General features: G+C 41.3%; 23 protein-coding genes, 2 non-coding genes and 3 pseudogenes across 32 annotated transcripts; 14 read left to right on the top strand and 14 right to left on the bottom strand.

Annotated features, from left to right (window-relative positions):
* Window positions 1-991: 991 nt before the first annotated feature.
* Window positions 992-5239, top strand: LOC127755812 (uncharacterized; annotated as a pseudogene).
* A 3361-nt stretch (window positions 5240-8600) lies between these two features.
* Window positions 8601-11706, top strand: LOC127755811 (uncharacterized). Its single transcript, XM_052281452.1, has 2 exons — window positions 8601-8897; window positions 8990-11706. Exons 1-2 carry the CDS (start codon window positions 8601-8603, stop codon window positions 11204-11206), a joined length of 2514 nt encoding a protein of 837 aa, XP_052137412.1. The 3' UTR covers window positions 11207-11706.
* A 7426-nt stretch (window positions 11707-19132) lies between these two features.
* LOC127755810 (uncharacterized) lies at window positions 19133-22124 on the top strand. Its single transcript, XM_052281451.1, has 3 exons — window positions 19133-19140; window positions 19218-21607; window positions 21981-22124. The coding sequence occupies exons 1-3, from the start codon at window positions 19133-19135 to the stop codon at window positions 22037-22039; spliced, it is 2457 nt and encodes an 818-aa protein (XP_052137411.1). The 3' UTR covers window positions 22040-22124.
* A 1064-nt stretch (window positions 22125-23188) lies between these two features.
* Window positions 23189-26003, top strand: LOC127755094 (U-box domain-containing protein 33-like). 2 transcript variants are annotated; one of them, XM_052280731.1, is made up of 7 exons: window positions 23189-23328; window positions 23427-23517; window positions 23640-23735; window positions 23897-23956; window positions 24248-24308; window positions 24422-24619; window positions 24970-26003. In XM_052280731.1, exons 2-7 carry the CDS (start codon window positions 23444-23446, stop codon window positions 25771-25773), a joined length of 1293 nt encoding a protein of 430 aa, XP_052136691.1. In that variant the 5' UTR covers window positions 23189-23328; window positions 23427-23443; the 3' UTR covers window positions 25774-26003. The 2 variants fall into 2 exon arrangements, with proteins under 2 accessions (XP_052136691.1, XP_052136692.1); XM_052280732.1 differs by having other exon boundaries at window positions 23211-23328; window positions 23424-23517.
* Window positions 26004-30338: 4335 nt separating this feature from the next.
* LOC127755095 (U-box domain-containing protein 51-like) lies at window positions 30339-32332 on the top strand. 2 transcript variants are annotated; one of them, XM_052280734.1, is made up of 4 exons: window positions 30339-30622; window positions 30761-30950; window positions 31107-31325; window positions 31545-32332. In XM_052280734.1, exons 1-4 carry the CDS (start codon window positions 30570-30572, stop codon window positions 32184-32186), a joined length of 1104 nt encoding a protein of 367 aa, XP_052136694.1. In that variant the 5' UTR covers window positions 30339-30569; the 3' UTR covers window positions 32187-32332. The 2 variants fall into 2 exon arrangements, with proteins under 2 accessions (XP_052136694.1, XP_052136693.1); XM_052280733.1 differs by having other exon boundaries at window positions 30340-30622; window positions 31092-31325.
* A 1683-nt stretch (window positions 32333-34015) lies between these two features.
* Window positions 34016-34555, top strand: LOC127755809 (uncharacterized). Its single transcript, XM_052281449.1, has one exon. The coding sequence runs from the start codon at window positions 34016-34018 to the stop codon at window positions 34553-34555; it is 540 nt and encodes a 179-aa protein (XP_052137409.1).
* A 1695-nt stretch (window positions 34556-36250) lies between these two features.
* On the top strand, window positions 36251-37331 carry LOC127755096 (BTB/POZ and MATH domain-containing protein 1-like; annotated as a pseudogene).
* Window positions 37332-43599: 6268 nt separating this feature from the next.
* Window positions 43600-47565, top strand: LOC127755093 (uncharacterized). The gene is made up of 5 exons (XM_052280730.1): window positions 43600-43835; window positions 43958-44522; window positions 44946-45441; window positions 45536-45617; window positions 46906-47565. Exons 1-5 carry the CDS (start codon window positions 43767-43769, stop codon window positions 47173-47175), a joined length of 1482 nt encoding a protein of 493 aa, XP_052136690.1. The 5' UTR covers window positions 43600-43766; the 3' UTR covers window positions 47176-47565.
* Window positions 47566-50839: 3274 nt separating this feature from the next.
* Window positions 50840-54583, bottom strand: LOC127753914 (uncharacterized). Its single transcript, XM_052279361.1, has 2 exons — window positions 54312-54583; window positions 50840-52584 (listed from the first exon to the last, which is right to left on the bottom strand). Exons 1-2 carry the CDS (start codon window positions 54525-54527, stop codon window positions 52180-52182), a joined length of 621 nt encoding a protein of 206 aa, XP_052135321.1. The 5' UTR covers window positions 54528-54583; the 3' UTR covers window positions 50840-52179.
* A 2699-nt stretch (window positions 54584-57282) lies between these two features.
* On the bottom strand, window positions 57283-67756 carry LOC127755808 (U-box domain-containing protein 70-like). The gene is made up of 4 exons (XM_052281448.1): window positions 67434-67756; window positions 66693-66888; window positions 64951-65241; window positions 57283-58005 (listed from the first exon to the last, which is right to left on the bottom strand). The coding sequence occupies exons 1-4, from the start codon at window positions 67754-67756 to the stop codon at window positions 57283-57285; spliced, it is 1533 nt and encodes a 510-aa protein (XP_052137408.1).
* A 10900-nt stretch (window positions 67757-78656) lies between these two features.
* Window positions 78657-80205, top strand: LOC127755634 (uncharacterized). The gene is made up of 3 exons (XM_052281323.1): window positions 78657-78692; window positions 78813-78997; window positions 80136-80205. Exons 1-3 carry the CDS (start codon window positions 78657-78659, stop codon window positions 80203-80205), a joined length of 291 nt encoding a protein of 96 aa, XP_052137283.1.
* Window positions 79117-84774, bottom strand: LOC127755635 (putative disease resistance RPP13-like protein 1). Its single transcript, XM_052281324.1, has 5 exons — window positions 82859-84774; window positions 82738-82777; window positions 80181-82687; window positions 79807-79970; window positions 79117-79714 (listed from the first exon to the last, which is right to left on the bottom strand). Exons 1-3 carry the CDS (start codon window positions 83894-83896, stop codon window positions 80472-80474), a joined length of 3294 nt encoding a protein of 1097 aa, XP_052137284.1. The 5' UTR covers window positions 83897-84774; the 3' UTR covers window positions 79117-79714; window positions 79807-79970; window positions 80181-80471.
* A 504-nt stretch (window positions 84775-85278) lies between these two features.
* Window positions 85279-89124, bottom strand: LOC127753989 (DNA repair protein RAD51 homolog A). Its single transcript, XM_052279437.1, has 9 exons — window positions 89013-89124; window positions 87486-87630; window positions 87300-87410; window positions 87118-87209; window positions 86937-87031; window positions 86746-86859; window positions 86021-86150; window positions 85772-85893; window positions 85279-85678 (listed from the first exon to the last, which is right to left on the bottom strand). The coding sequence occupies exons 1-9, from the start codon at window positions 89097-89099 to the stop codon at window positions 85555-85557; spliced, it is 1020 nt and encodes a 339-aa protein (XP_052135397.1). The 5' UTR covers window positions 89100-89124; the 3' UTR covers window positions 85279-85554.
* A 257-nt stretch (window positions 89125-89381) lies between these two features.
* LOC127755908 (proteasome subunit alpha type-5) lies at window positions 89382-93616 on the top strand. The gene is made up of 9 exons (XM_052281520.1): window positions 89382-89538; window positions 89686-89767; window positions 90094-90174; window positions 91128-91241; window positions 91323-91424; window positions 91889-91947; window positions 92605-92707; window positions 93099-93164; window positions 93264-93616. The coding sequence occupies exons 1-9, from the start codon at window positions 89525-89527 to the stop codon at window positions 93354-93356; spliced, it is 714 nt and encodes a 237-aa protein (XP_052137480.1). The 5' UTR covers window positions 89382-89524; the 3' UTR covers window positions 93357-93616.
* Window positions 93617-103602: 9986 nt separating this feature from the next.
* LOC127755342 (disease resistance protein RGA4-like) lies at window positions 103603-110058 on the bottom strand. Its single transcript, XM_052280998.1, has 2 exons — window positions 109057-110058; window positions 103603-105783 (listed from the first exon to the last, which is right to left on the bottom strand). The coding sequence occupies exons 1-2, from the start codon at window positions 109842-109844 to the stop codon at window positions 103755-103757; spliced, it is 2817 nt and encodes a 938-aa protein (XP_052136958.1). The 5' UTR covers window positions 109845-110058; the 3' UTR covers window positions 103603-103754.
* A 670-nt stretch (window positions 110059-110728) lies between these two features.
* LOC127755084 (disease resistance protein RGA5-like) lies at window positions 110729-114270 on the top strand. Its single transcript, XM_052280721.1, has 2 exons — window positions 110729-111657; window positions 112041-114270. Exons 1-2 carry the CDS (start codon window positions 110804-110806, stop codon window positions 114016-114018), a joined length of 2832 nt encoding a protein of 943 aa, XP_052136681.1. The 5' UTR covers window positions 110729-110803; the 3' UTR covers window positions 114019-114270.
* Window positions 114271-120599: 6329 nt separating this feature from the next.
* LOC127755600 (uncharacterized) lies at window positions 120600-121330 on the bottom strand. Its single transcript, XM_052281287.1, has one exon. The coding sequence runs from the start codon at window positions 121220-121222 to the stop codon at window positions 120638-120640; it is 585 nt and encodes a 194-aa protein (XP_052137247.1). The 5' UTR covers window positions 121223-121330; the 3' UTR covers window positions 120600-120637.
* A 2512-nt stretch (window positions 121331-123842) lies between these two features.
* Window positions 123843-124853, top strand: LOC127755114 (uncharacterized). Its single transcript, XM_052280755.1, has one exon. It carries the CDS (start codon window positions 123909-123911, stop codon window positions 124485-124487), a length of 579 nt encoding a protein of 192 aa, XP_052136715.1. The 5' UTR covers window positions 123843-123908; the 3' UTR covers window positions 124488-124853.
* A 14191-nt stretch (window positions 124854-139044) lies between these two features.
* LOC127754536 (GRF1-interacting factor 2-like) lies at window positions 139045-142478 on the top strand. Of its 2 annotated transcripts, none has more exons than XM_052280100.1 (4): window positions 139045-139246; window positions 140375-140451; window positions 141645-141732; window positions 141828-142478. In XM_052280100.1, the coding sequence occupies exons 1-4, from the start codon at window positions 139160-139162 to the stop codon at window positions 142182-142184; spliced, it is 609 nt and encodes a 202-aa protein (XP_052136060.1). In that variant the 5' UTR covers window positions 139045-139159; the 3' UTR covers window positions 142185-142478. The 2 variants fall into 2 exon arrangements, with proteins under 2 accessions (XP_052136060.1, XP_052136059.1); XM_052280099.1 differs by having other exon boundaries at window positions 139050-139246; window positions 141819-142478.
* Window positions 142479-142967: 489 nt separating this feature from the next.
* LOC127754535 (uncharacterized) lies at window positions 142968-146397 on the bottom strand. The gene is made up of 4 exons (XM_052280098.1): window positions 145736-146397; window positions 145114-145266; window positions 144265-144570; window positions 142968-143663 (listed from the first exon to the last, which is right to left on the bottom strand). The coding sequence occupies exons 1-4, from the start codon at window positions 146324-146326 to the stop codon at window positions 143226-143228; spliced, it is 1488 nt and encodes a 495-aa protein (XP_052136058.1). The 5' UTR covers window positions 146327-146397; the 3' UTR covers window positions 142968-143225.
* A 734-nt stretch (window positions 146398-147131) lies between these two features.
* LOC127754383 (phosphatidate phosphatase PAH2-like) lies at window positions 147132-153950 on the bottom strand. Of its 3 annotated transcripts, none has more exons than XM_052279887.1 (12): window positions 150617-153950; window positions 150257-150333; window positions 149792-150124; window positions 149646-149719; window positions 149073-149157; window positions 148796-148882; window positions 148506-148578; window positions 148289-148332; window positions 148045-148173; window positions 147812-147913; window positions 147534-147685; window positions 147132-147437 (listed from the first exon to the last, which is right to left on the bottom strand). In XM_052279887.1, the coding sequence occupies exons 1-11, from the start codon at window positions 153585-153587 to the stop codon at window positions 147629-147631; spliced, it is 4032 nt and encodes a 1343-aa protein (XP_052135847.1). In that variant the 5' UTR covers window positions 153588-153950; the 3' UTR covers window positions 147132-147437; window positions 147534-147628. The 3 variants fall into 3 exon arrangements, with proteins under 3 accessions (XP_052135847.1, XP_052135846.1, XP_052135845.1); XM_052279886.1 differs by having other exon boundaries at window positions 149792-150333; window positions 150617-151942; window positions 152030-153950; XM_052279885.1 differs by having other exon boundaries at window positions 149792-150333.
* Window positions 153951-157192: 3242 nt separating this feature from the next.
* Window positions 157193-157295, top strand: LOC127756087 (U6 spliceosomal RNA). Its single transcript, XR_008013129.1, has one exon. It is a non-coding gene; the product is annotated as a U6 spliceosomal RNA (small nuclear RNA).
* Window positions 157296-158861: 1566 nt separating this feature from the next.
* On the bottom strand, window positions 158862-158964 carry LOC127756086 (U6 spliceosomal RNA). The gene has a single exon (XR_008013128.1). It is a non-coding gene; the product is annotated as a U6 spliceosomal RNA (small nuclear RNA).
* Window positions 158965-159377: 413 nt separating this feature from the next.
* Window positions 159378-163457, bottom strand: LOC127753739 (uncharacterized). 2 transcript variants are annotated; one of them, XM_052279162.1, is made up of 7 exons: window positions 163176-163457; window positions 162537-162594; window positions 162289-162369; window positions 162165-162200; window positions 161780-162019; window positions 161547-161685; window positions 159378-160218 (listed from the first exon to the last, which is right to left on the bottom strand). In XM_052279162.1, exons 1-7 carry the CDS (start codon window positions 163346-163348, stop codon window positions 159746-159748), a joined length of 1200 nt encoding a protein of 399 aa, XP_052135122.1. In that variant the 5' UTR covers window positions 163349-163457; the 3' UTR covers window positions 159378-159745. The 2 variants fall into 2 exon arrangements, with proteins under 2 accessions (XP_052135122.1, XP_052135123.1); XM_052279163.1 differs by having other exon boundaries at window positions 160038-160218; window positions 161551-161685.
* Window positions 163458-172018: 8561 nt separating this feature from the next.
* On the bottom strand, window positions 172019-173658 carry LOC127755092 (cyclin-dependent kinase inhibitor 3). The gene is made up of 3 exons (XM_052280729.1): window positions 173083-173658; window positions 172658-172840; window positions 172019-172519 (listed from the first exon to the last, which is right to left on the bottom strand). Exons 1-3 carry the CDS (start codon window positions 173463-173465, stop codon window positions 172450-172452), a joined length of 636 nt encoding a protein of 211 aa, XP_052136689.1. The 5' UTR covers window positions 173466-173658; the 3' UTR covers window positions 172019-172449.
* Window positions 173659-178526: 4868 nt separating this feature from the next.
* Window positions 178527-187678, bottom strand: LOC127754825 (patatin-like protein 2; annotated as a pseudogene).
* A 3570-nt stretch (window positions 187679-191248) lies between these two features.
* Window positions 191249-195899, bottom strand: LOC127754824 (patatin-like protein 1). The gene is made up of 5 exons (XM_052280419.1): window positions 195466-195899; window positions 194919-195100; window positions 192851-193205; window positions 192312-192614; window positions 191249-191661 (listed from the first exon to the last, which is right to left on the bottom strand). Exons 1-5 carry the CDS (start codon window positions 195640-195642, stop codon window positions 191425-191427), a joined length of 1254 nt encoding a protein of 417 aa, XP_052136379.1. The 5' UTR covers window positions 195643-195899; the 3' UTR covers window positions 191249-191424.
* A 10774-nt stretch (window positions 195900-206673) lies between these two features.
* LOC127755145 (uncharacterized) lies at window positions 206674-210349 on the bottom strand. 2 transcript variants are annotated; one of them, XM_052280789.1, is made up of 3 exons: window positions 210270-210349; window positions 207924-208888; window positions 206674-207797 (listed from the first exon to the last, which is right to left on the bottom strand). In XM_052280789.1, the coding sequence occupies exons 1-3, from the start codon at window positions 210311-210313 to the stop codon at window positions 206893-206895; spliced, it is 1914 nt and encodes a 637-aa protein (XP_052136749.1). In that variant the 5' UTR covers window positions 210314-210349; the 3' UTR covers window positions 206674-206892. The 2 variants fall into 2 exon arrangements, with proteins under 2 accessions (XP_052136749.1, XP_052136748.1); XM_052280788.1 differs by having other exon boundaries at window positions 206674-208888.
* Window positions 210350-214668: the final 4319 nt, after the last annotated feature.

Here is a 214668-nt window from a genome sequence, read left to right as displayed (position 1 = left end):
CAGTTATCAACTAGGGATCCCCAAACGAAATCAATCCGCTTCCTGTGAAATCAAAGCTACAGGAAAAAAACAAACAAACAAAAAAAAAAAAACAGCAGGGCCAGCCGCCAAGAAGAGGAGGAGTACGTACCGGCTTTTTTCCGGCGACCTCCCCTCCTTCACTCGCCCTCGTCGCCGGCAGCCATCATCGCCTTGTGCCCCGCCGCCGGTACACGCTCAGCCGGCGGCGCCGCCGCCGCTTTTGCTGTAGTGGTGGTGGGTGTCAGCGTGTGCAGTCAAGGCCCAGATGTACGGGCCGTGTGGGCCCGATACCGTCTGTTTCTATCTGGGCCTGTAGGCCAGAAGGCGGAGGCGGGCCGATCCAGTGGCACTGATGGGCTGTCCATTTCATTAGCTTTACTGGGCCGCAATGTGTAAGAGAGGGTTAGAGGCACGAGGCGGCGCAGTTCCAGCGAACGGCGGCGGCGGCGGCGGCGGAAGTTGATGGCTCCGGCACCGTCTTCCTCGTCAGCCGCCATCGACGAGCCGCTCCGGCAGCCGGTGCCTCCCTACCGGAGGCTGACGCTTACTGGGCCGAGTGGCACCGCGGGCTGCTTCTCTCTCTCTCTCTCTCTCCCTCCGTTCGGTCTCCCATTTGCTTCCGCTGTTGCCGCCGCTCGCCGGCGGGGAGGGAGGTGCGGAGGAGGTGAATGGCGGCGGTTTCAGCGTTAGGGGTGGGGGGGATCAACATCGGAGGTGGTACAGCGGCCGCGGCCGGCGGCGAGGGTGGCTGGCGCTCAATTGGGGGATGCTTTCTTGGTCGGCCATGGCATCGGCATTGTCCGATGGGGCTCTACAGTGTTGTCTATGGAGCTCTCTGTTTCTCTCACGGTAAATTTTTTTGCAGCTCCGTCCGATCTCCTCTTTTTTTTTAATCGCGGTGCATTTCTCGTCAAATCATGTGATAGGAAAGTAGAAGTAAATGCTATGGGATTATCGAATGGTTGTATAAATGGACGAACAAATCATGGAAGGTCCTAAGAGAAATCACGGTAAGGGATCAGTAGTTTTGTGCAAGTCAATGATTGTTTCTTATTTTTTTTACTCAATAGTTTTCTGGGGAATCCAGTTGGATGAACAAGTCCGCACATGTGAAAGCTACTACACAGTTCAAATTTTCTTTTATGTAGTTTGCCAACACCGTTGAAGTATTACTACAGTACTACTTACCATAAATGAAGAGTACAGCAAGACAGCAAGTGCCAGAATTATCTATTGTGCGCCACTGTAAATGCCATATTTTAGGAAGTGTGTTAAAAATAAGGACTTAACAAGACCGCGGGATATGTGGTCCTTAGTTTATGATCACTATATCTTAGGAGTTAGGAGTGAGGTCAAGGAGGAACTCAGCCTATGACAACAGCCCAGTTTCCAGATCTCGGTGCTCTTCTTGGCTGAAGGTTTTGCCTAGAGTTGTCTCTATCTTCCCAGGCTGCAGATCCATCCATCATGAGCAGCTACTGAATCCTGCACCTGGGTAAGAATCAGCTGCTTTTCGCCATCCTAGCTCAGTTTCTGATGTATTTGCATTGCATGTTTGAATCATCCCTGCCCTGTGATTTTTCTTCTAGCCGCAAGTAGTGCATTGCATAAAAAATATTACATGTTTAGTTTTCACCGTCTAAATTTGTGCAATCACAATTCTGATTTGAAATAGTAGCTGCATGGTGAGGAGCCATACTAAGTTAGTGGTCGTAGTTTGTTACAGGTCAAAAGCAGAGCATCCATTACCAGCTTCATTTAAACTGACACACAATTGTCATGAAACAATAACAAGGCCCTAATAGGATAAGCATTGCTGCAGACGGCAGCAAGGTTGCGGAGCACAAGCTGAAGCAGGTACACCCTTCATTCACTCTACTTATTGGCTAGTTGGTGAGAAAATGATAGATATATTGTGTCTTATGCTAGCCTGCTAGGCTGTCCATTCCATCCAATTAATTATGGTTTACTGTTCCTGAGTACTGACCAAGAAAAGGATCAAACCATATAGTGCATGAAGTGCGCAAGCCAGAAGCCGCACATGTTACTTGTGCACCTCTAAAAGTACCTTGTCCAAAGCTTCAAAACTCCTCATACAAAAATCAATTTCACGCCTTCACCTTCCTACTTCCTACTCCCTCCGTTCCAAAATATAGCAACCTTGTACTGGAGGTCTGTCCAGATTCGTTGTACTAGGATGTGTCCCATCCAGTACAAGGTTGCTATATTTTTGGACGGAGGAAGTAGCTTTCTATGTGGTGCCGCTTATGGCTTTTTTCTTTTTTTTATTTTTTTTCAGTTTTAGCTTTCACCTCCTTATAGTTAAAGTTCATTCGAGAAAGCAAGAAAGTGTTTCTATGAGCCTTTCTAAAGAAATATTTTCAAATAAAGTCTTCCACAAATAATTTCATGTTTTAAGGGAAGCTCGTGGAAACACTCACTATATGTGATCTATTTCATTAATCAATAATAGCTTTAAGTTCACTAGTATCAAATACAGATCAGTTGTTAGCACCACCACCCTCTCCACCCATCCTGTCCCATACAGGTGGCCTGTGAAGTCATGCTTTCATGAAGAATGTAAATCTTGTTGCCATGGTGACATGGTCCACTATAGCATTATCAGCATGACCCTTCAATACATTTGCCATGTGTTCTGGTAGCTATTTTTAAAGTTGTCTTTTGTAAACTTTATTTGATCAGGGCCCAGGATTGTACACGCTTTTCTGTGGGAAAACCAAAATGAGTCCTGGTGCTTTTATTGCATATTTTCTCATCAAATGGAATCAGGAGACCTACGTCTTTCTTCGAATCCGAGTTATAATGGGATTCCTCATATTCCTCTACATGGTGATGTTCTTCTTGTCGGGCATTTTCTTCTTCTCTACGAAAAGAACCATTTTGAGCTTGCTAGATGCTTTGTCTGATGCCATCCTGGTGTATGTTATTGGGGCCATGCAAGCTGCACCTTTCAAGAATCAGCTCTTCCCAGTCTGGGCCCTTATGCTGGTCAGCTTCCGCTCTAGCATCAATTGCTTCTCTAGTTACGGAACATATTTTGAGCTGAGAAATGCATTGAAGCTTTTAGCTGTGGCATACCTTAATATAACACATGGGTCTAAGTTCTGGCATGTCCCATTCTGGTTATTTTGGAGTCTTCTGGCACTAAAGTGTTTCTACAGGATTCTGGCACGTCATGTAGCATCCAGGTCCTTGTGGAACGGCCGGAGTTCAGAACTTCTTCAGGAGTACATGGGTGCCAATGGTAATGAGAGCAGCTTTAACCCTGGAAGTTGCAACCCAGATACTATGGAAGGATACAAGTATTTTGTCTATGGAGAGTCGCAGCAAAGCAAAAAGAATGGGCACGGCCTAAGTGTTAAAGATTTGAGGTCACAAGTTACCTTGGACAAAATTTGGCAATGTGATGATAGCTTCCTGCCAAGCTCCATCAACATGAAGGGGAAGGATCTGAGCCTGGCCTTTGCGTTGTATCGGTTACTTCGGTGTAGGCTGGAAGGAGCAACGCTGCATGTAGCCACAGTTCACATGAACAGAAAGCTAGTCAGCAAGAGGATCCTCTCAGATAATGCTGGAAAAGAACTGTTCGATATCCTGGAGCTGGATGTTGAGTTCCTCCGGGACTCACTCCATACCAGTTATCCTATGGTCTTCTGCAGAGGGCTTCTGTCACTCTCCTTCACTCTTCTACTGTCTTTGGTGAAGGTAAGCATGGCTTCATGGCTTTATGCAAAGATCGGCAAGGTGTATTATCCGAAATCGGAACTAGATAAAGCTAGAGGCTCTCTGACTTATAGTTTTCGTTATGCGATGCACTCAGTAATATCAGGAACCGAGTTAAGGTATCACGGCGGGAGCCATGTACACGATATTGATGTTGGAGATGTTTGAGATGTCTAGGTATTTCATATCTAACTGGTCGAAACTAGTCGCTATATGCCACTTTGTGAATGCCAGAAACAAATGGCAGAAATATGTCGTTATGAATATATTATTCAGATTCCCTGCCAAAATTTTAGGACATAGGGAAGGGATTATAGTAACTGGCCAGTCTGTCTTACTGCAACCATTCAGCTCAAGGATGTCAGTGTGGAAAATGATCTCTTTTAATTTCAAAAGAAATCAAAACAAAAGTACAGTTCATCTAAAAGTAAAAAGAAATAGTAGTGTGGGCAAGAGTGAGAAGGCAGCAGTCATCCGAGCACTGCGCTCCATGGACCTTGAGGGCCATCCTCTGTCAAGAGACCTCCCATCGCCACGTGTCAGTGACAGAGCAGAGAGTTATTGGTTGGCATGCCTTGAAGAGTTACCAAGATGCTCCCGTGTTATTCTGGTCTGGCACATCGCAACAAGCCTCTGTGCGATCAATCTTGCCAATGATCGTAGGATCAACTTAACCAGCAAGTTTCAGAAGGCATATGATGTGGCCAATTTCTTGTCAGAGTATTGTATGTACCTGCTTATTGCAAAGCCCAAACTGCTCCCTGAAACCATTTTGATGTCTAAGAAGACCTGCCAAGATGCTGTTCAGTGTGCTCAGGAAATGCTTAAAGATTGTCACTCATATTGCGACATATACAAGAAGCTTATGAAAGAGGAGCAGAAAGCTCTTGTTCCAGGCACACATGATGATGATGTAAATCTGAGTGGAAACATATTGTAACAAGGCGCTTTACTGGCGAATGCACTCATCAAGAAGGAGGGCCAAGCATGTCTCTGGGAGATCCTAGCTGAGGTGTGGGGTCACTTGATTGTGCACATTGCTCCCAGTTCCAATGTAGAAGCTCACGCCAAGGATCTCAAGTCTGATACCGAGTTCATAACCCTCATTTGGGCTTTGTTTTGTCATTGTGGCATCGAGAAAAGCGAATTATGGCAGGAGAAGAAGGGTGCACAGTCTGGGAACGACACTCCTGGACTGGTTAACCAGAGCAGTCCTGCTTCTGGCATGTCCTGAAACCTGAATTGCTGATGGCTAATGCTCTGCTCCCCTCATGTTTTCAGTTTTCAGTAAAGTTTGCATCTCATCATAACGTTCGAACATTTGTATTTGTTTCTGGAGATTGTAACATGTGTGGATGTTTTATGGATTGTGATTGTAACAGGGGAATGCCCTTGGTGCAATATTATGTGTTATGCTTTTTTTTTTAGAGAATCATATTATTGTCTGGATTGTGATCGTATTACTCGGAAATAAATTGGGGTACGTTCTGATTGTGGTCTGTTTGTTATCTCTTGTAGTTGATGTGCAGTCATGATTGTTCTCTGCGTGTCCTATCGGAGTTCTTGTGATATTGGGTAATCCACCCAGAACTTAACCCATTCCTGTTAATTTTCCTATAGAACTCAGATGCACTGGAAACCCTCCATTTTTCCTATGGAGTTTTTCCTGGATAGCCGCTTTGCTTTGCACACTGGCACATCATGCTTGATTTCACCTTCCAGAAGTAGTCTTTGAAACTTTAATTTAGAAACTGCATAGAGAAGAAAAGTTCAGTTTCAGTTTGGAGAAGCCACAATCGTGAGTGGTCTCAGTTTGGTGCAATCAAGCAACCTACAAAAATACTGGCAAAGACATCATGAAATGCATAATGCATATGCATGTGCAGATGTGCTTCTTCCAGGAAGAAGATCACATATTCTCTTCATCTTTTATTATCAGCAAGCAGTTAGCATGTACTATTATGTTAAAGGACTTGGATCCAAAGGCTATATTCAATGAGACTTCAGTCTTCAGATCATATGATTATACTACTATAAATGCCTTCAATCAGTCTAGTGTGAATTTGGTAGCGTGTACTTCAGAATATATATAGCTATAGCAGCAAGTTGATGGGGGACTATGAATTATGTAATGCCTATTGATGCAGACAACCACTCCAAATGCTGATCATCCAACTTGTTTAGCTTCAATATCATATCATATTAGTCAAAAGATTTTAAAAAGAGAGAGAGCAAGTTGATCATATCAGGACCAAAGTAATCACAAGTTTTTCCTCAAATGTGTTGCACCTTCCATCCACCACTTCACCAGCCTATTTTGTAGCTTACCGCTAAAACAAGGCTGCAGCATTGAGCCATTAACCAACTAATGTGTACAACTTGAAGAATGCCTCTACTACCTCCATCCTAATTCCTAAAATACATTTGTTTTTTTCTTTTCCGAACAAAAAACACTTTTAACATTAAAAAGACAAATTAACAGAAAAGAAGATGATCTACATGCCCCTCATCAAACGAGGGGTGATTGGAAACAAGATAAAGAGAAATTTGAATGAAAACACGGGCGGCCGATCAGGGACAGTCTGATAGACAAGCAAAGTGAACAACATTCTGCGTGCAGTCTCAGTGAAAATCGAGGGCTATATGTTTCTCATATATTAGGGCATCTATAATCAGGGACACTTTATAGGTGACCTCACTAACTAAGGGTACTCTCTGGGAAACTCCCCCTACAGTGGCGGAGCTAGAAATTTTGTGAAGCCCGGGCAAACCTAAGTAAAACGTACCGTTGCCACACATATTCAACGTACAGTTAAAATAACAAAAAAATTATTATAGAAGTGGACTGTTAGTATGCCTGGTCTCCTCTACTGATGCTTGAATGCTGCTTAATTCACATAACTATTTTTTCTGGCATAAAGTACATGCACAAATAGACGATATCCACCGAACTTGTATGCATGCACCAGCAAGAATCAAGAACCCATCTTCCTAGAATCAAGCTCCTTCGTTGAAATACATTACTCCATCGTACTCACCTCCTCCCCTCCGCTTCTCGTCTCTCCTCTCCTCGCCGTCGCCATAGCCGGACTCCGCGTGAGTTCTCCTCCCCGCCTCGCGCCAGGACTCAGCGAGCGTTCACGAGCGAGCCCGGTGTGCCTCGCCCCGTTCCCGTGCCGACTCCTCCCCAACGCCGACCCCGTCCCGCCGCCGTCGCTGGTCTCCCCGCCGTGCCGCCGTCGACGACCTCCCTGCCTCGCCGCCGTCGCCGACCCTGCCTTCGTGGGCGGATCTGGCCCCACCACGACCAGATCGGGGAGGATACGGTGGCAGCACCGGCGGTGGCGGGCGCGGTGTCGGCGGAGGAAGCCGAGGCGCAGGTGAGCGGCGCCTTTCGCCCTCTCGCTGCCGTGCCTCCTCTCCCTCGCCGCGTCGCTCTCCCGTCACCGGAGGAGGGCCGCCGCCGTGCCACGTCTCTCTCTCCCTCCGTCCCCAGGTCGTCGCCGAGGAGCTCGAGGATAAGGGAGAGGGGTGGAAGAGGAAATCCTCGCTCGGGGGGCGTCGCCTCAAGCACCCGTACCCACACAACGGGTTCCTTCCACCGGCGCCTAGGGGACGATGCCGACGGAAAAGCGGACGGCCGTCGCTAGGGGCACGGGCTGAAGCACCACATTGGTGATGGCCTTAAAACGTCACGTGACGATTTAGGAGCGTTTTTAGGTGTCTCATGTGGCTGCTTGAGAGCGTTTGTAGGAAGTTTAATGGACTTTTAGTATATAATAGATAATGCTTCTAATCATATACTCCCTCCATTTAACAATGTAAGTCGTTATAGTATTTCTCACATTCATATTGATGTTAATGAATCTAGACATATATATCTATCTAGATTTATTAACATAAATATCAATGTGGAAAATACTAGAATGACTTATATTGTGGAACAGAGGAAGTAGCTAGTTTGAATTTGAGACTACAAGAATAGGACAGCAGCAGCAAGTTGATGGTAGGGGCAATGTAATGTCTATTAGTACAAGTTTGAATAGGAGACTACAAGAATAGGACAACAGCAAGATGATGGTAGGTACAATGTAATGTCTATTAGTACAAGAATAGGACAGCAGCAAGTTGATGGTAGGGGCAATGTAATGTCTATTACTAGCAGACAATGGCTCCAATATATCCAAACCATCTTGCTCGTTTATCACCACGTTTATATTAGCCAAAAGACCTAAACAATGATCAATTTGATCATTTGAGGAGTAAATTAATCACAAGTGTTTCCTGACAAAGTTTTAGACCTTCCATTCACACGGAAGGTAGCATTGACCAAATACTGTACAACCTGAAGAATGCCAATTTCCATGCCATCTACCATTGTAGACCAAACTACAGAACAAAAGGAAAAGGCATGCTTCGTCGTCCTCCTCTCCGGTCAACCCTGGCTGTTTATCACGGCCAATCTGCCGCCGGAGTGCTATATAACCGGCAACCGGTGCGGCTGCAGCATCAGCAGACATTCCTCAGCTCACAATCTGTCACAGTGAATTCACACCATACTGGCTGTCTCCCTAGCTAAGACCCCGGAGAAGTGTGATAAGTCATCGCTACTTTAAACAATCAATAGGCCAGGCCTCTCAATTTCCATATCTCAGTGCTGTCAGCCAGCTGAAGGACTGAATACCTTAGCTAGAGTTCTCTACATCTGCTCATGCTGTGGACATCGTCCATGAGTGGCTACTGAATCCTGGATATTGGTAAGAAATTGTATTTCAGTATTTGCATTGCATGTTTAGATCACACTCGCCGTTTTATTTTTCTTGCAATTACAAGCAATGAAGCAATACATTGCAAGGAGTATAACATGCTCAGCTTTCACAAACAGAGCTGCTGCTGTAGCAGGCTCCTGTAAAGGAATATTTTCAAACAAGGTCTGCAATAAAATATTTTCTGGTTTTAAAGTATGTTCATGGAAAGCCTCAGTTTGTTTGTGCTCTATTTCATTAATCAATATTGTGTTCACTACTATCAAATACAGATCAGTTGTTGGCACCACCACCCTTCCCGTCCCATATGGGCAGCCTGTGAAGCCATGCTTTCTTGAAGCATGTAAATCTTGTTGCAATGATCCAGTATAGCATTATCAGCATAACCTTTCAATACATTTTCCATATGTTCTGGTAACCATTTCTAAAGTTACTTTTTGTAAATTTAACTTGACCAGGGCCTGGGGTTATTTTTGGCTACATACTTTTTTGTGGGAAGACTACAAATGAGTCCTGGTGAATTTATTGCAAATTTTCTCATCAAATGGAATCAGGAGACCTACATCTTGCTTCGAATCCGAGTCATAGTGGCATTCCTCATATGGCTCTACGCATTGATGATGCTCTTCTCGGGCATTTTCCTCTTCGCTATGAAAAGATCCATGTTGAGCTTCCTAGATGCTGTGACTGACGCCATCCTGGTGTATGTTATGGGGGTCATGCAAGCCGCACCTTTCAAGAACCAGTTGTTCCCAGTCTGGGCCCTTATGCTGGTCAGCTTCCGCTCTAGCATCAATTGCCTCTCTAGTTATGGAACGTTTTTTGAGCTGAGAAATTCGTTGAAGCTTTTAGCTGTGGCATACCTTAATATAACACATGGGTCCAAGTTGTGGCATGTCCCATTCTGGTTATTTTGGAGTCTTCTGGCACTAAATTGTTGTTACAGGATTCTGGCACGTCATGTAGCATCCAAATCCTTGTGGAATGGCCGGAGTTCAGAACTTCTTCAGGAGTACATGGGTGCCAATGGTAATGAGAGCAACTTTAACCCTGAAAGATGCAACCCGGAGACTATGGAAGGATACAAGTACTTTGTCTATGGAGAGTCACAGAAAAGCAGAAAGAATGGACACAGCCTAAGTGTTAAAGACTTGAGGACACCAATTACCTTGGACAAGATTTGGCAATGTGAATGTGATGATGACATGCTGCTAAGCTCCATCAAAAGGCAGGGGAAGGACCTGAGCCTGTCCTTTGCATTGTCTCGGTTGCTCCGGTGTAGGCTGGAAGGAGCAAAACTGCATGCAGACACTGTTTCCATGACCCGAAAGCTGATCAGCAGGAGGATCCTCGCAGAAGATCCTGAAAATGAACAGCTCGGTATCCGTATCTTGGAGCTGGATGTTGAGTTTCTCCGGGACTCCCTCCACACTAGTTACCCTATGGTCTTCTGCAGCGGGTTTCTCTCACTCTCCTTCACTATCCTGGCATGTTTGGTTAAGTTTCTCGTGGTTCTATGGCTTTACAAGGACATCAGTAAGGTGTATTCACTGGATCTGGATCCGCTGTCTTTTTACAAAGACTTTAATAAGCGGGGGCTGCGCTTATATATTGATGAAACGAGAATCACCACATATTCCTTGACCACCGTGATAATCTTGGAGACGTGGGAGGTACTCACTTACTTCGTATCAAACTGGACACGATTACTAGCCATGTGCAAGTTTGTGAATTGCAGAAACAGATGCCTGAAATTAGTCCTGAATATGTTATTTAGATTCCATTACATACTTAACTTGGTGAAAAGATTTGATATTTCGTGTCTGCAACAGTGTCCCACCATGTTCTTGCGACCATTTGGATTCTGCTCAACCATGTTTAAGTGGGAAATGACCCCTTTTATTAAAGGAAGGAATCCAAATGAAAGTGTAAAGGCAAGAGTCATTCAAGCACTCCGCTCCATGGACCTCGAGGGCCATCCTCTGTCAAAACACCTCCCCTCGCCGCGTCTCAGTGTGAGAGCTGAGCTTTATTGGTTGGCATCCGTTGCAGACGTACCAAGATGCTCCCGTGTTATTCTGGTCTGGCACATTGCAACATGCCTATGTGAGATCAAGTTTGACAATGACAGTTTTACTGGTTGCTGCTTAAAATGGATGTCGATGTTACAATCAACTGAGGTGGATGATACCGATGATGAGCTCGACAAGTCATATGCAGTGACATATTACTTGTCGCGTTACTGTATGCACCTGCTGGTCTCAAAGCGCAAACTGCTACCCGAAGACATTTTGGTGTCCAAGAAGACCCTCCAAGACACTGTTCAGTGTGCTCGTGAAATGCTGAAAGGCTGCAACTCGTTTCAGAGCGTGTACGACAGGCTTATGGAAGAACCGCAGAAAGCTCTTGTTCCAGACGCTCATGGCATAAATCTGAGTGGAAACATATTGCAACAAGGTGCTATAATGGCCAATGCACTCATCGTCAACGAGGAGGATGAGACATCTCGCTGGGAGATCCTAGCTGAGGTGTGGGCTCACTTGATTGTGCACATTGCTCCCAGTTCCAGAATAGAAGCTCATGCCGAGAACCTCAAGTCTGGTAGCGAGTTCATAACCGTCATCTGGGCTTTGTTTTCCCACTGTGGCATTGAGAAGAGCGAATTATGGCAGTAGCAGAAAAAGGGTGCAGAGTCTGGGAACAGCACTTCTGGATTGGCTAACCAGAGCAGTGATGTAGCAGATACCCATGTTCAGGAGGCTGGTCCTGATTCTGGCATGTCCTGAAACCTGAATTGCTGATGGCTGATGTTCTGCTCCCCTCGTGTTTTCAGTTTTCAATAACGGGTGTGTTTAGTTCACGCCAAAATAAAAAGTTTGGTTGAAATTGGAACGATGTAACGGAAAAGTTGAAAGTTTGTGTGTATAGGAAAGTTTTGATGTAATGGAAAAGTTGAAAGTTTGAAGAAAAAGTTTGGAACTAAACTCGGCAAAAATTTACATCTCATCAAACCGGTTCCTATTGGCTGTAGCTCTTTTTGAGCAAAGAATGGGATGTTATATTCCATTATCTAAAAAAAATCAAACCAAGATCATGTACTTCTTCCAGGAAGAAGACCACATCATAAAATGATAAAATACTGGCAAAGACATCATGAAATGCATTATGCATGTGAAGATGTGCTTCCAGGAAAAAGACCACATTAGCTCTTTCCTCTTCATCTTTTATTATCGAGATAATCCATGAAATACTATCGACAAGCGTCTAAGTCCCAGAAATGCCATCGATAAGTGCGAGTTCCAAGAAATGCCATCGTACAAACGATTTTATCCCAAAAATACCATCGCCGTTAAATATTCCATGCCGTTAAATACACTGTACATTCTATAGAACTTAACGGCGCGGAATGGACGGAACCCTAACGGTGATGGCATTTTTGGGACAAAATCATTTGTACGATGCCATTTCTTGGAACTCACACTTGTCAATGGCATTTTTAGAAATTAGACTCTTGCCAATGGTATTTCATGGATTATCTCTCTATTATCAGCAAGCAGTTAGCATGTACTATTATGTTAAAGGACTTGGATCCAAAGGCTATATTCAATGAGACTTCAGTCTTCAGATCATATGATTATACTACTATAAATGCCTTATATAGCTATAGCAGCAAGTTGATGGGGGACTATGAATTATGTAATGCCTATTGATGCAGACAACCACTCCAAATGCTGATCATCCAACTTGTTTAGCTTCAATATCATATCATATTAGTCAAAAGATTTTAAAAAAAAGAGAGAGCAAGTTGATCATATCAGGACCAAAGTAATCACAAGTTTTTCCTCAAATGTGTTACACCTTCCATCCATCACTCCACCAACCTATTCTGTAGCTTACCGCTAAAACAAGGCCGCAGCATTGAGCCATTAACCAAATACTGTGTACAACTTGAAGAATGCCTCTAGTACCTCCATCCTAATTCCTAAAATACATTTATTGTTTTCTTTTCCGAACAAAAACACTTTTAGCATTTAAAAGACAAATTAACAGAAAAGAAGATGATCTACATGCCCCTCATCAAACGAGGGGTGATTGGGATAAAGAGAAATTTGAAACAAGCGGCCGATCAGTGACTGTCTGACAGACAAAGTGAACAACATACTGCTCGCAGTTGTAGCAGCTCCGGTAATAAGAGACAGAGTGTGGTTGGGTCCCCATCCACCGTCCGATCGATCTTGCACGGCACAGATCGTGCCCGCAAAAATAAAGTATACTCGCTCCGTTTCCGGTTATAGGACGTTTTAACTTTAGTCAAAGCCAAACTATTTCAAGTTTAACTAAGTTTATGGGTAAATATAGTAATATTTATAATACCAAATTAGTTTCATTAAATCAATAATTGAATATATTTTCATAATAAATTTATCTTGGGTTGAAAATATTATTATTATTTTATACAAACTTGATTAAATTTAAAGCAGTTTGACTTTGACAACAATCAAAACGTCTTATAATCTGAAACATTTTCAGAGGTAGTATATCCAAGTGAAAAATTTTAGAACAAGCCCTTGAGTTGCTTATATTTACAAGAAACAAAAGAATCAAAGTGAAAAGAGGTTTGTTACGTCCAGCAGATAGTACCTCAAGTACTGGTACCTCGAGGTATCAAATAAAATCCAACCGATAAATTACCAGCGGCACGATCGGAAAAGAACTGAAAAGGCGCAGAGAAGGCCCGCGATACACATGCGCGTACAGACGTCGCCGCAATCTCCTCATCCTCGCGCGCCGACGTCAATCTCCTAGCCATCGTACGCACTAGTCTCCTCCTTCCCCACCGCCAAATCCTCGATTCCACGCCGCTCCCTTCGGCGCCGAACGAAAAAATCGCCGCCACCTAGCGCGGAAGGGACCGGATAACTTGGAGTTGGCCTCAACTTCACCCGATGAATTTGGGAAAATTTCAACTATTATTTGGTCCCTAATTCAGCTGAGACTAGGTCATCACACTTCAACCTATCCTGGTTCATACGTCGGCAATTTGTACGGTAGTATCGCATCGTTGAGGAGGTCGACTCGATTGCTCCGCCGACGTGAGAACGTGCTGCTGATGCCGGGCCGTCAGCCGTGGCTTTTGCTAACACTGCGGGAAGTTTACTGGTGCAGGTTATATGCAAACACGAAAGTTTTGCACCGTGTGGCAAGAGGACTAGATGTCAGATGGGACTTACGTACCAACCCTTCCTGGCAACTTTATCATTCAACTTAAGTTATGAAGTGCTAAATCAAGGGAATTGTTGTTATCAAATTTCTTGAGAATTTGGAGGGCAGGATATTATTTCTGACAATGCAAACAAAACAAGAGACGACCTCATCAAGATCCTATATATGCTCCCATGTACGGGTAACTAAAGTGTAATTATACACATAATTTAGACAGACATTCCTCATGGGCATTTCATTGAACACCTTATGTGCAAAATTACCAAAAAAAAAGAATTATTACAGACTTCAGTATAACTTCCCCTGTATTCACTTACAAAATCAATTTACATAAATTTTGCTCACAACACTATTCACACATATACAACAAAAGGCAGCTTACAACAAATAGTTTCCCATCACATCAAAGCTTACAAACACCCATAGACTGCAGACTTCCAACATACTCGGCTTAAATCATCCCAAAGACAGCTTGAGTGCTCCACTATGATAACAAAATGTAAAGTGATATCACATTTTGGCATGTTCTGGTTCAGATGAGGCTTCAATCGTTTTCAATAAAATGAGACTGATTTCTTGATATCACCAAAACCTGCAAATAATCAACACTCGAAAGGTTGGAATCCAAGGTAGTGTAATACAGGCATATAGCACCATGCCAGGGCAGAAGAACCACTTGTGCTCAAATAGCTTTAAAACCTGTGAGTAAATTATTCATCGGATATTTCTGACAATGCAAAGAAACCACTGTCGATCAACTTCTTTAGACAGAACAAAGCACCGAAATTTCTGAACAACATAATAACCCACAAACTAGCAGTACCAATCAAAAGTATATGCTGGCCTCAAAACCCCTGTTTATTTAATTACGTATGTAATGCCCTGTTTCTTCAATGTTGATAAAGTGATGAACCATATCCGAGGATGCTATTCCTCGAGAATCCAACGGTAGTAAAAGGTCCCCCAATGCATGCATGGAGTCATGGAGTGTATGTGCGTTTGTACATAAGATGCCATAATTATCGTGATAAGGATCTCTTGATGGCATAAGGTATCTTTGATCAAACGAAAACGACCTCACTATGGATGAATGGATGAAGGTGTTGCAAGCAAGAAAAATCTTCTGAAGTTACCTGCAAGAACAGTGGATAATACCAATATTCCATCTGCAGATTAGTGCCAAAGGATTTGTGAAATGTATATTATGAAGACGACTTGTAGCATATTCAGCTATCCAGGATATGTAGTACACCCTAGGAATATCTAACAAATCAAATTACGAATACAGAGTTGTTTATACATCCACAATATATATCTAGTGCTTCAAATCCAGTAAATACATAAGACTAGTATGTAGAATCTAAGGCAAGTTTCATAATACAAGGAATTACTCATATTAACCTGGGCATTCTACCGAACATCCGGGAAGGATTGAGGAAGCTGCAGCGCGTAGGCTGGCCTCGGTGAGACTCCACCACCCACCACGGCCTTCACAAGGAGGAGGTCCTCCCCTAAGGGCGCAGAGCCCCGAACGGACGGCGGCGGCGGGGCAACTTCATCTTCCCTGCTTAGTCTCCTGTAGCGCCGGTTGCCAAAGTCGCGATGCCATTGGTCGTCATCGGCGTTGAGAGGAAGGGCGTCCTGCTTCAGCTCAGATCCGGCGGCCTCCCCATCACGATGCAGGGAGGAGACGGCGAGGAGGCCCCCATGGCTCTGGCTACTAACCTTCCGGCATGCCTGCCTGCGCGAGGCGAGGGCGTCGCGCGGAGACGAGAGGGCGGCGAGGACGGGGCCGGATCGGCGGCAGCTCCTGTCGGCTATCGCTCCACTGTTTGTTAATGCGAAAAGACGACCTTACCCTTCCACCTCTCTACCCTGATGCGGTACCATCCCAATTACCTAGCCCGACGGACGACAGCCGTTGGATCTGATCCAATCGATGGCTACGATTCGGTACCGCCCCAGCCTGCTGGGCTGTAAAAAAACTCGGATGCTGTAAGGATGCTATCCCTGGGCCTAAGATGCAGCTATAACGAAAGGAAACGGCGTCCAAACTTGGAAATTGAAGTTTGGCCTGAGATTGAGTCAATGAATAAATCAGAATGCCTCTAGGGGTAAGATGAAGTTGATTGACTGGTGGTCCATTGAAACAAGTACTCCCTCCCTTAAAAAAAAAAAAAAAGTCAAACCCTGAATTTTCGTGTGAACGTTTGACTGTCCGTCTTATATAATTTTTTTTATAATTAGTATTTTCATTGTTGTTAGATGATAAAACATGATTAATATTTTATGCGTGACTTATGTTTTTAATTTTTTTCATAATTTTTTTAAATAAGACGGACGGTCAAATATTGAACAGGAAACCAGGGTTGTCCTTTTTTTTTTACGGAGGGAGTAATTGCTAAGAAGCATAGCAGATAAATCAGTTCTTTTGGTTGCAAATTTCTATATTCTAAATGCGTGCTGGAACTAACTCTGTACTCGATAAAATCTCCCTATATGTTAGCTGAGGTTCATTAATTATATGCAGCTATGCAGATGAAACCTCAATCCTGGACTGTTTATTTTGTTTATGCTTAATACGCCGGAGTCTGATTGTATCCTTGTTTTCTGTAGTCGACTTACTTTTGTCCCAACTGTTGATTGGATTATTTGTTTATCTTTTTTGTTGTTGATTTTCCTGTTTAAAAATTTATTTTCATATGATATTGCTTGTCAAAACTTCATATTTGATCAATATAGAAATTTGTTATTGCATTCCAGTTCATGCCATGCAAACACCACATTTTGCAGTGCGCATGGAACCACCTTGATCTGTACTACCAACTACTCCATTTCAAGAATTTCAATAATTATATGCACCGTTGATCTTCTAGCTAGTAAGCACCGAGTGATACAATAATCATCAAGGAACATAATACAATCTCAAATGAGAAAAATGGATATGACCTCCACCATCGAGGTTTGCTGAGGTTCATTATATGCAGCTATGCAGATGCTTAATCTGGCAAAATAAACAAATTTGGCACAATCTATTACTAAGAATCTGTGACATGCTTCCTGTTCGATTCGTACCTGTCCAGATTCTTAGCAGATATGTGATGTCCCATACTTTTTTATTAGGTTTGTTTATTTCCAAACTATTTTCTGTAGTACAAGTTTGTTTATTTGAGATAGAGGAAATACTACCTCTATCCCAAAATAAGTTTATTTTTGGGTCTCTGTATTTAACATTTGACCGTTCATCTTATTTGAAAAAATTAAAATAATTAGTCGCACATAAAAGTACTATTCATATTTATCATCTAATAATAATATAAATATTAATATTTTTTTAAGAAATAAGAGGAAGAGTCAAACGTTATATAAAAGCTGAAAAATATTTTTTTATAGGACGAGGTTAGTAGGTAATAATACAAGTTTTGATTTCTGGGCCCTGAGCCATCTGTTTCTATCTGGGCCTAAAAGCAGAAGTGGGCCGACCAAGTGATGTTGCTAGTACTGGGCTGCAATTTGCAGAGGCACCGGAACGGTCGAGGCCGGCGGCGCAGACCCGTCGAGCGGCGGCGGCGGCGGCGGCGGAAGCTGATGGCTCCCTTCCTCCAATCTCCCAGTTGCTTTTCCCCCATTTTCTCCGCTGTATCCGCCGCTCGCCGGCGGGGAGGGAGGTCCGGAGGAAGTGAAATGGCGGCGGTTGCAGCGGTGGCGATGGGGGTCAAATCGGGGATAGTACTGCTGCGGCGAGCATGGCTGGCGCTTGAGGAGGGCGCTCCACGGGGGCATGCTTGCTGGGTCGGCCATGGCCTTGGCATCTCGCTCAATGGGACTCCATGGTGCGATGTGGAGCTCTCTGTTTCTCTGATTCATCGCGGTAAAATTTTCGCAGCTCAGTCCGATCTCCTCTCTTTTTTTTTCAGAAAAATATATATTCCGGTGCATGTCTCCTCAAATCATGAAATAATGGGATAGGAACAGTAATCCTATGGGATTATTGGATGGAGTAATGGACAAACAAATCATGGAAGGGAACAGCAGTTTTGACTTTTGATTCAATGGTTTTCTTTTTTATGTAACTCGAATAGTTTTCTGGTATATCCAGATGGATGAGCAAGTCCAGATCCGACACCCAAACCTGCCATATTCAGTCCGATCATGTGAAAGCTGGACATATGAATTTTTTTTCCGTGGTTACTTCCAGCAACATTGCAGTATTACATTAAAACTGCTTTGGTCATAGATGCAGAGTGTAGCAAGATAGCTCTGCCAGAATTATTTATTCCGTGGCAAACGCCATATTTTAGGAAGTGTGTTAAAAATAAAGTCTCATCATTAATCAAGGCCTCTACCGCGGGATGCGTGGTTCAATTTTATAATCGCTATATCGAATTGGAGGTAATGGAGGAACTCAGCCTATGACAACTTGCCAGTTTCCAGATCCCAGTGCTGCCTTCTTGGCTCAAGGTCTTGCCTAGAGTTCTCTCCATCTGCCCGAGCTGTGGATAATATGCCATGAGAAGCTGCTGAATCCTGAATGGGTAAGATTGACTCCTTTTCGCCATACTAACGCAGCTTCTGATGTATCTGTATTGCATGCTTGAATCACCCGCTGCCTGGATTTTTCTTGTAGCTGCAAGCAACAGATTGCATGAAAAGTATAACATGCTTGCCTTTCACTGGCTCTGTTTGTGCAGTCACAGTTCGAAATAGCAGCTGCTTGGTTACTGGTTAGGAAGAGTTTTCTTACTAGTTGCAGTTTTTTGCAGGTCAAAAGCAGAGCACACATTGTCAACACCATTTTAACTGACAGAAGATTGTCAGGAAATCATAACAAGGTCCAAATAGATAGATAAACATTGCTGTGGACCGCAGCAAGGTTGCCAAGCACAAGCTGAAGCAGGTACACCCATCGTTTGCTCTACTCATTGGCTAATTGGCTAGAAAGTGCTACATAGATTTGTGTAGATTGTGTCATCATAAGCTAATTTGCCCATTCTATCCAAAGAATTGTAGCTTACTGTTACTGACTACTGATCAAGAGAAGGATCAAACCGTATAGTGAATGAAATGCACAAGCAAGAAGCCTCACTGTATATAAATATTTTTAAATATGGCCACTAATATATTTTCAGATTTCTAGGGCAGGTCATGGAAAACCTCACTGTATTTATCTTCTACCTAGAAAAGCAGTTATATTTTGGGACGGAGAGAGTATTTCACTAATCAATAATAAGTTGAACTATAAAGGTAACTATATTTTGGGACAGAGAGAATATTTCATTAAGCAATAATAAGTTCTCCACTTTCAAATATTGATTATTTGTAGCACCAGCACCCATCTCATCCCATACAGGCCCGTGAAGCATGTAAATCTTGTTACAATGGTCCAGTATAGCATTGTCAGCATAAGTTCATGACCCTTCATTGCATTTGATATATATTCTGTAACCTATATTTCTGATGAAGTTTCTCTATAAGTTTAATTTGCCAGGGTCTGCGGTTAATTTTGACTACGCACTTTTCTGTGGGAAAACTAAAAATGAGTCCTGGTGCTCTTATTGCAAACTTTCTTATCAAATGGAATCTGGAGAGCTATGTCTTGCTTCGCATCCGAGTCATAATGGGAATCCTCACCATCCTCTATCTGATGTTCTTCTTCTCAAGCCTTTTCTTCACCCGTATATACAGATCCATGGTGAACTTCCTGGATCCTGTGGCTGACGCCACCCTTGTATACATTATGGGGGCTATGCAAGCTGCACCTTTAAATAACCAGCTGTTCCCAGTCTGGGCCCTTATACTGGTTGGTCTCCGCTCTAGCATCCATGGCCGCTCTAGTTCTGGAATGTTTTTTGAGCTGAGAAATGTGTTGAAGCTTTTAGTTGTGGCATACATGAATTTAACACGTGGCTCCAAATTGTGGCGTTTTCCATTTTGGTTCTTTTGGGGTCTTCTGGTACTTCAGTGCTTCTACAAGATTCTGGCGCGCCATATAGCATCCAAGTCCTTGTGGAATGGTCGTAGTTCAGAACTTCTTCAGGAGTACATGGGTGCCAATGTTAACAAGAGCAACTTTAACCCTGAAATATGCAACCCAGAGACTATGGAAGGATACAAGTACTTGGTTTATGGAGAGTTACAGAAAAGCCGAAAGAGTGCACACATTCTAAAAGTTGAAGACTTGAAGTCCCTAGTTACCTTGGACAAGATTTGGCGATGTGATAGTGCCTTGCTGCTAACCTCCATCAACATGCAGGGGAACAACATGAAGGACATGGCCCTGGCATTTGCATTATCTCGGTTGCTCCGGTGTAGGCTGGAAGGAGCAACGTTGCATGAAGCTACTGTTTACATGACCCGAAAGCTAATCAGCAAGAGGATCCTCTCAGATAGTGCTGAAAAGGAACTGTTCGGTATCCTGGAGCTGGATGTCAGCTTCCTCCGGGATTCCCTCCACTCCAGTTATCCTATGGTCTTCTGCAGGGGGCTTCTTTCACTCTTTTTCACTCTTCTGCTGTCTTTGGCGAAGTTTTGGATGGTTTTATGGCTTGTTAGAGATGTCAATATGACGCATATCCCAAAATCGGTACGAGAGGGAGGCCCTTGGGCCCATCTTAGTTATTTGCTGCACTCATTTGGTTACGATTTGTGTATCACTTTCACAGCCGTGAATATAGTAACGATTACTGAGTTTTTTAGGATGATTAATTACTTCCTATCGAAGTGGGCAAAACTAATAGCCATGTGCAACTTTGTGAAGTTCAGAAACAGATGGCTGAAATATGTCATTGTGAATATGCCTGCCAAACATGGGGAAAGAACTATATTTATGCGCCAGCATGTCTTCCTGCAACCATTCAGCTCAAGCATGTCGGTATGGAAATTAATCTCTTGTATTCTAGAAAGAAATCAAAATGCAATTACAGTTCCCTCAAAAGGAAAAATGAATGCTAGTACAGCCAAGAATGTGAAGGCAGTAGTAATTCAAGCACTCCGCTCCATGGATCTTGAGGGCCATCCTCTGTCAAGAAACCTTCCTTTGCCTCGTGTCAGTGACAGAGCAGAGCGTTATTGGTTGGCATGCCTTGCAGAGGTACCGACATGCTCCCGTGTTATTCTAGTCTGGCACATTGCAACAAGCCTATGTGAGATTAAGCTTGCCAATGACCAGAAAATCAACTTAACAAAAATGTCAAGATTATCATCGTTTCTGGTGGATGAAAAGACTCTTACTGATGAGCTTCAAAAGGCATATACAGTGTCAAATTGCTTATCACGGTACTGTATGTACCTGCTGGCTTCAAAGCCCAAACTGCTCCCCGATACCATTTTAATGTCCAAGAAGGCCTTTCATGATGCTGTTCAGTGTGCTCATGAAATGCTCAGTGACTGTCACTCATTTCAGAGCATATACAACAAGCTTATGGAAAAGGAGCAGAAAGCTCTTGTTCCAAGCAAAAATGGTCTAAATCTGAGTGGAAACATATTGCAACAAGGCGCTATACTGGCCAATGCACTGATCAACGAGGAGTGCCAAGAATGTCGTTGGGAGATCCTATCTGACGTGTGGGTTCACTTGCTTGTGCACATTGCTCCCAGTTCTGACACAGCAGCTCTTGCGGAGGACCTCAAATCCGGTGTCGAGTTCATAACCGTCATCTGGGCTTTGTTTTGCCACTATGGCATTGAGAAGAGCGAATTATGGCAGCAACAGAAGAGTGAAAATTTCAGGAACAACACTCCTGGACCATCTAATCAGAGCAGTGATGTGTCTACCCATGTTCAGGACACAGTCAGCTCTAGTCCACCTGCTACTCAATCTTCAGAAATTCATGTAGAGGCTAGTCCTACTTCTGGTATGTCCTGAAACCTGAATTGCTGATGGCTGATGCTCTGCTCCCCTCGTATTTTCAGTTTTCTTGGTAAAATTTGCATCTCATCATGACATTTGAACATTAGTATTTGTTTCTGGAGATTGTAACATGTGTGAATGTTTTCTGTATGGTGATTGTAACAGGGGAATGCCCTTGATGCAATATTATGTGTTATGCATTTTTTAGAGCGTCATATTATTGTGTGTATTGTGATTGAATTACTCTGGAAATAATGTGTAGTTGATGTGCACTCGTTATTTGGAAATAAATTGTTTAGTTGATATATCTTGTATTCTTGTCACATTGGGCACTGATCTACGCAGAATCTAACCCATTCCAGTTAATTTTCCTGTAGAACTCAACTTTTCAGGAAATGATCATATCAGGAAACCTTCCATCCAGTCTGTTTTGTAGCATTGATGGCAACTATACTGTACAACTTGGAGAATGCCATTTACCATAGTAGACCAAATTGCCAAAACAAAAGGAGAAGATCTTGATGTTCCTCTCTGCTCAGGCCTGACTGATTATCATGGCCAATCCGCCACCAGCGGCCGGCTGCAGCATCAGCATGCATTCATCAGTAAGCCTGAGAGGAAGCATTCCCCATCAAAGTATTGTAGTTTGTCAATATCAACAGTATCTATTGCCGTTTGGATCATTTTTTATTGTCAAAGTTTCACTTTAGACCAGTTTACTCTCTCTATATTTTTTTTGGGTAGTTTTGATCATCCTGGCTCCTTCTCTAGCCATGTCTAACCATCAATCTGATAAAGATATGGCTTGTACATGGGGGAGAGAGTCCATCGCCGTAACCATGTGTAGATGTAGTGCTTCTTCCAGGAAGAAAGCACCACAAAAGGCCTTCTCTTCCTCATTTGGTATCAGCTAATGCTATTTAATGACGCTTTAGTCTTCGAGTCAAACTTATAATGAATTGCTAATGTTAGTCTTAATGCTTCTAAGTTCTAATCATATAGCTAGTTTGAATATGAGACTCCAATAATAGGACAGCAGCAAGTTGATACTAGGGACCTAGCAGACAATGGCTCCAATATATCCAAACCATCTTGCTCGTTTATCACCACCTTTATACTAGCCAAAAGACCTAAAAAATGATAGATTTGATCATATGAGGAGCAAATTAATCACAAGTGTTTCCTGACAAAGTGTTACACCTTCCATCCACAAACCTGTTTTGTAGCTTACCTCTGAAACACACGGCAGGTAGCATTGACCAATTACTGTACAACCTGAAGAATGCCAATTTCCATGCCATCTACCATTGTAGACCAAACTGCAGAACAAAAGGAAAAGACCTTCTTTGTCCTCCTCTCCGGTCAAGCCTGGCTGTTTATCACGGCCAACCTGCCGCCAGAGTGCTATAAAACCAGCGGCCGGTCGGCTGCAGCATCAGCATGCATTCCTCAGCTCAAAGTCAGTCACAGGCAGAGTGAACACCATATTGCTTGCAGAGTTGCAGGCTTTCATCAGCAGCTGAGGTAAGAGACAGTGTCAGCTGCTTCATCTGAAAACCTACAGAAATCAAGCGGTTGGGAGTTGAAAACCTGTTGCCTAGCAATGGCAGCAATGCAACAGAGAGGCAGACTGCAGCCGGCTGGGCTCTACAGAGGAGTAGGCCACCAAAATCCAGCTCCTCTCAGAGACAACAAAACTCTTGGTGCTTCTCAGCCAGCAAGAAGGTATGGATACCTTAGAGAAACTGTCTCACTTGGATACTGCATTTTGGATTCTTCTTTGCATTCGCTTCTGATATTCAACTCATGTTCAACCATAGCAGAACTACTACTGCGATTCATGGAGGAGGCTACCAAAAGAGCACTGCTGTTAGGAGCTACCAAAAAACGACCAGTTGTTCAGCCAACTGCAAGGTACTACTAGTACTAGGATGGTCTTGGAGCATTGCCTTCTCCATTAATCTGTCACAGTATTTTGGCGTATCTTTCCTGCTCCTAGATTTCTTGATACTCATACTAATAGTTGATCATTGCAGACCATCATCATGGCTCCCTGGAGGAACTTACAAGAAACCTGTTACCTTCAAAACTCAAAAGCCACCAAAACCAGCCATTGTTAAGCCGGTTGTAAGGTACATTGATACTAGTTTTATAAATTCCTTCAGTAGGTAACGCTTTACAATGTTAATTTGTGATACTCGTACCTTGTCTGTGGTTTGGCTCATTGCCTCCCTTCATTTCTTGTTTGCCTTCTTTTCTTCATTCTTGCTCAACTTGAAGTTCATGTTAGCAGACCAAGGCTGTCAATTCAGCAAGGGGGCTACCAAAAAAATGTCATTGGTCCGCAATCCAGGTAAAGTGACTTCAAGAATTTGTCAAAAACGTAATTTGAATGTTTTTGTCTTGTTAAACTTGAATTTAGATTATGTACGATTATTTTCCTGGCCAAACTTGGGTGAAATTCAGGGTGCCTGTTTTGTATGTAGTTTGGCACATTTCTCCCATTCACTTCTTGGCTCTCTTCTTTCTTGCAACTTAACTTGTTTAATTACCATAGCACAGCAAATCTTTGATCAGAAAATACCATTCTGTTAATTTTTTCTATGGCACTTCTCTGATTGTGTGATCATGATTGATAATAAAGGGCAAAGCCAGCACCTCATCTGCAATTTAGGAAGCCTGAAGGCCCCATTTCCATTCCAGAAGTAAGCATTTCATAAAACCACGATATCCATATCTTAATAGAATAGAACCAGAAAACATCTTATCCATTCAAAATGCATTTGCTAACCGGAAGAACCATGAGCACCATGAGCAGAATAAGGTTAAACCTGCCAGCTCTAGTGGCAAGGTGAAGTTCACCGAGTTCAAAGCTTCAGATATCGATGCTGTGGTCAGCAAACCAGCGATGCGGCTCCATGAAACGAAAGATTATAGTGTGTACAAGTCAAAATTCGGTGCTATCATGCTTCCAAAAGAGGGAGCTTCACCAAGCATGGAAGAGTTTACGCGAGCTGTAAGTACAATTGAACACTCATTATCTAGAAAAGAAGTACCATTGAACACACGATAATAATATAGTATGCATTCTGCCCTGCATTTTTGCTCAGGTGCATCTAGTAATGGATGAAATGCATCATCAATAACCCAATATTTTTTAGGAAAGGCGTAAAAAGCTTACGCATCATTACATATTTAAGATTGGAAGGAAACAAAGACAATAACCCAATGTGACTGAAGTTTCCCATTGAAAATTGTTGAAAATAATGACAGCAATAATTTGACATTGCATGTATAACATTTCAATATGCAATAGCTGTATATCTTCATGCAAGTTATAGATATTATATATCTCTGAAAATGCAGCTTGAAATCTTCAGAAGCATCCAGCACAAGAACCTGGCAAACCTTGTAGGAGCATGCTCACCAAGGCGTGCACTTGTCTACGAGCTTTTACCTGACACACTGGAAGATCGCCTCACTGACATAAAGCTCAAGAAATCTTTTACTTTTAGAGGAAAGAAATCTTTTACTTGGAGAGACAGGGTTACAACAGCAGCCAGCATATGCTCAGCTCTCGATTACCTCCACAGAAATAATCACAAGCCAATCATTCACGGTGACCTTAAACCAAGAAACGTCCACTTCACTGCAGATAATATATGCAAGCTCAGAAACTTTGGAATTTCCACTCTGTTACATCCGACAAAACATGTATCATCCGCCATTGAGGAAGTTATTCAGGGAATGCCCGGTGAAAAAGTTATTCAGGGAATCTTTCGGACTCTCATGGACACTGATGACTGCAAGATTCAGATTCAGACAGATGTATCAGCTCTGGGCATCATACTACTTCAGCTAGTTACAGGGCATTCAGATGCAAAGGGTCTGAGAGATTTTGTGGCACAGAAACTGGGAGATGATAATGAATTCCAAAGGAAGAGCATTCTGCAGAAGAGAGAAATCCTGAAAGGGATTGTGGATCCTGAGCTGAAAAGGTGTCAAACACCAGTGGAAGGTGCAGCTAGGATGCTGTTCTTGGGCTTGAGATTCAGTGATCCAGCAGGGAAACAGTGTCCTCCATTAGCCAGTGAAGTGCTGCCTCAGATTCAATCGATGCATAGTTCGACTTACTCTCAGATGGTTTGGATTCATCGCTCCTTCTTTTGAGCCGGTTAAGTTGGTTGATGGTTTGTCTGTTCTTGAAAGAAAAAACCTCAAATTTATTCGATTTGTTTGGTGTGAAAATGGTTATATGATATGTAGTAGGCATACAGCTTCCTCTGTTCCCTAAGAACATACTTAACCTGTGTGTAACAGTTTCAATATGCTGCATTGTTTTGATGTTCAGTTGTCAAAAATAAAATGCTGTTGTCCCATTTTCTACCTTGAGTTTTTGTTGGCTGATAATCACTTGTCAATCAAGCAGTACTATGCTGATAACTTGTACATATTCTTTTGCCTATTGCTGTCCAGTGAGGCAATGAAGCTTATAGTGTTTTCAGATATAAAATAGACGACTCCTGGGTGGTGACATGGACAAATCTCATACATCCATTTCTATTATCTTACGATAGTTTTCAGATATACAAGTATGGAGTTTATACTTCATATTTTCCCTGATCATCTAACACGTTCTTTACCCCAAAAAAAAACAAGGAAAAAGTCCAAATACCCTCCTAAATTTTAGATAGAAGTCCGTCTAGCACCCTAAACTGTAAAACCGGACGTCCAATTCTCGGAACTTTGCAAAACCATTCATATTACTCTCTAAGTTGGTTTTGTATAGTGATTTTTATCTTTGTATATAAATTGGATAAGTTTGATCACGTGGCATACACATTGAACATATATATTACAATCTTCACTTAAATCTTTCTTTTACCACTTGTTAGCTCTCATTTACAAACAAGTACCAATATAATAATAGGATGGTATCACTGTATATATATAAATTGATGACTTACAATTAATGATATGCAAATATGTTATATTAGTTATTAAAGCTGTGAGTTTAAGCTTCCAAAATATGCAAAACCACCATCCAGAACCACCTTAGTGTGTAATATGAACGATTTTACAGAGTTCAGGAGGTTAGATGTTCGGTTTTAAAGTTTACGGTGTTAGATGAACTTTTCATTCAAAGTTTACGGGGGTATTTGGACTTTTTCCAAAAAAAAACAAAATGCTAACAGTTTCAAAGATGACAATTGGTGGGCCTCCCATATTGAGCTGGGCCGGCTCGCGGCGAACAAAGTAGCCCATTAGGCCCTTTGCTATAATGACACTGGACCCATATTTCATAGACACAGATGGGCCCATTTGTTATCCACTCAGAGTATCAAAACAGCAAAGCCCCAATGTTTGCACTCCCAATATTGCAATTTTCTCGCAAATATGCCCTTCTAATGATTGCCACCATTGAAATCTATTATATTATTAAAACAGCCTTGAAAGAAGTCACCACGTTCACTGTGGGGGCTAGAAATTCCCACATTAATTGAAGAAAAGAAGAAAAATATAAACCACTAGATCATGATTGGTCAAAATTACAACGGTCTAGATTGATATCATAAGTCATACGAGACATAAAAGTATTTAAAGTATTTAGAGATAGAGAAAGAATCTAATAGGAAATAGACCGGTCAATTTTGGCTAGAAAAGAAAAAAAAAAGAGGAATCAGAATCCCTGCCTCCCGAGTGAAACAATCCGTACTAGACTTGGATTAGCTATTGTAATTCAGTAGGTGCTAGCTGCTATGTGTTATCCTGACTCATGTAGTCTCATGCATGCAGTGTGCACACAGAAAATCAACAAACCAATTAAAGAAGTACAGTAGTAAGGCATGTCACTGGATCAATTTTTTCTCTCAGTGCTGAACATACAATTAATTGAGTATATATATTAAAAACAATGTGTTTATGATTCAAAGAAGGGACTACGGACATACCGTTACAATATCATGATCACAGTGGTTGACGGGACTTCTAGAAAGTAAAAAAATAAACCCCAATGATAATCACGTTCGATTTGTAAAATCTCAACGATAATAAAGAGGGAAGGCAGCGGGCGTAAAAACTATAAACAAACCCCAAATAGAATCCCAATGATAATTAAGAGAAGAGATGACGGGCAACCCGTTAAGATGCACAATCACAATGGTTGGCAAGACTTCTAGAAAGTAAAAAAAATAAACCACAAAGGTAATCACATTCGATTTTTAAAATCTCAATGATAATTAAAAGGAAAGGCATCAAGCGGGCCGTAGAGTAGTATAATGGTGATGCCGCTGACGGTTTGGCGGGACTTCTAGAAAATTAAAAATGAACACCGACGATAACTACGTTTGATTTTTAAAATCCCAATGACAATAAAAAGAGTAGGCAGCGGACGGGCCGTAGAGGAGTAGAGTGGCAGCGTTTCGTGTGACTTCTAAAAATTATAAAAATGAAAGCCATCGATAACTATGTTCGATTTGTAAAATCTCAACGATAATAAGGAGGGAAGGCAGCGGGCATAAAACTATAAAGAAAAATTAAGAGGAGATATGACGGGCAACCCGCTAAGCTGCACAATCACGATGGTTGGCAAGACTGCTAGAAAGTAAAAAATAAACCACAATGGAAATCATGTTCGATTTTTAAAATCTCAATGATAATTAAAAGAAAAGGCATCAAGCGTGTCGTAGAGGAGTATAATAGCGATGCCGCTGATGGTTTGGCGGGAACTTTAGAAAGTTAAAAATGAACGCTGACAATAACTACGTTCGATTTTTAAAATCCCAATGACAATAAAGAGATGAGGCAGCGGATGGGCCGCAGAGGAGTAGAGTGGCAGCGTTTGGCGTTACTTCTAAAAATTATAAAAATGAAAGCCAATGAGATAATTAACTTATAAGGTCAATTTTAAAGTTCAAATGAGGATGAATAGAAGCCGTGGTAAATCAAGCAAGCAAATAAAGGGGTGACAAAGGAGTAAGGGGTAGCGATTGTCAGTGACTTTTAAAAACTATAAAATTAGAACCATGTAAATGATAAAGTTTGGTCTTTTAAATGCCTAAGATGATGAAATAGCTATTTAATAAAATTTAAGTAAACTCGTATATAAAAGAAGGTAGTTTTGTATGGATATTAGCGGCGTAATTGCGCGGACCGCCCCAACGGAGCATTTGTGGTATGCAACCTCTTCCTCCCGCCGGCGAGGCAACGGCGGCGGCCGATCTCGCGTCGCCAATGGGCAATGGTGGGCATCGCCACGTCACTGATCCCCGCCGGCCGGACTCGCCGTCCCTCGCCGCCTTCCGTTCGCTGGAAGTGCAACTTTTCCGATCGAACAGAGCACGGGAAGCCGGAAGCAAATGCATGGTTGGTAATGGTCGCCACGGCGCGCGAACTGCAGCAGCGCCGTCGTAAGACGGCGTGGCCCGGCCGCCGGCCGGTGCGCCGCCGCCTCCCGGGTGCACGGGGTGCAAGCTACTCCATCGCCCAGCCACCGAGTTGGCCTCCTCTTGACTCTGCTTGGCTGGCCAATCTCTCCACGGAGCATTTCTGGTCTGCAACCTGCTCGACGAAATGCCTCTGCTGCGCTGCGTTTCGTAGCTTGTTAGAGTCATCAAAGTTGTGTTTTGAAGCCTTGCCATCAGCATAAAAAATTGCATCGAGCGAGGTAATGTTACATACTTACATTGTCTTTTTTTCCAGTTTGTCAGGCTCGTGTGATCTTTACATTCTTAATTGCATTGCTGGAATTCAGAAACCATTGGAAATTGAGAGCAGAAAAGGGATGATGTTTATTGCGACTCGTCGGCAGTACAAGGTACCCACTCCTCCATGATCACTGAGTCAAACTTAGGGTAGTCCCAACCCATAACACTAGATATAGTTTATATAAACTTCACATCATCAAGAAACAAATACTAGACATTACTCTTCTAATGCAAACACTACTATTTCATACTTCAATTTAATGCTACTTATCTCATATGATGTCTTGGATGTTGTGTAGAAATCATATCTCATGCAAGACATGGTTTCCTTCTCTTTCATCATTTATTCACTTGCCATATCATTTTTTATCCTAGGTGGCAACTTATTTAATACTATGGACACCATTCTAGTTATTGGGTTGTGAATGTCATTATAGGAGTACTATTATTGTTACTACTACTAACGGTAGTATTGTTACTACTACTACCCAGTTTAGTATGACGAAAATGATGCTATAATCAGTAGTGCAATTTAGCAAGTTGATAATTTAGTATGATCAGTATATTATTAGCAAGTTGATGGGGGAATGCCATGACGATCTTTTCTGACGCGTGATACTAGATCGTTAGGACTATGTAATGTCTATTAATACCATTCTACTTGTCTTTTTTTAGACAATAATTATCCTACCAGATAACCACTCCAACATCCAAATCATCTCACGCGTTTAGCCCCAGTATTATAACCAAAGACACAGGTCAAGTTGACGGAAAGCAATGCACAGGCAATCCAGATCCTCTGCAGTACTGCACCTGCAGTACTGCACAGGGTCTACATGTCAGTGAGCAGTACTGCAGGTGCAGTACTGTAGAGGACCCTTACTCATGCACAGGAGACTCCTGACGTGTATGCCTTCCATCACCCACTACAAAAACTAATTTAAAAGTGAAACAGCATGCTGCATTGATCAACTTCAACCTGAAGAATGTGCCATATACCACTGCAGAAACACGAACAAAAAGACCTCATACCTCCTATCAGTCAAGCTGCTTTGGCAGCGCCTGTTGTTTATCACGGACAACCTTGTGGCTCTGGCTTCTGCCCATGGCATATATAACCAGCGACCGGCCAACACCAGCATTGCTCGCTCATAACTCGTTACTTTTCATCTCAAATCTGCAGTCATTTGATTGACCTGCTATCCAGTTACTCAATCTAGAATCTGCAGAGATCAAGCATTTGCAACCTATTTACCAGCCATGGTTGGAGGAGGAGGCCACCAAAATCCTGCAGCTGCTCAACCAGTAAAAAGGTAAGGTGAATCTGGAGATTTTTTTTTTAACGAACCGGCACAAGATGGTGCCAATCTGGACTCTTTCATTCTTGTTTCACTTGAACACTTCGTTTGGCCATGTTTGCTGAAATCTGTCTGATCATGGTTGGTGACAAGGGAGGAAGCGAAGGTTCAAAAGAATCCTCATCAGCAAGCAGAGGAAAAGCCTATGGACGTTGCTGTTGGCATTGTTGTCCTCGTTGTTGGCGCCATCATCGCTATTGCGACCTTCATCCTTCTTGGTGCTGTCATGGTCACCTTGGCGATTGTTACAATCATTGTCGTTTGTGTAGTCACTGCTGCACAAGTAAGTATTGCTCTTCAAACGATGATGTTACATTGTAATATATCTTGCTCATGCATCAGACACTATCAGTCAGCAATATTAAGAAAGAAAATGATGTTCAATTGTTCATCAATGTTCCTTGTTCTAACATGGTCCTTGCAGCAATATCTTGAACAGGCGAACAAGAACAAAGCTACTCGCTCAAGTGGCAGAAATAAGTTCATTGTGTTCAAACCTTCAGAAATAGATGCTGCAGTCAGCAAACGAGCGAAGTGGCTCCGTGGAACAGCTACATATAATGTGTATCGGTCAGATTTTGATGGAATGGATATTGCTACAACTGTTCCCAAAGGAACACTACCAGAATGGATTTTGATGCAAGAGTTTCATCAAGCGGTAAGTTTCGTTGAACACATAATTTTCTCTGCACTATGTTCAAACATAAGTTCATCAAACACCACCAAAAGGGACTGAAGTTTTGCATTCCAAAGTATAGAAAACCAATGACACCATTAATACATTATACACCCTGTTGATTTCTAACAGTACCTCTGAAAATGCAAGATAGAACCACTGTGTATTGCTTCATTTCTCACACTAGTTCTGAAAATGCAGATTGAAATCCTCAGAAATATCAGTCATCCGAATGTGGTTCCTTTCTTAGGAGCATGCATAGGGAAAAGGGCAATCGTTTACCGATTCGGAGAAAACAGCACACTGGAAAGTCACCTCAAGTATCTCACATGGGAAATCAGAGTGAAATCTGCCGCTAGTATATGCTCCGGCCTCATGTTCCTCCATAGCAGAAAGCCCAAGCCGATCATTCACGGTGACCTGAAACCAAGCAACATCATATTCAGGCCAGGAAATGCATGCATGCTCAGCGATTTCGGAATGTGTTATCTGTATTCGAAAGAATTTGGACGGCTTATCACTGACCCTTGCAAGATTCAGTTGGATGTATCTGCTCTGGGCATCGTGTTGCTTCAGCTAGTTACAGGGAAACTAGATGCAAATGGTCTAAGAGAACGTGTGATCTACTATCTGGGAGATGCTAAGGGGTTCTACAAGAAAACTTCATCGCAGCAAAGAAAAATCCTAGAGAAGATTGTGAATCTTGAGTTGAAAACAGATAGAACATCAGAAGATGTTGCCAGGATGTTATTCTTGGGATTGAGGTGCAGCGATCCAATATCAAAAAATCATCCAAGCCTCGCCACAGAAGTAATGCCCCAGATTGAGTCAATGAAGAAGTAGTGCCTCTCATACTTAAGTGGTGACGGCTTCAAGTACTGTGTGATGAGGAGGTTGGCCAATATATGGTTTCTTCAAGAAATGGAAAAGAACATGTCATTGGTAATCTATTGTTGTTAAGTTCAACTCTTGAATTAACATTTCCTGTACCTAGTGCACCACCAGCTAATAATCTCGATTGACATTGGATCTGAAACCTTGTAACTACGACTCAATTATTACTCACTGTGGTCTTGAAAAACAATTATGATTCTAGCCCTAAACACATAATTGTATTTGATCGATGAATATAACACCCAACACGGCCGGCGAAAAATATAACACCCAATACAACCAATAATTTGATTGATATATCTATTGTGCTCAGTTTTCTAGTGAAAAATGGAAAAGGAGGTTTGTTAAGATTCCTGCTCTACAGATTTGTGACAAAAATACATGTTTGCTGCTGTGTTTTCGAATTGTTCTTTAATCTGATTTTTCTAGCCATGCGCTTGGCTCATCTACACCATCAGCCCCCATTGGGCCATCACTCTACTAGCCTAGCTCAGCCCATCCAAAATTCGTTGATACTTGCCTTGCTGCTGCTTCAGCGAGCTGGTGGCTGGACGTCAGGCACTCAGGCTGGCTTTGCCATTGCTTTTGCCCTCTTCGATATTTTCCTTCCATTAGCTCCCCCTTTACCTGCATCTTCTTTCACCTCAAATCCTCTGAGCAACAAGCTAAGGACAAGATTAAAGCTACAGGATTTATCTCTTTGTTTAAAGCGGCGACCGATCGATCGATCGATGCGTGTATGCATATAGGAAACGGCTTTTGATTTGTGCTTACGTTTAAAAAGAAATTAAGCCACTCTGCACTGTTGGGACTGAACCAAAAGGACATTTAATGTGCAAACTACAATTCACCAACTGGTAAACATATTTCACACAATCAACCCCTCATCTTACCATGAACTTTGAGAATAATTTCAATTAACAAATCAGCAGCGGAATAACAATAAACACATGCACACAAGGCACGGTGACTTACGTGGAAAAACCTCCTCAGTGTGAGAAGTAAAAAACCACGGGACCAACGGTCCACTCCAAGCTTCCACTATAATCAACAATGGGTACAAATGGAGTCTTCTCTAGAACATCTAGAGGCACATCACAACAACAGCCATAACATCAAGCTACACACTTGGTATCATCAACATTAACCATAGCAACTAACAAGAGGTATAATAACAACAAGCAGAGAAATGGCAGATTCTGTCCTATTCGGTTCTCAGCTGAGATCTCTCAAACAACAGATGCAAATTGCACGAAGCTTGGCACAAATGATGGTCTATGAGTCCCTTCCAAGCTGTCCAAAAACCAGCCCAATCAGACACCGTTTGACCCCTCAAACTGACAGATTACTAACTGCTGCACAATCTGTAACTGCAGTGACTCAAGCTGACAAACTACTACTCAAATCCAGTGCTTTACTCAACCAATTTTCATCCAAACTGACCAGATTGAAGTGCTCAAAGTGAGAAACAAACTCACCAAGTTTGGTGCCAATCTAACCACGTTTGAGCCTCCAATCGCTGACTTGATGTAGATCGGGTTAGAGCCACCAAAGCTGAAAATCTGCTAGTGGTAGGAGTATTTGTTTATGGCCACAGTGAGAAATAGTGCGTACGAGAGAAAGAAAGCACATGTACCGAGTCCGAGTCGGAACTAGGGCTACACTTTACTGCTATAAGATCGGCGTCTTCTCTCCACACATTCTATCTACCAGTGCATCCCGTCGCGAAGTACTCGATCAGCTTCTCTTCCTCGCTGGAATTCTGGAAGGATGTCGCCATGCGCGCGCTCGAGAGCTTCACCGGTCGTCACGACGACCGCCGCCTCGCCTTCATCAAGGACGGCGTCGAGCTGCGAGCCTGGCCGCCGCCCGTCGGCGACCCTGAGTCCGGCGGCCTGCGCCGCCGCCTGCTCTCCTTGCTGGACAGGACGGACGTCACCTTCAGGGTCGGCGGCGAGACGTTCGCCGCGCGCAGCTCCGTGGTCGACGCTGCTTCACCCGAGGACGACGAAGGTGCATCCAAGTGGACGGCGTGCCGCGTGGACGCCGTGGTGTTCAAGGCTCTCCTGTACTTCATGTACACGGGCACGTTGCCGCCGCCGCTGCCGCCGGAGACGATGCCCGGCGGCCCCGCCGCGCAAGACGATGACGGGGCGCCGGCGGCGGCCATGGCGCAGCAGCTGGTCGCGGCGGCCGACAGATTCCACCTCGACAGGTTGGATACGATGAGATACAGTCTCCTACTCTCCTCTGCGAGGAGTTGTGGACTACTACTGGTGTCTGGTGACATTAATCTGCAGCGTACTCCGTCCGCCTAAAAAAAGACAAACCCTGGGTTTCCGTGTCTAACGTTTGACCGTTCGTCTAATTTAAAAAAATATGAAAAAAATTAAAAAGACAAGTCACGCATAAAGTATTAATCATATTTTATCATCTAACAACAATGAAAATACTAATTATAAAAAAAATTCATATAAGACGGACAGTCAAACGTTGGACACGGAAACCCAGAGTTTGTCTTTTTTGGAACGGAGGGAGTACATAGCCAGCGACGACGTCTTCCATGGTTTAAGGACATGTTTTCAAAGTTTGGTGGTGGTGCCTTTTAATTTAGGCTTTTCGAGTAACGGGTGCAGCTTAATTATGTAAAATTGTACTCCCTCTATCATATTTTTATTTTAATGTGCTAGAAAAGATACCCGTACGTTGCAACAGGTGAAGGCTATTTTAATTTTGTTATTGTTACTAGAAAAAATGTCCGTGCGTTGCAACGGGTGAATGCTATTTTAATTTTATTGTTGTTATACAGTCTAGTTAAGGTGAAATTCACTGTAGGAATTCACTTGGATATATATATTATTAGAAATTCATGAGCTACAATTAGAAGTCCGGTCGTCATAAGTTAGCATGCGGGTTTTTTTAAAAGATAATTCTTATACGACTCTTTCTATATTTCCAAAAGCTAACAAATTTAAAAACCAACTTAAATACAATATGTATTTCCAAAAGCAATCGAACTTAAAAACCGACTCATACACGGATGACTTACCAAAGTACCGACAAAAACATTTTTAATTTTTATAATAGTAGAGATAGATATAGAGATAGAGATACAGTTTAGTTAAGTTGAAACTCACTATGAGAATTCATTTGGATATATATTTTTCTAAAAAATCATGAGCTATAATTAGAAGTATAATCATCTTAAGTTAGTGTGTGAGTTTTTTTATTCTTATACAACTCCTTCTGTATTTTTAAAAGTGAACAACTTCAAACCGACTCAAATATAGATCTATATTTCCAAAAACGAACAAACCTAAAAACTGACTCATACACGGATGACGTACCAAAGTACCGGCAAAAACATCTTCAATTTTTATAATAGTAGAGATAGAGATGACGCCGTTGATTTTTTAACCAATATTTGACTATTCGTCTTATTTAAAACTTTTGTGTAAATATAAAAATATTTATGTTATACTTAAATAACATTTGATACTTAAAAATATTTAACGTAGGCGCCACGTCAGTAAAAACCGCCATCCAAACTATCTTGGAACTTATTTTGCATCGGTAATAGTTGAGGGACCAGTTATATCTGGTTTTCGGGTTGAAGGCGAAAATCAGATTGGATTGGTTGACAAGTTAAGGGGACCTCATATGAACTTATTCCAAAAAAAAAAAAAGCTAAGAGGAGAGGGCCCACGCGCGATGGATAAAACCCTTTCACGTATTGGCGTGTGTATTTTATTCGTGCGAAAAAAAAGAAGTTCAAAACTAATCGCCCGCAGTGATCGTACAAGCGATCGATCGCTCATTATCTTTTTCGCGCATATATACATGGCACCGTAGAAAAGGAAAGGAAAACCCAACACGGAAAATTAAGGAAAACCCACCTCGCACGCGGGTATTCCACACCGAGTCCGAGTTAATTACGTTCTGCCCCGAGCGGCAGCAGTATTTATATCGACTGCAACACACGTCGTCGTATCACGTAAACCCGACCGCTGAAATACAAACCCCCAAACCAATTCGAATGAGTTCTCCGACATGATGACCCGTCGCCAGGATGCCTACTACCGCTACCCAACCACGTCGACCATCGTCGCGTCGGCGCCAATGCCCACCGGCCATCACGTCCTCAGGATCGACGGCTACTCCCTCACCAAGGCCAAGTTCGCCGCCGGTGAATGCGATGAGTCGTGCAGCTTCGTCGTCGGCGGCCACGCCTGGCGCATCAGGTACTACCCCAACGGCACCGTCGTCTCCGGCTCCGGTGGCTTCGTATCCCTCATGCTCTCCCTTGATCATCAGCCCGGCGCCGCATTGCCGGCCGCCGTCGTCAAGGCGCGGTTCGCGTTCAGCTTGCTCGACATGGACGGCGAGCCGGTGCCGTCGCGCACCTACGCGAGCGACGGCGTGGTCAGCTTCAGCGCTAATTCGTCGAGCACGTTCGGGGCGGAGAGGTTCATCGGCCACGGCGAGCTCGAGGCGTCGGGGCACCTCACCGGCGACCGCCTCGCCTTCCGGTGCGATGTCACCGTCGTGAAGGACATCGCCGTCGTGAAGCGCGACGGGCCTCCGACGATGTCGACCCTCTGCCCGGTGGAGCACGACATGTTCAGATGCCTGCTCGACACCGGGGACGACGCGGACGTCGCGTTCAGGGCCGCCGGCGGCGAGACGATCGCCGCGCATAGGCGGGTGCTCGAGCGACGGGCACCGGAGCTGGCCAAGCTCTGTCGTCGTCGCGGCGGCGCCTCCTGCTTCATGGGACTCGTCGGGAGGCACATCGACGTCGGCGACATGGACGCCGCTGCGTTCAAGGCTCTGCTTCACTTCGTGTACACCGACACGCTGCCGGAGACGATGGCCCCGCGAGAGGTGCCGGCCATGGCGCCGCAGCTGATCGCGGCAGCGCGTAAATACGGCTTGGACTGGGAGAGGTTTTGAGGCTCGTCTGTGAGGACAAGGCGTGGGGATGGCGCGTCGACGACGAGCATGGACACGACGGCGGCGGCTGCTCCGGCTACCGGCGATGATCCGAAGCGTAGCCAGCGACGTCTTCCATCGTTTGTAAGGAAATGTTTTTAAAGTTTGGAGATGCGTAGTTCTAGCACAGATAGATACTCCCTCTATTTAGAAAATAAGTGCTGCCATAAGTTTCTGTGCACAACTTTAATCGTCCATCTTATTTAATTTTTTAGAAAAATAAATCTAAAAACATAAATCATGCATAAAGTTCTATTCATATTTTATAATCTAATATAAAAAAAACTTACTAATCATAAAAAAATTTTAAATAAGACGGACGATTAAAGTTGTATGCGGAAACTTATGATTACACTTATTTTGGAACAGAGGGAGTATATGAAATACTAGTAGAAAAATGTACCTCTACTTACTTACATAGTCATAAAATAAATAGTTTATATCTTCTAAACAAAATAAAAGCTCACTTCAGTTTTCAGTTCAGGCTCACCTTAAAGCTCTAAATGTAGCGAAACAGAACCAATAAAATTAAGGGACTGTCTACTCCTCATTTGACAGAAAACCCCTCCTAATATCTTACAAATTTTTGTTCATTGGATTGATTTGAGATTCGTGCAAACCCCATCAAACCCTAACCACCTTTTCCTTTTTCCTCCTTGCCGCCGCACAACGCTCGAGCGCTCCTCCCCTCCTCTCAGCACCGCGCGCCTCCTTCACCGCCGCCGTCGCCTCACCGTGCCGTCACCCGGCCTCGCCGGCTGGGCGAAAAGTGTCAACGACACCGGTGAGGCCCCGCCGGCTGGCCCCCTCCCCCTCCCCTCCTTTGCCTCAAGCCGGCGGCGGTGCGCTGTACGTCGTCTTCCCCGTCGCCGGTGGCGGGGCGCCACCACCGGCTGCCTCCTCCTACCACTCTTTCAGCTTTGCCCCCGCCGCCTCAACCGGCCCGCCGCCCGCTCCCGACCCCGCGGCTTCGGCGCCGCCGCCTCCACCTCGCCACCCGCTCGATCCGCGGCCCACCGCCGGACTGCCGCCTCCCACGGCCATCCCTCTAAAGCTGGCGAACTCCCCCATCTTCCCCCTCCCCTCCCCCCCCTCCCACCCCCACCCCACCCCGGGATCCTAATTCGTCGGCCCTCTGCCGGAGTTTGGGTTCGCCGGCGCCGGAGAAGAAGAGGTGGTCGCCGGAGTTGGAGAAGAAGAGCACGAATCGTGAAGCACATCCAATGATCCAAAATTTGCAAGATTTGAGATTGTGTTTTCTGTGGACATAAATTTAGCATTTCCATAAAATTAATATTGTTTTTTTTTGTTGTTTTTACATTCAATATCTCTAATTCTACTGTATGCATGTTACATGTAAGATTAATCAAAATGAGAAGATGATAATAAATATTTTTTAATCTTTAATTAGAGGGGGTAATGCTTTATATTTTAGAATGGTGGGAGCTAAGGCTACACTTTACTGCTATAAGATCGGCGTCTTCTCTCCACACGTTCTATCCATAAGTGTCATGGCGACGTATACTCAGCTTCTCTTCCTCGCTCGAAAGGGTGTCGCCATGCGCGCGTTCGAGAGCTTCACCAGTCGTCACGACGACCGCCGCCTCACCTTCATCAAGGACGGCGTCGAGCTGCGAGCCGGGCTGCCGCCAGGGCCGGCCCTGAGACAGTACGGACGGTGCGACTGTACTGAACCTCCAAAAATTAGGGGCCTCGAAAATATGTATATTATGATATCAGGTCTGATAGGCTTAGAAGAAAGACAGAAGACCAATCGACGATCGAGTATATTGTGACGGCTTGATTGTATTTTAAACTTATTTAGTGTGAAATTCGTTAATGACAATGAGTTTTTAAATATTATCTTGTAATTTTATGGTGAATGTAGACCTTCATTTTTTTTTTCCACACCGGACCACTAAAGAGTCAGTGCCGGCCCTGGCCGCCGCCGCCACCCGTCGGCGACCCTGAGTCCGGCGGCCTGCGCCGCCGCCTGCTCTCCTTGCTGGACGGGACGGACGTCACCATCAGGGTCGGCGGCGAGACGTTCGCCGCGCACAGCTCCGTGGTCGCCGCGTGGTCGCCGGTGCTCAGCCCCCCTCCCCCTCCCTCCCCACCCCCTCGCGGTCGCCGCCACCGCCGCCGTCGTCTTCGACGCTGCTTCACCCGAGGACGACGAAGGTGCATCCACGTCGACGGCGTGGACGCCGTGGCGTTCGAGGCTCTCCTGTACTTCATGAACACGGGCACGCCGCCGCCGCCACCGGAGACGATGCCGGCTGGCCCCGCCGCGCAAGACGACGACGGGGTGCCGGCGGCCGCGATGGCGCAGCAGCTGATCGTGGCGGCCGATAGATTCTGCCTCCACAGGTTGGAGACGATGAGGTTGAGGCTTCTCTGCGAGGAGTTGTTGACCACTGGTGACAATCTTCTAGTGTAGCCAGCGACGACGTCTTCCATGGTTCAAGAACATGTTTTTAAAGTTTGGAGGTGGTGCCTTTTAATTTAGGCTTTTCGAGTAAACGGGTGCAGCTTAATTATGTAAATTTGTAAATGTATTTATGGAAAAGTATTTTTAGAACTTGGTACGATTACACCTAGCCACCTACTAGCTAGGTTATACATGTGTTATCATGCTCCTCTGCCATGACAAGCTGTGGCTGTGACGCGTTGAGCAGTGGCGGATCTAAAAAATTGATTCGTTGGTGTCATAATTAATATGTACTCCTTCCATAAAAAAAGCCAACCTTAGTATGGATGAGACATTACGTAGAACAACGAATCTGGACATGAAGCATTTCCAGATTCATTGTCTTAGGTAATGTCCCATCCATATCAAGGTTGGTTTTTTTTTAAGACGGAGAGAGTATATCGGTGTCATGACATATTAATTATACTAGTTACCGGTGATGACACAATCCGCTGCACGTAGGCAGCGACATCTTCAATGGTTAAGGGGATGTTTCTGAAGTTTTTGGAGGTGGTTTTTTTAGGGATTTTGGTCACACATAAATACTCAGTCAGTTTCATTGTCGTTTTACCTTTTTTTTTTCTAATCAAACTTATTTTATTGTGGTATATTTTTCTATAAACTTCATCAGACATAAGGAAATTTGGCGAAAAAAGAAAATCAAACCTACTTATAATATATAAGCGGGTGCACTATTAATTAATTATAACATGTTTTATCTCAACTTTCATGTTTTCAAACACGTAAAGTGGGTTTACAAAGTGGTCAAAGCTGCAGATCGATGTCATCATCAGGATTGCTTTGTTTGCCTTGCCGACGGGTGTGTCTGTCATTTGTGCCTTTTGCTACTTCGCCTCGTTCCCATCGCCGGCGCCGCGCCGCCGGTCGCCGGCACGGCACAGGCGGCGGTGCTGGCCCGCGATGAAGGTGGCAATGGGCCCATCCTGGTGACGCAATTTAGGCCCATATGTTGACTAGTCAACGGGCAGTCTCCCCTTCATATGCTGATGGGCCGATTCGTGGGCTTTAATAGACCTTACGGCCCGTGAGTGCTTTGGTTAGGCCCCAAGATGTGTATTAAACAAAATAAAATGTTTCTACCTGAAAAATAAATTGTTTCTGTAAAATTCTCCTGTTCTAAATGGCGCTTCATAGTTTTTTTTTATAGGATGAAACAGCTACTTGCCAGTACTAAAAATAACAACAGTAAAATCCTAACTATACTGGCCATCCAAGGGTAATGATGCAATCTCTGACCCATGCTGTAAGCCTATAACTGTAACTCTGTGCGTTCTCAGTTCAATGGAAGCATCAAACTCACTCACATGAAGCCGCAAAGTATAAAATTAAGCTACCTACAATTAATTGATGAAAGGATGTGTATAATGAATCTAATCCCAGTAGCATGCTATTAGGAAACGATAGGCAAACAAACGATAAAAAACAATAGATCAATCACATAAGACACGAGATTTTAACATGGAAACCCTCCCAAAGCAGGAGAGAAAAAACCACGGGCGCCAGCCAGTAAAATATCTTCACTATATATGGGGTGAGGTTACATCGCTGCACGGCGACGGGCCTCCGCTCCACTACGGTAGAAGCTGGCCTTTATTAAGTGCAAATGAATTTGGATCACAACTCAACACATGCTGCATGATTACTGAACAAAGCCTACAAAACAAAGTGCAAAAACGCCCGGATAAAGTCAGAAACTAGCCCCTGCATGACACTATTATTCCAGTCACTCTACCTACAGCAAGTACAGCTACAGCTAGTCGAGTGTAAAAAGAAAGTCATCGTCTTCGTCGATGGCTTTGGTCAGGTAAAGAAGAACTGATGATGCAGAAGCAGTGGCAAACTGGCAATGGACAAAGGAAAGCAGCCCAGCTTTGCTTGCCGGCTAATGCTGTCCGTGTCCGGCTCACTTCACTTCAGTGTGCAGCGGCAGAATTGCCTACCAAATAGGCTTTTTTTCTCACGTCTGCAAATCTTCATTTGTCCTTACCTTTGGGCCTAGATAATGACCGGCTCCTCCTCCTCCTGCTGCTGCAAGTCTGCAACCGGAGCTGGGAAAAATCGAGATCCAATGCTGTACCACCCACTGTACAGAATCTACTGTTCTCCATGCAATTCCACAGTAATGCAAAGCTCATGTGATTTCAGAAATGAAATTCGAAATGCAAGATTTTCAGGTAAACCATCTAGCATTTCTGTACTTGGAATTCCATTCAGAAGTCTTTGGACTTGCTGAAAAGCACATTGTATTTTTCTTTGAAAACAATGAAAGCACATTTCAATAAATCCTTGGAAACAAAATTATTATTACTACTAAAGATTTCAGATATATCAGGGAGATTCTGGAGTAGTTTGGTCAAAGATACAATCTTTTGTTTTACTACCTCACAAAATAGGACTGCACAGAGAAATGATGAATGATGCAAATAGGGATGGTCCTACACTCCTACCAAGCAACAGTAAAATATGTCAGCATGGGTTAATAATACAGGCAGAGATCCAGGAGACCAGAGGCATGATTCAGAAAGGCTAAAAACAAGAAACAAAAAAAATGTGACATGCAAAAGATGATCAGTAGTACTAGTGGCTGTTTATCTCCATTGCCTCTGGGTGATGCAGCTGTAATCACACACCAAATGGTGAAACAGAAGCTTCCTCCAGTAATTCAAAATGTATTGGTCCAAGGGATGAATATGACCAACAGTCAATGGTTGGCTGATCATGCTCATACTCATACTAGCAGACCAGCTGCTGTTGCGGAGTAAAAATTTATCCTTTCTGACAAAAGCCTGGACTGCTGTATATTTATGCTTTGATAGGTTATTAGAGTTAAGTGCAGAGAGTGTCATGGAGTGTGAAAAGAAGCAATCAGTTTTATTTTACGAATGCTACATTAGGTAGTAGCTAATTCCAACACTAGTACATAGACGGATAGACCGTGTTTAGTTCCCAACTTTTTCTTCGAACTTCCAACTTTTCCATCACATCAAAACTTTCCTACACACATAAACTTCTAACTTTTTCGTCATATCGTTTCAATTTCAATCAAACTTCTAATTTTGGCGTGAACTAAACACACCCATAGAACATTCAAGTACTGCAACTACTAAATGGACAACACTAGGTTTGATTTATAGACTATGTTTTATTGATGTTGGAGCAATTGTGCAAATATATTGGGTGTGTTTAGTTCACGCCAAAATTGGAAGTTTAGTTGAAATTGGAACGATGTGACAAAAAAGTTGGAAGTTTATGTGTGTAGGAAAGTTTTGATGTGATAAAAAAGTTGAAAGTTTGAAGAAAAAGTTTGGAACTAAACTTGGCCATACTCTCATCCAGGTTGGAAGAATTTTGTGTTTTCTTCCAATGATACAGAAAGGTTTTAATGAATCCTTTCAATATTATCTAAAAAAAAAATGAATCCTTTCGATGAATCCTGGTAGAAAGTTTCACTATCCACATAAGTGCAGAGCCCAGAGGGTCAGTGTCACAGACTGAAAAAAGCAATGAATTCAACATGCTAAAAGGTGCTGCCCAACCCTAAGCAACAACCAACAGTTAAATAGGCGTGAAGCAGAGCTAGGAGTGACCAAAGACTGAAAGAGTCATCAAACTACTCCTACTTGGCTACACCGAACATTCAAATAGTAAATGAAATAACTCAAGTTTAGTTTTGAACATTTCCAACATTGAGTAATCAGCACTCAATTTACCATCATTCAGAGAGGACAAGGCTCCTGTTTGTAGGGCTTTTACAAAGGTAACATCAAGTTCACCCTTTTAAAAAGATCCTAGAGAAGGACCTACTTGCTGTATATATTTAGTGTAACAAAGTGCTGTAATGACTGTCATTAAGTAGGATTCAGACCAGGGACCCCTCCTAATCATAGGCTTAGAGCCATAGACATAAGGTGGTGCACACAAAATCTTGACCTCTGCACTTCATAGCTCATGCCGCCCAGACAGTGACAGTCCTCAGTTCATTGAACTTCACATAAGCTCACCAAGTAACCAAAACACATAAGCTCAGCTTCAGCTCAGTCTCCTCCATGGAGCCCAAGTCTTCTTCTTCCTCACACTATCTGCAGCCATCTGCAACATTGCCATCAACAAGAAGAGTAAGCAACAAACACATCTCCAATCCCTTCTACTTGATTTCTTGATTCAAGAAGACCAGACAAATCAACAACAAATCAGTTTCTTGATTGAAAATTTCATCGTTTGATCCATCGATTTGCAGAACTCATTCCAAGGAGTGGGAGCTGAAGCTGGAGGAGGAGGAGGAGGCATGAACCCATTCGGGCCCACATTCAGTGACCCACTCTGCAGCCTCAACCTCAAGGAGACCTCAGAGTTCGTGAGGTCATCCTTCCCCATGGCCACCATGGCGAGGAGCAACAGCAGCAACGGCGCCACCGGCAATGGCGGCCATGGCTACCACCGCGAGACCTCCACGGCCTCTTCATCCTCTTCCTCCTCGGCCTCAGCTCAGAGGAGGCGAGCCGAGCAGCAGCAGCAGCAGGTGCCAGCTACTCCAGGGCGGCCATTGCTGTTCTTCAATTCCTCGAGCCCTGCACATCACCAGCTCGTCTCCGCGAGGAGGTCGGTGCCTTCCAAGTGGGAGGATGCGGAGAAGTGGGTGAGGCAGGCGTCGTCCGACCACCATGGCGGCCATCACCACCACCATGGCAAGGGCTCCAAGCTTCAGGAGGAGAAGAGGGCGTCGGCGGTGAGGAGGTCGGTGGATGCTGACGTCACTGCTCTTGCTCTCTACACTGCTCCTGCTGCAGAAGTGTTCCTCAAAGGTGAGATGCTGAAATATTTTTTTCAGTTAATTTTTGTACTTCTTTGAGTTTTTCTTTGTGTTCATAGGCAGATGAAATTTCAGTGAGGTCACTGTCAGAATGAATTTCTGAACTTTCTTGTAGAGTTGTTCTGAGCAGTAATTTCTGAACTTTCTTGTAGAGTAATTCTGTGCAGTAATTTCTTAACTTTCTTGATGTGTAATTTCTCTGCACTTTATTGGTTTCTTAAGCTCTCATTTTGTTTCGTATTTTGTTCTGAATTTGCCAAATGTTTTGTATCTTGATGTGATTCATACGATTCCTTCACATGTCACATATGCATCCAAAGTTTCAGTTGTTTGTTCTGAATTTGCCTAAAATTCAGTACCATAATTGTTCATCAAGAACTAGAACTGCAAATCTCACAAGTTTTTTACGTTTCAGACAAGTTCACTGACAATGTGGAGCCCTCCAAGGAGAGCTTCGTGTTCCGGAGCTCCTACTGCGAGCCAACAAAGAACACGGCGGCGCAGGCGGTGGCCGCCGGCGACGGCATCGACCACCGGCGTGACATCGGCACGGAGATGACTCCGCTGGGCAGCTCCACCACCTCGAGGTGCCACACGCCGATCAAGAGCACCTCGCCGGCGAGGCACAACACGCCGGCGAGCCGATCGGGCCCCCTGGTGCCGTACGCCGGCGGTGGCGGCGGCGCCGGCCAGGACATCTCGGACCTCGCCGACTGCCACTTCGCCAAGCTGGACCTCGGCGCGCAGTTCGACGCCATGCTCATCAACTGGAGCTCCAAGGAGGAGGAGGAGGAGGAGGTGTCCAAGAGCTTGAGGCACTTCGAGGCCAGCGTCGCCGCGGTCGGCGAGAAGCGCGGCGGCGCCGGCGACTGCCGGTGGGAGGACGATGACAGGGCCAAGAGCTGCATAAGGTTTGCACAAGAAATTTTAGCATAAACTATGGCAAAGATTAGAGATGAATTTCTCATATGATGAAAATTTTCTTGTGTTTTGTCTGATTATTAGGTATCAGAGGGAAGAGGCAAAGATTCAAGCTTGGATCAACCTGGAGAGTGCCAAGGCTGAAGCACAGTCCAGAAAGCTAGAGGTAAAAGCTAAATAATTTCATCTTTTTTCATATTGCAAAGTTCAATTATGGCATCAGAAATAGCTATTTTGCTTCTAGTCCAAGATTACACTTTAAGAACAATGTAGATGCAATGATAAAAGTAGCCAAAACCCAAAAGGTGTAGTAGTGAATTCAGAAGGGTATATGTGTGATCATTTTGAGCCCTGTGCATATTGCAAAGTAAAATTATTGCATCAGAAACAGAAACATTTTTTTTTCTTCCAGTCCAAAATTACACTTTTAGATCATTGTAGATGCAATGATATGAGTTGACAATATTTGCCAAAAGGTGTAGTGGTGACTTCACTTCACTAGTTCACTAGGGTAGATGTGTGATCATTTTGAGCCCTGTGATCTTTTCCTTGTGGATTCACAGGAAGAAATTGCCTGTCTCAATCTTCTGTACAACAAAAGAATCTGAACCTCTGGACCCTACCGGTTTGACCGTGATGGCATACTGAGAATCTGAAAACAGTTGAACAAACCGAATTAAGTACTTCAAATCCTGCAGCAGAGTATCAGTTATAGCTGGTTGATGATGCTGCCAAATATGACATATTGGCATCTAGTTCTGTCAAGTTCAAACATTGCATTGTGAATTGTGATTTGTTAATTGACAATGGTCAGGTGGTCACTGTGGCTGTACACGCTAAAACCATTTTTCAGAAACAATTTGTCTGAACCCAAGTTTATTGATCGATAACTTGGTATTTTCCAAGTATCGATAAATACCAGAATTATAAATTACAGACGAAGATTGGGATCATGGCTATGTCATTCCCATGTTTCTTTGCCTTTGCAGTCTTGAACATGGTTAAATCCACTGCAAATTCTTGTTTGTTTCTCGTGTGTCGCTTTGCTTATCTAAGTTGCTTAGAAATGGTGGAAAGTATGATTGTTCATTGCTTTCTATGCCATCCCCTACCCTTTCAACCAGTTCACCATGATTCTTTAAGATTTTGTTCCTGACTTACTATCATTCCAAAAGCCATGTGAAGTTCTTCGATCCGAGAGCGCCACACGATAACATTTCTACCCATAATCAAAGATCAAGACATGTGCTTTCAGTGATATTGTCATGATCTGTGATACTACAATACTAGTACCAATGCATATGCACTATATTCTAGTGAACACATTGAATTCAAAGTTTGAAACTTTTTCCCTCCATGCTGCATTCTCCCAGGTCATGGCAAGACCAGCTGCATGGTCCTTCAGAATAATCCTCTGACCCTGACAGAATTTCTGTCACAATTTTTTTTTTCAGGTGAAGATTCAGAAGATGAGATCAAACCTGGAGGAGAAGCTGATGAGGAGGATGACGACCGTGCACCGGCGCGCCGAGGAGTGGAGAGCGACGGCGCAGGCGCAGCACCTCCAGCAGCTGAAGCGCGCCGCCGAGCAAGTCCGGCGGGCCAAGGCCACCAGCCACCATCACCACCACCACCACCTCGCCGGCAGCAACGCCTCCTGCGGCTGCTTCCCCTGCAATGGCAGCAACAACATCATCAGTGGCAACCTCCTGAACTACTATTAGATATGATCAGCTAGCCGCCATGGAAGAAGGATCAAGAATACCAATTTGTTCGGGAGATCAACGGGTTCTTGTTGATTGTAGTGGATGTTTGGGACGTGTGAAGATGGAGATGTGGGAGATAATGGTGTCATGTGTATCAAAAAACTGTGATTTTTCAAGGTGATATATACCAGATTGCTGAATGCCAAATGTCATGAATGGTTTGTGCAAATATTCAGAATGAGCATCATCAATATGAAGAACAAATTGAACAGCTGAACCAAGAATTTCTTAGCAAATCCTGAATTTTCAGCTAAGCGATTCATCTAATACTTTCTTGCAAACTCAAGCCACATTCCGAATGCGCGGAATTTTTTCCCCATGTCCTGAGGAACTCGAACTATTTCATGTAAACTTGCAGTGATCTATAAACTTGCAGTAAAATTTTTGTACTAGTTCAAAATGTCACAGTGATAAATCTTGCTGGTACTTCAAAATGTCAGAGTACTACAATCTGAACTCCATGCCTCCTTGTCTTGCTCTGTCTCACAAGTCCATGGTTGCTGCTGGTTCACTAAACAGCACAACATGTAGCCTCATTCGGACAGTTCTTCCCATCAGGATTCAGGAATTTCTCACAATCTTGCTCCTACCCACAACAGGTGAATTAATTAGGCCATTAAGGAGTACTAATACTAAATTACTGTCAGCTAGAACAAGAGGCTCGTTGCCTCGACATTCGTGCCTGCCTGCCATGCCATGCCTACAAAAACAAAAACAGAATCAAACCCCAGCTTAGGTTCAGTCCTGCTGCTAAAATCAAGATTAGCTAAGCTATATCTTAGGTTCACTAACCCCAGCTTAGGTTCACTAACCAACACATCGCTTTTGCTGCTGGAGTGGAGTAGCTTGCTTTGTCTGCTTGTCTGAACAAACTAATCTCATACTCTGACGACGTTGCTGCCAAAACACCCAAAGAAGAACACACCAGCATCGCCGCAAAGTAACCAAGTTAAATTAACCCGACTAGGCCATATTAATCTATCACTAATCCTCGATCAGTAGGCTGCCGACGGAGAGGAGGACAGGTCCACATGGGGAGGCGAGCCATTGCTTTGACCGGGAAGGTCACAACTGAACTCACACGGGTGAGATGAGCCAAGCAGCAGCATCGCATGCTCTAGCTAAAGCTAAGCTAGATGATGTGTGGGGGCCTTGGAGGTTGTCCGTTTTGGAGGAGCCAGAGACGGCATTGTTGGCTATGGTGAATGCAGTGGCACGGCAACCTAGGATGCCATTGCCATTGCCATGGCCATGGCCTCGCGTGCGCCATGAAGAAGATGTAGACAGTAGGCTGCACTGTAGCCTTCTCTCTCACCTTGTCGTCGAGCCCTGTGTCCCCTGAATGCAGAGAGAGAAAGAGGGTGAGAGTGTGTCTCAAAGTGTGTGTGCAATAGTGTGAGAGAGCAGGATAAAAGCGAGATGGGAGAAGATAAAGCCCTAGAAATGTGAACGAAAGCAAAGAAGAAAATTACTCCACTCTACTGATTTGTAGGTAAAACTAATAATTTATTAGTGACATCAAACAGTTTAGAAATGAAGGTATGAAAAGAGACTACGATAAAAAAAAAAAGAAAACCAAAATCAATCCTCAAGGGTAACTTCAAAATGCGGGATTTGAAAAACACAGAAATAGAAAAAAAAAAAGGATAGGATGTCATTCCTCGTCGAATCCTGTAATAAGTGAATCCATGATTTTATTTTTAAAAAATATTTTCTATAGGAATTTCAAAGGATTTTGGGAATGCCATTCCTTCGTTCCAAATGACCATATAAGACTATTTTTCAATGAAATAAAATGATTTATTCGGATTGTAGGAAAAACAAAGGGAAAATGAAGAATTTAGATCCCTAAGGATTCGATGACTGTAGCACCGTTTGGTTCACATGAATTTATCTTAGGGAAAATCAAAAGGAAATTTTCCTTTCATGTGAATTCTACTTAGAAATAAAGAAAAACTTCCATACACTCCAACCTCCTACTGAGAAGCAAAGAAAAAATTCCATCCACTCCAAAATGTTCCTACGTTTTTACTTTGCCATGTCCGAGCACCTATTTTACAATCCAATCTAAAGAATTCTAGTTTTTTCACTCCTCTATTTTACAAATGCATTGTGATTTTTCTATTCCTACGTTTTTACAATATTGTGTTCCGAAGAAGCCCTAAAATTCTTTTATTTTTCTTTTTGTTTCAGAGCAGAGGTTGAAAAGCCAACAAGCCAGAATGTTGCTGATAGCAGAGGCATGGCTGCACTGAACGAGAAGAGAGAGGCTCTGCTTTTGTTGTAGGAGGTGACATGAGGAGAAGGGAAGGTACAGGTACTAGGACGGCCATGCGTCGGATGTTACATGACATGCATGGCTCTGTAAAACTGTAGAAGAGAGATCGGTGAGAACTGAAGACGACGACGTGCAGGTGACAAGCTAGGGAAGAAGAATCTATTATCGTGGATAGGCGTCGCATGGGTTTTCGCTGCTGCTCACCAGGAAACACGAGATTCTTCAGTGCAGAAAAGGATGTCGATTTTACCGGTTCATTTGAGTGATTTTTGAGCTAAGGCTGTGTTGTTCACAGTGGCGGAGCTAGAGAGAATTGAAGGGGGGTGCACCACTCAATCATGTGTTCATACCCATCGAACCATATAAAATTTTCAAGTGATGTATTGTACTAAATAATTGTGCCTCCCATCAAATATTAAAAAATAAAATCAATATGTGATGCCAATTGTATCAAAAGAGGAGTGCAATGATAAAAATACTGTACTGACCAATATGAGTGAAAGCATTATACCAGCAAAACTAAAATACATTGCCCCAACCTCCATGTTAGCTCTCAACTAAAAAAGCTTATGAACTAATCATGTCAAATAGATACATCATACATTACCTTCTACTATTTATGACTCGATATTTAATTTTTTTAATGTTTGTTAAACAGTAAGGCAAGCCTAGATATATTATATATATTCCTTCACTGATGGCTTGTTCTATCGTCCACTTCTTTTTAAAAAAAAAATCCCAAAAAAATCACCTATACAACATTGATAAATAGTCCTTAATTTTACTATTTTAGGTAGTATGATCTAATCCATATGAAGCCTTGCTATGAACACATTAGTGCATTGAAAATTTGAAACCTTCCTAGTAGCACCTGTTCGGCCTGGTGATCCGCAGTGCACGCGCTGGGCTTTACGCCTCTGTGGCTTAATTCTCAGTCTGGGGGTACACATACGTGAGGCAAGGGGGGTGCCCACATGGTCATTAGGGGGTATTAATCACTAATTTTACTTTCCTAGCCGGGTTCCTAGGAACCCCCTCGGGACAACATAGCTTCGTCCCTGGTTGTTCACACCAAAATTAAAAGTTTGGTTGAAATTAAAACGGTGTGATGGAAAAGTTGGAAGATTGTGTGTGCAGGAAAGTTTTGATGTGACGGAAAAGTTGGAAGTTTGAAGAATTATTTCGGAACTAAACACGGCGTAAATTATAAGAACCTCGTATTTCTGACATCTTCTCCTCGTAGCAAAAGAAAACAAGGCAGCTAATTACCTAATGAAGAGGCACTCTGACAGGGCTCTTTTCGAACGAAGGAATTTTGACAAGATTTTCGCGAAATTTGGTTCAATTCCTGAAAAAGAACATTTTGAAATTCCTCCTTGGGAGACCTATGCAGAGTTTTCTGGGCCATACAAATTACCTGCTAACTTCAGCAAAAGCAGAGAATTTCCTACCGATCGTCCTGGGATAATCTCTCACAGTGGCACAGTTCGTTCATCTTTTCAGGGAGATGTACATGGCCCATGGCTTACATGACCACCATTGCTGCATCGGAGGAACATGAATGTATCGATCTCTGCTGCTGCTGCTGAATGTCTGAAGAAAGCATAGCACTGCAAAAGGAGGCGCGGTACATGGGTACATATGCTGCTGCAGCAGCAATGCAGCTTCAGCTCATCAGCTGGATCAATCGGCTTGGAACGGCCTGCTTGTCCTCTGCATCACCATCCCATTTCGATCTCACTGACAACAATCTCATGTCACAAAGAGCCTCTTTTCTCCAGTACTCACCACTCCCGGCCATCCTCTGCCACTGCACACTACACTATAGACATCCAAGGCCACATGCATGTTTCTCCTTGCGTTTTCCGTTGCCCAATCTTGTCCATGTCCGGATGCTTTCATTTTTCTCCTGGTGAACGCTGATGAGTTCTTCATCCTCTTCTTCTATGAACATTCCATGAACAGATCAGATTCCGAAACAGATGAACCGAGAAGACAATACATATCAGCATCAGTGATGACTGTTGCTGCAGTTGAAAGCTATAACATTCTGCTGTTTGGAAATGAAGGTGTGGTTTATTTGTTGCAGCTAGTCAATGGAAGTAACACAGATTGAATTAGGTACATAAATAATTACAATTGAGAGCCATGAGTTTAGCTGCTAAAATTGTGGTCAGAACTCAGAAGTCAATTTTCAAGTCATTTGAGGGTAACTTCTTTTGCCACTATTCTAGACACACTTCTGCAGGCATTTATTTACAATGAAGAACGTGACAACATTATAATGCTTCCTTAGTGAAATCCTTAGGAATGAGAGAGTACAGGCAGGACAGTTGGAAGAGTTGTTGTCAAAACAAGGAACCAGTGTACTTCTCTGCTTTTCGTAGCTCCAAAGGATCTGCCATTCAATCAAATTGACATCAAAATGGCCCGATCCTCCGCTTATTGTGCTGCCCCCATAGTAAAAAACAGACCAAGACTATCATACAAATAACATGCACACATTCTTGGGTCTCCGGTCTTTCTTTCTTTTCAGATCTTGCTGTAAATCCTCAGGACTCCAGTTATTTAATCTCAGTCCTTCAATCCATTGATTTTTCACTAGTTCTAGCAAATCCCATGTTGAAATGCTTACAATTCTGAAAACATATATACACCATTTCTTACCAGTGCAGGTGTGTTGTTCAGTCATCGTCCTTAATATTGTTGTCTTCAGACGGAAAACTATCAAGCAAATCACTTCCTTTGTAGTTCGTAGAACCAGGACGAGGGTTGAACGGGTACTGACTGTTTGCGATACACAAGGATGCTGATGATGTCCTGTTACTACCAGCACCCCAAACGGCGAACTTTGTATTTTCAAGAAGACCCTCAGAAGCAATCCTTGCATCTCGGAAGGGATCAATGCATTTTTCCTTGGCAAACTTAACACAAGCTTCTCTTGCTGCTTCAAGACAAGCGGCCATCTCACGTTCTTCACATCTCTCTCTTTCTTGATAGTCAGTTGGTGCTCCTCCCAATAAACCTTTCCACCAGGGTGGCTTGCATTTGCGTGATGCAGTAATTGAACACCCAGACCGTGCCCCAGCCTGTGGAATGAAACACAGATCCTTACTCATTCATCATTTTGTTTTAAAAGTAAATTCTCTACTAGAATAGACTTTACTAAGTACACTACACAACAATGGTGGATGAGAAGAGATATGCAAGCAAAGACATATTGATTCAGCCTGTTGGGAGTCAGTTATTATACTAAATGAAATGCCTAAAACAGACCATGGCACCCTAGAAGATTAAGAAAAATTTTAAAGGCAGCTTTAGCTTTTTGATGATTTACTAACACACATGAATTGTTTCTTGATATATAACAGTTCTTGATCAACACAGTATTGTTGTCAATAAGCAACACCTGAACACAATATTTGACAACCTCTGCTCACATAAGTACTGTCCAATCCTTCTGAGAGGATAAATTCCTAACAGGAGGTGAGCTCACAAAGAGGTATCAATAGTTCCAGCACAATGCTTTTAAAATGATAACTCTGCGCATTATAATAGGAACAAGCTGAAAGGTATGATTCATATTCTTTATAATAAGATATACAGAAGACAGCATAACACACTACAGGATACATGCATATGTCAAATCACCGTTGATATTTAGTTCCATCACACATAATTATTACTTCTAGAACCTAACACTAGCAGTATTTCAGTAGAGAAAACTGAAAAATTGTAAATGCACTTCAAGAATATATTGTGAAAGCATTGTCAATCATGACAACTAAAGCTAAGCAGTCATGAGCTGGTTGTTTGCTCTCTTTACTGTATGCAGCTGTTATACTTCCTGACTGCCATAGCTTTAGCCAGTCAGCTCGGCCAGCTGCAAGAGTAATAACAGTCGTCTTGTTTTTTTAAGGGTGAAAGATGCAAAAAGAACATAGTGAACTGCTGTATCAACAGCATAATGCGACACAACAAGGATTATCTTGTCTCGCATATGGAATCAATAAAGTTTGTTCAAAAAAATGAAATTTAATTGTGTAAAGCATGTTCAATCCTAGCAAATGTTGTAGTAGCACATACATGGGATGCTGTCTTCCCTTAAACAAGGGAGATTTATTAGCCAAAATAATATTGTTCCTCCCTTCTATCAGAGTAAAACTCTTAAAGATATACCAGTTGATGCACACAGGATCATTACAACTACTTGCGTGCCCATGTTGCTACAAAAACCTAAAAAGATTATACTGTCATATACATCCCAATGTACAAATGACTCGGTATATCATTGTACTGTGCAAAAGTAAGACAGACTGTGGAATGTACATTGTTGTGGAGCGTTATCAACCCCAACCACTAATCTCCAGTAGCCAGGAGCTGGTTTGCTCTGTTTGATGTATGCAGCTGCTAAACTTATTGCCTAGCATAACTAGCGCAAGGCAACTCGGCCAGCTGCAAAGTGAATCACAATCACAGGGAAAATGCTTTTAACCACAGAGTTGAACTGGACTAATTAAATTTCCTTTATAATCTAGGCACACCAAAAAAAAAAAACACTAGCCAATGGAACAATATCTGATATTCTGATGTAACCAAATCCATCGGTAATAAGGAAAAAAAAATCTTTCGATGCTCTAGAACCAATTTTGCCTATTAAGTATTAACTATTTGCATTAGCCAATGCAACAATATATTTAATGCACCCAAATCCATCAGCAAATTATTTGCATTGCTTGCTCATAGCCGCACCTGTAAACTACCCGAGAAGCTCACATTATTTTGCCAATAGGACACGGAGGAGAAGAGAGCTCACCTCGCATTGCGACAGGAGGCTGGCCTCGGCGGCCTCCCACGCGGCGCGCCAGCTCGCGGCGTCGCGGAAGGCGAGGACGGGTGGCTCGCCGGAGGCGGCAGACGACGGCACGGGCGCACGGAGGAGCGGGAGAGGCGGGTCGAAGCGGACCACGGTGGCCGCCGGGGAGTAGTCCTCGGACTGGTCGACGCTCCCGCCGGGCAACGGGACGTCCATCGCGCCACCGGCGTGGGGACAACGAAGTCGCCGGCGGCAACCGCGGCGGCGAGGGAAGTGGCCTTCGTCGATGCAATTAGTTAGGGTTTGGAATATAAACGAGTAGGATTCGTTTATTTGGGCTGAAAGCCCATATACATATACGGGCCTAATTGCAGCCCATATAGTAAGATGGGCGTAATCCTAGCCCATATGCGTTTGTGAGCCAACATTTTGGGCTTTCGGCCCAAATAAACGAGTAGGATTCATTCGTTTATGGAATAAGTCAATTTTGCCTGCCTCATCTCTTGCGCTTGTGTGAATAACATCCCCCAACCGGAAAACCGGGTATAACGCCTCCTTCATCTCTGAAATCCAGAGCAAATCACCTCCCTTGGTGGTTTTGCTGGCGGTTTCGTCCGACGTGGCGTTGTTGACCCGGTTGACAAGCTGACTCAGCGTGGTGGGACCCACATGTCAGTGTGGCAGCGATGTCATCTTGGACCGACAGCAGTTGACCACCGGGGAGATCGACGGCCGGTGACGCACGACGGCGAGCCGACGAACGGCGGCGAGGTAGGAGTAACGGGAAACGGATGAAGAACGAGTGAGGGACGGGGAACTCGGTGGCCGGCTCGGATGGTGGAGATGGGCAACTACGGATGCCAGCGACGAGAGGACGAGGGCAGCGGCGGAGGCACGGCTTCGGCGGTTGTGGGCGGAAGAGGAATCGGCGCAGGAGGTGGACCTGGCTACAGCGGCCGCGGTCGCTGCACGTGCTCGACCCCTTCGCGGCTGCGGCCGTGCCGCCGCTGCCGAGGCTCCGTTCGGGGATGCCGCCATCGCCGTGGTCGGAGCGGCGGCGGAGGAGGCAACCCCGACACTGATCGACGACTCCCCGCAGCAAGCAGCTGCCCTACCATCTCCTCCTCCTCCTCCTCCTCTCTTTGCCAACTGGATCTGGACTCCACGACGCCACCGCAGCTGTCCACCTTGCCAACGCCACTACACCCGGTGCACCACCTCGCGCCCTCGTGAGCCGCGCCCACGCCGCTGCGTCGCCTCTGCCATCACCACTGTGCACCCATCCTTCCTTCTCTTCGAAGCCACTGCAATAAAATCCCCCACAAAAAATCCCCAAACACATCATCCTCCCCATTTCACTTACCATTCACCGCCGCCACCATCGCCTCCCCAGTCCCCACCATCGGCCCGAGCGCCGCCCCGCGCGCGGCCAGTAGGCCCGCACAGGCGCCGCCTCCGCCTTCGCCGAAACCGCCGTCGCCGCCGGTTTCTTCTTCCTCTGGGGCGCCGCCTCCTCGCGCGCTCCTTTGACTAGCCGTCTTCATCAGGCCGTCGTCATCGCGTCGTGGCCGCCTCCAGGCGCCAACCGCCTCTGCCTCGCCGCCACCATCGCCTCCCCAGTCCCCACCGTCGGCCCGAGCGCCACCCCGCGCGCGGCCAGTCGGCCGCACGGGCGCCGCCTCCGCCTCCGCCGAAACCGCCTCTGCCTCGCCGCCCTTCTCGGTCGCCGCGCCGGCCGCCGTCGCCGTCGCCGCGCCGACTGCCGCCGTCGCCACGCCCATCGCCGCCCAGCGCCGGCTCTGTCTCAGCATCGACAGGAACAGCAGAGAGAAGAATCGAGAGGAGAAGAAAACGAGAAGAAGGGAAAACGTGGGTCCCACCATTTATTATTATTATTTTCTGTGTGAGAATGACATGTGGGTCCCACCACGCTGAGTCAGCTTGTCAACCGGGTCAACAACGCCACGTCGGACGAAACCGCCAGCAAAACCACTGAGGGAGGTGATTTGCTCTGGTTTTCAGAGATGAAGGAGGCGTTATACCCGGTTTTTCGGTTGGGGATGTTATTCACACAAGCGCAAGAGATGAGGGAGGCAAAATGGACTTATTCCTTCGTTTATTTGCTTGTTCGATCAAGTCTGTCTACGTGGCGGCCGAGAGGCGAGAGCTACAAGGTGCAGACAGAATTCAACTCATCCATTGCATGTCTCTAATATGAATTCTAATATGAAGGTGAACTCTTATGACAAATAATGTCTCCTCCACGACGACATATTTCTCATACTTACAAGAATTATGGTTAACTGTGGGATCATGAGAACACTACAGACAGCTAGTTCTATCAAAAAGCTCTGTCGTTGTGAGCTACCCGAACTCGTATGACAAAATGTCTCGTAATTCGTCATTAAAATCAACCGATGCTAATATTCATAACATTTTCTAGAAAATAGGTCGTAAATCAATGATGTTTTACATGCTCGTCATATGGTTTTTGTCACATAATATCATATTTGTTGCAGAATGTTAGCGAACCCCTATCGATAGATCTAGCTACCAACCTTTGCTCGAACACAAGACTAGATGATGAACGGGGCCAAGAACACAGGGTGTTTGGTGCTGCGATGAAGCGGCAGCTTTTCTGTTCTTTTCTCATTGCAAATATAAAAGGAAAGACAAAGACATGCAAATCACCATGATCCTCCACTATGCGCACCACGATTGGTTCACGGCGTGTGCCATCCCACACGCCCCCGATCGTGGTGCACGACTCGACTATGACGCGCTCGGTTCGCACTCTATGCAATAGAAGCGCCGGGCCCAACTTGCAACCGATAACATGGGAAATAATTAACACACAGCAACACACAGTAACACATACATGAATCCCCGCACCAAAAAAAAAAAAAAACATAGATGAATCCTTACACAAGATTATTATTATTAAGTATCTTCAATATGATCCTCATTAGGCCTAGCCTTTCATCATTTCAATCTTGGGCAATACTTCAGTCGCCAAGTCCGGGCGCTGTTTCCTGTCATTACTGCTGCATTTCAGGCCTAGGTATATCATTTGTACAACGTGTCCTACGTACTTGTCTTCCAAGTTCAGTTTGCTGTCCACGATTTCCAGTGTCGTGAGCAACTTTTGCCTGGATGTATTCTGTGTTTCCAAATTTACACCTGCGGCCAAACTAACGGATAAATATTTTTCTAAAAACACTGCACTTTCCCCTGTTACTAGCTGCAACAAAATGATACCCAAAGCAAACACATCTGACTGAGGGGTCAATTGTTTTGAACTCGCGAACTCCGGATCCATATAGCCCCCACTGCCCTTTGGTTCTTTTGTTTCATGGAGAGGTGTTGCTGTGTGTTGAGTATACTCTAAATGGCGGGAAATTCCAAAGTCGCCGAGCTTGCATTCATTTTCAGCGTTGAAAAGGATGTTGCTGGGCTTAAGATCACCGTGGGCAATTGGATTAGGTTTTGTTTCGTGGAGGAACAGAAGAGCAGAGCATATGCTGGCAGCCACTTTAACTCTTTCTTCCCATGAGAAAGATCCTCTGCGTTCTTTTAAGAGACGATCTTCAAGGGTACCATTAGGTAAATACTCATAAACGAGTGCGAGTTTCTCAGTGCAGGCTCCTATCAGGGTGACCAGGTTTGGATGTCGGATTCTCCTGAGGATCTCAATCTGCGTTGTAGTGTCATATATGAGAAAGAATAAGAATGCAAGAAAACCTTTATATTTTGGGCAAAATTGCTGTTTGTAAAAAAACATTTTGTATGAAAAAGGTGCATCAATGGAGAAACAATTAAGAAAACATAGCAAGTACAATACGAACTAGTTGAGCTAGTATCTATCTATCTATTATATTATTAAAACAGTTTTGAAAGAAGGCACCACGTTTGCTGTGGGGGCTAAAAATTCCCACATTAATCGAAGAAAAAGAGAAAATATTTTGATCGTTAGATTGTAGCTGTTTAGATTTTTCAATGGTGCAGATTAACACATGAAAAATATCGGAGTCCAACTAGAAAACGACTACAGGAAATTGGGACCGGCCTATTCTATATACAGAGATGGCAAGTTAATTAAACCTTTATGATTAGGATTAGGAGTCGGACATATTTGCATGGAGATCCTGTAATCAAATACAGAGTACAAATCTAATCAGTGTAGGACACGTTAACACAAGGTAGAAATAAAAAAAAATCAAATAACCAATACAGTTGGAATAAAACAATGTAAGAATATCATGTATGCATGAGCAAAGGGACCAGGAACATTAGGCGTCCAAGTAGAAATACATTTTAAAAATAAATAAAATTCGGAATAAACAATAATTAATATTGAAAGAAGAGTCTATATAAGAACCCAATACGATATTAATCAAAATTTGGAATAAAAATAAAATAAAACCCAAAATTAGAAAAATAAAGGACATAAGAGTTTAAGTTGGAATACAAATTAAAAATAATTGAAATTCGGAATTAAAAATAAGCGATATTAAATGAAGAGTACATATAAAAACCTAATACGAGATTAATTAGAATTCAGAATAAAATATAAATAAAAATAACATAATTTTAATTAAAATTTGAAAAAAAATCAAATTAAATTCGAAAATATAAAAATAATTATAGGAGCTCAAGTATAAATATAATTTATAAATAATATAATATCGGAATAAAAAATATGGAATTTTCAATAAACACCATCCATCTAGAAAACGCAACGATGACGAATGACAATAAAGAGGGAAGAAGCAACAAAGTCGTAGGAGTAAAGTGACAGCAGTTGATGGGACATCTAAAAACTATAAACAAAACCTAAATAGAATCCCAATGGCGATCAAAAGAAGGGACGACGGACAGGCCGTTAAGCAGTACGATCACGGTGGTTGGCGGGATTTCTAGAAAGTAAAAAAATAAACCTCAATAATATTAAAGAGGGAAGATAACAAGGGTAAACACAATAAACAAAACCACAAATAGAATCCCAATGACGATTAAAAGGAGAGATGACGGGTAACCTGTTAAGCAGCACAAACACGATGGTTAGCAGGAAAGTAAAAAATAAACCATAATGAGAATCACGTTCGAATTTTAAAATCTCAATGACAATTAAAAGGGAAGACATCAGGCTGGCCGTATAGAAGTATAATGGCTAACCTGCTTACGGTTTGGTGGGACTTCTACAATGTTAAAAGTGAACACCGACGATCATTATATTCGATTTTTAAAATCCAAATGACGATAAAGAGAGAAGGAGACGGACGGGCATAAGTGGAGTAGAGTGGCGGCGTTTGATGGGACTTCTAAAAGTTATAAAAATGAAAGCCAATGAGTTGATTAAGTCTAAAATTTATAAGGTTCTATTTTAAAGTTCAAAGGAGGACGAATAGATGCCGTAGTAGATCGAGCAAGCAAATAAATGGGTGAAAAAAGAGCAAGAGGTAGCGGCAAGTGTGACTTTAAAAAACTATAAAATTAGAAAATTAGAGATGATAAGGTTCAGTCTTTTAAAGTCCTAATATAATGAGGAAGCTATTTAACAAATTTTAAGTAAACTCATATGTAAATAATTTTGTATGGATACTAGCCACGCAATTGCGCGGGCCACCTAGCTAGTCTATCTATTCTATTATTATATTATTAAAACAGCTTTGAAAGGAGTCACCACGTTCGCTGTGGGAGCTAGAAATTCCCACATTAATCGGATAAAAAGAAAAAGATTTTAACCATTGGATTATAATAGATCTAGATTTTAACGGTTAAGATCTAATACGTATATAGTTAGAAATTAGAGTTATAGTGCTAACGTAGGAATACAAAGTGGTCTGCTCGATTGCCATCAAATTCCAAAAAAAATTACCGAGATCGGTTTGGATTCCGATTAAAAGAAGAAAGGCATGAACTAATATATATATATATATATATATATATATATATATATATATATATATATATATATATATATATATATATATATAATTAAAAAATATGTAAGGCTTCCGGTAAAAAAAGTTTCGTCCGTCTCTTTTTTTTCTTTTTCGCTATTTTCTCTTTTTTTCTGTTTTCCTTTCTTTCCGTCCGACTTCTTTTTTTCGCTGTTTTCTCTTTTTTTTTCCGGATTTCCTTCCTTTCTGTCCGCTTCTCTTCTTTTTTTTCCCCTTTTTTCCGTTTTGTTCTGTCCGTCTATTTTTCTTTTTTGTCCTCTTTATTTTTCTTTTGTAGTTTTTCGTACACAGTCAGCTCTATCTCCCCATATGTTTTCAGCCCATATATTTTCTCCTCGAATCTACTACTGTTTAAGTATAAGATGTTTCCTTCGCCCGTTAATAAAAAAAGCGATAAAAAATATTCGATTGTAATTCAAAAAGTCCGGTCCGGAAAAAAAAAGGCGCGGCAAGGAAAAAAAAAACCTGACCGATTCCTATACGTCCTAAAAAAGCGGATAAAAAAAAGCAGAAAAAACGATTGTAAAAAAAAGCCCGGCACAGCAAGAAAAAACATAGAAAAGGACAAAAATTAATTTTTATCCGTTTCCTTTGTCCGTTTTATTTTCCTGTGGTCATTTTTTTCACCGTTTTTCCCCGTTTTTTCGTCCGTTTTCCTTTTTTCCGTTTTATTTTTCTTTGCGTTGTTTTTTTTCTTTTTTTCTTTCACCGTTTTTCCGGTTTCAACAAAACCCAACATGCTATTTTTTGGCGGTTTTTTTTTGTCGGGCCGAACCCTAGCGCCGCCGCCATGTCGATTTGCCTCTTTCCTCATCCCTTTAGTTCGTCATTTTTTATTCCGAGTTTTGCGGATTGCTTCGACTTTGTAAAAAAAAAATCGAAAAAGGAGATCAAGTGGATTAAAATCTCTCAACAATTTTGGAGATCGAGAAAGATTCGGCCGCATTTGACGGAGAGGATCGACTTCGTCATCGTATGTGCACAGTACTATGCGAGCTCGACCGGATTACCACATTTGGTGGGAGGATCGGCTTCGTCATGGTACAAGCACGAGACTATTCGAGCTGGGCCTACAGCTCCACTTATGGGCTGAGCCGAAGGGAGATAGGCCAAGCAAAGGACTGTTCGAGCTGGGCCTACAGCTCCATTTGTGGGCTGAGCCGAAAAGAGACAGGCCGAGCAGATAGAGGCAGCGGACTGCTCTAGGACTAAGCTGAAAAGGAAAGAAATAATGAACGTTCGGTCCAAAAACCAGAAAGCATTCGGTCTAAAAACAAGGGAGTATAATGTATAGTATAAAAAACGTTTTTACCCGTTGCAACGCACGGATATTTTTTCTAGTGTATATATATATATATATATATATATATATATATATATATATATATATATATATATATATATATACCTATTATAAAAATTGAAGATGTTTTTGCCACAAATTTTCGTACGTCTTTCTAATCCGATTCTGTTTCTGTTTTGCGGCTTCGTTTATTCTGTTTAGCCGTTTCGTTTATTAGCGAGAAGAAAAAAAGGGATTAGACCGGTATTGCATGCGAGACGGACAGCGAAGGGGCTCAATGCCTGCCTGGGCCTCAGCCCAAGTAACGCATGAGCCCATAATCTTCTAATTGTGATTGGCCATAGAGTATTCTATTTGGTATTTTCTCCGTCTCAAAATTTAATAATTTTAGCCTTTAGAATTTGTTCCCATTTAATTTTACAAATTTTCTTAATACTTGTTCCAACTATAAAACTTTTTATATTTTGATTAGTACGGTTGTAGTAATAAATAAATTAAACTGAATTTAAATTTGGCTTCCGTAGAATTTTTCGTCCATCGTCGCACGCGCTTACGCTGTCCGATTCCATCACCTGGCATCGAACGCGCGTCTTCCTGTGTAAACCACGCAAGGCCGACAACCGCAAGCAATCAAACCTACAAGCCAAATATGAAACCCCCGTTTCAAAAGTTCCCAAATTAGAACTCTAAATTTTCAAATTAAGATGATGAAAAACACCAAATCAACATGAAAGGAAGTTGGATAAAATATATATTCAACGAGTTCTCACAGTAGATTTCACCTAAACTAAAACGTATAACAATAACAAAATTAAAATAGCCTTCACCCGTTGCAACGCACGGGCACATATATATATATATATATATATATATATATATATATATATATATATATATATATATATATATATATATATATATATATATATATATATATATATATATATATATATATAGAGAGAGAGAGAGAGAGAGAGAGAGAGAGAGAGATTAAAAATAAGTAAGGCTTCCGTAAATTATTTTTTTGCTCGGTTTTCTTCTGGTTTTTTTGTCCGATTGGTTTTTTCTCCGAGCGCGGTTTTTCTTTGGGCCCGGTTTCTTTCGTCCGATTTTTTAGTGGGTCACGATTTTTTTTGTTCCGGTTTTTTCTTGGTGCACACAAAGGATTGAATCCCAAATAGAGTTACCTAATCTTTATCTTTACCTTTTATAAAATTGAAGATATTTTGTACTCAACTTAATTTTCATCCGTCATCTGTGTTAGACGCGTATAAAACCAAATCGGACTGAAAAAACAATCAACTGGCAACACGACCAAAAAACGAGATCGAACCAAAAAAACCATCCACCAGCGACCCGAACAAAAACTACCAGATCGGACAGCAAAAAAAACTTGACGACCTAGATAGTAGTAGAAAAACCTTGTGTATTATTAAAAAAAACAGATCAACCATGTGTATTATTAGAAGAAAAACCACATCAGACGGAAAAAAATGAGCGACCCGGATCAGACCTGAAAAAAACCATGTGTATTATGCAACATGTGTATTATTACAAAACTAGATCGGGGCAAAAAAAAACTCAGCAAAAACCATGTGTATTATTAGAAGAAAAACTAGATCGGACTGGACAAAAAATGAGCGATCCAGATCAGACCCGGAGGTCACCATAGTCGTTTCTCTCTCTCTCTCTACCATGTTATCAATCGTGTTTATGCTTTTCTGGTTTTCTTCGTTACCAATGTCCACCATCAATAGATGAGACCAATTGTGGGACACATTCTACCACAGTCCTCAGCGCCGACCATTAATAGATGAGTCCAATTGTGGGACACGTCCTACCACAGTTCTTACCGCCGTTTGATCGTCGGACCATCCACGTCCGTCTTGAGCATTATGAGAACATGAGGATATCAATATGCAATAGTGGTTTTTATCCATCCTAATTATTATTAAAATTTCTAATCAATACTCCATCTATCTCATAATATAAGGCGTGGTCAAAGTTGGCACGGTCTCCAAAACTAATCTTTAGGTTATAATTTCTCGTATACTATAAGGTTTATAGCAACAAAATTATAACCATATAAAAGTAAACTTAAATCTTAATCTAATGATATAATTTTTAACAAATAAAATTCATTTCATTTTATACTAGGTGTTGGTCAAATGTTTTAAAGGTTGAATCTTGAAATACGTGTGCGCCTTGTATTATGGGATGGAGGGAGTACTTAGCCTAAGAAATAATTTATTCGTAGCGAAGCACGGGCAAGCAATCCTCATCAAGCACGTACCACCATAGCTCCGGTATTGGTTGGTGTTGATGGTGTCCTAGGTAATTAATTAAGGACTTTCCATGTATTAATCTCTAATAATAACATCATCAACTAATTAATTAATAAATACACCATACATGCATGCGTACGTGAACGTGACAGTCTTCCATGCTTGGACAGTATGGCTGAATATTTGTAACTGATGTAAGGTGAAGAGTCAGGATTATCTAAATAAGATAGCTTGAAGAAAAATCCACGTTTTTGTTCTAGAGGCCAAAAATACCATGTTAATCGAAAAAATATTATAAAATAATGATAATATGATAGAAAATCTACACATATGGTCGTAATACCTTATCTTCTTAAAAAAGATAACTACAAAAGAAGATTGTTCTCAAGGTTTCGAAATTCTAACAATAACAAAAGATAATAATTGTTAGATGATAGCATGTCAAAGTTATTGTGGTTGAATTTAGGAGGTTGTACAATAGTTTTGACTAGATATCGTATATAATTTATGTATTGTCTTATTATAAAGTAAAATAAAAATAAGTCTCCATGTTTGTTTTCAAAGCCTATAAATTCCTACACTAATCAAAGAAAGCGAAAAATTCCTTGTTCTCAAAGCCTATAAATTCTTACATTAATCAAAGAAAGCGAATAAGTCCCTGTAAACTAACACCTAAGATAGGCTTGAAAGGAGACACCGCGTTCGCTCTAGAGATAAACTTAATATGAATTCCAAATAAACTTAAAAATAATTACAAAATAAAATGATATACTAAAACTTAATCTAGGCGCTAGAAATTCTCGTATTAATGAAAAAGTTCAATTAAGAATATAATTTAGAAATAACTAAAATTGCGAATAAAAATAGAGAATATAGAAAGAAGAGTCTATCTAGATCAACACAACACGAGATTAATGAAAATCCGGAATACAAATAAAACAATTTTGAAATTGTATTTTCAAATTACGGAGATAAAATGTTGTTATTATTATGAGACGTGAATAATCCACGGTTATGATTTGCCATGGTTATCTTATCTCTATAGATGAAGCACCATAAAAGAACTCCGCACTTAATTACCTATTTACCTCTTGAGCGAACGCCCGCACTCCTCGGTGGCTTATCTCTTTGGTAATCTTCACGGCAACTGTTGCGCCACGAATGACTGCCTTGTACACAGTACCAAATCCACCTGTTCCAAGAAGATGCCTGTTGGTATCGTTGACTGCAGCATCTACCTCTGAAGCTTTGTAGTCGATGAAGTTAACCAAGGCAGAAGGTTCTCTCTCAATCCACTCACGATATCTTGCAAACTGTTCCAACAATATTTTCATCCTTATGTCACGGTTCTTTTGTTTTTCTTCAGCATTCTGTTCACACTGCATCATATAATTTATTTTCGTGTTAGGTCAAGACTATTACATTGTACATGCGGTCCCCCCTCCAAAAAAAAGGTGGGGGGGGGGGGGGCGCAAAACTACATGTCTACATGCACTGAGAGTTACCTAACGCAATGCCTGATGACTTGCATTGACACGAAGGTACGAAGGAATAGTGCCGATACATTGATGGGAATGTATCCTATACATAATCCTTCTCATATATGCATCGTGCAGACCAACTAAAAACTATTAAAAAAAATCTAAAAATAAAATTATATATGTTTTTAGTAATATTTATATCTATATAAATTCATTATATATAGGGAGTAAACAAAGTTAAAATTCTGACAGATTTATACTCCTAAACTATCAAAATTTTTTTTTTGTTGAAATTTGTTAGTTGGTGTGTATGGTGTGTACATAAAAAGTTTTAAGAGTTGTTAGAATTTTGTTTTTTTTGTTGCTCTCTATATAATAAATTTGAAGATAGAACTTTATACATAGATACAATATACTAAAAGTATATATACAAATATTTTGTGATATTTTTTAAGTTGATGTGTACACAAGAAGGCTTGTGTATGTAGTATACCTTCCATGTAAATGAAGTGTAATTATATTTTATTTATACTATAATAACTATAGTAGTTTTATAGTTACATTTGAAAGTTTTGTAATAAAAAAAAGCCTGCGACAATATTTTAGCAATTATCAAGAGAAGGAAAAATTTGCTGCCACAATTATAACAAATGCTAAGTTAAATCGTAGTCTCTCTTTCCAGTTGGGAAAAATTACTCCTAGCACTGATCTGTTGAGTTTTGGGCTCGTATAAGCTCCTCATGTTTTTTTAAATCACTTATGGCCTCTTTATTGTATTATGCTCTTTTTAAAATCTTTGAACCTACTTAAAAACATAGGCAACTATATATATTTGTTGTCATCAAGATTTAAACCCTGTTTGATCGAGGCACCTATGATTCCACCACTATGTCAATGGTGCTTTCCCCATGCTCTGGGACAAGGATTTTCTACACCTAGATGCCATGGCACCCATCATTTGCATGCGATACAAATAGTTATATAAAAAATTAAAAATAATTAGTAACATCGTTTGTGATGATATAAGTCTATACACAAACATGCAGGACTAAATTTGATCTACAACTAGAGAGCCAAAAATAATAAAGATAGTGAATAGTACCCGTACAGTGCAGATAAAATTTGTTATTTTTGTTTTTTCATATATCGATCGAATTTAGATTTACATGTTTGTATAGTATCTTATATTATCATGGTCTATCTTATCAAATTTTATGATATTTTTATATAACTGTTTAAATTACATGCATAGTAAAACAGAAATTCGGCCATGGCACCTAGGTGTAAAAAATACTTTCCGCCATGCTATGTGATACATAAATTCGGATGCCAAATTTGTATATACTTACACATGATTCCACAGTGCTGTACTTGGCGCGGATTTGAAGCAATCTGACCTCCCCAGTGCCTGGATTAGTCCTCACCATTTCCTTGTGTATTACACCTTGTGCAAGCGAAAATTTTCCTGTGCCGCCAACGATAGCCCACTCACCTTTCTGACCAGTTGTGTAAGTCCCAGCAACTAAAAGCGTGGATCCCACGAACCTTCGTAGATGTCGATATATCCATCAATCCATGCATGTCCACGAAGTGGTATGTATGTATTGTGAATCAAATAGCCAATCCACATAGATAGATACATACACACGTAGATGTATGTATGTATTATAAGTCGTTTGAATTTTTTCCCTAGTTAAACTTTATTAAGTTTGATCAAATTTATATAAAAAATTTAGCAACATTTAAAATATCAAATTAGTTTCATTAAACCTAACATTAAATATATTTTAATAATACGTTTGTTTTGTGTTAAAAATACTTTTATATTTCTCTATAAAGGCCATGTTTAGTTCCAAAATAATTCTTCAAACTTCCAACTTTTCCATCGCATCAAAACTTTACTACACATATAAACTTTCAACTTTTCCGTCACATCATTCCAATTACAACCAAATTTCCAATTTTAATGTGAACTAAACACAGCCAAAGTTGAAAGATATTTGACTATAAAAAAAGTCAAACAACTTGTAAAATGAAAACCCAATTTCACTAGCAGGCACATGCAGGAGGAGGAAAGAAACTGAACGTACTCTGAGCCGTCGACGAAGACGATCTGGCCAGTAGTGAACCACTGGTCAACCATTTCCTGGACAGTTTGCATGTGATGACCCCGTGCACGAGCGACGAGTTTCCCTTTGGATTGGTCTTCATCATCATACAGAGGCCAATCATGAACCGCTAGCACACCAAACTGTAAGTAATTACCACCTGGCTGTAAGTAATTACCACCTGGCTTTATCAGCACCTGTTGGTTCTTGTTTGGCCCAGAGTACGCCTGGTGCAAAAACAAGTCTAGATTGAGATGCTTATGAGTACTGGAAGTAGTTTGGGCCGGGATCAGCTCATGAGCCATGGCTATAGGCTTGTTGGTTGGGGTGAGAAATTAATAGTGTTGGAAGCTAATCTCTGTGCCTTCACTGTAGGGACTGGGGATGCACGGCGAGGGTGGCTGCATATGGGTTCTTATAGAATCATCATTCTCAATGAGAGAAAATCTATTCTATACCACTTAGTTTGTTCGAGTTCAACGATTTACCATCGACATTGTCTCTTTCTATAATATACCGGTGACTTTATCAACTGTTCTACCATACGTCATTGGGCTGGATATTATTTTCAAAATTACCCAAAATACCCTTATGGATATATAAGGTTAATAATTGATTTATTCTATTAGAAGTTTCAAAAAAATATGAAAACTTTTATATAGCCTCCTTACACAACATGGAAGTTTGTATAGAAGTTTTAAGTTTTTTACATTTATATTTTTTAGAAAATATAACTTATCTGTTATATGTTATATAAGATCCTTTTTTATTAATGTTTTTAATATAAATTATCTTTCATACACTACATAAGATATTTTGTGCTATTATCTCTCGTATAAGCAAATTTTCTCTCATATACCATATAAAAATATTTTTTTCTAAAAATTAAATATACCAGAAAAACTTGAAACATGTATACAAACTTCCATGTTGTGTAACGAGGCCACATAAAAATTTTCATATTTTTCTGAAACTTCTAACGAGATAAATCAATTGTTAATCTTGTATGTTTCTAAAGGTATTTTAGGTATTTTTGGAAAGAAGCTCAATGGTGTATTGTAGAACAATTGATAAAGTCGTTGATATATTATAGAAAGAGACAATGTTGATGGTAAATTGTTGAACTCGAATAAACTCAATGGTATAGAATAGATTCTCTTTCAATGATGATGATAGGCAAGTGAAGCACGTGCTTTATTTTTATTACTACCTCCGTATTTTAATGCATGACGTCGTTGACTTTTTGTCTAATGTTTGACTATTCGTCTTATTCAAAAAATTTATGTAATTATCATTTATTTTATTATGACTTGATTTGTTATCAAATGTTCTTTAAGCATGACATAAATATTTTCATATTTGCACAAAAATTTTGAATAAAACGAATGGTCAAACATTGGTCGAAAAGTCAACGGCATCATACATTAAAATATGGAGGGAGTATATTTCAGCAAACTTTGGCCAATATCCAAAAGTACAACTCGTTCTTTAATAAAATCTCTCGATCATCTTTTTAAAAATGCCTCTGTAGCATCGATCATATGGTTTGACAAATTTAATGTTAACTTTGCGTGGACCACTATGCTAATTTTAAAAGATTAGTTTTGGTACCTCGTTTCTAAGGATGGAAGAAGACCTAAAACTAATTTTATGATGTTTGCGAATGATGTGAGCTATCTATACCACTTTTTATAAGCTCTTACGTTAACAAGAAAAATCCAACCATATTAATTATATAGATCGTAACACCATCACCGTAGATTGTACGAGTATGTTTTACGCGGGCTTTTTTTTGACATGTGCATGTTCCGAAAGCCCACGTACGTATTGGCAACCAATCCAATCTGTTGTGTGGTCATTACGATTGGATCCTTTCGCTGCGTACGTACCGGTCTAAGACACTCGATTCGTGTACGTGGCTGTTGTGATGTTATCACGATTATGCCTGGTTGAAGCATGTTACCTGGTGTGGATTGGATTGCAGGGGTATCCAACTCGGCGGATTCTTGCGCGCAGGTTTCTTGCTGGTTGATCAGCGCTATCTATCGGCTGCAGCTGTACCTCCGACGCACCTCTGATTCTTCCTGGTCACCAGGCCAAGTTTCAGGCTCCTGTCCGTCGACGCAGCGAATTAGTATCGTTTTCATTAATCATTCTGCAAATTATGGAAGTGTCGCCTTTATTTTTGTTTTACCAGAAGTACATGCAGTGCTTCTGCACAATCTGGGAAATTAACATGGCTATCTTATCTATATAGCAGATTAAAGGTGATCATGGAAGGTTTCCTTAAAAAAATGTGGTGATGGAAGGGTGAATGATGCAACTATAAATGCAAAACCAAGAGTTGAGCTTAATTTATCAGATTAGGAAGCAAACCAGGTCCATTGCATTTTATTTCCTTTTTTTTTAATTTAAATAGGCCTTTTACTTTGCCATCTTAAATGATAAATTCCAGCAATGCAAGCTCAGTAAAATGTCTCTTTTCTAGGTAAATATATGTCTGTGTCACCCATTAATTAATTAAGGACCACACCAATGTGTTTAACGGTACTAAATAAAGATATTTGCTAAATGTCTAATAGAGCATATGTGGCAATAATTTGATAAATTAAAGTTAAGAAAAATAACTTGACCGGCCCAAAGTATAACCGAGCATAGTAGAAAAATAGTCTATATATAAGGTAGAACTTTAACTGTTAGTTGTTCCGTTTAGTTTCCATGCACACAATATCAGAGCTATTTTATCGAGTACTTAATTTGTTTTTTGCACATTGCCTTCGGGCTGCCTGTAATCAACGCTATTTTGTCCCGTCCATTGCTATATGTTGGTGCGTACTTTGTATTTTCAAAATTGCTACTTCCTCCGTTTCACAATGTAAATCATTCTAGCATTTCTCATATTCATATTGATGTTAATGAATCTAGATAGATATATATGCCTAGGTTCATTAACATTAATATGAATATGTGAAATGCTAGAATGACTTACATTGTAAAACAGAGGGAGTACCCAACATAAAAAACTATTTTATGTAGGCTAGAAAAGATTATGTACATAACTGAATCATTAAGGCGAGTGTTAAAAATAAATGATGAAGTGGACTTTTTATAACAGAAAGGTAGCCCGCGCCATGCGCGGGCAAAAAACTTATATAGACGGAATATCAACCAGATGATACATGCCATGTTTGAAAAGCACTATTTCTCAATAAATTTTCTACATCGCATTGCTTAGATAATTTTTCCAAACTATTTGTTAGCTTTTAAAATATATGATATTTAAAACATCGCAATAAATAATTATCTATGATTTCTTCAGTACAGAGCTATATTTAGTTTGTTTAGGAAACATTTATAATTTAAAAGTAAGGTGTTTTGTCTTATTTAATTGAATGTTTAGTGGCATTTTTTGAACAAATAAAAAAACTTTTATTATTAATAAATATGTTTTATTTGTAGAATCAAGTTAGTCATCCTTTTGGTTGGTTCTTATTGACGCAAGTTATTACATACTTAGCATACACTACGACCTTAGTGTGGCTTCTTATATATGTAATAATATGTGGAAAAACTCATAATGCTATGGTATGGTATATTATAGATGTAAGGCCATTAATATCTAAGTATTTAAAAATTGTTATGAAATTGAAATATCAATTGTATTAGACTTTCTCCAAATAAATTCAATTTAGTCCTTTTAGCATTTTACTTCTATCATTATAGATCTAATTTAATTATTGTGCAGTTATATAGAACGATAAAATCTATATCTTTTTTTTTTCATAATTTCATAATTGTTTGAATGTCATGCTAAAGTTAAAAAAAAATATAACCCCGAAGTGGCATATGAAAAGTTAAATTACAGTGAATATAGAATAAACGGATCACGTGATTTAGATGTTATAGTTATTTATTTTTTAGTATAAGTTTGGCAGCATTGCTCATAGTTATATTCATTTTACTTTTTTTTGCAGATCTAATTTAATTATGAAGTTATGTACGATGATATAATAATAATAATAATGATAATTATTATTATTATTATTTCATATTTTTTATAATTGCCTGAGTGACACACAAAAGTCCGAAAATAAAACCCAAAATGGCATTTCTTTTCAAAGTTGAATTATAGTTAAATTTGTTCTTCAACTGTAAATTTAGTCATAAGATATAAGCGGATAAAAATTAGTTATATGATTTAGATTTTATAAAAAATATTTTTTGCTTTTCTAACTAATAAAACATGAAAATAGGAGAAGTAACAGGGAGAAAAGATGTCATATTTTTTCTTAGAAAAAGTAACATACGTATATACATACATGCCTAGGTGGGCATAATAATAACATACTTCTATAGTAAATATGGGTTTTTAACTGTAAATTTATTAATGATAAATTATCTTACAACATAAGCGGATCAAATACATGTGTGATTTAGATACTATATAAATAATCTAACAACATAAGCATATAAGAATACATATATGATTTAAATGTTTTTGATGGTGTTTATAGGGGGTAGGGTATACGTGTGTGCGTCCTAAGGGATGAGTGTGCGCGTGTTGTGAATGCCTGCGTTTGTTTTGTGTTTCTAAAAAGAATACTATAGTTACTTAAATGTTTTTATATAAATTTTGCTTTCCATCTAATAGAAGGAAAATAAGAAAGATAATAGAGTGAAAAGAGAAGAACATAAGATGGTATGGAGTACGTACCTACACGAACGTCCATACAAATAGGGTGGGGCCCAGTTTAGAGGTAGATTGGTTTTTTTTTTACTAATCTAATGGTTCAAAGAATGGGTCCACCAATTTAAATGAAAATCGATGGTTAGATGTTTTTATGCCACGTGGCAGCTTAGGAGCGTTTGTAGGGTGGTTAGATGTTTTTCTGCCATGTGGCAGCTTAGGAGCGTTTGTAGGGTGCCACATGGCGGTTTGAAAGTGTTTGTAGGAAGTTTAATGGACTTTTAGCATATAATAGATAACTTCACAATGTGGGTTCTAACTATATTTCACTAATCATATTAGCATTGTCTAGGTGATTTAGTATTTAAATATACACTTTAATTAATTGGTTTTTAAGAATCGGTTGAATCGATGCTAAGTAGGTTTCTTCTGAAAAAATGAACCATTGTATTGTGATTCAGTATTTAAATACGCACATTAATTAATTGGTTTTTAAGAACCAGTTAAATTGATGCTAATAAAATTTCTATTGAAAAATTAACCACTGTATTGTTCCACATGGATCAATGGATGACTACTATTTATAACAAGAATTTCGAGTTCATAGATTTAAAGTTGAGCCTTCATCTTAGTTGGTTAAAAAAGGCATACCCACAGCTGTGTTAATGTAGTTTGTATGAATGCTGATGCGTGTAATAATAGCCCGTGTAACATATGGTTTAATGACTCTGACCGAGAAGGAAGATTTAGCCATCGTCAATTAGATATATCATATCATCATAACCATATAATCAAATTAAGAGTTTGGTTTGAATAAATTATTCTATATGAGTTCGTGTTAAATGTATGTTTGCACCCATCTTGGACTCAATGTAGCACTTCATTAATATAATCAATAATTCGAAATGAATAATTTTCTTTCAGTATACTTTAAATATTTCCCTAATTTAGAAATAAGTTTAGGATTAATAAATATGAAGTTATATCTATCATGGAGTCTGAATTTAGGCTTTTTTTATTAATTTGGTGCTAAACTTTGAAATTAATAATTAGCAAGGTGTAACTGAGGTGGACTCCTTTTTCAATTCAAGCCATGGTGCTTTAAAGTACGTATAAAAAAGGTAATTAAGTATTGGTAGAGGTAGGAAGGATAAAAAGATAATTTTGCATGATAACATAGGTAGATTGAAAAGAATAAAAATGTTGCCTAATATAAAAAGAAACTAGTATGAGAAAGAAGAACTGGTATAAATAGTCCCTTCATTTATTCTTTATGTTAGTTCACGTCATACATTATGGGATGGGGTAGCATCAACTACCACTACAAACATTAGATTGTGTTTTTGTTGAAACACATACAAACGGTTATATATACACACACGCGTACACTCATCCTTATGGATACACACACGTATACCATATCCATGTAAGCATTTTTGAAAACTAGACCTACATATCTTGAGATTCACGAAGTTACTATAGACACCGTGCTATCAATGGTTAGGCTACCTAGGCTATAGATTGTGTTCTTAGTTGTTGTTTCCCAAAAACTTGATCTTTCATCCTGTTGAGATTAGAACCCATAGATTGTACTGTTTTTTTCTCCAAAAATTGCTTTGTTTGTTCACAAATATCTTGATCCTGTTTCCAATTGAGATCTAGAACCCAAGCCCATCAGCTATTTTTTTTCTCTGTGTTCTTTCGCTTTCTCCTTGCCGAACTTCACCTTGTGTCTAGTCTCCCGGGGATCAAGAATTTCATTTATCTTAATTTCCTCTCAAGCTCGGTCCCCCAGACCCGATACAGGCCCCTCTTGATCCCGGTCCCTAACTCCCTATCAATCCGTACTAATCTAAGTAAATCATGAACTGACTAAACAAATAATCAACTAGGTGGTAACAATTCGATGATGTGGAAGAAAGAGAGGGAAGAAAAGATAAACATTGTTATTATATATGACAATGACATAAAATAGACTCTTAGCATTTAGTAAATGGAAAGTTTGTTACACGATGGTGTTGAAAAGAAAAGAAGGATAATAAAATAATATCTATACTATTATATTATCTTTTCTATTATAGAAGGATATAATCCATAGTGACATGAATTAATAGGGAGACTTCATGTTAGACTTTACCTATATAAATGCCTAAGTAAAATAAGCGACAGAGATCTTACCATTGGCGCTACTGCCCAGGCTGCCAGGCGTCAACTGTTTACATGACTGACCACCGATTAAATCCAGCAGGTTAATGGAGTATATAAAAGAGGAGTGGCCACTATTTCCTTCTTAATTAATCCTCATCATTGGTTACGTTAATTTTATTTTAAATAAATTTCTAAAATTAATCCTCACGTTTTAGCTAGTGAAAGGAAGGAGAGGATAAGATCAGCAAAGAAAAGGATAAGAGAGAGAGAGAGTAGAAATAGGAGATGAGGAGTTTGGGACTTGGGAGGATAAGTCCTAGGGACATTGATTTTTAATCCCAGACTAAATATTAATTTTTAGTCCTCCTCTGACAATAAATAAACCAGAACTAAAGATGACCTTTAGTCCCGGTTAGACTAAATCTCATCTAGGACTGATAGAGTTTTAAACCGGGAAAAAAACCATCTTTAGTGCCGGTTTCTATTTAAACTGGGGCTATTGTGGTTTTTGGCCAACCCAACAAAGATGGTTTCTCCAGTAGTGAATATGTTTATTTGATTTTTTAAAAAAATTATACAAAACATTTTTTTAAATACACCGTTTAATAATTTAGAAAGTGTGCTCATAGTAAACGATCGAGGAAGTTGCAAAAGCAGAACACAGCTAAATTAGTCTAACTCCATTTGATTTACCTACTGAAACAATAGTACAACAATTATTCCTGTTCATCGAGTTTATAATTATTGCAACTGTTGACATTAATATATATTGAGGCGTTGATCAGCACAAACCTGTCAAGTTGACATTATTGAAGCATTGTTGGAGGCATTGATATATTAGCACAAAGCTGTAAATTAAGTTGACATTGAGATTGAGGCGTAGCGCAAAGCTGTCATGCAAGTTGACATTGGAACAGTCAGCATGAGGAGCGGTGAGAGCCAGAGACCTAGCAAGGAAAACAGTTCTTAAACGTCCATTTTGCACTTCTTTCAGTGAGCGCTGGTGTTTTGAGGAAATACAGCATTTCGATCATTCCGGTATTCCATCTTTCCGAAACCAACATTTCAGGCTAAGTTGTATTTTTATGCTCCATCATCTGGTATCCGTATTAGAACTTTTAGGTTACAATATACTACTAATATTATACTGGCAGTATATAGAAGAGCAAGTTAAAAATTTGATAGAAAATAAAAAATACACTTCAGTAATCTTTTTGTTCAGATTGACTCTAATTGAGAGTACCTAGTCCTGGATCTTATCGTGCACTAGGGCAGGAGCATCCTGAGCATCATTTGATGACGAAACACGTGATGATAGTACGATTTGATGATAGAATAACAAAGAAAAGATAAAATTACCCTTTCAAATTTTATACTGCAATCTGATTAACTAAAAAATCAAATCAATCTACACCGATAGATCCTGTATACTTGCTGTATATATTAGTAGTATATTATACCGTAAAAGTCCTCATTCGTAGGGGCGTTTGGTTGCATTGGTGCCCTGAGTGATGAGCATGAGAAAAAAAATAACATGAATGTGTGTAAAAGAATCTATGGAAAATTTTACCTCATCAGGCATATGAGAGGGTTTATTATTTTTTTGGTAGCCTGGACAAGAAATGAGCCCGAGAGAATGGAATCATGTGAAAGCAAATCTTTACCTACTTAAAAATTTCATAGTGTTTTATATGTCCCATATGATATACCGACCCTGAAAATAGAAAATAAAAAATCTAATCTAACTTTCCGTTATTTTTTTAATCAGACGCTCCCTCGCCATATCGCTCCATCCCCATATCATTTACCTATTATAAGCGTTTGATATCGTTTTTGTCGTACGTGGTCCGATTCATTTTTTCGACTTCTCATCTCTTTTTCATCCGACTGCAGTTTGGAACATGTTTTGGTGCATAAAAACCAAAATGGCCAATTAATTCAAAGTTGATTAGCAGTTAGTGACACAATTAAGACGTTTAATGATCAAGCCGAAAACATTTTCTACTTGATATGTGGGCCTATAGGTCACAACCCAAGTAAGCTACTAGGCATATACATGCTTTACGTTTGTGCTTTCAGCGATAGGTTTCCAGACAAGCCAATGATTTGTCTATGCACTATGGTATTTTGGTATAGAACTATTTTGAATAATAGTTAGTTGTGCAATAGTTTGAGCATGTAACCCATATTCTGACTTTTTTACAACATTGACTGAGAATAGTGCCTCTGTTTTCAGTCGACCTATCTCCCGTCATCAACCAGTTTCTCTGTACGTGACTCGTAACAATGGTGAATCTAGGATAAAAATAGAGGGGGTGCTCCTAATATCCTATGTCCAACCCACAATGCAATAAAAACATTTAAAAAATATACATTTGTCGGTCTCATGCAAATATAATTTAAATTTTGTATATAGAAAAGAAAAGAAAACTAAGGAATCAACTGTCGGTACTTGTTAATCAAATACGATGGCATAAACACATAAAAATGCATCAATGACCTGCAGATCAAATTAAATATAGAGTTTAGCATTATAATTCCAATTATAATCACAAATAAACAGTTTCACTAGGATCTAAAACATGTCTTGACATGTTGTTCTTATTTGTTGGATTTTCCATAGGACAAGATTGTTGTCATTTTTGCAGGCAGGACCTTAAGACGTCCGCCTAAAAAAATAATAACTTATAAAAATCGCCCACACCTACATACTCCCATATTACTCCCTCCCTCATCTCACACGGTACGCTCACTCCGTTCTCCCCGCCCCTCTATCTCCACCTCTCAACCTCACTTTCCCCTTCCCTCCCTCCCTCCCTCCCAATCCGACCGGAGGAGGGGGGGCGATGGCGGTGCGATGACTCCCTCTCTCTCCCTCTCTGCTCCTAGATCTGGCCAGGGGAGGAGGAGCGACGGCAGTGGCAGCTCCCCCTTTCTCCCTTCCCGCTCCTAGATCTGGCCGGAGGAGGGGGAGAGACGGCGACGGCAGCGCGGACGAGGGCGACAACAACGCCGTGGCGGCTCCCCTCCCCTCCCTCTCCCAGATCCGGCCCCTATGAGGAGAAAGGAGGGCGGTGGTGGCGGCGGACACCTCCCTCCCTCCCTTATCCGGCCGGAGTGGGGAGGGCGGTGACGGCGGTCACCGCATGCAACGGCAACGCTTGGAGGGCCCCCTCCCCCATTTTCCTCTCCCTCCTAGATCCCGCCAGAGGGGGAGGGCGGCAGATGCGGCGGCGCGGCCGTCCCCTCCCTCCGGCCGGATCTGCCGTTGCGTGCGGTAGCGGAGGAGGCACGGAGGAGTTCGCCGGTAACGACGACGTTGTTTTTTTTAGTTTACATGTTGATTGATGTTAATTTGCAAGTTGATGCTGTGGATTTGAATCCAATGCTCTTGAGTTGTGTTGATGTATGGATGTTTGTGATTGGATTTTGTTTCCTGGATGAGATTTAAGAGAATTTGTGATTTGAAACCCTAGGGAGGGGGCGGGGCTGGCGGGAAATTTTTTTGGCGCCAAGAGTATTTTCGCAAGCAACGCCTGGGAAGATTGGAACTGCTGCCTGCGAGCGGTGCTTTGGTCCGCCAGTAAAAACTGAGGATTTTGACAGGCCTTTAGATACAGTCGGAAGGTTTGGCCACCTACGAAAACGTGTTTTGACTGCCTGAAAAAACGTTTTTTCTAGTAGTGAATGGGCCAGGATTTGAGCCGCCCGGGGGGGAGGGGGGGTTGCTGTCACTGTGGAGGTGGAGCTCCAGCCCTAACAAACCCCAAAGGATACATCCGCCACTAACTCGTGAGTCCATGGTTAGCCGGACTCAAGTGCAACAGTGGCTACCTATTGATGATCCAGGCAACTAATTCTATTTAATTCTTAATTCAAAGTAAAATACCAACAAGTTGATATCTATATTCATTATCTTTTTTAACTACCCATACTTAAATCAGTAAAACTGAATTAATCAGGCTAAAATTTCATGAAAATTCTAAAACAATTTAACGGTATATGTATATATATGATAACCATATATATTATATTAACCTCTCTAGACCGCGTGAGATTGCTGAGAATTTCAGCGATGTTTTTGCAAAGAAATCCTTACTCTTTCAATTAATTACACATTAATCCCTGCAACCGTCAACCATCCGTTCTACCGCTAGGCTCGATCTGGATGTCCACGTGTCCCGCTGTGCTGGCCCTTCCACTCCTGTGCGATCGTCAGATCAAGAATAGACGGCATGGATTTTGCCAACCGACACTAAACCCTAGCCGCCTCGCACGATCGCCCTTCTGCGCCGCCTCATCCTCAAATAAGTTATCATGCTTGCATATCCATGTTCCAGGTCTCGCTGGTAGAGTGGTAGCCTCGCGCCATGGGTAAGCCCGAGTGGCAACCGAAAGCTACAAAGGTGAAAATATAATCCAACTCGTCCATTCGTGTCCCTGACATGAATTCTGATCTGAATTGAACCTGAATTTTTGAACTCAACTTGATTTTTTTTTATTTGAACTTGAATTTTTGCGTGTAGTTTGCGAGGTTGCATACATTGGGGCAGAAGGACGTCAAGCAACAAGGAGATGATCGAACGGCGGACTTGGGCGGTGCGCCGGTGACACCGAGCGTGGACGTCGAGGCGCCGGCGAGGGACTACGAGCCTCCGGAGCATCTGGAGCTTCTCGTCACAGACCTCGGCGTTCTGCAGCCGTTAGCGAGGTGCTTATTAAGCTCTCTAATGTCGCAAAATTCAAGGACATATAAGGTAGTATTTGACAAAGTTTCAGAGGTATACAGTGAATTTTCCTAAACATAGAGTGGTGATGTTTCAAGCAAGGATTATTTTATAAACAGACAGTGAATACCAAAACCTCCATATAAAACCACATCATAATAATTCTTCAAAAAAAGAAAAACACTCACATGTGTCTAATATGATATTAGACAACCTCATAAAATTAAGATAAAAATAAAATTCATCGATCAGATGAAACTCACTAATATTGAAGAAAAAGAAGCGAAATTAACAATGTTCACACATATCAACTAGAGCTCTAAAATAAGAGATCGATCAGCTTTTCCTGGATGACTTTCAGTTCAATACTGGTTGGCCATTTTACTTTGAGAGGCTACTACTGAACAATCAAGCTTGTTTACCGACAAGGAACGGCATGAACGGATGAACATGTCATTGCATTTTTTTGTGTGTGCATTTCCATCCTTAAATTCCACATGTGCTTCACATTCACGAGACTGAGAAACAAGACACTGGCCTCGAATCCTTGCAGATATTTCTATAATATATGTGGAACTGACTGTAGTTCTGAAGAATCCATTCAATTGGCACAGTTAAGGTATTCACAGCCAGTCACACTAATAAAACTTTCTAACTGGGTCTTGCACACAGTAGGGGCTTACATCTTGGACTTCACTAATCTGTAGAGTGCCAGTGAAATAGATTAGTAATAATAATGGAGTATCAGAATTGACGAATTTCTGATCTATTGTGAAAGATGTAGAACAAGTACCTATTTCTTATCTTCTCTTTTTTAGAATCACGGCTATAAAGTTGGTCAGCTGGTTCCCTGAAACTGTAGTACGTGTCTCACATACCTATTTCTTGTCTTGTCTTCTGAAGAATCACAGCTATAAAATTTGTCCGCTGGTTTCCCGAAATTGTAGTATGCATCTCCTGTAGATTAACTTACAGTCAGCTTGGCAGGAGATACAGCCCAAATCAGATTCTAACAGGGGATCGTTTTGGTTAACATGTGAAAAACAAACTTAAAATTTTGCTAGAAGGAAAAACAAAGTAACATACGAATAACATCTCTAGGACTGACCAAGTGACCATTAGATTGCAGGAGATGATGACAAGGATAGATGCAAAAGCAAGGCATACCTATTCTCATATGGCGGATGAGTGAAATCCTGTCCCATTCAGAACTATCTTTCCTTTTCCAGCGTGCCAACAACTCTGGATTACATCTTCTAATAATGAAAGACTCCAGAGAAGATGGCAGAATGGGAAACTCAAGGAAACGATGAGTTGTATCAAATTCCAATCTCTTGAGAGAGCAAAGGTTATTTACTAAAAGCTTCACCTCTGGTTTCAGTATCTCCAGGGTTTCAAGGGACGTTCTATTTTGTTGCATCCATTGCCAAGGTATGTTATCACGGCCAACAGAAATAATCAAACATTTGTGTTGTGTAATCTCCTAAGCGGCTCCCTTTGTAACATATCGGGGGTATGTATCCAGAGAGAGTAGACCTCCAGGGAGAACTCCAACACCGGATCTTCATCCACTTCATCATATCTGGCATACCCCTGAAGCCTCGGGCACTCTGTGATTTCCAGCCAATTGAGATATGAAAGGGCTCCAAGCCCACCCAAGGATGCCAAGCTAGTACAATCAGCCACAGCCATCTCTCGCAGTGACCTGAGACTCCGGAACACGTCTGACTGTGGAAGGGACCTCACCCTGATGCAGTTACACAGACTCAATGACGTAAGATTAGTCAGACCAACCAGTGACTCCAGCAGTGGAAGCTGGAGGTCACCACACTGCACCATGGAGAGTTCCTTAAGTGTGCGGGGGAGTAGTACATTATCATCGTTTTCCCTCACTCTCAACCGGTAACACTTACCAATATGAAATTCTGCAAGATTATCCATTTCTGAAAATAACAAAGGAGCTCGGATCAACTTTTCACAATCAACAATCCTTAGGATACGAAGACTTCGGATATGGTGCTCCTGCAGTAGAAAGCTTTCCTCCAGAGAAATTAAATTTGAGCAGTTGCTGATGATAACTGAGATTAGCTTGGTTTCCTTGCTTTCGAAATCCATGATGTTAACATGATGGTCATATATCCTTGGAAGGGTGGTCAATCCAACATCATTTACTTCTAACCGTGTCAAACTTGAAGGTAGAAGTGGCAGTTCCCCTAATTTTTTGCAACCTTCCACCACTAGAGTTTTCAGATTTGGGGGCAGGGAATTGCCTGATGATTGGTCGATCCGTTTCAATTCTGCAAGTTTGTGCAATTCAAGATGCTTGAGCCGCTGTAAATTTCCAAGAGCTGGGAGGTATGCCCAACTTCTACATTTTCTCAGCTCTAGTGACACCATATTTATCAGGCATGGATGGCTTAGCCAAGTTGGAAATCGAAGACCATTATACCCTGATATTTCCAGATTTTCAAGATGAGAATGTGGCTCAAGTTTATCAAGAATCAGGTCATCATCATTCTTCAATACATTAGTAGTCTCAGACCAGTTTAAGGACAACGATCTAAGATATGATTTATCTCTTAGCTTAGCCTCAATAATCTCTTCATGGGTCCCAACATTCTCAAGGTTGCAAATCTGTAGCTTGCAAATACTGCTTAAATTCCTCAGTGAACTTATTCTGTAACCTTCCTTCAGTTGAATCTCAAAATTGTGCAATTCTTGAAGTGAAGTTAATCTGCCAACAAAAAATTCACCAAATCCGTTACTGCCATATGATACATACCGCAGATGAGAAAGGTTTTCGATATTATTCACTTGTTTCAGTGCTGTACTTATTCTTTTCACTGCAGTAAGCACTTGCAAATGATAGAGTTTAGAGATTCCATCTATATCCTGCATCCCAGAGAAAGAGATATAACGAAGGTGCTTATTAACAACTTCTTTTGCCAAACAGAACTTGGTTATCCCTTTTAAGCTCAATAACCGCAATCCTCTTAGAAGCTGTACAACTTCCTCCAATGCAGCTATGCAAACATCGTTGACATGATAGGAGTCTTCAATGATAAGTGAACGCAAATTCTCAAAGCTGGAAATTGCCTTAATCTCCTCGGTTGTTAACTTGTTGAAGTTTGCAATCCACAAATGTCTAACTGTACACTTGTGCTGCATATAGCCACTAGATTCAAGTCTTAGACATTCACCAACAGAAACACTGCATGCCAATTCATGTAATAAATCATGCATCACATAATATTCTGCGTAGAATTTGCTACAAGGATCTCCCACTGTCGCAAAAGTAAAGAATGATTTTCTTGCCAATTGCACCAAGTATCTTTCTCCGATGTCTTCTGGCCTTTCTGTTCCACTATCAATTAGGATCAATCCTGAACCCATCCACATTTTCACTATTTCGTCCTTCTTAAATTCATAACCTTTTGGAAATATACTGCAGTATCTAAAGCAAAGCTGTAAATGTTCAGGTAGATGGTGGTAGCTCGACTGAAGAACTGTTGTGATAATGGCACTCATTTTTCCTTCTAAGTTTTCCAACTGCCTGTATAAATTATTCCAATGATGATGACTTACATTGCTCCTGAGATGCTCGCTTGCAATCTTTGTCACCAAGGGACACCCTTGAAACTTCTTTGCTATTTTTTCAGCAAGTGGCAGGAGATGTTCATAATCTTTGGTTTTCATACTATTTTTTCAGCAAGTGGCAGGAGATGTTCATAATCTTTGGTTTTCATACCATAAAAGGCATACTTCTTGAACATCATAAAATTGTGATATTCGTCTAATCCATTTAGGTTCATATAATTATTGTTACTTTGCATCACACTTGTAACCATATCTGCTACAGATGTCATTCGAGTTGTCAACAGGATTCTACTTCCGTTATGGGGGCTGTTCTGGAAAGGAGCCATTAATTTTTGCCATTCACCCCAATTGCTGTCTTCCCAAACATCATCCAATATGAGCAAAAACTTCTTTGATTCGAGATTCTCTTTGAGAATGTGTTGCAATGCTTCCAAAGTATCAGCATTAGGCTTCTGTTTTGTAAGTGCCTCCAAGATGTTTTTTGTTATCCTTGCTGCATTGAAAGAATTATCAGACACATGTACCCACACAATACTATCAAAGTATGTTAAATCTCTTAATTCTTCGCACACAATCTGAGCAAGAGTAGTCTTTCCTATACCCCCCATTCCAATTATTGCAGAAACAGGGACTCGGTTGATTCCAGGAGTGTTCGAATCTCCCTCTATATTGTCAACCAACCACCTCATAACCTCGTTCTTCTCTGTGTCACGACCGAAGATCTCAGTGGCCACCAAAGTGGAGCTAGTCTCTTGATTAATCTTTTCAGCATGATCTGGCAAGAGAGCACTACCAAAACGGCTTGTTAGATGAAGGAATGTACCAACACCAGCAGCAGTTTCATCCAACCTCGTGAGAGCCATCCTAAGATTCTTTACCATGTTCCCCTCAGAAGTATACTTAGCAACCTTACGAACAAAATTTTGTTTGAATTTTTTTGCGACTGAATTACACACCTCAAGTTCTAGGTTGTGGACTCCAGCCTCTTCCTCAAGCTTGTAGTAGTCTATCTCATCAAGTACATCCTCAGCCCCCTCAACAGCATCCCGGAACTGCCACAGCCACTTATCCAGTGCATGACTCTGCTCATTGATCTGCTGATGATCAACAGCATCATACACTGCTTGGATCTGGTTGAGCATTTGTAACAGCCTATCTTTGACAACCTTCATACCCTCAGCCTGGTGCCACTCACTGAGATAGCTGAATGCTTTGTTCACAATGAATGAAATGGCCGGTGTTGCAACTGACTTCCCTGCAAAAACCAATGCAGCAGTAGTAGCCATTTGTTAAGAACAGGAGGGCTTGTTCTTGCTCTCTCTTGGCAGGAAACAAAAAGGATCAATTGTCAGGGTTAACCCAACCAAAGAAAGTTGAATGGATGTGCATGTGTGATTGTGTGGTGGTCTGTATCTCTATTTATACTCCCTCGCTTTAAAAAAAAAAAAAGCAAAACAGAGAAAGGAACATGGGGGCACAACCAATGGATTTGTTTATGCCAGATAATTAATTCTGCAAATGATACTCAGTTTAATGCCGTCAGCTGTTCGTGCAAGCACAACCAGAACCAGTTACAGTGTCAACTGGTCTGTATCATAATATAAATGGCTCTTTACAGTGCACCACGAACTAAAATGATGGCTCACCATGAACATTGAACATGTATACAATCACTCAATTAGACTGATGGATCTTCCAAAAAAAAAAGACTGATGGCAAGGTCAACATTCTGACTATCCGCTTTTTAATGCGCTACAGATGGAGCAACCGCGTGAACGCCCAAATTGATGAAGATGATTGACCGCATCAGGTATATAATTATGTTAGCAGTGAATTTTTCAGGAGATTCCATTGCATTTTAGGACTAATACAGTGCATGGTGGTGGCTAAGAGCGGGGGGCACAGAAAACCTGGGCACAGATTGCTGCCAGATTGTCCTCAGATACCCTTTGTCAACAGAAAAAATGGAAAGTGCGAAGGGTACAGTTGAGCTACTTATCTGGGCTAAAACTCGGGAGCGAACGGAGCGAACCCCGCGAAACCTGCCACCGCCGCCGCCGACGACGACGGCGGATTCGAACGGAGTGGGCGCCGCCGGCTGGAGCTCGGCTACGGCGCGGCACGGCGGCAATGCCCTTCCGGGCTCCGGCCTTCCTCTATCTGATTCTTCTCCTCTCCCTTTCTTCTTCCTTTTAGCGGGCCGAGCAAACCTATATTGGCCTGCCAAAATGGCCCATAGGCTGAAAAGAACCGAAAATCCAGTCTCGTCATCAGGTTGACTCGTCATCAAGATCAAGAAGTATCTGGTTCGCTTGCAAAGTCCGGGCCTGTTCAAATTGATGACATTTTCAACTATACTATTATTTGATAAAATTGATAATTATTTGGCTACGTTTAGTTTGTTACTAAATATTGACAATGTATGTAGAATTTTGGCAACATTATTAAGCCAATTCTACCAAAATTTTGGCAATGTTACCAATTTGCCAAAATTTTGGTAAACTTCGTTTTAGCACCATTCTAAACAGACCCTCAGTATCTGGTTCACTTGTGCAGTTCATAATGCATCCATAGATGGGACTGACATAATCCAACACAGCTGATTCAGTAACTACAATGCTAAATGATGAAAAATACAATACGAACTGGAACAGGGATCACTGCCGAATCAGCAGAAAACTTACTTCAATTCATTCAATATCTGTAAACCAATGTCACATTACATGCATTGCAGCCTTGCAGGGCAGACAACGTTTTATACAACACTACAACAGTGACACAGATGTGCACCCCCACTACGACAATAAGTGGTTGTCGGATTCAGAACAGGAGCAACACATCAGTTGAAACCTTCAGGGGTGGTAGCGCAATCAGCAGGAGAGCAACACATGTGGGAACTGGGAAGCTGTTGCCAGTTAGCGCTTAGCACTGAGCAGAGATTGTCTCAATCCTTGACGTCTGCAACGCCTTCAGATGCTATCTGAAACCTTGCTTCGGCTTCAGCCAAGCATGGAGAGCTTATCACTTTACAGATTCGCTCTTCCCCTCTTCCCTTGCGAAGAGCAAGCCTGGTGTACGCAGTATTAGCATGTAAGAACATGAATTAGGAACATGAAAGAAGTCGGGATTAATAGGTTCGATTGGGTTTCTCAGTAATGGACCTTGTTGTGGAAGCATGAGCCATGATGTTTCCACCGATGGGTTTGATCTGCGGCCCAGCAAACATGGCAGAACCATCCACTTGTGCCACTACTTGATTAGTGATAACCACAGCCACTCCAAACTACAGTGAGTAAGCAAACCAAATTTAGCATATTGAAACATGCCAGAGTAATGACTATGATCTATGGTTATTCTGCTGATATAAGCACCATGTTTCCTTTAAAGAAAGACAATAGAAAAGAACTAACCTCATCTGCTAATTTCTGAAGGCTCCTCAGAAACTTAGCCATGTGCATTTGCCTCGCTGAGAGCTCCCCTCGACCTGAGAAATCAGTTCTGTACAAAGCTGTCGCGCTGTCTACAATCATGAGAGCAAACCTGCACATGTGAAGATTCAAATAAGAATTATGGAGGAACACCTAATTCAATATTATGTTACGTACTTGTCTGAAGAACAACCATAACTAAAAATCAATGAAATATGTATCAGTTATTTTCCCATGTTTAAATAAGGATTTTGTGCAAACAGAATCAAACATATGTTGACCTTGAAAGAAAATAACAAGCACCACATAACAAAATTTAGCTCGAATCCACTCATCATACTAGAAGCATCTGTAATCATGAACCATTACTTTGGGCATCCTACCATTCCAAGTTGCTTGAAGTGTAAACTCAGTACTATAGCAATAGACAGCAATGGAGTATTGAAGTTCACTTCTGTTTTGATGGAAGAGATGCATGCATAACTTAGTCTGTCACACGGGCCAAAAAGGTTACTACAGAAACTAAGGTTTGTTGGCATTACATAATCACTTAGATTCATAAGGACAAGTACTATCAACTTAGTTTCCTACTGCTGGCCACCTATATCTAAATCAAGTAAAGCATACTGGTGTAAGTTGTGCATGCAACATAGCATAGAGTTCAGAGGTACACTCAAAAACTAAAGAGCAAAAAACTTAGAACTTACCTAGTCTCTATCATCATGGAAGCTGCCTCCAGCAGAAGTCTGGATTGATGATCAGTATTATAAGCTCTGGCATAAGCCACATTCTCTAATACATCAGCACCATTCAACCCGAACCTACAATCCAATTTTCACTTGTTGAGCTATCAAATTTATGTTAGAGCACAGAATAATCATTATAAATAATGAATCACCTGTCAGCTATCTGGAGCAGCCTTTGTGGTCTGAATGTTCCCTCTGCATCAATGTACAAAGCCTTCCCTTCACCACCACCTTGGTCCAATGGAAGCTGCAATATCAATCATTAACATAATTTAGCTTACCAACAGGATTCAGGTGCGCAATGAAATAAGAGTTGGATCAATAAGCTATCACCTGACATGTGACACACAGTGTGTGGCACAGCTGAGTCTTCCCTGATCGGAATTCACCATAAATCTCTGTGATAGAGCCAGTTTCTATCCCCCCTGTTTGGTCAAAATAGAATTGCTCAATGATCACAAGCAGTACATTTCTGAAGAAATTAAAGAAAACCATGGAAGTTAACAGTTCAATACCATCCAAAATCTTATCAAGCTCTCTAGATCCAGTTGTCACTTGAATAATCTCCAGCCTTTGTGCATGAAGTTGGCTCGCACTTGTAAATCCCAATGGGACTAGCTTTGATGCTGTAAAATTTTGACGGTTAGGAATTTTACAGTGTGAAATACAAAGTCATACAACAGAGCATCATAATTACTTGCCTGCTTCTACTATCTTGTCAACTTTGGCTTCACTAATTCCTTTGATTTGCAAAAGGTCTTTCCTTGGAGTATAGGCCACAGACTCCACTGTGTACAGACCAGAATCCTTGAGCTTTTTCACATCCAGAGCAGCAATTCCAGATGCCTTAACCACAAATTACACATAAGAGTTAATGATAGAAGAGCAATAGACTGATACCTTTTACAGAGAAACAGACACTAGCTTGTCACTAGCTGCACCTCAAAAGCCTTTTAGATGGCACTGAAGTACTGAACATACAACTATACAAGAAATAAAGGCACTTCTTATTCTTGCAATTGCAACCACCATTAATAATGGCTAATTCTACCGAGGCATCATTGATGAGGAGAAATATCATGAAATATTATTTGTACAGCAGGTCATCTGTATTTTAAAGAACTTAGTATATCACTAAGGACTAGGAGGGAGTGCATCCATTCTTAACTTATTTACCATATTAACAATACTATGATCAAACAACGACTTCCTCTTCTTTCTTTTTTTTTTTTTACATATTATTCATAAAGGAACAACCTGAAAGATCATACATATAATAGGCTTTCAGGAATTAATAAATTAATTAATACAAACTGCTACAGCCTACCACCCGACCGATTTGCAAACGAGTTCCAAAAGTGAAAACACAAGAATCCACAGGACAGCCTACGGTTAAAATATGATGGAAAATTGAGAGAATTAGCATTTTAAATACTGGCTTCACAAGCCCTAAACAGTGAATAAAAAATCATCTTACTGCCAAATACAGGGAGAAAAGACAAGTTATGAACTCCCAAGAAACGCCTTCCCAAAAGCCTAATCAAGAATCCCCCTCTTTGGACTTAAATGAATCATGACCGCGCCACAATAAACTGCACAGATTTCAGAAAAGCCTAACCTTAATCATTTTGGGGAAGAACAAATCTTGAATTCCTAGATGCCCCTAATCAAGATTATATGTTTCCTATACTAAAAGAAGGGCAAAAAAAAAAAACTAAATAGCCAGCTTCAATACAGAACTGGGAGAATATCCCCGCAAACACAAAGGAAATTCCAAGAAATGCTCGTTCTTGAATCTTGACACATTTGGGAGAAGGGGCGAATCAGGAACATAGGGTTTCACTTTCCCCAGCAAGAATCCACGGAAACACCTAATCCGCCCAAACACAACAAAAATACCAGGAAAAAACCCGTCCCAATTTCGCACACAAACGTGGCGATGATTCTAAGAAAGGCGCGACCTTGACGCCATCCAGGGGCAAGAAACCGAACCAAGATTCCAAGAACCTAGGGTTCTTCCACCAAGAATCTCACACAACACCGCAAGAACCTAAACCACAGACCAAATCTCCAAGAACCCATCACGATCCCCCACCCCACCCCACCCCTACACGCGGATCGGAATCCCCAAGAAACACCCGCCCTTGGAAAAAAAAAAAACCCCATTTGGGGCGGAAGAAGAGAAGACACAGCACAAGAACTCCGCTAGGGTTACGACGAGGCAGTACCTGCAGCTGCTCGATGGGGAACGGCCCGTGCTCCCCCTCCTCCTGCTGCTGCTCCGCCGCCGCCGCCGCCGCCGCAGACGTCGACATGGGCCCCACTCGCAGCCACACAAACCCCCCCCCCCCCCTCTCTCTCTCTCTCTCTCTCTCTCTCTGCGCGTTTCGTTCGAATGGAACTCGAGGCGGCAACGCGGAATCCAGGAGGCTCTTATTGGATCTTAATTGGGCCTTCACGGGCCAACATGTGGGCCCGCATAGGCTTCCATGGGCCTCAATGTGGAAGTCCAAAAAACCTAGGGGGTGCGGCACTGCCAGGTGGGTCCCACATGTAAGTGGCACGCCGCATCGTCCCTCTTCGTCTCTCGGCTTGGTCCGCAAGAAGAACACCGCGAGAGTAAAAGCACCCCCCCTCTTCGTCTCGGCTTTCGGAGCTCTCGAGACTTTAGCCGCGATTCGGAGGGAAACCCTAGCTAGCTCCCGCTCTCGATCCCGCGCCCGCCACCGCACTCGGCAAGATGTTCCTCACGAGGTAATCAGATCGTGTCTCTCTCGGGAAGGCTTTTCGATTTTGTTGCGGGAACTCGATTGGATTCGATCTGTGGGCGAGTTGGGGACGATGGAGATGTTGATTTTGTTGGGATTTTGTGGGTGATTGGTTTGTGTTGGGTGGATGCAGGACGGAGTACGACCGCGGGGTGAACACCTTCTCCCCGGAGGGGCGGTTGTTCCAGGTCGAGTACGCCATTGAGGCCATCAAGGTGAGCCGTCTTCCCTTCTGTTTTTGTTTGCTGTATCTGAGGGAGAAGATGTGATGGTAGATTGTGTGAGAATTAGGGGTTTCTCTCTAAGGATAGGTTCTAGATTTGCAGGATGAGTTGGGCGTAAATCTCAAGTGTGAGGTTTTTGGTGGCGAAATTTCAACTATAGATCTATAAATTTTGGATGGGGTTCGTCGAGAGGTTTTTGTCCTGTATATAGCTAGCTCTAGCGAGATGTAATGTGCGACTTGCTGTAGCGAGATGCGTGCTGTCTTTTCATGTGTAACTGGTGTTAATGATGCTGATCCTGCTGCTATGTACTGTAGTTGGGGTCAACTGCGATCGGGTTGAAGACCAAGGATGGTGTTGTCCTTGCTGTAGAGAAACGTGTGACCTCGCCACTGCTGGTAATTGCATCTTATCCTATTTCTTCTATCAGGCTGGTGCAATTGTTCAATAGCACCTATGATTGCTCACTGCATTTTGACAATTTAGTTCAAGATTTGACTGAATTTATCTAGCTAATGTTTGAATTATCGATTTCTTACCAGTTCAGGCAAGATAAATCTTATCATTAGGTAGACCTGTATTCTTACATGATTCCATCAGGATGATCCTGTAAAACATGGATGTTGCTGGTGTTGTTCCTCATGATCTTGCTGCTTTCATTTTTCACAACTACATGCTTTTTGTAATCTCCAACAAACAAAAAGATGTAGATTAGATAATGCTGTTTAGAGTAATTCTGATGGAGTCTCAATCTTGTTGAATTTTATGATTTAATAATATGATCAGTTTTTCTGGCATGTGTTATTTGTATTTATGCAAATGCCAACAAAACAAGGACATTCAGTCAAACAAACACAGAAATCCAAGTATTTCACATGTCAAAGCCTGGAACCTAATGGTTCATGGATATTTTTATTTAAAAATAAACAAGGAATATATTGCAACTGAACTCTGAAGTGCTCATATAGGAGTTCTTTTTCGGTTAATGCATAAACAATTCTTTTCTTTCAGCAAATAGCCCAGTTTGTTTTTCTTGTACGTCAGCTTTATGGGTTGTGACAATCTGACAATTTATTATATCTTACTCTCTGCGTACTGTAGTACTTTGTATGTCAGTGCTGTTGTTTTTTTTTTGTTTAAATGATATCATGTAGAAGTTTTTTTACACCCTATAGGCCTATTGCCCATATATGTGTTATGTTAATTAAGAAGTTACGTAATACCTCTGCATAATTTGTAAAAGTTAACTACTTGATTCTGACAGAACTTGATGTTAGACTCCCCTTTCACTCCCAAGTTTCTAGTTTTTGTGTGTGATGCCACTCAAGTTATCTTTTCTATGATTATGCAGGAACCAAGCAGTGTGGAGAAAATCATGGAAATTGACGAGCACATAGGCTGTGCCATGAGTGGCCTTATTGCTGATGCTAGAACATTGGTTGAGCATGCTCGTGTTGAAACCCAGGTACATTCTTATGCAATTTTCTACATGTTTTACATATTATGGTCATTGTATGTTAATTTCACCTAATGTGTTTATAATCAGAATCATAGGTTCTCATATGGGGAGCCAATGACAGTAGAATCTACTACACAAGCTATCTGTGACTTAGCTCTGCGTTTTGGTGAAGGTGATGAAGAGTCGATGGTGAGTCTCATTTGCATGAAAACAAATATTTTGTGAAGGATCAAGATTCAAAAATTAATTAGCAGGGGAACCCTTTTTTCACTTTTGCATTTTGATAAATAGGATTAACACCATAACTTTGCATCAGTGTGTTATCTTTGGAGGAAACTACGCATCTAGAAATTTTGGGTGTTTCAAATAATCCCATGATGGCCACTAATACTGAAAATTATGAATAGATAGGCTGTAAATTAATCATTTTTTCTGCATTTTATTTTGTCTTTTATTATGTGACTATTGTCTTATTAAGGCTTAGTGGACATATGAATTAATTTTCTAAGGAGTAATTGCTAAAATACCTGACTATAACAATTTTGCTTCACCCCACTGGGCCACTGCAAATTACTTTTCTGCATTCTTTTCACCCTTTTGTCGACATTTCTTGTTGCCAAGCTTAAACTGATATACTTGTTTGTTTTGTGCAGTCACGACCATTTGGTGTCTCTCTCCTTATTGCTGGTCATGATGAGAATGGACCCAGCTTGTAAGTATTTATCCCTTTTTACCAAAGGAATTTCCATACATTAGCGATATCTAGATACCTCTTCTGTGGTTCTGCCCTATGCGACCATTTGTTCCCACTTCCCAGATCGCATGAACTAACCTTTATCGCTCCAAGTTATTTTGAGTATTTGTCGAGGAAATAACTCTATAACAAAATGGTCAGGACAATAGCCATTTTCATTCATCTTGTTTTGTTCCATTGCTCTTAAATTAAGTTGATGTGAGTATCATCAAATTTAACTTTGATGGTTTCTAGAATAGCTAGTTATTTTTCGCTTGAAGATTCAACAAGTTTTTCAAAACTCAGCCACAGTCGGCATTTGAAAACCTGGTATATCAAAGAAGAGTTGTCCAAATGTTGCCCATATGAGGTTCTATAGACTATATACATTGATACTTTTATTTCCAGTTTCTTCATAAGGAGCAGTGTCATGTCATTTTTTCCTGAATCCAGATAAGTGATAGGTATTATGTATTTCATTGTAGCTGAGGTTCTTTATTAGTGGTAAGTAGTGGTAATGCTGCCATCATGGCATCTCTATCCAGAGACAGGCTCATTTTTCCCGTCATGATTGCTTTACAAGGCCAACTAGACTCTCCTTATACCAATCTGTGGATGAATTCCTATGTTTTGCAGGTACTACACTGACCCATCAGGAACCTTTTGGCAGTGCAATGCCAAGGCAATTGGATCAGGTTCTGAAGGAGCTGATAGCTCATTACAGGAGCAGTACAATAAGGTACTATCCATTAAGCTAATGCTAATCACACGGTTTTGAAGAACAATAACAGCTAGGAAATTATAAGGAGATGCAAATATGCAAGACACTTTTGTTTGAGTGCCAAATCAATATGGAAAAAAAAACTGAGTATCTTGGAGAAAATATGTTGTGTATGAGCCGTAGTAATAGAACTATGCAGCAAGGTTTGATCCAAATTTGAAGTCCCAATCTTTTATTACAGTTGAAATACTTCTCAGAAGCCAGTTTCACACTTTAGCTATCTACTTAGCATTACTAAATTTGCTGCCATTATTTAGCAGGATTCATGCCAATTGAATTGTTTATTTAGAGCTTAACGGTTTTTATGTATGAAAAGAAAAGGAATATTGAGAATGCTATCTTTATGCAGGAGTTGACCCTTCAGGAGGCTGAGACCATAGCCCTGTCTATCTTGAAGCAGGTTATGGAAGAAAAGGTATGGTGTCGCAAGCCACTTCATATTTCAGTTTCTCATTTCTATCACACCAAAAGAAAATTAACTAGACATCTGAGTTTATCTCATTCTGAACCACAGGTTACTCCAAACAACGTCGATATCGCAAAGGTTTCTCCCAACTACCACCTCTACACCCCTGCAGAGGTTGAAGCTGTCATTGCACGGTTGTGAGAAGATTGCCATCGCGTGTTATTTTTATCAGCCCTAAGACAGCCTCTGTATGAACTTCCTAAATGGATTATCAGTCCATTGTTTGCTATGGCTGTCATGTTATGTTAACAAGATAGTGGCTGCTAGAGTTTATTACTGGCTCTAATAGTCTGGTGTGCAGCCCAGTCATTTGCTTGTTTTCAGCAGTGTTGAGACCATGTACTATCAAAAAAGAGAACGACAATCCTTTCCAAGATTTGGTTGCAACATTTCGACAGTCATCTTGATCTTCGGTTTCTTCCCAACCATAGTTTATTTTTGATACTATATAAAGTAGGAGTATACATATAGAAAATAACTGGTAGTGCCGCCAAGCGGGCGTCTCAAGTTAGTTCGCTTTCGTCTCATGTTTGGCCAATTGGCCTGACGCCCTGACCCAATTCGAATTCGTTGTGTTGTGTCAGGTCGGACCTTCCTCAGTTGGCCGGTTTGGGCGACAGGGGACGGTCGCGATGAAACTAGCAAAGCGATTCGACTTGTTTACGTCAGCCGATCCGATTAAATACAAAATAAACCGATTAAATACAAAATAAGTGCAGTTTACGTTTGATTGTTCGTCTTATTTGAAATTTTTTTAAATTAATATTTTTATTGTTATTATATGATAAAACATGAATAGTACTTTATGTGCGACTAAGTTTTTTTAATTTTCTCATAAATTTTTCAAATAAGACAGACGGTCAAACGTTGGACACGAATTCCCACGACTGCACTTTTTTTTAGGACGGATGTAGTAATAACTTAATACCAGGATCCAATATTCCTCTATTTCGTACTTTTTTATGTGTGTACAGTTTCTTATCATTGCTAATCATTGCTACTTCCTACGTCCCAAACATAAGGTGTATGTCTTGTGTTCAGATTCATAGTTCTAGGATGGGTTTAATCTTATTCTAGGTTATTATATATTAGAACGGTAGGAGTACCTTTGGATCGTTACATATTGGGACGAAGGAAAGTACAATTCGTGCAATTCTATATTTAATAGTTCTTCTGAAATAAATATAGCTTTATCATAGTGCTTACCACATCAATCACATTCCATTTAAATTTATCTAATTTATCTTCGTCTTACCCTCAATTATCCTCTTGTTTCATATCATCTCTCATTTAATTTCTCTCTCTCATTTTTCTCCTCTCAAGTGCACCTAGTGGGATGGAGGGAGTAAAAGTTTGGGTGGCCAACGTTATCGCTATTAAGTTGTGGCACATGTAGGCTTGTGGGGGTGGCTCTGCAGTGTTTTTAAAGTAAAAAAAGTTGGCTTCCATGGTTCTCATAGCCAGCTTCCCAGAAACTAAAATCATCTTCCCTGTTCTTCTCGCTCCCTATTAGTGAGAAAATGTGTCGCATCGGCCCCCAATAACGATTTTTTTTCTGTTTAGTATTTTAGGACGGTTCCACTTTTTATTATTGAGTCAGCTTTTAGATAATTAGGAATCTTAAAAACAGAATTTTGGGATGAATTTCGGGCATCTTAGCAATTCTCTAAGTAGTATTTATACTGTTAATCACCACATATATTTTTTATAAAAAAAATTATCTTACTTGCAACCACCCTCACACTCCGTTACAACTACCTCTTTTATAAGTGAATGGGAATGCACATTTGTTTTTTTTAAAACTGGAATGCACATTTGTGGCATTCCAAAGTGTCACTGTTTTAGTGTGGTACTCCTTCAAACGATGTCAGCCTTTGAATTACATGTAAGGTAACACTTACTATAGATAATGTTTTACTCCCTCCGTTCCAATATATAGCAACTTAGGATGGGATTAGACCCATCCTAGGACTTCGAAGTCAAAGTCCTAGGATGGGTCTAATCCCATCCTAGATTGTTGTATATTGGGACGGAGAGAGTAGTAAATTAGTTCTGATGATCTCAGTAGTTCTCCCAGTTCGTAATTTCTTATTGCATTATCCATTTAGCATGAAAGTAATGAAAATCAGCAGCGTGATAGTGCAGCTCACTTAAAGGGAAATCGAACAAGATTGAAGATAATCTGGACACTGTAGCATTAAGAACCCACTAAGCTTCCTGATGATCGATTGGCTCAGCCCATGAGGCAACCCAAGAGCAAGCTCTCAAGCAAGTCCATGGTACATCATATATAAGAAAAGGCACCAATCCTAGGGAGGTATCGAACAGAAGATCAGGCATCGACGGCTTCAGCCACGGCAGCGGCGACTTGGTTCGGTTGAACCTCGTCAATCTCTATCCCTCCCTTACTCTCTCATGTTCCTCTTCACTGTCACTTCTAGAAGCTCTCTCTACCTTTTCTCATTCAATTCCTCTTCTATTTTTCCTAAGATTGTATCGAATTTGGTTGTTATTGAGATTACTAAGTTTAAAAGAAGAGGGTTGTTAATAATCCGGTATCTGAGACGTTCGGATTCACTAGGTTTCTTCTCATGGAGGTGTGGGGAGGCAGCCAACCAAGTGGGCGGAAGAATCGGTGTTCATTTGAACAGCGCCCACCAACTGTTCGACAGAATGTCAAGCCCATTGGAGATGTTTGAGGAGGATGTTCTTATTGTCATGCGTGAGGAGAAGATCACAGGGGTTAAAGCACTCCATTTGTTACAAGAGGAACTGAAGGATGCCTAATGTAGAATTGATGAGAAGCTAGATCGTTTTTTTTTTTTTTTGGAGGTGTTTGGCTTGATGGAAGACAAAATGAGCAATGAATATGAGGAATTTACTGTCTCCATCAAGAAGCTCACCCCCACCACCGAGGATGGTGCATCTTCACCACCCCAAGAATCTCCTTCTTCAGCGCCCACTAGGTGTTCGACGAATTACCCCCACAGCGACATGACAGCGAGCTCAAACCACATCGTCGAGGCAACTGCTCCGATAGTCACGATAAAGCTTGGCGATAGTGAGGAAAAGGATCATGGTCCCTTCATCATCACCAAGGACCTTTCTAAGTTCACGTCCCCCAAATGCTCGATGAAATGCTTCAGCCTGGATGTCAAGCCCAATCTTTCCGTGGCTACGCCTATGGTGCTTACATGTACCACCATTGCCACGACCTCCATGGATTTGGTAGCTGCTGAGGAAGCAATCAGCGCCACCTACATTGACACCGCTGACCAGTCCAAGGTGACGCATGCCTAGTGTTCGATGGTTGCTCAATGTCAATGGTGGCACCAATCGAGCCGTGATTGCGTTCTAGACTAGGACGGGTGCGTTCAAGGTCCTATCAGCACCGTTTGCATCATTGGACTTCCTCTGATCAACAGTTATTGCTGACATCAAATAGAACACGTCAATGGCCACTAAGTGTTGAACGAAATGCGTGGGGCATGACAAGGTATTGATGACTACAAACCCTTTTGATGATAATCCATGGCCACCTCCTTCTTGATCCAGTTACTAAAGTATATGTGTCGAACAACAGCTAGAACCATGGCCATCTTTTTGGGACAATCAAGGTAGAAAGGAATGTCTGCAATCTTTATTGTTGCTATCTCAAACAAATTTAGGTCTTGTGTTCCTGGTGTCATTGCTTAATGAAATATCTAGGATAGAGTGTATTGAGTTGTTCAAAAAAATAGTGTATTGAGTTAAAGTTGTGGCGACTGCCTCAAGGAAGTTCATATGTTAGGAGAAATCATGTTACTACCATGCAAGTGAAAGAGGGGGTTGTTGGGATGTCTCCGTTGTTTGTTCTAGCTATAAGACAATTCGTGATATGTGCTTTATTTCTTCCTGATGGTTCATGGAATTGTTTCGAACTACATGGTGTGTAGCCTTGGGGTGATAATGGAGAAATTGAGCTAATTCTTGTGTTAGATGGCTGGAAAGACGTAGAGTTCGTGTACTGCATTCTATAGTTAGAGAATAAAGTTGATGATAAGGGTGCACATGGCTATTGCTTCCTGGAGTAGATGTGAAGATGCTTGAGTTTTTACAAAGTGCTATTGGAATCAACAATAGCTACCATGCTGAGAGTTGTCATAAGAGAATGATGTTACGAAAGAGAACTAAAGAAGGAGGAGTCACATTACAGTGCATGCGAGTAAATCAACCGCCCTATGACATGAGGAAGGAAGAAGCATCAGTAAATGGAAACATCAAGGTCAAGAAATCCAACAACCAACATAGCTTACTTCTGTGCTCAGAGGATCTGTTCCTTCTTGACAATAGTTGTTTAACTAAATCTTGGTTGCAAGCAAATCACGTGAAACTAAATGCTGAAGGAACTTTGCTAACTCCAACTGTAGAAGATGAATGCTACATGAGGTTGAAAGGCTTGGAGGAAGTGGCTAATTTAATTTGAGATGAGAAGTGTCCTTTTATGCTAGTTCCTGTAGGAGTTGTTTGGTGGCTTGGTGTATACTACATCAAGATCTACTTGGCAAGGCAGAAGCTTGATTGATGAAATTAGAATGCCAAGGAATGGACTAAACCATACACATATGGGGGCTCTGCAGCTTAGAAAGCATGGTTGTCACTATGTCCAACATAACAAATTGTGGGCAATCACTATTGGCAAGCAATTCGTTGCAATGCTTTTAGCATGCATCACAAAGGGTGCCTTCAAATCGAGTAAGATGCTATCTGAGGTGAAATTATTGGCTCTATACAACCTCAATGATAGGTTAATATATAGCAACAAAGATATATAGTGGCCATGGGATCCAAGAGATTTACTTCGTCAGCTTGGGGACAAGCCGAAACATAAGGAGAGGGGATTATTAAGAACCCATTAAGCTTCTTGATAATTAGTTGGCCCAGCCCATGAGGCAGCCCAAGACCAAGCTCTCAAGCAAGTCCATGGTACAACATATATAAGCAAATGCACCATCCTAGGGAGGTATCGAACAGAAGATCAGGTATTGGCGGCTTCGGCCACAACGACAACAGCTTGGCTCGGTTAAACCTCGTCGATATCTATCCCTCTCTTACTCTCTTGTGTTCCTCTTCACTACCACTTCTACTTCTAGAAGCTTCCTCTACTTCTTCTCGTTCAATTCCTCCTCTATTTTTCTGAGATTAATTGAATTTGGTTGTTCTCGAGATTAGTGAGTTTGGAAGAAGAGGATTGTTAATATATAGTCGTTAGGTTCTCACACTGTGTGTTCAACTTCAACAGAAGAATTGTTACATGGGTGTAGCTAGCACATCTCATAGTAGGTTATTTATGCTAATTCTGTAGTATTCGGCAGAATTATGCAATATAAACATCATAGGGATTCAAAGAAACACTCTAATAATCATTGACTGGATGGTTAGCAACAGAGACTGGAAATATGTAAACCACTCCAGTCATGTTAAATCTCTACTATTATAAAAATTGAAGATATTTTTGCCGGTATTTTGGTACGTTATTCACGTATGAGCCAGTTTTTAAGTTCGTTTGCTTTTGGAAATACATGTCCGTATTTAAGTCGGTTTTAGGATCGCTCACTTTTGGTAATACACAAGGAATCATATAAGAAGTATGTTTAAAAAAACTCGCATGCTAACTTGAGACGATCGGACCCCTAGTTAACTGCAGCTCATGATTTTATATATATATATATATATATATATATATATATATATATATATATATATATATATATATATCCAAGTGAACTCCCACAGTGAATTTCATCTTAAGTAAACCATATAACAATAATGATCTGATGTCACCCGTTATAACACACAGGTATTTTTTCTATTTTTTCTAGTAAATAAAGAAAAAAGAACGCCCATGAGCTTGGTTTCTTAATAAAACACCCCCGAGATTCCAAAACTAAGGGTGATTTGGGGAGCAGATGTAAATACCAGATGATTGAGTACGAAAGTGCAATTTGACCTGAAATGTTAATTTCGGAAAGATGAAGCACCGGAATGAAACGCTTAATTTCCCGCAAACCCCAGACCGTGTCTGCAAAATGGACGTTTAAATTTTGTTTTTCCTGTACTTGGTTTCCGCTTTGCACGAGGTCTTCGTCGTTTATGGCGGACAAATTAAACGACCAACCCCTCACATTATTGGTCCTTGTCATGCACTGATAAAATTAAGAGTTCTGCTATACGTACGACACAGGTTGTACACACCGGTTATGTATATATATAGCCATTTTCTAATATTATAATTAAGGAGATATAAAAGAATACGTACGATATAGGTTATACACACCGGTTATATATATATATATATATAGCCATTTCCTAAAATTAAAATTAAGGAGACATAAAAGAATTAACAACTTGTAGCATAGCCATTTTCAAATGCCTCGTGTTGATTGGGCCGATGTCAATTATTTTGACAACTTTGTGTTAATCAGTGGGCACGTCCTTGAAAACAATGAAAAAAAGTAAGCGGTATGTATCATTAGAATTGTTGTGAGTTGGATGAGAGGGAGAGAGGTGGAGAGAGACGTACTAAGGCTTGTTTAGTTCGTGAAAAGAAAATTTTTAGGTGTAACATTGGATGTTTGACCGAATATCAAAAGTGATTTTCGGACACAAATGAAAAAATTAATTTCATAACTCGCCTGTAAACCGCGAGACGAATCTTTTGAGCCTAATTAATCCGTCATTAGCACATGTGTGTTACTGTAGCACTTATGGCTAAACATAGACTAATTAGGCTCAAAAGATTCATCTCACGATTTCCCCCTAATTGTGCCATTAGTTTTTTTAAAAATATATATATATTTAATACACCATGCATGCGTCTAAAGATTCAATAGGATAAATTAGGCACTAAACCAGGCATAACAACTTTTATGAAAGTGAGCTAGATATTCATAGCGTATTTATGAGTGGGCTATTGGAGATAGTACATTAAAATAATGTAGCTGAATTATAAGAATTGTCACATCAGTGATTTGTACTAGGTGACGAGGAGGCGAGGGAATTAATAGAAAAAAAAGACTACAATAGGCTATATGTGAGAGAGAAGTGTGCCAAGTATTAATGATGAACATACTTTCTCCGTCTAAACAAAAGCGTAACCATAAGTTTTCATATCCAACTTTAATCATCTGTCTTATTTAAATTTTTTTAAAAAGACTTAAAAAACATAAGTCATGTATAAATTACTATTCATGTTTTATAATGTAATAATAATAAAAATACTAATCATAAAAAAGTTCAAATAAAACAGACGATCAAAGTTGGATACGGAAACTAATAGTTGTGCTTAGAGCATCACCAACAATCTACCTATCTGATTGGGATTTTAGTCCAAAAAAACAGCTCCAACAGATCCCTTACTCTCCTACCAGAGTTTTAGAGTTCCCTTTTTCCGATTCCTCGCTTCGTTTATATGCGGGCGTAAAAGTCGCTCCTAATCTCGCACTCCTGCCTCTCTCCTCTCATTCCTGCGCATGGGAGATAGTGATCTTTCAGCGCGTGAAAGAAAAAACGGAATTTTTTGTTGGTTGTTGAACAGAAGGGCCCACTTTTAAGTTCAATCTCGCACTCCTGCCTCTCTCCTCCCGTTCCCGTGTGTGGGAGATAGTGATCTTTCTACGCGTGAAAGAAAAAAACGGAATTTTCTATTGGTAGTTGAACAGAAGGGTCCACTTTTAAGTTTTAGGGATTAAATTTAGGCTATCTATTGGAAGGAGGAGTTTTTTTGCTTCCTAGGAAACCCAATTTAGGAGGAGATTATATAATCTGTTGGTAATGCCCTTATTCTATGACGGAGGGAGTATTAACTTTAGAAGAGAAGAGAGTCGGATGGTCCAAATTGAAACAAAGACAAGTTTACCTGGTCTAAAGTAATAAAAAAACATTAGTTAAAGGGTTAATTGGATTCATAGCATTACAACTTTGCTTACCATTACTATTTATGAAATTGGTGGATGTCACTGAACTTTTCTTAAATTGGGTCCATCCACTCCATCACATTTTCTATGACCTCTGTCTACACCCCTTCGTCTAGGGTGAAAACGGATCGGATATTATCTGATCCGATCCGATCCGAATCCGTCCAAAACGAGGATATGGTATAGGCTTTTAGAAATCCGGCGGATACGGATGCAGATATGGATAGTATGGTGCGGATGCGGATCAGGATATGGTATCTCTAAAATCTGGCAGATGCAGATTATCCGATAGGCCGTTTTTGGATAATCTGAAATTAACAACACATGTAACCGCTTTATCTATTGCATACAACATAAGTTGGTCTATTCAATGGCCTAATTTATCAATTAACCTAGATTTTTTAGTCTGAGGCTTTCATCGTCTCATGTCACACTTGCATAGCTATATTTTTATATTATGGACATGTTGTTTAACACTTAAGCACATAATTATTACGATGAGTCGTTTATTGATTAGTGTATTATTATTCTTTGCATTGCTAACTCGATGCTGTATTGATTGCATACATACATGACATCTAATACATTTAATCCGTTTCCGAACTGATTTCGCACCGACTCCGCACCATTTCCGATATCCGAAACAACCCACTCCACATCCGCATCCATACACTATCCACACCCACTCCGCCGTATCCGCTTAAAAAATATAGTTTAGGATATGGTATGACTACTATCCGTCCGAATCCGCTCCGTTTTCACCTCTACCTTCGTCCTTCATCCTCATCATTCCCCTCTCTTAATTTACTATTCATTTTCTCCTCGTTAGTGATGGCCTCCATTGTCTCCTTCGACGGCTCTTCTTTCCCTCTCCTTCCACTGCCTCGTGCACCTCTCCCGCCTTGCTCTCAGTGACCATCCATCCATGCATCCACTGATCCACTTTCTCTCACACGAATGAATTGAAATTGGGGCTGAACCAACCGGCCAAAACTAGCCGATGGTATGATAAAAAAAAAAAAACTAGCCGATAGATCCACGCCGTCCGGGATGCGCGCCCTCCACACCGACTCCAAGATCGACGTGAGGTCGCCGGCGAGCCGAGAATGACGCTGGGTGGCCGGGCTATTGGGGCTAACGGAAGTGTTGACATTTGACACAGAATGTGATGAAGTAGCATCACCCGATTTCACGAATAGTAATGATGTTTATTTTTATCGGTAAATTTGTAATGGCATAAATCCAATTAATTAACCCTTAGTTAAAAGGTGATCCAAATTAATACATCGGAAATAAAATGTGGCTCAAAGTGAAATTTACTTTATATTCCTCCCATTGCATATTATAAGTCATTTTTACTTTTTTTTCTAGTTAAACTTCTTTGATTTTGAATAAGTTTATAGACAAATCTAGCAACATCTACAACACCAAATTAGTTTTATTAAATATAATATTAAATATATTTTGATAATATGTTTTTCTGTTAAAAATATTGTATGTTTTTCTATATATACTTTGATCAAACATGAAAAGTTTGATTTGGAAAAAAATCAAGGGATTTATAATATAAAGCGGAGGGAGTATATGATAAATCACTTCAAGAATATGTAAACTGAATGGGGTTGAACTTCTAAAATTTCAAAAACAAAAACAAAAATGACCGTGGCATACTAACTAAAGCTTAATTTGTTAGTATTTTGTTGCAACTGGTGGAGGTTTCCATGTTTATAGAGTGACATTTTATTTAATAATCTATCTTATCAAAATATTAATATAGTTATTATTTAACTGATAAACAAGAAACTTTCTCGAGAGGAGAAATGCCCAGGGGTCTTCCGGCTAACTTCACAAGGTGGTGGGCTAGACGATCTGGGTTCGAAACCTCACCCCTTCTAAGTATTTGATATTAGGTCATTCCCTAATATTCGCGTCTCGAGAGTTGATTCATTTCCGTGATAACAGCTTTGTACCCAACCACCAGCTTATACAAATCTATCAGTTTTTTAAGGAAAATACTTGTAATATAAGTACACTATAACTATAATATAACTAACTTGTATATAAGTATTAAAATGTATATGCAACTTTATATCTAACTTATATAGAGATTGCAATGTAGTTATAGTGTAATTACGTTGTAATTATAGTTACACTTTAAATTATAGTTACATTTGAAAGTTTGTTTTGCTTAAAAAACTTGCGATAGTATTTTAGCAATTCCGCAAACGAAACTGAAAATCAGGCCTTGTTTATATCCCATCTCAAAATTTTTCACCCTGTCACATCGAATGTTTGAACACATGCATTAAGTATTAAATATAGACTTAAAAAAATAATTAATTACACAGATTGCGACTAATTTGTGAGACAAATCTTTTAAACCTAATTGCTCCATGATTTTACAATGTGGTGCTACAGTAAACATTTGCTAATGACAGATTAATTATGTTTAATAAATTCGTTTCGCGGTTTACTGACGGATTCTGTAATTAGTTTTTTTATTAGTACCCAACCACCTCATACGACACCCTATATAATACCAATGTGACACGCCAAAACTTTACACCTGAATCTAAACACACCCTCAGTCACGTTCGTGGTCGGTGCTTTGAATCCTTATGCTTCTCGTCAGCTCCCGCCTAGATGCCGGTGGCGAGGGGTGTGGTTTCTCCACGAATTTTGGTCTCACGGGATGCGCCTCGACTTGCCGCTTCAAATCCTCTGCCGCGACTCCACGAAAGGTGGAGGCAACCACCACCTCCTCGAGCCGGAGCAGGTGGTCGATGCCGGAGATGGAGCCGAGGCGAAAGCAGAAGAGCTGGAGTGACTCGAGACCCGGCATGGCCTTGTGCTGGATGACAATCTTGGGCAGCTCCGCGACGACCAAGCACAGGCGCTTCAGGTTCACGAACCCTCCACTCCGCCAGACAAACCCTTCTGCTCCAAGCTTGAAGGCAGCAGGTTCCTGCTCTGTCAGTTTGAGATAGAGCAGGCTCTGTAAACATTGCAACCGCGAGAGGGCTTCCCAGCCAAGATTACTCCCCGACAAGCACAGTTCTTGCAGGTTTGCCGACTCGATGAACTTGGGCAATCTTGTCAACTGGCCGCGTAGCTTGAGGGATTGGAGAGAACATGGGAATGGGACTTCCAGCTTATCCAGGAAAGCCAGGTTACCTGAAAACCCGAAATCGATCGACAGAGAACGAAGAGGTATATTCCGTGGAGAGAGATCTTTCTCAAAACATTCCTTGAGGGAGATCAGAAGATCAGTGATAACCTCGTTGCTGGGAGCAGCAGTCTGACGACAGCTGATTTTGACCTTGTTCAGTTTGGGCATGCGAGGTAAAGCTTTCACAAAGTTGGGGCTTTTGTCGACGAAGAATCCTGCCAATGTCTGCAGACGACAGATCTTCTCTGACAAGAACGCCCTCATGCTGCTCGAGCTGGAAGTTATCTGGAACAGTCCAAACAGGTTGGTCAGCTCGGGGAGCTGGATGATTTCCATGGGCAGAGTGCCCACGCTGGTTCCCCTTGTGTCTAGTGTCTCCAAATGTTTCAGCTTGATCATCTTCCGGGGAATTCTGCTTACCCCGACGTTCCCTCTGATGCTCAGATATCTGAGCATTGACGACTTGCAGAGAGTTTCGAGATGCTCGTCATGCAGGTTACTGCATCCCTCTAGATCCAATGATCTCAACAATGTGTAGTCCTTGAAGTACATGAGAGATTTACTTGCCAGCCCGAAACATGTGAGTGACCGGACACAAGATAAATCAAACCTTTCACCTATCTTGGGAGGTCTTGAGCTGTTATTATGGAGAATGAGCCGATTGATATTCTCCCCATGTCCCGGGTCTCCCATAATGCCATCTTCATGGATATTGATCCAATTGACAAAATTCTCAGAGTGCGCCTTGTTTATGATGAACTCGAGCATTATTCGGTGAACTCGAAACCTCTTCACCTGTCCATTGATGCTAACATCTGTCGGCAGGATGATATTATGGTCGACCAAGTCAGTGAAGCACTGGTTTGCCACATCCTCCTCGGATTGACCGTCTGTAACAATGATTACCCTTTCAGCCAACCATCTCCGGATCAGGCTTTTCCTCCTGAAAACATTATCCTTGTGATACATAGTTAGGGACAGCAAGCATGCCATGGCATGATTGTTCAGGCTGTTATAGCTGCGATCAAGCACTTGATGCATACCTAAGAAGGCTTCATTTTTGGCATCGAGCAGGAACCGGAAGTTCTCGCAAGCGTGCACGCACTGGCTTCTGTCGCACAATCTTTTCCCTTTGATATGATCAGCCATATTAACTATCGCAAGAGGAAGGCATTCACACGTGTTCAGGATCATATCCAAGCTTTCCTCCAAATCGATAGGGCATCCGTCCTCACCAAAAGCCTTTCGGGTTAGCAAGGTCCGGGCGGAGAGCTGGTCGAGTGGCTGCATCTTCTGAACCCGGCAATTCAAGTGGCAGTTCCTTGCTATTTGCTCATTTGTTGTGGTCACAATGATTCTGCTACTCATGTTGTTATCAGGGCAAGCATACAATATATCTCTCCACCAAACTGTTGTATGGACGTTATCAATCACGATGATGTACCTAATTAATTACAAAATCGAGATTCGAATTAACACACACTTGTACGTGTAACCATGATGAAGATTATGTACATATAATAAAAATGATAAGCTAAGAACATGCATTTATTTGGATCGATGATCTAGAATTGTTCATATAATTGGCTCCATTTTAATTGATCTGCACGATTGGTGGAAAATTGATCAAATATATAGTGCAGGCGCACCTCTTAATCAAACAGCTGGTATTACCTGCAGTGAGAGAGAGGAAAGAAGGTTGCTAGAACAGAAACTGGGCTTTGTAATATGGGAGGAAAAAATAAAGTGGTACCAGAGAAGCAAGGTTAAAGAGGTTCTGAAAGGAGATTGTAATACAAAATATTACCATGCAAAAGCAAATGGGAGGAGGAGGAAGAATCAGATTCATTCTCTCACCCAGGATGAAGGTGAGATTGTGGGCCAAAGTAATTGAATAAATTATATAACCCAATTCTACAAAAAGTTGTTTGGCCACTCTAGAGAAAGTACCGTGAATATTGACATGGGAGGGATCTGTTTTCTGAGGAAGATAAAGCAAGATTAGTTCAGCCTTTTAGTTTGGCAGAAATCAAGATTGTGGTTTTCGATCTAAAACACAGCAAAGCTCCAGGTCCGGATGGGTTGCCTGGAGAATTTTATACCAAATTTTGGGATTTAATAAAATTTGACCTCCTTGAGCTTTTGAATGATTTTCATAAGGGGATTCTGCATGTAGAGAGACCCAATTATGGTATCATCACCTTGGTGCCTAAGATTAAAGATGCTGTGCAAATTCAAAAGTTCAGGCCCATCTGTCTCCTAAATGTGAGTTTTAAAATCCTAACCAAAGTTTTGATGAATAGGATTGATAGTGTGATGGCCTACATCATATCTAGAAATCAAACTGCTTTTCTCAAAAACAGATTTATCCTAGAAGGGGTAGTTATCTTGCATGAAATTTTGAATTCTATTCACCAAAAAAAACAGAGTGGCATTCTTTTCAAAATTGATTTCGAAAAGGCTTATGACAAAGTGGATTGTATCTTTATTCATAGAATGTTGGTTGCAAAGGATTTTTCAGTCCAGTGGTGTGACTGGATGATGAAGGTGATTAGAGGGGGGGGGGGGGAGTGGCAGTGAAAGTTAATGATGAAATTTGTCCTTTTTTTTTCAAACTCGTAAAGGACTTAGGCAGGGAGACCCTTTGTCCCCATTGATGTTTAATTTAGCAGCTGAAGCACTCACTTTGTTGGTGCAGAGGGCAGAGGAAAACTCTTTGTTAGAAGGATTAGGTGTTAATGAAGAAAACAAAGTTGCTATGTTACAATATGCTGACACTATTTTTTTTTATCCCTGGCAATTTGGAATATGCCAGAAACTTGAAATTCATTTTATGTCTCTTTGAGCAGCTATCAGGGCTTAAAATCAATTTTAATAAAAGTGAAATTTTCTGTGTTGGTCTGACAAAGGAAAGACATGAACTGTATAGCCATCTCTTTACATGCAACATAGGTGATTTACCTATGAGATATTTGGGGGTGCCTATAGATAAAAAAAAATATTCTTAAAAAATACTGGAAAATAGCTGAAAACAAAATGGAACACAAGTTGGAGTGTTGGCAAGGGAGGCTCCAATCAAATTTTTTTTTTACTGAAGGGAGGCTCCAATCAATTTGAGGGAGATTGATTCTGATCAACTCCAATTTAAGTAATGTCCCACTTTATATGCTTTCCTTCTATAGGATTCCCCAAGGGGTGAGAGAGAGAATGGACTTTTTTTTTAGAAGAAGGTTCTTTTGGCAAGAAGATCAGGGTATTAGAAAGTATCACCTAGTCCAATTCCCAGTCATTTGTACTCCTAAGGACGTGGGGGCTTCGGTTGCTGGATTTAGACTTTATGGATAAAGCTTTGTTGGGCAAGTGGATTTGGAAACTTGAAAATGAAGAGGGCTGGTGGTAGGACATTCTGAGAAGTAAATACTTAAAGAAAAAAAAAACATGTCTGTGCTAAGGGTTAAACTTGGAGACTCTCATTTTTGGCAAGGTCTCCTTGAGATAAAAGAAAAGTTCTATAGTTTTTGCTCAAAAAAAGTGGGGGATGGGAGGTCTATCATGTTTTGGGAGGACATTTGGCTGGCTGGCTGGCCTCTGTCTTCTCAGCATCCTGCTCTGTATAATATCACTTTGACAAAACACATTTCCTTGGCTATGATTAAAGAAAAAGGATGGAATGTGATCAAATTCAGAAGGACCTTGGCTGGTGATAAACTGAGAGATTGGAATCGTATTAAGCAGAGTTTTGCTAATTTGTAGTTCCAGCCAGGTTGTATGGATAGACTCTTCTGGAATCTAACCAAACAAGGAACTTTTTCTGTTAAATCTTTCTGTGATGCCTTATGTGTCCAGCAGTCTAATACTCCTTTTAAGAAAATCTGGAAGTTCAAAATTCCTTTAAAAATCAAAATATTTATCTGGCTCACTCTAAAAGGGAGGAATCTTAACAAAGGACAACCTTTTTAAAAGAGGCTGGAGGAAAGGTGACACAAAATGCCAATTCTGTGATCAACAGGAAACAATCCAGCACCTCTTTTTTTTTTTTTGGTCTTATTGCAAGTTTGATTTAGAATATCATTTCCTGTGCTTTTGATTTAAAACCTGTGTCTAACAACAATCAGTTGTTTGACTCTTGGATTTTTGCTTTTGGGAAGAATCACAAAAACTTAGTAGTCACTGGAGTGGCTGCTATATTCTGGGTTATCTGGAAAACCAGAAACAAAGCTTGTTTTGATAGGAAAATGCCTAACGACCCCACTGATGTAATCTTTTTGGTTTGCCACTGGTTGAAAACTTGGGCTCCTTTGCAGAGAATGGAGGCAGATCAAAGAAGGTTGCTCTTGGGAGCCAAGCTCATAAGACAGGTAGCAAATGATATCTTCAATTCCAAATATGGGTGGAGGGCTGATGCAAGAAGAATCGGGTACTGAAGACCAGGTGGTGTTGAGGATCTCCTGATGGCTGCTATCCTGTTGTGTGCTAGGTCTTTTGATAGGATATGGAGGTGGTAGCTGTTGATGTAACGATCTGGCAAAAACTTATGGTCCCGTTCTAGTTTTAGTGCTGCCTTTTGGTGTTTGCTTTTGCTGTCTCCTTACAAAACCAGCTATCGTGATAGCTTGTCTGCCTGTGGATGTATCCGAACCTTGTAGCTCTGTTCATTTCTAGTAATGGAAATGGAGGCGTCATGCCCTTGATAAAAAAAAAGAAAAGAAAGGCGCACCTCTTATTCTCCAGGAAATCTCTCAAACGCCGGCCTAGATCTTTCGATGACGACCGCGGTATCTGCTCGCTGAATTCGCCAAGTATGTCCGCCAGGAGTTCATCGATGTCATCGGACGCAGACACCCAAGCCCTGCAATCGAACTCTCGGTTGACTTGCTCGTATGACACCTTAGCAAGAACAGTCTTCCCGGAGCCACCAAGCCCATCAATGGCGATCACCCTGAGCTGCTTCGCCTTGCCGTCGCCCTGAGACAGCAGTCTGACGAGCTCCGCTTTGGGGGTGTCCAGGCCATCCGGGTGAGCCTCACTGGCATGGCGGGTGGCTCCATTGTTGACAGTGCTGCTGTTCTTGTGGATGGTGGCTTGCTGAGCTTGGGGATGATACGCGGTGACCCTGGAATTAGCTTGCTCGACGAGCTTCCTGATCGCCTCGATGTCCTCGGAGAGCTTGCCGCGGGCAAGCGTGGTCCTGAGTGTTAGATGGTGGATGGCGTCGCGGACGACCCCTGGCTTCTTCCTGTGCTTGCCGACGACGACGACCCTCAGGTTGTAGAGGTCGACGCAGTTCTCGATCTTCCTGCATATATCCCTCAGGTCAGCCATCCAGCTCCGGATCCCCTCCTGATCCGCCGTCCCGGAGCGCATGCTGATGGCTTCCTTGATGGACCGGAGCTCCCTCCTGATGAAGTCGATGCCGGCGGCGAGCCCCTTACCCTGCTCGTAGCTCTCATCGAGAAGGTTGAAGAGCTTCACGGCAATGTCCACCAGACCCAGGGCGGTCTCCATCTGCAGCTAAGCTTAATACTAATTTGCTTCTCTCTCTTCTCCTTCGCTAGATCTGTAGACAGTGTTGCTAAGCTAAGCTGTGTAGTAAGTAGGGATCCAGGCGATGAGGATATGCCAATTGGCAATTGCTGTCCCCTTTGTGTGTTTTGGAAGAAGAAGAAGAAAAAAAATACTCTTCACTCCTCATCTCCCCTAGCACGCACAGTGATGATTGACGAGCGAGCGTGGACCGGTTCCAAACAGTAGTAGTAGTAGAACAAATAAAAGGTTTCTGTGAGTGTTGCGCTGAAAACTCAGCCAAGCGGCGAGGTGTTAAGTTCACATTCTTAGACATTTTGGTACCTGAACATAAACTAGATCATTCAACAAAACTGAAAATAGATTATTAGATAGGGACTTTTGAAGAAAAAGCAGGATCTGTGAAGAATTCTCCGATTCACATTTCGCGCGGTGTCCAAACAGATCGAGACAACGGTACTTCTGCTTTGCCTTTGTCAGGAACATTTTTGTTTGGTACAGTATAGCCGTCCCAAAATAAATATAATACATTTGACATGTTGTATAGTTATAAATCTGAATAGGTTATATCACGTCTATACTATGTTATATTTATATTAGAATAGAGGAAGTATACTTTATACTATTATTATTTTTCAAGATTTATTTATGTACTTACCACTGTCCCAAATAAGTTTATCCTCTTAAAAATAATTATCAAATTAAAGTTTGGAAAAGTGAGAGACAAATACATATGTGGACTATATAAAACTTTGGAAGGGAAGGATGACCGAAATGATAAATCTGACAAGGGTAGACGTGTAAAATAGCGGAGAAAACGATATAATAGTACAACTTCAGCCAGGCAGACCGGGTGGTTTTCTACTAGTAGATATCGATCCCCAAATTTCTTGTCAACTCCATTCCATAGCCTCAAGCCGGGCGGCGATCGATCGTCGATCATGGCGGATTCGGCTTTGTCCGCGGTCATGGGACCCCTGCTCTCGAAGATGCAGATCATGGTGGAGAATGAATCGGCGCAACTCAGGGAGGTCAAACGGCGGATCACATCCCTGCAAGCGGAGCTGGAGGCCATCCGCCAGTTCCTCCCCAAGGCGCCGGAGGTGGACGATCCTCAGACCAAGGTGTGGATGACGGAGCTCCGGGAGCTTTCGTACGACATAGAGGACTACGTCGACAAGCTCATGGTGAACTACGCCGGAAGCAACCCGGGGTTCAAGCCGCGGCGCGGCAAGGGGTTGATGGCGCGGACCAGGAGCTTGCTGAACAGGGCCAGGACCAACCGCCGAATCGACAGGGAGTTGGAGGAGCTCAAGGGCCGGGTCTCCCAGGTGAGCAAGCAGCGCGACAGGCTCCGCCTCCGCGCAGATCCGGCAGCAGCGCCGCCCGCAAGCGACAAGATTGACGGCGGCGCCTCCGTCGATCCTCGGATCCAAGCGCTCTTCGCAGAGGCCTCCAGATTTGAAGGTATGGACGGCCCGCGGGATGAGCTTATCGACCTTCTCAAAGAGGAGGAGGAAGAGTCTTCGGAGTCGGCAGCGCGGCTCAAGGTAGTCTCCATTGTTGGGTTTGGAGGCCTGGGGAAGACGACTCTTGCTAAACAGGTCTTTGGCGCAATCGGGCCACAATTTGACTGCCAAGCTTGTGTGTCTGTAACCCAAAGCTACAATACTCGGGGGATTCTCACTGAGCTACTTCGTCAAGTTCAAATTCAGGAGGATACTATCGACGAGGAAGGCAAATGGGATGAGAGGGATCTCGTCAACAAGATCAGAGAATCCCTGCAAAATCGACGGTAAACCATAATGATTTTGCCTTTTCTCCTCATCTTCTAGCTTTGTCACAATTGTCATATACTATATTTTACATGAAATTTGCATATTGCCATAATGAAATTTTACTTCTACCCTTTCAATCAGTATACATATTTCTCCTTATGACATGCTTCTGCTTAGTTTTTGTTTTAAGGAATGATTATGCTTTTTTTTTTAGTTGAGACACCCATAGATATCTCCTAGACTACAACATATTGTTGCTTAGATTTTTATTTGAAACGATGTACTTTACATATATACCTTTCAATTGGCTTATGGTCAATTTTTGTTTCATCTTGAATCGACTTGCTCTTCTCGTTGAAGTAACAATGCTGTTAACATACCTGCAAAAATGGCATAACAGGTACTTGCTCGTTCTTGATGATATATGGAGCTTGGAATCATGGGAAATCATTAAGCTTGCTCTGCCTATGAATAGTTTATGCAGTAGGATAATCACAACAACTCGAGTTCAAAGGGTTGCTCAATCATGCTGCTCTCATTGGAATGATGTTATTTATGAGATTAGGCCTCTCAGCATGCATGACTCCAGAAGGCTGTTCAACACAAGAATCTATGGGTCTGAGGATAGTTGCCCTCCAGACTTGGTAGAAGTATCTGATAATATCTTGAAGAAATGTGCTGGTGTGCCACTTGCCATAATCACTATTGCTAGTTTATTGGCCACGAAAGGACATACGAAGGAGCAATGGTTGAAGGTGGGGGATTCTGTTGGTATATCTTTTGCAGGAAGTACAACACTTGAAAATATGCGGCACACGTTATACCTCAGTTACTCTGACCTTCCTTACCATCTCAGGTCATGCTTTTTGTACCTAAGTGTTTTTCCAGAGGATCATGTAATTACCCGTGATCGTTTAGTGATGAGATGGATAGCTGAAGGATTCATAGTTGAAGAACCTGGTAGAAATCCAAAGGAATTAGGAGAGAGTTACTTCAACGAGCTTATCAATAGGAGCATGATCCAACCAGTTCACTTTGGCTATGATGGTCAACCAGAGGATTGTCGAGTCCATGACTTGGTGCGTGACTTCATCGTATCCATGTCAACTGAAGAGAACTTTGCAATATCTTTAGGTGATCAGGAACCTGCATCTATATCACATAACAGAATTCGCCGCTTAGCCCTCAACAATATCAATGAGAAACAACATTTCCCAGATTTAGTGTCCCAATCTCAATCTCATATGCGGTCACTAACTGTCTTTGGCAGTTTGGGATCAATACCTTCTCTTCAGAATTTCAGTCTTTTGCGGGTGTTAGACTTGGAAGATTGCCAGAATTTGGGCAACCAACATTTCAAGGAGATTGGTAGTCTCTGGCAGCTAAGGTACTTGAACATCCGGCACACCCGCATCAGTGAGCTCCCAGATGAAATTTTGGCGCTAAAATTCTTGGAGACACTGGATCTTCGAGGTACTGGGGTTCTAGAATTGCAAGCCAATGTCGTGCAGCTTCATAAGCTAGCATTTCTACTTTGTGACAACAGGTTGAGGTTGCCAGAAGGTATAGGGAGCATGAAAACACTTCACCTTGTGTCACAGTTTGATGTTCTAAGGAACAAAATTGCTGTTGTAGAAGAGCTTGGTAATCTGTCCAATCTAACAGAGCTTGTAATATGGTGGTCTCCCAGCGTGGACTCTGATAATATCGGTATATATGAACGATTTGCATCATCACTTTACAGATTGAACAAGCTCCAATCCCTGACTATACATGGGACTGACAGTTCTGTGGACCTCTTAGATCACCTGTATCACCCTATACAGGAACTGAAGAAGTTCAAAATCAACAAGGACTGTTATCTTAGAAGGATTCCAAAGTGGTTCAGATCACTTCCAAACCTCTCCTATGTTTGCATTGATGTCAAGGAAGTAAAGAATAAAGACCTGCAGTTGCTCTTAAGTCTACCTTCACTTATCCATCTATCTCTGACATCAAGAGTTGTGCCAACAGAACACCTTGCCATCCGTAGCAACGGATTCTTGGTTCTACGGGAGTTTCATTTGCATTCTGATTGGGCAAACCTAACCTTTGAGCCAGAGTCTATGCCAAAGGTTGAAAGGCTGTTCCTTGCATTCAATGTCTTAGCTGCTGAGAAGTACGGGTTCTCTATCAGCATTGAAAACCTCAAATACCTAAAGAAATTTGACGTCAGAATCAATAGTGAAGGTGCCAATGCTTCGCAAGTGAAAGCTGTGGAAGATGCCATAAAAAATGCTGCAGACAACCATCCAAACTCCCCTATACTTAGCATTCTGACATTGGGAAACTTGGTTAATAACGAAGGAAGGGACGAAGCAAACAAACCTGTATATTGAAAGGCAAAGTACTTCGCATTAGCTACTCTATTATTGGCCATGGCAGGGGACATGCGAGTTTGATTCTTCTCATCTGCTCAGCTGCTACTTTATAAGCGTAGAAATTTTCGGTTTACTTATTCTATGTTGCCTTCAATTCACCCCTACTTCTGTTTGTACATATTTCTATCCTTGATTTTTTTGTCAATATCCATCAACTCCTATCAAAATATTTTTGCTTGTCAAGTTATAAGAACAATCTCTTTTGTCCTAGATTCATTCCAACGTCTGCAGCTTCATTTCTGCTTGATAAAAATGTGAGAAACGTTTTAATCTCAAACCAGCTGGCATTACATAGGGATATTTATTGCTAAGTAACAATTTGCAGATATTACTAAATTATCCAGGCAATTATAACAATTTGCACATATTGCTTAATTATCCAGACAATTGTAAAAATTTACAGATATTTATTGTTAAATAAACTTTATTTCGCTCCTGAATATTACTGAATTGAAATGAATTTTTGAAAAGCATCTCGTTCGTTGGTAGTGTGTACTATGTTAATTTTGCTTGTTGGCCAGGGCAGCCTGCGTGCATTCCTAAGGAATAAGTTCACTTTGAATCCCTTAAAAGTTACCCCAATTTAATCCATGATCCTGAACCACAAAACCAGAAATCTTGACCCCCTAAACTGTTAAAACCGGTGTATTTTGACTCCCTGGATAGTTTTGGAGGGCGGTTTCACTAACGTGGCGAACCGATACAAAGTGCCAGATTTTTCAAAGATCTTAGGGCATCTTAGGGCAAGACAATATTTCGACATACGAGCATGTCAGCCAATTCTTGGCTAAGTGTGGAGAAACATCGGCTGTCGATGCCTTAAGAGTCGAATTTGAAATTTTTTAAAAATTATATATATGTATATATGTATATATATACACACACACACACTAGCAAAAGTGCTCGTGCGTTGCACCGGGTGATTACGGAGTGTGTATATTGACCAAAAGTGTTGTTTGGTTTAGCAAAAGTTCCCGTGCGTTGCAAGGGGAAGCGTACAGATCAGAAAAATATGCAATTAATTAAAATACAAATTCGCTGAAATATCTGGTATTTTTAAGTAGGTATTGTATAATTAAATAAATTTACAAGTAAATCAAGTGTTAGAAATAAAATGACATTATTAAATTTAATTTTATTAAGTTCTCCATGATTAGTTACGCTCTTTGAAATTTTATTGGAATTTTTAGAGCTTATTTGCTAATTTTAATAATACAAACATCATTTAATAATTATTTAATTGGAAAAAGAAAGAAAACCCTTCCTTTTAGGTTTGCTTCGAAATAAACACATTCAATAACTATAATTGTAATACTTCTGAAAAAATAAAGTACTAAAAATGAACTTGTTCTCTTTTTCTTCGGCTCGAGTGACCTAAAATAGACTTCTTTCCATCCCTTACCGGTCGGCCCACAGCCTTTTGCGCACGTGCGGGCGCACTTCTCCTCCCTAGGCCGCAACCTGTCCTTGGTCCAGAAAAGTGGCATTGCTCTCAATCCCTCTTGGGACGATTTCTCTCCTCTCCCTCTCTCTTTGTCCCTCATTCTCTCCTCTCTCGTTCTCTCCGCCTCCTCTCTCCTTCTCCTCTCTCGTTGCCTGGCGAGCAGCGGTACATGATGGCCCGAGCCGGGGAGCAGGCGGCTCTCGTTCCGCGGGTGGCGACGCCTCTCTGCCCCTCGCTTCTTGTCCCTCGCCATGGGGCCGTGGGAGGGCTCGACGGCGGTACACACAGGTGGCGCCCCTCCCCTCCGCCGGATCCAGCGGGAGGAGAGTCGGCTGCAGCCTGGCGTCCTGGATCCAGCGAGAGGGGAGGGGAGGGGAGGGGAGCCGGTGGTGGCCCGGCATCCCAGCGGCAGCGGGGCACTCCGCTTCGTCGGATCCAACGGGAGGAGAGCCGGCGGCGGACCGGCGTCCCTGCGACGGCGGCAGCAGTTCGACGGCGATGGCGACACCCTCCCCTTTCGGTGTGGCGTTTTCTTCTTGTGTTCTTGTGTTGATGCTGTTCTTGTGTTGTTGTAGTAGTGTTTTCTCAAGCATTTGGATAAAAATTATATGTATATGCTTCAGTTTTCCCTATCTCCGATTTTATTTTGTGATGTAATATCGTCCGGGATTTTTTTTTTTTTTTGGGGATGGACGAAAAAGTAACGCACGGATGAGGTGATGATTGGAAAAATACGAATCTTTTAGCTAGTTAACATAAGATATATTTGCCCAGATTAATTAATTTTTTGTCACTCTTACGGATGGTGATAAATGATTTGCCACTGGACCCATATGTCTAGACACATAAGGTTCCACATGTCATAAACAGCGAGTGGCAAATAATTAATTGTCATATCTTAAAAGTAGCCCGATATTAAATGTCCCAAAAGAAAACAATAAAAAAACCAGAGAAACAAAACAGGGAAAAAAAACAAACAGACGAGAAAAAAAAATGCTTTTGGCATCATCCAGCCCATCACCCCTCCCCGCCGCGCTCCCTCCTCTCAAAAGAAACACACGCCTCTCGGATCCCGCCACGTCATCGATCCACGTCTCCTGAGCCCAGCCCTCCCATTGGCTGCGTATACAATCCGCGATCCACGTCTCCACTACATCCCCGTATCACTCTTCAAATCCTCTGAAAGCCAAACACCACGGAAAAAAATGAGGGGAAGAACAAAAAACGAAGAGATGGACGAGGCGTGGGAGAGGGCGGTGGAGGCGGTGCTGCACGCCGCCTGGGAGGGGAGCTCGTAGCCGGCGAGCGCCGCTTCCCCTCTCCTCCCTCTCCCCATCTCCCGCCTCTCCCCCTCCCCCAAGCCGGCCGCCTCCTCCGCTACCGGCGTCGCTTCCCTTCCCTTCTCCCTCCCTTCTCGCCGGCATGGCGCGACGACGGCGGGGTGCGGCGGAGACGGCGCCCTCCCAACGGCAGCGTCAACGGCGTCCCCGCTCCCTCTCCCGCTCTCCTTCCCGTCTCGCCGGCACGGCGCAGCGACGGCGGGGTGCGGCGGAGACGGCGGCGACGGCCGTCACTCCCCCTCTCCTTCTCCACGTCGGCCTCGACGGCGACGACGGCGTCGACTGAGACGACGGCATCGGCTTCGTCCGCGGGTGGATCCGTCGGCGGTGGCGGCCACCACGGGCGGATCCGGCAGCGGCGGCTCCCTCCGGCGGCGGTGGTGGCGTTGGAGCGCGGGGAGGTGCGGCGGCGGTGGTGGCGGACGACATGGAGGCGGCGGGTCGTCCGGGCGGCTGCGCTGCCCTTCCCCCACGGCGAGCGGCGGCTGCGCCCTCCCCATGAGCGGCGGCGGCGGCGGCGGCGCCTCCCTCGCACCGAGCAGCGGCAGAGGCGGCCACTCTCTCCACTTCTTCCCCTTTCTCTCTGTGTGGCGGTGGCGGGAGGGCCAGCGACGCCCTCTCCTCCGCCAGATCGGGGGGAGGGGAGGTGCGGCGGCGGTGGTCCCGGCGGAGCGGGAGGGGCGGCGGCCCGGACGGCGTGGAGGCGGGCGTCGGCGGCCGCCGATTTTTTTTTTTTTTTTTGCATTTTTTGTCATCACTATTGCTAACCTAATCGGATTGCTTATGGACGAAAAATCGGACGAAATTAGATGTGACGACCGAAAAAATACGAATATTTATATTAGTTATAGATAGGTAAATTAACTGGTGCTATATGGAGTATGGGCTTCAAGATTCAAATTGAGTATATCCAATTAGTATGAAATTTTTTTAAATGTTTAGATATGAACATTAACTTCTTTAGTAACAAGTTTGAACTGAGTTTGAGTTTGAACTTTTTTTTTTTTAGATTTTAGTTCTAGGTATATAACATTTAAACATATAATTCGTTAGGTATGTAATAATGAATTGTGAAATAAAGTTGAGTTTGAGTTGTTTTGTTGTTAGGTATATGTATGAATCAAATTCATATACCTAGGTATATACTCACTATTTGAAAATTTCTATTTGAAAATTTTTAAAAAATTGAGAGAATTTGTGTGTTTTATACCTTGGAGCCCGGGCACCATGGAGTCCCATAAGTATGGGATTGTTAGAATAATCTCACTATTTAAAAATTTTTAAAATTTTAAGAGAATTTGTGTGTTTTATACTTTAGAGCCTGGGCACCATGGAGTCTCATAAGTATGGGATTGTTAAAATAATTGGGCTAGGCCCAATTTATCCTATTAAATCTCAAAGGCCTATAATAAGTGTTAAGAATAATAATACCACCTCGGGATTTAAGCGAGGAATATCTCAACCTAAATAGGGAGTTATTGGAGGCTCCCTGTTAACTGGTTGAGGTAGGGGTCGGAAAGCCACACGCATGGGTCGGGCCGAGGGCGTGGGTGAGGCGAGCGTCACGTCGCTATTCTTTTGCAACCACGAATCCACGTTCCCACGACTGCCTCCGCAACGGCGCGTCCACGTTCACACGACTGCCTCTCTCCTGATAGATAATGAGGCCGCGAATCCGATCAGTACGATCCGCTATATAAGGAGGCCGCGAGTACGATCCGCTAGATAAGGAGGCCGCGAGTCCGATCAGTACGATCCGCTTGTTTCTTTCCCGGGTGTTAGTTCCTCCTCGTCGTGGCCGTGGGCGAGGCGTGCGTGCGTGGGTCACGTCGCTATTCTTTTGCAACCACGAACCCACGTTCCCACGACTGCCTCCGCAACGGCGCGTCCACGATCCCACGTTCCCACGACTACCTCTCTCCTGATAGATAAGGAGGCCGCGAGTCCGATCAGTACGATCCACTTGCTTCTTTCCCGGGTGTTAGTTCCTCCTCCTCCGCGCCTGTGCTGCTCTCGCCTCCTCGCTTCTGATCGCTTGCACGCACGAGAGATCGGAAGGAGCAGGGCCTCTGGAACCACACCTTCGCCTGACATCTGCACCGGGTAGGCGGGTGATCAGGTTTTTGGGGAGTGCTTCCCGCACGACTGCTCAGGTTTTTAGGGAGTGCTTCCCGCACGATTGCTCGTCCTCGTCCACCATGTCTACGCCTGGAGCCAGAGCTGCCGCCAGCGCTGCTGCTGCTGGAGGAGATGGCGCGCCTGGAGCTGGAGCCGGAGATGGTGCGCTTGGAGCTAGAGCCGGTGCCGCTGCTGCTGGAGGAGATGCGCGCCTGGAGCTAGAGCCGGAGATGGCGCGCCTGGAGCTGGAGCCGGTGCTGGGAACGTCAACACCAACGGAGGCAATTCTGCCCCTCCTGTTGTTAGCGCTGTTAATCCTGTTAGTCGCAAGTAAATTGCATTCTTGCCATGTTCTTTTTCCTGATGTTCATGATACCAATCTATGTTCTTGTTCCTGATGTTCATGATACCAATCAATTGCGTTCTTGCTATGTTCATGATGCATTTAGCATGCTACTGGTTATGTTATATGTTGTCACTAGATTATCCTACATTGTTCATGCTATGATTATTGTCTTAACATTTTGGATTAAAATATGCCAATATATGACCATGTTTTTAACAAGATGGACAGGTACAAGTCAACCCAAGGGCAATGTAACTATAGCACACCATAACAAATACCATTGACAATGTTGCAAAATTAAGGGTTTTACATTAGCAAAAATATAAGGATTAAAAACAAAACAAGGAATAGATTTCTTAACACGCCATATCTTAAACTAGACCTAAAGTACAGAGGAGGTTCTATGACCTGTAGCATCGTTCAACAAATAAGAACTGTAACTTCTTACTTATAAAGAGCAATAATTTAAATATTACTTCCTTGGACAATAAAAACATGTTTTAGGTATCAATAAAATATCCAAAATACAAATCTTTTGACCAATTTACGGAGATTAATAAAGTTTCCATTATCTAAAAAAACAAATCTTTTGACCAATTTGTTGGAACATATTTGTATCACACAATGAAATTATGCTTCATTGAAGCACTTCTCAAGACAGATCTCTACACATATGAATATCTACTATCTCAGGCTCTCAGCTAAATACAGTACTTAAGAAGATATTGATATTTTCTTTTACTTTCATATGAAAAAGAGTTATCACTCATCTCAGTCAAGAATTCAACGGCAAGAAATGCTCTGACTGACAATAATCATATCTCAGTCAAGAATTCATGAAGTTTTTATTATGTACATCAAAATTCAACTCACGCGGACAGATAAACCTATGAATGTAAGTAATCATGCTCAACATGGCATCCCCATGCCCCATGAGATTAAACTCAACCAACCAATTGCACACCAAGAAAACACTCAATCAACCACGACATAACAGTCAAAGTAACCATAGATAAGGTTCCAGCTTGTCTGCATAAGTAATTAACTGACAAATCACATAGATTATAGATACTGATATTTCCTCTGTTTCATATTATAAGACTTTCTAGCATTGCCCACATTCATATATATGTTAATGAATATAAATATATGTATGTCTAGATTTATTAACATCTATATAAATATGGGCAATGCTAGAAAGCCTTGTAACCTGAAACAGAGCTAGTATATAGCTACAGATAGGTACAGTAGACAGTCAAATTAACCTAATAGACCACTAAATTAGATGATAGATACTCCAATAGATAGTGCCATTGAAGCCATATATGCTCAATTGGAGACAAGATCAAACCCCGCGGGGATAAGATCGGCGATATGGCAGGGGAGCAGGAAGACGCCCTCGGCCCTGCACACGGCGACCCTGAAGTCGAGGCGGTTGTCGACGACGGCGTAGCCCTTGCCATGGCGGACGCGCCGTATGATCGCCTGGCACGCGGCGAGCTTGTCCTGGTGCCTCTTGTTGTCCCTGTCCAGGTCGAGCACGCACCTCCTGAGCGCCTTGTCCGCCTCCGACGGGTTCGGGTTGCCGTCGTCGACGATGCCGGCGACGTGGGGCAGCTCCATCCTCTCCAGGGAGAGGATCTTGTCGACCAGATTCTTCGACAGCGCGAGCTTCCCGGGCGGGACCAGGATCATCTCCTCGCCATCGGCCGGCACCAGCGTCCCCGCAGGCTTGCTTCCATTGGAGGCGCACCTCTTCCCCTTCCTCTTGGAAGATCGCCGCCTCTCCTCCTCCGCAGCAGCGGCAGGGCACGGCACCACACGGATCTCCTCACCGGCATCCTCCTCCTCCGGCGGCGGCAGGAAGGCGACGACGCAACGCTTGATTTGCTTACGGTCCAGGTCCAGGTCCATCGGTGGATCGGGAACGTAGAGGATGGATGGATGATTTCTCGGGAGATTTCGATGATTTCTTGGGAGATTTCGATGATTTATCAGCAACAATTGGTTTACAAAACCTGAACCATACTAAGTTCCATACTTCTATATGATCGCGCCCGTCCGTCTCCGAAGTTGAATCCCTCTTATCCATGGGGACAGCTGAGGTAGGGCCCAACATGAGAAAACGGCTTCCAACTGGGCCAGGCCCAATAGGGGAATCAGCCACGTAAGGAAAAGGTGTAGTTTGACTTCCTCAATCAAATATAATTCGGATATTATTCGTATCCTTCAACCGCAAAGTCAGGTATATCGACATATTCAACTATTAAAATCGAGCAAAACAATTCCCTTGGCTATTTGGTATTTGCTCATGTGGCACGTTGAATTTGTCCCACCTATAATGGTGTGGTAACCTAGACACAAAATAGAAAGAGTTAATTGAATCCATGCCATTATTATTTTCATAATTTTGAAAGATACACATACTATTCACCTATTTGAACTCGTGCCACTATAATTATATCATTATTCGATGTATGCCACTACCACTGGTGGAGAAACCATCTTTGGTCGGTCGAACAGATTTCACAATAGTCCCGGTTGTATTAAAAACCGAGACTTAAAACATCTTTAGTCCAGGTTTGAAAGCTCAGAGGTATTTTTTTTTATATTTAGTACCGGTTGATGTTACCAACCGGGACTAAATATCTATTTATAGTCTCGGTTGTTAACACCAACCGGGAAAAAAGATCGATATAAGCTTTACTCCGGTTGATGTTACCAATCGGGACTAAAGATCTATTTATAGTCCCGGTTGTTAACACCAACCGGAAAAAAAGATCGATATAAGTAGAGTGGATGCACGCGGATCGGATACAATCTCCTCCTCTCCTCACACAGTCACACCCTTATCTCTTCCTCTCCCTCCTCCCTCCTCTCCTCCTCTCCCTCCTCCCTCCTCCCTCCTCCCCATCTCTCTCTGCAACGGCGGGGCGCGGAGGGCTGGCCGGCCGGCGCGGCGGCGCGGCGCGCGGAGGGCCGGCCGATGTGGCGACGCAGCGCGGCGGCGGGCGGCACGCCGGCGGCCGCGGGCGTAGCGCCGGCGGCTGTTCGTCTTTTTCTATTCTTTTTTTTTAGAATCTGTGATTTGGATTTGAGATTTGTGTGTGATGTGAATATGTGATGAATTTTGTAGAAGTTGTGATGTAATTTTTTTTAAGATTTTGTGATGTATTTGGAGATATCGATTTGAGAATTTGGAGACTATTCGGGGATGATTGATTTTGGATTTTGGGATGGGATAGAGTGAATCAATATATTAAAAACAATGAAGAAAAGAAAAGAATAAAGTAGCAATCGGATCTAGTCTCTTTAGTCCCGGTTGGTATGGATTTTTACTCCCGGTTTTTTCACCCGGGACTAAAGATCGCTATCTTTAGTCCCGGTTGAAAATCTGGGTCTACAGGTTACGAACCGGGAGTAAAAACCCCTTCTCCACCAGTGTACTTACTCTTTCAACACACTTTCTAAAATTTTGGACCAAACTGCCCATTGTCTTCCTCCTCCATCCCTCCCTTCTCTCTGCTGTTCATCTTCCCTCATGGATCTGGCAGCTTGTACATCAGTGATTCAATTAACGGCTTGCTGCAGGGGCAGGTAGAGTGAGGTCATCTTGCCTCGAGTAATCCACATATATGCCTTCATACTCCCTGTCAACCAACAAGAACATGAGAAACGAAAGCAGAAACCAACACATGCAATGCAACAGCCGAGAAAATTCAGCCCTTACACTGTCATTGCTTTGCAGCGCTCAACATCATGCATCAGATCGCGCAGGTGCGTTTTCTGAATCTCCCCAATATGTGCCCGCTGCTGCTTCTGCTGTTGCCCATTCAAGCATCAAAATCTATTATCATTTTTAAAAGGTAGTGGTGGTAGCGAGTGTTGAATCTGCCACCATGGCACCACCCACCACCAACTTCCAAAATTCTGACATGTAGGCCCACCGTCCATCCCTCGTCCAAACTAAAATGTATGGTAGAACAATGAAAGTCACGGGTAGACCCTGGAGCTCTCAACCATGATCATCCTTTCAAGTTAACAATAAATTGAGGGAAAATTTGGAGAGCAAAAACCTCTAATTAATTGTAAAATTAAGCTCTAAAATTTAAAATAGATTTCATCTCTACATTATGCTGATGTCATTTTTAATTCCGTAACAACATACATGTATTTTGCTAGTTCAAACAAACACATCGATAGTTTAGATCGAAAAAGCAAAAGAAAATTTGGGAAATCCCAACTTCTCCAAAATAGTGGTAGTAGTAGAAGAGACGACTGTGACGAGTTCCTTCGCTTTTCGTTGCTGGTTCCCCTATTGGGCCTGGCCCAGTTTGCAGCCCACATAATCTCACGTTGGGGCTGCCTCATCTGGCCCGTTCCGAGGAGGGATTCGACTTCGGAGACGGACGGCCGCGATGAAACTAGCAGAGGAAGAAGGATTCGGCTTCGGAAACGGACGGCCAGGATCCGCCTCCGCCTTGATAAACCACACCCTTCGTCTTCCCCCCACACACATCCTTGAATCGTTAGGGTTTCGAATTCCCCAATTTTTAGCTGCAAAATCATCGAGATTTCCCGCGAAATCATCCATCCACCGATGGCCGACAGGCGGGCTTACCTCAAGCGTTGCGTCGTCGCGCTGGCGGCGGCGGCGGAGGATGCCGGCGAGAAGATCGCGTTGATGCCCTGCACCGCCGCCCATTGCGTGGAGCAGTTCGCCGCCGACAAAGCTATGGCGGCGAGAGGCTCAAAGCGAAGCGGCGGTACGCTGGTGCCGGTCGACGGCGAGGAGGCGATCCTGGTCCCGCGCGGGAAGCTCGCGCTGTCGAAGAAGCTGGTCGACAAGATCCTCTCCCTGGAGCGGAGGGAGCTGCCCCACGTCGCCGACCTCCTCAAGGACGGCGGCGGCGGCGGCGACCCGAACCCGTCGGAGGCGGAGAAGTTGCTCAGGAAGAGCGTGCGGGAGATGGACAGGTACAACAAGAAGCGCGAGGACAAGCTCGCGGAGTGCCAGGCGATCATACGGCGCGTCCGCCATGGCAAGGGCGGCTACGCCGTCGTCGACAACAACCTGGAGATGAGAGTCGCCGTCTCCAAAGCTGAGGGTATCTTTCTGGATGACGCCGAGATGACCGATCTAATTATTGATGAGGGATTTAACCTTGCCTCCAACTGAGCATGTAGGGTGACGTTTTATCACTTAGCTTAGTGATCTAGTAATTAGGTTATTTGACTGTCTATCCGTAGCTATCTACCACCTATATATGCTTAGTGATCTACTGTTAGTTTACTTAATTAACTGTCGACTATCTATCTGTAGCTATCAACCACCTATATGATGATGTCCATGTATGCAGCTGAGTAGGCTTGGTTGTTGAATAACCATATATATAGGACGACTGTTTTGTACACCCAGGTGTATGTACTCCCTCTATCTTGTTGGATATCCATTAGTTGATAATAGATAGTTGGGTTAGAAATAAAAAAAGGTAATGTTCATTTTATTTTCAAAATTCTGCATATGCGGCTGGTATTCTTGTTTTTTCTTTTCAATTCTTTGCATGCATGCACAACGGTCCGTGAGGAATTAATGGCCATATTCAAAATTTAAGATATATTATTTTCTTATTTAGTTAGTAGATCGAAGTATGTACTCTTTTCAAAAACTAGTAGTATATACTATTTTTTCAGTACATGGTACTAGGAGTATGTAGAGTGTTTTCAAGTATCCAGTATATACTCGATCGGTTAATTAGGTGTATGTACTGTTTTTATCATGTATCCAGTATATACTAACTCACTCGGTTAAGAAGTATGTACTGTTTTTTTTAGTATTCAGTATATACTAAATCAATCGGTTAATGAGTATGTACTGTTTTTTAAAAGTATCCAGTATATACTGAAACCCTCGTTGAAGCGGTATATACTATTTAATTGCAGTATCCATCGTCGATAGAAGGTATGTATGCATGTACCTTTTATTAGATTATTAGCAAAATAATTGATGAAGTACATACTACTTCACCGAGTGGTACTTATTAAATAATTAAGAAAATAGTATATATGTATATCACTTGGTTTCACCGAATGGTATATATACCGAACCATAAAATGAAGTATACTTGATGAAATTGATGTATACATATTGCCCCGAAAAAAAAGATAATATATATATATTCAAAACAAAAGCAGTATGTTATGATACTACTTTTATCATCGATGGAAAAGGAGTATAGTTGTTTGAAAAAAAAGTGGAAAAAGTAGTATCTATCCCAGAAAATAGTGCATCGTCGGCTTCGTCGCCATCAGCATGGCGTGGCACCGATAGCAGGAAGGGAGTAGCAATTAATTAGCAGCTGGCACCGTCGCCTGAAATCGACCAAGGGACGAAGCACGCTGACTAGTGCAACGGATCGATCGGCTACTCGGCTGCGCTTGGATGAAGAAACGCCGCGATCGATCATCTCTGCTTCGATCTGATGCATGGGTGGATCTGCTAGCACGCCGCCATGCCGTGCCATCGCCGATCGATTTTAAAAAACGGCCGCAGCAGCCGGGGGAGCGCGAGTCTGTAAGCAATAGAAATAGATTAATGGAAGAACTAAACAGAAGCTTCGATCTGCATGCATAAACAAGAAGCAAAGAACAGGAAACGGAAGGACATGGCAACATAGAATGTTACGGTGCTAGCTCATCTTCCTGGCTTGATGAGTTCGATTACTCCGTTGCACGCCCGGCGGAAGGCACCATTATCGCGGCGCGCGGACGGCGCCGGTACACCGAGGCACAGCCTAGAGTCACAGCAGAGCAGCCGTCCGGCAAGGGTGACTAGCGATCGACGGGGTGAAAGAGACACCGCGCCGATTGGCAGCTGGGAACGCGGTAGATCGAACTACCGCCGCAGACGAACTTGCTATTTATTAATGAAACGGATCAGTATTGTTGTGCCTTCCGATTAGGCCGGCTGGGATAATTCAGAATTAATAGAATTTCTTTTCAAAAAGAAAAGGATCAAACGGGTTTAATATAAAGACCCGGTAGGAGGGTGGGATGGATTGATCGGTGCTTATCTTTGATGGACGGTGGATTAGAGCGGGAGCATATACACCTGGGTGTACAGAATCATTTTCATATATATATATATATATATATAGATGTGCTTGCTTTCTCTGTGCAATGGTTGATTGAATTTTTATGGGAATGGGGATGCCATGTTAATCATGATAACTTAAATTCGTAGATTTACCTGTCCACTTTCATTGAGTTTTAGTGTGACATTTGACCTCTTAATTGTTTTGGACACAACCATGGTTGAACCTATAAATTGCATACCAGCTATGTGCAGCCAATTGCACGCATATTTATGATAAGATTTTAACTTTTTTTTAAAAAAAATAATTATGATTCTTAAATCTTGCATATCGAATGCATATCCGACATCTAATGAACAAGAAAATGCATGGACATACAAGTAGACAATTCAATGAATTGCAAAGACATTGTAAATAGCATAGAAATGTCTAGATAGTTCCTGCACAGCTAAATGTATACCAATATTCTTTTTATTTATGTGTAGAGATTTTGTCTTGACTAGCTAAATGTTCGTGCTTTGCTACAGATAAAAATATACTCCCTCCATGTCTTTTTGTATGATGTAAGTTAGTTCAAAATTGAACTAACCAACGTCATATATTTAGAGAAGGAGACAGTATATTATAATATGGTCTAAAACAAATAAAAATATTTGTTCATGAAATATGTTATTCATGTTTTTCTATAGCCTTAACTTTATTTAACTTTATTTTATGTGCCTATGATTTAGATTTGATTGTTTTTAATATTAAGAAGCTCAAGTGGTAATTTATAAAATTTATAATGAGTAAGGTGGGGTGGCGGTTTTTTTTTTCACTGGCCGGCAAAGGTGGCGGGTGGATGGTCCAGGTGTGAGCGCCGGTGAGGGACGGCGCCCGGCGCGTGCTTGCCATGCGGGGGCAGCCGTTCGTCCTGGCGTCGCAGTGCCACCGCCTGTTCCAGTACAGGACCGTCTCCCTCACGTGCGTCTTCCCCGTCGGCGGCGCCGCCGCCGCCGACAAGCAGGGGCTTCCCGCCAGGGCGTTCGACACGGGGACGCCGGAGTGGACGCCCAACGTGCAGTGCTACGGCAGCGGCGAGTACGCCCGCATTAGCTACGCTCTCATCTACGATATCCAGGGCAGCCTCTTCCTCCCCATCCTTGACCCCGACGACGCGAGCTCCCCCTCGCCGTGCTTGAGCTCGTCAGCACCGCGCTGCGGCTCCGCGGCTCCGGAGAGGTCACCAACCTCTGCAACGCTCTTCAGGCAATCTCTCTCTCTCTCTCTCGATCTATCTGCAACTAAGATCAAGAAATAATTAGCTACAACAATTAGCAGGAGTGATTAGATTAGTGAACTGATTAACATTTCTTGTGTTCACTGAGAGGTGCATGGATTACTCGCCGTGAACCAGATAGTGAATCGAGATGAGACCGAGGCGGCCATGGCCGAGGTATCGGAGCTCCTGACCACGGTGTGTGTCTGTGTGAAGCTCACAAGCTGCCATTGGCACGCAGATATGGGTGAGATGCAGGAGCGGCAGAGACGACACGGAGAAGGCCGCGCTGACGACCGCCGGCGCGCCGTTCCACCTCGCCGCCGTCGCCGCTGGGCAAAGGAGGTGGTCGGGCGCCAGTTGGAGGGGTGGCTGGTGGCGTTGTCCGCTCGGCTCGGCGGAGACGGCGGTGACGAGGGAAGGGGAGGCCGGCGTGGCGGCGCGGGCGTCCAGCAGCTCGACCACGCTCGGCTGGGTGCCGGCTGGGAGTGACGTAGACGCGGATGCCATGGAGAGAGGGGAATCGAGAGAGAAGAGAGAATGAAAGGGCAAGAGCGACATTTTTCTTGCTCGGGCCCATATGTCAGAGCTGCTAAACAGTTAAAACCAAACAGAATAGTGACGGAATGGTGTGGAGGGCGCGATAAAGTTGGACGATGGTATAGAGGGAGGCTCCAACTTTTTAGTGGCACAGAGACAGGCAGACACCATCTTCTTTTAATGGCAGGAAAAACCTCAAAAAGTGAAACCCATTCAAGCGAGGAGCGCACACACGCATCGCATTGGTCTCTCTCTCTCTCCCGTTTCCCCCAAATCCACCCCACCGAGCGGCGGCGAGGCGAGCCCACGCCGGCGACGAGATGAGCTTCGAGTACCTGGGGGGGCCGATCAGCAAGAACCCAAATCATGGTGGCGCCACCGTCGGAGTCCTCGACGACGCGCACCCCGGGAGGCGTGAGAGGGCCTGGCCTCGTCAGGACAAGCACAGACCCTACCCTTCCAAGTTCATCGTTGATTTTGCCTGTGATTCTGCCTGATGTGTGTGTAACGTGGGGTGGGTATACGCATACGTGTGTTCATCCCCCTGTTCCTTCCAAGTTCATCGTTGATTTTGCCTGCGATTCTGCCTGAAGTGTGTGTGTGTGTGTGTGTGTGTGTGTTCATCCCCCTGTTCGTCGTCGCATCTGATTGTGGGATTTTTTGCCTGATGTATATACGTGGGCAGGGGCTTTGTAGTTAGTGTTCTTAGGGATCATAGACTTGGGACTTCCATTTCTGGCTGGCGGCTCGTGCACACTGTTTGTTGGTGGTTGGTTGATCAGGTGTAGTAACTGATTTATTTGGGCGCTACCTGGATAGAGAAATTAATTAAGGCTTCAGTTCTCAGCTGTCATGAAAGCAACTGTAGTTGGCTTTGATCAGTTTGATGCCATATGTCATATAGCCATATAGGTCTGACTGCAACTTTAGATTTGGATTCAACCTTGTTAAATAGTTCTATTACTATGGCTCGCACAAAACATAGTCCTCTTAAGATTATATTGGGAAAGTTTTCATGTTGATGTGGCACTCAAACCAAAGTGCCTTGTAAGGTTTGCACCTCCTTATAGTCTATCATTATTTGATATTGTTCTTCACAACTGTGATTAGTTTAACACCTCCTTATAGTCCATCATTATTTGATATTGTTCTTCACAACTGTGATTAGTTTAACAGTTAATACCTTATTGTACTGCTCCTGTAACAAGCTATCAGGTGCTTCAGGACCTGATCCAATTGCCTTGTCATTGCATTGCCAAAAGGTTCCAGATGGATCAGTTTTAGTACCTTCAACACAGAGGAATTCACGAATCAATACAAGCAATGCAGAAGTAACCGATTGCAATTAGCATGATGCATTTGCTCCTTTATTTGTCCTGCCATGTTCTTTGATGTTTGCCATAGTCCTATTTTTTTCAATTGGCATTTGCCAAACTCTTTGTCCTGTGCAACCTTAGCTCTGTTATAAAACATTTTATCATAAAATTTTGAGTCCCTTATACTTTACCATACGTTACATCAATCACAGTTTTTGCAACTAGATGTTATTTATGAGTATTGTACTAAATGATTTGGTTGGGACATGTTCTAATTGGTCTTGTGTTTGTGTGCTAACTAGGAAGAATGCTAGCGGTATCACCTGATATTTGTAACTAAGACTGATCTACTGTTGTCAATCAAGATTTACTGGAACCGTATTTTGTTCTTATGTTTTCCTGCTGGTAATTATTTGCTTTAACGTGCTTTTGTTTCTCTCTAAAACAGTTTAATGAACAAGTCGTCTTTGAAATACCCAAGGACTGCATCAGCAATGACCCGCTGGTAACTGAGAGGAACACAAAACTTGTCAAGTTTTATGAAGAGATTGCGCAAAACCGCTATCAGAGATATCATCTTATTGAGGCTGGAGCTGGCAAAAAAAAGCTAACGAAGTCCTGGGAGAACCTGCAGACCAAGCTGAAGACAGCAAGGACGTATCAGCAAGATGTGAGACAAGTTGGTGGAAAAGCCGTCCCTATCCCCGCCCATTTCACTGATGAGGTGTAGTGCTTGTGATTAAAACCTGTTCCGGAGCCAGTCTGTTGTCGTTATCACAGGCTTCTTTTGTGATTAGACTTCTTTTGCTCCATGTCCGTTACTTTGTTATCCCTAGCACAAACCTGTTTTGAAGGAAGGGTTTGGTATTAGGTGACTACTTGAAAACCATGATCACTTTTCTTGGATGATGTCAAATCTATTCATGGTTTTGATAATGCCAAAAGGTTTCATGAGACAATTTGTTAACTGAATTATCGGCGCTCTAGGTTTGTCATTTGAAATTATAATGATCTATGCAGTAAGACCGCTTGGGACATGGGAGTCACTCCTTATTGCTGGTCATAATTAGAATGTACCAAGCTTTTGTGAATAATTATGTTTCGAAACAAGAATTATACTACTACTTTTCCACTTTGAAACAATAGTAATACCATGGCATTCTTGCTCCTCTTACTTTTATAGCGCTCTTTCTGTGCATTTCCTTACATGAAAGGTGCCATGATATTGTTCCAGCCTTCCAGGGTGCTATCTGTTATCCTACCATCTGTTCCCAGATCCCATCGACTCTGATAGTCTGTATTGTTCCAAGTGACCTATGAGGCTATGACCAAGAGTTCTCGTAAGTATTGGTGGTTTCTGCAATAGCTAATTGCTATTTTTATGTGTGCGTGCCTTGAGCAGTTTTTACATCCTATAACAGCTTGACATTTGAAAGCCTGGCATATTGAAGAGAACTGTTTTATCCAAATCCCGAAATGCTGGCCTGGGGTGCTCGATGCTGGCCATATATTGCATCCATATATTTATTTGTCCTTTCTTTCCTTCATAGTTCATAAGAAGAGTAGTTCCTGAATTTTCAGAAGTGAAGTGTAGGCACTATGCTTTTCGTGTTAGCTGAGTTTTATCTACTTTATTATTTATTATTGTTGGTGATAAGTATGGTCGATTCCAAAGGCCAACTGAACGTTGCTTCTATGAACTGATGAAATTTCTAGCCAGGTTGGCCGAAGACGAGGCCCAACCGAATTCATGTGTCGATATCACTTCCTATTTCTGCAGGTAAATAACGTTTTGGCACTGCAAGGCATTTCGATCAGGCTCTGCTGAAGCTGCTGGCAGGCTGGCAGCTCATTACAGGAGCAGCAGCAGAAGAAGAAGGTAGTGTTATTCTGACATTAAGCTACCCAGTACAGTTATGAAGAGTAGCAATAACATGTGTCCAGCAACAGAGTACTCCCAAGTTTCACCCAAAATGACCAAATGTGTGTCGCAGTCAGGGTACATCCATCGTGAGGAAAACACACACATTCACTGGATCCAAATAAAAGGGGAGACAGACAGCGTTTTCGTAGGGTTTAGATCCTCCCTACAGGCCAGCACAAATCTCCACGAAATTTTCGGGTTTTTTTTTGTCAAATATTTGTAAATTTGGTCAAAATTTATTCAAATCCAGTCAAAATAAGTAAGTTAGGAATTCAAATAATTTCGGTTAGAAAAACCCGGAAATCACGATTTAGATCAGAGACCGAAACAAAGTACGATCGCGAGTACATGGAGAACATTACTCCGTAGCTCCGAATGAACATCCAGCACCACCATAAAAAATGATGTAAACTCGTGCGATGGAGATTGGCATCCAGCTGAACCACCTGCAAAATTGTGAGCGCGAGTCAGGAAACGCATGTATATATGCACAAACAGCATCCCATCTGTTGTCCGTTGCAGCTCAGTAATCATGTTTATGTGGTTAGCATGGGCAAAAGAAGAGAGCAGTATTGCGACACAAAGGTTATATCATAGACACCAGCACAATGCAGAAAACTGATAGGCAAACAAGACTTCATCATCTTGTGTTCTATCAAAAGTAGTACATCGTAAGTACAGGCACCATAATTTTCTAGCAGACAGCAGGTAAATTAATATTGAAACACGAAACGAGTGTGAATGCTAGAGGAATACCACTATATTGCCATTTTCATTTCTATCTGGTGAGGATCATAACCAACCAGCTTGAGTTATGTCTGAGCAATATAACTCAACAAGGTTAGACCTTTGGGATTATACAGATTCACATAACAGTGTACAAGGTAACATGCCGCAAACATGAACAATCATGTACTCCGTACGTCGGAAGAGAATGTGATGCAATGTTGAATGGAACACCTCCAAAGTCCTCTTCTTTTCTCCAACAAAAGTTGAATGAAGATTAAGATTTTCGTGGCACGCTTTCAAAACTACTAAACGGTGTGTTTGGTGTAAAAACTTTCTGTATAAAAGTTGCTCTAAAATACCATATTAATCTATTTTTAAGTTTATAATAATTAAAACTCAATCAATCATATATTAATACCACTTCGTTTTACGTAAAAAACTTAATCTTCATCTTTATCTTCATTTTCAGGAGAAAAGAACACCACCAAGGGTGTGTTCGGACATCTAGGTTCCCAACCCAAATCCCTCGTTTTTCGCGTGCACGCTTTTCAAACTGCTAAACGGTGTATTTTTTACAAAAAGTTTCTATACAAAAGTTGCTTAAAAAAATCAAATTAATTCATTTTTGAACAAAGAATTAGCTAATACTTAATTAATCACGTGCTAATGGATCTCTCCGTTTTCCGTGCGGAGGCTATATGTTCCCATCATCCACATGCGAACACAGCCCAAGTCCCATATCAACAGAGAGTTGATACATCTGGCATGATAGCTCCCCACACTCGACATAAAACTGGAAGGAGAGAATTGTTGTAAGCAAGAAACTATGTTTGTTGCATCCACAAGAAAATACTTGTATATCATTTTGCTGTAATTCAGAGACTAGAGAGAGAGAGAGAGAGAGCAAAAGACTCAAAACATTAACATTGCAATGAGTATGCATTATATTATATTATCAAGTAAAAAATGTCCTGCAGAAAGTAAATTATTCTCAGACTTTAATAAAGCAAAATAGAGACACTACACTAAGGCTCTGTTTGAATCCTCACTCTCCGGCACGCAAAACGAAGCAGCGTTTAACATGTGATTAATTAATTTTTAGCTAATTTTTTTTCAAAAATAGATCAATATGATTTTTTAAAGTAATTTTTTTATATAAATTTTTTACAAGAAAACACATCGTTTAGTAGTTTGAAAAATGTGCACGCGAAAAACGACAAGGAGGAGTTGGGAACTTCTTCTAACGAACGCAGCCAACTTGTGCAAACATATGTGGCAAGGAGGAATGGTCATCTTCTTGAGATCTAAAGGATTCCACGAAGACAGGATAATTCGCTTATCATCAGGATTATTCTTGATCTTGTCAATCACATCCATTAGCTGATCGAAGACTTGAACAGTATAGTCAGCATGCATGCTAGTTATCTGTTACATACAGAAATAGTTAGTCATTAATCCTGAGAGATCCAGATGGAGAGCACATCAATAAGTACATAGGGAGGAGAGAAAAACTTACTCAGCACCAAAGTATCACCATTGAAATCCATAAACTGGACCTAAATCACCTTCCTCCCTATGTGCTAAATCAACACTAGAATGCAGTAAAAATTTTGCCAAATGGATCAGAGCACAAGAATCAAGAACACCAATATCCATTCTTTCTTTCTCAAATAGTGTGGAACCAAGATAAATACCTGTCAAGATACTCTCTCGAAGCATTTTTCCATCCCAAATATGAATGCTTTTTTCTTGTAAAACCTAAAGGTAGAAAATGATGTATCATCGTTCGTACCAAAGTGATAATCTACCATGGAAGCTCATGTGAAGAAATTAAAGTATAATAATATTCACTTCTACCTCGTGTGCTAGCTGCAATTAATAGTTAGCAGATAACAGAACTGAATTAGGCTCGACCGTGCGCGCAATGTAGACGAGACGGGCGACGGCGCAGCCTTTGTGCGAGAGCTTCACAGCGCCTAGAGGAGTGAAGCTGAGCTGAGGCATGGATGCAGCTATGTGGCACGAGCAATGCCGTCCTCACGCCTGTAATCCACTGTACGTAACGATACTCCCCATATCCCAGTTTAATCATCACCTAATTTTTTGATGAGATTTTCTCAAAACAATCGTCATCTAACAAAGCGTCTCTTAATTTATTTATTTGTGTAAAGAGTAATTAATAAATGTGTATCCTGAAATGATCTACTACATGTATGCAACTATGCATGTAGCTAATCAAGATTAATATCTATTTGATTTTACTCATGCAACACAATATCAACTCATGCAACATTTAAAGTGTGAATCAATTTTTATTGGACATGAAGAGACAGAGCGTATTGATTGATGATGATTAATTTAATAATGATGAATGTCTTTGGTGTCTTTAATTAGACTTGATGTCTTTGCTTAGGAGATGACTAAGGGTTTAAGGCCTGTTTGATTTATGGAACTAATCCGTTTGGCAAAACGCCATGCTCCATGGAAGCGTGTACACAACAACACCATTTTCGCTCTTTATAAATAGATATAATCTTTCACTCTTTTAATATTTTTCTGGACAAAATTTCCCCTGTGTCGTTCGTTTTCTCTCTCATGCATCGAGCTGAGAGCCTGAGACCTGACACTTTCCCTTGTCCACCGATGGCCTCACTGTCACTGGTGCAGAGTGTATCCTTGCAGCCAGCGTACTTCGAACACGGATAAAAAGAAACTTAAAAATGTAAGAAATAGTGAAAATGACATTATAGTGTACACCCGTGCGATTTTACTGAAACGCGGACAAGTTATATCATACTAATGGATCCGCTCTTTTTGCAATAGTATAATCACAGTTTTCTCACATAAGAGGATGGATGAAAACAACGCAACGCCCACATCACGAGTATACTCATTCATATAAATTCACACGCACATCCTACCCATCAACATCTCTCCAGAAGACTGAACCGACATATTTTGAGATTGACGAAGTCACGATGGGTGTATTATTGTCGACGACCTATCCCATAAGTATTTCTAAAAGACTAACACAACATATTTTGAAATTGACGAAATCACCACAGATGGCTCACAGTCAATGAGTACGTTATCTATCACTGAAAACATAATTAACCGTAAATACAAGTATTCATGTTAAATTTCAAACTTAATCTTGGTAATATGTTAATTAATTGAGTTACGCTCACTTCATATGTACTACATATTATTTTGTTATTTTGGTGTCTGCTACGAAACATTGTTCCTCGCTGAATTCCCATGGGAAACGAATCACAGTCTCACAGGTTTTGTCCTTTCAGTCCTAGGAAATTTCTCTTGATTCCCCCGGCTCGCGATTTCTGGTCATACTCCAACAAAATACCAGTAATTAGTAATGGCACTCGTAAGATTGTGAAAATTACGATTAAGACTGAGAATATCAACAAACACTCCATCCAACTAAACGATCGCATTACTGGTCCCGTTCGTAAGTGCTGAATAACATTAAGTACGGCGATGCAAAATAAAAAAAAGCCGTATGATTAATTGAGTTTTAGTTATTTATTTTTTAAAAAATGAATTTATTTGATATTTTAAATCAATTTCTGCATATAAAGTTTTATATGAAATATACCGTTTAGCAGTTTGAAAAACGTGCTAATATTTTCTTAAAAAACATGCTAATAAAACATGAAATGAAATCTTTATCTCATTTAGTAACAAACAAGGCCTCTCAGTTCTAAGTTGATATCTAAGTTGTCGCAACGGTCCATCAACTGGCCTGAACCAGTTTTTTTTTCGATGTGCTCCTCCGTCCCATAAAAAACCAATCTAGTATTGGATATAACACATCCTACATTTATCTAGATTCATTATACTAGAATATGTCACATCCAGTCTCATATTTTTTTAGGACGGAGGGAGTAGGTACTTATGAGCTAGTACATGCAAACTGCTTGGGGGTGTCATTTGAAAATATCGTTTATGTAGTAGTGGATACATATTTTACGTCGGTTTCATTACTATGTTTTTTAAATTGTTAAACGGTATATTTCGTTAAAAAAATTTATACAAAAGTTAATTCAAAATATCAAATAAATTAATTTTAAAGATTCGTAATAATTAAAACTTAATTAATCTTGAGCTAACGGTTTTCTTCATCTTCATCTTCTGTACTCACTTGGTCTCTTAAAATGCAAATCAGAGCAAGATGTGACACTGCTCTATGTCATGTTTTATGGGACGGAAGGAAAGAGTACGAACCAGCAACACCGTCTGTGCAGCAGCAGTGAGTGAGAGAGTAGATAGATTCTGCGGCCACGTTGAGCTGGCCCAGCAACCTATAAATTCTGCCACGTGCACCGGCAGTCAGCAAGAATCTTTAACCACATGGCTTGAGCACCCTCCATTGGCTGGCTTCCTCTGACCTTGTGGGCCCGGCAATGCTTGTGGTCAAAGCTTACACTCCCTTTTGAGCTGCTTGAACTTGTTTCCCTCTAAACTCCAAAGACATATGAATTGCACAAGGATTATCATTGTAATTACTAGAGGATAAGCAAATTGCAGACAAATTTTATTATTTCTGGCTCCACCATTGTAAGGAGTAGATAACTATTTAGAAACACCCCGATTCTCATAAGTTGTTTCTCATAACATTCAGCTCTCCCGCATAAGCATTAACCCCAAGACATGAGCCATACCATTGTCTGGAGTCTTAAGTTTTAACTCTCACATCGAATTATCCTAAGAGCAAATTTAATAACTATAAGCCAATCACATGCTTATATGGAGGAGAGAGAATAAGAAAAAATAATGAGTGCTAGCTCTTACATATTCTTCTAAGCAAATACTCCTATTAATTACATAAAGATAAGAGGGTAAAATTAGAGATAAACTTATAGCTAATCTATTATCGAAAATGCTATGCATACAATTGTTATGTACGATTCTCGTACGATTGCTGACGAATGGTGAGCGTTACTTAGTTGCATCTCTAGGAAATGACTGAACAACATGATTGGCTTCCGTTGAAAACGTTACATCGTGCGAGCTCCGTAGGCAAAATATCGTACATATGGTAGCTCTCAATCTACTATATTTATAGCTAATAGTTACTCCCTCCGGGTTGATAATACTTGTTGTTTTGGACAAGGCACGGTCTTCAAAAAATAGCTTTGACAACTATTTTCTATTATAATATATATATAGAAATATCAACAAATATATGATTTTATTGAAATACTTTTTAAGACTAATCTATGCATCTGGTTTTTATATTTTCAAGACAAATATAGCCCAGGTAGAGTAGCTGTATTGTTACATAATCTGTATAGCAAAGGTGAAGGGGGAAAACGTGTCTCACCTTCTACGCCTTCACATGGATTTCAGGTACTTTCTTCCAAGAGTTGCTGCAGCGCGCCATGCTAGTTGCCAGCCACTCTCCAACAGCGGCAGCCATCACAACGGTAACAGTGCACTCGATGAAAAGACAGATTTGCCCCTCCCATCACTCTCACTCGCAAGAGTTTGCTTCCATTGCAGAGCAAATGTTGGCACTCTCCATTCTGCAGCCATATGCCAACGAAAGAGAATATATCATGCTCTCTACTAGCATTGGTAGTAAATTTTTATGGAACATATATTTTCTCTAAATGTTTCAAATGGAAAAATAAATACAGTATGTCCACATGAATACAAGGGAAGTTCCTTTACAAAGATTAAGGTTCCATTGAAAAAAAGGGTGAATATTGTATCAATATTCGGTTGTCATCCACTAATTTCACGTAGTTGCCAACAATAGTATGCTCAAAATTGAATATCATACCCCTTCAGTTTTTAAATGTACTACATGATTGGCTTTAGACATGATGTTTAATCACTAATTCGTCTTATTAAAAGTTATTATTTATTTTGTTGTAACTTATTTTATCATTTGAGATACTTTAACCATGACTCAATTTTTTTTATATTTACACTTGATTAGTTAAATAAGACGAATAATAAAATATCAGGCCTAAAAGTCAGCAATGTCCTATTTTAAAACAAAGGGAGTACTCCATTTGAAAAGTGAGAAAAATTCTAATTTCTACACAAAATGAATTATATTTTTGTTCTTGTATGTGAAAATCCTTTATAACATAGAAGAACCTTCAGGGATAGTGATGAATGAATGGGTCCATAAATCTCCTCATCAGTGTTTAAATCTTAGTGTCCATAAATATTATGTACGTATAGGTGCCTCTTTAAATAAAAAATCAATGAGATCAAAGATTTACCATATTTTCTCTATTTTATCAGAAAATGTGTGAAGGGATGGAAGTACGTGCCTAAACCGTGTAAGTGACCTATTTTTCTGATTAAGGTACATATATTCTATCTTGATTTTCGTTAGCATATTTTTCACACGAATAGACTATGTGTTCCGCGCGAAAACTTTCTATATATTAAAATATGCGATAAATTCAATTTTCAAATTAAAATAATTAAAACTGAATTAATCATGCTCTTTTCTTTTGAATTTTAGTGCCGTACCTATTTTTTCGAGTAAACTCAAACCGTACCTATGTGGCCGTTACTATTACATCCATCCTAATATAACTGCAATTATGATTTTTCGTGTCCAACATTTGACTGTCTTTTTTATTTGAAAACTTCATGAAAGAATTAAAAAAACTAGTCATACATAAAGTATTATTTATTTCTTATCACATGATAAGACTAGAAATACTAATCATAATATTTATTTTAGATAATATGAACAATCAAATCAAACGTTAGACGAAAATCCACAACTGCGGACGGAGGTGGGAGAGAAACGAATCTCATTGTCCACCAACAAGGGTAGATTCGTAATCTTCCCTCCTCCTCGCTCTCAGGTAATTTTCTTTCTGAACACAAACCAAACCAAGCTGAAACGACTGGAGAAACCTCGAAAAGCACAAAGCACCCACCAAATCCACCCTCGACCAAGAAACTGAGGCAAGAAGAAGAAGAAGAAGCCGCCGCGGCGAGATGCAGCAGCAGATGGCCATGCCGGCGGGGGCCGCCGCCGCCGCGGTGCCGCCGGCGGCCGGCATCACCACCGAGCAGATCCAAAAGGTTCGTTTCGCTTCCCTCACCCTCTCTCTCTCTCTCTCTATCTCGCTAGGGTTTCTGGAAAAGATGGCTCCTTTGGCGATTGCTTCGGCCAAAGATCAGATCTTTTTCGTGCCCGGGTGGACAAGTATTGAGCCTTTTTGTTCTTGTCTTGCCTTTAATCAAATGGGGGGGGGGGGGGGGGATTAATCACTGAGGCGTAAAATAAGAACGCATTTTTGCAGAGAGTGGAGACGCTTGTGCATGGGGGATTAGAGGTTTAAACAGCTTAAGAGAAGTCGAAATAGGCATGAAAATGTGATAGGAGTAAGGGGTGTGGTCTCCAGTTGAACCAAATTTTGAATCTATAGCCACCAGTCTCCAAATTTGGTAATACTGTAATATTGCGAAAAGCATGATACGGTTGAAATGATAAGCATGCATTAATACATGAGGATGATAGGAATTTAGTAGTCCACAAGTTCGGTTTTCCCCTTTTTTTGGGGTTCTTGAATACGGCTTTCTGCTTTCATTGCCCCTTTTCTTGTTAGTAGTTTTGTTCTTTTTTGTGCTCTGTAACCACTGATGTGGTCTATTTTGCCCTTCTGTGTAGCTTCAATTTACCTTATGCCCTACTTATATGCTAATTTCTCTCTTATATGCTTAATAATTGGCACAGCTCCTGCCACTGTTATAAGAAAATGTTCATGCATGTTATTATACCTGATCAATATTGATGATAACATGTCAACATAAAAGAACTCTGCCTGCAAAATTTTATGCTACACACCTTTTGGCCCCTTACATTTCAGTTACAACAGAATCACACATCTGAATTATGTCAGCTCTCTGATCATGTAGTTGTGGTTGCATCAAGTTTGATACGAAAGAAATCAACCTTTTCTCAATCATTGGTCCACTATTGATCACAATAGCATTGACATCAGAAACCTAATATCGAATGGCTAGCATTAACTTAAGCTTGGGTTTTTCAAGAAATAAACCATGTTGCCATTGTAGAATGAAACTGCATATACAATTCTTACAGAGAGACGATAAATGAATTATTTTAAGATTACACATAAGATTAGCATTATAGCGTGGTCATCAACATCATTAACTTCAGATACTTATTCAATTTCTCTTTTGCAGTATTTGGATGAAAATAAACAGCTAATTTTGGCCATCCTGGAAAATCAAAACCTAGGGAAGTTGGCTGAATGTGCTCAGTAAGTTGCTTGCTAAACATCTTTGAAAGGCTTTATTGCTGGATTACTATATGAAATGCTTCTAGGTGGCTGCCATATCTTGACCATATTGTTTCATGTAAATGACCTGAAATTGGAAATCTGCAATTGTTGACGGCTTGGAAGATGTTTTCAGAACTACATTTGAAGTCATTTGATCTTATTCTGTTAAAATCATGCACTAAGGATTGCACACAAGTGCCAAGTTTTGATAGTTGTGTCTTCTGAAGTTTACTTTACCATTTGGAGGATCTAAATGACAGTGGTCAATAAGTTTTGGCATCTGAAATTTACTTTACCATTTGGAGGATCTAAATGACAGTGGCCAATATGTTTTGGCATCTGAAGTTTAGTTGACTTGCATGAAGTATATGCTTATTCACTGTCTTCCCTACTGAGGACCTATAATATGGAGAATAAAATCTTGTTTCTGTGCCTGATTTGATCATCTGGAACACCTTGCTTAATTACTCTATTGGTCTATCCAGTGTATGATATCGTATATATCTGTTGGCCTGTGCTATGCAATGGAAAGTTAGATTTTCAGCTGAATACCTTATTAGTTGTTGCAATGGATGAGGTGTTTGATCTTCTATCCAAGTGCTACTATGAAGTCCTATAAGGGATCTATCATTGCTTTATTGATGGATCTTTCCTATCTACATGCATTCAGTGGAGTTTGGGCCTACGTGTAACATGATGCCATGAAGATATAAGTTTTTGTGGGCAGATAGTTGTTTTAAATTTAATGTTCTTGGAAGTGTAACAATCATTTTCGTTTTACACCTTCTAGTGAAGGAACTCCTGCTTAGCTCCCATCTTTTTTGTCTGAATAGTAACTACCCCAAGGCATGAAAATCATCCTAGTGATACCAGCATGTAGTATTCTACTACTGTTGGATCTTTCACTTCACAACAGAAAATTCTTTTGAAGTTTGGGGGAAAAAACAAGATTAGTTTAACAGTTGAGCATCTGCATTACTCATTCCATCTTGATTTTGCCATGCTAGTTTCATCTGTCAAGGAAGAAGGTTGCAAGATTTCTAATCTTCTTTGATGCACCAAACTTGTCTAGTTGTCTTAATTGAAATATTCGTAATGTGATCTGCCTATTTGGATGCAGCCTTCTAAATGATCTTGTAACAATGCTTATCTTTCATGCTCTCATATTTTAGGTACCAAGCTCAGCTTCAAAAGAATCTCTTGTATCTGGCTGCCATTGCAGATGCCCAACCACCTCAGAATCCAGGAAGTCGCCCTCAGGTTAGTTATGTTCCACATGTCAGCATAACACCGCCTCAATCTCTCCTTACTGTTAAGTTCACTCAAATAACTATTTCTCCGAATAGATGATGCAGCCTGGTGCTACCCCAGGTGCTGGGCATTACATGTCCCAAGTACCGATGTTCCCTCCAAGAACTCCCTTAACCCCACAACAGATGCAAGAGCAGCAGCAGCAGCAACTCCAGCAACAGCAAGCTCAGGCTCTAGCCTTCCCCGGCCAGATGCTAATGAGACCAGGTACTGTCAATGGCATGCAATCTATCCCAGTTGCTGACCCTGCTCGCGCAGCCGATCTTCAGACGGCAGCACCGGGCTCGGTAGATGGCCGAGGAAACAAGCAGGATGCAACCTCGGAGCCTTCCGGGACCGAGAGCCACAAGAGTGCGGGAGCAGATAACGACGCAGGCGGTGACATAGCGGAGAAGTCCTGAGCTAGCACAAGTGTTAGGATGAATAATGCCATGTATACTAGCAATGAAAAAGAAAGAAAGCCCCCTGCCTCGTGGATCACAAGTAGTCCTTACTCATCACCCCCTGTGTTTTAGAAGGCTCGTCTTATCGGTGTTGTAGAACAAAACTTTTAGATTGATGATGATGTAACCTATCAGAGATTCTTATCTCATCCTACAATTGTTGTAGCTATTATGGAATAATTTTACCAGCCTGAGAGAGTTTTTACTTCTGTTTGCCTGCTAATATAATGGTTAGTGTGATGAACTTAAAAAGGCGGTTGTATTTTGCAAGCTTATATTCTTGTACTCCTTTTTTCTTTTTATAAGGCATACTATAAAGTCAAAATGTCAAAGTTTGTAAGTATATTTGGCATGTAAAAACTATACCAACAAAATTATACTTCAATGTATTTTCATATAATGTTGGTTCTGTTTTAATTAACAAAATAGCTAGTAGTCAAAGTTTATATGTCTTAACCTTTTGACTTCATAATACGCCTTATAAAAAGAAATGGAGGTTACTTTCTTGAAAGGATCTGAAACCTATGCCTTTTCATCCTAATCTAGGCATGACATGTTTCCAGATTTTGAAGCATCGGCTTTAATGCAATATGATGTATCCCATCAAGGCAATCTTACAAACTGAAGAAACAAAATACTGCATGAATGCAAAGATTGTTTGGACGTTAGCAATGCACTGTGGCAACAAGATACTGAGATAATACTATCCACGGCATTCATGCAAGGCAAAAGCTAGATATCTTCAATGTAAATTCTGGTAGGCAAGATGAGAAAAAAAAAAGGGTTAAAAAATGTCATCAATACATAAACAATATTCTGCCTTTGTGACAGCAACTCCAGGTGACAAGGGGAAACAAAAACAAGGCAAAAGCCATATTCCACATGTTTCAGTAATTTGGAAGGCTGGGCTGAGCATGCATAAACTCAGGCCCAACACTTCGAACAATCTTTTCCTATCACACCCACATTCAGATAAGGCTAAAGATCCTTCTGAGATGATCAGAACCTTCGTCGCTTTCTCCTTGTAGCTTCTTTTGGGAACTTGAGGGGAGCTGGAAGTGTCATTACAGAGGATTTAAATGCACCGGCCGACGAAGATTTGCATCCCAGCTGGTCATAATATGGTTTAATCATCTGGCGGGTCATTTTCAGGTCTTCACATATATCCTTAGGGTCGGATCTGAAGTCATCAGCGTAGAGCGTGAGTACGAGAATGTAGTTGATCAGAAGCTCGTGTTTCTCTGTTGACAAGGCGCTAGATCCAGGTTCCGTAAACATTAGCACCATCTTACGATATACATACTGTGGGATCACTGGTCCACTGGTAGCCTGGTTTTCCTTTCTGTGCCGCTTGGACATGGAGCTGTTCCGTGCCAGCAGGGACAGGAGATGTGTGATGTAGGACAGTATCCAAGCAAGCCTCTCCTTATCTTCACCCTAAAGCATATAAAACATACACATATTGCATTTAGAGCATATGGAATAAAAGAAACAACTCTACAAACACAGTTTTTAGTTGAGTTCAGTATGACATAAGTTAAACAGATGGCTGCCATTGTCTCGAGAGCAATCTGAGTAAATATCTTAATAAAGAGGGAAAAACATGCAAATCAGGATTGTTCTACATGGCATCATTGCAATTGAGTGTCTGCCATCCAATTCTAGGTAGAAACAGTTTGCTCACATCACAGCAAAAACTCTGTAACTGTCAACTACAATATTTCAGCAAATAAATTCTTTTTGCACTGACTAAAGGAAGATCCGAGTCAATTAATAGCTACTTCCCTGTATGCTTGAGTGCTTGACAACATAAAGTAATCTTATTTTCCTTTGATTAGTGTACAATAAATTACTGTCTCCTAAAACTATATCGGCAACTCTTAAGAGTTTACAATTTAACACACCTACAACCACCAAAAGTCAGGAGCATTTCTCATTAAATTTTCCTACAAGTGGATTATTAGTATATGCATGGGGTAATTCAATATGAAACGAAGATTCAGGAGAACCAGATAAAAAGAAAACCATCAGTATTTACCTGAAGCTCCTGTAATTTATTAACACGATTTGACACAAAACTCCCATAGCCTTTTGAAGAAATTTCTCCTGACTCAAAATGTCCTATAATATCCACAAGGTGCGGCCTTATACTCTTTGGAATAATCTCATCAAAAAGATATGCCCTTTCTGATGTATCTGCTGCAGGATCATAAGGTGGAATGTTCCGTACAGTTGGTTCTTGACTTTCATTAGCACCCACACTGGTATCAGCATTCCCAAGGTCAAGGTCCATAAAAGCAGAAGGATCATTCCTTTGTTCATTTAATGACTGCCACTTAATATCCTGCAAGGAATATATAGCATGAATCAAACTCATGACTGTATCCAAACAAGCAAGCACAATCATGTCATGGTCTGCTGCTTCGTTATGCACTTAAGATGGGTGTAAAGTGAAGAAATTGAGGTGATGTATCCGTTAAGCAACTCTTGATGAAAAAAGTATGGGTATGTAATGTAGAAAATGCAACAGTATAAGCATCCACGGTCCAAAAAAAAAAACAGATTTTAGTTTTAAACCACCTGTGTACAGATCCATAAAATCATTCCTTTTATTACATGAAAAAAAGGGGGAAAAAAAATTTCTCTAGATGGTTAGATGTGCAAAACTAATCTAACAGAAGTCGTATATCATCTGAATTTCTGGGCCTGCAAAATCTTCTGATCTGTAAATGTGCCCAGACCCTTTATCCTATAAACATATTATCTTTAAAAAGTATAACAAACCTAATCAACTTTTGAGTTTAAACTGCACCGTGCATGCAACTTTATACACCACGTTATCAAATATAGGAAACAGAAATATAGTAAACTCGGGGCATAAACATACCTTGGCCTTGTCTTTCTGGGTTCCAAACGCCTTGGTAATATCCTGTACCTTCAAGTCAGCATCTCCTGCTGATGATACTGCCTCCCCTACTGCCCCAGAGTGCTGCGAATGCGCCAGTTTCTGCACTTCAAGGTGCGGCTCTAGCCTAAGAATCTGTTAGCAAATACAAATATCCAGAGCAAAATTACATATCCTCATGCCGTATGAACAACATAGGTTCTTCACTTTGAAATGCAAATAATTAATTAATCACAATGGTAAACCAACAAATCTATATTTCCTTAGCAAGTGCTCAAACTTCATAAACTATCTTAATATATATCATTATGCCACATCATTGGAATTGGTAACACCAAGGAAAGAGCTAGCAGCTTCACAGCTACAGTGCTCAAGTCCATTGTTCAATTGCCACTCAATTGCGCCGCTGATGTAATGTCACAAGTAGAACAACAATTTCTACTCAACACTAACACATTTCTTGCCCATTGGAGCCAGCATGTCATCAAAACAAAAACTGCTTAAAACACTATACTGTGACAGGACCTATCACCCATTTCTTTCCAATTAGTGACAACAGTTATCAGATGGATCAAAGCTTGGGTGGAAATGGAATGGTGCTCACCTTGTTGGCGGCGATGGGGACGACCTTGAGGGTGCCGGAGGCCTTGTCAAGGACACCGAGCGCGTAGCCAGTGAGCTGCGGCAGCACGGCCTCGCCGGCGTAGCTCCGCCCGACGAAGTCCGGCCCTCCGCCGCCACCAGTGGCGGCGCCGACCACGAGCTCGATGCGGGATGGGTGCTTCGTGTGGCGGAACAGCCTCGTGCGGGGGGCCTCTCTACCCTTCCTGCCGCCGCCGGCGGCCAGGGGGTCGTAGCCGGTCGGGAAGTAGGCGACGACGGGGGCTGCGCCCGCGGCGGCGGCGCCGGTGAGGGAGGCGTCCACGGTGACATGGACGACTTCCCGCTTCTTCTCGGGGACATTGGTGTCTTCCTGCTTCTTGGAGTGCTTCTTCTCCTTCTTCTTGGGGGAGGCGGCGGCCATGGTGGCATCGATGGCTTCCCGCTTCTTCTTGGAGTGCTTCTCCTTCTTCTTGGGGGAGGGGGAGGCGGCGGCGGCGAGGGAGTCGTCGACGGTGGCATTGCTGTCCTCCGGCTTCTTGGAGTGCTTCTTCTTCCTCTTGGGGGAGGAGGCGGCGGGCTGGTGGTCCGCCATTGGAGACGGCTCTAGGGCATTTCGAGGTCGCCAATTGTCTAGGGTTCTTGAGGTTCTTGTAGCGGAGGGGAAGGGGATTGGATATATGCATCCAAGTCCTCCTATAGTTTTGTATTTACATTTTGGATTATTTTCCACGTTTTCTGCACATTTTTTTTTGTTCTTTCCTAATTCCTACTACCAATTGTTGTACTAGTAGCAAAGTTTAGGTCCATCTTATCAGATGATGAGATGAATTGTATTCCCTCTTTTTTAAGATTAACAAATCGTTTTAAGTCCATCTTATCAGATGATGAATTGTAGTCCCTCCATTTGTTAAGATTAACAAGTCGTTTTGATTTTGGTTAAAATCAATCTACTTACTCTTAGTTTAACCAAGTTTATAGAAAAAAAAATAGTACTTCAATAAAACTAATTTGGTGCTGTAGATATTATAATACATTTGTCTACAAACTTAATCAAATTTAGAGTAGCTTAACTTTGACTAAAATCAAAACGACTTATAATCTGAAATAGGTTGTATTTCACACTATTGTCAGGATATCCACAAAACTTGGTGCTTGGTTTATTTACCTCCCAAAAAGATCTAAATAGAAAAGGTAGAGAATTAGTAAAAACCTATCGAATTTTGGAGTTTCGCGGTAAATTACTCGAATTTACTAATTGAGCATAGATACACACATCTTCTTCATGTACAGTACTTGTAGTGTTACCAGAGAATAGGGAAAATTATAACGAGGCACATTTGCAAATGCATTATTAAACTGCTAACTTGTACAAATTATACAATGTAAACACAACTACATAGTTAAAAAAAAGAGAACTGAAATCTTATGAGAAGTGACGTGAGTTGCAGGGCAACATCCTACACAGATTTCCCCTCCATTCAGTCACTCAAGTCAGTATATTACACATATTCAGTTGCAGGCTTGCAGCTCATGTTGGACAACAACAGATTGACTAATTGAGTAACAAGGAACTAATTAACACTGCTTCTGCCGACTCATTGGTCATACAGGTTGTAAGTTTTTCTATTATGATCCTATGTACAGTGTCAGCCTCGCAAGAATTTATGTCAGGAGCATCCACATGACACCAACCAGCGATTGGTCTGCATAAACAAGTTTGTGTCAAACACACATGACGACATACAACTCATGCAAGAAAGTGAAAGAACTACTGGACAGCAGATATAGATGAAAAGTACCTCAGGGTGCTTTTGTTCAACATGGAAGCCATTTCTCATGGCCGCTGCTGCGTGCCAGAGACCTCGTACAGCATAGCGTGCACTGCGGCTATACCTCAAATATCAACAGCAGGTAACGGCATTTTCCAGTAATTCCAAGTATTGTAGTCCTCCTGAAGTAAGGAAGAATTTCCATCAGGGCAAGGAGCATTGACAATATGGTAAACATACTTCGATTGGCAGAACAATACTCTGTTTACAGGAGTGCTGATATATGTGCATTATAGAACATGACAAACCTGCTCAGATGACGTTGATATCGGAGGGAACATCCCATTGACAAGAGCATGGAGGGATGTGTATGATTTTGTATCTACTCGACGATTCACCGCAACTTCACCCTGCACAAAATTTACACACATTTTCTAAATACCATCTCCAATATGTTCACTGGCTGGGCCTGATCCAATTATGCAGATAGAGAAACTTTGTTGGATGTAGGAAGGGACCATCTGTCTAAGTGATCTGTTACCTTGGGATTTATAATAAAAATTTTGCCCATAGGAATCCCAACCTTGAGGTAACTAAGCTCATCTGTATCTCTATTTCCAAATCCAGCATAGAATGGATTTGAGTCAGGAGGAAATAGTGCTTTGATAGCCTGTGTGAAACAGGTGAATCAAGACTTGGTACGAATTTTTTCATGAGCGCAATGAAGAGCAAGCAATTATTCAATGTATGTTCATATATTTATCTTTGTGTTGCTGAGTACTGACCCCTAGGCATGAGATCTTGAATTCGTGAGGAGCTCGTCTGATAACTGCAAACGAATGTCAAAGAACATCAGAGAGCATAATATTAAAGAAAATACATTGGAGTCTGCAGGAGATAGTTTCAGCTAGGGAGAGTGGGCAGGAGATAGTTTCAGCTTTCAACCAATTAATAACCAAACTGTAAGCAGTTATCAGACGTAGGGGGGCACTCACTGCTCACCTTCTCTGTAAAGTGATGGAAATAGCCCATCAGGAGATATCACAACAGGGCCATCAGGAAGAGCTTTTCCATCCTGAAATCCATAATCACATGTTCATATGAGATGAAATAGATGGGAATCTAGAGTAGTTTAAGATTATCTTCATGTGTGGCTTTCCAAACACATACAACCAATTCTGCTAGTTCATTGGACATAAAAGCTTACAAAGACGAGACCAATCCTATGGTTCTATGCACTAGGGCATATACATATCAATAATGGAAGGCATAAGGATAGAACTAAACTAAACCTGCTTAAGGTTGAAAAGAAACTGCCTTGTCAGGTGAGCTTGTGAAATAGCACGCGCACTCAAGAAAAGCAACTGATATCCATTTTCCTGCAGAAATGGAAGGCAACAAGAACAAGCTCAAGTCAATAAACATTTTAGGACCAGATTGGTGCATGAATTCACATAGATAGAGACAAATACACACACACAGTATAAAACGCAATAATCAGTCAATTCCTACTGGTTTGTGCTACATAAGGAAGTGGAACTTAAAATGGTGCATGAGTAGCATGCATACCTTTATTGCAGAAAATAAATGTGCAACACCATTTTGAGACCAATCAACACCAACCAGCGGCATGAACTGGCCAAGAACATCAGACCTACATTTATATTGATAAATTGTAGGCACTTGTTAGGTTAAGTTAAAATACTTTTTGCATGTTTTGTGAACTCAGCTAGTTCCTATGAATTGTTTCAGTTACATGAAGTTTACTGCCTTCCATCTCTTTTATTAGTAGTATAAACGTTCTCCAACAAGAAGGAACATGCTTTTGTTGTTCATAATTCTTCGGAAAAAAGTGTTTCCATACTGATTACAATGCAACATTGATGTTAATGTTTACAGAACACCAAAGAAATAAAACAACTTGAGAAAAATGTGTACAAAGTATAAACACAACAAAAGAAATAGCTACCCAGAAAGAGGCCCAGTAAGGCTGTAACTGGCTGGTAACTCTGCCAGTTACTGCCTACCAGCCTAGCTCTGTAAATTTTGAAAATTCTGGTCTTTTTTCGATCCTTGCTCATGGCAATCAAGTATCCAAACTATAATTCTTAAATTCTTAAATGTTCCAGTTCTGCATCTTACTTGGTGATAGTTCCATCAACATCTGAAATGACAATGCGTGCATTCCATTTCCATAAATATATGTGAGCATCTACCTGTTGAAGAAGGTTTGGGAGATTAGAAACTCTATGGCAATTAAGTGAAACAATGTGGAAATGGAAACTTACCTGCTGTTTTCCAAGCATTCCAGTTGAGAAGGTAAATGTTACCACGTTCCTGCCCTCTCTGAGATCAAGAGATGCTAGCTCCTCAGATGTTGGAGTGAGCGAACGCACTTTTCTCTCCATCCTCTTTGCCCTGGGTTTGTTGTTTTCTCTCTCCACTTCTTTAACAGGAGCGGAAGAGGAAGCCTCCTCAGTGCTTTCAGAAACTGGCTGGACAGTGTTAACAGACCTTGTCCTTTTGAAAGAAAATGGCCATATTCTCCAGCCACCTGGTGCTGCATTTGGCTCAACTCGCTCTACCTTTATCATACCTTGGGGTTCAAAGGATTGTTCCTCCTGAAAAGAAACCATGCCCAGTATGACAGGTGCAGCTGCATCCCACGGAAAGTATCGACCAGCAATCCTAACAACAAGCTTGTTGTTTCTTATCAGCGACTGCTTCATGGCACGAAACTTCTCTAAGGTTACCTTCTCCGCATCGAATGCTTTGCATGCAGCATCTTCTCCCATGCCTTCTGATAACAGGTGCCTGCATAGGGATAATTCTGCACATAATGACAGCTAGATATTACTATCTGTTACTGGTACATATTGACATATGTGGTACTGCCGGGAACCAACAAAAGTTGCTATAAAACTAGCTATATAAATATGTCGAATTCGATGTATGTATACAAAACTGACTTTGCTTATGGCACAGCCAAGTTTCTGGTGAGGTCTAGAGAAATGGACATTACTTTTTTTTTTTGGGTGCAGATCAAGGTCGTTAAAACCTAGTAGTACCAAAAATATGAAACAATTGTATTGGACTATTAAAAAAGAGCTTACCCACACAAGGATTGAATGGATCTATTTTCAGGTTATCAGCTATTGCGCTGTTAGTAGGCTCCGGTGGGACAAAATTTTCTTTTGAATCACCAGTATCTTCTGGTTCCTGAACTGGCAAGTCAGAAGTTGTACTCTTGACTGGCTCAACCCCATTATTTTCACCATTCGACTGTAGTGAGCGGCTTAGCTGAAAACTGTCAGACCTTTCAAGATCATGTATGTGAGAGCGGAGATTTGGTAGAGATTTAGCCTCCAGATTATTGTCATCTGAGTGAAACTCACTTCCTGGAATAGGAACAGGGATAGTCTCAGGCCTTGATGAATCAGAACAGTTTTCCAGGTTATTTCCAAGACCTGTATTATTCCCTCCCTGTTGTTCTGTGTCACAATCAGATTCATCATGTTCTACTGCACCTGCCTCTTTAGTAGATGCAGCATCATCTGTGGTCTTTCGATCAGCAAAGCTTTCACTGTCACTAAACTGAAATTGAATTTCTTCTACGAACTCTGAGAATGAAACAACTGCTTCTGCTTCTTCCCTTGGCTCGTATATAGCCTCAGGCACAAGCTTAATTTCGACTCCACTAGCAGAACTAGATCTGCTTTCAGTATCTTCTAGTGTGGTGCTTTCTGCTTCAACCTTTCTCAAACTAGAAAGATCAGAAATAATCTGTGAACCTTGCAGTTCTACTTTATTAGGAATATTAGCTGATGGAGAAATGCATTCTGTGGTCTCATCTCCCGTTGTTGACGTTTGGACAAGGGAAATGTTAAGCTCTCCATTGCATGTTTTATTTTCCACAATGAAGTCCTTTGTTACATCATCAAGATGATTATCAGGCACATAATTTGATATCTCTTCAACACTGGAAGAAGCAGCAGGAAAAACAAAATCATGATTGCAAGCTAAATCATTTACTATATGGGCACTACGATCATTAACAACAGTATCCACACAAATATCCTTGTCTGGAACAAATTCTTGGGAGTTTTGGGAACCGGAATCCTCAAAGACTGGCACCTGTTGGTCTTGAATACCCAGCTTAGTCATGTCTTCAATATTGCTGGAAGCACCATAATATGACAGTGGTTTGTCCTCAAAACTTACATGTTCTATTTCCTCAATGGAGACTCCCGACTGCTCTTTGGGCTGTAAAGAATCATCCAGTGGGTTACCAACAGCATGACAAACTTTGTCAACCAAAATATCAGGCACATTATATGAGGTCTCCACAGTCTCAGAGCTGCTGACAATGACCACTTTCTCTTGGCATGCATCTTGAGCAGAAGTAATTGAAGAGATGTCATGCATTTCACTTGACAAACCTGCAGTTTCATAAACAGGTGAATTTGCATCAGAACAATCTTGGCATGTTTTTACAGTGACAAACTGTGAAATCTCCTCACTCTTACCAATGGTAATGTTTGTCTCACCAGCATGGGTTTCAAAAATAACATGGGAAAGGACCTCCCTGGTGTGCATTTCCCTTCCAGTGTCATCTTGAAAATTATCCAACATCTCACTTTGAGTATCAATGGGGTCACTGATAATTTCCTCGGTTTGAGTATCAATGGGCTCACTGATAATTTTCTCACTTTGAGTATCAATGGGGTCACTGATAATTTTCTCGGTTTGAGTATCAATGGGCTCACTGATAATTTTCTCACTTTGCGCTTCAATGGGCTCACTGATAATTTTCTCGGTTTGAGCATCAATGGGCTCACTGATAATTTTCTCACTTTGCGCTTCAATGGGGTCACTGATAATTTTCTCGGTTTGAGTATCAATGGGCTCACTGATAATTTTCTCACTTTGCGCTTCAATGGGCTCACTGATAATTTTCTCACTTTGAGCATCAATGGGCTCACTGATAATTTTCTCACTTTGCGTTTCAATGGGCTCACTGATAATTTTCTCACTTTGAGTATCAATGGGCTCACTGATAATTTTCTCACTTTGCGTTTCAATGGGCTCACTGATAATTTTCTCACTTTGAGTATCAATGGGCTCACTGGTAATTTTATCTATACCTGGATCATTTGATGAAGACTCTATTCCTGCCTGGTCTGTACCATCAATCGAAACACTGCTATCACGCGTGTAAATCTCAACAACTTCCTCCTTGACACTAGTTGTTTGTATATAATGGTTGTTTTCATCTCCCAAACTATCTGTTCCTCCCTGCGGACTAAAAAAATTGCTATCCACACTGCCTCTATTAGAGGAGCCCATGTCTTTCTCCTGATCAATGCTACATGACGGCAATACCACTTTTGAGGTTTCCACCTGATTACCATTTACAGGATCTTCTAAATTACTCTTGGAAGGCTCATCGAGAGATCTACGAACTTTTGCACCACGTGGCGGATTCGTCGACCAATTGGTATCAAGGAGCTCAGCAGCAATCTCGGCACGCTCTAACGAGCTCACCCTATCCACCCCATCCGGACCGTCCTTGATCGATTTCCGACCAAACATCCGCTCGAGTATGGTAACCCGCCTCGAGCTTGTCCTCGCGAGGATCTTGCCGTCCCCGGCATTGGCCTCCATGGTGGAGCTATCGCACGATATGCTCTTCGACTTCCTGAGCTGCGTGTCCTGCACCGGCAGCGGTGGCGGCGGCGCCGCCTCGTCCCGCTCGTCCCCGGACGACACGGGGGACACGGCGAACTCCCCTTCCTCGAGGTTGGGCTCCCCGTTGCGGAGGAAGTAGGCCTCCCCGTTGCTGTCGAGGTACATGTGGAACCCGGCCTCGACGCCATTGACGGCGATGGTGACCACCTTCTCCCGCGTCTTGAGCACCCCCTGGAACTTGCCGAACCGGACGTACCACGGCGAGCTCTTGAACCCGCCGCCGTCCTGCTGCTGCACCACCACTACATCCACCGCACCGCCGAACGGGTGGAACGGGCCGGAGACGGTGTACACGCTCCGCGAGATGAAGCTCCCGAACTTCCCCACCGCGTACATCTCGCCGCCGCCGCCGCCGCCGCCGACCACCGGCGCCGCGCCCTAACTCCGCCGCGCATCCGACCGAATCCGCAACAAAATCAAATCCAACTCCAAACTCAATCCCCACACACACCGATCGAGATTCTTCCGAGATGATTGGGGGATGTGATACCTCGAATCGAGCCCCAATTCGAGGCGGAGGCGGATCGGAGGGGGAGATCTCGAAGCGGGAGGGGGAGTGAGGAGTGGGATTTGGGGGGAGGAGGAGGTGGGGAGGAAGGAATTAATGCGGGGTTAGAATGTTAGATGGTGGATGGAGGAAGAAGAAGAGGAAGAAGAAGATGAATCGGAGCATATTCCGGGATCGAACGGGTGAATTATTCCAACACGGAAGCATATATAGATTTCAGATTTGTGGGGGATTATCTGGTGGTAATGACAATGACATGATAATGCCACTAACGTTTACTATTAACCACCTGCTTTTAAATTTTTTCATAAATTTTGAATGGATGAATTGATATCGCCATCAACTATCATTATCTAAGGGCTTGTTCACTTTGATAACATTTTGAACCTTACCAAGTTTTGACATTATCAAATTTTAGTAAGATTTCATATGTACTTATAAAAATTTGGCGACAAACTAAATATAGCCATTTTTTAATAACTTTGGTATAAAAAAAGGGTAAGGTTGAAAATGGTAGTAAAGTGAACAAGCCCTAAAAGAAATGACCATCAACTATCTCGGATTCTTGGTCGTCTTTGTTAGTAGTAGTATTTATTTTAACCGCTTGATTGTTTACTTAGATTATGTTTTGTATGAAGGTGGTGTAGACATGTTTGTTAAAAGAAGGATCTGTAATATTATTGTACTTGTGTAATTTTTCTTGCGTAGAAGATTTATGAAGACATCAATGTTAAACTCTCTAAATGTTACTATCCCTTATTGACTTTGAAAGCTTCAAAATAAGTTTGTCTCTTTTTTTTTTACAAAGAAGTGCTCCCTCCATCTTAAAAAAAAAGGAATCTTAGCTATGGATTTGAACATTCACATGAGTCTTCTTTTTTTTTTCATAAAATGGAGGACATATATATATATATATATATATATATATATATATATATATATATATATATATATATATATATATATATATATATATTAAAGAACCGAATCTTAAACTTCTATGCCCCTTTGAATCGCAGGAATGAAAAAACATAGAAATAGGAAAACCATAGAATTCTAATAAAAATACGAGTCCAAAACAGTGGATCGCAAAATATAGGACAAACACAGGAATACCGTTTGATTAGACCTCAGAAAAACATGGGAGTTGGATGAGAGATAGACTCAAAGGAAAGTTTTTAAGATGTTGAAACTCTTACTAAATTTTCTCCAAAATCTCTATAGGATTTTCGGAGATTAGGATATGATTCAATCCTTTGTTTTAAAGATCTTCATAGGAAAATTTTATATAGGATTGAAATCCTCTAAGGGCCTTTTTGATTTGGAGGAAAAACATATGAATTTTGAAAGATTTCAATCCTATAGAAAAAAGTTCTATGGATGCCTTTGAATCAAAAGATTGAATCATACCCAATGCTTTGAAATTCCTATGAAATGGACATTCATATATAAATTTTGGAGGAAACTTAGCAAGAGCTTAAAGCTAGCTCTTGGAAAATTTCCTTTAAGTTTATCTCTCTCATCCGATTTATCCGATTTATGTGTTTTTCCTACGGTCCAATCAAACGATCATTTTCTGTGTTTTTTCTATATTTTGCAATTCTTTATTTTACACTTTCATTTATGTTAGAATCTTATGTTTTTTTTTATTCCTTCGTTTTTTCATTTTTACAAATCAAAAGGGTCTTAAAATTGTAGAGTAATGTTTTTCCTCCGAATCGAAGACCCTCGATGTGAGCAGCACTTTCCTTTTAGAAAAAATGTGAACAGAACAAGAGTACAAGACCTTGTGATTGACATAGCTCACACAAGTCACAAACCGATCCTATATGAGTCTGGACACGTAAAGGCAAAGCTAGTACTACATGATGAGCATCTTAACCGCCCTACATATAAATATATACCTTGTTCTTTTTTTTTAAAAGAATATTCTGCTCACCAACATCTGGCTTGCGTATATTACAACATCACAAATTCACATATATTCGTTAATCCATATTGAGCAAATTGGCGCCGATCGTGCCACAAAGATGCTTGCCCAACGGTGACTCACACCATGCAAATGTGCAATGCTGATGTGCTGCAGATAAAAAGATACTACTAGGCAGGCAAGGCATGTGTAGCAGCCATCAGCAAATTGAGCAAGGCTGTGTTTTGGATTCAAAGTTTGAATTTTGGTTGAAATTGAAGATGATATGACTGAAAAATTGTGTGTGTATGATAGGTTGATGTGATGAAAAAGGACTGAAGTTTGGTTCTAAACTTTGGATGTGTCACAGCTCAAATTGCAAAAGGTTTCTGCACTCTCTACTCAACCTGCTTTGGCAGCTTGTGTTCGCAGAACAGCTGGTAGTTATTACTGGTTGTTGCGACATGACATGGGAGCAATAACCAACGGTCAGCCAGAAAACCGCATCTATCTATCTACCGTTCATTCATTCATTCATTCAAACGTCAGGTTCAAGAAGACGAGGAAAAAGAAGAAGAAGAAGAACAAAACGTTTTCATGAAGAATTTGGTAACTGAAGATGCAGAAAGTTTGATCTTGCTCGATGTGGAGTCAGAGTGACACTGAAAGTCTGAAAAAATAAAGGCTTTACTAATTGCTACTGCAATTTTTCCAATCTTCTGCGAATGATACAGTGTGTTGTTCCAAATCTCCGATTAATAATCCTCGCATCATACTTTGGTGGGTCAAACTGTTAACTGCACAACTGTTCGTTGGCAAATTCAAAGGGTTTTCGCGTCCCTGGAAATGATGTGATTTGTCACGCAAGATTTATTTATCTGCTCATAAGTTCTTCTAATCAAGAGAGCAGGTTTGCTAGTTACAGGAATCCATTCGCAGTGATCAATAGAGATTGGTTGGTCCAAAATGTTCATCTGGTAATCGATTAACAATCAGTTCATGTTTTGGCTGTCAGCAGCAAAACTGCAGCTTGAAGCAGTTCTGATGAAATTCAACCTAGATGCTTCGACAGTTCGACTACTTATAATCGAATAACAAAAACTGCACGCTCAGCATGAAAATTCTTCCAACAGTTTTTTTCTCAAAGAAATTATTCCATCCACAAAAATTGTTGAGCGATGAACAAAGGGATCCCATGAACAAATAACAGCGCATGGCGTGGAGCTTGGTCAGCCGCTGGATCAGGGAGCAACGGCCTGGATGTAAGATGGAGCCACACGAATCGGGCATGTGATGCGGGCCGGAAAGGGGAGAACTATTTTATTGGGCCGTGTGCTCATAAATTGGGCCGCGTCAGAAGGTGAAGCCCACGCGCGTCGTACTGCGGGGGTGGCGCTGGCCACCTGGTCCGTTGGATGGGGATCCGATGGTTTGTACGGGGGCGCTGCGGGGAAAGTTTAGTACCACATCGAAAGCCAACAGAGAAGGAGAGCAGCTTATAAACTCGCGCGCTGTAGCCAGGTTGTCACTTCGGTGACATCCGTTAAAATTGGAACGATACAGAGAAGATTAGCATGGCCCCTGCGCAAGGATGACACGCACAAATCGAGAAATGGTCCAAATTTTTTTGAGATTTCTGCCCAGGTCCCTGCAGCCCATAGTTTTTCTTTCAGATCTGCCCCTGGACCATTCTTTTTACGCCCTTTCCTATTCCGATTTCTTACATCCAGGCCCTTTCATCTTTACAGTTTTCCCCTCACAGTTTCGAGACATCCATGTCCTTCCCTTTTGCACCTTCTTATTTTCCAGCATATTACAATTAGGTCCTTTTTGTAATTGCTGTTCTCTTCCGGGTTCATCTTCTCCCATCTGCTGATTCCAAGTTACTACTCTTATCAGGTGGTAATGACATGACAATGCCACTACGATTATTCACCACTTCTTGTTGGCTGAACCGGGGAACCCTCGTTGAAAACGTTGCTTTTAAAAAATTTCCAACTATTTTTTGTCTAGATGATTTGGCCATCTGTCTTGGCCTTTTTTTGAGTGTATCAATAAATGGCATGAATGGTAAAAAAAGGCCCTCGACATTATAAAAAATGGTTAGGGTGGGTTTTAGTATTATATACTACCTCCTTTTATCAAAAGAATATTATTTTAGAACGTATATTAGCTTACACAATTTTGGCTATGTACATCTCTTTGTCGATGTAGACTGGGTTTAATCAATCCGTTATCTTTAAAAAAAAGCTTACACAAGTTAACTTCAATCATGATTATAAATTTGTAATATAGGTTTTGACTTTTGAGTACACGAATCTTTTAAGCCTAATGACATATTAATTAGACTTAATAAATTCATCTCACAGTTTACAGGTGAAATCTGTAATTTGTTTTGTTATTAGTTTATATTTAATACTTCAAATGTATGTCCGTATATCCGATGTGGTACGTCAAAACTTTTCACCACTGGATCTAAAGATAGCCTATGAATGCATGGATGCACCCTCCACTCAACACGCTTTTGGCGGTTTGTGTTCGCCAACCAACAGTCAGCCACAACCGCATCTATCTACCGTTCATTCATTCAGAAATTTCAGACGTCAGACTGAAGAAGATAAGAAGAAAACTGGAAGAATTTGGCAACTGGAAGATGCAGCCAGTTTGAACTGCTCAATGTGGATATGTGAAGCAAATTTCAGACTCGGAGAAGAGTGACAGACACTGAAAGGCTTGGCTACCACAGGTTTTAGAAAGTTCTGTTCATAAGTTTCTAAAATGAAGTCATTCTACTTACAAGAATAAACTCTCCAGTAATCAGTCGAGGTTGATCATAATATTCATTTGGCAATTGATAAGCAATAACGTAATGTTCTGGCTGTCAGGGCTTACGACTGAATTATCTAGCAGCAGGGCTTACGACTGAATTATCTAGCAGCAAAATTACTGCAGATGAAGCAGTTCTTATTATAAATTTGCAAAAAATATATGCCTAATTTGTGCAAAAGGAGAGTGCGAGATTGAATAATGTAGGTGGCGGCACAGAAGCTAATGGGAAACCGTGGGGGAAAACTGCAAATATGTAAGGGCCTAGATGTAAGAAGTCGGAATAGGCAAGGGCGCGAAAAGAATGGTCCAAGGGCATATCTGAAAGGAAAACTATGGGCTCCAGGGACCTGGGTAGAAACCTCAAAAAAATTTGGACCATTTCTCGATTTGTGCGTGTCATCCTTGCGCAGGGGCCATGCTAATCTTCTCTGTATCGTTCCAATTTTATCGGATGTCACCGAAGTGACGGCCTGGCTGCAGCGCGCGCGGTTATAAGCTGCTTATCTTTTCTGCTGGCTTTCGATGTGGTATTAAACTTGCCCCACAGCGCGCCCACGGAAACCATCGGATCACCATCCAACGGACCCAAGTAGCAAGCTCCACCCGCGCGAGCGTGCATGGGCCACCTGCACCTTCTGGTGCGGCCCAATCAGCTAACGGCCCATTGGTATACCTGTTTCGGCCCACAAACAAGTCCTTGTGGAAATGTGGAGCTTTCCTCTGTAACTTTGAAATCCTGAATTCTTCGATTTTTTTTATCCCCAATGACTCTATGAGAATTGGAATCTCCATTCAAGTGTCCAGTTCTGTGTTTGGGATGGTTTTTCGCCCTAAGTTCCGTTTATTTTCCATTGGAGCAATTGAATTATTCTTCTGGGATAGTGATTATCCCAGTTCCAGGTTGGTTCATCATTCATCAAATTGACAACACAACAACATTCTAAAATATATTTTATCTTTTATTTTTTTAAAGCATGAGCTGCTATTTCACTTAATCAGTAGGCATGTACCAAGCAATCCAAAAGGCAGTGAGTAGAGCAACAGAAATAATAAAGCACTCATGTACATATGCGCAGTTCCTCAGCAATAGTAACATATTATACTTCATTACTTTATCTACAAAAATATCTCGCATTTTATTCAATGGATAGCAGGTATCTCAAATTTTCACCAGCATCCATCAAACAATGTTCTCTCATAGTATACACTGGTCAGCTATATGCATCAGGGTACTCCAGTTGAACATTTTTACAATTTTGAGCGCCGTATGCATTTTATCGGATTGAAAGTGCCATGCTGACGAGCAATAGAATTTATATGCCTCCCGTTTATTGATGCAGAAGGCTTGAAGTCCCAGCCTTCTACGTTCTTGGGGACGCATACATCGTAAAGCATCTGACCCAACACTCCATGGGGGTTGTTAATGCTTTCCACACTGGGCATGTTGAACAACTCCGGTTTCGGCTCTTCGTTGCTGCTTTCATGATACTCCATGGAACTCGGTAGCAAGAAATGGTCAATCGGATCATCTGGTGCCCTTCTTAGCCTGTTGTTTGAATTCGTGCCAGCTTTATGCACGTCGGAGGCCAACATGTCGCTATGCTCACTTGTGCCTAGATCATAGCTGTTAAGTTGCCTCCTGCTCATGTAAAGCATTGAAGCCTTTGTGAGTAGCTCAGTTACTGCAGCTCGGTATTCCTCAGGATGATGCTTGTAGTGACCTGCAAGACAATTGTGAAGAAAAACTGATAAGTTGCAACACAGAATATTGTAGTCATAGCGCAAAGTAGAGATAAAGCTATAAGAGAGTGATAATCCTAATTCGTGCCTGGCGAAGAAAGTAGTCCTAATCCATACATGTAAACATGGCTTGTCATATGCAACTTCTGAGCGTTGAAACGAATCATGCCTCATGAATTAGGATTTCAGATGATTTAGTGAGGATGACAAAAGTTTCTCAGCAACAAATTCTTGCAAGGTGGGATAGCACATTTTTAATGATATAAGCAAGGGATTGATTCAATAAGTATCTTTATACATTTTAATTGTACCATATGGCCAACACAACACATGACTTTTTAGACGTTATGAGATTTTAGCAAATATCGATATAGCATACTATGATTCTTATTATTTAGTCCAACTAAAACTATAGATTAGAGTAACATTCGGATGGAGTGGGAATATAACAGGAAAAGCATTAAAGTTTTCATGTAAGGACGCGAGTATAACTTGGTAAATTAGACAGCTACTTCTGAGAGTTGCAACTTCGAAGGGGGATCACATTTCCAAGAATGACTAAAGGCACCATTAGGCCAGCCTACTTTGGACCAACTTTTGCGTTTAGTATTATTTGATAATTTTAAGCAATGCATCGGCGTCCTTTATTTGACCAGGACACAATCTACTAACTATAGCATCTCTACTGATTGGAATTTTGGAACTTAGCCAATCTTGTCCTGAGAGTTGCAACTTCGAAGGGGGATCACATTTCCAAGAATGACTAAAGGCACCATTAGGCCAGCCTACTTTGGACCAACTTTTGCGTTTAGTATTATTTGATAATTTTAAGCAATGCATCGGCCGTCCTTTATTTGACCAGGACACAATCTACTAACTATAGCATCTCTACTGATTGGAATTTTGGAACTTAGCCAATCTTGTCCCAAGTTATCCTAACTCATTTCCAAAGATATAATGAAAACATGCATCCACATCTTATCTCTCAACTGACTCAAATCTCAAGTGGACTTGTTGGAATCCACAGGGTGTGGGCGAACAGATAAGTCTAGCCCACAAATGGGTCCACAATATAAATTAAATCAATTCAACACTATTTTTGGAAATTTTAGAGGGCCAACATAAACAATTAACTCCTAGCACTATTTCTGGAGTTTGTCTGGAGTAACATATCAATAGATAAACAATTACTGGGGAGAAATGCTAAAAGATGGTCATATTTTGTCAAACTTCATGTCATCCTAATTTAGGACAATCCAATACTGAAAGGAGGTGTAGTTTGATATATAACATGGAATAAGAAGCTCACCTACATGAGGAGAATTTTGCCATTTAACTAGGTTCACATCACCACCAAGCTCCAGCAGACGTCGACCAAATTTTTGAACAATTGAACACGGAGCAAGTTCATCGTCTTCAGAACAGAATATGAGTATTGGACCAACATGCTGAAAGTACAATAGATCAATGTTTACTCAGATATCCACAAATACTTCCGTTGACAATCAGATTACAAGTCACTGAGAGAACAGAGTGACATACCACTGATGAGTATAGTGTGTCCCAATATTCTGCACGTTGCGCTTCAAATTTGCCAATGAACAGCGTGTCTAGTCCCGAGGCAATGCCTCTAGTCATCCATGATAGGATACGAGGCGGTTGAGACATCTTCAGGACACTTGGGTGAAGGAGAAATCGGGTGCCCAAATCACTAACAAAATCTACAGGACTTGAGTCGTACATCTGCCCGCAAAGACAGTCTCTTACAAGTTGATACTCCTCCTGTAGTGAGAAGAAAATATATATGAAGCTTTCACCAACATGGGTCAAAATTTTCCTACACTATTTTATTTTCGGCAATATAGCTCTAGGCTAAACTGTAATGAGCAAAGTGCGTACAACAAAGGAAGAAAGCAGAAAACTATACCAGGCTCAGTTGACCCTCGCATCTTCTCTCGATCAGCTGTCAATGAAAACATATTTTTTTTAATACTAAGACATTGGCAGCAACAGATAAATTGTTGAGCAGAAGGGACATAGAGTTCCATTACCTGAAGAACCTTGTATGTGCAGCCTTTTGGGCCTCCAGAGAATGAGGCAAACACAACAGGTACAGGTCTAACCTTCAGTTCCTGGATACCAAAGACAAATTCAGCGGATTTCAGTATTTCACCGATTAACAATCAAATACATTGGCATGTAAGTATGATCCACATGGAAATAAACTAAGGCCAAGTTGAAAGAGTATCCAACTTGTAGGAGTGTGCATCCTCTTAAACAATTATACCTAATGACTGACCTTAACTAGTTCTGCAAGCACCCTATCAGCAAGCATGGCAGCCTTATCAGGGAAAAACCTGCACAAAACACCAAATCAAATGGTATGATCAGTTCAACTCATATATTTCACCTAGATTAAATATCTATTTTCATAGGTTTTCCAAGAACAAGCAACATGATATCTCCCCTGGCTATCCGGCATACGCCAGTTCATCCAATTTGCCGATCTAGAATTCTTGAACAGAAATATAGTCCTACACACGACTAACTGATAACACAGGAGAACGAATTTTGCTGTCCTCCTATTCCAATCCTGAGAACTGAACAAAACTAAAATTCTAAAAAGCTTCTGGAATTAATCAAAACAGTCCAATTAATCAAACACCCTAAAATTTACACTCATCAACTCCAAGGAGTCGGTGCCAGGTGTTCAAGAACACTTGGAACCAGAATCAAGACAAAAATATAATCTACTTCCTTGCACGCTTGTACAATATCATAGTACTATCATCTAAATCATTCTCCCACATCCACGCGCCACTCACCGACCCCCAAGAACCACCAAAAATCCATGAAACAAACAAAAAAAAAACAAAACAAATCCACAACCATGCGAAATTGCCAAGATGCAGAAAGAGAGGAAGAGAGAGAGACGCACAGGGTGAGGAACTCGGAGTGGCAGACGAGGCACGCCCACCCGAGCGCCGCGTACAGCTCCACGTACGCCCGCACCTGCCGCTCCTGGCTCGACAGCCACGCGAACATCACCACCACCCCGCCGCCGCCGCCGCTCGGCCGCCAGCCGCCGCCCCAGTACTGCCGCCCCCACATCCCTCCACCTCCAGAACAATCTAGAACCTTCTCTCCACCCCCGCCGCGCTCTCTCCTCCGCTTCTTGAATTGGGGGAAGACGAAGAGGGGGAGAAGGTGGGTGTGTTGGTGTTTGTTGGGGTGGATTTTTTGGGGGGCGTGTGGCGATTAAAAGAGGGCGTGGTGTGGTTGGACTGTGCGAGTATAGGGTAAAAACGCTACGGGGCACCCAGGAAGTTACCACGAAGTAGTAGTGTAGTAATAATCCAGTAATAATAATAGGTGAAAGTGACAGGTTGGATGGGAGTAAACCCCATGACAAACCCAGGTGGTCCGTAGAAAAAAACTTAAATGGATATTGTTTGATGTAGAGTCACACAAAAGAAATTGTATTTTTTTAATATTGTTTGATGTTGAGAACACTTGTACTACAAGCTATGGGTTATCCGTTATAGTCGGAGTTTTTATACTGTGAAAAAGGTAGAAACATGATACTACGGATTTGAGTGTATAATTACTTATAAGAGAATTGAGAATATTCATCGTATAATGTAATTACTTATAAGAGAATTGAGAATATGCATTGTATAATGTAATTACTTATAAGAGAAGAGAATTGAGAATATGTATCGTATAATGATAATTGAACGCCGCTGCAAGCTGCAACAACAATAGCAATAGCTGTCGAACACACCCGATAGCATTCCAATATTATTGGATAGGATTAATAATTATACGAGTACGTATCACCAGCAAGGATGCCATCTTTATCATCCAAGTCAAGGAAATATAGGATTACCAAAGCATATTCGATGACAGTCCAAGGATCAGATAACTCATGTGAGTTAATTAGGATAAGCTTAAATAGTAATTAGAAATGTTAAAACTTGATATACTCCTCCATGTGTGCAAAATCCCTCGGAGATGAGATTCAAATGTTGAACAATGGCAAAAAAGTCAAAAGGAAAATCATTGTTGAACGAGACCTTGCAAAGCTGATGTTGCGTTGAATAACACTAATTAATTTAGACGAATGAACGACGAGTCTGATGCAATAATCCACTAGTTCTTGCTATATTAAATTAGAACTAATCACATGCATTACGTGCTCATGTACGCCACGTAAACCTGCACTACGATCGAAAATTGCTGTACGTCTCAAAAGTCTCGAAAGGATTGAGATCGAGATAGACCATCCACGACGACAGCATCTTCGAAAAAAGCTCAATTTATCAACTTGGAGCTAATTAAAGATCTACGTCATGTATGACCAATGCAAATGGATTGGATGGTAAATATTCTAAGCAACATTTTTTTAACACTACACTTATTAACCATATATACTCCATCCGTATTTTAATAGATTGCGCCGTCGACTTCTTATCAACGTTTAATCATTCGTTTTATCTAAAATCTTTGTACAAATAAAAAAATACTTATGTGAGCTTAAAAAAATATTTAATGATAAATCAAGTCATAATAAAATAAATTTTAATTATATAAATTTTTTTAATAAAACGAATGATCACGTTAGTACTTAGTAGTATGAAGGGGTATGTGTTTTTAATTAGTTATCGCGCTTTATCGTACTAAAAGTTGAGCTCGTTTTGCTTTTTTTTTTCTTTCAAGATTTCTGATGCACATAGCACGTATAGTCGAATGCAATAATCTGGCATATATGTGGCCATTAATGGACGCATTATTGAAAAGTTGCATATGGTGTGGCCACTAAAATAAAGTACGCACACGCATGCATATAGCTTGGCAAGCAATACACTCTTGAGACAAATGCTTAGTTGGTCTTAAAATTAAAAGTAAATTTCAAAGAACCACAAATATTTTTGATCAAACTATAAAAGCTACATATTTAAGATTGTCACAAAACTACAGATTTTGTACGAAATCTATCAAAGAACTATAGATTTATTATACAAGTTTAGTAATAAAGTTATCAGAAAATTATAAGTTTGGTAAACAAAATATCATAAAACTATAGTTTTAGCGCCAATTTAATCTCAACACTTGGGTGTTTATAACTTAAATATAACATTAGTACTATGGATTTAAACCATATAATATGTAGTTTTCTGATAACTTTATTATTAAATTGTAGTTTTATGATACTTAACCTAAATATGTAGTTTTATGATAAATTTAGTGTTAAATCTATAATTATAATTTTAAGTACACAATCTTAAATTTCTAGTGTTGTGATAGTTTAGTCAAAGTATTTATAGTTTTATGAAATTTACTCTAAATAAACAAGTTAGATATGCCTATATCAACTATATTTATATTTTCTAGTAACTAACTTATTTTTTAAAAATAAAAAAGCAGTTCAGGTTTCTGGCTTGTAGGCCGGTACACTATAGTATTCTATTCCCCTCTCTGATCAAAATATAAATATTTTTTGATTGAAGTAAATGTCTATTGGATTTTTTGACATATTTTAGAAGAGAGAAAAAAAGGAAAAGCACCGACATATTGATGGATTAAATGGTGACTGAGGTAATATCTTTTGTACTTTTATTTTTTCCCGAATCTCAAAATCCCTTATATTTGTAGACAAATAAAGAGATGTTAGGGGTTACCTAATTTATATTAGTATTAAGTGTTTTAAAATTCTTTTAAGTTAAAGCCCTACTCCGTATCAAGTACTTCCTCCATCCCATTTTAAGTGCAACCATAAGTTTTTACGTTCAACTTTGATTGTTCGTCTTATTTAAATATATTTTTTATAATTAGTATTTTGTTGTTATGAGATGATAAAACATGAATAATACTTTACTCGTGACTTATGTTTTTAGATTTTTTTGAAAAAATTATAAATAAGACGAATGGTTAAAGTTAGACGCGGTAATCCATGGCTACACTTAGAATGGGACCGAGGTAGTATCAAACGTCCTGTATAGGACAAGACACCTTGATATTGATGTCCATTGGCATCAACGATAATAGTATGTCCATATCGGAGTCCTTAAAAAAATATACATTCTGGAAGCCTTTAAGAATCGATTAGTGCTGAGATCAACCAACCTACAAATTAAAGCATAGACTTTGCCAACATATAGCTAACCAAATTTAATGCTACAAGCTTAGTTAGAGATGAAAATCGATCGAATTTTGGCCTGTTGCAAATGTAACGAACAAGGTAATAAATAGCGTATAGCGGATCGGTAACGGATTAGTATCTGGATAGCGGATTACGGATAGCGGGCGCTAAGTTCCAATAGCGGAATTAAGAAATATAGCCATAAATTTAGATTTTATATCAATATTAACATCAAATTTCACTTAAAATTTAAAATTTAGAATGCATGTTTAATTACTCATATATTTCATAACATAAAAAATTATGAAATAACATATATAAATATATAAGATAAAGAAGGCACACAATACTAAGTTTATTTTATCCACATGTGAGCATACCGTTTAATCATTATAGCGATATAACAGAATAAATAGCGGGCTGCTATAGCGGTCGCGAAGCGCTGTAGCAGACGCTAAGTTCTAATACGCTATTTGTAGTCCGCTACCTTGTAGCGGTATTGGTAGAGGTTCGCTACCACTATAGCGATCGCTAGTGCGGGCGTTACGAACGTTATTTATTATCTTGGTAACAAACGGTATACTGCTAATTGATCCTTACGATTGTGCTACATTAAATGCAAACGATTAATTACCATAAATCAGCTCTAGCGACGATGACGTGTTGGATGATGTTTCAGAGCAAGATTTGGGAGCAAGTTGCACGTACGTGTCGTGACAAAACGTGCAAGCAAGCTAGCTATACCCACCGATCTAATTAATTTTCCTAGCAAAATTTGATATACCCTACTCCCAAATAATATCACTTTGAATAATATATACCACCCCCAAACAATAAATTAAATACAATCCAATCATTTATATTTGTTCACTTCTTCCAAAATCAAATATTTGACCAGAGGGAGTATAAAATTTCTTTCACATATATATACGCCATGCTATATATATATATATATATATATATATATATTAAATTTGTTTGGTGCTCCATGGTGTCCGGGCACCATTGTTGAAATTGAGTATATACCCAATTCAAATAAGTATGAAACTTTTTTAATTACTTAGGTATTAACATTAACTACTTTACTAACTAGTTTAAAGCAAGTTTGAACTGAATTTGAATTTGTTTTTGTTAGATTTTGATTCTAGGTATATAGCATCCATACATATAATTAGTTAGGTATGTAATCATGGATTGTGAAATAAAGTTAAATTTGAGTTGTTTTGTTGATAAGTATAGGTATGAATCAAATTATTATAACTAGGTATATACTCACAATTTGAAAATTTTGAAAAATTTGAGTGATTTTGTGCATTAGATACCATGGTGCCCCATATGAGTGTCTCATATATATATATATATATATATATATATATATATATATATATATATATATATATATATATATATATATATATATATATATATATATATATATATATATATATATATATATATATATATATATATATATATGTATGTACACGGCAAATTTGCTGAAATTTTAATCTGGAGAAATTTGATTAGTTTCATAACTAGACAGGGCCGGAGTCCAGTGGATACTCCAGATAATTTCCACGTTGGAAACTTGCAGTTGAAAGTGTATAATTCTTCACGTTGAATGTCGGTGAATTAGTTTTGATCGCTTGAAAACTTGTCGGGAATTTTTCTGGTTTTCTTGGGCTGAAAATTTGAGCAATTGTGGACGCAAAGAACGCGATAGGATGTTAACAGGCCTGGAATGCGATAGAGCTGAGCTAAGCTGCTTAATTGGGCTTTCTTGGGCCCGAAGATATCTGCAGCTTTCTTTTGCATATATTTTTAAAATCTTTTTTTTCTTACTCCCTCCGTCCCATAATATAAGGGATTTTGAGTTTTCACTTATAACGTTTGACCATTCGTCTTATTTAAAATTTTTTGAAATTATTAATTATTTTATTTGTGACTTACTTTATTATCTACAGTATTTTAAACACAACTTTTCGTTTTTTATATTTAAAAAAAATTTTGAATAAGACGAGTGGTCAAACGTTACAAGCAAAAACTGAAAATTTCTTATATTATGGGACGGAGGGTGTATCATTTTGCATTTCAGTGTTCTCAAGTCTCAATCACTAGTTCTTGCCCTGATATATTGTCTATGTGTTCGATATATAGGCATATAGCACGCATTAAATTCATACTAGAAAATCGACATTAATTGTTCGGGATCGTGGTGAAGAACCACACAACAAAAATAGATATCTTCTCTCTAAAAAAACAAAAATAGATATCATGATGATCACACTAATTTGAGCAAGGGTGGACATGTTAATTATAATTGCAGTTTTACAAATGATTTCTTCTACTACTCTTGTTAGTTGTTACCCTTCCTCTCTTGTCAATATGACACATTATTATTGACATATAAGCTCGTCTTTTTTTTTTAAACTAAGCCGTCATCATGTCTATGGCATTTGCCACCCTTTAACTCACTTTGTACCTCTTTGACTCTTCGTACATACGTCAATGCCTTTTCATTATCTAAAATATCATGTATATCTCCTTTCATTGTCACACTTTAAGAAAAGTTAATTAAGATTTGTCTAGAAAGGATCACATCAAAGATCAAAGATGCCCAACCAAAGCACCCTTCACACTGTCCACTACTGTTTTATGTTTCATATCACCACTCCATGAATGACATTTGAGCGGTTGAGCCTTGACAGGGCAACACCAAAGTGCCTCCAAAACCAAAACTAATCTTGTTTAGTTGTCCTTAAAGTCCATGATATCATATCTCTAACTTACCAATTGTATATTCCATCTCGGATCCCGAGGCAGAGAAGATGCCATCCATGCGCAACAGTTCTTCTCCTAGACATATCTTCTACTGACATGGTGGCCCCACAAAAAAGCCCTGATGATAGTATGGGCCTGTTTAGTTCCCAAATAAAATTTTAATTTTCACGCTATCACATCAAATGTTTGGATACATACATGAAGTATTAAATATAGATAAAAAACTAATTACACAGTTTACTGGAAAATTGCGAGATAAATCTTTTAAGCCTAATTGCGCCATGATTTGATAATGTGGTGCTACAGTAAGCATTTGCTAATGACGGATTAATTAGGCCTAATAAATTCGTCTCGCAGTTTTCTGAAGGAATTTGCAATTTGTTTTGTTATTAGACTACGTTTAATACTTCAAATGTGTGTCAATATATCCAATGTGACATGCACTGTTAAATTTTTTTTACCAACTAAACAAGGCCTACCTCTCTCTCTGTCACAAATTAAAGTGACACATTGTGAATGTGCTTGTGTGCAGCATGCATGCATGTACTATGTACCTTCTTGCATCATTCCTCTCACTCTCTCTCACGTGCACACTGAAGCTTGTTTTCATATCACATCTTTCTTGCGGATTCCATCAGAGAGATATAAATAATGCAGAAAAGAAGCAAAAAAAAGGGCTATGTATACTGTTTAGGATAATATATGTTCTAGTTCCAGTACACTGACAATAGTGGCATTTGCTGGGATCCAATGGAACAAATCATAATGCCTGCATTATGCTTATACATTGTATATTTTTTAAGGTGATGAGAAGAAAAAAGGCCTAGAGAAGTGACATAGATTGGAAAATATATTCATGCCAAAATATATTCAATTAGTTTGAGCATAATCTATTATATATATTATATTCCGTAACCGATAGTGCAATTTTGTTTCGTTGTATGTACATGTACTTTTATTTTATAAATGGAAACTTAATTTGTTAAGCAGCGACATGTAAATCCACATAAAGAAGCTTAATTTAAGCAGTCCCAGGGCCAACGTATTTAGGATCAACACGTTATTGTATCGATGTGGATATTTCTCTTTTTATATAGAAAGGAGAAGTATATCCCCTTTGTCAAGAAGCAGACATTCTTCAGATCTAGACTATACATGCTCAGAATATACCACCACTTTGATCCTCCTCACTTCTTGGCTCCTACCAGACAAGCAGTAGCTGAGGTAGTAGCCAGTAGCTCCAGATCCAAAGCATGAACCCTAAGCCAACTACAAGGCTCACACCTGGAATTGGTTAATTGGTTAATAACCAGGACAATTTTATATTGACCCACCTTCTTAATCACTATCTTGTACTCAAATGGATAAATTAAGTGCAAGTGCCAAAGTGTGAAGGGCCCCTAGCTCTCCAAGCTAGGTGTGTGCACCAAATGATTAAGGCCCCTCAGGAAAGTGCAGAGGAGGGGGGCTAAGATTCCATCTCCTTTGTAATTTTGCTGCCTTTGGGGGTTTTCTTTTTGCTTGATGCAATTATGCCCCCAACAACCAACTGATGATGTGTGCTTTTGACTTTTCTTAAACATGTGTTAAGTACTAGTGCAGGTTTTTAACATGACTTCAGTAGTAGGAGTACTAGATTGGGTCAAGGCAAAGGCAGTACATGTAGGTATTTTAGTAAAAGATCAACATGATGTGTAGGAACACACAGTAATTCTCCATAGGTTTCAATTAGGTCTGAAAATTTTAAAATAATTATGGGTGAACGATAATATATAACTATCGGTTCACCGAACCGAAAGTGTTTAATCCTCACTTTGACTTAATTATTGCGTAAGAAAGGGTTGTATATCCACATTTTCTGCTTAATTCATAGGAAAATAGGGAAGCAAAGTAAAAGATGAATTATGTAAAAAAAAAGAGAGTAATTATAAGATGAAATCCAGTGCATATATAGATGCATGGCTAGGTTATGAAAAGAAAGCAGTCTAGAGTTTTCTTTTAGGACCAAAAGCAAATTGGGGCTAGAGAGGAGTGGAAAAGCATGGAATTAATTCTCCTTTTAGAGGTCCTCCTTGCATAAATGTACTTTTGAATCTTTTCCATCTAGGAAAATAGCATAAATGAACTTTTGAAGCTTTTTCCATCTAGGAAAATATAGCATAAATGTACTTTTGAATCTTTTCCATATGACCATATAGGAAAATAGCTTTTTTCTCACTCAAATAAAGCCTAACTCCTACAACAACAGGTACTGGATGGAATAGAGAAAGAGAATAAAAAGAAAGGGCTATAACGAAAACAAAAGTTAGAGAGAGAGAGAGAGAGAGAACTTGAAAGGCTTCATGTGAATTTACTCACAAAAGGTCAATACAAGCCCAGCAAAGCTACATATACATACGTACATGCCTGTGCAAGTGTTTGCTTGTACGTATATACATACGTACATGCAGCCATTTTGTGATCGTCATGCGTGCATATCAGGCAAAGAAGCCTCGCACAAATTTTTGCAAAACAACAAATTACACTCGAATACGTACTCGATCTGACTTTTGCATGCTCTTCTTTCAGGCCAAAACTGCCTTCACATGTCAGTGACATCCTTGGCCACATCAAAATTTGGCACTGTCTGCATTTTCAGTTCACTCCAACAACCAACTACTGTTTCTAACCTCACTAGGGTACGTGTAATTAAATATCAACTCTACTACATATCATCAGAATATATGTAAGAAAAAGTCAATTACTCTCTCCGTTTCACAATGTAAACTTTCTAGCATTGCACATATACATATAAATATTAATGAACCTAAATACATACATATGTCTAAATTCATTAATATATAAATGAATGTGGCCAATGCTAGAAAGTCTTACATTGTGAAACAGATGAAATACTTATTTTTGAAGGGGCTTAATAAGTAGTAATAAACAGTAAATTAGGCGAAATTATGTGGAAGATACATATTAGTAATTAGCAAGAGGGGAGCTCATCAGAAGCATCCTCCAAATCACCTGGATTATCCTTGATTATTTCCTACCAACTATACAAAAGATTAATTGACAGAGCTGAGATATATATGGTAGTGAGATCCAACTGACAACAGGTGGAGATGAGGATTGAGGAGTAATTAATTAATTCCCTAATTGAGAATTAGCAGGAGAAACAAGGTCACTAACTCGATCCCCAGCCTCTCCCAGATAATTAGCTGCTGATGATTAAGCTAGCTTTGCATCACTTGTGAGTTGCAGACATGGGTGTGAGTTGAGTTGACACTTCTACCCCTCCCTTTCACGTGCTCACTGGCTCCCACTCGTAGCGGCCTTGCAACGGGCGGTCGAGGGCAATGTCGTAATTGTACCTGCAAAACCGGCAGCTCGCAGTGTAATTAGTTTGCAAATTAAGCAGATTAATTAATTAACTAATTAGCTTGATTTAGCTTAGCTTTAAGCTTGCAAGCTAGAGAGAGATGAGTGATTATGTGTGTGTGTATACGTACTTCTCTGCGAATCGCCGGCGCTCGGCGAGCTCCGCGGCGGCGAAGAACGCCTCGATCTCCGCTTCCGGCGGCGACAGCGGTGGCCGGCGGCCGGCCGCCGCGGCGGCTGCAGGGTTGTGCTTGTGCTCGCCGGCGTGTTCCGCCGCCACTTCGCCGGAACAAGAATTTGGCTTCAAAGACTTTCTGAATTGGAGAGAGTAGAAGCAAGGGTTAATTAGTGTGAGTGTGAGTGTGTGACAGACTGACAGTGTAATTAATTACTAAGCTAGAAAAAAAATTGTCACGAATTACCTTTTGTAAAATAAAATTTTCGACTTACGTATGGTTTAATTTTGAAATATAAGATTTGTGCTTATTAGTGACTACACAGGATGACAGGAGAGGGAGTCAAATTGACATGATTATATAAGTTTTTAAACCCAAACCTTTCTCCACTGACGACGTCACCGGAGACGACGACGACGGAATTCCCCAGAGGCGGCGACCGCGAGAGCTCCGCCCGCCCGCCGCCGTGAGAGCACTCCACCGCCTCACACCTCCGCCGCTGCCCGGACGACGCCGAGGACGACGGCGACCTCGCCCCGCACGCGCGCGCGCTCCCGGCGCCGTTCTTGGCGCACCCGCGGCGTCCTCCGCGGCGGTGACGCCGCCTGCAGGCGCTGCCTCCCGCCGCCGCCGGCACGCGCCGCCCGCTCCGCAGCGTCAGGTACGAGTACGACGACACCGCCGCGGCGGCGACGCTCGCCACGGCGGCCGGCGACGACGGCTGCTGCTGCTGCTTGCAGCTGCTCCTGAGGTACTTGCCCATGGCGAGAGCTGAGCTAGCTAGCTAGCTTGCCAACAAGAACCAGCCAGAGCTCGAGCTCGAGCTCGCCGTCGATGTCGCTGCGACGGTGGAGAGGGTGAGCTAAGGTGGAAGTAGGTGAGCTACTGCAGACAGCAGCGGCAAGTGTGGGTGTGGCAGTGAGGTTTATATGTACTTGCGAGTTGCGACGACAAGGTGTTCGTCCGCGGCCGACAAATCGGAGCTCGTCACGTCACCGCGCCGCGCAGCGCGAGCGAGCGGCGACGGCGACGACGACGACGGCGTTATGTAGCTCCACGCTCGCTGTCGCTGATCCCTGTCCGTGAGGAGTTGACGGCCGAACGCCGTTAGTCTGCGGCTTACGTGGCAGGTGGGAGGCGCGAGTGGCGCCGCGCCGTGCGGGCCTGCTCAAGGAGAGAGAAACGATGGCTAGATAAACTTGCTTTGGTGAAACATAAAATTATTTGGTACACAATCTGGATATTTTTTTAAAAAAGGAGCTGATAAACATAAAGTTTTTTAAAATTATACCAAATATAACTACAATATAATTATAATGCCATTGTAATGTAAATAGTATATAATTACAATATAATTTAGCTGCAAGTTACGTACAACTATATATAAAGAGATTTTTTACTATCCTTTAGGTTGTGCAGTACCAAATCCTGACCATTGATCTGGCATCACCCAACGGTCAGAAATCGTCCGTACCTCATGGTCCTGCACCTCCTCATTGAAGTGGTGCTATGGGTGGGAGGGTATTTCTGTCCTTTACTGTTTCACGATAGAAAGAAAAAACGTCGGGAGAGCACAGCGGCGGCGTGGCGGCTGGCTTGAGGGGGATGGCGGCGGGCGCTTGGACGCGTGATGGCAGCGGCGGCGGCTGGATGGGGCTGGACGCGGTGGGCTCGAGGGGGACGGCGGCGAGCAGACGGACGCGCGGCAGCAGGATGCGCGGCGGCTGGAGGAGGCTGGACGCGGCGGGCTCGAGGGGGACGGTGGAGGGCGGACGGACGCGCGGCGGCGGGGGTGGCTGGATGCACGGCGGCTGGACGCGCGACGCGGGCGGCCGGCTAGATGCACGACGGCGGCGGCGGCCGGCGGCCAATTGGATGGGCGACGGCAACAACGGCGACGACGACAGCGGGCTGGATAGGCGACGACGGCGGCCGGCGACCGACTGGATGCACGACGGCGGCGGTGGCCTCGATTGGCGACGACGACGCTGGATGGGCATGGACGACGAAGAAAGGACACCTCTTTTTTGTTAGTCCGATCATACCCCTGCTAAATCAACGGTTAGATTAGATTGGTGCCTCATGATACCTCCTCAATGATGGAAAATATGCTCATATACAAAACCTATGATAATCCAGTGGGAAAGCACACTCACAAGATCCTCCGAATCATGGGATGAGTCTCCAGGTGCACCATCCAACGGTGAGGATGAATATGAACGCATCCAAAAATTTAAATGTTGATATATTTTTCTCTCAATTTTCTAAATATACAAAACCCACGGTAATCCAGTACGAAAGTACGCCCACGAGATCCTACCAATCACGGGATGAGTCCCCACATGCGCCATCCAACGGTGAACATGGATCTCAGCGCGGATCCAACCGTTAAAAACTCGATAGATTTCTCCCTCAATTTTCCGTCGAATTGTTACTATATAGAAAATCCACTTTTGAAAAGGTCCAATCTTATACGTTGGAAATTTCAAATTTCAACAGATTTACGTGAATCTTACTTTATTTTCTAAATTCGAACAAATTTAACATTTTTAAGCCGGTGTGCACATCGATCCTACAGATACCCACCGGTACAACGAAACTGTCCGATATTGTAAATATCATCCGGCCATGTGTACAGTTGAATGTACCTGTGAATAATTCTGTACAACATCTTGGCGAATCTTTGGCTTGGTTTTATCTTTGGGCAGTAGAATTATTGATTGGTGTTTGCAAGCAGTGACGATGCTGCTCTCACCCTGTCGGGAACAGGGAGAACGCGCATGCACACACACGAGACATTTTGGGCAGAGATTCTCACATCCTTTTCGTTTCTACAGCTATATAAAACTTATTGTCTGTTCCAAAAGAGAATATATGTCAAGTTAGGGAAACCCAGATAGTTCAGGGCTCAAAAATGCTGGCAATATTTGCGCATTTGAATCTTCTATAAAAGTTTATTTTATAAATAAACTTTTGACAACTTATTTCTTATACGTACAACTCTCTCTGTTCCATAATATAACAATCTAGCAGCCTTATTTTTTGGCTTATGTTTATGCTTATAAGCCAAGATTTGAATTTTGGATCTTAAATTTGGAGTTGATTTTGAGGTTTTCTCATCGTAGTTTATTTTTCAGCCTTGCTTTTATATTGGTAAGAACACATATATATATAAGTTTTATTTATAAATTATTTTTTGTTTGCAAATATACTGTTTCGCTTATTCCGTCAATAAACGAAACGATGAAGTCCTGGGACTGGACGAGACATTTCATAGTACAACAAATGTAGACATGCATTTATCCAGATTAGTTGTGCTATAAAATGTCTCGTCTGATCCTAGATTATTATATTAAAGGACGGACCTCCATCTCAACGCCACTCGGCGCCCTAACTGAACTGTCTGACCACATAGTCAACCATCGATAGGACAGAGGTTCTACTTCACTATGATAATGACTCGCTATTTGTTGATGCCAATGGCTCTGATACCGATCCGAGGGGCCATTCCTAAAAAAGGTTTATCTAAAGATTCTTTGATCCTTCGAAACATATAATTGAGAACACGGAGTAACAAGAAAAACATGGGATTTTTACTAGAAAACAAGTGCAGAACAGAAAAAATATAAAACACAAGAAAAAATAGAAACAATATTTTAAATAGACTAAAGGAAAAACACAAAAGTTAAATAAGAGATAGATTCAAAGAAATTTTTCCAAAATGTTGGAGCTATTGTTAACTTTTCTCTATAATATATATATGCATTGAGCCATTCCTTACGAATTTTACATAATCTGGGAAGCTCCAATCCTTTATTTCATAGGACAAAATAGGGAAAAAAAAGCCCTATAAAATTGAATCCTACAAAGATTCCTCCATAAAACCTTTGAAACGAAGGGGCCATAAGAGTCCATTCATAAAATAATTGTTAAAAAAGAGAAGGTTTAAGCTGCAAAAACTACACCTCAAGAATGCAACATTATCTCATTATTATCTGCACTAATTTGTCCACAGATATCTGCTCTCTTGTTCTCCAGTCCCTACCATAGCCAGTCCAGTCACTACCATACAAGGTGATACCGGTGGTCAAGCTGGAGAGCTGTAGCATCAGCAGTCAAATCCTGCCAAAAAGCCTTAGGAAACGGGCTTGAAATTTACAGCAAGACAAAGAACACGAAAGGTGAAGCTACACTTCATTCAGAAAATTATTCAGAAGCAAGCAAATGCATTACACTTACACAGACAGGGCCAAGCAGCATGCAGAGATTCTTGTGAGCGAACAGTAGATTGCAGCAGCAGAGGCCGGTCCCGTTAATTTGTTTGTCCTTGTGCCATCTGTTGATGATCACTGCCTAGATAGATGAGAAATCCAGAGGTGCAGTAGCTAGCTAGATGGAACTTAGCTGAGATCCAGAAACAATGCTACTTGAGTAGTAAGAAGAATCTTTACTGAGATACGAGAAAGTGCTACAACTCTCTGTTCATCCATCATATTGTTTACCAATCAAAAGCACAACTGATTACAGATCAACATGAATCAGAATCACCTAGTACTTCTGTTCAGCAGTTGCAGTTACTGTACATGATTCGATCCAACAGAGTTCAACGTCTCTCTATGTTCAAAGACGGGGTTCATCTCCGCCTGGTTTGTAAATTTTGGTGTTACTGAAATTGCTGAAATTTTCACCGAAATCGAAAGTGCAAACTCTGATCCCCTGTAATATGGTTTCATGTGTGGTTGAGACTTGAGAATCGAACTGATCACATAAGTAGCTAGGTAGGGTTACAATAGTAGTGATCTTGGTCCATGATTTGCTGCATGTATGGGACCATGAGATCCGTACAAAGAGGTTACTATAGTACCACTAATCATGGAGTGGCAGTACTGACACTGTGATCACTGAGCAAAATAACAATTAACAACAGTGAGTTGGGGGGCCAATATATGCAAGCCAAGCTAGCTGCTAGTAGATCTGATGCACTGATCACAAGCATGCTAAAGCAAAGCAAAGCAATTTGGTAAAGCATATGCAGGCATTGGGTTGGTCAGGTTGTGTGCCAAAGCGACAGTTTAACTTGATCTAACTTTGAGGCAATGAAAACTAGAGCACCAAAGCCTGCATGAAAAAAAAATTAAAGTGCACTTTGCTCCCTCCTGAAGTCTGAATCACTTGTCACAAATGACTCATGCAACATTTCCAATGATAGTATCATCAGAGTATCAGCCTCTGCATGTTCCACTGGATGTGCATCTTTACGAGGTACGAGGATACAGTGCGCACTCCCGTACCGTCGGATCAAGAATCTACGGCAAAGATCAGAGGAGAGGGAAAAATAATGGAGTCTTAGTTTACAGCACTGTTCCTTCTCTTTTTATCCTTTTCTTTTCTGCAGTTTCTTGCTAGATTGTAAATTATATTCTGGGAGCTAGATTTGGCCGTTGATGTGAGCCACCCCTTTGAGCAAGTAATGCGAGATCAAGTTTTCAACCTTAATGAATGGTGTATTGCAGAGGCTCGGGATGTAATCATCATCTTTCTTATTGAAAAAAAAACGAATGGCAGTTAAAAAAGAATCATGGGATGCATAATTTTCGAGTTGTTCTAGCTTATTAGACATTTCATGAATTTTCGCACATGCTTATAATAATGCAAATGTGTATGTTATTTCGATGTTAAAAGCCGGAAGCGATTACTTCCACCATCTAAAAAACGAAACACAGAAAATCACTTTGAAACCTAGAATGGGAGGAAAGTGGCCTGAAGACGACTGAACATTCATTATAAGACCATATGTTCCACTGAAGATGTTGCAGGCTTTTATTTCTTGGGACGTTCTTGGATGCAATGCATGCATCAGCAGCAGCAGCTGCAATTCCCTGAGCTGACAGTGTGATCGAATTGGATGGATCTGCACCCAGCTGAATGTGACACTGCCAGTGGGGCCAGCTGCATCACACATGTTACCTTGTCAGGGCCAGGAAATCCATGGCTAGTGTAGAGAGAATCAGACAACTTTTCTGGAGGTAGGAGGAGAAGATGAAGATGAAGCTTGCTACATCTCATGGGTATCTGAGAAAGGTGAAAAAGTTGCCTGTCGCCGAGCTAGAGATCTGAATGATCGATCTTCTCTGAATTCAGCATCATCTCTGTCTACCTGCGTGTGGTCTCATGGGTTTCTGCATTATTGTTCAGCTTCTGAAAATTCAATGACCGATTGGCACTAGGTTATTAGCTAGACTGATGCTGATGCAAAATTAAATAATGGCATTTGCCACTTGCCGGTCCCAGCTGGCTAAAATAAAAACATGCTGATTAATTATAGATTTCAGTGTTGCTTAAGTACATATATATTAACATGCAATTAATGCAATGAAAACCAAACCAATATTATTACAATATGCATATGATACCTCACCCACAAACACTTACGACATCACAGCAATTACTTAATTTTACATCTTAGCTTAGCTTAGCTTAGCTAGAACTGATCCAGCGCTAGCTAGCTAGCTTAGCTTAGCTCAAGAGGAGTTGAGGTTGTTTCTGCGTAGCCTTCTCTCCTCTGAGAGCTTCTTGGCGAAGCGAGCGAGTGCCTCCTCGTTGGTGCCCTCTCCATCAACGGGCTCGTATACTCCGGTGTCGATGTTCACCCTCGCCACTCGCTTAGTATATTAATGTAATTATAGAAGTAGACCGATAATAGTTGGGTGCATATGCAACTTAATAGCTAATACTTCCTCCGTGTTATATTTTATAAGTTGTTTTTGATTTTTTTCGTAGTCAAACTTCTATAGATTTAACCAAATTTATAGGAACAATTAGCAACATTTACAACACAAAATTAGTTTTATTAAATATTACGCTGAATATATTATGATAATATATCTATTTTGTATTGAAAATATTATTATATTTTTCTATAAACTTCATCAAATCTAAAGAAATTTGATTAGAAAAAAAATCAAAGCAACTTATAACATGAAACATAGGGAGGGAGTAGTCACTAGGGTTTGCAATTTTGGTTGCCACCGTGGTTGCCGAAAATTTGAAAATCTCATGATTTCCGGGTTTTTTTACCAAAATTATTTGAATTTTGAACATATTTTGATTGAATTTCGAAAATTTTTTACCAAATGCACAAATATTTGAAAAATAATCCAAAAATTTCAGGGAAATTTGTGCTTGCCAGTGGGGGCCGAAATTTCAAACCAAAATTTCAAACCATGGTAGTCACCTGAATGCGGAGGTAGCTCTTCTCGCAGGAGAGAGACTGGAAGAGAACGGAGGCATGGATGTCGACCATGTCTGCACTTGCATGGCTGAAGATGTCGATGAGTGGGGTGAAGCCGCTGTCGTAGAGCCACCGGAGTACACCCCATTTTGCGCATGCCGGCGCGGTGTACTTCTCCGCCATCTTCGCCGTTCCCATCCCGATCAAGATCACCAGGTAGTGCCTGTAATCTGCTGGCTTACCCAATTTGAAGTCCTGGTTCTCGCGCAACACCTCCTTGCTGATCATAGACATGGCTACCATTGTCTGCACGCACGAGCACTCAACAAATGGTCAAAGTTGTGTTCAAGATGGTACCAACAATGTGCACAATTGATATGTTGCCTTTTGAGATTGAAGGTATATATACTAAACGAGTGATTTTATGGTGATTAAGAAGATATTAGGAGGTATCATACCTTCTGATGTAAATTTTGATACCTCTTAAAAGAATTAAATTTCTCATACTAAATGATATATGCTCGGTACCGGGTTGTTTGCAGCGACACCGCCATCAATAAGGTGGAACTCTCGAGACTCGCCGGAGGGGCTGGTGGTCTTGAATAAGTGCGCGGGGAAGTAAGTGGGCACCGCTGACGTGCTGATGCAGATGTCGGAGAGGTGGGCGTTCTTGAGGGGCTCGTTCTTGGCCTCGTAGGTGGAGAAGATGATGGGTTGCAGATACTTGACATCAAATGCTGGCACGACGATGTTGGTGACTGTGTCGGCAATGGTCACATCGTGGGTAAGGCTCTTGATCTTGTCGTGCAAGAACGAGCCGTCATACTTGGGCCCTCTCACCGCGCCAATCAGGTTCGCCACCGGCGTCAAGAACCCAACCCTATAAAATCATACATAATTACTTAATAACTCTTTGCGACGAAATTAAATTTGTTGTTTTCGACATCAACATAATCTCTGAAATGCAGCAATGATCAATAGATAATCAATTCAACTAACATGGTGACCCGCGCAGATTACGCGGCTAACACTGTATGTATGTATGTATGTATATATATATATATACACACACACACACACACAATATTATACTATACTATACCCACAACCCCCTCCCCCTGGGAAAAACCCCCCTCCCCTCCCCACGCCCTGTCCTCCCACCCCGCTCCCCCACATATTTTGTTGTAGCTGCTACACGAATATGTATTTAACTTGTAGTAACGTTGTTACTTTAAGTGGACCCACCCTGCACCATTTTATTAGCCATCTATTTTTTTACCTGCTTTTTACAGTTATACCCGTAGACTTCTCATACATTTTCTTCAAATTATTTTTTCCAAATTTCAGATATATTAAATTGTATTTCTATTTCAAAATACTTTTCTTTTTCTATAGGTAGCTGAAGATAATTTTTTATTCCAAATTTCAGATATATTGAATTATATTTTTATTTGGACATTAATTTTTTTTCTCTAATTAATATGGGAATTTTAAGAAAGTGGGAGCCAATATGGTGGCATTTTTCTACCATGTTAAGATAATATAGATAGACAGATAAATGCATCAGGATTCACATATGAACCTGCCATTAGAGATTTGATTTGTTGCAACTTGCAACAGAGGGAATACATCGAGATGAGCAATGAGCCAATATTGGATACTACCTATCACAGACAATCACACTTGTGATTTGTGTTGTAACGGTTAATGTAGAAGCTTAGTTTTTTTTTCCTTGCAAAAGATTGATCGTTTTGTGCAGGTGTCGATCGGTCACTACACATATATAACGTGATTTTTCTTTCTAAAATTTAAAAGAAAGAGTCCTTATCTGCAATGAGTTCTTCCTATATATTTTTTAATTTTACTCCAATTAACATGAAAATTTCTAGACGTTGAGAGTTAACGTGGATGTTTTTTTCTATTACTTTATTAAGTTAATAGATAGATGCTTATATTTAAAAAAGGAGGTAGCAGTACCAATATAATTGCAGAACTAATACTCCTTGAATAAATTTATATTTATGACTGATCATCAACCAATGCTAGGAATTTAAAGGATTTAATTCATATAGGATTTTTTTCTATATAGCCCTTTGAATTAAAGGAGTGGACCCTATAGAATCCTATGAAATTCCATCGTTCTACATAAGTTTTGGAGGGAATTTAATATAAGATAGAACATCATGAAAAGTTTTCTTTGAGTCTTTCTTTTCTCAAATTCTTATGTTTTTCTTATGATCCAATCAAACAGTCATTCCTAAGTTTTTTCATAAGTTTTTTCATGTGTTATGTTTTGTAATTCTTTGTTTTACACTCATATTCCTATAAAATCTTATATTTTATTATTTCTCTATTTTCTCAATCATATGTTTCAAATGAGCCCTTAACATTTGACTGGTTATCGAGTCTTGCAAGGCATGTGCCTTTTCTCTTTTTTTCAACAACCACGTTTGTGCCTCGGGCTACATTCCCTTGGCATGAAGATTTTTCTCTTGAGTGAAACGACGATCACGGTCGTCCACGCGCGGAAGACCAGGGACGAACCCTAGTCCCCAGCCACCGCCACCCTCCCCTCCTCTTCCCCGCCTCGCCGCCGCCGGAGCACGCCGCCGGAAACCGCGCGGCCCGCCAGGATGTCGGCGGCGGGGCTAAATCCCGGCGGTAGCCCGTCTCCGGCGTGAGGAGGGCGCTGCACACCGGGAAACTGCGCGGTGGTGCGATGCGTGGCTGGGATCCGGCGCCGCCGCCGCTGGATCCGACTCCACACGGCTGGATCTGGCCCACCGCCGCTGGATTTGGCCGGCGAGGATGGCGGCGCGGGCATCGGCAGTGGCCGACCGACGGGAAACGTGAGGAGGCGACGCGGTGCGCCGGGCAACGCGGAATGGCGGCGGCTGGTCGGCGCGGCCACACGCTTGCAAAGGCTGGGGAGCCTCCGGAGGTGGCGGCGGCGGCAGCTTCCCCGACCAAACTCGGGACAGCTCCGGCCAGATCTGGCGGGCTGCCCGGAGACCGGCGGCAGGCAGGGGCGGCGTCACGGTGGGCGGGCGTCAGATTCGCGGCTGGCAGCGGCGGCTCGCTCGCGCCGAGGTCACGGCGTCAGCGTCGGCGTCCGTCCGTGGCGGCGTGTGGTCGTGGCGACAACGGATGCTGCGGCGGTGCGGACGTCACCGGCTTGCGAGGGGCAGCGTCGCAGTGTGGGTGATGGAGCCAGGGTAGCCGGTTGGTGGGATGGCTGCGTGTGGCGGCGTTGCACGGCTCGGGTGGGCTTCGGCGAGCGCGGCGGCCGCGCAACGACTCCTAGGCGGGCTTCGGTGGGATTGCATGCTGGCGGCGAGCCTCCTGCTCGGTAGGGGGTTCTTCTGCCGGTGGCGGGTCTCGTGGCTAATGTGTGGCGATGTGCGGATGTGGAGTTGGTATGACTGCTTGTTAGACGTCATGGACTATTCTGTGGCCATCGATATGGGGGTGTTTGTGTGGGTGATGTGAAGATGCTAGCGAATGCTTTGCCGTGCCTTTGGCCAGTTCGACAACGATGATGCCCGTGGGTGCTGTTTCCCTTCTTGGAGGCGTTGTCATGGCGTTCTTTCATATCGCCACAATCTCCAGGTGAAAACCTTATTCTGAATTCGAACGAGAGGTGGCGGCGCTACGCGTCGTGTCTTCCTTGGGGGCATCACTTCGGAGAAGTTCCAACGCATCGACGACTGTTGATGGTCTTTTTCGGTTCAAAAGCTCCCATAACTTGTTCGGCGAGGCCTTAGCCTTCTTGGGTTTGCTCATTCTTGTGGCCGGCGACACGCTCTTCGGTTATTTCTGCTGGTGAAGTTGAAGCTGCTCGCTGATGGGGTGTGGCGATGCTGGTGAAGTTGAAGCTGCTCGCTGATGGGGTGCGGCGACACTTGGCAATGATGACATGTTGCAGTCTCTTCCAAGGAGTTCTGGTGCTGGGCGTGTGAAGGATGTGGCTCCTCGGTGGCTTGGCTGATGTCCATCGTTGGAGGTTAGAGCTGCTTTTCGCTTTGGCGACCTTCGTGCCTTCAGTGTCGCTGCGGTTGTGAAGTCAGCGCTGCTGGATCGCTTGGGCGGCTAGTTCGGCAACGATAACACCTCTTCTGCGATATGGGAGCTGTTGTGTCGCTTTTGTGTTTAGCCTGGCGGCGACGCCCTGTGTTTGGGCTCCGCCGTCGTTGTTAGTTTTGTAGCGGTGGGTTTCAGCCTGTTTTCCTGTAATTAATCGTGCAGTTGTACGATTTTCGGGCCCGGTTTTCCTTATAAACTGGATCAATTCTCTTCTTCTAATTATAAAAGTGGAACAAAGTTTCGCCTTAGGTTTCGAAAAAAAAAACAACCACGTTTGTTGTCGTTTGTAATATGTACTCTGTACCTTTTAACTCCTTTATTCTAATCTGATTTCGTCACGTTCCTTCGCCGGCAGATTATAAACAGAGGACAAAACAAAACAGAGTGGCGATGTGACATCACAACCGCTTAAAAATGCATGTATTTTGCTTCATCTAGGTTGACGAATCCATTACTACTCATAACCTTACAGTTCTAGACCCATCTGAAGATCGAATCATGAAAAACCGTAGCTTGTCCCAAGTAAATTCCAACCAAAATCCTCTGAAGCTTAAAGGTGACACGACAAAACTACGAGCAATTATTTGCGAATAAAAAACAGGTTACTAAGTGTGGTTAAATGAGTACAAGCAATTATTCGCAAATAAAAAACCTGGTGATCACCTGGCTGCAAGAAGCATTTATAACTAATTATTATTTTAATGATAAACGATGTATCCGTTAACAGCGAGATATCAATATCAAGATATCCTGATTCAATTTTTTTTAAAAGATGCTCGTAAAAGTAAGATGTGTGTGCGCTCATTTTATAGATAAGTGCACGTGCGTTATGACTGTCTGCGTGCGTTTGTTGTTTGTTGTGTTTCTTGAAAAAAATCAACAAAATTATAGAAGGGGTGATAAAGATGATGCCATGTCATGATAGTTTGACTACACAGACCAGTCTTTTCGTAATCTAAAAGCAGATGAGCCTTCGGTGTCTTTAGTCCCTATCGCCCACTAAATACCGATTAACCTAAACGGTTCCAAACTTCCAATTGTCGTCCACTAGCACAACCATTAAATTTTTTCCTCTCCAGCTTAATTATACGTTTCAAAAAGAAATCAGGGGACTAAATATCAGAAAATTGAAAGATTGTTTTTTAAGTTTGAACATGTTTTTACTAATTTCAAAGAGATTCTTATTAAATCCAAACAAATTCGAAAATTTTAAAGGCCCATTTGGATTGAAGGAACTTAATATTTGTGGATAACCCGAATCTTTGCTAAATTTTTCATATGGGTTCTTTGGAACGAAGGAATAAGATGCCAAAATTCCTAAGAATTGACCTCCTTTGCCCTCTAATTCCATAGAAAAATAATTATTTTATAGGAATTTTTTCTAAGAAGTACAATACACTTTCTCCCTTTATCACTCTTCTTTCTCTGTCATCCGCAAGTTCCTTCGAAATTTATGTGTTCACTCCCTGCAATCTGTCCACAGGGACCAACTCCACTATTCTTGTGTTTCAGAATCCTATACAATTCTACGTAGCGTGATATTATATTTCTGTATTTTTCCTCTTCTTGTGTAGTTATTATAATCTGCGATTTTAGAATTTTGCGTTCTACCAAGACCAATCGATAGATCAAAGAGCTTCAGAAATGTCGTTTTAAAGCTGTGAACCCTGCATATGCCCCGTCACGAATGAATCAAGCACGCAACCAAATTGCAGCGATGGACATGTGATCCAATCGATTCTCGGGAAAAATATATTGACTTGCATGCACCGACTGGTTCAACTCAAAAATTTTAAGGTGACGAAGAAAGTTGTACAATTCACTTTATATTTAAAAAAAATAATTGACGGAGATTGACACGCACCTCCGTTACGGGAAGATCTTGGGCCCGTTCTCGAGGTAGAACTTGGTGAGGTCGTCGGCGGCGAAGAGCGGTCGCCGGTTGTCGTCCGGCGCCGCCAACATCGACGTGATCAGCGCCCCGGTGCTCGTCCCGGCGATCACGTCGAAGTAGTCCGCGATCCTCGCCTCGGGCCCGTCCAGCTCCTGAATTAATCATCATGATTTTTTCGCGAATACATAAAATGTGTATCATTTGTATTAAGATCAGAGATTTAGATGATTCATATAGGTAGTGTACTAGCAGCTATACGTACATATAGAAAAAGAAAATCGATCTTGTTTTTTTCGAAGGTTGATCTCTCGAAACTCCAGGGACGACCGAGTACGTACACCACTTAGGTACACCACTTAGATGGGCACTCCTATCTCGCATCGTAGCGCGGCTTTCATGGCCGTAAGCTCCGCCACCTCCCGCATGATCTTTCGTCTCGCCCTTGAACGTGTACTACTAAAAAACTTTAATTGATGTCGGTTGGAAACCCCACAAAGGTGTCGGATTTAGGTTCTGTTGCCGGTTTAGGAATCGACACTTTTAAGGTTCCACAAATAAAAAAAATACCCAACTCGATGCATCGGCTCGAATCAAAATTGTATATAACATTTAATCCAAAAACACAAGAACAACCAAGAACTCAAGAATACCAAACACTAAAAAAGTCCAACACTAAGAACACTCATAACATAAAGAATGGGCTGAAGTCAGGGAGGGCGCTGCTGCTATCACAGCCGCCTCCCCTTCTGCCATTGCTCGTAGCTGGCACTGCCTCCCCTCCCACCGGATCTGTCGGAGGGGAGGTGCCCTTGCTGCCGCTGCCTCCCCTCCTGTCAGATTTGACGGAGGGGAGGGCATCATCCCTGCTGCAAGTTCCCCTCCCTCTACCAACCGCTGTTGCCGCGGCCTCCCCTCCCGCCTGATTTGGTGGAAGGGAGGGCACCGCCATTGCCTGGGTAGGGAGAGAGGTGCCCCTGTTGCTGGTTCCCCTCCCACCGCCGCCACGCATGAGGAGAGAGAGAGAGAGGCGGGGGAGTGAGGTCCTTATCTACTTGGGAGGATAAGGAAGGGCGGTCAGCTCAGCTTTGTTTTTACGGGTATCGATATTTTTTAAAACCAATAATTATTATAGGTACCGGTTATTTAATTAATTAACAGCTACGATAAGATAAGGACAAAAAAACCGGTACTTAGTATAGGTGTTGGTTTTTCTATAGAACCGATATGTATAGTCGCTTAAAGGTTTTAGTTTTTTTTTTCAACATGTGGAGGTGCGAAAAATATTATAGGTATCAATTTTAGCTATTTCGACACCTATGATACCGTCCTGAATATGTCTTTCTATAGTAGTGAGGTGATTGTTCCGTTCCTTGCAGATCAGCATTTGATTTTACCATAGCTGAGCTGAGCTGATCAGCTGATGAGCGAGCAGCAGTGTGGGTTACCTGGAGCTTGGCCTCGAGGCAGGCGAGGATGGTGGCCGGGATGAGGCCGCGGATGCCGCCGCCGTCGATGCTCAGCACGGTGATGAGCCTCCCCTGGCACGGCGGCGGGGTCGGCTCCGGCACCGGCGCCGGCGCCGCCGTCTCGCTCTCCGTCGTCGCCTCGCCATTGCTCGCCATGAAAGCTAGACACCACCTTTCTGACACCTACCTGCTGCTAGCTTAGGACTGATCAGTAGCTAGAGGCTTAATTGAGAGATCAGAGCAAGGAAGAAGTGAGATTGATCGAGTGGGAGAGAAGCAAGCGAAGCAGAGGGGATCGGAGATCTGCTTCTCGCATGCTTTATGTCTGGGTTCTCCCAACTTTTGCCTATTTATAAGAGATTTACTCCGGTAACCTTGAGGTACTTTTTTTTTTTTTTTTACCGAAGCAAATCTCTATTTATAAACTCAATAATTAGAGTTAAATAATGAGTACTGACTATGCACACAAGCATGACCAGAGAGAAGATTACGAAAATGATCAGGCCCCGGCGCCCGACAGTACAATCAAATTGATTCAATCCAAGTTAAAACCAACAGTTAAAACCACTTGATTCAATCCAAGTCTTTCATTCATTCAGCATCCTAGGCAGTTTTATGTAACCATCCTATCCATCCTTATCTGCTTAGGCCCTGTTTATTTCTATGAAAATTTTTGGGTGTCACATCAGATATGTTGGAAGATGTTTTTAGACACGAATGAAAAAAACTAATTTTATAACTCGCCTGGAAACTGCAAAACGAATCTTTTGAGCCTAATTAAGCCGTCATTAGCACATGTGGGTTACTGTAGCACTTATGGCTAATCATGGATTAATTAGGCTCAAAAGATTCGTCTCGCGATTTTCATGCAAACTGTGCAATTAGTTTTTGTTTTTATCTATATTTAATGCTCTATGCATATATCCAAAGATTCGATGTGACGTTTTTGAGAAAAAAAATATTGGTAACTAAATCAGGGGCGTCGCTAATGGGCGGGTGATCGTTATGGGCGATCATCCCCCATCCCTCCCCTAACACGCTCTTATCCCCCTTCCTCCTCCCCTTCTTCTCTTCCTACTACACCATAAATTTTAAAAAAACAAAAAAACAAAGTTAGAAAAAAGTTAAAAAAAATAGAAAAAAAATCTAATACTCTTATTTATGTGCATAGACTCTATACTTATGTATAGACTTTATACCGTAAACTTCGCACGTATAAACTTTATGTATAGAAATACTATATATAAAAAAATATTTGAATGCAAATTCAAATTTGATTGGGTATATAAACTTTTGGCTTAATTATAAACGTTAGGTGTATAAACTTTAGATGTATAGAAATACTATATATATAAAATATTTGAATTCAAATTCAAATTTGAAACGGGTATATAAACTTTTGACTTATAAACTTTGTGCCTCTAAACTTTAGGTGTATAAACTTTAGATGTGTAAACTTGAAGTGTACAAACTTTAGGTGTACAAATTTATTAAAATAGGATGCGGTGCCAAAAAAAAAAAGAAACTGCGTGGGGGAGGGGAACTGATCGCCTGGGGCGATCGATCGCGCGATAGGTTTTTCGTAAACTAGGCTTTATTTCATCCCCCTCTCTCTCCATTACTATCAACTCATCTCTTTCTGAATGTCAGAAAAAAAACCCCATCTCTGGCTAGATACATATGGAGTGCGGTTTATTTTACTTTCGGGGTTAGACAACCCAGAAGTTGCGCTCATATGTTTGGTAATTGGTTGAATGGTTTTGAACCTAAACTCAAAAGACAAACTTGGGAGGGCATAGCGGCAATTTGTTGGGCTTTGTGGCTTAGTAGGAATGACATAGTCTTTAACGGCTACAATCATATTTCTTTCTTACAGGTAATATTCAAGGCAACTCATTGGGCAAGGCTTTGGTCTTTGCTTCTTAAAAAAGTTGAAGGAGAAGAAGCTCAAGTCAAGTGCAGAATTTCGGAGAAGCGAGTTATGGAGTTCTTCTCTACCTTTGGATGGAATTTTCGAAGAAGAATTGAAGTTTAGCCTCCATTTCTCTTTAATCGTTTGTTAAACTTTTATTTGTGTGTCCTGGGAGGAGTCTTTTGTACTCGTGACTATGGTTTTGGCTGTGTACACCCTCGCAAGGTGTAGAGGCCGGGTTTAATATAATCCATTATCTTAAAAAAAAATCTCTTTCTCCTCTCATCTCCATCCTTTGCTGTATGCAGGAAGCTATGGGAGAGGGAGGTCCGGACCTGGAGGCGGCGCTCGACGACGGTGTGGTGCCCGCCAATAGGGAAGATGTTGTGGACGCGATGGCATGCCTCGAGCTTCTTGTCGAGCTCGCAGATACGAGCAGTGATGACCCTTTTCTTCTTTCCTGTTCGAGGAGGTTGGCGTGGATGTTAGTTCGAGGAGGTCGGCGTGAACGTCGATGCCTCACTGTCAGCAACACTCGAGAAGAGCACGAGTAAAGTGGACGAGTGTGATTTCTTGATGTTTCAGCTGGTGTAACTTGATGTTCTTTTGTGTTGAATTGAAATGTTGCAATGGTTTTTTATGGTGCTCCATATATAACTTTGTCCATGGTCGATCTAGATGTGCTGGTGTTTCAATTCGGCGGAACTTGATGTTTCATATGTTACATCAAATGTTTCATTCATAAGTTGAAATGTAAAGATATAAGTCGCTTTTATATATGTTTAATCAAACTGAAAAATATCTGATTAGAAAAGTTAAAGAGTCTTATATTATAAACTGGAGGGAGTAATGAAATATATCTTCTATTGGAACAATGATATAATCAGTCACCCAATCATTAGGCGAAAATGTGAAACCTTCGGGAGACTGAAATTTTGTGCGAACCATCTTTGGCTTTCGTATAAAGCTGGAATGATTTCGGATCAATCATTGGTCTTTTTTTTTTCAGGTTGTATCTTATTCCTGCAAAATGAAAGAAAATTAGGGTTATTTTGAGGAAAAAAAAATTCAACAGCAAAATGCTTGAGATCGAGGGTCTACGTGCTGAAGCGTTTCTTTCCGGTTTTTAATAGACGAGGATGTTAACTTTTAAATATACGTTTGGATATTTATATTATTGAAAATATTTTATAATTTTAACTATGACTTATTTTATTATAACAAGATACTTTAAGTATGATTTATATTTTTTTCATACTCGCACAATAAGACAAATGATGAAACTTTAAGGTCAAAGTCAACCACGTTAAATATATATTTATGACTGGAGGGAATAATTACATCATTTCTTTCATAAGAGAAATAGTCAAAAAAAAATTTATCTAGAAGTTAGGAGTATCATTTATTTAAAAAATAAGTTGGAGTACCATCTGAAAGGCGAATAGTAAATTCCCTTGCTTGTTATAAAAATAGTAGTATTTGACATGGAGGGATGAAGATACTAATTTATCATGGTATTAGGTAGTTCGTGGTAGCATGGTTAATTGCATAAACCTGCTCATGTGCATCATGCCTATTCTAACAGTAATGAAAGTACTCCCTCCGTTTCACAATGTAAGTTATTGTAGCATTTTCTATATTCATATTGATGCTAATGAATCTAGACATATATATCTATCTAGATTTATTAGCATCAATATAAATGTGGGAAATACTAGAATGACTTATATTATGAAACGGAGGAAGTAGTAGTTGTCGCCGAGCTAGAGATCTGAATGATCGATCTTCTCTGGATTATATTCAGCATCATCTCTGCCTGCCTGTCTGTGTGTGGTCTCATGTGTTTGTGCATTATTGGTCAGCTTCTGAAAAATCAATGACCGATTGGCACTAGGTAGCTAGACTGATGCTGATAGACGCAAAACTAAAATAATGGCATTTGCCACTTGGCGGTCCCAGCTAGCTCAAATAAACACATGCTGATTAATTATTGAAAACCAAACCAACATTATTACAATATGCATAATACCTCACCCACATCACACTTACTACATCACAGGCTGTATTACTTAATTTTACATCTTAGCTTAGCTTAGCTAGAACTGAGCTAGCTAGCTAACTTAGCTTTAGCTCAGCTCAAGAGGAACTGAGGTTGTTTCTGCGTAGCCTTCTCTCCTCTGAGAGCTTCTTGGCGAAGCGAGCGAGTGCCTCCTCGTTGGTGCCCTCTCCATCAACGGGCTCGTATACTCCGGTGTCGATGTTCACCCTCGCCACTCGCTTAGTCAGAAGGTCCTTGCCGATCTTGATCAGTGCCTCCATGTTCTCCTTCGTCGCGATGTCCACCGACGACGTGTGCCCCTCCAGCGAATCGTCCTATATACACGAACACTCAATTTTAGTGTCACGATTACGAGAAGGTGAAAACATAGAAGCTTTTGGGTGAACTAGTTGGTCGGTTAGTAGCTAGGTTAACTTTTACTGGTGTTAGAAGTATATTAATATAATGATACAAGTAGACCGATAATAGTATGCAACTTAATATATAGCTACTTCCTCCGTGTCATATTATAAGTCGTTTCGACTTTTTCCGTAGTCAAACTTCTAGATTTGACCAAGTTTATAAAAAAAATAGTAACATTTACAGCACCAAATTAGTTTTATTAAATATTATGTTGAATATATTTATTTTGTATTGGAAATGTTACTTTATTTTTCTATAAATTTGATCAAACCTAAACAAGTTTGATTAGGAAAATAATTCAATGCGACATATAACTTGAAACAGAGGGAGGGAGTAGTCACCAGGGTTTGCAATTTCGGTTGCCGCCTTGGTTGCCGGAAATTTGAAAATTTCGTGATTTCCATTTTTTTACCAAAAATATTTTAATTTTAACGTATTTTGATTGAATTTGTTAAATTTTGACTAAATTTACAAACATTTGATAAAAAACCAAAAATTTCGGGGAGATTTGTGCTTGTCGGTGGGGGCCAAAATTAACGAAATTTCAAACCATGGTAGTCACCTGAATGCGGAGGTAGCTCTTCTCGCAGCAGAGAGACTGGAAGAGAACGGACGCGTGGATGTCGACCATGTCAGCACTAGCATGAGTGAAGATGTCGATGAGTGGGGTGAAGCCGCCGTCATAGAGCCACCGGAGCACACCCCATTTGGCGCATGCCGGCGCGGTGTACTTCTCCGCCATCTTCGCCGTCCCTGTCCCGATTGAGATCACCAGGTAGTGCTTGTAATCTGCTGGCTTACCCAATTTAAAGTCCTGGTTCTCACGCAACACCTCCTTGCTGATCATAGACATGGCTACCATTGTCTGCACGCATGAGCACTCAATAAAATGGTCAAAGTTGTGTTCAGGAGGAGATGGTACCAACAATTCACAATTGATATTTTTGCCTTTTGAGATTGAAGGTATACTAAACGAGTGATTTTATAGTGATTAAGAAGATATTAGAAGGTATCCCATCTTCTGATGTAAATTTTGATATCAACAATTTTAACCTCTTAGAGAAGTAAAATTTCTCGTATTAAATGGTATGTGCTCAGTACCGGGTTGTTTGCAGCGACACCGCCATCGATGAGGTGGAACTCCCGAGACTTGCCGGAGGAGACGTCAGTGGTCTTGAAGAAGTGCGCGGGGAAGTATGTCGGCGCTGCTGACGTGCTGATGCAGATGTCGGAGAGGTGGGCATTCTTGAGGGGCTCATTCTTGGCCTCATAGGTGGAAAAGATGATGGGTTGTAAGTATTTGACATCGAAAGCCGGTACAACGATGTTGGTGACCGTGTTTGAGATGGTAACGTCATGCGTAAGGCTCTTGATCTTGTCATGCAAGAACGAGCCATCGTACTTGGGCCCCCTCACCACGCCGATCAGGTTTGCCACTGGTGTCAAGAACCCAACCCTACAAAACCTTATATAATTACTTAATTGCTCTTTTAAAAAAAAATGTTTTCGATGTCACCATAGTATTTGAAATTATAGCTCTTATCAATACTTCTTATAGTAATAATATAGGAGCATTTCTGAGACTGTCAACTAAAATACTCATATTTAGAAAGGGAGATAGCAGTACACAAAATAATTGCAGTACTTATATCCCTGGAATAATTTTTTTTTGTGTGTGTTTGACAGGTCATCAACCAGTGTCAATATTTGGAAAGAGGTCAAGTCTAGCACTGTCATTTAGCATGTGCTTTTTTCCCAACAACCGCGTTTGTTGTCTTTTGCAATGTGTACTCCGTACTACACCTTTTAACTCCTTTGTTCTAATCTGGTTGGGTCACTTTCCTTCGTAGGCAGAAAAAAAAAAGAGAGGACAAAACAGAGTGGTGATGTGACATAACAAGTTCACAAACGGCTTAATAAAATCCTAATTCGTCTGCCCCCCCCCCCCCCCCAAACAAAAAAAAAACAAAACAATTTGTGGAAGTAAGCAAATCATAGCCTGACCCAAGTAAATTCCAGCCATATGAACAAAATATTCTATTATCTAGAAAAGAAAGTAAATTCTAACCAAAACTCTCTGTAGCATAAAGGTAACATGGCAAAACTACAAGCAATTATTTGCGAATAAAAAACTGGTTATTAAGTGTGGTTATGTGACTTCGAATCAATAAAAAGGAGTGACAAAGATGATGCCATATGTCATGATAGTTTTGACTACATAGACCAGTCTTTTCCTAATCTAAAAAGCAGATTAATTAGCCTTCAGTGTCGTAAGTCGCTATCGCCCACTAAATGCCGCTTAACGCAGACGGTTCCAATTGTCGTCCACTAGCACAACCAAAATTCTTCCCTCTTCAGCTTAATTATATGTTTCCAAAAAAAAAAAATCAGGGGACTGAATTTCAGAAATTTGAAAGAAAAACCTTTTAAGTTTTTGAACACATTTTTTACTAACTTTGAAGAGGTTCTTATTAAGTCCAAACAAATTCAAAAATTTTAAGGGCCCATTTGGATTGAAGGAACTTCTTTTAATATTTATGGAGGATCCGAATCTTTGCTAAATATTGCATATGGGGCCTTTGGAACGAACGAATATATAGGATGCCAAAATTCCTAAGAATTGACTTCCTTTGCCCCCCCCCCCCCCCCCCCAACTCCATAGAAACATAGAAAAATAATCATCATTTTATAGGAAAATTTTCTAAGAATTACAATACACTTTCTCTCTTTTATCGTTCTAGTTTCTTTGTGTGTCATCAGCAAGTTCCTTTGAAATTCATGTGTTCACTCTGTGAAACTTTTAGTATTCTCGTGTTTCATAATTCCTATACAGTTCTACGTAGCGTGATATTATATTTTCATATTTTTATAATCCTGCGATTTTAGAATTCTATGTTCTAAACGAGCATAAGGAGGCAGATGCAAGTCCTACCAAGAACAATCGATCTATATATATCAAGAGCTTCAGAAATTTCTTTTCTTTTTTTCTCGCAAAAGAAAAATCGTTTTAAAGCTTTGAATTAATTAACCTGCATGTGCATATGCCCGTCACGAACGAATCAACATTAGCATTCAACAAAAATGCAGCGATATGATCATCGACATGTGATGTGATCGCGAATCGATTCTCTGAAAAAAAGACAGAGATCGATCGATATTCGACACGCACCTCCGCTGTGGGAAGATCTTGGGCCCGTTCTCGAGGTAGAAGTTGGTGAGGTCGCCGGCGGCGAAGAGCGGCCGCCGGTCGTCGTCCGGCGCCGCCAGCATGGACGTGATCAGCGCCCCGGTGCTCGTCCCGGCGATCACGTCGAAGTAGTCCGCGATCCTCGCCTCCGGCCCGTCCAGCTCCTGAATTAATCATCACCAAATTAATCATCATATTTTTTTTCCGAATACGGAAAACCTTGTATCATTTATATTAAAACCAGGGATTTAGATGTTCCAAATAGTTTAGGTGTAGCAATAGGGATCAAGATCAGTCAAGGGACGACATCTTATTGGATTCACCATCATCAATGCATCTCTGATGGACGGTCTGCGATCCCCTTTGATATCATCGATCCCTTGACTCTTCTCTATTGTAGCGACTATGTTTTCGCTGTTGAACACACGATTGTTCCGTTCCTTACAGATCAGCATTTGATTTCACCATAGCTGAGCTGATCAGCTGATGAGCTAGCAGCAGTGTGTGTGTGTTCTTGCTACGTATATACCTGGAGCTTGGCCTCGAGGCAGGCGAGGATGGTGGCCGGGATGAGGCCGCGGATGCCGCCGCCGTCGATGCTCAGCACGGTGATGAGCCTCCCCTGGCACGGCGGCGGGGTCGGCTCCGGCACCGGCGCCGGCGCCGCCGTCTCGCTCCCCGTCGTCGCCTCGCCATTGCTCGCCATGCTTAGCTAGCTAGCAACTCTACTTAGGACACTGATCAGTAGCTAGCTTAGCTAAGCTAAGCTAAGCTAGAGGCTCGAGAGATCAAAGCAAGCAAGAAGCTCTAGCGAGATTGATCGAGTAGGAGAGAAGCAAGCGAGAAGAAGAGGGGATCAGAGACTTTTGGTCGATCTGCTCCTCGGATCTTGTGCTTTCTGTCTGGGTTCTGCCAGCCTTTACCTATTTATCTATGCACACAAGCATGAAGCAGGACCAGAGAAAAGATTATTCAAGACTTTTGCTTGATTAGTCTTGCAGCATCGCCAGCTAACCGGGGCTGTGGTCATTGGTCAGTCAGTCATCAGAGTTGGCAACTGATCATCGACAGGTAGAATCTTCTTCCTTTTTTCACTGCCTTTCTGTGTCTCATGTTTCATATGGTCTAATGTCTACTGAATGTTGCTAGTAAATTCTTTGTTTCTTTTATATTACAAGACATCATGATTTCTTTTCAAACTTTTATAGGTTTGATTAAAGTTATAGAAAAATTTAGCACTAGCTACAACACCAAATTAATTTTATTAAATATAATATTGAATACATATTAATAGTATTTGTTTTACATTGAGAATGTTACTATGTTTTCCTATAAATTTAATCAAACTTAAAAATATTTGATTAAAAAAGTTAAAGCGTCTTATAATAGAATATATGTTCTATTGGAACAATTATATAATCAGTCACCGTTTTTGGGAGATTGAAATTTTGTGTGAACCGTCTTTGGCTTTCCTATAAAGCTGGATTGATCTCCGGATCAACCTTTGGTCATTTCTTTTTATTTTCCATGGAGCGATGGAGACAGTAATTTATCATGGTATTAGGTGGTTCGTGATAGCACGGTTAATTGCATAAATTAACCTGCTCATGTGCATCATGCCTATTCTATCAGTAAAAAAAGTAATGGTTTGTCAAATATATGCTTTTAAACTACACCGGTTAAATCAATAAAGTGTGGCAGTCGATTCAACTTTGTTTGAACATATATACAGGGTTTTAAATTTCGGAAGCAGCAGTTCTGCTGCTGCTGAGCGATAGAACCGAAATTTCCAGAATTTCGGAAAAATTTCGTACGATTTTTTTTTATTTTTTGACGGATTTTGAATAAATTTAAATAAAATTTGACCAAATTCATAAAAAAAATTGCAAAAAACCGAAATTTTTGGGCGAGATGTTGGCATTTTGGTGGGGGGCGAAATTTCCGAAATTTCGGAAATTTCAGAAATTTCGTTCCCAAAATTTCAAACACTGGATATATATGACCTTTTCACACATATTTTTAAGAGCCATTATTGAAGAGCGACTATAACATTCTTTAACTATAACAAACTACTCCAGCGTCATCTTAAGATCTCAATAGTGAGTTTGTCAATTAATAAACTGATTAATATATGCTGAAAATGCTGTGCACAGTAAACACCAACATGGATCAAGTAGACAGTTAGCAGACGCAAGCAATCATGCATATATATATATTTTTCAGATAATGGCAAGGAATCATATGGACTTATCTAGTTGAGAACTTAAGATCTGCGCAGAGCAGATGCTCCTCTTATGTCCGCTTTGTCTATGATCTTAATTATCTTTAATTAGATGCGACAGATAAGGCTATGTTCAAATTACTTCTCGTTTTTGTTTATCTTAAATCAAATATATTTATATTTGATTATTAATTTTTAAAAATCCATGTAGCTTAACAAGATGTAAACAATATAATATAAAAATGATAAATCTAAAAATATAAATCCTATAGATTAAACTTTATAAGCTTGTAGAAATTAATAGTAAAAAATTGGAATGGTTGATTAGGACAAATATAAAATGATTGTAATTCGAAAGCAGTGGGAGTAACCGACGACAGATAACATGATTTTGTACGCAGTTCTGAATATCGATCTGCGTGGTCATTGCTGCTGGTGCAGCTTACAGAGTTGACCCAATAGTAATTAAGTTTGGATTTGCAATTGTATATTAATTTGTTCTTTTTTTTTTGAACTTCAGACTAACTGACAATCACATGCAAAGCTAAAAAAAGGATTGTGGAGTTTATATCCTCGTTAGGTAACATAATGTTGGAGATCTGGAGCCTTTTGTATCCGGTCAGCAGCCAACTACATATAGCCTTTTTTTTTGTATCTCATTGGCATTGAGCCCTTGACTAATCCAACTAACAAGATAGTATTTGTTTATATTTGATTCTTATCTATAGCCCTTAACACACATGGATCGATGATGCATATGTCTTGGTTGTGTTCCTGTGTTCATGGGGTCGATAATTAGCTAGTCTGACCATCAATCTTAATGAAAAAGATCTAGTAGAACATGGATTGCATGGCCATGTTGAAATAGAATTTGGACACTCGTGCATGTACGAACTGTTTTGAATATGTCCTTGTGTTCTGCATGTATACTTCAATTTCACGGATGCAACAATAATAAAATTGTACTTCTAGAACTCATCGATACTGACAGTTTTACAATTCAGAGAGATCACTGAAGTATAACGCTAGGCCTAGCTACAAGGCCATCTGAAACAATTCACCATCTATTATATTGTTCAATCTGCTGTTGCTTGATAATCATCTGTGAATTTCAGTAGCAAATTGCTCACTGAAACTTAATTAAGCAACATTATTGTACCAGTAGATTATTGTCTCAACCTGATGATGGGTGAACCTAATTCTGACGAAAAGCTGGCATGTTTTCTCTGAACTGATAGGTCGGCCATGTGCACTCTGACGTCCAATTTCTGAATTCTGATGCAAAACCTCCTCTGCTCCCTCTGATCGTCGTCGTCCCCATTGTAGTCTGATGGTCTCGCTCGTAGTCGTCGGGATTCATGGCTTGGATCACAGCTGCTAATTCACCGGCGTGAAGAAAACATGAAGATCACTGATGATTCAGATTCAGAGATTGATGCAGATTCAGATTGACCCAACAGACCGTACGTGATAGTATCTTTTAAGTATGGTGTTGATAATCTGGGCACTGATGAACACCTTTCTGTTATGGTTTATCAATTTAGAACCCACATTATTACGGAGGAAAAACTAGTGAACGCTCAAATTTGGGTTAACCGCTTGGGATTATCATGGCTATGGGAATGCTCCATCATATCGAGCTTTATTTTTCAACTGTAATGTGTAGTACTTTTTGACAAACTGAGCTTTAGTTTAAGTTTGCAAGTCTGGCAGTTGTCATTCATAGGTTTGTTTGCTTTTTTTTTCGCAAAATCTAAATCGAGAGCACTCTCGATTTAGTCATAACGAGCGACTCCTATACATATATGTGTTAACTTGAAGAATCTTACTTTACTACAGTACTAATCCATTAAGTAAGTAGGGAAAATATTTCTATCATCTAAGCTTCAAATAAAATCTTCTCTTAAATTACTCATCCGATTACACCGTTGTGTTCGTAATAATTAAATCTTTACAACAAGATCTCACATGATTATATTTTGATGAAAAATCTTAAATTACTTTTATGATATGTCTAAATTACTTTTAGATTTCACTAAGTTACTTCTTTAGACATATAAAAGTAAATTAAGTAAAACCTAAAAGTAATTTACATATATTATAGAAGTAACTTATAAAAAAAGAAAGTAACTTTAATTAATGCATTTTTTCATTGAACAAATTATCATATATATAAGTTACTTTTAGATTTGATTAAAATACTTACTATACATTCATAATGCTTTGAAGTGATTACTTTTATTATTGTTTTTAGTTAATTCCATAATTTGTGCTGATTAATTTAATTTTTAGATAGAGTCATGTTTTTATCTCTACAACGGATTTACTTCAAATGATATACCAAAGTTACCTTCGTTTTGTTCTAAGTTACTTCTATAATATATGTAAATTACTTTTAGGCTTTACTGAATTTACTATTATATATATAAGAAGTAACTTAGTGAAATCTAAAAGTAATTTAGACATATCATAAAAGTAATTTGGGATTTTTCATCAAAATATAATTATGTGAGATCTTGTTGTAAAGATTTAATTGTTATGAACATAACGGTGTAATCGGATTGTGGATCGGATGAGTAGTTTAAGAGAAAATTATATTTAAAATATAGGTGGATGGTGTCTCTTATAGATGGAGTGGTAGCTGGGCTAGCTGTGTAGTTACGTCCATTTTTTTTTTCTGGTGAGCACATGTTGACGATTTTAATCCTTAGATCGATCATTCTTAAAGTTTGCCTTAAGATTAAAGTACATAATTAATTAATTATCTAAATCTGTCAGGTACGGCTTTGTGTCATTCTTGAGCTCAGATTTGAAATTCACAACATGACTGGAATATCTCAGGATCAATATCTAAAATCTTTGGCACAGAATTCATGAGCACTAAAACAGCAACTCATTTAATGCTTCTTTTTAAGATAATAGCAATCCATTAAATCAACAGCAACATTTGTGCTATCTTCCTAAATTTCCAGTACCAACTATCACTGGTGTTGCATCAAATATGCCCCCAACACCAACTACAAATTTGCTCATAGTAGTGCAGCAGTATTTTTGGTTTAGAACCCATCAGTATCATTACATATTGTTCTGTTTTTAGAGAGCTACTTTCTCTTTTTTTTTTGGTTATACTTAACGCTGGTTAATTAGGACAATACACACACTCGCATCCCTGGGAAGTGCAGAGGCCAGAGGCGGACACGGTGTCGCGTGGCTGAATCCTGTGTTGGCAGAACGTGTTGCACGTGTCCTGAAAACACGCGCTGCCCGGGTACAAGATATAGTTGCAAGACCCTGCTTTGATACTCCTCACCAGTGGGCCACCATCATATTCTGCCACTACCTTGGTCGCCATATCTGCAACACAACAACAAGAGAAAAAGAAAAGAAAGAGAGAAAGAAAGAAAAAAAAACTATCAGAAAGAAACATTAGGGAGAGTGACATAGGTAGGACAGTTTATTCCTTCCATCCCAAAATATAAATGATCTTGGACAGATGATATATTTTTTTTGTTACTATGAATTTAGACAGGCTCTAGCTATATCTAGATTTATTATACTAGAAAATATCCTATCCGTCTCAAAATATAAATAATATTTATATAAGTACCAAAATATAAGTGTCTTGTATTTTGGGATGGAGGGAGTAATCTTGACAAAGGTATGTTGTCGTCGCAACGCAGAAATTACTTTTATGTTTTGATTTCCGAAAAAGGCAAAAAAATCTCGTGTTCCAAACGAGACATAGATATAAATAGAGGTGAGCGTGTAGTTAGATGTGGTATGGAAAGTATAGTTTTTTTTTTTTGAGAACTTGGAAAGTATGAGATTTGCTCCGGTCCAACAAAAGTATCTCGAGATAACGGTATCTCACAGTAACAAATTGTTCCAATCGTTGGATCTAGCTGGACAGGATGAGTATTGTTAGATCTTACGATTAAAAATAATTTGGTACCGTGAGGTACTGGTACCTCAAAGTACTTTTTGTTAGACTGAAGCAAATCTCGGAAAATATAGTTACCTGAGTCTGAGTATTGTGCCACAAGGACAATGGACAGCAGCAGTAAACAAATCTCTACCTTCATCCTCCTAGCTAGTTTGATGCGAAAATTCTGAGAGTGGTTGCAAGCAATGAGTCGAGATATGGGATATAGTGTTAGGATAATGATGTCACAAGCACTTCATGATCACTGTCTGATTTGATGTGGGTTTTATAGCGGGGCATCGCCCTGTTCATCTTTGGATAAGTATGATTTGGGTGGAATTTGAATGGATTGCAAATTAATGGTAATCAAGAATGCTTAAATTTATATGGTAGCAATATGGTAAGAAGAGTAATTTGTATTGGCGATATAAGAACTTAGCATGCGGATACAATTAGGTGTATGAAATTCGGTGCAATTAATTAGTTCATTGCTTTTTTTGGAGGGGAGAAGAATAGCTAATTTTGTACATGAGCATTCATTCTCTGTCATTTTTATCCTAAGGTGCCTTGAAATTTACCCTTTGACTTACAAATTCACTCTGATTCTAGAGGAAGCAATATTGCCGCAAAGGTTCATATATAGCGGAGTCTTCTTGGCAAGGCTTATCCCAGTATTTATTCATTTCTTTCCTTTTTCCATCAGTAAACACAAGTGTCGAAACAAGATTTCGGTAATACTAAAAGGGGGTGGCTATCAAGCTGAAAAAGCGGATGGGTTTAGAGACAAGGGATTTTATACAGGTTCAGGCCTTCTTAATCAAGAAGTAATACCCTACTCCTGTCCGGGGATTGATCCGCCGAGTGTATTATTGATCATATGATCTGGGTGAAAATCGTGCCCCTAGAGGCACCCGGACCCCTCCTTATATAGGGGAAGGGGTCCGTATTACAAAATACAGTCCATATCCTTAACGGAATATGTAGCTACAGATAAAATACAATCGTAACCGACTAAGATCTCGGATATTTCCTTGACATACAAGTTTAAAACTTAACCCGAGTCTTCTCAAAGATATATATTCTATCTATGCATGGCACCCTATACCCAGTCGGACTATACATGCCGTGTAGATATAGGGTATCTATAATCTCTACAGTAGCCCCTGAGACCTTTACAGTCGACGAAATAGCCTTCTCTTGAAACATAAAGTAATAATCCGAGTGCTTCAATTTCTTCTGTATTGATCTACCGAGTACCAAAATCAAAGACTGTGAAGGTCTAAAATAGAAAAAACTGGGTGCATCGACTAGATGCACCTAATTAGGTGTAGCCCCCGACTATGTGATTAGTTAAAAAACTAAACATATAGTCAAGATGCAAACTACATCCAACCAAGTGATTTGACAACCAAATATCATATAGCAAAGCATATGCGGTGTTCAATAAAACAACGAGCCGACTGCTTTTAGCTTTAATGTACCAAAAATAAAGATATGGAAAGGCCTGAGTGAAAAACACTCTAAAGGTCCATAAATTCACACATTCGATAAGAATCCGAGTAGAAACTCTCAAAAAGATCCATCAAATGTGATATAAATGTGATAACATAACAAGTGATAAGTCTAAATAGCCTAGGCTATGACTCACACCAAAAGAATAAGCATATAACATGCCAAGTGAATAATTGTTCAAAAACCAGTCATTTCAACAAAACCCGAACAGCTTTTGCAGCCTAAAAAGACTTACAAAATTAGTATAACACTTTTCTATTGGGCACCTTTTTGTTTGCATCGTAGTAATTCCAAAGAATCATCTAACTGCATCAAAAAGGATTTTAACAGCATTGGGCCATACTGTTGTGAGCAAAAATTGCCAAAGCAAAAATGCCTAAGTCTCTAAGGATCACAACCAGCCACGCTGGAAATAGCATTGGGCTGAAGTACTATATAGGCCCAGGCCCATCAGCACTCCTGAAACCCTAGCGAAATAAACGCCAAAGTCAGGGCGCCGTTTCGTCTTCCCCGCCGAAACTCTCGCCACTTTCCCCATTCTTTGCTAAAGTGCAAAACCACACCGGCGAAAGCTAGGGTTAACAAATCCACTTCAATCCAGCCTCCTGAGCTCCACAAAAACCTTCCGTGCAACCACCGCATCGATTCTCCATCCATTTCCAGCCATACCCCGGACCAAATCACATCATCCAATTCATATTCATGGCAGAAGAGAGAGAAAGCTTCGAGAGTCAATGGGCGCCCTCCGATGTAACAGAGGAGAACCTGAAGGAAATGGTGGCGCACGACGTTCTTCCAGCGAAGGAGATCATTGAATGGCGTCCGGCGTTCGGCAAAGCATTCCCGACCCCCGACACACATGAAGTCATGGTATTTTCTCATTTCTTATATGGCGGATTTTCTCTTCCAACCTCAAGTTTCTTCTGAGGAATTTTAGATTTCTACGGGATTAGTTTACATCACCTAAACACGAACTCCATAGTCCACATCGCCAACTTTATCCATGCTTGTGAAGCTTTTCTGGGGATTAGGCCGCATTTCGCTCTATTCTGCCGCATCTTCTTCCTCAAGCCCCAGCCAAACAAAAGCAAACCATGCGTAGTTGGGGAGCCGGATTTCAACTGAGGGGGACCTTGAGCCAAAAATATTTCTCATGCCATTCAAAACCTCAAACAAAAGTTGGCATGTGAACTGGTTCTATGTGCAAAACCCCGAGCCAGCGCTTCCCGGATACTCCTGTCTTCCCCCAGTTTATCGCGATACCTGGAACTCACTGCCGATGGGAGAAGAAGCTGCCCAAGCGCTCAACTTGTTTTGTGACCTTTGCTTTGTGACGGGGGCCCTACCCGATAGAGATGAGGTTTGCCACCTGTTACGGATGACCGATCCCGTGCTAGTGGATGGTCTGATAGTGTTTGTATAAGGTTTAATGGACTTTTAGTATATATAATAGATCTTAACTAATTAAAAGATTTGGATTTTTCCGGTCGTCACCTCGAATGTTCGCCTTTTCGTCCGTCCGTCGCAAACCCCTCCCCCCCACCCCCCACAATCCCAATCGGAATCGAGCCCTCCGTTCCCACACGCGCCACACATCGATATTACACAAATTCAATCAAATACAAAATCCAACCAAACATAGAACGTAGAGGAAGAGAAATCGAACGAGAAGAATAATAAAAACCGCACAAATCCGTCTTAGTCCGTGCATTGCGCACCTCCTCCCTCTGATTCATCCGCTCTGAAGATCCCACAACCAATCCCAAATCATCACAAATCTAACCCAAAAACTAAATCACAATCCCAATCCAATCGAAATCAGCCAAAAAAAAATTCCAGGATAGGAGATAATCCAACATCACAGAGGAGGAGGGAGGGGTGAGCGGGAGGCTTCTGCTGCTCCTCGCCCAACTTCCTCCTCGCCACCTCGCCGTCGTGGAGGTCCCAAGCCACGGGGAAGCCGCTGCGCCGGGGAGCCACCGAGCAGGTGGCGACGACGAGGCCGAGGAGGCGCGGCCCAGCCGAGGAGTACTTCCCCCACCCTATCATCTCCGCGCCAAGACAGCCGCGCCCTCGGCCACATGCTCACGGGCACGACATCTCCCCCGCCACCTCCCGCCCCCTCTCCCCCACCTCCTCCAGCCACGGCCGCAGCCGCCTCTCTGCCCCACCGTGGAGCCGACGGGTGAAGAAGTTGAGGAGGAAGCCCTCCCGGCCGTCATCGGCCCTAGCGCCGGCAGTGAGGTGAACGCGGAGTGGCCACGGTGAGGCACCTCCTTGCCTCTCCCGGCCACGGTGGCCGCCTCGAGAGGAGGAGGAGGAGTGCGTGCGGACGGAGAGGAGGAGCTTCTCAAGAGGAGGAGAGCGAGAAGGAGGACGGATGTAGGGGGAAAGGGAGGGGGAGGGATCGACGGGAGGGGATGAAGAACTGGATCGAGAAGAGGAGGAAGGTGCGAGAGAGAGAGAGAGAGAGAGCGGTGGGGAGAGGATAAGGTAATGCGAGCGGAACGGCAGGGGAGCGTGATTGGGCGATGGGAACGGTGGCATGGATCATTATTTTCCTTTAATTTTTCCATTTGACACCTGCCTACCTACGTGGTATATACCCTCCTATCTCAAAAACTAAACATAACATGTCGGGGATAAAACACCAAAAACTAAAATAATACTCCCTCCGTTTCTAAATATTTGACACCGTTGACTTTTTAGCACATGTTTAACCATTCGTCTTATTAAAAAAATTTAAGTAATTATTAACTTTTTTCCTGTCATTTGATTCATTGTTAAATATACTTTCATGTATATTGCCGAGGAGCCGCGCGGCGAGGTCCGGTGGTGAGGAGGCGGCGAGCGACGCTGGGGACGGGTGGGAGTCTGGCAGCGGTATAGGGAGGACGTACCTAGAAAGGAAGGGGAGGGGGTGGTTGGGTGAGATAAGGATGGATTGATGGAGGGAGGAAGGGGAGGGGGTGGTTGGTCGCCCTCTCTCCCATCCCCACCGCTGCCGGTCTCCATCTCCCCACCGCTAGCCTCCCCCCTCCTTCACCATTGGCCACCCATGCCAGGCCGCCGCCCAGCCGCCGCCCCGGCTGCACCGCGCCACCGACAGGCCGCCGCCACCACCACACGGCGCCGACCTCTCCTCTCCACCTCCTCCCGCGCGCACCGTCGCGCCAGGCTGCCGCCACCCCCAGCCGCGTCGCCTTCGCTCGCCCTTGGTGTAGCGCTCAAAAGGAAGAGGAGAAAGACAGAGATGGAGATGAGACTGAGAGAGAGAGGGGAAAGGAAAAGAGAAAGAGAAAGGGGGTGGGACCCATAGTCTAGACTCTTCCTCTCAGAACTCTCTCCCTCTAAAAGTCTATATCGTCTCCCCCTACTTCTCTGTCCAAGCCCATGAGGTCGATTCCTTGTACAAGTCTGTGTTGGCTCCCTTTTTTTGCCTCGGCCGATCCCGAGAGATGGATCCCTCTAAAGGAGTATGTGTGAAGTCCTCTTTGTCTACTAAAGTCCATGTTACATCCCTCTTTAACCCAAAGACCCCTCTGGAAGTCTAAATCATCTCCTCACCGAGACACTCTTCCCCTCGGTTTATAAATCCTTCAAACTTCGAAAATCCATATCTTGTGAACCATAACTCTGTTTGACTCCGTTCAACTTCCATAATCTCTTTGAAATCGAGATCTAATTAATGGCATATATAGTTTGAATTGATTGTTGCTTTGTTTTACTTTTTTAGGATTGTGTGTGGTTTCATTGGTCGTTTATTGGACGTTTTTAGAAAATTATGAGATGCAATTAGGAGTCCTTGCTGTATTTTAAAAAACGAACGAACTTAGAAAATCTGACTCATACACGGATGATGTAGTAGAGATTGAGATTAATAGTAAAAAACAAACATGGCTTTTTTTTATCACTGTACATATAACCGATGCTAATAATTATACTATGGTGTTTTGGTAAATCATTAATATCAAACTTCAGTCACCCCGCTAATACCCGGTGTAACGCACGGGCATTTTGCTAGTATAGATAGATAGATGTAATAATAGCCCGTGCAAACACGTGGGTTGGCACTAGTAGTATTAATTCACGTTTATTATATATAGTTCCATGGATATAGTTTCTTTTTTACAAGTACGCATACATACATGACAACATTTTCTCTTCTCCTGATGTACATGAATCTCCGCGTATATCGATCCATTGGCCATGTACGTACGTAAGAGTACATGACCTTAAGGACTGATTTTACTTTTCCAACTTTATTTCTATATGTATAAAAACTCACATAAATGGAGGTATTATAACATCCCCATGAGCATTTTCTTATTAAGAAAAGGCAATCGTATAACAAAGAGGAGCATCTTGGCTTGTGTGAGGAACTCTCCACCAGCGGTGAGATGCTTGGCATGGAACGTAGCTCCACAATTAAGTGCCATGTAGCAAAGAATCTCCGTCCACACCGCAGCAATTAGCTCCCATCGATCTCTTGCTTCTGGGATCTTGAACAACTCCACACAAACCATGCAAGCTCCAGCTATAAATAGCTGAAAACGATCATGATATTGCAGTTTACCTTCACGGAGTTTCTGGATGAAGCCATCTTGGTGAAGCTCATCGAGAAAATCAGGCACCCCCATTTGGGTTTTAGCAATCATGATGTGTCCATTGCTATCAACCATCAAGCCACGCTTCGCCACAAGGTACATGATGTAACCGGACAAGTCATTGCTAGGGTTTGTGAGCTCGCCAGGGCCGTCGCCGGCCTGGAAGCATATGGTCGTAACCAAGTGCCAAACAACTACGGTGGCCACAAAATCCAGCTTTTGGATACTCGAAAGTGCCTTGTGAGCTGGGCCTGCAGCAGCGTCGCTGCCTTCGAATCTGTTGGCCACCCACAGAGCCCACTGGCCATGGAACCTTCTGAAGTCCCAGCGGTTGTGGTCTAATGCTTCGATCGCTATTTCAAGCACTTTGTCGAGAAGCAGCTTCTTTACCTCAGGAGAGACGATGATATGTGGTGGTGGTGGTGTCTCGCATGGTGCCTGCAGGATCCGGCGGATTAGCGCCCCTACGGCACCACCAGGTGATGTCTGTTGTCTTCTCTCCCTCTTCTGGACGCATGCATCAACCATGTTGTACTGTGCTAGCTTCCCTGACCACTCCCCTGCATCGAGATGATGAAGATGCTTGGCCACAGCGATGCCTGCCCAGCATGATGAGGTGAGTGCAATGAAGATGGAGGATATCTCCATTGCAATGGCGCCCACGAGCAGTATGTAAGATATGAGAATATCAGATTCACTATAGTCGAAGTTACTAGTAGTGTTACCGGCCATGGCCATAGCGAACAACGCAAGAGCAACAGAGGTTAGGCCAAGAGAGACAAGCCACTGGAGCGCCGCCACCATGGTTGGATTTGATTTTGGGGAGGCATGGAATCGAACTGTACCAAACTTGGTGTACAGGTAGTCATAGATCAAAGAGACATGCATCTCAGCCAGCTTGTATGCCATCCCGTACACATTCTTTGAAGTCTTGAGCTGCAACAAGGTATCCATGAAAAAAGCATACCTTCGGGGGGAAATGCTTATATTTGAAGGGGTCATGTCCATGAAAAAGTCCAAGCTTGCTTGGAACTCCACGGAGGCCTCCTTCAGGATGCTCTCAATACTTATTTTGTCTTGTGAGCTAATACCAACCAACCTTCCATAATCGCCATTCCAATCACCTTCTTTCCTATAGGCGTGAGCAACAAGGCTAGCAATGGAACTACTTCCAGGCGCCCGTGCGGCGGCTGCCCTAAGCGCCCATATTCTCTCGCCATACTTGACTGCTCCCAACACGAACATGAGCACCATGGGAGCCACCAGCAATCTATCCCCTTGACGCCATTGCTTGCCCACCACGTATACGGACATCGCCACCTGGGCTATGAGGTCCAGCAGCCGCCGCTTCCACAGCGTGTTGTCCTCCATGGAGAAGGCCGTAATCGTCTCCTGCCCGCCCAGGTGGAGCAGCAGGAACGGCGCCCAGAATAGCGCTAGCTGGTGGTGCCTCGTGCCTTCGTTGCCACCGGCTACGGCCAACAGGAGTGTCAGGCGGCCTAGGATATAGGTTGCCACGTAGTCGGCCATCAGATACGCGACCCACAGCGAGCCATTCAGCAGCCTGGAGCCGTGGCGCCTGCGGAATGGCGCCGATAGGAGGAGAAACACCTGCAGGGAGAAGCTCGCCATCACTAGGCACTGGATCTCCCACTCGCTCCACGCTTCCTGAGCACGAGTAGCCAATGAGCTGCTGAGCATAAACCCACATATTACTACCTAGTTAGCAGTTTAATTATCATTAAGTAAATAATCTAGTACCTCCATTCTCTTATAATCTAGTTTAACTGACCATTTGTAGTAATCATCAATTTACTGCAACTTTATTTAGACATTTCAGACAAGTGCAACATTAATATATACTGTACGAGATTTTATTAGAAAGCTATAACTTTATTTGCTTGATAATTGGACCCACTGATTAATTGTATCCTAATGGTTCACTTATTTTGCGTATTTTCTCGATCTTCTTAATCCTTTACTCCCGTGGTGGAGTAGGGCGCCTCGGCTTGTACCGGGAGGTGCCCGGGCTCCGTACCACACAACAACACATTGCTCCATGGCATAAACATCATTTACTACTTAATTTGAACCTAATTACCTTGCTTCCTGGTTCTAGTGGATGTTAATTATATGTTTTGCCAACAAACAAGCAAAGCAAGGGCAAAATCATTACGTTTGTAACCATAAGGCCAAAGCAAAGAGTTGCAGCCCTATAGTCTAACTCACTGACGATAAACAGCCATCATCTCATTGATAAATTATCGCTGGGCACTAATTAACTTAACTTGCATATATGATAAATAGTACAATTTTCTATATATAGTTTTTCTCTTATTAGGTTTGCCCAGGCTCAAAATTATTGGCTCCAACACTGCTTTAATCTTAAACACTCTCTTAGTCTTAACATAGTTTAAGTTTGACCAAAGTCAAAACTACTTATAAGCTTAAACGAAGGGAGTAGTAGATAGGGTAAGTCTCGATGGATAACAACGTGAAAATCATTAATGTAGGTAATATTAGCGTGGCGTAGGTTCTAGATGGATTACGACGTGGAGACCGTTATGATATCTATACTACTTCCATCACTGACTTATGGGCTCTTGTTGTCAGTGACTGATTTTGTAGCCTGTATGCCTCCCAAATTCAACTACCTAGATTCAACATCAGTTTCTTTTGGAATGCAGTAATACTATAATGACATTTTTTTCACCACCTTGAGGCAATCAAAGTATACACATATGATTGAACCACTATAATCATTGGCAAGGCAAAGAGCTTCTAAACTTGCTGCAACAAATCTACTTTGTGAAGTGTTATGCTCAGCGACAAAATATATATGTTTTCTTGAGAAATATTTACCCATCTTGTTCGATATTTTCATATATTTTATGAAAATCTGTTGTAATGCACAGACATTTCGTTAGTATATATAAATAGATTTGGGCGGCTAGCTGCTATTGTAAATAACACTTGTTTCATCGAATAATTGTTTGAATAATGCATATTAGGGAAAGACGTACGTGTAGTGTTAGTACCTACAGTTTGGTCAAATACGTTGTTTGAATTACCTGTATTGAGCAGAGCCATCTTGATAATCTCTCAGCGGCCTCATGTCGGTGACACGCCTAGAGCACAAGAAAGGATTGAAATGAATATATGTCTATCGATGCATGCAGTTTGAATACTATAGTCTATATCTCGGCCGTTGTTAATTTATAGATGATCGCCCATGCGTACGTAAATAGCCGTACGTGCTCCCTTTTTTTGCCTGGACACGCTGAAGCCTGCTCATATGCTTAGTGCTTTGCTTTGCTTCCTAGCTCTCAGTGCAGGAGATGCCAGATTCCTAACTTCAATCAAGTCTAGCTTTGCTTGACGACAGAAATATGCTCTAGTACTTTGCAAAGATTTAAGAGAGAATCCATTAGTCTATATTACTTAGTTTATTTTTTCTGTTCAACGATTTACCATTCTATACCACTTAGTTTTTTCAGTTTAACAAATTACCATTAACATTGTCCATTTCTATAATATACAAACAAAATTATCAATTTCTCTATAATATGTTATTGATCTGGATTTTTTTTAAGATACTCCATACATGGTTAACAATTGATTTATTCCGATAGAAACTTTTAAAGATATGATTTTTTTATGTAGCATCGTCGCACAACATGAAAGTTTGTATATAAGTTTCAAATCTTTTGGTATATTTATTTTTTAAAAAAAACATATTTTTGTGTGGTATATGATATATCTAGAAATTGCTTATGGAAAAAAATAATGGCACAAAAATATTTTGTGTAGCATATAAAAGATGAATTACGTTAAAAACATCAACACAAAAATATTCCATGTAACATATAACAGATAAATTATATTTTATAAGAAAAATAGAAATGCAAAAGTCTCGAAACATGTACACAAAATTTTACATTGTGTAAAAGGACTAATGAAATCATGATTGTTTTGAAACACATGATAGGAAAAATTAATTGTTAACTTTGTATGTTTACAAGGGTATTTTAGGTATTTTTGGAAACAAGGTCTAGCCAAATGCTATATTGTAAAATAATTAATAAATTTACCGGTATATTATAGAAAAGACAATGTCAATGGAATTGAAAATCATTAAACTGGGACAAACTCAGTGGCATATATAGCGTAGATTCTCTCTTTGGTTTAAGTTCTAAACACTAAAACTTAATTTGGTTCATACTTTATCTATCTACTTAATAATGTGCTATACCATAATCAAATGGCTGATTAATTGTTAGCAGCAGCAGAATTTTCTTCGGCAAAAATAAAGGTTTGCAGCAGCAGAACTAAGGATGAGATTTGCTGCACTTCGTGTACACGGACACATTGCCGGATCGGATGGCCATGCCGCCGCGGCGGCTGAAAAAAGTTGGTCTGAATTAAGTTGGGCTGTGTTTAGATCCAAAATTTAGATCCAAACTTCGGTCCTTTTCCATCACATCAACATGTCATATACACAATTTTTCAGTCACATCATCTTCAATTTTATCTAAAATTTAAACTTTGAATCCAACTAAACCCACCCTTGGTTTATTAGAATAAGTTCAGCAGGCGCGTTGACACGAGCATGAAGATGACAGCGATGGCTGGTTTGTCCACCGGTGAAAATCCTCGTGTGAAGAGCCAGGGCGTTATCGGAATCTTCCTAACTCTAACTCTAGAGCTCAACGTTACAATTTACAATTTTTTTCCATTATGTTTTAATTTTTAATTTCAATAGATATTTATGTTTAATTTATAAACACATAATGATTTAATTTATTTCATAAATAAATCATAACATTGCATATTTAAACTAGCATAAACGCATCATAAGATCTACATATGTAAACTTATCGAATATGCGTAATATGCTAAACACGTACCGAGGGTACCGGAAGAACGGTTGCCCAGCAGGAAGTACTCGCGGTTCCGGGCTTTGACGGTAGTGCGCAGCACGCGAGCGAAAAGGAAGACGAGTCGTTGTGGTCGAACAGGGAGCAGTGGTGTAAAGCGCTTCCCAAAAACCTTATTACCGTCTTCTCCTGGTGCAGGACGTCGAAGGCGAAGGTTCCGGAGACCTTTTCTTCCGATCGCCGCTGCACACTGGCGAATGGGATAGAGTAGACTACGAGCGATAGCGCAGTGCAGAGGAGGAGGCAAACCCTAGATTGATTTCGCGTGTGTTGCGTGTAGGCGGCGGCTTAACTTATATAAAGATGTTATGACGCTTGATCAGGACGTCTGCACGATCTAACCGAACTGGATAAGTCGTGTGCAACTTATCCAGACTCTATGCCATTTCACGCACCGGATTATTCCGAGTATTTCCAAAACAAACAAATCCGAATTTCTCGCAGCAAAACAAAACTTCGCTCTGCATAACCGAACCGGATAAGTCGCGTGTAACTTATCCGGACTCCACGCCGTTTCATGCACCGGATTATTCGAACCGGATAAGTCGCGCGTAACTTATCTGGACTCCACGCCATTTCACGAGTGAGGAACCAATTTTGGGACTCCACGCCGTTTCACACACCGAATTATCAAATTTGAATTTTCCGCAGCAAAAATAGGCTGGCATATGCGCAAGAGTGAGGAACCAATTTTTTGGCGGAACGCGTGCCGCCATGCCAAGCAAGGCAAGCAAGCGCGTGTTCCCCCTCTTCTCTCCACCTTACATGCCTCAAGTGGTTAGTAGAGCACATCCTCTCTTATAAGGAGGTCTCCCTCTTCTAAAATAGGTAAGATGGTACTAAACTACTCATGTATCATATCCCATGAGGCGGCTTTTGTGATTTTGTAAAAAATAATCTTTGAATAGAGCAGACTGTAGCCCTAAGCCCCTAACTGCCCTAAAGCTCCTAACTACCCTACTTCTAGCGAGAGAGATGGTCTAGCTGCAGGAGGCGGAGGAGCCGTGGTGGATCCTTGCCTCCCACGACTACGAGCACGAGCCCTTCTTGTGTCCAGCGTTTATTATTTGGTTTGAAATTTTTGGGAAATTAAAAAATTTTGAACCTCCCAACATGAAACTATTTCACCCAAATTTTTAATCTTCAATTTTTTATATGAAATTTATCCAAATCTTAAAAATGTGAAGTTCTGAAATATTCCGAAATTTCGATCCCTTTGATATATTTGTGGATATTAAAATAGCTAGTAAACCCTACCAGACCCACAACATGGCCGGGGTTGAATCCTAGTTATACTAGATTTGGAGGCCTTTTTGTCCTACCAAATTCCCTTGAATTAATCATACAAACCAAACGAGCCACACAAGAATTATTCCTTTTTGGACTGAATTCATCTATCGTCCTTGTTTTGTTGGAGGTGAAGGCGGCAAGCAGTAGGTGCACTTGCATCCGTCAGGCGTACAGTTGCCATCAGCGTTTGGGGGAACCTGGATTTTACAGTAAGTTTTGCACGACGATGGAAAACACGGCCCTGGATTGACGGTAGATCCGCACGACGAATCTTGGGGGTTCGTCGATGAGGGTTCTTCGTCTGCCATTATCACCTTCCTCGTCATATCTACAACAGAAAATAAAAAAATTTAACAGAGCACTTGTTTAGTTTCAAACTTTTTCTTCAAACTTCCAACTTTTCCATCACATCAAAACTTTCCTACACACACAAACTTCTAACTTTACCATCACATCATTCCAATTTCAACCAAATTTCTAATTTTAGCGTAAACTAAACACACCCTGAAAGAAGCCTACTTCTAACACTTGGTTGTTTGAAAAACAATTAATAGGGTCCTCTGTGAAACTTCATGTTCCTTTTTAAGGGATGGAACTATGGATGAATGCAAATGCTTTTTGATATGACTTGCTGTAATCATATCTTTCGTTCTAAACAATACATACAAAAAAAATCTAAAATTTAGAATCCATAAAAAATCCTTCAAACTTCATTCGGTTCAACGGAACAGGAAATGGGAGAAATGCTCAGGGGTCTTCCGGCTAGCCCCATAAGGTGGTGGGCTAGACGACCTAGGTTCGAAGCCTCATCCTTTCTAATTATTTGATATTAGGTCATTCCTTAATATACATATTAGGTCATTCCCTAATATTTCCGTTTTGGAGTAGGAAATGGAAAAAAAAAACATACCTGAGCACTGCACCACAAGGGCAAGGGACAACAATAGAACACCGAATTGTAACTTCATCCTAGCTAGTTTAATGTGGAAATTCTGAGAGCGATTGCAAGCTAAAATGATTGGGTGTACTCTCTAGGCTAATGTCGTTGGCCGAAGCGTTGATCTTTTATAAATGGACATTGATGCTACTCATATGTGGAATGATGCGATCTGTATTAAACGAAAAAGATTACAGCTCATAATGAACATCGCTGCGAATTCATTATTGGAGATATGGTCTGCATTAAACGAAAAAGATTACAGATAAAATTGTAATCAATAAGGCTTAGATAGCAATATGTCAT

The sequence above is a fragment of the Oryza glaberrima genome, chromosome 11, assembly GCF_000147395.1.
Source record: "Oryza glaberrima chromosome 11, OglaRS2, whole genome shotgun sequence".
Lineage (NCBI taxonomy): Eukaryota > Viridiplantae > Streptophyta > Magnoliopsida > Poales > Poaceae > Oryza > Oryza glaberrima.
This window is presented reverse-complemented; position numbering and strand designations above follow the sequence as displayed.

Excerpts from the sequence above, each read along its gene's own strand:
- LOC127755811 (XM_052281452.1), top strand. The coding sequence starts at position 8,601 with ATGAAGCAATACATTGCAAGGAGTATAACATGCTCAGCTTTCACAAAC. Across the intron at positions 8,898-8,989 it reads AATCTTGTTGCAATGATCCA|GGCCTGGGGTTATTTTTGGC; the intron begins GTATAGCATTAT and ends TAACTTGACCAG.
- LOC127755810 (XM_052281451.1), top strand. Across the intron at positions 21,608-21,980 it reads AGAGGCTAGTCCTACTTCTG|AACTCAACTTTTCAGGAAAT; the intron begins GTATGTCCTGAA and ends ATTTTCCTGTAG.
- LOC127755094 (XM_052280731.1), top strand. The coding sequence starts at position 23,444 with ATGGAGGAGGCTACCAAAAGAGCACTGCTGTTAGGAGCTACCAAAAAA. Across the intron at positions 23,957-24,247 it reads GTCATTGGTCCGCAATCCAG|GGCAAAGCCAGCACCTCATC; the intron begins GTAAAGTGACTT and ends TTGATAATAAAG. Across the intron at positions 24,309-24,421 it reads GCCCCATTTCCATTCCAGAA|AATAAGGTTAAACCTGCCAG; the intron begins GTAAGCATTTCA and ends CACCATGAGCAG.
- LOC127755095 (XM_052280733.1), top strand. The coding sequence starts at position 30,570 with ATGGTTGGAGGAGGAGGCCACCAAAATCCTGCAGCTGCTCAACCAGTA. Across the intron at positions 30,623-30,760 it reads GCTGCTCAACCAGTAAAAAG|GGAGGAAGCGAAGGTTCAAA; the intron begins GTAAGGTGAATC and ends GTTGGTGACAAG. Across the intron at positions 30,951-31,091 it reads GTGTAGTCACTGCTGCACAA|CAATATCTTGAACAGGCGAA; the intron begins GTAAGTATTGCT and ends TGGTCCTTGCAG.
- LOC127755809 (XM_052281449.1), top strand. The coding sequence starts at position 34,016 with ATGCGCGCGCTCGAGAGCTTCACCGGTCGTCACGACGACCGCCGCCTC.
- LOC127755093 (XM_052280730.1), top strand. The coding sequence starts at position 43,767 with ATGGAGCCCAAGTCTTCTTCTTCCTCACACTATCTGCAGCCATCTGCA. Across the intron at positions 43,836-43,957 it reads CATTGCCATCAACAAGAAGA|AACTCATTCCAAGGAGTGGG; the intron begins GTAAGCAACAAA and ends ATCGATTTGCAG. Across the intron at positions 45,442-45,535 it reads AGGGCCAAGAGCTGCATAAG|GTATCAGAGGGAAGAGGCAA; the intron begins GTTTGCACAAGA and ends TCTGATTATTAG.
- LOC127753914 (XM_052279361.1), bottom strand. The coding sequence starts at position 54,527 with ATGGACGTCCCGTTGCCCGGCGGGAGCGTCGACCAGTCCGAGGACTAC. Across the intron at positions 52,585-54,311 it reads GCCTCCTGTCGCAATGCGAG|GCTGGGGCACGGTCTGGGTG; the intron begins GTGAGCTCTCTT and ends TTCATTCCACAG.
- LOC127755808 (XM_052281448.1), bottom strand. The coding sequence starts at position 67,756 with ATGGCTCATGAGCTGATCCCGGCCCAAACTACTTCCAGTACTCATAAG. Across the intron at positions 66,889-67,433 it reads GTCTTCGTCGACGGCTCAGA|GTTCGTGGGATCCACGCTTT; the intron begins GTACGTTCAGTT and ends ACATCTACGAAG. Across the intron at positions 65,242-66,692 it reads ACAGCACTGTGGAATCATGT|TGTGAACAGAATGCTGAAGA; the intron begins GTAAGTATATAC and ends TATATGATGCAG.
- LOC127755634 (XM_052281323.1), top strand. The coding sequence starts at position 78,657 with ATGGGTAAGCCCGAGTGGCAACCGAAAGCTACAAAG. Across the intron at positions 78,693-78,812 it reads GGCAACCGAAAGCTACAAAG|TTTGCGAGGTTGCATACATT; the intron begins GTGAAAATATAA and ends TTTTGCGTGTAG. Across the intron at positions 78,998-80,135 it reads GTTCTGCAGCCGTTAGCGAG|ATTGCAGGAGATGATGACAA; the intron begins GTGCTTATTAAG and ends AGTGACCATTAG.
- LOC127755635 (XM_052281324.1), bottom strand. The coding sequence starts at position 83,896 with ATGGCTACTACTGCTGCATTGGTTTTTGCAGGGAAGTCAGTTGCAACA. Across the intron at positions 82,778-82,858 it reads TGACATCTGTAGCAGATATG|AAGTATGCCTTTTATGGTAT; the intron begins GTTACAAGTGTG and ends ATGATGTTCAAG. Across the intron at positions 82,688-82,737 it reads GAAAACCAAAGATTATGAAC|ATCTCCTGCCACTTGCTGAA; the intron begins ATCTCCTGCCAC and ends AAGATTATGAAC.
- LOC127753989 (XM_052279437.1), bottom strand. The coding sequence starts at position 89,099 with ATGTCGACGTCTGCGGCGGCGGCGGCGGCGGCGGAGCAGCAGCAGGAG. Across the intron at positions 86,151-86,745 it reads TCCATGATGATAGAGACTAG|GTTTGCTCTCATGATTGTAG; the intron begins GTAAGTTCTAAG and ends TCACATGTGCAG. Across the intron at positions 85,679-85,771 it reads GCTCATGCTTCCACAACAAG|GCTTGCTCTTCGCAAGGGAA; the intron begins GTCCATTACTGA and ends TGCGTACACCAG.
- LOC127755908 (XM_052281520.1), top strand. Across the intron at positions 89,768-90,093 it reads ACGCCATTGAGGCCATCAAG|TTGGGGTCAACTGCGATCGG; the intron begins GTGAGCCGTCTT and ends TATGTACTGTAG. Across the intron at positions 91,425-91,888 it reads AAGGTGATGAAGAGTCGATG|TCACGACCATTTGGTGTCTC; the intron begins GTGAGTCTCATT and ends TGTTTTGTGCAG.
- LOC127755342 (XM_052280998.1), bottom strand. The coding sequence starts at position 109,844 with ATGGAGACCGCCCTGGGTCTGGTGGACATTGCCGTGAAGCTCTTCAAC. Across the intron at positions 105,784-109,056 it reads GATTTCCTGGAGAATAAGAG|GTACATCATCGTGATTGATA; the intron begins GTGCGCCTTTCT and ends GTAATTAATTAG.
- LOC127755084 (XM_052280721.1), top strand. The coding sequence starts at position 110,804 with ATGGCGGATTCGGCTTTGTCCGCGGTCATGGGACCCCTGCTCTCGAAG. Across the intron at positions 111,658-112,040 it reads GAATCCCTGCAAAATCGACG|GTACTTGCTCGTTCTTGATG; the intron begins GTAAACCATAAT and ends ATGGCATAACAG.
- LOC127755600 (XM_052281287.1), bottom strand. The coding sequence starts at position 121,222 with ATGGACCTGGACCTGGACCGTAAGCAAATCAAGCGTTGCGTCGTCGCC.
- LOC127755114 (XM_052280755.1), top strand. The coding sequence starts at position 123,909 with ATGGCCGACAGGCGGGCTTACCTCAAGCGTTGCGTCGTCGCGCTGGCG.
- LOC127754536 (XM_052280099.1), top strand. The coding sequence starts at position 139,160 with ATGCAGCAGCAGATGGCCATGCCGGCGGGGGCCGCCGCCGCCGCGGTG. Across the intron at positions 140,452-141,644 it reads AAGTTGGCTGAATGTGCTCA|GTACCAAGCTCAGCTTCAAA; the intron begins GTAAGTTGCTTG and ends CTCATATTTTAG. Across the intron at positions 141,733-141,818 it reads ATCCAGGAAGTCGCCCTCAG|ATGATGCAGCCTGGTGCTAC; the intron begins GTTAGTTATGTT and ends TTCTCCGAATAG.
- LOC127754535 (XM_052280098.1), bottom strand. The coding sequence starts at position 146,326 with ATGGCGGACCACCAGCCCGCCGCCTCCTCCCCCAAGAGGAAGAAGAAG. Across the intron at positions 145,267-145,735 it reads TCCCCATCGCCGCCAACAAG|ATTCTTAGGCTAGAGCCGCA; the intron begins GTGAGCACCATT and ends ATTTGCTAACAG. Across the intron at positions 143,664-144,264 it reads ATAAATTACAGGAGCTTCAG|GGTGAAGATAAGGAGAGGCT; the intron begins GTAAATACTGAT and ends TATATGCTTTAG.
- LOC127754383 (XM_052279885.1), bottom strand. The coding sequence starts at position 153,587 with ATGTACGCGGTGGGGAAGTTCGGGAGCTTCATCTCGCGGAGCGTGTAC. Across the intron at positions 148,579-148,795 it reads TTCTTTTCAACCTTAAGCAG|GATGGAAAAGCTCTTCCTGA; the intron begins GTTTAGTTTAGT and ends TATGGATTTCAG. Across the intron at positions 147,914-148,044 it reads TTTTTATTATAAATCCCAAG|GGTGAAGTTGCGGTGAATCG; the intron begins GTAACAGATCAC and ends AATTTTGTGCAG.
- LOC127753739 (XM_052279162.1), bottom strand. The coding sequence starts at position 163,348 with ATGTGGGGGCGGCAGTACTGGGGCGGCGGCTGGCGGCCGAGCGGCGGC. Across the intron at positions 162,020-162,164 it reads GCGAGGGTCAACTGAGCCTG|GAGGAGTATCAACTTGTAAG; the intron begins GTATAGTTTTCT and ends TTCTCACTACAG. Across the intron at positions 161,686-161,779 it reads ACACACTATACTCATCAGTG|CATGTTGGTCCAATACTCAT; the intron begins GTATGTCACTCT and ends TTGTACTTTCAG.
- LOC127755092 (XM_052280729.1), bottom strand. The coding sequence starts at position 173,465 with ATGGGCAAGTACCTCAGGAGCAGCTGCAAGCAGCAGCAGCAGCCGTCG. Across the intron at positions 172,841-173,082 it reads GACGTCGTCAGTGGAGAAAG|AAAGTCTTTGAAGCCAAATT; the intron begins GTTTGGGTTTAA and ends TCTCCAATTCAG. Across the intron at positions 172,520-172,657 it reads CGCCGGCGATTCGCAGAGAA|GTACAATTACGACATTGCCC; the intron begins GTACGTATACAC and ends CCGGTTTTGCAG.
- LOC127754824 (XM_052280419.1), bottom strand. The coding sequence starts at position 195,642 with ATGGCGAGCAATGGCGAGGCGACGACGGGGAGCGAGACGGCGGCGCCG. Across the intron at positions 193,206-194,918 it reads AAGATCTTCCCACAGCGGAG|GGTTGGGTTCTTGACACCAG; the intron begins GTGCGTGTCGAA and ends AAGGTTTTGTAG. Across the intron at positions 192,615-192,850 it reads GTGTCGCTGCAAACAACCCG|ACAATGGTAGCCATGTCTAT; the intron begins GTACTGAGCACA and ends TCATGCGTGCAG.
- LOC127755145 (XM_052280788.1), bottom strand. The coding sequence starts at position 210,313 with ATGAGGCCGCTGAGAGATTATCAAGATGGCTCTGCTCAATACAG. Across the intron at positions 208,889-210,269 it reads GATGGCTCTGCTCAATACAG|CTCATTGGCTACTCGTGCTC; the intron begins GTAATTCAAACA and ends TATGCTCAGCAG.